General features: G+C 40.4%; 4 protein-coding genes across 15 annotated transcripts; all 4 read right to left on the minus strand.

Annotated features, from left to right (window-relative positions):
- Positions 1–11,133: 11,133 nt before the first annotated feature.
- Positions 11,134–39,210, minus strand: kcnq2a (potassium voltage-gated channel, KQT-like subfamily, member 2a). Its single transcript, XM_047364407.1, has 8 exons — positions 37,080–39,210; positions 22,148–22,238; positions 18,719–18,845; positions 18,311–18,486; positions 14,738–14,863; positions 14,466–14,576; positions 12,943–13,038; positions 11,134–11,232 (listed from the first exon to the last, which is right to left on the minus strand). The coding sequence occupies exons 1-8, from the start codon at positions 37,376–37,378 to the stop codon at positions 11,134–11,136; spliced, it is 1,125 nt and encodes a 374-aa protein (XP_047220363.1). The 5' UTR covers positions 37,379–39,210.
- Positions 39,211–39,283: 73 nt separating this feature from the next.
- prex1 (phosphatidylinositol-3,4,5-trisphosphate-dependent Rac exchange factor 1) lies at positions 39,284–152,645 on the minus strand. 4 transcript variants are annotated; one of them, XM_047364151.1, is made up of 41 exons: positions 152,098–152,642; positions 129,309–129,374; positions 128,623–128,745; positions 119,435–119,539; positions 110,712–110,813; positions 110,246–110,407; positions 105,898–106,031; positions 105,504–105,619; positions 103,161–103,310; positions 95,272–95,419; positions 87,925–88,025; positions 86,007–86,110; positions 84,927–84,976; positions 83,128–83,203; positions 82,494–82,566; positions 78,431–78,576; positions 76,167–76,259; positions 71,680–71,828; positions 71,512–71,597; positions 68,622–68,761; positions 67,280–67,403; positions 66,668–66,843; positions 65,949–66,110; positions 65,387–65,597; positions 62,831–63,113; positions 57,718–57,936; positions 54,426–54,514; positions 53,887–53,969; positions 52,640–52,730; positions 52,411–52,539; positions 52,280–52,321; positions 51,759–51,976; positions 51,365–51,467; positions 49,885–50,028; positions 47,835–47,949; positions 46,283–46,349; positions 46,104–46,148; positions 44,267–44,442; positions 43,998–44,100; positions 41,376–41,443; positions 39,284–41,276 (listed from the first exon to the last, which is right to left on the minus strand). In XM_047364151.1, exons 1-41 carry the CDS (start codon positions 152,239–152,241, stop codon positions 41,234–41,236), a joined length of 4,959 nt encoding a protein of 1,652 aa, XP_047220107.1. In that variant the 5' UTR covers positions 152,242–152,642; the 3' UTR covers positions 39,284–41,233. The 4 variants fall into 4 exon arrangements, with proteins under 4 accessions (XP_047220107.1, XP_047220028.1, XP_047220173.1 ...); XM_047364072.1 differs by having other exon boundaries at positions 67,259–67,403; positions 152,098–152,640; XM_047364217.1 differs by lacking the exon at positions 46,104–46,148 and having other exon boundaries at positions 67,259–67,403; positions 152,098–152,638.
- A 5,301-nt stretch (positions 152,646–157,946) lies between these two features.
- Positions 157,947–187,195, minus strand: LOC124869972 (ral GTPase-activating protein subunit beta-like). 9 transcript variants are annotated; one of them, XM_047368290.1, is made up of 33 exons: positions 187,037–187,195; positions 185,926–186,154; positions 184,291–184,493; positions 183,916–184,082; positions 183,644–183,830; positions 183,348–183,479; positions 182,865–183,043; positions 182,050–182,118; positions 181,282–181,433; positions 179,050–179,272; positions 178,423–178,458; positions 177,396–177,597; positions 176,641–176,808; positions 176,424–176,538; positions 172,537–172,684; positions 172,378–172,442; positions 172,146–172,284; positions 169,785–169,906; positions 168,325–168,507; positions 168,081–168,229; positions 167,389–167,576; positions 166,330–166,433; positions 166,047–166,199; positions 165,873–165,932; positions 164,651–164,860; positions 164,331–164,489; positions 163,962–164,127; positions 163,734–163,856; positions 163,017–163,147; positions 162,793–162,901; positions 162,602–162,680; positions 161,251–161,399; positions 157,947–160,198 (listed from the first exon to the last, which is right to left on the minus strand). In XM_047368290.1, exons 2-33 carry the CDS (start codon positions 186,100–186,102, stop codon positions 160,005–160,007), a joined length of 4,641 nt encoding a protein of 1,546 aa, XP_047224246.1. In that variant the 5' UTR covers positions 186,103–186,154; positions 187,037–187,195; the 3' UTR covers positions 157,947–160,004. The 9 variants fall into 9 exon arrangements, with proteins under 9 accessions (XP_047224246.1, XP_047224237.1, XP_047224274.1 ...); XM_047368281.1 differs by having other exon boundaries at positions 169,785–169,915; XM_047368318.1 differs by lacking the exon at positions 182,050–182,118 and having other exon boundaries at positions 169,785–169,915; positions 187,037–187,194.
- Positions 187,196–194,877: 7,682 nt separating this feature from the next.
- vwa1 (von Willebrand factor A domain containing 1) lies at positions 194,878–204,174 on the minus strand. Its single transcript, XM_047377649.1, has 6 exons — positions 203,790–204,174; positions 200,143–200,700; positions 198,017–198,343; positions 197,577–197,852; positions 196,112–196,387; positions 194,878–195,863 (listed from the first exon to the last, which is right to left on the minus strand). Exons 1-6 carry the CDS (start codon positions 203,884–203,886, stop codon positions 195,835–195,837), a joined length of 1,563 nt encoding a protein of 520 aa, XP_047233605.1. The 5' UTR covers positions 203,887–204,174; the 3' UTR covers positions 194,878–195,834.
- Positions 204,175–226,173: the final 21,999 nt, after the last annotated feature.

The following is a 226,173-nucleotide window of genomic DNA, read 5'->3' on the forward strand; positions in this document are numbered from 1 at the left end:
AAGGCACCTCAGTGGGAAGTCTGTGGGAAGGAAAAAGTGTGGCAGAAAACGCTGCACAACGAGAAGAGGTGACCGGACCCTGAGGTAGATTGTGGAGAAGGGCCGATTCCAGACCTTGGGGGACCTGCGGAAGCAGTGGACTGAGTCTGGAGTAGAAACATCCAGAGCCACCGTGCACAGGCGTGTGCAGGAAATGGGCTACAGGTGCCGCATTCCCCAGACCTGGGCTACAGAGAAGCAGCACTGGACTGTTGGTCAGTGGTCCAAAGTACTTTTTTCGGATGAAAGCAAATTCTGCATGTCATTCGGGAATCAAGGTGCCAGAGTCTGGAGGAAGACTGGGGAGAAGGAAATGCCAAAATGCCAGAAGTCCAGTGTCAAGTACCCACAGTCAGTGATGGTCTGGAGTGCCGTGTCAGCTGCTGGTGTTGGTCCACTGTGTTTTATCAAGGGCAGGGTCAATGCAGCTAGCTATCAGGAGATTTTGGAGCACTTCATGCTTCCATCTGCTGAAAAGCTTTATGGAGATGAAGATTTCATTTTTCAGCACGACCTGGCACCTGCTCACAGTGCCAAAACCACTGGTAAATGGTTTACTGACCATGGTATCACTGTTCTCAATTGGCCTGCCAACTCTCCTGACCTGAACCCCATAGAGAATCTGTGGGATATTGTGAAGAGAACGTTGAGAGACTCAAGACCCAACACTCTGGATGAGCTAAAGGCCGCTATCGAAGCATCCTGGGCCTCCATAAGACCTCAGCAGTGCCACAGGCTGATTGCCTCCATGCCACGCCGCATTGAAGCAGTCATTTCTGCCAAAGGATTCCTGACCAAGTATTGAGTGCATAACTGTACATGATTATTTGAAGGTTGACGTTTTTTGTATTAAAAACACTTTTCTTTTATTGGTCGGATGAAATATGCTAATTTTGTGAGATAGGAATTTTGGGTTTTCATGAGCTGTATGCCAAAATCATCCGTATTAAGACAATAAAAACCTGAAATATTTCAGTTAGTGTGCAATAAATCTAAAATATATGAATGTTAAATTTTCATCATTACATTATAGAAAATAATGAACTTTATCACAATATGCTAATTTTTTGAGAAGGACCTGTAAGTCTTTAGTTAACAACTTCCTCTCTTACTTCAAAATAAGAGTCGGCAGGAAAAGCATCTATGACCCTCATCATTCACAAACGTCATTCGTGTTTTTTTGGTTTTTTCGACAAACAGGTTTCTCAAGTAAAAAGTCTGTGTTGAAGAATGTGTATTCTCAATCTAAAATATTTTCCAAAGAAGCATAATTGTTGTGATTTCACAAACATAGCAGAGGTTTATCTCATGCCCTGTTTCAATGAATGTCTGCTCAGTGTAGCATTGCACTATGTTAAGTTTTCAGAGGTAATCAAAGACGCTAGATCTCTGAAGAACAGTGAAATACCTCATGTAATTAAGCACCAATGAGGAATATATTTACATACCAACATGTACCAAGCTGTACTTTATGGTCATGTTTTCTTACAGTGCAAACTTTGCACAACACAAGGGGGCGTCCACTCCCCATTGACTGCACATGACAGTTGGGAACACAAATGTGTTGTCAAACGGCCAGAGTTTTGTTTCCAACCATTCTTGTTGCACCCAAAGAAAAGGCCACCCTGGGTGAAGAGCCATATTGCCCACATCAAAAACTGCTCCAGGCTTAGTGTCGAAAAGTTTAAAAACACTCCTGCTTTGTTTATACTTTTCTTCTAAACCTGTGACCTGAGGGATCAGCCTTGCTTCTGTTGCTCATATAGTGTATAACAAGCTAGCTAAGCGTTTTTGGGCATCACCTTGTTATAAAAAATATAAAATACAAAGAGGGATGACACGAGATGCTCAGTACTGTATTTTCAAGCCTTTTCTGTTGTAATAAAACAGCAGAAACGGTTCCCGTCTGTATTACCATACAACTGAGCACGCATTGATTAGGTGTGAGTTACCTAATCATGATCTTTGCTAGTTAAGTGTGCCCAGCAGTAAAAGTCATCAAAATTATAAAATCAATACCTGAGTTGTGAAGATGTTGTTTAATTCAACATAGTGGGAGCCACAAACAATCATTTCTGTAGAATATTCTGACAATACAGGTAAAATACTTATCTGTGTGGTCACTTATCTGTATAGGTGACAACACATATAAAGCAGTAGCAGTTGAAATTATTAACAAACTAGGCACCACACTGTGAGGCGTATAGAATAATTTTTCCCCATCAGGTAAAATAACGTGTCAAACTTTCAGCCTTGCTTACACATCTTACATGAACATAGTCTCACAGATAGTTAGCTGGGATCTGGTCACCCTGTGAATATCTTGTAAAGCAGCGAGTTGGGAGAGAAGCCAGAGTGAGCAGATCTTTAAGCGAGAGAGCAAATGCAGCAAGACCAGTCTTGAAGGAGGCACTTATCGCTCAGGCACGACCATGTCCAACACAGCAAACACACAAACCAACGCTCGCACGCAGATTAACTTTGCACACACTCCCACAAGAAGAGTGGCTCAGCAGCATCTAAGAGCAAAATTGAAGTGAAGCCCAATGAAGGTGAGAGGGGAGAATAAAAAGGAATCATTTCAGACCTGGGTGAGGTTTCAGCCTGAGACTCTTTCCTGTAAGAAAAGGCACAAACTATTAGACACAGCTTGTTCGAATTTGTTAGTAAATGATGAATTCACGTCACTCCATGCAGCAGTAATAGCATGAGTTTTGCATTTTCAATGAATAATTATCCACATAGTTAAATGCTCTATATAGACATCAGTCTGTGTGTAATTATTCTACATGTGTTCCAATCAGTAACCTAAATAACTAAAATAAAATAAATATATATATTATACACACACGCACACATATATCAGAATCAGAATCAGAATCAGAAAAGCTTTATTGCCAAGTACGTTTTTGGACATACAAGGAATTTGTTTTGGCGTAGTCGGTGCAATACAGTACAAATTAAACAGTACAAACATATCTACAATATAATATAAATATAAGTGCACAGTTTTAAGTGAGTGAGAGTAAATATAGAGCAGTATAAGATGCAAGAGCAATACAACAGTGCAGGTGATCATTGTGCAAGTAAAGCAGTGCAAGTAAGCAGGAGTCCAAGCTGAGCGTTAATGTAACGCATAGAGTTACAGGTTACAGGTGTCCTGTCAGCAAAAAAGGGGGGGTGTGGGGGAAAGGGAGAGTGTCAGGGTGGTTTCCGGGCTTTGTTAACCAGGCTGGTGGCAGATGGGAAAAAACTGTTCTTGTGGCGTGAGGTTTTGGTCCGGATGGACCGCAGCCTCCTGCCAGAGGGGAGAGTCTCAAAGAGTCTGTGACCGGGGTGGGAGGGATCAGCCAGAATCTTCCCGGCCCGCTTCAGGGTCCTGGAGGTGTACAGTTCCTGGAGCGACAGTAGACTGCAGCCAATCACCTTCTCAGCAGACCGAATGACACGCTGCAGCCTGCCCTTATCCTTGGCTGTAGCAGCGGCGTACCAGATGGTGATGGAGGAGGTGAGGATAGACTCAATGATGGCTGTGTAGAAGTGCACCATCATAGTCTTTGGCAGGTTGAATTTCTTCAGCTGCCGCAGGAAGAACATCCTCTGCTGGGCTTTCTTGATGAGGGAGCTGATGTTTGGCTCCCACTTGAGATCCTGGGAGATGATGGTTCCCAGGAAGCGGAAAGATTCCACAGTGTCAATTGTGGAGTCACAGAGGGTGATGGGGGCAGGTGGGGCTGGGTTCTGCCTGAAGTTCACAACCATCTCCACTGTCTTTAGAGCGTTGAGCTCAAGGTTGTTCTGGCTGCACCAGTCCAACAGATGGTCCACCTCCCATCTGTATGCGGACTCGTCACCATCAGAGATGAGTCCGATCAGGGTGGTGTCGTCCGCAAACTTCAGAAGCTTGACAGACTGGTGACTGGAGGTGCAGCTGTTGGTGTACAGGGAGAAGAGCAGAGGAGAGAGAACACAGCCTTGGGGGGAACCGGTGCTGATGGTCAGGGAGTCAGAGACGTGCTTCCCCAGCCTCACGCGCTGCTTCCTGTCAGACAGGAAGTCAGTGATCCACCTGCAGGTGGAGTCGGGCACACTCAGCTGGGAGAGCTTCTCCTGTAGCAGAACTGGGACGATGGTGTTGAAGGCAGAGCTGAAATCCACAAACAGGATCCTGGCATAGGTTCCTGTGGAGTCCAGGTGCCGGAGGATGAAGTGAAGGGCTAGGTTGACTGCATCATCTACAGACCTGTTGGCTCTGTAGGCAAACTGCAGGGGGTCCAGGAGGGGGTCGGTGATGTCGCCTGGGGGGTCGGTGATGTCGCCTGGCCAAAAACAATTCGTTGTGGCATTGTTTCAATAAGCTTCTACAGTGTCACAAGATTTATTTCCACCCAGTGTGGCATTAATTTTTCACCAAGATCTTCCATTGATGATGGTAGAGTCTGACTGCCGCGCAAAGCCTTTTCCAGCACATCCCAAAGATTCTTAATGGGGTTAAGGTCTGGACTCTTTGGTGGCCAATCCATGTGTGAGAATGATGTCTCATGCTCCCTGAACCACTCTTTTACAATTCGAGTCTGATGAATCCTGGCATTGTCATCTTGGAATATGGCCGTGCCATCAGGGAAGAAAAAATCCACTGATGGAATAACCTGGTCGTTCAGTATATTCAGGTAGTCAGCTGACCTCATTCTTTGAACACATTGTTCTTTGAACACTGTTGCTGAACCCAGACCTGACCAAGTCCAGCAACCCCAGATCATAGCACTGCCCCCACAGGCTGGTACAGTAGGCACTAGGGATGATGGGTGCATCACTTCACCTGCCTCTCTTCTTACCCTGATGCGCCCATCACTCTGGAACAGGGTAAATCTGAATTCATCAGACTATATGACCTTCTTCCATTGCTCCAGAGTCCAATCTTTATGCTTCGTAGCAAATTGAAGCCTTTTTTTCCGGTTAGCCTCACTGATTAGTGGTTTTCTTAAGGTTACACAGCTGTTCAGTCTCAATCCCTTGAGTTCCTTCACATTGTGCGAGTGGAAATGCTCTTACTTTCACTATTAAACATAGCCTGGAGTTCTACTGTTGTTTGTCTTCAATTTGATTTCACCAAACCTTTAAGTGATCGCCGATCACGATCATTCAGGATTCTTTTCAGGCCACATTTCTTCCTCGAAGACGATGGGTCCGCACTATCCTTCCAGTTTTTAATAATGCGTTGGACAATTCTTAACCCAATGTTGGTAGTTTCTGCAATCTCCTTAGATGTTTTCTCTGCTTGATGCATGCCAATGATTTGACCCTTCTAAAACAGACTGACATCTTTTCCACGATCAGAGGATGTGTCTTTCAACACGGTTGTTTAAGAAATGAGAAGCAACTCATTGCACCAGTTGGGGTTAAATAACCTGTTGCCAGATGAAACATAATTGCCCATATAGTAATTATCCAATGGGAGGCTCATACCTATTTGCTTTGTTAAATCCAGGTGGCGACTTTTTTTTGGCAGGCAGTATACAGGTCCTTCTCAAAATATTAGCATATTGTGATAAAGTTCATTATTTTCCATAAAGTCATGATGAAAATTTAACATTCATATATTTTAGATTCATTGCACACTAACTGAAATATTTCAGGTCTTTTATTGTCTTAATACGGATTATTTTGGCATACAGCTCATGAAAACCCAAAATTCCTATCTCACAAAATTAGCATATCATTAAAAGGGTCTCTAAACGAGCTATGAACCTAATCATCTGAATCAACGAGTTAACTCTAAACACCTGCAAAAGATTCCTGAGGCCTTTAAAACTCCCAGCCTGGTTCATCACTCAAAACCCCAATCATGGGTAAGACTGCCGACCTGACTGCTGTCCAGAAGCCACTATTGACATCCTCAAGCAAGAGGGTAAGACACAGAAAGAGATTTCTGAACGAATAGGCTGTTCCCAGAGTGCTGCATCAAGGCACCTCAGTGGGAAGTCTGTGGGAAGGAAAAAGTGTGGCAGAAAACGCTGCACAACGAGAAGAGGTGACCGGACCCATAGGAAGATTGTGGAGAAGGGCCGATTCCAGACCTTGGGGGACCTGCGGAAGCAGTGGACTGAATCTGGAGTAGAAACATCCAGAGCCACCGTGCACAGGCGTGTGCAGGAAATGGGCTACAGGTGCCGCATTCCCCAGGTCAAGCCACTTTTGAACCAGAAACAGCACCAGAAGCGCCTGACCTGGGCTACAGAGAAGCAGCACTGGACTGTTGCTCAGTGGTCCAAAGTACTTTTTTCGGATGAAAGCAAATTCTGCATGTCCTTCGGAAATCAAGGTGCCAGAGTCTGGAGGAAGACTGGGGAGAAGGAAATGCCAAAATGCCAGAAGTCCAGTGTCAAGTACCCACAGTCAGTGATGGTCTGGGTGCCGTGTCAGCTGCTGGTGTTGGTCCACTGTGTTTTATCAAGGGCAGGGTCAATGCAGCTAGCTTTCAGGAAATTTTGGAGCACTTCATGCTTCCATCTGCTGAAAAGCTATATGGAGATGAAGATTTCATTTTTCAGCATGACCTGGCACCTGCTCACAGTGCCAAAACCACTGATAAATGGTTTACTGACCATGGTATCACTGTGCTCAATTGGCCTGCCAACTCTCCTGACCTGAACCCCATAGAGAATCTGTGGGATATTGTGAAGAGAACGTTGAGAGACTCAAGACCCAACACTCTGGATGAGCTAAAGGCCGCTATCGAAGCATCCTGGGCCTCCATAAGACCTCAGCAGTGCCACAGGCTGATTGTCTCCATGCCACGCCGCATTGAAGCAGTCATTTCTGCCAAAGGATTCCCGACCAAGTATTGAGTGTATAACTGTACATGATTATTTGAAGGTTGACGTTTTTTGTATTAAAAACACTTTTTTTTTATTGGTCGGATGAAATATGCTAATTTTGTGAGATAGGAATTTTGGGTTTTCATGAGCTGTATGCCAAAATCATCTGTATTAAGACAATAAAAGACCTGAAATATTTCAGTTAGTGTGCAATGAATCTAAAATATATGAATGTTAAATTTTCATCATGACATTATGGAAAATAATTAACTTTATCACAATATGCTAATATTTTGAGAAGGACCAGTATATATATATACACAAAAATGGCCCAGTCAATTGTACTGTGCCACTTGTTACACATAACTTGATTTAAGGACCTATTTGTTATGATTCCTTTCTACAGCGGGGGGAACAAGTATTTGATTCATTGCAGATTTTCCCACTTGCAAAGCAAAGTCTTTCAATTCAATTAAATTCAGTTTTATTTATATAGTGCCAATTCACAAAACATGTTGTCTCAAGGCACTTCACAACAGTCAGGTTCATACATTCCAATTAATCTTAACCATTGAACAGTGCAGTCAGATTCAGTTATTTATTTAAATTGGATAAAAGGTTTTTCTGTCTAAGGAAACCCAGCAGATTGCATCCAGTCAGTGACTTGCAGCATTCACTCCTCCCAGATGTGCATGTAGAGACAGTGGACAGTCACTGGCATTGACTTTGCAGCAATCCCTCATACTGAGCATGCATGTAGCGACAGCGGAGAGGAAAAACTCCCTTTTAACAGGAAGAAACCTCCAGCAGAACCAGGCTCAGTGTGAGCGGCCATCTGCCACGACCGACTGGGGGTTTGAGAGAACAGAGCAGAGACACAAAGAGAACAAAGAAGCATTGATCCAGGAGTCCTTTCTATGGGAAGGAAAAGTAAATGTTAATGGATGTAGCTCCTTTAGTCGTTTCACCCAGAAAGAAAGAACAGATAAACTCTGAGCCAGTTTTCAAGGTTAGAGTCTGAAAGAGAGCACATAGAGTTAGTTACAGTTAAGCTCAGTCAATCGCCATGTCTAGGAGAGAGAAAGGGTTAAACACTAAAAGACAGGGCCATGTGGATCATCGGTAGAGGGTGAGCATTAAGTTGCTGCCAGCAGAAGCTCGGACGATGCCCCTCTCCAGAAAGGTGTCACAGGTAGACACAGAGTCAGGCCAGGTGTAGCTTCAAGGAAGAGAAAAGAGAGAACAAAGTTAAAAGCTGAAATAACAGCAAATAATGCAAAATTGGAGAGTAGTGTGAGATTGTAGCGAAGAGGGTGAAAGTGGTCGTTATGTCCTCCAGCAGCCTAACCCTATAACAGCATAACTACAGAGATAGTTTCAGTTCAGATTATTTAGTTAAATGGCGCTTATTTACAACAATGTCGTCTCAAGGCACCTCACAAAGGGTCCCACTGATGGTCATTGTTATACTAAAAACCACATTCCTAACCACAATTTTGTCACAGATACTCTTCAACTGTTAGTGACGGAATCTAAAACAAAAATCACATTGACTGATTTTTAGGTAATTAATTTGCATTTTATTGCATGACTTAAGTATTTCATCACCTAATAGACAGTAAGAATCCCTGCTCTCACAGGTCTGTTATTTCTTCTTACAGAAGCCCTCCCGTTCGCCACTCATTACCTGTATTAACTGCACCTGTTTGAACTCGTTATCTGTATAAAAGACACCTGTCCACACACTCAATCAAACAAACTCCAACCTCTCCACAATGGCAAAGACCAGAGAGCTGTGTAAGGACATCAGGGATAAAATAGTAGACCTGCACAAGGCCGGGATGGGCTACAGGAAAATAGCCAAGCAGCTTGGTCAGAAGGCTACGACTTTTGATGCAATTATAAGAAAATAGAATCAGTTCAAGATGATGTCAATCTCCCTCTGTCTGGGGCTCCATGCAAGATCTCAACTCATGGGGCATCAATGATCATAAGGAAGGTGAGGGAGCAGCCCAGAACTACTCAACAGGACCTAGTCAATGACCTGAAGAGAGCTGGGACCACAGACTCAAAGACCACTAGTAACACACTACGCCACCAGGATTAAAATCCTGCAGCGCACGCAAGGTCCCCCTGCTAAAGCCAGCGCATGTCCAGGCCCGTCTGAAGTTTGCAAAGGACCATCTGGATGATCCAGAAGAAGAGTGGGAGAAGGTCATGTGGTCTGATGAGACAGAAGTAGAGCTTTTTGGTCTAAACTCCATTCGCCGTATTTGGAAGAAGAAGAAGGATGAATACAACCCCAAGAACACCATCTCTACCGTGGAACACGGAGTTGGAAACATCATTCTTTGGGGATGCTTTTCGGCAAAGGGGACAAGATGACTGCACTGTACTGAGGGGAGGATGGATGGGGTCATGTATCGGGAGATCTTAGCCAACAGCCTCCTTCCCTCAGTAAGAGCATTAAAGATGGGTAGTGGCTGAGTGTCCCGGCATGACAATGACCCGAAGCGCAAAGCCAGGGGAACTAAGAAGTGCCTCTGAAAGAATCATCTCAAGGTCCTGGAGTGGCCTAGCTAGTCTCCAGACCTGAACCCAATCGAAAATCTTTGAATGGAGCTAAAAGTCCGTATTACCCAGCAACAGCCAGAAACCTGAAGGATCTGGAGAAGATCTGTATGGAGGAGTGGTCCAAAATCCCTGCAGTAGTGTGTGCAAACCTCATTTTGTTTTTCTGATGTATCGAATACTTATGTCATGCAATCAAATGCAAATTACTTGTACTCGTACTCGTCATCTTCCGCTTTATCCGGGGACTGGGTCATGGGGGCAGCAGACTCAGCACAGACGCCCAGACGTCCCTCTCCCCAGACACCTCCTCCAGCTCCTCCGGGGGGAGCCCAAGGCGTTCCCAGGCCAGCCGAGAGACATAGTCCCTCCAGCGTGTCCTGGGCCGTCCCCTAGGCCTCCTCCCGGTGGGACGTGCCTGAAACACCTCCCGAGGACTGGCTCCTCTCAATGTGGGGGAGTAGCGGCTCTACTCCGAGCCCCTCCCGGATGGCCGAGCTCCTCACCCTATCTCTAAGGGAGTGCCCGGCCACCCTACGGAGGAAGCTCATTTCAGCCGCTTGTATCTGGGATCTCGTTCTTTCGGTCATGACCCAAAGTTCATGGCCATAGGTGAGGGTAGGAACGTAGACCGACCGGTAAATCGAGAGCTACGCTTTTTGGCTCAGCTCTCTCTTCACCACAACGGACCGGCACAGCGCCCCCATTACTGTGGCAGCCGCACCGATCCGTCTGTCGATCTCCTGCTCCATTCTTCCCTCACTCGTGAACAAGACCCCGAGATACTTAAACTCCTCCAAATGCAAATTAATTAATTTAAAATCACACAATGTGTTCTGGATATTTATTTTAGATTCCGTCACTCACAGTTGAGGAGTAACTATGATAAAAATTAAAGACTTTGCTTTGCAAGTGGGAAAACCTGCAAAATCAGCAGTGTATCAAATACTTGTTCTTCCCAATGTATATGTGGATTACTTGGATCGTTAGGAACATTTCATGTCAGTAGCTCCATTACAAATATATTTATTGGAGAAAGGGTGTTCAACAGCTAATTAAAATGTACTGTACCAAAACAACATTATTTAACAGTAACTCTTACAGCTGAGCTCTATTCAACTTTGTTTGAGTCAGATAATATGATATGTCTGGTCAAATGTGGATCCTGATATCAGAACTCCCAACATCAATAGCAGTCTAACATCATCTCCTCATCATCCACTCTGTTATTGATTTGGTCATATTCCTACCTGAATGACTTTCCTTTTAGATTCCTCAGTAGGTCCAGTTGATTTAGCGGTGGGATAATTCTGGGAAAAGAGAAACAGCATTGTGTCATTCTGTCAAACTGGTTTAACCAATTTAAAAAGGTTAAAGCTCGCCTTTGGGTCCTTCCAAGCTTATTACATCAAATTTGGCACTTAGCCATCACCTTTTCACCTCAAATTATGAAAAGGAACACAAGCAATTTCCAACAAGCCAGAAATTAAGCTTTGGAAATCATAACTAATTTAGTGTGAAAGTTAAGCTAAAATGCATAGAATAAAGAGCGCAGAAGCTTTTGGATAGTAAAAGGATACGTTGTGGGTCTGTGTTCCACTTTACTTACAGTGATAATAATGGTAGCAGAATGTGATAAAGTATAACAAAAAAACCTTTATTTCAAGAAAATGCTGATTAACAAGCTGCATTGTTAAGCTGTCACTTACCTGTACATTGGAACAGCTACAGTCTGCTCATAAAAATCCCAGGTGCACAGTAGATCTGTGCGGGAAAGGTTAGTGGCATGAAACCTCCAAGCAGCCTGGAGAGAAAATGTTTTACTTTAGCGCTTAACAAAGAGAAGGAACAGAATTTGATATGTATACAGGTCCTTCTCAAAATATTAGCATATTGTGATAAAGTTCATTATTTTCCATAATGTCATGATGAAAATTTAACATTCATATATTTTAGATTCATTGCACACTAACTGAAATATTTCAGGTCTTTCATTGTCTTAATACGGATGATTGTGGCATACAGCTCATGAAAACCCAAAATTCCTATCTCACAAAATTAGCATATTTCATCCGACCAATAAAAGAAAAGTGTTTTTTAATACAAAAAACGTCAACCTTCAAATAATCATGTACAGTTATGCACTCAATACTTGGTCGGGAATCCTTTTGCAGAAATGACTGCTTCAATGCGGCGTGGCATGGAGGCAATCAGCCTGTGGCACTGCTGAGGTCTTATGGAGGCCCAGGATGCTTCGATAGCGGCCTTTAGCTCATCCAGAGTGTTGGGTCTTGAGTCTCTCAACGTTCTCTTCACAATATCCCACAGATTCTCTATGGGGTTCAGGTCAGGAGAGTTGGCAGGCCAATTGAGCACAGTGATACCATGGTCAGTAAACCATTTACCACTGGTTTTGACACTGTGAGCAGGTGCCAGGTCGTGCTGAAAAATGAAATCTTCATCTCCATATAGCTTTTCAGCAGATGGAAGCATGAAGTGCTCCAAAATCTCCTGAAAGCTAGCTGCAGTGACCCTGCCCTTGATAAAACACAGTGGACCAACACCAGCAGCTGACACGGCACCCCAGACCATCACTGACTGTGGGTACTTGACACTGGACTTCTGGCATTTTGGCATTTCCTTCTCCCCAGTCTTCCTCCAGACTCTGGCACCTTGATTTCCGAATGACATGCAAAATTTGCTTTCATCCGAAAAAAGTACTTTGGACCACTGAGCAACAGTCCAGTGCTGCTTGTCTGTAGCCCAGGTCAGGCGCTTCTGCCGCTGTTTCTGGTTCAAAGGTGGCTTGACCTGGGGAATGCGGCACCTGTAGCCCATTTCCTGCACACGCCTGTGCACGGTGGCTCTGGATGTTTCTACTCCAGACTCAGTCCACTGCTTCCGCAGGTCCCCCAAGGTCTGGAATCGACCCTTCTCCACAATCTTCCTCAGGGTCCAGTCACCTCTTCTCGTTGTGCAGCGTTTTCTGCCACACTTTTTCCTTCCCACAGACTTCCCACTGAGGTGCCTTGATACAGCACTCTGGGAACAGCCTATTCGTTCAGAAATTTCTTTCTGTGTCTTACCCTCTTGCTTGAGGGTGTCAATAGTGGCCTTCTGGACAGCAGTCAGGTCGGCAGTCTTACCCATGATTGGGGTTTTGAGTGATGAACCAGGCTGGGAGTTTTAAAGGCCTCAGGAATCTTTTGCAGGTGTTTAGAGTTAACTCGTTGATTCAGATGATTAGGTTCATAGCTCGTTTAGAGACCCTTTTAATGATATGCTAATTTTGTGAGATAGGAATTTTGGGTTTTCATGAGCTGTATGCCAAAATCATCCGTATTAAGACAATAAAAGACCTGAAATATTTCAGTTAGTGTCCAATAAATCTAAAATATATGATTGTTAAATTTTCATCATTACATTATGGAAAATAATGAACTTTATCACAATATGCTAATATTTTGAGAAGGACCTGTACACTGTGATGCATCATTGAGTTTTTGACAAATACCTGGATTAGGCCCGCAGCAGGGTTACGTCTCTTCTCAAAATGTTTCTGTCTGTGCTGCTCCTGAACTTTGAGGGCGAAGCCCGAGCCAAGAATGCCCTAATCAGAAAAAGATAAAGTCCATGTTTAATCGGAAAGAGAAAGGACACTACATCCTGATATAATCCGTAACACTCCCCAAAGATATCTTAGACGTTTTGTGCCTTGCAAAAGTATTCACTCAGTTTACCTCAGTGAAATTTTATCTAAATATTGTGGTTCTATGAAGGCCTAGAGATCTGTTAAAGAACATTAGTTAAGAAACAGCATCAAAAAGACCAAGGAACACAGCAGAGCATTATTTCAGTGAAGAAGCCAAGAGGCCCATGGGAGCTCTGGAGGAGCAGCAGAATGTCACAGCTTAGGTGGCAGAATCTGTTGACAAGGAGAGCAATAGTTGTGCACTCCACCAGTATGGCCTTTATGAAATAGTGAAATTAACAAAAAACATTGTTGAAAGAAATCTATCCAAAGCCCTGATTGCAGTTTTTTAGCACATCATGTAGGAGACACAGTAAATGTGTGAGAGGGTGCTCTGGTGTGAAAAGGGGTGGCAGCATCTTGTTGTGGGGATGTTTTTCCACAGCAGGGACAGGGAAGTTGGTTAGAGCTGATGCGAAGATGGGTGGAGCTAAATACAGGGTAATCTAGTAGGAAAACCTATAAAAGGCTGCGAAAGACTAGGGCGGAGGATCATCCCTCATACTTTGGCATGGCACTATAGGTAACTAATCTGACAAAGTACTTTAAGGAAATAAGGTGCAGTAAATTGTGTCTTTGGATTAGGCTGCTATTACCAGTGTGCCTAAGGTTCCATTTTTAAATGTGTTATATACCAGGTTGTCTATTATGTGGTTCACTGGTTCATCTCTCGAGTTTAGGTCTCTTTTTATGCCAAAGTGAGGCATTATGTCCACTGTCGCTACGTGCCTGCTCAGTAGGGAGGAAATGCTGCAATGTCAGTCACTTGATGCACTCAGAAAAGTTTCCTTAGAAAACATTTTACCTATTGGCATAATAAACTGAATCTGATTGCACTGTTTTAAAACTAGAGTTGATTCAAAATATATGTATTAATGATGTATCTGTCTATATGATTGGATTGAATCTGCCATATATACCATATATACTGTATTTCTGTATAAACGCTTTGAGACATTTGTTTTTAACCAGCACTATGTTGATAAAGTAAACTGAAATTTATCTGAATAATAAAAGTGTGGAGGTAGTGGATTGTAAATAAGGGAAAATTGCAGATTATTGCTTTGTATTTACACGAATGTGCTACCCTGAAGAATTCAAACTTCATGAAAGTAAATCCAGAGTATCAAGTACACTTGATAGAACACAATATAGTTTCTAATGAAGCTATAGAGTAGTAACATCGCATTAATGGGCATTCAACAGTCATTTCAATCAATGCTTAAATGCACTCTTTCGCAAACAGCACTGGGTTAAAAGTATTCCCAAGAAACCCACATACTTACAGCAGGAAGTGCAAAGAAAGCCACTCCTATCATGCTGAACGCAGCTCCCAGCATTCGACCATTCCAGGTTTTGGGAACTTTATCACCATAACCAATGGTAGTCAGGGTGATCTGATGAAAAAAGTACAAATAAACAATAACAAACACAACCATATCAAGTTATAATTCAGGTGTTGTGATCAAGAGGTTTTCGCTTCTACAATAAAAGTTTAAACAATTAGGGACATCAAAGTATAAAACATCACAGCACAATTATTTTCCCAAAGCCTTACCAGTCCCCACCAAAGAGCATCAGCATAGGTCTCAAATTCCTCATTCGACTCCTTTTCCACAGAATACACCAAGAAAGATGCCAGGATGAGGCACAGAAACCCAATATACCAAGCTGTGATGAGCTCCTGCAAGGGAGAAACAATAAAGTGAGCATGAGGGAATTTAAAGTAATAAAGTGGCATCAAGGATGCTTCACAAAGGCAGGAATGCTACCTCTGTTGACTTGTAAAAACAACCTACCCATAATAATATTGCAATGATGTGAGCCCATTGCTTCAAGTGGTGTTTCATAAATGTCTTTATTTCCCTCGACTTCACACATGCTGCAGACTTTCTGGCTCACCTAGTCAAATTCCACACAAACAGGCACACAGGAGCCAAGTACAGTCTACTAGGTCAAGCCAAAGGATATATGTTTCAATTTAATTCAGTTTATTTATATAGCGCCAAGTCACAACACATGTCGTCTCAAGGCAGAATAGTGTGTGTTAGAATGGACACAAATGAATGCAATGGTTTTAACTTTAAGGAAAAAAATGCCTTCTGGTTGGTATGATGAATACAACAGAAACTGCAATAAACTGTGATTAAATATTAATTTCAGTGAGATGAGAAAAGAAGAAACTTTATCTTGAGACAATGAGATAATAAATTATTTTTACAAAACAAGCCCTGTTGTCTCAAGACAATGAAACAATACACCACTTGTGATGACAAAATGAGGTTCATTATCTCAACATGATGAGTTGTTTTTTTTAACTGTAATCATGATAAAATAAGCTCTGCTGTCTCAACATAACAGAGCGTTAGCTGTTATCATGACTAAAAATCACTGCATAGTTTATTCCAAATTCTATGAAAAATTAGATTTTCTCGTCATTAAACAGACTGTATATTGAAATGATGAAATATTTAACTGTTATGATAATCAAACAATCTCTTCTCCTATTAAAACCAGGTGATCTGTACCAAACAAACTCTTGCAACTCTGTGCACCCAGAAAGGTGCAAGTTTTAATTCCATCTTCTTCCACCACATGTGGGGCATTTGGTTAAGGAACTTAACCCCTATTTGCTTACCAATCTGTGTATAAGTGCATGAATGTGTGCACATTATGAATGCGACTAGGTGAATGAGATTTTTTTGTGTGAAAACACTCAGAGTGGTCAGATGGACTAGTGTGCTATATGAGTTCAGTCCATTTATCACACTATGATGGGTTTGATTTGTCTCGGGAGATAGATGTGGGAATGACCTCACACCCCAGTTGAATGTTTTCTAGCTGAAATTTGGAAAAGAAGTTGAATTTACCATTTGCCAACTACTATTAGCAACATGAGCAGATAAACATGTTTGTATCTTGATTTTATGCATTCAAAAACTAAAGAAAAGTAAAACAAAAACTAAAGGAACTACAAAACCAAAGCTGTTATCTTAAAAATTAGATAATTTAACTGTTATGTTAAAACAGTTAACAAAACTAACTGAGCTATTTAGTTAATTATGCTAACAAAACAAAAACAATAACGGTAAACAGTAAAAAAAAAAAATTGTGCAAACTTTATTGAACGTGAACAGAAGTTAGTAACATCAATAGTTATTTATTAAGCTAAAAAGAGTGGACAGAAGTTTAAGCTTATATTAATCTACCCCTTCTCCTGCTTTTTTATTCCCATACTTCTTATTAATGAAGATGAAAATATTTAATTTAATAAAAAATATCAATCCAAAGCTCTTAAAAAAATGAAAGAATAAAGTGTATTCCATAAAAAAGGACTCCAATGACTATCATCTGAAAAACATATAACAATGTACTAGGACTGGTACTGGTACTAGGTCTTCCGCTTCATCAGGGACCGGGTCCCGGGGGCACCAAACTTAGTAGATCTCCCCTCCAGCTCCTATGGGGGGAGCACCAAGGCGTTCCCAGGCAGGTTGAGAGACATGGTCCCTTCAGGGTGTCCTGGGCCGTCCCTTGGGCATCCTCCAGGTGGGACGTGCCTGGAAAACCTCCCAGGGGAGGCATCCAGAGGGCGTCCATCCAATACAGATGCCCAAGCCACCCATCTGGCTCCTCTCAATGTGGAGGAGCAGCGGTTGTACTCCGAGCTCCTCTCAGATGGCTAAGCTCCTCACCCAATCTCTAAGGAAGTGCCCATCCACCCTGAGGTGGAAGCTCATTTTAGCCGCATGTACCTGGGATCTCATTCTTTCGGTCATGAAGTTCATGCCCATAGGTGAAGGTAGGAACCTAGACCGACTGGTAAATCAAGAGCTTTGCTTTTCAGCTCAGCTCTCTCTTCACCACAATGGACCGGCACAGCGTCCCCATACCTGGGACAGCCTCACCGATCTGGCTGTTGATCTCCTGCTCCATTCTCTCCTCACTCATGAACAAGACCCCAGGATAGTTGAACTCCTCCACTTGAGACAGGAGCTCCTCTCCAACCTGAAGACGGCAAGCCACCCTTTTCTGGTCGAGAAACATGGCCTCGGACTTGGAGGACCTGATCCTCAACCCAGTCATTTAACAGTTGACAAGTGTGCAAACCGCCCCAATGCATGCTGTAGGTCTTGGCTAGAGGGGGCCAGCAGAACCATGTCATTTGCAAAAAGAAGAGACAAAATCCACTGATCCCCAAACCAGACCCCTCCAGACTTTGGCTGCGCCTAGAAATCCTGTCCATGAAAGTTATGAACAGGACCGGTGACAAAGGGCAGCCCTGCCGGAGTCCAACATGCACCAGGAACAGGTTCGACTTAGTGCCGGCAATGCGAACCAAACTCCTGCTCCGCTTGTTCAGAGACCGGATGGCCCCTAATAAAGAGCCCCCGATTCCATACTCCTGGAGCACCCCCCACAGGGCATCACGAGGGACAGACCAGTTGGGCAAACTCCTATGAACCCTCGAGCACCCTGTAGAGTGTGTGTAGGGCTGGTCCAGTGTTCCACGGTCGGGACGAAAACCACACTGCTCCTCCTGAAGCCGAGGTTCCACTATCGGCCGTACTCTCGTCTCCAATACCCTGGCGTAGGCCTTACCAGGGAGGCTGAAGAGTGTGATCCCCCTGTAGTTGGAAGACACCCTCCTGTACCCCTTCACAAGAAGGAGGACCACCATCCCGGTCTGCCAGTCCAGAGGCACTGTTCCCTACCGCCACACAATGTTAAAGATGTGTGTCAGCCACAACAGCCCCACAACGTTCAGACACTTGAGGTACTCAGGTCGGAGATAACTGTGGATCTTTTATTTTTACATGTTTTACCAGTATCAGTTATCATCTTTTTCTGTTATAGTGCTAAGGAACATGGAGTCTGAACTTGTGAGTTTGAAACCAGTGATACTGGATTAATTATGCTGAGATAATTAAACCAGCATCATTGTAAAATTAAAACCTCATCCCAGTATAATAGAATTTTTAAACTACTATAAGAAAATAGGACCCATTATGTTAAGGTCAAAGCAAGCTCCAATATATTAATATAAAGAAATACTTCCACCTTTATCTTAATGGAGCTCCTCTATCTTGGGACAATGGGTTTATTTAGCAAACATAAATGTCTAGATTACCTTGCTGTGGGCATAAACGACAGATCCAAGCAGTTTCCAAGTGCCTCCGCGGCGGTCCATTCGAAGCATACGCAGGATCTGCAGGAATCTCAGACTCCTGATGGCGGAGGTGGCAAAAACATTCCCTTGAGATCCCGCTGCCAGTACAGACACTGAAGCAATCAGCACCATTATGTCTGCAGAGCCAAGCAGATAATAATATTTAAACACAGGACACAAGGCTAGCTATGCTGTGTATTACTATTTCTCAGTTATACAAAGAGTTATAAATTTGCTCAAAGGTTCAAGCATTCATCATGAGGAAAAAGGAAATCCACATCAATATGTATGTGTCATGTTCTCCTGATGGTACAAGGTAAAATAACTGAAAGGCCACAAAACAACCAGGAGGCAAATGTGTTTCCTCACCTATGACACAGAAAGGCTTTCTGGCGAATTTCAGCCTCCCTCTCCATCCTCTGTACCGACAGCAACATCCAGCAGCCCATATCCTTACAATGTACTCAACTCCAAACACAACAATGGTCACAAATTCCTGCGGGACAAATGAAAACCTGGGAGTAACAGGATGTCAGTGACTTGAATTTGTTTATTATAGACAAAAGGTCTTCAAAGAGAGAAATGAGCTACTTGCACGGGCTGCTATAGAGTTTCAGGTCAGGCTTTCAGGAAGATGTTAAATCATAGCCGGCTCCAGAGGAATTTATCTGGGGGGGGCTGTGGCTAATTTTGGGGGGTCCAGTGACGTTCATAGATATAAAAAATGAATACCACTTAATTTATTGGTAAAACTTAAACACTAACATAACTTTCTGAATTCAGTTTATTTGTAGAGCATAACAAATAAACCAAACATTAACATCAGATATATTCTGGCTGAATTATATCTGTGTTTAACTTCCACTCATTGGTGAAACCCAGAGGTAGTATGAAAACGATGGGCCGGGAGACATGCGTCCTCCCCCGGTACAGCAAGCCTCGACCGTCAGCTGACACCTGGCGAGGGGAGCCAGCTGTTAGCGCGGTGGAAGCGGACATCTCCGAACACGACGCGCACTTTTGCAATTAAGCGATATCTTACTAAACCGAACAGATATTTCTGTTTTACACAGCAACATTCTCGCCTAAAAAATTATAAAAGTTAATTTTGTTTCACAGAAAAGGTAAGATGTCCAACCTTATTCCCAGCTTTTCTCTCTCCTCTGCCATTACTACTTACGTTTGAACTACAACCGGTACCACTACGACTCACAATGACTCATGGGATAGGGTGGGCTACAAAGGATACGTTGGACCCATCCTAGACTTTGATTTTATTTGGAAAAATAAAAAACACTATGATAGAAAGAAATATCTACTCAAAAGTTACAAAGAAGGGGGTATAAATGCAAATGATTTTGAAATGCTGAAAGGAATGAAGCTCAAATGGCTTCAATCTTTCTTCTGAAACAGCAATGATATGGTTTGCACAACCAACATTAGTTTTTGACAAACTTTGTGATGTGAAATTCTTATTAAAATGTGATTTCAAAATACAAAAGCTACCAATTAAAATCTCTGAATTCCATCAGCAAGTCCTATTATTTGGGAAAATGATTTTGAAGCATAAACTTAGCCCACATGATATTTCTGTATGGAATGACAGATTTAATTTACATAAAAGGAAATGTTTATTCATGATAATCTGGATCAATAAAGGCCTTTGTTCCATTGTGCATTCATTGGGTGTTAACGGAGAAACGTTGTCAGTTGTTGATCTAAACAGTAAGTACAACTTATTTCACAGCCCAAGAATATAGGAAAGTTGTAAAAAATATTCCAGAAGCAGTATTCAATTTAGTTAAAGGCAGTTTTGATAATACCACAAATCCCAAACTCAAAAATGTTATTACTGTTGGAGTGAATATACTAAAGGATAAATGTAATATCTTTTTGAGAAAAAATTTGATAAATATTCCATATCCTAATCTAATTAACAGATCCTCCTTTTTTAAAGATTATACAAAAAATGAGATTTGAGTCCACATCGAGAGGAGCCTGTTGAGGTGGCTCGGGCATCTATACCGGATGCCTCCTGGACGCCTTCCTAAGGAGGTGTTCCAGGCACGTCCCACTGGGAGGAGGCCCAGGGGACAGCCCAGGACACGCTGGAGGGACTATGTCTCTCGGCTGGCCTGGGAACGCCTTGGGCTCCCCCCGGAGAAGCTGGAGGAGGTGTCTGGGGAGAGGGACGTCTTGGCGTCTCTGCTGAGTCTGCGGCCCCCGCGACCCGGTCCCAGATAAGCGGAAGACGACGAGTACGAGTTATAAGAACTGCATATCTCAAATTTCCTGTTCCACCTAAATATGAAAAGGGCCATTTAAAACAATAAATAATATTTATCTCTCCAATCAATTCATTAGATCTAGATTGAAATTTAAAGTAGACAATTGTACTTGTCACCTGTGAGAGCAAGAAGAAGAATCAATACTTCTATCATTATAATATAATTCAAAATCTATCAAAATCAATTCATGATTGGTTGTGTTCCAGATCCATAAATGTAGATGTCTTTTCTCCCTCTGATATAAAATTTGCAACGATAATCCAAGACAAACACACTGAATTTTTAATTAACAACATTATCAGTATTGCAAAATTCTTTATACATAAATGTCGTCTTACCAAACACCCCATCCCCTTTTGTTGCATTTAAAAACTATTGAACTATCGATCTGCTTACTCTATCTTAAAAAAAAAAAATCTACTACCAAGGCAAAAAAACAATGTAACTTTCTCTTGGGGTGTGATTCTTAACAACCCCTTAAAGCATTTACAATGTACTTAGAGAATTCTGCTGTTGTGCTCTCTCTCTCTGTTGTTTGGTTCCCTGACAGAATATACAAGTTTTATTTGTTTCATCCCATTCTATGGACTTTAATACCTCAATGGAATGCCAAGATCCAATATCATATTCATGTACATATAATTTCTTATATTTAGACTTATAGATATTTTTGACTCATATTGATTGTGAAAGCTTTGTATTCTTTTTTATGTTATTGTACTATATCTTTTCCATAACTCCTCCCGTTCTTGGTGGAGATGGACATTATTCATAATGTATATTTCATTCTGAGTGTAGTCTATGTTCTATTATTGCTGGTTAAAAAAAATAACTAAATAAGTAAATAAAAAAACATTTTACCCATCCTTCAAATCTGGGGAAAAGGATGCATTTGTCAGCCGCTTCTGGAGGAACCTTCAAATTTGGACAGCCTTCATCGGCCCACTATGACGTAATCATCCTAAAATGCGACCTTCTTTACCACCTCCAAAGTCCCATTTAATAGCCTACAGCACCCTATGCTGGTTGTCTTGAGTGAATACATTGCATAGTTGCAACTTCATTTACACAGGAGTTGTTTTCTGCCTTGGGCGGTGCCAAAAGCCTGAATGGGCTTTTGGGACCCGGCCCACCCTTTGATGCCGGGTCTGTGTTAAATCAGATATTCTATAATTGCTATCAAAAGATTAAGAAGATTCTGTATTTATTGAGATAGAAAAATGCTTTAAAACCATTTCCCAGACTCATAAACCAGTACAAAAATGCTTTTGCAGCCATTTTAATGCGTTTTTGTGTTCAGAATTTACATCAAACAGCGATACAGGGCTAATTTGGCTTGTTATGTCTATGGGATTACATAACAGATGTTATCATCCTAAAAAACTGTAGAGGTCAAAGGGGTGAGTGAGGTGAGGTGAGTGAGGTGAGGTGAGTGAGTGAGTGAGTATATGCACCACTCAGACTGAAAACGTCTACAGCCAAGAGCTAAAACAAACAAAATGATACGTACCAAGATGTACAAGGCATTTTCTGAGTTTTCTTTATACTCTTTGATGGTGGCAAAGACTGAGAGGATAAGACAGGAGAAGACCAAGAAGAAGCTGCAAGAGATAAGAGAGGAGATTAAAAGAGGAGTCTTTTGTCAAGTGAGCCATGGTTATTTTGGGTAAATTCAGTTTTGGAAACAAAAAGCTAAACTACCACAATGTATAATTCACAATGGTTGTGATGTCACTGAAAAGGATCCTAGAGGTTTTACTGCTCATGTGAGTTAAATCAAAGAATCAATAGCTTGGTTCCAAGCAAATGGCTCCTTTTCTTCAAACACTTTAGCATGTAAAAGACCATTAGAATTTTTTTATTTAATAGAGAGGCTGTGTTGAACATGTTTGCACAGTGTGTTGAAAATCCAATAAGCCATTGGTGTGAAATAGTATCTCCTTTTTGAATTTGTGTATGTAGCACTGGTTCCCAAAGTAAGGGTTGGGGCCCCACTGAAACCCATTAGACAGTTGGTCCAGGGTCCTGGGATGATATCTGTTGTGGAAACTAAATCTGTCAATATGTCTTTACTGCATTATCTTAAAAATGCAAAAAACCATTACACAATAGGTTTCTTTTCCTCATAAGGTCTGTGATCAAAACGTTGCACCATAAATTTGGCTGTTTACCACATTTTAAAATGAAGCCTAAACTAATTCTGTTCTCATTCTCATTCTGTAGCTGTTCTCATTCTCATTTTTTGGCAAGTGTCTCCACAAATCAAATAAAATTTAACATGTTACCTGATAGCATGTTGTTAGATGGGATCATTGTCGTGTATCTATTTAATGTCTTTGTTTACAATGTTAGAACAGTCCAAATGGCAGTTATGTGGGTTGTAATATACTGTTGTTAGTTTGTTGGTAAAGAGTTTGGAAACCTGGACAAGTAAAGATCTATCTACATCAGATAGACACTATCTGAAAGTTGTTTATTAAAGAAACTGGGGAAATGTGACAGCAAAGACCTGACCTGAAAGGTTTATCCTCTTTATGATTATTTACTGCATACAAAGCTTTTGTAATTACCTTGTTTTTACGAAAATACAATTTGCAGTCTGTCAAACTTTGGTATCTTTGATGTTTTTCATTGATTCAGACCCTTCACAGCCAGCCATTTCCAGTACGCACACTTGTCATGTTGACTTTCCATTCCACTACCTAAACACAAACATCGCTTTTGTCGAGCTCAGAGATTGCAGTCTTGCACTTTGTGATACCGTAAATAAATGTGATACTCATCATCTGAGTATCTATGATGTGATATCAAAAGGCAGAGATATCACAAAGTCAGCATCATAATCAACATTCAGCTCTAGAAATGCATAAGTTGCAACAGTCGCAGGAAGGAATTATGAAATGCAGCAAAGGAGCTGGCTGGCTGCAGGTCTGATTGAAAATCATTCCTGCCTTGACCTTGCCAAGCTCATCAGCACCCACTAATGAGGAGGCTCATGGATAAAGGAGAGGGACAGAACCTGCCTCCAAAAGCAGCCCGACAATTAGCTTCTCCAGAGGCCCAACTTTCTATCACTTTATTATCAGCTGAGCCCAGCGCTAAACGATTCTCCTCATCATTAAGCAGGAGACAGAGTCAAATCAAAGTCCTGAAAAAACTGTTCGAAGTGGACTACTAAGATCTTTTTGCAACACTTGCAAAAAGTATTTAAATTCATGTTAGTTTTATGTTGATAAATTAAACAGCCTGCAGCTATTTCATGTAGCAATAGAAACAGTGAAAAAAGGTAGGTTGGCTTTTGGTCAATAGCCTAACACACCCAATAAAACCATGCGTTCCTCTTTATACACTAAAGGCCTGATCTTCAAAAGATTTGTGTGTATAAAACACATGCAAACCTGTTTGCATCCGCAAAGTTGATCTACAAACCAGGTGCTAATCGGATTGCATGTGTTTAATCTGCAGAACAGCAGGCGAAAATGTTCCAGCGTTTTTGCCTTCATAAATATGCAAAACACATGATAATGACCCAAAGGCATACATTTATGGGCGGGGGATATGCAAATGAATGTTCTTACCACCTGCAACTCGATTTATCAAACTTGAAACAGATTGAGTGCTATTTTTATGCTAGATTTAGCATGTTTGAAATGCAGATACTAAATGGGACGCAAAAATTCCTGCTGTCACTTTATGCAGAAGGAAACATAAATTGAATGACAGATGATCGAGAGAGAGTCTTCTGTACATGTGCCAACAATAAAAATAAAAATAATAAAAACAGATGAGAATAGAGTAATTTATATGGGATTATCTAAGATCTGATTTGGAGTCAATCACAAAAGCCATGACATATCTCCAATGATAAAACTCCTTGCAAAACCTTTTTTCTTGCATCTGGATCTTTCCAGCGCACCATCACTGTCATTGAGATCATCTGCTGCTGAATCACAAACCTGATCATGCAGAGGTGTGTACATAACTGATCATCCACCAGAGTAATTGCACTTTATGTAAATTCATCATTTGCAAACTGGGTGCTAAAATCACTTTTTAGGAGGTGAAAAATCACCATTTTAAGGCAGCCTATTCCCTGTCGTGAAAAAGAATGTATGCTTTAACCTTGTCACTAAACAAAACAAAATGCATTATTGACAGTAACATTGTGTTATTGCAGATCAATCGGAGATGGATCAGTTGGATTACACCTTTTGCAACTGAACATATGCCAGGGGAGGATTTATACAGTGAAAAATGAGTTCATGTCACCAAATAACAATTTAAACAATCAAACACATTGTATATCGTTGAAATGTTGGGAAAACAAACTATATGAATTCAGTAAAATCATTGGAAAATAATTAATTTTTATGTATATAAATGTTATATTTAAATTCTTTGCAGGACAATGATGAGACGTTATGTTTTAAAATTTGCAAAGCTATAATATACAGATTGCCAACTCTTACCACAATTTATTTCTATGTTGCTAATATTACATTCAGGCTTAAATATTGTGGCTGTTTATGAAAACCTCCAAACTCTTCAAACACATGCTTGAAAAAAAAATAAGTTTGTTTTTTTTGCGATTAGTTCATTGAGGCAAACCTCTAATAAATTCCTTGACTGACATGTTTATCTTTTTTATTGTTGATATTGACTGACAAATTTCTAAGCTGCAAATGTTGCGAGTTACATCAAGCAACACAGTTAACAAGCTGTGCGGGCTCCTATGGTGCAGACACAGCACTGACCAGCTGCCCCGTGTGCACACCGATGGCCGGATGGCAGGGGCCACACGCCACTTTGGACACAGCTCTGCCCTCCTGGGCATGTTTATCCATCATTCTGATTAAAGGCGAAGGAGGTTGTAATTTTTGCCTCACTGGGTCTGTCCAGACCACAAACAGGAAGCATCTGCTCGCAGGACAACTTCAAACTCTTCTGCATGCACAATTACACACTCAGGGGTGCCCTGCGTAAATGAAGACGGAGGGAAAATAATGTCGTCAAGGCAGAATCTGCGATGATAAACCGGCTGCTGTGAATAACGACAACAAAGGTTAACAAACTGTAACAGTCCAAAATAGCAGGAGCAGAACAGAACAAAGGGAAAAAATCAGCAACTGGATCATTCATAATGAATGCGCAACTACCCCTGCATGTTTCAAGCAACACAACTTTTGTTCGCTTTTCCTTTTGTTCCACTGGACGCAGTAGCAGCCAGCCAGTAGTACACACAATTTCCTCATTTAAATAGGGCAGTCTGCACCTCTTTTGCACCTGTTATCCATTGCACATGCAATGTTTGACGATCGCACGCAACATGCCTACTTATTGCACATGCAATTTTTTTTTGCACAAGCAATTTAGCACCCCTTTTTTGGGGATCTTTGAAGATCAGACCCTCTGTGTTAAATTATTTAAACTTGATTTATTTAGTTTACGTAAATTCTTTTGATATGCAACTCCTCATAATTGAGGGCTGGCATTAGCACAGCTCCGCTGTACTGTACTATACTGTATTGGCTGAAGGATTTAGCAGTTTAGCTTCAAGGTAACTTTACACCATGGCTTTAAACAACAAGCACCCAAAAAACAATGTACTTGTTATAAGCTGGGATGTCAACAACAATATTCCAAACTGCAAGTGAAACATTCCTTTTCCAAAATGCATCCTAAATGTTAAATTTTGCTTATAAAACATGTGATGTAAGACATATGTTTTAGGATTGTCTCGTAAAACTTAAATTGATCATAATATAGTAATGGATTCTGCATGAGCAAAGACAATTCCAACTTATGATCAAACCTCAATAAAGGTCTTTCTGTGTGGAGTTTCTATGGTCTCTACAAGAATCTGTGGGATTTCTAAGGGTACTCGGATCTCCTCATACAGAAACACATCTCTGTTTGGTTGGTAGAGTCTCTAAATACATATATACAGGTCCTTCTCAAAATATTAGCATATTGTGATAAAGTTCATTATTTTCCATAATGTCATGATGAAAATTTAACATTCATATATTTTAGATTCATTGCACACTAACTGAAATATTTCAGGTCTTTTATTGTCTTAATACGGATGATTTTGGCATACAGCTCATGAAAACCCAAAATTCCTATCTCACAAAATTAGCATATCATTAAAAGGGTCTCTAAACAAGCTATGAACCTAATCATCTGAATCAACGAGTTAACTCTAAACACCTGCAAAAGATTCCTGAGGCCTTTAAAACTCCCAGCCTGGTTCATCACTCAAAACCCCAATCATGGGTAAGACTGCCGACCTGACTGCTGTCCAGAAGGCCACTATTGACACCCTCAAGCAAGAGGGTAAGACACAGAAAGAGATTTCTGAACGAATAGGCTGTTCCCAGAGTGCTGTATCAAGGCACCTCAGTGGGAAGTCTGTGAGAAGGAAAAAGTGTGGCAGAAAACGCTGCACAATGAGAAGAGGTGACCGGACCCTGAGGAAGATTGTGGAGAAGGGCCGATTCCAGACCTTGGGGGACCTGCGGAAGCAGTGGACTGAGTCTGGAGTAGAAACATCCAGAGCCACCGTGCACAGGCGTGTGCAGGAAATGGGCTACAGGTGCCGCATTCCCCAGGTCAAGCCACTTTTGAACCAGAAACAGCGGCAGAAGCGCCTGACCTGGGCTACAGAGAAGCAGCACTGGACTGTTGCTCAGTGGTCCAAAGTACTTTTTTCGGATGAAAGCAAATTCTGCATGTCATTCGGAAATCAAGGTGCCAGAGTCTGGAGGAAGACTGGGGAGAAGGAAATGCCAGAAGTCCAGTGTCAAGTACCCACAGTCAGTGATGGTCTGGGTGCCGTGTCAGCTGCTGGTGTTGGTCCACTGTGTTTTATCAAGGGCAGGGTCAATGCAGCTAGCTACCAGGAGATTTTGGAGCACTTCATGCTTCCATCTGCTGAAAAGCTTTATGGAGATGAAGATTTCATTTTTCAGCACAACCTGGCACCTGCTCACAGAGCCAAAACCACTGGTAAATGGTTTACTGACCATGGTATCACTGTGCTCAATTGGCCTGCCAACTCTCCTGACCTGAACCCCATAGAGAATCTGTGGGATATTGTGAAGAGAACGTTGAGAGACTCAAGACCCAACACTCTGGATGAGCTAAAGGCCGCTATCGAAGCATCCTGGGCCTCCATAAGACCTCAGCAGTGCCACAGGCTGATTGCCTCCATGCCACGCCGCATTGAAGCAGTCATTTCTGCCAAAGGATTCCCGACCAAGTATTGAGTGCATAACTGTACATGATTATTGGAAGGTTGACGTTTTTTGTATTAAAAACACTTTTCTTTAATTGGTCGGATGAAATATGCTAATTTTGTGAGATAGGAATTTTGGATTTTCATGAGCTGTATGCCAAAATCATCCATATTAAGACAATAAAAGACCTGAAATATTTCAGTTAGTGTGCAATGAATCTAAAATAAATTAATGTTAAATTTTCATCATGACATTATGGAAAATAATGAACTTTATCACAATATGCTAATATTTTGAGAAGGACCTGTATATATATATATATATATATGTATATATGTATATATATGTATATATATATATGTATATGTATATATATATGTATATACATATATGTATATGTATATACATATATGTATATATATGTATATATATATGTATGTATATGTATATGTATGTATATCTATATGTATGTATATGTATGTATGTATGTATGTATGTATGTAAGTAAAAGACAGCACCAGCAATGTGTGGTCAACTCTTGTGGAAGATAAAGGAGACCTAAATTACTTTCTGCGGTATTACTCTTGCATAAATCCTACAGCAGTGGCACTACAGTCTCCTATGGTCTTCTTTCTGAGCCACAGAGGCAGCTTTAAATAAATTACACATTGCACCAATCACCATTAGGCAACAATGAATAGTTTATCTGCTAAAGGAAAATACATTTTTTTGACTTTCATGTTTGGGTTTCACAAAGAGGTAATACAATATATAATCAGACCAAAGCTAGTGAAAATCACTTTTAAAAGCAGATATGGATTGTATTTGTAATATTATAGTTATGTTAAGTAAAGTCACTTTAATATAAAGTGCCTTGCAAAATTATTCATACAACTTAACTGTTGTCACACTGTGGTAAGATACAGCCATTAACTTCATTGTAGTCGTTGGGGAATTTATGTGATAAACCAACACAAAGTAGTGTGTAATTATAAACTGGAAGAAAATGAAGAATGGTTGCAAATTTCATAGATACAAAATCTGAAAAGTATGACATGGAACCACCTTGTACTGCAACCTGCATTAATTTTAGTGGTGTGTTTCTACCTTGTTCACACATTAAGAGACTGTCATGTTTGACAAAACGGCTGAGTTTTATCAGGCTGGATGGGAAGCATCTGTGTACAAAGATCTTTAAATCTTGCCAAAGATTTTTAATTTAACTTAATCATGGGCTTTTACTGGGCCATTATAACACATTAAAATGCTTTGACCTAAACTACATTATTGCTTCTCTTGCTGCATGTTTAGGGTTGTTATCGTGCTGGACCTGAACCTCCACCTCAGGTCTTTTGTAGCCTATAATAGTTTCCCCCCACGACTGGATGGAATTAGCTCCTACCATCTTGCTAGTAATGTTGACCTGCTTCCCTGTCAATGCTTAAGGAAAGCAAGCCCACAGTATGATGCTGCCATCTTTCACAGTGAGGATGGTGTGTTCACAGTGATGCACAGTGCTAGCTTTCCACCACAGAGTTTTGTAGATAGAGCAAAAGTTTCAGTCTCACCTGACCAGCCAGAATACCTTCTTCCACATGTTTACTGTATCTCCTACATGCAAACAGGACTGCTTGTGGCTTTCTTTAAACAATTGCTTTTATTTTGCCATTCTTTCATGATGGCCAGATTTATGGAGTGCTTGACTAATAGTTGGTACAGATACAGGTTTCTGCTGTGAATCTCTGCAGCTCCTTCAGAGTAACCATTGACCTCTTCACTGCAGCTTCTGGCCGGTCAGTTTCTGTCACAGATGGGCAACTTCAGTCCTCAAGGGCCAATGTCCATTAAGTCTGCATATTGCATTTTGTGTTACTTTGAGGTGCTCTATCACATGGAATTTAAATAAACCAGTTTGTGGTTGTAATGTGAGAAAATGTGAAAAAGTATAGCATTGTGGATGGTGCAGCGGCTGAGCACACAGTCCATGTATAGAGAGGCCTCGGCCCTTGACGCAGCTGTCCCCTGGTTCAAGTCCCTGCCACGACGACCTGTGCTGAATGTCGTCCCCTTCTCTTCATCCCATTTCCTGTCTGCCTACTTTCAAAGAAAAATAACTAAATAAATTCCAGTAGTGTCGCAAAATAAATCTTAAAAAAAAAAATACATACATGCGTTGTATATGTACATTCCAATTTTTGTCATGATTTGTGATGAAACCAGACCTAGTGGAGGACAGGAGTTTCACACTAAAGGCAACGATTTACTATAGAAAACATGGAATGAGAAGAACTGGAGACCAGTGGTGAGGATCACAAACAGAAAACAGGCTGAGCAATGGAGGATTGAGAACTGGAGGACCATTAACCAGGAGGATCTGACAAGGAGTGAAGGGTAACTAACCAGCCTATAACTATAGGGAAAGGTGATCAGTGACATGAAAACCGTCTAAAAACACAGAATGTGGTCCAGCTGAGTGAGGACCTGACCTAAGGAGCTGAAGGAAAACGGCTAATGAAAACAGAATTAATACACAGGGATTTGGGGAAGTCAGACAGAGGAAATCTGAAAGATTAACTGGGGACCACAATCCAAAATGAGAATCTAAACATATGATACTACTACTAGAATAACAAAGTGAAACCCAACATGTAATGCCAAAGGAGGCAAAACACCATATTATCAAAGTATAAAACCACAGTCCAGGACACATGTTCTGTTTTTATGAAAGCTTTAAATTATTTGTGCCACTCCCTACTGTATATTGTATGCAAGTTAACAAGTTCTTCTAATAAAATTGTTGAAGAAAAGTACTTTTTGCAGTACTTATTCAATAGGGTAAGCTTTTATGTTTAAATTTTGCTTTGTCACTGCTGCAGTTAAAACACTGAAAAAGTCAGCCAGCATTACAAACAAACAGAGACGATTCAGCAAACTGGTGCAGCTTTCAGTCTACTTCTAGTATCAAACCAGCAGTTGTCTGAAGTACGTTAACCTTTAGATGATGATGGTATTGCTATATGTGATACCTAACTATATAAAGATATAGCAGTTATAATCCTCACCTTCTGCACAGAGAAAATGCTCATTTTGGGGAAAACCTTTATTCAATATGCAAGTAGATTCTATTATTATTACATTTTGTAATTACTATTATTTTATTAGAATATAGCACAGCAGTAGGACACATATTATCCCTAACCATGCAAGACTCAAGCATAACCTTTTCACAGCAGACCCCTCTTCCCTTGAATCAGGGCACTCAGTCAAATCCTAGGAGTTTGGCAGCCAACATCTGTCTGCTGTATTGTCCTTGCCTTATTCCTTCCCCAGTTTTTCTTCAGCCCGCCACCTCAGCAAAATAGTGTATAACTGGACCACGTCCTCAATCTGTCTCCCAGATTCACTTAATACAACATTATTTTGTTGCCAATGATTGATCAGAAACCTTGTCCTCCTCTCCATCTCCGATGAGCTTTGGTGAATAACTGATATAATCTGGTTTTGTTAAAGCTTTTCCCCCACACAGTTATCAGGAAGGATATCAGAGCTTTGTTTCCGTGCAGGAATACACTGTAGGGGAGAATGTGGGAGAAATTAGAATCCAGATTTCACTTTGCAAATGCTAATATATGACTTTGTTAAAGCTTGTTACCCCTCAAATGCATCGGCTTGACCACTGGCAGCATATGGACCACAGCCAAGGAATCTTTTGTCATGGTTGCTTTTCTTTTCTTTTATTTATTTTTTTACACACACTCTATGGCTTTCTAGAGAAATTGATTTAGAAGTTAGCAGTAAATGAGTCAGAACAAAGTGAGCAGTTTGGTCAGAAAAAAATAGACAACTGGTTGGGGGTACAAAACAAACCAGCCAAGAGAGGATAAGAGAATTTCCTAAAATGTGTAAACACACATCAACAGATTTAATTTTTACAGCACAGATGATCTCATAACCCCAGACGTGGTGTCTGACAACCCCGAGAGGGGTCCAAACCCCAACGTTGGGGTCAACTGCAACACACAGAAGCCTTAAGTGTCCCAATGAAGGGCCTGAAAGAGATTTCCCACTCTTGACCAAAGACTTAATGAATTCTCTAAACCAGTATCTAAACACATTCTATACAATTGAAATTAAGATTTATTTGATAATTCTAGAATTGCGCCGCTCAAGGTGGCAGTAGGTTGGAGTAGCTCTGTTACTTTTGATTCTGATTTATTCTTTTTTGGGAACTATTCCTCTTGTGGTGGATACAGTTGATTTTTTTTTTGGATGACTGTCCACTCCAGTGTTGGATGCTGTGCAGCTTGGAGGATTTTTCTTAATACTTTCTATTTTTGGACATTTGTTATGATGCATTGCCATGGCAACGGGGTTGTTTCTTACAACCGGGAGCAGCTGATTAATATCTCAAAAGCTCAAATAATACTTCAGCTACAACCCCAAATCCCTGATGAGTTGAAAAGGAGACGCCGTGGATGCAGAGCAGGAGCTAAGAGAAGAGAGAGAAGGAGGAAGTTCAAACCATCTCTTCCGTCGATTTTGATGGGCAATGTGAGATTGTTGGGAAACAAGTTGGATGAACTCCAAGCCCCACAAAGGACCCAGCCAGAGTACTGGGCTTGCAGTATCATGTGTTTTACTGAGACATGGCTGCAGGATCATATCCCCGACTCCAGCGTCTCTCTGCCGGGCTTTTTAACCATATGAGCAGACAGAGATTTAAAGAGGAGCGGCAAATGTAAAGGAGGTGGACTGGCACCTCCTTTCAGATCTGCTGTAAGACGGAGCGCTACAGGAGATCCTTCCTGCCCACAGCCATCAGCATCTACAACGGCTCTTTGAGGAAACCTTCATAATGAGCTACAACAACATTTAATTTCCCTTTGGGATTAATAAAGTATTTTTGAATTGAATTGAAGAAAATATTGTCTATTTTACACATTTTAAATAAACAAAACAACAGCTACCTACACTCACGGAAAAAAATTTCAAACATCAAGTTCAACAAGCCACAGGAATGGTCTGATTTAGATGCAATTTGGTTCATATGAGGAAAGCCATGAGTATGTGAGAGATTCGGTATGCACAAAGTTGGATTTTCTATGGCAGACAGCAGGGGCAGTGGTTTCATGAATGGAGCAATAATCTTACAGGCAGGTACTGCAGCATCCAACAGTGCGTCAGACATATTGCACAGCATTACCAGCAGAAGACCAGGCTTGACTGAGGTCTCAATAAGAATGAGAACACTCAGTACCATGAATATCTGCCAAAATGGTTCCCACATGACAAAAACACAACAACATATTGTTTATAATCTTACTGTGAAGCAATGTTTAAAAATTTCTTTTCTTCCAAATATCATACTTGTCCAGACCCAGATTTCTGGATTTTTTCCAACAAATTTAAAACATTCTGGAGATTTATGGTTTTATTCTGTTATGTTCTACTTATTAAATAACACCAAGGTTGGTTCCTGACTTGGCACTGGGATAAAGAGCTGTTTTAATGTTGTTTTTTTCTAGCATCTAATCTATCAGTTCTGTTTCAAAATATATGACGCTTTGATTTCTTCTTTGATTATTTAAAGCACAGTTTGTGAAATTGTTTGCAAAAAATTAAGTATAAAATAGATATTAAAAACTGTTGTTTGAATTTTTAGTTTAGTATCGGAACCACCTTTGATCATACTTTTAAGAAAAACCTAAACACATAAATTTAAAAATTTAGATTTTATTTTCAGAAAGCAGAAATTAAAAATGTATCACAGGAAAATATTTTCCATATGTAGAAAATGAAATAAAGCTAATTCCATATTTTTCCAGACTGTATAGGAACCCTGTAAAATGCTCATTTTCTAACTTCCTGTAGCAGAGACCTGGTTTCAGCAGCATCCTTATAATTGTATCCTCCTCTCAAACAGTGCTAAAGCCAACAGCATCATCTCTTCTTGTGAAAAAAACATGATTTTTGCTGTTGCTTATTGTAAAGTGACTGTTTAACCCTGGCAGCCCTTAACTTCTCACACTAATGCGAAAAAGAGCCTGGCTCTCACAGAAGAAGACAAAACTAAGCAAAAAAGCGACAGATGTAAAAAGAATGGAGTATGAACCCATGTCCTACATGCTGGTGCATCACACACTTCACAAATGAGAATCCCCATGAAAACAAAAGCAGATTCTACCAAAACGTTTGGATACTTTGCAAGCTGTAATTTTTTATTTTTTTTTTGTTAAAGGCTGTTTCTTTTAAATCACCGATGAGGAACAGAATGTAGGACACAGCGAAAGTTTTCACTGAGGTCACCATATGATAGCTTCATAAATCATCAGAGCAGAACTAAAGAGTAGGAAGATTAAATGAAGTGTGACGGTTATGAATAATTCACAGAATGCAGAAAGTTGTGGTTTACTGGGCAGAATTCCTTTACTATAACAATGATATTTGTTTGTGATTAGTTTTTGACAGGCTCTGTTATAGCACTCCTCTGTTCTTTTGCGTTTAACAGTCATTTTACATCTCTCAATCCGTTCAGCGACATCCCAATGCAAACAAAAAACACCACTGGTCAACGAAGATCTTCCAGAGAGCAAAACAACTGTTAAAAGAACTATTTTTAATGCTATAGCAGTAGTATTCAGTTAATATTTCAAACGTCCCCCAGTAGTGTGTGCATAGGTATTCACATTGAAGCAAAGCCCTGCTTCTAGGTCTCCAGGCATCCCAGGGGAGTTCAATTGCTGTTCAGTGAATTCCTTGATGCTGTGGCCATTTTCCCTGCTCACTACCAGTCATTGTGTTCAGTATCACTGAATTAGAAGGAGTCAGGCAAAAACCGAAGGGCACTTTGAAAGAAATCCAACTACATTTTCACCTAAAGAATAGAACTTAGATGTGTGGCCCGACAGAACTGTGAATATATCATGTTTTGAGGATGTAAAGAGTACCAAAAGGTAAGAGTTCATAAAGTGCCTTGTTTTTTGTTTTTTTTCACATTTTCTCACATTACAAACACAAACTCAAATGTATTTTATTAGGATATTATGTGACAGGCCAATACAAAGTATTGCACAACTCTGAAGCGGAAGAAATGATTTATGGTTAATTAACTTCTTTTAAAAGAAAAATGGGAAATGTTTGGCATGCTTTTTTAACTCTTTACTGTGATACCTTTCAAAGGTTTGTTAGAGAGATAACGCACAGCAACAAGAGGACAATTTAATACAGGAGACAGGTCATGGAGAAAATTGCAAAGACGTTTAAAGCAGAGTTAGGTTACAAAACAATGTCGGAAGAAAATCTCACAGAGCACTGTGCTAGTCATTATCTGACAATGGCCTGAGAATTTTTTATTTTCTTTTGCTTCCATCTTTCCCCAACGCAAAAAAGAAAAAGAAATGACCAGGGTTTGGCTCCACTGCAAGCCTACAATGACATGGCCATTCACCCAAACTGATCAGCTGGGCAAGGCAAGCATTTATCAGAGAAGCAGCCAAGAGGCTCATGGTAACCCTGGAGGACCTGCAGAGATCCACAGCTCAGGTGGGAGAATCTTTCGAAAGGAAAATGTTTAGTTCTGCACTGCAGAAACCTGGAAGAGTAGCTTAAAGAACAATCAGTGTTGAAAGAAAGCCATATAAGGTCCTGTTGGCAGTTTGTCACATGTCATGTAGAGAACATGGTTACCATTTGGATGAAGATGCAGATCACAACTACTTTGTTTCATTTGGAATTTAGAAATCTGGGAATCAAAGATCTAATGTGGGGTTCCTCATGGCTCCATTCTCAAGCCACTTATTTTATATCTACATGCTCTGTCTAGCTCAGGTTATACTATTATTACAACATCACTTATATGCTGGTGACACACAACCTCCTATTTCTTTTTCACCACTTGACTATATTTGCTTATAGCCACTGGGTAAGTTATCCAAAATGTCAATGAGTGGATGGGTCAGGGCGTCCTTCGGCTTAATACAGAACACATTACGAACAAATTACGAGCTCAGAACTCAACTTGACTTGATGAAACAAAATTTAAAATGCCACAACCCTAGGTGTCACTATGCCGACAAAGTATGTCACTATGTCTGTCACTAATTTTAAAGCATTGCAAGATTCTAAAAGGGATTTGCACTGTCAAAGCAGAACAGAAAAAATTGTGTTCATCCTTTTACTTTCAGTTGGTTAGATTATTGAAATGAGTCATTAAAAATCTAAAAGGCAGCTGCAGCTCTTAAAATCCTTGACCTATCTGCTGTCCTAAACTAAAGCTAGAAAAAGGACATCATCATATCAGTCCCTAAACCACTGCTGTGGCTCCCTATTTGTGAAAGTACAAATTGTGTATTCAGGCTATTGGTTTCTAGGGTTTTAGAGAAGGATTGAGTTTATTTGCTTCACGGAACCAGTTCCTTGAAAAGCTAAGATGTGCAGAACCATTTAGTTTCTTTAAGTCAAGATCGAAAACGGTTTACTGGGTGTTTTTTGTTTGTTTGTTTAATCAGTTGTCAGTTCTTTTCTTTGCCATTTCACTGCTTCTTAATTACCCAGTAATGCCAAAAATAGCTTGTAAATTTGATCTTTTTGCTGTTTTCCCTTGCCTCTGTAAGGTACTTTGAAGCCATTAAGACTGAATGGAGGTAACAATTAACTTTCTCTTCTTCATCCTCAAAAAACACCCTAAATAAGAAATTCTGAGCACAGACAACACTCTCCTGAGCCACAAAAGGCATAAAGACTAAAGTCTGCAAGACGTAGAATAGCGACTTGTGTGCTTGTGGCTGCTACAAGCAGAAAGCTTCCATTTGATTGCACAAACTGGCTGCTGTATATATGTGGAGTCATCACTGTGCAGCGCCAGACTGCAATGTTAGGCCAATTAGTGAAAGTAGCGAGGCGGCCGGGAACAGCTCATGGTGCTGAAACCTCCCGCATCAGACCGTGCACATGCGAACACGTGTTATAAAAGCATATCTGCCATATGAGTTCAGCTAAAAGGTCTCAAAAAGCAAGAGAATGAATGATGGCAGAGTGACTGCAGGTGATCAGACTACGGCAGGATTTAAGCCAGTAATGCGCCATTTGAATACTCTGGAAACACACAAGCTGTAAAACTCCTATGAAGCTCCCCCACCCAGAATCAGTCAGAAGGGCCGAGATGACCAACCCAAAATGCCTAGTGAACCCTGGAAAAGCACTTACACATAAGCGTGGTAGACAAACGCCCATCCCCGCGGTCTCTCCAGTGCGTTGTAGAGGAAATTCTGTAGTTTCCGATAGCTGGCATTTTTCTTCGACGGTCTGGGTCTCCCGCAGGAGATGCTGGATCTGGGTCTGCTGAGGATGCTGCCCCGCTTGGCGCTCTCTGTGCCCTCAATGAGTAGCGCCCCGTCCCTGGTGGATTCCGGAGCGCCGGGATCCAAGCCGACGAACCCGACTTTGTGCTTCTTCTCTCCGTCTTGTGCTGGGTAAACCCCGCCGTTGATAGATTTCTGCACCATCCTAAAGTGGAGACGACTCTGAGGAGGAGTTGTCGGTGCCCTTGCCGCGGGGATGCATCACCGGCGCTGAGGGGTGTGTGTTGCTACCACTGCTGCTGCTGCTGGATGCAGTCCGTGCCGGTCCCTGTAGAAAACCTACCGCTACAATTAGGCGAAAATGCAAAGTGTATCCTGCCTACTTATGTTCCTTTCTGGCAACCTGACGGACACAGCATGAATTACGCTCTCATCACTCCTCAGCAAACTAGACGTCCAATGGATTTAATGACTAAGACATGCACTAGGATGTAAAGTCAAACTCAACATGCAAATCAGGAATGCTGTTCTGGTAGCAGAATGCCCTCAAAATCATTACAAGTTGCTGACTTGAAGTAGAAAATGGATCATTAATGTTCTTTGGTGAAAAGTAGCTTCTTTAGTCCTAAAAACACACCCTGATGTAACCCTACATTTTCTCCACTCAACTTCAGCCCGGGAGAGAAGCTACAATGAAAGCTTTTATTGGATGATGCACGTCTATGCAATATTCATGGTTGCAGCTTTCTACACTATGAGAACTGGATACCAAAGGCCACGTCAAGACATGATTGGATTTCACAGGAAACAATAACGTCCCTGCAAACGCCTATTTGTCAGCTTCAACCAAATATATAAACATGATGATAAGATGATAAATGATGTCAAGAATTCTTACAACAAATATGACAGGTTTTGCATACTTCCAGTAAGCTATAAATAAAGCTGCAGTTGCAATTGCTGCAGGTGTTTTATGGTGTTTACCTGGGCCACTATGACATGAATATGCTTTGATCTATAGCGTTACAATGTAGCTCTGGCTGTATGTGTAGGTCTGTTGCTCTGCTAGGAACCTCCAAACCTGTCCCAGGTCTTTTGTAGCCTCTAACAGCCTTTCTTTCAGGATCACCTTGTCTTTACCTCCATCCATCTTTCCATCAAAGCTGGCCAACTTATTGGCTCCTGCTGAGCAAAAGCAATCCCACAGCATACTTCCACCTTCACATTTCATGTTTTTGGTTTTCGTCCTGCCACTATTCTACATGGACTGGATTTGTAGGGTGCACAAATAATATTTGTAATGCTGACATTCTCCCACAGCAAGAGGATGTAAGTCTCTGCAGCTCCTCCAGAGTTACCATGTTCCTCTTGACTGCTTGTCTGATTAATCCTCTTATTGCCCAGTAGTTTAGGTGGATAGCCATGAATTGATAGGTTTGTATTTGTGCCATACAATTTCCATTTTCAAACAATAGGTTGAACAATGCTTTAATAGATGTACGAAGCTTGAAATATTGTCTTACAACCAAGTTCTGCTTTAAACGTTAGTACAACTTTATCCCTTGTCTTCATGATGCATCCCCACAGCAGAAGGCTGCCAATGTGTTTCACTGTTGGGATGGTGGGTTCAGTTTGTTAACTAATGTAAAAGTTTTTGTTCCTCTTCACAATTACTCTGCTACTTTGTGTAGGTCTATAACATAAAATCCCAATAAGATGCAATGCATTTGTGGTACCAACACCACAAAAATTGGAAATTTTTAAGGTTAAACAATAATTTTTGCAAGATAAAAGAAAACCAGTGTTATAGAGACATTTTAGGCTTATTACACCTATAATCAGCTGCAAACTGATTTAGAAAATATATTGTAAAATGTAGAGGCTGAATTTAGTTTTCTTGTTAGACACTGGCATCAGCAAGAAGAGGTGAAAGAAGAAACTTACTCACAATATGATGATATAGTACGTGCAGGAACTGGATGTAATGATCTTGAGTTCATTGCCTTTAGAGCTATAGTAATGTATATCAGTTTAAACGCAACGCATTAATGTGAGGGACAAACTAATGAAGAAAAAAATAAACTCAGATATCGTCGTTCCACTACAAAACACAGTCATGACGAGAACATTTTATTTACTAACTTGTTAAGATTTCACTTACAATAATTTTAGAAAGATTCAACAAAAAGAATATCTTTGTACAGTTATTTTCAGGCAACATAAAAATGCAGATAAAGTATATATACAAAAGAAAACATTAGAAATAGACAATGTGTTTGTCCAGTTAAAACAACATGCTGCACTCATTAGCTAATCTGAACTGGTAACGGGTACAAACGGCCAGTTTTTGACGACTGATGGAACAGAAATTTACATTTACCTTGCTCAGGTACAGAGCTGGGATTATACAGCTTGATACAAAGACCGATGCGAATACCTCTAAGTCTTATGTGTAAACCAATGACTGAATCAAGCTACAGGTGAAGGGCGAGACTAGAAGAACATGCCAATATGAAATCAGGCTGCTTTCAAGTAAACAGAAATCTGTGTAACGAATGCAGCATGTCATAAGAGGTTCTGGATGTGCATGTGCATTAACAGTCAAAAACAAGCTCTGCAGATGAGGCTGCGCTGCGCTGGAAACAGACCGGCAGTGTCTCTTCAAATGCACCGTCACCAGTACAAAATATGTTTTCATATACTATATTATTTCCATAAAAATAATCCAATATAATTTATAGCATTAATCTGCTGCTGTAACACCTGTATGGTCACAATGTTACATGTCTCTATTTACAAAGAAAATAAAACTTCCAGTAAACTAATGTTACTGTGATTGAATCCTCAAAACAATCCCTTTGTTTCTGTCACCCAAAAACTGATTACAGTACTTTGTGCTAACACTGAATGGACCAATCACTGGGTTTCTTTCACAACACCTGCAGTAAACAGGAAAACATAAAAGCCAATTTAAAAGGCAGATAATACTAGGCAACCTTTCAACATCTGGATTAATATATTAATATTTCAGTGATTCAGTAACTTAGCTTTTTGACTTGGTTTCTATGTTTTACCTTTGTCCTGATTTGCATTAGCTAGCTTTAGTCACTCCCTCCCTTACATGCCCTGATTATCAATCAAACATTTACAGACATAATCGAATTCCACACAATTAAATAAAATAAAACACACAAGCAGGTACATGTAAAACAATGGCATGCCGTTGGTCCTTTAAATACTGATCAATATGTTGGCTGGAATGCTTTTAGACCCTTTAATACCTGATATAGAGTAAGTAAGTGATAAAAATGCTCCTTTTGGACACAATAAATAGCTATCCTTCATTTTGCGCAGTAATACAGTACTTACACTAAACCTACAGTAATTGCACAGTCACCACATGCAATGTGCAGAAACAAAAACAGACCTCCACCCCCCTTCAATCTTTCTATCAGGCCCCCAAGTCCCTACTTCCATCTTTCTGTCTGTCTTTTGGAGTCTCTGTATCTACCAGCACACTAAAATGTTTTTCTTCACTTGTGGTCCAAACTCTGAGCCCTGGGGAACACCGGAGCATGCAGACAGAGTGAGGCAGCTCTCTGGAGTTTGCAGTCCAAGGCAAAGTGGATAAGATCGTTATTTAAGACGTTGGTCAACTACAGGTAGTGTGGTTAATCCAGTTAACAACAAAAGCTCATTTATGAGCATAATCACTGAGAACATTGCTTTCTCACCGTTTGTTAAGTAATTAGGGTGAGCTTTATGTCAGACGACAGCCAACACAATAATACTTTCTGGGAGCATCTCAAAGTATATATGACCAGTCCTGGGTCTCTGGCCATAGAAGTCATACTTTAGTTAGTCCATATTCCCTTGTATTGTTTGTCTGAACAGTCTTTCTTAGCTTGCACTGAGGACACTGGTGTTATACACACTGGGATGGTCCATGTTTTAACTGGCCGTGTCAAATTGAGAGGAAGAGATCAGAATAGAATCATCTTTTTGATATCCTCCACTGCTGCATTCACCCTCCCTGTGATGAGATTCTCTGAAGCGTTCTTAGAGTTCTCCATCTGAGGGTGGCAAGCACAATTTGAAGAGCCTGTAAAAAGAAGAAGAAGCTTTTAGATTGATGTTAATGACCACATATGAGCTGATGTGCTGACTGCATATGCAGAGTTGTGAGGTCTTGGTGTGGTACCTTGGAGCTAATGGTGGCATCTGGTCCATTACCCTGAGATTTTTAGCAGAGAGTTCCACCCTTGCCCCCTGGTAAAACAAAAGAAATACAACATGAGTTCTACAAGAAACAGCCTAAATAGTTCAGAGTACAACAAGTTACATGTATTTTATATTTGCTAATATCACTCTGTAGTGAATAAAAAATTTACCAAAACAGTAAGTATTTAAATGTGTTGGCAACTCTTTTACTGCTGCATTTAACATTTATAAGAAGTAGTTACAAGAATAATAATGGCATATCAGGTCAACATGTCTATAAGCTAATGATTTGATAAACACCCCAAAATTCCTACTTTAGGTGCAAATAAGCAAAGGTTTTGGACAATATATGACAGTGAAACAAAAAATATATATATAATTATTGCCAAATAAGGTAAACTGACAAATATTTAAACATTAAATAAAAAACACTATAGACTGATTTATTTAAAGTTTAAATAATGACTTAAAATAATTAAAGAAACCTCTAGGATCTAGGAAAAGTAACTTACCATACCTGATAAATTCTGGAAAAGTAACCAGTAAACTCCAAGAAAGGTTCAGGAAAGTAGGTGCTAAACTGTAAACTCTAAGAAAGTAGCTTGTTAATTCCATAAAAATACCTAAAATTAAATTCAAAAAAGTAACCTTTATTATTAAAGGTAATTGTTAAATTGAAAGATTTTTTTTATTTTTTTTATTTGACCACTATTTATACAGGATAAATCTAATTGAGAAATAATGCTTCATTTTCAAGAGAGATCTGAAGCATTTCAGCATTGTTCTGGTCATAACTACCACTCTCCTAAGTTTTGGGAAAATACAGGTCCTTCTCAAAAAATTAGCATATTGTGATAAAGTTCATTATTTTCCATAATGTAATGATGAAAATTTAACATTCATATATTTTAGATTCATTGCACACTAACTGAAATATTTCAGGTCTTTTATTGTCTTAATACGGATGATTTTGGCATACAGCTCATGAAAACCCAAAATTCCTATCTCACAAAATTAGCATATTTCATTCGACCAATAAAAGAAAAGTGTTTTTAATACAAAAAACGTCAACCTTCAAATAATCATGTACAGTTATGCACTCAATACTTGGTCGGGAATCCTTTGGCAGAAATGACTGCTTCAATGCGGCGTTGCATGGAGGCAATCAACCTGTGGCACTGCTGAGGTCTTATGGAGGCCCAGGATGCTTCGATAGCGGCCTTTAGCTCATCCAGAGTGTTGGGTCTTGAGTCTCTCAACGTTCTCTTCACAATATCCCACAGTTTCTCTATGGGGTTCAGGTCAGGAGAGTTGGCAGGCCAATTGAGCACAGTGATACCATGGTCAGTAAACCATTTACCAGTGGTTTTGGCACTGTGAGCAGGTGCCAGGTCGTGCTGAAAAATGAAATCTTCATCTCCATAAAGCTTTTCAGCAGATGGAAGCATGAAGTGCTCGAAAATCTCCTGATAGCTAGCTGCATTGACCCTGCCCTTGATAAAACACAGTGGACCAACACCAGCAGCTGACACGGCACCCCAGACCATCACTGACTGTGGGTACTTGACACTGGACTTCTGGCATTTTGGCATTTCCTTCTCCCCAGTCTTCCTCCAGACTCTGGCACCTTGATTTCCGAATGACATGCAGAATTTGCTTTCATCTTAAAAAAGTACTTTGGACCACTGAGCAACAGTCCAGTGCTGCTTCTCTGTAGCCCAGGTCTGGGGAATGCGGCACCTGTAGCCCATTTCCTGCACACGCCTGTGCACGGTGGCTCTGGATGTTTCTACTCCAGACTCAGTCCACTGCTTCCGCAGGTCCCCCAAGGTCTGGAATCGGCCCTTCTCCACAATCTTCCTCAGGGTCCGGTCACCTCTTCTCGTTGTGCAGCGTTTTCTGCCACACTTTTTCCTTCCCACAGACTTCCCACTGAGGTGGCTTGATACAGCACTCTGGGAACAGCCTATTCGTTCAGAAATTTATTTCTGTGTCTTACCCTCTTGCTTGAGGGTGTCAATAGTGGCCTTCTGGACAGCAGTCAGGTCGGCAGTCTTACCCATGATTGGGGTTTTGAGTGATGAACCAGGCTGGGAGTTTTAAAGGCCTCAGGAATCTTTTGCAGGTGTTTAGAGTTAACTCGTTGATTCAGATGATTAGGTTCATAGCTCGTTTAGAGACCCTTTTAATGATATGCTAATTTTGTGAGATAGGAATTTGGGGTTTTCATGAGCTGTATGCCAAAATCATCCGTATTAAGACAATAAAAGACCTGAAATATTTCAGTTAGTGTGCAATGAATCTAAAATATATGAATGTTAAATTTTCATTATGACATTATGGAAAATAATGGACTTTATCACAATATGCTAATTTTTTGAGAAGGACCTGTATGTGTCAAGTTCCAGATTAATCAGTACATTTCATAAAGGTTCCAGTAAAGTACCAAATAAGTTCTGAAAAGTATCTTCTAAGCATCAACAAAGTACCGGGTAAGTTTGAGAAAAGTAACTATTGAGTTTCTTGAAGGTTCCAGAAAAGTACTTGATAACTTACTAAAGATGTATAATAACTCCCCAAATCGCCTGTGCCTGAGTTTTACCTGTTTCCTCATTATGTCCATGGTCTGCATGATGCAGCGTGGCAGGAGGCCATGGTTCCTGGCCAGGATCATTGCTTGCTCCAGGGTCACATTCAGGGTACATCTGAAAGCAACACGAGGTCAGATTTTAACCCTGTGTTGTACTTATGAGCATCTGCACGATACATAGAAGCTTAAATGGATTCAGACAGTGTAATGCAGCTGATGTTTGGTAACAGCTGGATTCAATCTGACAGCTCTTAAAGATATTGGTGCAGAAAAAGACTGACCTCTGCATGCCTGTGCCACACATAGTGATGTGGCAGGCTCCCAGACGGTTACACAGTTCAGAGGACACACACAGCACGCTGACGCCTGATGGGTGGCCCTGGGCACTCGGACGCACGTTGACATACGACTGCATTAGTCGACAGAGGTCATCCAGTGTGTTGAGCGGTCTCAGCAGCTAAAGGGGTTGAAGAGGGTCAAAGAATAATGATTGAATATTATCACTAGGAGGCCATCTTTGCAAGTCATTTAAACTCCTACTGAATGTTAGAATTGCTTTCTTTAAGGGCACGTATTACTAAAATACAGTACTGTGTCTAAGTTTTGTTAAATTTCCCTTTGTTTTAAACTTAATTTCCAAAGAGCCTCATTTTCTTGCAGTCTTTTTAAGTGGTCTTGATCAAAGGTTCTTCAAGCTCTCTAGAGGTCAAAAAAACTTTTTTCTATGGACTTTGGTTGTTTTATGGTCATTTACAGTCATATTTTGGTCCACTATCTGCCAAATTCATAATAATTATTTATTTATTTATTTATTTTAGGCAACTAAGAGTCATAAAAAGACATGTTCTGTTCATTTCTGGGTTTAAACGTTAGCAATCTTGTCTTTATCAGGTTCTAAAAAATTTTAAAACATCTCATCAAAAGGATTACAAATATTTAATATTTTTTCCAATTCCAAGGAATTTTCAACATTTTGACAACCCGTTTTATTCTGCATAAGAATGTGCAGGATGGCCGTGCCTAGAACACAAGCAACCTCACTGTGTGCCGCTTAAGACCCAGGGCCTTTCTTTGCTACTAGGCTCTCCAGGTGCTGCTGCCACATATGCAATGTTTCTCCCATTGTGTCTTTTGCAAGCTTCCCCAACAGCTGACAAGATGTCAGCAAAGCCGCTGACAGGGGTGGGGGCAGAGGTGCACATTTTTGTGCCATTGGTAGATCGATGTCTTACCATCAGAAAAGACAGTGGGCCATGTGGTGGGTATAATAATGCCTCTGTTATGTTGCAAATGATCATGATTGTTGCACACATTTTAAGACGAGTTAAAACTAATTATTTTTTTCTTTTACTTTCCTTCGGAAGGATTTGTTCCCAATTTTCCAGATGTTTAACTGTATGTTCACCCTAGAATCTAAATAAAGGGTACTTTCATTTTACCATGAATATAACTCCTAGTCAGTCTACAAACAGCAGAAAAATGAAGAAACAATATTTAAATGTCTTAAAATTATCCAAAAAGTAGCCAAAGTCCAGATAAAAACTTTCCAATATCTTTAGAAAGCTTGATGAAAGATTGATCATGACTCATTTAAATGATTACAACATTGTCAGGCACCTTAAAACAAAATAAAAACTAATATTGCTTCCTCACTTATTCTCAACAGTTTTATAAAACAAGAAAGATTATCACAAACAATAATGAGCAAAATATCAGCAGTGTCAATAAATGCTAATAATGAATCAAAAAACATTGTGTCACAAAACCCAAACTTGCATACTGAAACTATTCCATACAGATTGCTATGCAAAATAGAATAACTGACTTGTAAGATGGAGCATCAATAAAAATTACTACATTTACCACAAAATCTTTCTTTCTTTCTTTCTTTCTTTCTTTAAAAACAAGTACTTGTAAATACAAATGGTCTAGATTAAATTCACACTATGTTCTACAGACTTTATTTCAGCTACAGTCAGTGTGGGACACTAGAGGTCAGGTTGAAATTAAATCAGTGCAGAATGTTGATGTGTTGAGGTTAGTCGGAGTTAATTAGGAGGTCTTGACAAGCTAGAGGGGATTTCCACAGAGACAGGAAGACAAACCAGTTCCTCTTACTTTGGAAATGCTTGGCTGAAGGTCTCTAACTTCAAGGCCCAGTATCTGTGCTTGCATTTATATTCAGTCACAACATCATATAAAAATTGACTTGTATTGCAAGAGCAACTCTGTGTGATATCAGATTATAAAGGTATGAGTAAAGGCAGTAAATGTGAAATCCATGAGTGTATATTTACCTGGTCTATCTTCATTGCTGTGGAATTGGAGTCAGTAGGTAAGTTAGACTTCTCCAAATAGAAAGCCCTGTGGACACAAAAGCATATGGATTTACACTCTTTAGGCTTTATGTGGTTAGAAAATGACTCATGTTGTCTAAGAGCTGAGTCAGGTAGCAATCTGGTTTCTACAGGTAGGATCAGGTAGCACCTACTGCTACAGTACATGATTCATGTATCCCTGGTGCTGCATTTATGAGTCATGTTCTGTGAATTAATGTGCATATAATGTGTCAGAGATCCAGATTTATTCATAATTTAAAGAAAAAACACATCATATGACATAAGCAATAAAAAGAAAAACACGCACCCTCCAACTCTGTGATGTTCTTGGTAAAGTTGAGTTAAAGCCTTCAAAAAAATTCATCTTGTACCAGAGCTTTCTGATCTCAAACTGAAAAACTCAGCCTTTGTGTAAAATGTATCAGGGATAAAATATCACATCAAGAAATAATAACCCACGGCATCACAGACCCTCCACCATACTTAACAGTGGGCATGATGTCCTTTTCCACATATTCATCCATTATCTTCTGCCACACTGTCATGGATTGTTTGTCTTCTAAAAAGCTCAAACCCAAAGTTTAGACCCATCTGGCAGCTCCAATAAAAGCTGTTTTGCAGTGGCTTGTCATTATGTTCTTTCTAACATGTAAACCCAAAATCATTCATTCAGTTTTCAAATTATTTTCATTCAAGCAGTATATTTGTTTCTGATGGAAAATGGGAAAATGTGAGCGCCTTCCACCAGAGTGAAAAAAAAACAACATACAATACATATATACATCAATGTTGAAAAAAAAACCCTGTTTTCTGACATCTAAAAATTAAATGGGATGTTGAAAATTATTTGCAATATTTGCATCACTCGTTATTTCTCAATAACGAGTGGAACTATCTTTATCGACATTAATCAAAGGCTTTTGATATTTGCTGAACTGCTTTTTGCATCTCTTCACCTGCATTTTGAGGATTTATCTTTTGGTCAATCAGATTGGAAGGCCTCCTTGCCATCACCCTAATCTTTTGCTTCTTCTAAATAGATCAACTGCAATTTATATGGCAGGTGTTAAGGCAATACTTTCATGGCCCCATAATGATGCAGCAAAATAATACATGTTTTGTTCATGTTATCCTGTCTTTAGCTATTTTTCATACAAAGTAAGCACTAGATGAACATCAGTTATTTCCTGAGAAGAGAACTTAAAGTCTGTGTTATCACAAAACGTTGGTCAAAATGAATGTTTTGCACTGAGCTGCCGTATCAAACAAATTTAAACAACCATCTAAGATTTGATGGTCTTAATTCATAAGAGTCAGTCGATCTTAGAAAGTTATATTTTTTCATTTTTAAATGTTAATGCCAAGTGAATACGAACACTGAATATTTTGAAAAAGAACTCGGTTTCATATGTTCTTGTGCACTAAACGAACAGTTTTCCCTGGAGGGAAAAATAGTGATGAATGGTGGGGATCCCACTGAGGAGCTCTGATGCTGTGTAGTGCAGCGTACCTGAGTCTGCGGTAATAGGCCTTGACCTTCTCTAGCGATACAGCATTGATGCGCTGCTGGAACTCCTCCATGTCGACATATTCCTGCGGGGACACTCCTTCAGGACGCTCCAGCGCTGGAAAACAAAACAGGAAACATTTTGCTTGAAGCAGAAGACAACTACATGAACGCAGAATTCTATAACCACAGAACTTGAACAATACCATTTCAAACGTGTCATAAATTATGGGACATCGATAATAATAAAGCCACATAATGGGTACAAATAAGCCTACATGTTCCAACTTTAGTAGCAAACAATTAAAAACAGAAACTTGCAATAAACAAGGTGCTCTGCACTTGCCCTAACCTGCAGGGAGGTCTGTTTTCCAGCAGGTGGCGATGTTTACCCACTATGGTATTGAGCTCAAAATCCCTGGGCTGTGTTGCACTTTGAAGTACATGAAACAATCAGAGCTGTTTCATTGGATTATCGTTCCAGCCAGCACTTACGTATGGGAAATTAATGGCTATTTGGCAGACTGGCAAGATGAACAATGCTTTCTGAATAACACTGATGGAGAGCTAAAAGGAGTGAAGAAGAGTGCAGAGGTGGAAGCGTCCGATAAAGAGCGTCAATCTAACTCAATAAAAGGACCTAAAGCTATCAGCAAATGTACATGTGTGAGAGGCAGATGCATTGAGTGTTTTTTCAATGTTTTAAGTCTACGTGTAATGTATATAATTGATTTAAATTTTAGATGGGTTAGTGATATATGGTTTATCTCATCAAAAGTAGGTTTTGGGGAAGATGATGTTAAAACTCAAGAAATGTAAAATATATGCAATAAAATATATTGCATCAGGACTGAAAGTGATTAAACAGGTTGTGTTGGCATCCCTGGTAAATGTGTGTAAAAAGGCTTGTAATAAACAACAAATCTTTAATTGCACTTAAAATGTTGTCTTTTCACTATTTGTCAATTTGGGTATATTTGGGCAAATATAGCTGGCTTGAAATCACATGTAAAGAAGCCCTAAACCGGGAGGAGCTCAGAGTAGAACCGCTGCTCCTCCACATCAAGAAGAGCCAGTTGAGGTGGCTCGGGCATCTCTACCGGATGCCTCCTGGACGCCTTCCTCAGGAGGTGTTCCAGGCACATCCCACTGGGAGGAGGCCCAGGGGACGGCCCAGGACACGCTGGAGGTACTATGTCTCTCGGCTGGCCTGGGAACGCCTTGGGCTCCCCCCCCCCCCCCCGAGGAGCTGGAGGAGGTGTCTGGGGAGAGGGACGTCTGGGCGATCTCTGCTGAGTCTGCTACCCCCGCGACCCGGTCCCCGATGAAGCGGAAGACAAAGAGTACGAGTACGAGAAGCCCTAAACCACAGGTTTTCTACAGGAGTTATTTGGTACAGGTGTGGGGACTAAGATGACCAAGTAAAAAGGTGGATTTTGTGCATGGTAAACTGTTTCTATGTGGATCTGGTCTTTGTTTATATGCTTTGCAACCTAACAAGATTCTCAGAGAAAGAGAAACAAGGCCAACACCATTACAGATTCTCCAGCATGATTAACAGCAAATATTAGATGCTTTTTCACATATTCATCCTTCGTTGACCCCCTTACTATCTTGGAGACTTTGTTTCCCTAAGATGACACGCTATGCTGTATTTCGGCAACATTGAGTTTTGGATATTTTTGACCCCCTTACCATCCTGCTCACTGTGGTAAGGTAAAGCATAGTGGCAGGTGCCTACAACAACTGAAGAAATGACTTCAGTTACATTTATTTTAAAAGGGATTGTTGGGGGTACCAAAAAGTGTGTAAATGTTTTGGAAAACATTAGTAACAAGATTAAGTCAATCTAATCATATTAAAAAGGTGAATTCTTTTACTTATTTATTTATCTATACATTTATTTTAATGCTTTTACCAGAGGTGAAAACACATTTGTCTGCCTCTTTTTATAACGGCAAATAAAACTGAAATCATCCTGCTGCATATGGCACTGATAGGTCATTCGAAATCTGCAGTTTTTGGTAAGCTGTCCCATCCATCCCAGGCTTACCTCTGGAAAACAGGACCGTCTGAAGCTTGAGGCTGCCTCCGCTTTGTAGCCGAATGGGCAGCTCACTAAAGTGACAGCTGTCCAGGTACATGGTGACCCTCAGGGCTTGTCTGCTGCCCTCCACCTGGTAGCATACAGGTGTGTCTGCAACACAGAGACAGCACCAGGTCAGTTAACAAGACGGGAACATTACAATTTATGCCATTCACTTATATACAGTAGAATGCAAAACAATAAAAAAAAATTTAGCAATTTGAAGGAGAGTTGTTTTGATACTGTAACATTTTAACATGAGTGATTCCTGACCTGCCCTGCAAAATAGATGACCTTTACTGTGCTACCTTAGGGTCAGGTCTCCTTGCTAAAAACCCCGTAAGGTTATATTCTTTTAAATCAGTTGCTTCAGGCTGAACACAGGTACTTCCTGTTGTGTGGGGCTAGCATGTCAGTACCAATGGCTCCCAGCTTGCTGTTGAAGCTATTAAGACATCGATACAATCAGGCGTGCTCCGACACCACAAAGCATCTACCTGCAGTACAGCAGTCTGAGCTCATATGTAGCATCAACAAAGAAGCTTGTTCAAAAACTATTTTTTGCATCAAAGTATGCAAAAATATGATACACAACTGCATGCCTGTGATTACCAGAGTTTAAGCCTAGCACAGATTTAAAATGGTTCCATAATTGTCCACGATGTTCTCCTTTGTCGCTACGCATAAATCTAGAGAGCCGATTTCTGCTTAATCCACAACTTTAACTGTTAAAATAGGAAGTGCCTGAAGTGCTTTTCCTTTGAGCTGCAATGTTTGCTTACCGCATTGAGGCTGTTTAAAAGACTGATGCAAGATGAAGACATCTTGTGTGTCTGCTGGCCTTTTTCCGGTAACCAGTGCACTTTCAGTAATCGCAGACTTCGTGGTTATTAAAATTCAGCTTTATGCAGACGGTTTTGCAAATATGCCTACAATGGCTACCATAAACAACCAGGGAGCATCCTCAGCCCAAAAGCTGCACCGTATAGTTGCTAGTACTAACATTTATGTTTTGACCTTGAGCTGTTTGCCAACACATAGCCTATTTCACCTTGTAATGCTGCAAAATGAACACTTCTGTAACATGGTGCATAAAGCATTTGAATGTTAGAACTGGAAGTGTTTAAGATTATTGAAATGTTCTTTTTTAATAAATATGTAGGAATACTTGAAATGCACATGTGCAAATATTGCATGTGTCTAAGTGCATCCTGTTAGGGTGCATCATTATTTCAGCATGGCTAAAAAATGGAAGTTAAAAAGAGGGTGCATGTTTGACTCTTTGTAAATATAATTGAAAGAGCCAGTAGAGCATTGATTAAGTTCTTTATTCATATCTGGTATGACTATTTCATGATCAATTGGTTTGATCCATTCTAAAGCTGCTCAAACTGTACAGCTGCTTGTTGCATACGTTTCCTTTAAAAAGGCAAAGTCGGTCTCGTACTTGCGACCAGACATTCATCTTCCAGTGGCCTGAAGAACACAGTGACTTTGTCCAAGTCCAACAGAGCTGCCTTGGTGTCCTCCAGCATGGTGCGCTCCGCCTTCTGCCAGAGGAGAGAAAAAAAGCTCTGAAGCCGAACCAGGAAGAGAGTTTTTCACAGAGCTGGAGCCAAGCATGTGGCTAAAGCCTGGCTGGTCCAGAAGATCCAAATCAAAAAGTAAATAGAAGGAGTTTCAAAAGTATTTACAATAATGCACCACTTTGGATTGGTCCATTACATTAAATCCCAGCAAAATACATTAACCTTGCAGTTGTAACATGAGGAAATGTGAAAAAGTACATTATAGGATTTTCTTTTTTCTGAACAAAATGAAAATAATACATTTGGACTCACTAGGTGCGGAGCAAGAGTAGACTGGAAGTGCAGCAAAACACCAATGACCGATATTTGCTCCAGCCACTTGCGGCTGGTCTCCTTGCTGTCTTCCTGGTACTCTCCGGCATTGTTAAACCGCGACCGCAACGCTGTCAGCAGCTGCTCGGCTAGCGTGCAGAGGGCGCCAGTCGCTGCCTGGCAGAAGATCACATCTCGTCGGAGCTGCAGGGATGTGTCTATTGTTGAGGATGGAGGACAGGAGAACACAGAAGAGATGGAGAAAATGTAAACAACAAAACACAAACAAAGGTGTTCAAGTGAAGATATGCACTGTGGGAAACAATGAGCTGGGATGTAACCTTCAATGTCACATGGCATGTACTGGTTGTGATGGATGAACCACTTTGCAAACCACCTGTAACTGCAGAGCCCCTCTGTTCTATTAATTTCATGGAAAATTAAAGCTAGATCTTATCTAATTTTCATTTTCTACTGCAGCCTCATTCCAAACATGAACCGTTACCTGCTTTAGCACTGACCTGTGCATTTGAGCAGAGCCAGGAGAAGCTGGTTCTTCCCATCTGTAGGCGTAGAAGGAAAGCAAGACAAAATGGCTGAGTCACTGTATGGCTAAATAATTTTGTGGCACATAGATGTGTCTTCTGCTCACCATCCACAAATCTCTGCAAGCTCTCCACCAGGTTTGTGATTGAGTGGGGCAAGTTCCAGGGGTCCTCCTGGATGTTCTTGTGGATGACAAAACGACTGCGGGCAGTCCAGTCCTCTGTTTGACGAAACTCTGTTAAAATGAAAAAATAAAAATCAGTGTGAGTTTTACGGTCAGCTGTTAGACAAAGGATGCACCCAGCCAGCTTGAAGAAGAAGACAGAGACTGTTACCTGGCTGGCTGTGGTCAGAGTAAAAGTGCTTGGTCTCCTCACAGGCCTTACTCATAACAGATCCTTTGAGGAGCCAGTTGATAGATTCAACCTGCAATAAGATGAAACTGATTCAGAACATCTGTATGAAAACTCACCATTTTCTGGTTTTCATACTTCCCTCATTCTACCTGGTTATTTTTTTCAGTCATCCCTGTAGAGTACCATACCGGGACCCCTACACATTATGTATGTATGGATGGATGTATGGATGGATGGATGGATGGATGGATGGATGCCTTAGACAATGTAAAAAAGAATGCTTTTTGTTTTTAGTTTGACATAAATTTAAATAAATAAACCAGAACAGTTACATTTTGATTCCAAAACCATTTCTTTGTTAATGTTTCCTATGGACAATATCACTTAAACTTAGGAGGCTTTTAGCCTAAACTCTTTGTAAGTCAGAGTCAAGTGGCCTAACAAAAACACATTCCTCTGAAAATGATTAGGAACTGAAATCAGAATGACTGGATTGCAAAGTATTTAAATAGACATCCACAGAGAAATCTGAAAAAATTTTACTTAAAAGCAATACACACTGCAAACTGTTAAAAGTTTGCTACATGTCTGCATGTGGGGTAGGATGTGTCAGCACTGTTAACACAGTTAGCACTATAGTGCTGTTTGCACATTCAGCCGATGATATCCAACTGCTGAATCTCAACGCCACTCGGACGCCTCAATGTCCCTTCTTGCTCAACAATGCATTAAGGAACAACAAACACCTTATAAATCAGCATCTTCTAAATGTGTTTACCTTAGCTTTTTATTGTTGGTCCATGCATGTCGCAAAATTATTACATTTTAGTTTTATACATATAAAACATAACACTTTGATATCAGTTTTTTAAATCATTGTAACTGAAAATTTTATAACTACTTTTAAAATCTGGAGCATTCTGGCTACTTAAAATGTTCTCAATTGTATAGTAGTTCATAAGAACAACTTGAAGAACAATGCTGTATTAGTAAACAGGTTGTTTTGGTCTCCTAAAGTCCAAATTAAAGGTAATATACTTTTACAAATTGTGTAGATTTTTGTGAGGTTCCATCTTCATTTGTTTGTTGGACGGGTCTCCCGCTAGCATTATTATCCGAATTAGCACAAGCAGCTAGCTTAATTTGCAATAGGAATATCTGTCTACAAGCAAAAAGCCATAATGGCTGAAATTATTTTTCTAATTCTATTAAACATTGCAACTTACCTGGTTGAATAGGTGCTCTAGGCAGCCATGCAACTTGTCCTGTTTGTCTGAGGGAATCCTCATATCACAGGGCAGCTCGTCCCCTTTTGGCCCCAAAAAATATAAAACAAATGTCTTATTTTTTTGTTACCAATAATAGGGAATAGATGAAATAATGTCCAAAAAGGTTTTATGTTGAATACTCCAATGAAAGAATACATTGGGAAAGAATGATACATGACTCCTCCAATAAATTGGGGGAAACCAAATATGTAGTTGTAGGGTTTATAAAACGTTAATTGATCTAACAAGCCACCCCTTAATCATTTCTTCAGTATTTTTTTTTTTTTTTTGTATTACCATGAACTAAAAAAGAAATTTTATTCGGCATTCTTTGCTTTCTCATTCCTCCACTTTGTCTCAGCATGGACATTTTTTTACTTCAAAACCCAAAAGCGAAAGAGTGTGTGTGACTGAAACCCTTTTCATCTTCAAATGGAAGAAAGCTACTCCAAACCCCAGAGAACAGCTTGGCCACCAAAAATACAGATTACCGTTACCTGATCCCATCTCATCACTCCCCAGATAAGAACTGTTGCTTCGCACGCTGGTGTAGGACAGAACCGAATCTCTGTTGCTGTTGCATTCACTGCAAATATGCAAAAACACAAAACACAAGCTGACTGAGTATGTGTCTGTTATAAAGCAGATGGTTCATTCAGCTCTTAAATCACATTTATAAGATTTATAAAGTAGTGTCCCCCAGATTGCATGTGACTTTTTTGATTGACAGTGTCTGAAACGATGAAAAAACAGTTTAGATTCACACATAGAAGCATACACTAAACATATTGATATTGGATTCGTGCAGTTTTTGCTAAAAATACATTTCTGCATTCACAGTTTAATAAACTAGTTTCTTTAGAGCTACCAGTGTGACCATCATACTGGTCTGCTCACACAATTTCTGCCTTCCTAAGACAGTTTTGTAAAGTAACTTATCCTGGCATTTGTAGTTACATTATTCAACATGATGTCTGGGATTTATATAAAGTATATTTGATATGGCTCAGATTATACACAGACTTTAGCAAACACTCCTGAAATCCCCTTAGAGAAGCTCAGAATGATTCACGGCCTGTATTACCATGACAAATGGCCGACTAGCGATTATGAGCTCCAAAAGTGACAACTGTGGCTTTGTCTCTTTCTTCCCTAGCATCAGGCTTGGTTGGATGAAAAGATGGGGGAGTCAGGGCTGGAATTCACCTGCCTTGTTATTCTGTGGCTTCCAGTGTGTGTTTGTGTGGGCTTCAGAATGTGTATTTCTGCTGGTTGGGAGGTGGGACCGCAGAGGCAATAAAACACTGGGGAGAGAGTTAGTATAACTTGGTTGATCCCCGCATCTGGACATGTGGATGTGCACTTGGAGTGTATTGGGCCAGCCCACACACACACCCTGTGTGTGTCTGTCTGAAACACACAAGAGGTGATATCCCTAATTTAGCTTTACAGAACTGCAGCCAAACATTTGAGCGCCGCTGAGATAATTACACAGTTTGTAGTAACATGTTTGCCTGGAAGGAAAACTCAACACATTCCCAGTATCGCACACAGTTTAGTTAAATTATACGTAAACTGACATATCTGCAGTTCCAAAAACAACAGCTTTCTTTGACACTGCTCCTCCTATTATGTTACATCCTGCATACTTTGTAGAACTTTATGCTGTTTTCTGCCAAGACAAAAGGTTCCTAAAATGCAAGTACTCACTACAGTCAAATCAATTTTCAAAGGTGGTGTTTACAGACTCATCACCAATAAATGTGGTCTCCAGCAAATACATTTCAGCTAATTTTACCTGAAGTAGGACCAGCAGTAAATTTAATCTGAATCAAATCCTGTTTGAGGAAACTGAGAGGAGGTTCGGCACTGTTTGTCATTTTAGGTATGTGAGGAGAACCAATCACCTCAGACAAATTCTGGCACCAAGGCTGAACTGTTATCTGTCACAACTGGATCCAGAGACACAATAGAGAAGGATTTGCAATAAACACCTTCTCCTGCTCTCCTGAATCAGGGTTTGTGCAAGTTTTAGCAAGACCTTTTTAGAGCTTTCTAATACCCTAATGAGTTTGATTTAAAATCTAAACCATAAAACAGAAAACAACTAAATAACTTTATTAATTAAAAACTGATACTTAACTTTTTGAAAAACGTTAACTGTTAAAATAACTATCAACTGTTTCCCTGCTTTGAAGTGAGAATTGTGCTTTTAACCTAGATTACACAACTTAAACAGTCTTTCAAGCCAAACAGAGCTAGCCATGAAGCTTTATTAGGTATATCTCAATTCCCTTTATCACCACACTGAGGAAGCGTCCTTCTAAGTGTACCCAGGCAACACAAATCCCAGGACTTCAGACATGTTTTGCTCTTAAAGGAAATCGGTAAACAGCTATCAAGGGTTTCAGGATAAACCTTGTTAAATATACACTTGATAAAAGACCTGGTAGGGGATATCAGGACAGGAACATTTTAATATTCCTGAAAACAAACTACAATAGGTCAGTTTTTGGAGGAAAATATTCAGGGCTTGTAGTTTTGACATGGCATGATATTTTTAAAGAAATATTGGCCAAAATAAGACAAATTTCAGCTTGATCATCCCTGACCTTTGGATGGCTGGTCGTAAACTAAAAATGTAGGTCTTGATTGAACCCACAGATGTAAGTGCTACCAGGTCCCAACAGGTCATGGAAGTTGTCACTGAGAGAAGAGACACGGATTTAAAACAAATGTAATCAGTATTTTTAAATAATTTTTACTGACATTTCAAATCATTGCATTTGCAGAAACCCCTTTCTTTTACCATCTCTTTGTAGAAAATGTGTATGACTAAACTTCTGCAACATAAAAAAGGTACCTAGTCCTGCTATTAAAAGTAATCATTTTTTAAGGGACAGCAGCATCACAGCTGTGTATCTATAGTTTGCCTTTGAGTATTGCTGTGGTCTGTCAACTCCTCTGGCTTTAATGGCTTACTCTCTCAGCAGGAGAATAGTCCACTAATCACCTCGTTTAAACACAGTGACACATTTTATATGCATTTCAGATAATTGATTCACTTTTACTGACCCTTAATTTGCTGCTACCATGCAGTGCCTTTCTGTCCCCACTGGTCTTTAAAAACTTTTGTAAACATCTTGCGTGTGTGTGTGTGTGTGTGTGTGTGTGTGTGTGTGTGTGTGTGTGTGTGTGAGCTCGTGCATGTTACACTAACTCAGAGCAGCTTACATTTTCCTTTACATTTTATTACGATGAGGTTGCTGCATTTTACGTGGCGGGGCCTGGCTTTAATGACAGAGTTGGCGAGGAGGCCGCGCCCTAAACATTTGGCTATGTTACACAGGGGCTACCACACCAACAACCAATAACTGCATCTTAGTGGGTGGTGGAAGGTGGGGCTCAGTGGAGCTCGGCCCAGTGAACTATGCCCGCACTAAAAGCTCTGAATTAACTCACAACAAGCAAAATGACATAACCAGACCTGACCAAAACAGTTTGAAGTCATTTTTAGCTCTTACTCAGAATGCCAACATCTGGGACTAATTGTGGTCTGCAAGGGGGAAATGAGATACATTAAAACTCAGTAAAAGTTTGAAATGGAGTTTGAATATTATTTATGTTTTATAGATGTAGTAGTTCAAAAAATAGGTGTTAAAAACAATCTGAAAACATTTTTCATGAATGATTTATCATCTGAATGATTCATGGCAAACTTGTCGAAGAGGTTACTGGGTCACTTTCATTTGTTGAGTTGTGCGAGGTAAGATAGTCCTTGACGCTTACCTGTAGGAGTCCCTGTAGCTCATCGTGTCATGGCCAGAGTCCTCCTGGTCTTCTTCGTTCACTTTAAAGCAAACTTTTTTAATGCCGCCTTGCTCCGTTTTGTCCTGATCACAGCTGTCTTCGCAGGGGGCCAGAGAAGGTGGCTGACCAGGCTCATCAGCAGGAGGCTCTCCACTCTCCCCTTCCAGTTGTGTAGGTTCGGTGATTGATGACAGGAGGCTAAAGAATAATTTAACAATGTGAAGCATTTCTTAAAACTGTCCATATAGCTTGAAAGGTTTAATCTATGTTCAAATTAATGTCTTAGTACTAAAACAATGTAGTGTGCTTATATTTATATTCAAATAAACACTCCAGAGTGAAACATACACATCTATTCATTAATGCTTTCACACCCCTTCCTTGGCATAAACACACAATAGGTGTCCCTTTCTCCTGACGTTATCTTGGTCTCGCTCCCTGTTCCGGTTCTGGGCCTGGCCCATAAATATTTTGGGTCCCTTTTGTAAACCCCAGCTTTAAACAAGGCAAAGGGCAGACAGAGAAAGAAAAGCCGATGAACGGCCTTGGGTTGGCGTGGCCTTGGAAATGACACAGATCACAAACGCCAACCCCACAGGCGATAATAATGCAGTTTACACACATACAGATCAGAGGAATGACAATATTTGATAAGAGCACCAGGCTGTTAGAACTGAAGTTTTTATACAGAAATACAAGCAACATAAATTTCCATTCGACTCTTTTCATGAGGTTACAGTTCTAGTCAGAAATTTACATACACTCATCTTGTGCATAAGTCATTAATTCTGGCATTTTAATAAAGCCTTTAAACTATTCTTTTTTCAGGGTGGAATGATGATAAAACAAATAACTTCAGTTATTTTTAAAAACATGACATTGGTGTAAAATATATATTTCACTTTGTATTTCCTTTTGTCCACACAGCATCTAAATTATACATTCACGTTCAAATACACATATACAGGGGTTGGACAATGAAACTGAAACACCTATCATTTTAGTGTGGGAGGTTTCATGGCTAAATTGGACCAGCCTGGTAGCCAGTCTTCATTGATTGCACATTGCACCAGTAAGAGCAGAGTGTGAAGGTTCAATTAGCAGGGTAAGAGCACAGTTTTGCTCAAAATATTGAAATGCACACAACATTATGGGTGACATACCAGAGTTCAAAAGAGGACAAATTGTTGGTGCACGTCTTGCTGGCACATCTGTGACCAAGACAGCAAGTCTTTGTGATGTATCAAGAGCCACGGTATCCACGGTAATGTCAGCATACAACCAAGAAGGACAAACCACATCCAACAAGATTAACTGTGGACGCAAGAGGAAGCTGTCTGAAAGGGATGTTCCGGTGCTAACCCGGATTGTATCCAAAAAACATAAAACCACGGCTGCCCAAATCACAGCAGAATTAAATGTGCACCTCAACTCTCCTGTTTCCACCAGAACTGTCCGTCGGGAGCTCCACAGGGTCAATATACACGGCCGGGCTGCTATAGCCAAACCTTTGGTCACTCATGCCAATGCCAAACATTGGTTTCAATGGTGCAAGGAGCGCAAATCTTGGGCTGTGGACAATGTGAAACATGTATTGTTCTCTGTTGAGTCCACCTTTACTGTTTTCCCCACATCCGGGAGAGTTACGGTGTGGAGAAGCCCCAAAGAAGCGTACCAGCCAGACTGTTGCATGCCCAGAGTGAAGCATGGGGTGAATCAGTGATGGTTCGGGCTGCCATATCATGGCATTCCCTTGGCCCAATACTTGTGCTAGATGGGCGCGTCACTGCCAAGGACTACCAAACCATTCTTGAGGACCATGTGCATCTAATGGTTCAAACATTGTATCCTGAAGGCGGTGCACCAATACACACAGCAAGACTGGTGAAAGATTGGTTTGATGAACATGAAAGTGAAGTTGAACATCTCCCATGGCCTGCACAGTCACCAGATCTAAAGATTATTGAGCCACTTTGGGGTGTTTTGGAGGAGTGAGTCAGGAAACATTTTCTTCCACCAGTTTGACGTAGTGACCTAGCCACTATCCTGCAAGAAGAATGGCTTAAAATCCCTCTGACTACTCTGCAGGACTTGTATATGTTATTCCCAAGACGAATTGACGCTGTATATGCCGCAAAAGGAGGCCCTACACCATACTAATAAATTATTGTGGTCTAAAACCAGTTGTTTCAGTTTCATTGTCCAACACCTGTACATTCCCATTAAGATTTGGATAAATGTCCTTTATTATGTTTTGAAGCCTTAAGTAAGTTCCTGGCATAATTCTGTGTGGACATTTCACCGTCCTTAAGAGAGCTCAGTTTAACTGGTTGGTTTCCTGTCACTGGCCCAGCTTTTTAGCCTACAGACTTTTAATATGGGGCTATTCCAGGAGTTTAATGGTATCTGCTTTATCCAATTATTATGTGTTTGTGAATATTTTTGTGTTGGAACAACACAATGTAAAATTATACACACAGGCTCAATAATAGATTAAAGCTGCAAGCAGCATTGAAGGCCCTCGCACCTCAGCGCAACTCGGCCTGTGCAGCGACCGCGGGAGCCTAGCATCGCCTACTCCACGCCACCGATGATTCCGCTGCTCAGTTGTGCACACCACCAGTAGGCGGCAGTGTGAGCAGGCTGTCATACAATCTTCGGTGAAGCCGAGTACTGCTCTGGCGAGAAGCATTAAAAATGTAGCTGATATCTGACCTTCCTGATGAAAGCTACACTCACTTGTTTTTTAGTTGGCGGGGCTAAGGTGGTGTCATCAATTAACTGAGTGAACATGTTCAGCATTGATCCACAATGATGCATATTAAATTTGAGGTGGATCCAAAGATGTACGAGGGAGATAGAGCAATTGAAGTGTCCTATGGGGCGCCATTGAACCATCTTCCAATGTAATCAAAAAGAGCTGTTTAGGGGTTGACAAAGATCAAGCATATACAGTTTGGAGTAAATCGGACCAAGCATGTGTAATTTAGAGCCAAACGTATGGCCATGGCGTGACATCAGACTTCGCCATGCCGACACGGCCACACCCTCCAGTCAAACCTGTCAGTACTAGAAACCAAGTTAGACCATCGTGTTATCTGTCATTGGAGACAGTTTCATGTTGATTAGGTGAAGGAGATGAAATATGGCCCACACTAAGTGAAACATTACACTTCCTGTTCAGGGAGGGGGGCTTCAATGATGTCAGCAGTTGACCATTGAATATTGTTCCTGTCATCATATGGCTAAATCCCAGAAGGTTTCATGTCTCTGTGACTTTCCTTGTAGAAACTATAATAATTTTGTTTCATGGCGAGAAGTCAGATTTTGAGGCTTAGCCATGCCTACACGCCTACACGCTTTCATGTATTAAAAAGCTTTTCATAACTTTTAATCCCCAATGCCTTAAGAGTATATTCACTGATTTTGAAGTCTGTAAGTCAAAAGCTGTAGGAGGTGTTCGCTCAGATACGTGGGCTAGAAACAGCAAAAAATGGGGTCAAAATGGCAACTTCAATCCAAAATGGCCGACTTCCTGTGGGGTTTGGACCAATGCTCCAAGAGACTTTTTGTAGGTCCTGAGAAGTTACATATGTGTACCAAATTTCACAATCCTCGGTTGAAGCATGGCTTGGGGCTGATTTTTTAAAACTTTTCTAGAGGGCGCTGTAGAGAAATTAGGCCACGCCCACAAAATATGTCATCAGATCTCTGTTGGGGACTGGACTAGGATCAATCACATTGAATTTGGTGCAGATCAGATGATGTATGTGGAAGTTAAAGCCAAACATATGGCCATGGCATGACGTCCAACTTCGGCGCGCTACCATGGCCGCGCCCTTTTATAAAAAGTCACTGTGCTTCAAATGAAGTTAGACCCACTAGTTATCTGTCTTCTGACACAGTTTCAAGTTGATCGGGTCAAGAGGGTCAGAGAGGCACCTTTCCAAGTGAAAAAAGTGACTTCCTGTTCTCAGGGGGCGTGGCTTTGATGATGCCATCATTTGACCAGATAGGATTGTTGGTGACCTGAGAGGGATCAATAATACCAGGTTTGATGTATTTCAGCCAATTTATGTGAACGTTATTGCTGTTCGAAATTTGCGGCAAGAAGGCTAACTTTGAAGCCTAGACCTGCCCCTTCAATATGCTCAAAACTCACAATTTTGATAACTTTTAATCCCCAATGCCTTAACTGCATATTGACCAAATATGAAGCCGGTATTTTTGAATATGTTAAGGCCTCCAAAAAGCCAATTCGTTTCCCAGATGAATAATAATAAACATTCAAGATACAATAGGCCCTCGCAGGCTTTCCTGCTCGGGCCTAATAATTGTCCCTTAGCAAGCTGCACCAGACCATCACTATGATGCTGCCACCACTATGCTTAACAGCTGGTACAGTGTTTCTTATCTCTAAGATTAAGCTATTTGGCTACAATGACAATACATTAGTTTAGTCTTTTCTGACCATAACACCATCCTCAGGAAAAAACATGGTGTTGTTTATGAGCTGCACTTCTTTCTTGGTCGGCATCCTCTCAATCTATGTTGATGTTAATCTGTGGACAGTGACACTGCCGTCCTAGCAGCTTCCAGTTAATGACAAGCTTGTGCCTTGGTGGGTTTTAGCTGTTTCTAAGCATCTTCACAAATGTAGTTTTTTTTGAGGGTGACACTTCCAGTCAAAGAGTTGAAACCTGGATACATCTAGTGATAAATAATAATCCCAAAACTGGTTTTGGATGTCTTACACTAAATGTTTTGAATGGCCTTCCAAAATCTTCAACTTCAACTGAAGTGAAAATGTAGGGATAATGCTTAAAGTTTATGTGTGTGCAAGGGAAACAACCAACCAAACAATCAATCTTCCAGCCAGAATTATTCCAGAAGCTTATTGATGGCTAAAGTAATGGGTTTTGTTTCTCAGCAACTCGCAACACGATATTTATCCAAAGTATTGTGTATTTATATATTCCTAAATTAAATCCAGAAGGAAGCTAGGAAACAACAAAGAAAAGGAGGCAAGACGTAGGAAGACACTAGGAAGAAAAAAGGGAAAGAAGAAGGGAGTAAGAGCTGTAATACTTACACATCTATTTGAGCTACATACTGCCTCATTTCTCTCACTGCAACATCCAAGCGGCTGTACAAGTAAATGTAGGCATCTTGCGTCTCTGTGTCTTCTTGTTTGAGCAGGAAACTCAGCCCACCTTCTCCATGGACCCCCTGCCGACCATCCAAACACTCGCCTCCGTCCAGTGTCTCCTCCCTGCTGCCGTCTGCCTCATCCCCTTCCAGGCCAGAGCAGCTCCAGGAAGGAGCGCCCATGCTAGTCATGCAGTGTTGGGTGTGTGACATGGGGTTCAGTTGTGCTGCAGGACAGGTGAGGAGGAGAGGAGAGGAGACGAGAGGATCAGTATGGATGCCAATATGTGTATAGTGGTGTTGGAATGAAAAACAGCTTCCATCTCTGGCAATTATATCTAAGCCAGATGTTGGAAATGACACTGCTGTCTGGTCTCTATTTCCTCTTAATGGAAAACAACTTACAAAGCACAACTGTTATGCAGGAAAAATAACAGGATGCAAAAGTGTTTACTTTTGCAAACTAAGCAGCAAGCTGACACATGCTAGAGCTGCAGACAGAATAAACTTGTGTAACAAACCTAGAGTCTGTAAATTAACAAACATGTAATTTATCGAAAGAATTATACACATTTGTTTAAATCGATGAAGATGCTACAAAAATAGAATTTTCTTACTTTTATTTAGACTTATTTTCATAAAAATTACCAAACTGGCAGTGCATTGCAAAGGTATTATTATTCCTTAAACATTATTTTTATTTTTTCACAGTACAACATCAAACTTTAATGTATTTTATTAGCAACACAAAGAAGGCTATAATTCCTAAGAATAAAACCTGTACCAAAAAGGCTAATCTGAAAAGCATATTAATCCATCCTGAGTTAATACTGTTGTACTGCCTTTTACTGTTAATATAGCCTTACGTCGTCACATCTAGTGACTGAAATCTTTACCCAATTGTCAGTCAGTCATTTTCTACCGCTTATTCCATAGTGGGTCACGGGGGAGCTGGTGCCTATCTCCAGCAGTCTATGGGCGAGAGGCGGGGTACACCCTGGACAGGTCACCAGTCCATCGCAGGGCAACACACAAACAACCATGCACACACTCATTCAATACACCTAAGGTCAATTTAGAGTGACCAATTAACCTAACAGGGCATGTCTTTGGACTGTGGGAGGAAGCCGGAGTACCCAGTGAGAACCCACGCATGCACGGGGAGAACATGCACACTCCATGCAGAAAGACCCCCAGTTGGGAATTGAACCCAGGACCTTCTTGCTGCAAGGCAACAGTGCTACCAACTGCGCCACCGTGCATCCCATTTGTTTTTGGCAAAATAGCTAAAGCTCAGTCCGACTATATTAAAAGCGTCTGGGAACATTAATTTTCTTAAATCTGGACTTCCTAACATAGGAATATGCTTGGATCTAAACCATTCCATTGTAGCCATGGCCATAAGTTTAAGATCATTGACCTGTTGGAAGGTGAACCTCAGCTCAAGTCCCAACTTTATTTCATCCTCTAATGAGTTTTCCTTGAGGACCTTCCTCTTTAAGGACATCAGAGTAAAGGGGACCAAATACAAATGTAAATTACACTTTGTGTAGAAAAAACATGTTTTAGTAAAAATATTTGCAAACCATGTACCATTTTCCTTCCATTTCAAAATTAAGACCTACTTTGGTCTTAAAACGCTGAGAAAATAATACTTTAAAATATATTGTTTTAATGTGACAAAATGTGGTAAGTATATAAATAGTTTAGAAAAGCAATAAATCTCCAACTGCAAAACTAATGACTATCCTTCTGCATCACTGCAGTCAGGTTCAACCATCAAAAAGCAGATCATCTGAAGGTGACGACTGCAGGGCAGATATCTGCATCGCAGCTGGTGCTTGAAAGAGAAATGAAGACAAGCCATCCTCTAAAAAACCAAGTGTTGCTGCACAGTCTGCTGTCTAGACAGCTGTGTTGCATTTTCATCTTTGCTGAGAACAGACATAGCTCAGCAGTTAAACCCATAAACTCCTAATTAATACCAAGTGTCATTGTGACAAAGCTGATCTATGTAGCTTGCTAAAGACATGTTTTGCTTCCAAACATACAGGATTTCTAATGTCCTTGTTTACTCTTTGGTATGGTTATATTTCAGTCGAGTTTCTAACTCTTCCCTCTTTTTTTTACCCTTTCCAGCACTGAGTCAACTTCCAACTTCCTACACTTCCTTTTTTGCTGACATCAATCGTTGATTTCTAATGCCCATAATCTAAGAATATTAGGAGGCTAATGGAGTCCTAATGGCAAACCACTCGTCTAATGTGCTGTGAGAAAACTTGCGGATGTCTTATTGTTACAGTGAGAAGCTGCAGTTAGTGTTTGCTTCTCAATCACCCAGGAATTAAACAGACACAGAGAATAAGTAGTAAAAAATATCAATTAACTGGGTGTTGAACTGCATCATCATGGATATCAGTGACAGTGAAGGTGTGACTAATGCAGTTGTTAAAAGGTTTTTTTTTTTATTGACATGGATGTGTTTGTGTATTTGCTATACCTTGGTCTGGGTCCATGCCATAAAGGGAGTTTTTGCGACCAAAGCGAATACTGAAAGTCCTGCCGGCAGAGGTGGTGGTTTTGGGGTAGGAGACTTGCATCAGATTTACATGGCAGTTTGTGGGAACAAAGTCCATGCAGCCCAATAGGTGAGGGCGAACGCCGGCCTGTCTGAAGGAGGGCCACACCTTGTTCCTTAGCTCCTTAGAAAACTTGGGGAAACAATATGAGAAAACATGAAGAGAGAAGTTGGAGATGAGGCACACTGGCCATTAAGCAAGCATTGATCTATTTAGTCCTGAGGCACTATTTAAGCAACTGTAAGAGCCTTATATTGTCTTCAGTCTTAAAGGGTTAAGCAAATGTGTTGGATGGTGATGTTGATAAGCAAATAGAGAACATCATGGGCTGCATTTGATGTTTAGCAGATCATTTGGAAGCAGGTATTCTTTTTAGTAAAAGCAAAATAACCATTCGTTAGTGGATTTCTTTTTCTTTAAGTTAAAGAAACCTTTCAGTTTTAAGATATGTCTTTACAACCAGACAAAAGTGTGTCTCAGTACCTGCTCATAGCTGCTGATACGACGTCTGATGCTCTCCAGCTTTGTGTCACAGATCTGTCTGAACTCGTACTGTGGCATGGTAACAACTCGATCGCTCTGTGAGATGAGCTGGCTGCAGTTATGTACAAAGAGGCTGTCATCACCAGAAAATGCCTCCAGGATCTGTAGAGATAAGAACCACAGAACGAAGGATGGACAAACCTTAAACAAAGTTTAGAAAATGTCTCATATCCAAACCTGACTGGAGGTTTTTGTTGACAGAAAAAACCTTTTTCACTAGAAATAAGAACCATTTATGATTCCAGTGAATAAAATGTTTAGGTTTTTAGCACTAATAAACAACAACAAATAGCAAAAACCTCAATGTATATAAATGGGATTTTAGGTGATTGACCAACACACAATAGCCCCTTATTGTGAAGCTGAAGTGCGGTGTGCATATGTATTGATTGATGGAGCAAAATACAGGGCAGTCCAACAAGAAAACCTATTAAGAGGCTGTAAAAGACATGATAATGGAATGGAGGTTTATCTGTCAAACAGGACAAAAACATACGGCCAGAGGTCCAATAAAATGATTTAAAGCAAAGCACATTCAGCTGTAATGGCTGCAAAAGGTGGCTCTACAAAATATTGACTCAGGGGGGCTGAAAATAACTACTATTGTGCTCAAGTGTGGCACAAAAAGTAAAACACTGAAATAATTTGTTAATAACCACCTTAGCAGTCAGGCCGAAGCAGCCTTTGGGCTCCACCATCTTCTCCAGGACATGGCTCTTGACACCAGCAGTGGTCACGTATTCATAAACCACTCCGTGCTCCAAGTGGACATTGTCAACAGTCAGGCTGACCATAGGCAGATCGTTGGAGAGGGAAAGTCTGCAGAGCCTGTGGTCTGTAAATCAATTTTACATTGGTTAATTTTACACATTCACAGGCATCCTTTTTATTAAAGAATAATAATAAAAACATTATACAATTAGATGTAAATATTTAAGATAAAAAAACAATATGCATATTACAGACATCCCCCAATCCTAGTCAAATACAGCATTATACCTTTAGCAATATCATTTATAGAGGAACACAGTGTGCTCTGGACATGTTATGCATACCTACTCTGTTATCAGCGTGTTAAAAACAGACAAACTACTGCCTATTGAAGCTACTTTTTACTGACAGTGATTAAGATCCACATCTGAGGTCAAATGAAGATCTATTAAAATAATACAATGCTTTTTAACACAACAGACTTGCATATATATAATCCATATTGCAAAATGCGCTTGTATTTAAGCATCATGTTTGACCTGTTCCATTAGTTGTGTTACCCTCCTCGTGGTTGGAGCCGTTCTCCACCGGGTAAGGCCTGAAGGGACTCTCCTCCTTCTCGCCTGCACTGCTTGGTCTTTGTAGCTCCTCCACATCCTCAAAAGCACGATAAACCCAGTGACACTAAGATGAAGAACAGATTAGAAAAGATTAAAGCAATCTGGGAGAATGGGATTTGTCTGCGGACCTTGAAATGAATCCACTCCATGGAAACCGTAGCAAATTACCAATTTAAACAACTGCAAAAAAGGTGCAAAAAATGTAATAAGATGCAATAAGATCAATACAGTTCGAGCTGACTGTATATAGACTGCATAAAAAAATAAAAAATGTTTCTTCTGATATATATAGACTAACTACACCTAATCCACAACATTTGAGAAAGAGAATCTAAAGTATTTATTTTTGCCCAGTGGATGCATTTTTAGCCTAGCAGGACAGTCAGAACTGACTAAAAGTACTTGAACTTGATAATGAAGGCAACAATGATCTGATCATTTGTCCTGCTGTTGAATGATGCAGTGAACATTCACTAGAATCAGATTATAATCAGGCTGTTCAGCTGAATTATGTGGAGCAAAAGGGAATTGTCAAAAAGAGACAGGGCTGAAACAAACTAAACGAAACACTGATTTACACCATAGGGAGGACACTCGGTCTGCGGGCTTGTGAAATACTGCCTGGAGACACGAAGTGCTGCAACCAGAATGTCAAAACAAGTAAAGAGCTTGCATGTTTGACACCGGCCATGCAGTATGGAGTATGAGGAAGAGTTTAATCATGAGTCAGTGCACAGGAATCTAAATCAAACATTCGTGGCAAAGGAATGGATGGAAAGTCAGTGGAAAAAGTCAGGTTGTTATACTGTCTTTTCAATCAAGGCAAGATTATATCATCAGCTTACAAAATAAAATAAAATCCCACTGCTAAACACTTATATCTAATATTTTACATTATACTACAATAAACAGACGAGGCTGATACTGTTTTCAGTAGCATTCCAGGAATATTTGTGTCACTAAGGACAGTGTTTACTGTGCTATCCAAAATAACAATAAATATATCAAGATACCATACCATGCTGCCCTACTTACTGTAACAGTTAGAAAAACTAAAGCACCAGTAAAGTTTTTTTTGTATTACCTCAAGGAACAATGGCATAGTTTAGACATAGTAAAATATCCCTAGTTATCCCACCAAGTGGCTTTACTCTGACTCAGAATGAAGCAGCTTGGTGGGAGAAATTTGACCAGTTTTGGAAATCTTCTCAATGAAAAGTGCAATTCGTAAAAAAAAAAAAAACAATCGTTAGAAGAAAAGTTTTTATTTGTGTATTCTCACTGCTTGAGGGGGCTTCTGGTGGGTGGACTGGGCACTGAAGTGCTCCAGGACCTCCTGGTAATCACTGCGGTTCACATTGTTGCCGTTGACTTTCAGGATAACCTGGCCGGGTTGAAGACCTGCTGCGGCTGCCTCCCAGCCTGCAAGGGGTCAAAGCAAAATCAGAATATAAAAGCCATAGTCCGGACAGTTCATACCTCCTGAACTTTTTTGGACAGGTTACTGCCACATACTTCAATGCGTTTTATTGGGATTTTATGTTATACCAACAAAAAGATGTCCATATTTGTGAATTGGAAGGAAAAATACTTTTTTATAACATTTTGCAAAAAAGAGGGTGAGGCAAGCATTTGTAATTACCACTAACATAAAGTAAGGCACCACCATAGGATGACGTTGCCACCACCATGTTTTTACTAGGGATCTAGGTCAGATGTGTGGAGTACACCACTTATTTCCAACTTATCTGTAGATCTCTACAGGATTGGACCGAGCTCAATCAGATGTTTGAAGCTTACTGAACAGTTGCAATTATACTTGGATTAAATTCCAGATCAACAACTTTGAAATCATCTTTTATCAGTTGACTTCTAAGGGGGAAATGGTTGCAGTGGATTTCATTTAGGGCTGTAAAAGTAAAAGGGGCAGAATAAAAATGCCCTTTGCAGCTCTTCATTTGTAAAACAAAAGCATTACCTTTCAATTTACCATTATGTACTGTTTTGTCTTGATCTATCACATAAAATCCATCTAAACTACACTGAGGTTTCTGGTTGTCACGTGATACAATATGGAAAAAATAAAGGGTGTGAATACATTTGCAAAAGAGTGTTATTTCTGCATGTTTTAATCAATCCAAATATCTGCAAAAATCTGTGATGTTGTGTTTAGAGGAAAACAGCATATTAATGTGTTCGCTGGTATTCCATGAAGTCTCATCGTACAAATGGCTTTGCAGCCTGGAAGTCCAATCAACACCTCCATCCCTGTTCCTCTCTGGTCAGAAAATACAAGCCATCACTTCCACCCCAGGCGTCAGAAATGACCTGACTCTCCAACAGTAAATTGTAAAACCAGTTTAGCAGGAGAAAAAAACTGAACTCTGTACCATAGATTTATTGGAAAAACTATAGCTCAATCGCCAACAGAGAGCCAGAAGTAATATAGTACAGTAGGAAACGAGAAGGGGGAGAGGAGCAGAGGTGAAAACAGAGATGTCATAATAAAGTAAAACCAAGGTATCACATTCCTTAGCTGCGCAACTCGGAGACTCGTTCTTTCAACAGGTTTATCCCACTCTTTCTGTTTGCTTTACACAGATCCAACTATCATTTCTCATGTCATACTGCAAATCCCTCTTTATTTTACTTTCACTGAGTCTAAGAAGTGCAAATATCTACTTAGGTGGCTGTAAGGAGAAAATAGGAGGGTGGAGATCAAAAAGATAAGCCTGCTTTTTGCAGTTTCTTCCTATTCTCTGAGCTCTGATCACAAAGGACACGTGCATGCAGGGTGGATTATGTAAAAAGATCAATGACTGTAGGTGCCGTTCTGTCAGGAGCGAAAACACTGAAAAAGTCATGTGGTTAACAGGCAGCCATAAAGCTAAAAGCAGAGTGTAACAGGTGGTTAGAGGCTACAGTAAGCTCACTTAAGACTGAAGTTCACTCAGAATGTTTTTGTCAAGTTGCCATCATGAACACGTTTAACACATTTCATGGCACTGATGTCACAAAATGCATGCATTAGTGTTTGATCAAAGGCTTAACATACACACCCTTTAATCACCCTCAATAGATGGCTGGTTGGTAAAATCAAGTTACAAATAAAGACTGCTAAATCACATCTTCTGAAATAAACTGTATAGGGGGCCTTTTCCTCGATCGTTTTTACATTTTGTGTCATTACAACTACAAACGTCTGTGTGTTTTACTAGGATTTAATGATAGACCAACACAAGACAGACAATTTGTGGGAGAGGAATCTGTCAACAGAACAACTATTAGTCTTGCATCCACAAATCTGGCAGTTATGGAAAAGTGGCAAAAAAAAAAGCATTTGCTGACAGAAAGCCACATAAAGTCCCATTTTCTGTTAGCCACAGCCCTGTAGGAGACAAAGCAAACATGTGGAAGATGATGCTCCGATTAGATGTGACCAAATTAAGGCTGGTCAAAGTTGAATGACAGATACATGGAGCTAGATAGTGGGAAATCCTCCAATAAAACCTGTTAGAGGCTATAAACTGGAGTTCATCTTCCAGCAGGAAAGACCAAACTCTAAACATACAGGCAGAGCTACAATGCCATGGTTTAAATCAAATTAGATTCATGTGTTAAAATAGCCTAGTCAAAATTCAGACCTAAATCCAAATGAGAGATTTTAGCCAGACATGAAAATAGATGTCTACAGCCTTGTTCCATCTACACTGACTGAAGTTGAGCTATTTTGCAAATAATGGGCAAAATCTCCAAAGCTGGTAGAGATATACCCCAAAGCACTAGCAGCGAAAGGATTGACTCAGTAGATCGTAGGTCTGAGCACAAATGCAATTCATGATTCTCATATTTTTATTTGTAAAAAAAAAGAAAAAATTGAAAACTACAGTTTTTCTCTGAATTACCAACAATGTGCTACTTTGTGTTGGCATATCAAATAAAAATCCCAAGACATTTACATTTGTGGTTATAATCTGGCAAAATGTGAACAACTTATAGGGGTGTTAATACTTTTGCAAGGCACAGTATAATGACTCATTTGAATGTTTCTGCTGAGTTTCTGCTTTACCCTGATTTTGAACTTTTAAGCTTTACATAACAAAATTTTACTGATATTTAGCCCCAACATCTCAGAAAAAGGTGAAATCTGAGACCTAAAGCTTGTTTCTCACCTTTCCTCACAGCGTGGACATGTGGAGGTTCAGATCCAGAGAGCCTGAAGGAGAGGCTTTCTGGGTTGTCCGGGATCTTTACGATCCTAGAGGAGAAAAAGACGAGTCAGAACAGCTTGTGCTTTGTGTCTAGTGCTCATGTATGCCTGACTGATTTCTCATACTCACTCCTTGGCTTTGGTGGCGACCAGCAGCCGCAGTGAGCGTCGTATGCAGAAGGCCTGGTTGATCATGGCTTCCACCTCTGAAAAGGGCCTGAGGAACAGCAGGTCCTCGTTGATGGTGTAGATCTTCCTGCCCACCTGCAGGCCAGCCATCTGGGAGGACAGACGGACAGACAGGAGACAGAAGGCTCTTATTTATAGGTTGCAGCTTGCCTTGGTGTCTTCCAAAGCACTGTTCACAAAGTAACAGTTTCAGATGACAACCACATTTATTTCACAAACTGTGAGCAACAGCGAGACCTCTGGCTGTTTTTCTTCCATATGATTCAAGTTTTTGCCTGACTAGTGTGGATCACCCAGAATGAAGACAGTGTTCAGCATTACGTGCCTCCAAGGAGCACAGCAGAACCAAACAAAACCAAACCAAACAAAACAAAACAGACAAAAATCAAAGTGTCTACTTGTTTAAATATTCAGTCTGCTCAGTCTTGTCATGTATTTTCCAGCGTGAGCAGGACAAAGCAGGTAAGTGTTTTTTTTTATAGAGGGAGTGCATAATAAGATTACTAGATATGATTGTGCTGCACACCATTTACACCTGGTCAATGCTGGCACAATTTGCACGCATTTTCGCACTGAACTCCTAGCTCCCACAGTTTTACAAATCAGATTAAAGACGTGCACCTTCTGTTTATGTTTTCTTCTGCTATGTGATTGCTTGTTTGTATGTATGACCTTTGGTGGCTCAAGTTAACCATTACATACCATCTCTTCAGCCAGATTAAAAGTACGTGACAATGCAGTACCAGTTGTACAAACATGTCTACGCTCCCAAGCTATCAAACAGTCATATATGCACTTCTATAACCTTTTCATATAGCGCCGTCGCCTGCTGTATATCATTTAATGCAGTCATCCTTCACATCTTTGGTCACGTTGTCAGAATAATGCTGCCTCTGTCTGTGCGCTGTGTGAGCCCAGTGTCCTGGGCACGGATCCGGTTGGGGTGGCCTCGGCCGAGCCAGACACCCCGACTCTGGATTATAGCCCGGCATGGATGTAGGAACGACAGGGAGGAGCCACAGCCGTTTGAATGAGAAAAGGACTACGCAGCATGGGTGCTGGTCTACACGTGACTTTTTATAATAGCATCATATAGTGAAAGAACTCCGTGTGTGTGTGTGTGTGTGTGTGTGTGTGTGTGTGTGTGTGTGTGAGTGAGTGAGTGAGTGAGTGTGTCTCTCAGCCCCTTTCAGAGCCCCATGGGAATCAGCTGAGCTTCATTCACTGTGCTGGCACACAGGCCCAGTCACAACCAGCAATGCTGTTTCTTCGGGGGATGGAGGGGCAAAAAACAGACCAACAGGAGGAAGAAGAAATTAAGAAAAAGGAGCATCGAGGAGTCTATTGAATAAAGGAGAGGGAAGTCGTGTAGATTATGGAGAAAGTTCCTGTGCAATTACTGCAAGAAGTAAAGAAACCGATTTTATGAGAAAATCTGAAACTCAATTGTATGAGATAAAGTAGTATGAAGTTATTGGTGGTGAAACAAGATAATTTAACTACTGTTGAGGAAAGGGCTTAATATTACACAGTGCCTTGCAAGAGTATTCATCGAGCCTCTTGAAATTTCTTCCACATTTTGTCCCGTCATACGCAGAAACCTCAGTGTATCTTATTGGAATCCCAAATGCCAGACCAACACAAAGAAGAACATAACGGATAAGTAGAAGGAAAAGAACGGTTTTCCTCATCTCACTGTAACACAAATGCTAGATTTATGGAGTGCAAGACTAAAAATTGTCCCGTTCTTTCTCCCATCTAACATGTGGATGGCTGCACCTTCTCTACCGTTATTATGGCCTCTCTGCTGCTTCTCTGACTTGAAGCTCTTTGCTTAGTTTTAGGTAGTTGGTCTGATTTTCCCTGGACTGAACAGCAGTCCTTGAACCGCCACCTTAACGTGGTGGAGGGGTTTGAGTGCTCGAATGATCCTAGAGGCTACGTTGTCTGGGGCTTAAATACCCCTGGTAGGGTCTCCCATGCCAAACAGGCTCTAGGTGATGGGTCAGACAAAGAGCGGTTCAAGAATCCTTCATCAGGACTAGTACATCGAGGCACGTGACGTCACCCGGTAAGGCAGAGCCGGGGTCCCACCCTCGAGCCAGGCCTGGGATCGGGACTCGCCGGAGAGCACCTGGTGGACGGGTTGCTCCTCGCGGGACCCGGCCGGGCCGAACGAGAGATGCGAGGCCATCCCCCAGTGGGCCCACCACCTGCAGGGGGAACCGTGAGGGACCGGTGCAAAGAAGATTGGGCAGCGGACGAAGGTGGAGACCTCAGCGGCCCAATCCCAGGATGCTTAGGCTGGCTCTAGGGACGTGGAATGTCACCTCACTGGGGGGGGGGGGAAGGAGCCTGAGCTGGTGCGGGAGGTCGAGAGATATCGACTAGAAATAGTCGGGCTCACCTCCACACACAGCGTGGGCTCTGGAACCCATCTCCTCGAGAGGGGCTGGACTCTCTTCTACTCTGGAGTGGCTCACGGGGAGAGGCGTCGGGCTGGGGTGGGTTTGCTTGCTCAGCGTCTTGTGTTGGGGTTTACCCCAGTGGATGAGAGGGTCGCATCCCTGCGCCTTCAAGTTGGGGACAGGTCTCCGACTGTTGTTTCGGCCTACAGGCCGAGCGCTACTGCGGAGTACCCGGCCGACTGTCCCAGTCGGGGGTGCTGGATAGTGGCCCTCCTGGGGTCTCCATTATTCTGCTGGGGGACTTCAACGCCAACATGGGAAAAGACAGTGATACCTGGAGAGGCGTGATCGGGAGGAATGGCCTCCCCGATCTCAATCAGAGTGGTATTTTTCTTTTCCTGCTCTCGGTGGAGGTGGACGCTTTTTCTCTGTCTGCCACACCCCTCCCATATCTGCCCTGCTTCAGCTCTGTGTCTTGTCTTTTTTTTGGAGCCTCTTTTTGCACATCTTCCAAATTCTTCCAAAATATGGATTTGGTCAGCTGGTCTCTCAATGCAATTGATCAAATTTTCTAGACGAGAAGACAGGGGTCGGGAGAGCCCATTTGCCCGGACGGGACATTTTTCTCCGGATACACGATGGACTCCTGGCAGAAGTGGAGGATTGTGTGTTTGTCGATAATGTCAGTCGAGGATGTTGAAGATATGTATATAATTGGATGTTTGATATCAGGATTTCTGCTTTTTGGAGTCAGTGGTTACCTGGCATATTGAGTAATTCGGAGAATGTCAGCAGCTGTTCTGGCCATTGTAAGGCTGCCTGGCATGTATGATGGGATCTTCAGAGCGATCAACACTCAGACTGAGATGTTACGTGAGCTGAATCGCAGACTGGATGTGATCCTTACACAGGATCGCAGGCAGGTTGCGGTTCCTGGACTCAGGGGTGAAATGGGATAAATCTTGGAGAAAGTTGTTTGCTCGGATCTGGCAGAAAGACCAGGAATTTGGCTGTTTGGATTCGCCTTTGAGAAGCACCAGCGAGACTCTCAAGGCTGATGGAAAATTAAGATAGGGTGAGGTGCTCGGCCATTCGGGAGGGGCTTGGAGTAGAGCCGCTGCTCCTCCACATCGAGAGGAGCCAGTTGAGGTGGCTCGGGCATCTATACCGGATGCCTCCTGGACGCCTTCCTAGGGAGGTGTTCCAGGCACGTCCCACTGGGAGGAGGCCCAGGGGACGGCCCAGGACATGCTGAAGGGACTATGTCTCTCGGCTGGCCTGGGAACACCTTGGGCTCCCCCCGGAGGAGCTGGAGGAGGTGTCTGGGGAGAGGGACGTCTGGGTGTCTCTGCTGAGTCTGCTGGCCCCACGACCCGGTCCCGGATAAACGGACGACGACGAGTACGAGTACGACTGAACAGCGGTATCTGAGTAAAGGAGGTTGAATACAATTGTACACCCTGCTTTTTAGATTCTTTATTTAAAAGATTTTGAAAACTAAGTTTCTTTTTCTATCCAATTAACAATTATACATTGTTATATACTGGCATTGTTTGTGGTAGCACTGGGATAAAATGTCAAAATGTTTAAGGGCTATGAAAACCTTGCAAGGGACTGCATCAGTGGATACAGAGACAATAGGAGAATAACCTACTGTTCACAACGTTTCAGGAAGGATGAAATAAGACAGCATACAAAGTTTGCTTCATAGTCAGATTGATCAATTCGGGCTGCTTAACCCCAACATTAATATAAAAAAGATACAACCAACCATTTTGAATAGAAAAGTGTCTCTTTTTTGTTTTAATTGCTTTAAATGAGTGTTTAGATATTTGGGTAATGTGAATAAGCTTGGAAATGACTGTGCAGCCGAAGAGAAAACAAGGTTCCTGCAAAAGAGAACAGAGGGAGACTGACAGCAGCCGTCAAAATTATGGACAGCCATTACTACTGGGAACTAATGCCCTGTGGCAGGAAGAGCGTGCACCTTCTCTGTGTTTGTCTGTGTGCTGACCGTTACCTCTGCATGTGAGCCCCTGGTGACAGATTTCACCACAATTGCTTTGTTTTTGTCCTCGATCTCAAAGCCGTAGTCTTCTTCCTCAGGGTGAATCTAGCACAGAGACATAACACATTTACACTGGTTGGTTGCAGGACAGATACTTTTATACACTTGCTAAAGTTTGCCTTTACTAAAAAGTGTCCCATTCGTATAAATTCACATGTTAACACAAATCCCTTAGAGATTTGTGATTTTCATTGCGTGTCAGGCGTCTCATGTCTGACGATGTTCTTTGCTCCCCTTGTCGTATAAAACGTCATTGCCAAAACCCATTAGAAGTTCCCATTTGTTAAGCTGCTGCTGGGGCCATCTTCCTGCTGCATGGCCCTGATAAGATGGTGATCTCTTTTGTTATATCAGAGGAGATGACTGCGGCAAATAAAGAGTTCCTGCACTTCGCTTCAATAATGGGGCGAGGGTAGAGGGGGATTAGTTCCGCTAATCAAGTAAAAGCCATTTCCACTTCTTGTGGAAGGCCAGATAGCAAGCCTACTTCCTACTCGGACGAGAAAAGGGATGCTGGTGATGCCTGTTGGCTTCCGTTAGATAAACAATTCTCTTTTTGTTGCACCATCTAGAATGAAACCTGGAGCTAGTACGCTGACCTAATTTTATTTGACAAAGTAATATATATTCTTATCACATGTAATAGATGAGCAAAGTGCAACGAAGACAAATATGGCTTACATCACATATAAGTTTATAGAGACAATGACAATGTTGAATAAAATAATAAAAAGCCTTTCACACCTCGCAAAGAAGTTTAATGAGATGTGTACCCATTTCAATCATCAATGACTCAATGTTGCAATTAAGTCCAACTAGCTTACCTGTGCCCACAGCATCATGCTGCCACTACCATATGTAACAAGAGGGGACAATGTGGAAAAAGCTTGGAAAATTGTTATATAAGATAACCCTGGTTCAAACTTTAACCTTGATCTTCATGATGCTGTTTGGTAACTAATATAACAAACCTCTGAGACTGCCACTGATCCCCTGTATTTATACTGACATTAAATAGCACACAGGTAGTTTTGGTTTTAGTTTAATAATATGACTTCTAAAAGCATTTACAGAAATTTATTTTAGGGGCATCAGAGTAATGAGAGATGAACACAAAGGCAAATCATTTCCCTTCAATTAACAATTATGACCTATCTTGTGTACCACATAAAATCCACATTAAACGCATTAAAGTTGGGCGCGGCGCTGATGGTGTAGGGGTTGGTGCGCAACCATATACGGAGGCTACAGTCCTCGAAGCGGCAAGTCCCGGGTTCGAGTTCCGGACCCGGCAACATTTGCCGAATGTCTCCCCCTCTCTCTACCCCTCTTTCCTGTCTGTCTACTGTCAAAAAATAAAAATAAAGGCCACTAGTGCCAAAAAGAAATATCTTTAAAAAAACGCATTAAAGTTTAAGGGGTGTGAATACTTTTTTGAGGTACTGTACATGCATCAACAGCAGCATAGTAAAATATGTTCATTTTCTTTCTGAAAGAAATGCGTACATTGCTGCTCAAATAGGTAAATATTTTACCACATTTTGTTTGACTTTCTTTTTGTGCAAGGAGATAAAGAAAAACCTTAGACCTGCATTACTTACTTGTTACAAGTTATGTCTAATGTTACTTAGATGGACCAATAGTACTCATTTTTGAGAGAAACAGATTTTTCGGCCCTCAGCATCAGAACGGCAGAGCTTTCATTCTGGCTAATACAGCTGATGACAATGTGATTACAGACACAACAAAACCCTTATCAAGATACACGATGATCTGAGCAGATTCAAACATAAGGAAATTTCACGAGGGGGATCAAGGTGAAGGGAATAAGAACATTGTGATTACTGTGAACACACACACATTCTTTGGTCTGAAGAGTGTGTATGTGAAGCTAAATGTGTATTTACTTGAAGAAAAAAGCTTGTGGTCTGTTTTTACCTCCATAAAACCTCTTTGTCTCCAACTAAAACAATGTTTTTATATGTATGTGGGTGGAGATAATGGTGTCTGATGCAGTGAAGTAAAATGTCTGCGTGCCAGGTTTATTATTCTTGAGATGTGTTCACAGCCCTTTTATTGTCAGCATATATAGATATGCTGCAGATGGTACAGGAATCGCAATGTGAAGCTACTATTCCCAGCCAAATGTGAGAATTTCTGTGACCATGTGTGCATTACATGTGAGGGTATGTGTGAATGTCAATGTTCAAGCTCACCACAAGGGACTTGGCAAGGATGTTTTCTATGAGTTTGAAGTCATTTCGCTGGAGCTGCTTGCTTTTGGTGCCGGTTCCCTCAGTTTCTTCGTCAGCATAGAAACGGAAGAACTGCGAGTCATCTTTAAACTCGCTCTTCTCTAAAACTAAAGGGATGAAAAGAGAGAGGAGCGCACATGAGGGCAAAATACAAGGAGATACGCAAAGAATGTACGTCTCAGTGTTTTCATTGGCTACTTGACTGGTTGTATCAACAGAAGGGTCATAAAACGTGTAATCCGAAGCTGGCAAAAAAAAAGTATGTGTCATAGAAATAAAGGCAATCTTAATAGACAAATCTTTAAAGCAGAGAGGGCATTGGTCAATTAGGTCTTAAAACAATGATGCTCATTTGGAACATCTGGAGCTAAAACACATCTGGGTAACAGAGAGCACAAATAAGTATCTGTTGTGTTTGTTAGACTGCACTGGGAAATCCCGCCTTTGGGCAGAGTGTTGCCCTAACACATGGGGCACCTCAGACAGGTGAAGGCACATGGCTTATCCAGACCCAGCATTTATGGAACCTTATGTACAAAATAATGTATCCAAAAAAATAAACTCTCCTCACAAACCTAGACTAATTCAGCTCTTTATTACATGTTCAGGTCTAAAGATTACTGCAAAATACACTGAATATCTACTGAACTGAATGATTTGTATTGTAATGTCCTTTTAAAAACACTCCCCCACGTTCTTGTCAAAGTGAAGCCTGTCTCGCTTTGCGTCACCCATTTCATATTAGCATGCGACTTTGTCTGATGAACAATATAAATGGCCAACAACTATTATGTACAAATGCTGCAATGGAAGGGAGCTATAAGGACTTCCCAGTCTCAAGTTGGGCTGAAACAATTATTCGGATTAATTGTGATTAATCGATTATTGAAACAATCTTCAACTAACTTAGTTGTCGAATAATCATTAACTGGAGTATGTAGACTCTTAAACATGCCTTTTGATGAAAGAACAACCCACTCAGAGCAGTAGTTAGGCCAAAATTGTACAATAAATATATACATTTGCATTTAAGATGAAAAACCTTCTTTGTCTGTAAATATGCTCCATCCAGAACGCTTAAAGTGCAGTTCATTGCTTTAGCTTCACCTTGTTAAAAATCTCCTATTAAGCTCATTTTGTGATTAATCGAAAAAATAGTCGACAGATTAATCGATTAGCAAAATAATCGTTAGTTGCAGCCCTAGTTTTGATTTATAAATAGTTTTTAAAACAGATATGGTTTTATGGCTGGCTATGGCCAATCAACCAGCAGAAAGCATGTTCATTTAAACGGATGGCTGTCAATTAATGCTGAAGCACAGCAGCAACAGGTGCCTATACAACATTATAACTCAAACCACAGACATCCAAACTACTCCATCAAGTTGAAGTGTGAAATGTGTGACATGTGGCTCAAACACTCAGCGTGTTGTGCAGGCAAATCTTAGCACTTAGGTACCCAGCTGCTTGGAGATTTGGAGAACCTCTGCCACCCAAAGATGTGAAAAAGCCATCGCACATGTCATTACACCACACCCTCTCATACTGGCCTCACTCCAACTCAAACCTTTTTCTGAATGTGAGTTACTTCCTCTGACTCATATAGGCTGGGGCCTTTAATACTTTTACACCACCTATTTAACTGAAGGGAGTGCTAGTGAGGAAACTGTTAGAAAACAGTAATAGACATACACATATAGTGCATATTTGAAAACACTCAGAAATCACGTGGATTTGAAAGTGTGAAAACAACCTTGCTTAAGCCTATATTTCTAAGATTTTAATGCAGCAATAAGCTGCACCTTAATTATAAATGCACACTGTTAAATATAAAAGTACTTTTGGGATTAAGGCAAAGATCAATTTGATACACCCTTTAGCTTTAGATCAGAGGCCTTCTTTAGGGTCTTGAAACATAGGGGGCTTTAACCCAGTCCCAAAATATTTGAATCTTCAAAGACACGGCCAAGTTTATAAGACAAGGACGGAAAAAGAAAAACAGAGCTAGCAACATTGCAGCAGATGTGTTGAGGTCTTGAGAAAGTGAACTGATTGGAGGAAAGAAGTACCGACAGGTTGGGCGAAGATGGGTTGGGGCTTTGAGGAAGGACAAGAAAAGTCAGAACAGGTGGCACCTTCAAACAGATGGCAATGGGAGGTACTGTAGATGAGTGTCTGAGACAAAGTGAAACAAGCTAAACAGTAAGGAATGGTTTCAGAGAAGATGTGTACGCTTCTAAGGGCATACGTACATGTGTCTGGAGTGGCTGACATCCTGTACCTTACTACAGACAGCTCCAAAGCATGTCAATAAGAAATATACATGAGACTGTATAAAGATCATCTAAGATACATACATTTTCAAGTCTTGACACAGATTTTCAATTGGGATTTAGGTCTGAACTTTGACTAGATCATTCCAAGATATCATTATGCTTTAATCTAAACAAGTCCACTGTAGCTCTGTCTGTATGCTTAGGGTCATTGTGTTGCTGGGTCCGTTCCAGTTTCCAAGTCTTTCGCAGCTTTCTCCCTGACCTATGTGCTGTTTTTCTTGTTCTTCATGATGCCGTTTGTTCTCTAATGTTCTCTAAACAACCTCTGAGGGCTTCATAGGACAGCTGTATGTATACTGGGATTAAGGCTACTTTCAAACCAGGATAATCCCATGGTAAGATTGGATATGGAATGCGGAAAATGTTCACATCTTCATTTGGCTTATGAGACAAATGCAGAAGTACAGAAGAAAGCAGCATTGATGAATAGAATAATACATATTGCTGTGGTAACACAGACATAGAGCAAGGCAGTGAAAGGATTCAAACGTTTTCATGTAACATACATATGTCAATAAATTATTCATCCTGTCCTCCCTTCGGTTTGCGGGATCTGTTTGCTTTTCCACTGCAAGTGAACTGTACTATGTTCACTTGAAAGTGAACCAAGGCCTACGTTTTAAGGCAGAGCAGAGATTGCTTGTTTGATCGGCACCAGAGTTCAGAAAAGCCTTGACACCTACCAACACAAAGCAGACTATCCGGGAAAGCAAAGAGCTCTGGTGTGGATACACTTACTACCTAAATACAAAGGGTAGTAAGTGCTAAATATAATGTGTGCCACACGTTTGGTCAATTGCATAAAACCCCAATAAAATACAATGACGTTTGTGGTTGTAATGTGAAAAGGATCAAGGTAAATGAATTCTTATGCAAGGCAGTGTATATGTGTACGGTGCCTGCATAACCAGAGGGGGACTGAATGTCGATAGCATTAAACAGGCTTCCAAATTATTATTATCACAAACAATTAAGTCATTGGTTCCATAAGAGTGAAATATGATGACATGAGGGCTGACTAAAGACTTTTTTTGCCCAGTCATATGAATGGGCAACATTGACCTTCTAGGAGATCAGGAACTGCTATCATCATATCCCGTCTTTAGTATTCTGACACTACATCCTTTTAGAGCTTCTCGCTTTACACTTCCTACACCAGGCCAAGAATATGGACCTGTCAATTATAGGCCCAACCATTGGTCACGGTTCACGGGACTGACCCAGACGACTGTGTAGCAAAGCCAAACAGCTCTGGCTAGGGTACACTGTTAAGGCTGTTTATGTTTAACATTCTGGGCTGGAACCAAATCTGCTTCGGCACATTGTGGTCAGCGAGGTTAGATAAATCAGACAGCCTATGCAAATGTATGTTGCTTCTTTCTGTAAACAAATACAGAATATAAAGGCAGGGCCAAGTTAAATTCTTGTAGTAGACAGAGGGCAAATAGGGGACAAGATGATGCAACAAAGCAGCACCGTGATGAAACTATTGGGTAACCTTTATAACACAAACAATAATGAAATTATGAAAGTGTTTGTGTTAGAGAAGGAACCACAGTAGATGAGAGATAACATCTGTGATTTAAAATAACAAGGGTCTTAAAGCTCAAAAAGGCATCAGTAGTCATCATTGCATGTGTGTGCGTGTTATCCAACCTTCATACATGTGTCTCTAAGAGAGAACTGACCGTGGTGCATATAGCCGCTGTTGCAAAGCCCCACGCCCAGGGTCACAGCATCCTCTCTGTTCGAGCAGTCTCCCTGGGAAACCAAATCAATGACGCACACAGTCAGTTGGACAGTCACAATGCCTGTTTTCACCTTCTCAGACACAATGAACTGCTGCACAACCTGGGTTAAGGATGGTGATCCTAGAAGAGCATCTTTACACACTCCTAATGAAGACCACATGTACATCGTAAAACATCTGGCTGCTTCATAAAGAAACAGCTCATCATTTATGCATTTACAGAAGACAGCAATGGCAATAACAAATAAATTAGCACATTAATAATGACACATGCTACTGTCACCATTTATACCTCAACCAAAAAATAAAAACTCCCCCATCTTTGCAGAAAACTACTAATGTGAGTGTACCCATTGTCATTTTTCAACAAATCTGGATGAATGTTCCTGGCACGTTTGTACACCATCATATAAAAATAACACCATAAACTAATAAAAATAAGAAAGTTTCCACTGTATTTACACAAAAACGTGGATTCTTTTAAATAAAATAAAAATAAACAGGTATTGCATTGACCTCAGTTTAGATTTGATACCTCGTTGGTGCTTTGTTGAAGTGTAATAGATGCTTACCTGTGAGATTAACCAGTCCACCAGTTTGCTAGCAGGCAAAACTGATTTGAAGGTTTTCAGATGGTGGTCTCTGTCTCTAAAGGAGCAACAAAAGGAAAAACAATATTTTCACTAATTGCTTAAAGCAAGTTGGGTTAAAACTCACATCACATGTAACACTGTTTTTTATTTTAGCTCAGAAAAAGATTTTTTGAGCTTTTTTTAAACAGCTAAAGCAACTAACAAAAAACAAAACAAAATTAAAGAGACTAATAATACTGTTCAGAAGAAGTGGACATTATTTGGCTTGATTGGCTGTAAACGGAGGCTGGCTGGTCAAAAACTCATAATGCAATTTTTTTCAGATCAATGAACACATAAGAATATATATAAACAGTGACCAGTATATAACAGGTTGCATTGAAAAGTACACTGAAAGTGAGGCGCTAAAAATGACAGTGGAAGCAGCAATGTAGAAATCTATTAAAAAAGTAACTGTATTTTCTACTACATTCACCTCTGTGCTTTTTCCAGGTTCACTCCGGCTTTCAGTAGATGACAGAAAGGCTCACCAGAGTACAGCAAAGTTGCTCTGATATTGCCCTTTAGAGCTTTCAAAATCTGCCCGTCATGAAACATGTTAGAGTTAGAAATATTGGCAGCCTTTTCGATAATCCCAGAATTAAGACTACAGCTTTAGTCATGCTAGCCGTGCTAAATATCCCAGTCGCTACAAACTGGTAGATTCTGTCATAATCCATGAGCTGATTCTGTCTCACTTCAACGTTTAAATGAAACTTAACATCTAATGCAATATCTGCTATGTGTAGATTTGGACAAAGGAGCCTTTCTCAATGGTGGAAAATAAGAAACATAAGTAATTATCTTTGTAAGTGCAGACTTTATTGTTAGACAAATTAAATCAGCAGCAGCTGTATCACTCTTGACTCTTAATAAAGCAGAGGGATGATTTATAATTATTAATATTCATTAATCAATAAATCAGTTAAAGCTTTTAATTAAATGCTGCTACAGTACCAGTATAGCCACAGATTGAAAAAGAAAGACCATGTTACATAATAGCTGGCTGGCAGGCAGAGGAATTGCCTTTGTGTGTTAATAGGATTTGTCCCCAGACCCAAAGCTCTTTGTTTGCTCCGATGGAAACCCTGGGCTTTTCAATCAGTGGGTGAGCGATGGAGGGAAGATAAGGGAGAAGATGGTGGTGTCGTAGGAAAGGAGGATTTGTGTGGAAAGTATTTTTTAAAGCAGGAATTTTCTTTTTCAAGTTACAGGAATGTTTTAAATTTTAGCAGTTCACTTTAGTCCTTCCAAGGTAAAGATATGACTTAATATTTAACTGAAGAAACGTTTTAATATTCAAATAATTTTGATCAGAATCAGATGTTGTTCAGGACTAAAGGAGAGTTGAATTTATGCAGTATATTTAATAGAGAAAACAGCTGGTATAGTGCATATGAAAGCAAACTGGTTCATGTGAATGAAGGAGGGATGGAGAAGAAAAGAAGGATGTATTTTTTGCATTTTGTATAAGGACTTACAATATTTGCTTCCTTTAGGAAAATCAGGCATATTTAACGTTGACTGAGTGTTGGAAGAATTAACCTTCAGGAGGTTACATTAGAGGACAAAGACGCTTGCAGCCTGTCATTCCTGGCATCGAAGCAGTTTGTTCAGTCATTACAAGAAAGGGTTGAAGCATGGTGAATGTGAACCCTGATCATGAATATGCATTTGTGCACCTGGAGGGCACAAACATTAGCATATGGGGGGAGAGGAAGAGGAGGGCAGGTACTTACTTGACGACGAGTGTGTGGAGGCTGTGAAGGCGGCAGTAAAGCCTGACGCCCTAAAAGAGATGAACACAGCGCTGCTGAGTCACAGATCGCACACACCTTGGATAAACATGTATGATCATGAACAAAAGCAAGATCTGTGGAGTTTGAAAATAGTTAACCTGAGGCTATAATTTTAAGACAGAAACATCAGAGCCAGAGTCTGCCTCTAAATGAAGGCAAACACAAAACCTACATTTATTCCTAACATTTCACTTCTCTCATAGTAATGGAGTAGGCTCTTTTTAAAGAGCATTTCTGACTGTGTAGAAACATTCCTACTTTGCAAAAGTATTCATGCCTCTTGGAGAGGGGTCTCAGATTTTTGCTGGATATTTTCCGTTTCCTTGGACATGTCTTTCAGATATCTGCTGTAAATTAATATTTTTTGCTTTGTTACTTCTTCTTTGGTTCTCCAGTTTCCTTTTAGTTCAACACAAACAGGCACGATATATTGTCACAGTCAAGTATGAGGACTGAACAGAAACAAGTCCAAAGATTCCTGGAGAATTACTGAAAAAGACCTCTTTAAAAGACATCAAGAAATCCTGCAAGTATCATGAAAATATCACTAATGATATTGATTGCAATTAATGCAGAAATTCCACACACTTCATTTTTTTTTTTCATTATTACAATGTTTCAGATCAGTTGTGGGCATTAAGCACAGTGAAGCTCCATCTAATTGGCCAAGTATACAACTGGCAAGCAGAGTATGAAGGCATGGAAGCTGAAATGTTATAGTCTACCAAATTGCATCCAATCAGTTTTTGCAATTGTAATATTGCACACACAGCAACAAGTGCAATTGAATATATATCATGCCACTCTATGGTGGAATAATCTTTTTGCACAGAATTACACGTATGGGCCAAAAACATGAGGAAATTTACATGGGAGCTCTTCCATCTGAAACAGAGTTTAAACTGTTTTTAATAGTTTCCTATTTAATTTGTGACCTCAAACACATTTATAGCTAAGACATTATGCTATTGCTTTTTATAGACATAGATGAGAAACTTCAGCAGTAGAAGTAACAGTTACCTTTGACATGATGTCTTCCATCTCACTGCGGGCCTTGTAAGTCCCATCATCATAGCGGAAGCGGTACAACACCTGCTCGTTCTTGAACTGGTGTTTGTCTGACACTGAAAGATTGCCAAAAGAAGAAAATATCACCGCTGGATTTCAATTAGAGGACTGAGTGATTAAAAGGTTCATTATATATACTGATGTTATACTGTTGTTACTGTAGTAGAGGGTGCATATATTAAATGATGGCTGGTAGTGGCCACAGTTTTGTCAGTAATGTGTTCTGAAATCAAAGGCTGTTAAACTCTACTGTGTGAGTTTGGCTGAAAGTGAGTTTTCTTTTCATTTTTCCACAGCAGATAAGCTAAGGATGCAACAATAAAGCTCAGTGCTGACTACAGAATGTAATATGGTACTGCCACTGTAACTCTTGTGGGTAAAAAGGCAAATGTATCATAAATAAGACAAGCAGAATTTTAATATTGCAAAATTAGAATTATTTATTTGTATTTTCTTCAGATTGTTTTCAATATCTAGATGTAGGCTAACATATTCAGCTTTAAAATGTTCTACATAGTTAACTTCCTTAGGGTACAAACTAGACCAAACATTGGAGGGAAATCTGCAACTGTAAATATGTATCTGCAGAAGAAGCAAAAGTTGAAATATTCAACAAAGCAGACAGCTGCCAATGCTCACAAAGCCTCACAATGAACACAACGCTTTCAAAACGACTTGCTGTTCATGTCTACACCACAGTGAAATAGGAAAATGATCCACAAGGACACGACTGTCTGAGAGCAGAATCAGCCAAACAGAGGCAAATTGGTTCCACCACAACAAGCTGGCATTGGCTCAAACAAGATGTTGGTTTTTCTCAGTCTAGACTTGAAATGCCCCAATAAAACCAAAGGAATGCACCAGCAAATCAGCTTTTGAAAAGTGTCAAGCGTGAGACTTATTAAGGACAGGAAATGTTAGCTGAATTATCCTTGGAGCAAAGGGGATGTCAGCGGTGCAAACATTCATGTTTAAACACGTGTTGAATAAAATGCACTGGAAAGATCAATGGGGCTGACTGTTTTTTATTGATATTACAACATAACGCAAATGGTTCTTTTCCGATGACTAGCCTATGATGCTTATATTTTGCTTGTAAGGCATGAACCTCTGCAGGATGCCCACAGAGTCCTCCACATGATTACTGTATCACTCTGCGGTTGTAAGGGACTGTCAGGGTGGATCTCTGGGGATTTTCCACAGGTTTTAGGCAAAGTGGATGTTGAAATTCAGCAAATTTCCCCCAGTGTGGGGTGTATAAACTGTGACAGTGGTTTGCAATAACAATGTGCCTCTTCAGCAACATCCTGGACAACAGCACTCATACATTATTTACACACCTTTGGAGATGAAGAGCGAGAGAGAGAGAGGAGCGCGTCTGGGTGTGTGTGCAACTTTTATTTATTTTATTCTAGCATTAGTGGCCTGTATTTCACAGTGCACAGACAGGAAATGGGCAAAGAGAGAAGGGAGGAAGACATGCAGCAAATGTCCCAGGGTCAGGAATCAAACCCTTGAAGGCTGCGTAGAGGACTCATTGCCTGTATATGGGGCGCACAGACTATACCTCCTTACCACATGTCACGCCCCCAAGTTTTATTTCTTAATGCACAATTTAAAGATGCAAGTGTCTTCCCATAGACAAAAATCAGGAAAGTGAAAATAAAGACACACATTTTAAGAAAAAAATGATAAACAGAAGAAGTCAAAGTCATGGCAGGTTGTGCCATGAAAACAGTAGTAAAAAGGAAATAAAAATCTATGTCAGGGAGATAATAAAAATTGAGACTTGTCAAGGAGAACAGAAAGGGAAAAGAAAGGCAAAACAAAATAACACAAAGAAAGAAAAACAGATTTGTCTTTGTATTACCATGGTGAATGATGCCATTTTCCAGCAAGGCTTGTCCCAGGTTTACTCCCTCATCAGAGTTACTGATCTCCCCGCTTTCTATCAGCCACGACACAAACTCACTGAGGAGGAAGATGAAGAGGCACAGATGAGGACAGGTGTCTTTCATTGCATTGTTTAAATTTGTTCCAGTTTTTGAGGTGTGTCCACATGCTTCTCTGTATCAACACAGCAATTCAGAAAGTAAAGTAAAACTGCTAAGAGTGGTTGCAACAATGGAGTACTAGGGTCGCTTAGAGGGAAAAAGGTGGATTTTATCTTTCCCAATACGGAATAAAGTTGAAATGTTGAGAAAATTATGGTTTGTGATTAAAGTTAAAATACTGAGAATACCCTGAAAATGACATCTTAAGAATATATATAGATATAGTTTGCCCCCTTTTTCCCTAGTGATTCAATTGATATATACATGACTAAAGCTAAATATTCTAACAAAGAAACAATAAAAAGGTATGAATTGGCATAAGGACTAACATAAACATGCAAAGAAATATTTTGTTAATTTCAAGCTTGATTTGGATGGTTCCTGTTCACCAACTGGTACCTCTATATCATATCTACACATTATCATTTCATCCCAACCAACTTTCATTTCGTGCCAATAAACAAACCATTTTCTACACACCTACTTTTAAGCAAATTCAAAAAGCTGATTTTAAATTATAACATGTATCAAAAGGAAAGAAATCTATCCTCCCCTTTGTTAAATGATTAATTAACTTTCATTAACGACTTTGTTTTGTCCAATTTCACTAGCAATGCTAGGCCTGATTACTCCTAAACCTGAATAATCAAGAAATCACTTTACTAGACCCTGTCTGACAACATGAAGTAGGCAAAAAAAAATCTCGAAAAGCAACACATCAATCTAAAACAATTCCAGAACAAAAGAGAAAGAAAGTCAATGACATCTATACTTTTAGATTAAGGTTACAAAGGGTTACATGTTCTAAGCCAATTCTAAGGCTTAGGAATGTTCTTCAATATTTCTGTTTGAACCTATAAATCAAAATAAATATTTTGTAGGTGACATTATTATACCTGAAATGATCAATACATTCTATTGATACAGCATCAGCAGACAAATGTGTTGCTTTTCCCGTCAATATTAAAAGGCACTACAACTGCTTGTTCTTTTCTTGTTAATGTTTTTTATGTATTTGACACCAACCTGCCAGCATGACTGGAGATGGAAATTAGCTACTTGGCTAATTTCTACCATATTTACATACTAATGTTCATTTATATGCATTGTCCATTTTTAGGAATAAACTGAACCATACTAAATAAAAGTCCAACTAAATTATAGAGAATTATCTTCAATCAATAGTTTTCAGAGGGAATGAAATGTTTCCAAGCCATGTATGTACTAATGCATGGGCAGAATGGAAGGTCACATTGCAGACAGGCTCTGATGACCAAAACTTCAAGGTTTCAAAGCAAGGGGTGAAATGACTGGCACCTAATTAGAATGTTTCAGTATTAGAGATGTCAAGTCAATGTCTGTGATCTGGAATACACAAGGGAGACATTTTGTTACATCTTTACTGCCAAGCACTACAAATCAAAAGTCGCTTTTTCATTGGTCAACATTACTCTTCAGAGTAGGCGTAGTGCTCAATAATAATTCTCTAATAATGTGTATGTATTATTGCTGGAGTTCACTACTAGGGACACAACAGTAAGAAGATTATGAAAGTAAACAGCTAAGACAGGTAAAATATAACAGGAATGAAAACAAGTAATAAAAATCATCAGTTTAGGGTTAATACCTGAGACTTGAAAATATAAACTACATTTAAACATATAATTTGCCTGGTTTACTTTCAGCATCCTGATGTGTATTTTAAAATGCTAAACCAGGCTGCCTGTGGCATTCTGGCTAATATGAGGCCAAAGGGTCGAGGCTACCTGGGAAGTAAACTGTTTACTTATAGGTCTTTGCAGTTCTCAGCTCACCAACAGGCTCCAACCAGTGAAACATATCCTTTCTGAATGTGAGCTGGCCGGAGTGTCCTCAGGGAGCTCTGGGCGATGCTGGGTGTTGACACAGTGGGGAAGGTTATTTATACACTGACTGTTTACTCTTCCAAAATGGAAGGTTTTACAATATTTTAATGGCTTACTGAGACCACAGTTGCAGGTGGAGGATACTCTACATATGATATCCTCCACAAATATCTGCTTGGACACACACCAGAAGTATCCATATTTAAGTACTTCGGGCTCTGCTGTCTTGTTTCCGAACCCAGTGTCCGCTCAGCAAATGTTTGAGGGAGACAATTAGTCCCCTCCCCTCCCTTCGTCTCCCATCCGTCACACTGAATCAGACAGAGAGAGTTTGTATTTGTGCCTGTGATCATTAATCCTAACAAAGTACAGAATAAAACAATATCAAGGAAAAGGTGCATGAGAGTGGATGGAATATTTGGATCTGCCGTTTACAAATTGTAAAAGTGTTCGTCTGAAATATTTGAATATTTGTTACAGATTTTACCTTGTTAATTGATGTTGAGAGGAGGACTTAACACTGTGGGGGTTTTGTCTGTGTGTGTGTGTCTGTGTGCGTGTGCGTGTGTGTGTGTGCGTGCATGCGTGTGTGTGTGTGTGTGTGTGTGTGTGTGTGTTATGTAAGAGTCAGGTTAATTTTGGACCCAGATGTAATGGGAGCAGATTTGATGGGCATGAAAAGTGAACAGAGTAAAGAGGATAAGAGAGGGAGACTGAGAGAGAGCTGAAAGACAAGGATAGTGGATTTGTAGGAATATCAGCAGTCAATAAATCAATCTTGTGTTGATTCACTCTATTGAAACTGCAGTAATGTGTAAAAGTTCAGGAAGCCAACATTCCTTATAGTTTTTGTTGTAGTGGTCTTGATCAGCACTTCTCCGGGCTCTCTTAAGGTGTCTCAAAGTTATTCTTTGTTGGCCGCTTTTTCACTCATTTTCTTTTCAGACTTTGGACCTGAACAACAGTACATTGTCCAATTTTTGCTTAAAAATAAGAATGGCCAACAAATGGCCGAAGAAAACAAGTCTTTGGGAATCATCTTCTTGGCCCTAAAATCCTATTTTCTACAGGGTTATGATAGGATATTTAATAGATCCAACTAGGGATTCTTCAATTAATCAGACCAAAACTGGACAACTTTCCATTCTTTGGGACTTATCTGTAATTGGATCATCAGAACTGGAAAAAACTTGCTAAATGCTAAAACCCATTCATTTGGTCTTAGAGATGAAGCGACATGATCTTTGATTTTGTTTCATTAGCTTAGTAATAATCCGATTTTTGGAAGCATAAAAGGAGATAGTCTAGTCATCCCTTAATTTCTGTTGATTTTAAAGCTGCTACCTCTACCAAAACCAAAACACCTGCAGTGCATTTTTCCATTTGCAGTCAATGTTTTTTTTACATTTGACAAAATTTGCTCAGCTAAAGTTGTATGTGGTATAATACATCCAAAAAACATGATTTGGACAAAATTGGAATCAGCAGGTCTGATCTCAGAGAAAACTGGACATCGGTACTGGTCTTAAAAGCCTTATTGGTGCTCTAGATTCACCTAAAGAAATAGGAAAATTTTGTCTTTCTGACAAGCTGCAAGTGCCTTAACATTCAAATTAAACCGGTTCTTGGCAAAACTTTTCCGTTATGTGTTAAGACAACACAAGTTTATGCCTATTTTTAATGTTTCCATGAGTCAAGCTCCTTATCAACCCTAAAAAGCCGTGTCAACTATAAGGGCAATAAATGTTTGGGAAGCACATCGAAAATATGAAGAAAAGTTTTATGTAATTTAAAAACAATCATGAGAGATTTCTAAGATCCCTTTAAATTATTGTCAGAAGCTCACTGGAAGTAAAATATAAAGAAACTAGGAAATACTTAAGACTTTTGCACATTACTGTGTAAGCGCAAATTAGGAAATGTAGCAGAATTTCCATGAAGGGTATTTTAGTTGCGTATGTTTGTCAGAAAACAGAATTGTAAAACTAAAAATTATTTTCTCCTTATAATTGAGTTATAATTGAGTTGAAAATCACTTTAACAAACTCTGCACAATGCGGAAAATAACTAAAGTTTAATGAGTTTTAAACTAAATTCAAGGTAGACAGGATTTACAGTGAGTTATAACAAGTGTGGGTTTACTGTAATAGAAAATTGTATAACATACATACTATTCCACAACAGGAGAATACAACATGTGTTCAGGTTTCTGATCCATTTCTCCACACTGTATTTTTAAATTACTCAAGCTCCATTTGCTCTTTTCATGTAACCATGACCAGACCATGTTGTCTTTTGACTTTTTGTAGCCAATTATTTTGACAAGAACTCACTTCCTTCTTAGAATTAATATTTTGCAAGGGAGAAGTGCAGATAACATTTCTCCTCACTGAAGACAAAAACATATAGAACAGAAGCTAACCCCAAAATGAACCTGAGTAGCTAAGACTTGTATCTGTTGTATCTGGTGTATCTGTTCTTAGATTAGGGACATCTCATGGCATAAAAATAGCACAGGCAAGATGAAAGAAAGGAAGAGTTATAAAAGGATAAACTAACATTTTAAATCCCAAGCACTACAATGTAATGGAACTAGCTCAAACATATTTGACGTGTTTTAACATTGGTCGTTTTAAAGGGTAGACCGCAGATAATTAAAGGGATTAGGCTATAAAGACCTCCGGTGGCTATCAAAGTGCAGTCAGCCTCTGGTAATAAAATAAGACTGAAGGTATGCTTGCGGCTAATTTAATCGGACAGGCAAATGCAGAGGTAATAAAGAGATCTCTCATCCCCGGGAAATGACTGATAGTGAGAAAAGTGGGAGTTGGTTGATTGGTAAGAGAGAGTGAACTGGGTAAAATAAAGCAGATCAGATTTATACAATAAGGATGAGGAAGACAACAGGAACAAATGGTCCCCTGAAAAATTAACTGAAATTTAACCCCCATGATTTATCATATATGAGAAGAGTAAAAAGACTTAATCTGACAGGAAGCCGGAATGATTGATGCTGTCAGGGTCCTAAAACCCAGACCTTTAAGGGTGCAGTGCCTTCCAATTCACATTTTAACACTGCAAACTTCAATATATTTCATTGAGATGTTATGTTTTCGACAGACACAAAGTAGTGCATGGTTGCAAGAGGAATAGAAAATGTGTAATGTTGTACTCAGCCCCTTCATTCACAATGCTAGTAAGTTAAGTCCAGTGAAACTATCGCCTATAGATGTGACCCAATTAGTAAATAATGTGGAATTTAGTCTGAGCAACAATACAGCTGTTCTATGATGTTCTCCCAAACCTCTGTGTTAAAAGTAACAATATGTGAAAAAAGATTAAGAGGAACTGATATTTTTGCAAGGCACTGTGCATCAAGTCGGAAAAGGATAACATCCATGCAAGGATACCATGATGCCACCCAACAATATATATATATTACTGTATAGGACATCACATGCATAGCAATGACACACAAGCGCCATTGCTATGCATTGAGTGAGGACTGCTGCAGAAACAGAAGCAGCATTATAAGTACACAAATCGTCTTTGACAGTGTGAGTTGAATGTAATTCAGATATAATTGACATGACATAAAATTTGCTAAACATTCTAGAAAAAAATAAGCGATGTACACAGGTATGCCATGAAAAGTAGTACAGTGGAGTTTGTGAAGGGAACACAGAATCTGAATTCCTGAACATTTTAACATTAGGCTAAAATAGGCTATGCTAGCATTTTTACTCTTTGCCATAGAGTTTATGTCCTGCTCTCTTACAAACAAATATTAATTTACAGCAACTTGCTGCATCGGCAGCCAGTGCTTTTTTTTTTCTTTTTATCTTCCTCTTTCCTCTTTGGCTGTCTCTCTCACTCCGTTTTACAAGCTATGAGGGTGGGCAGGTAACCTGGTGTGTGTGTCTCTGCACTGCTGTGACAGACAGCCTCAAAAACAGAAAGGAGGGAGCATCTGGTAGTTTCAACGAGTCAGATACCCGAGCGGGCCACACGAGCAGCATGGATTGTTAGTCTAAAAGAAATCCAAAACTGACTCAAACCAAGCCTTTGGTCCTGGTTGATGTGAGAAATGTCCCGGTGCTCCCAATGGCCAGTCCCCACCTGGGCCTAGGTGACAGGAATCACATGAACCCTCTTAATATACCAATTAAGAAATTCCAGCACCAAGGCCAGAAACCAAGAAACTGTGATCCAATAAACACAACTATGCACCCTGAGCTGTTAAAATCAATTGACAGCATAATGATATTTGTAGCACAGCAGGTATTCTTGTCAACACTGTAATGCACAGTTCCCTCACTGATTATAGATTTTTGTTTAGGGAGATTACATATTTCTATGTACCATAACATCAGCACTATTCTCAGCTTTAATTTGAGCCATATTTTATAAGAATCAGATAAGAAATAAGGGCTCTAGAACCATTTCTGGGACAGATGCATACACATCCCACATCAGAACAGCATGGTTTTGTTGACATGACTTAATGCATAACAATGGTGCCTGCATGTGCACGTCACTATCTATAGCGGCTAATTGGTGATATCCAATCCAGTAATGTATATCAATGATGCCACTCAACATGAACATGAAACATTTTGAAAAGTTCATTGATATTACATCTTGGGAGTGGCGATGATGTAGTAGTTATTGCAGTTACTGTCCAGTGCATTTTCCTGTCATCAAGTAACCAATTAAAAATGGATAATTTAAATAATCTGCAAGAGGCCACATAGGCAGACTCCTTAATAATAGCAGACTCCGTGTTTCTCTTGAATAGAAAGTCATCTGTCCCTATCGTAATCACGCCCTGTTTTGTTTTTTGTTTCCCTGTGTTGGGAGTAATATGAATTTTTATTGTTACTCTCACGTGTTTGAACCAAGTTAGAGGAACTTAAGTAAATCTCTCATCATCTATCCACTGAATGGCCTCTTGAAAAATCTCAACTAAAGATCCTCTTCCAATAAAAGCCTTGGTGTGTCACTGTTTGCCGGATAATACGGGGATGCAGGGACCAAGTTGGCCTTTTCTATAACCCATGAGAGGAGACTGTGAGGGGGGCCTCATTACAGACAAGAGGATGTAGGGATAAAGCATTTCAGGCATTCTGCCAGGGCTCTGGGGGAGACTGGATTCCAGCTCTTTTGAAAGCCTGCTGATCTTACGTAATGTTTTGTAAAGATCCCCATGTGAACAGCATCGCGTTCCAGTCACATTCTTGGAACTTGAAGAACCAGACACTGAGGAGGCAAGAACAGCAAGAAACCAAAGAGACTCACTTTCCCATGAAGCACTTGGGTACAATGGTAAGCTTCTTGCGCCGATCCTTAATCAGGTGCCTGTTCTTGGTCATCATCATGTGGTAGAGCTTCTCACCCTTCTCTGCTATCATCACATAGGCATCCCGCTCCATTCCCAACTTAAGACCTGAAAAACAAGTGAGAAATGTGGGAAAAGAAATGAATCAGCAAACACATTTACAGCCAAAAATAATAGAGCAGATCCAGATATTTAAACTGGATTTCCAAGGCTATCTAAATGTATGAAATCAAAAAGTCAAAAACCCGTCATGGTGCTGTTAGAGGACACAATCAAGCCTTTGCCTGAGCCATCTGGTTATGTTTGGCCCTCAACAGAAACAGTGGTAAGTGGTTTCAATGTTGATTTGTTAGAAAATTATTCATGCTATGTAGTGGAACCCATGAGGGCCCATTGTGATTATGGCTGCCCCTGTAAAACCAGTTCAGCGTTTGAGCTGCTGAACACCAGTGGGATTTGATGAACCTCTGAACTGGACTCAGAGACTTTATGACACAAGCAACTAAACCCCATTTCAATAGGATTTCATAATCTTCTTAACTTCTCTTAGCAGCATATCAAGATTTAAACTCGAAACTAAAGCAGTCCATTTAACAACTCACAATAGGCTTGATGAAGTTCATAGTGTAGTATACTTTATGTTTGAAAAGTTGGCAAAAAAGGTGACAAATATCTTTTTTTACGCAATAAGACACCCACTGAATCTTTAGGTTGCAAGAACAGAGTTGATATTATGGAAAAGAAAACTATACATATTTTCCCAATTACAGCGACTTCTCACTGTTTTTTATTATTTCAATTAAAACGTCATTAAAACAAACAAACAAAGTAACTAATCTTCTAAGAAATGAACATTTTATTAGGGTTGAACCATATGAAGATATATAATGTAAATCCATTACTACAATTAACCCATAGACTCTTTCAACCATTAAACGATGTGACAATAACTCACATCTAACTAACATCAAGTGTGGTAATGGTGGTGAAGGGAAGGTAGAGTCTATTCGACAAGTCAAATAAATTATTGATATACTTTCACAGCATATCAGGGTGAAAGCTTCTACAAAATAAAGACGATTCAACTTAATTTCTGGTATTCATACGTTTTAAAATGAACTCAGAGAAAGAACAAAAGCTATAAAGGAAAATATATTTTCTAAGCTAAACACTGCTTTTATTTATACAGGCTTCTACTTAAACAGGTGACGTTAAACAAGTCCACTTTTTGAAACAGGAGCAGACTCTGAAGCAGACAACAGAAAACTCAAGGATTAAAAAGAACTTGGACTGTTTTATCATTTCAAGCTTTCAACCACTGTCTGTCAAAAGTAGGTAGGTAATCTAGGAAAAAAACACACACAAACAGATGGTATAGCTTGCATGGTAAAATAATAATAAAAAAAGTTATTTATGCACTTTTCATTCGGAGGAGTGCTACAATTAAAACACAAGAATAAAACAACACTAAAGTAAGGGGGTAGGTGGAGGAGCCGGGGGCTAGACGCCATAAGGATGCGGGTGGAGGTTTGAAGTGAAATGAGTTCTCGGAGATAAGATGGACCATGGCCGATGAATTTATGAGTGAGCAAAATAATTTTATATTGGATCTGAAATGGGACTGGGAGCCAGTGGATGGAGTATAAAATGGATGTGATATGCTCAGATGTGCGTACTTTCATGAGCATTCTTGTGGCACTGTTTTGGATATACCTTTTTAATGTTTTTGGAGGAGATCACTGTAAAACGTCCATTGGAGTAATCCAATATGGAGGATAGAAAGGCTTGGATACGTTTTTTTACATCAAAATGGGAAGGAAGTGAACGGTGGTCTTTGATAGATTCTTTATGTGGTCATCAAAGGATAGTTCTCAAACCTGAAACCAAGGTTAGTTACTGAGGGGAGAAAGCAATGACCCGGTCATCAAAGGAGAGCTGGGATATTATGGAGTACCACCAATGCTAATCCAGATAAAAGATTATAAGGAGAATTTGAAAAATCTAAGCTTTGTAAGAGTTATATTTTTGGTTTCATAAAATTGTAAAATCCTGTTTTACTGTAGAACTGCTTCACAATGACTCTTGTGTATTGTACACACACACCTCTGCACCTTAATATGTATAATTAATGACTATTGACAAAAGGAAGGCCTGTTAAGTTACTGTTACAAGAAAATTGGTTAATGATTCAACAATCCAACAGTGATTCAGATTGTTCAGATCTTTTTTCTTAACGTTTAATACAGCTGTAATATAGTTTAAGCTAAAGTCCTTAAGGCAAATAATTAATTTCTTGTTTTGTGGTACTTTTTAATGCATTGAGGTGTGGAAAAAAAAAACTAAAACATTGAACAATAATCATTCATATAAAAGAGACATTTCATATTTGCTTTTCAGAAGGATCTAATTTCTTCAGATACCTTTGTCCAATAACCTAGAGGTTATTATTAACAGGTATGTATTCTACTTTGGAGAAAATGTCAAATATATATACCGTACACAGTATATCTATATTTTATTTTACTGTAAAATAAAGAAAGAAAATTACACAGAAAAATAATGATTGGAAATAGACTTCAAAATTGTGATCAGTCGATAATAAAAATCATGGTCAAAACTAAGAATTTAATTATGTACTTAAAACCATTTGAGGGCTGAAGGTTGAGTGATGAGGTGGCAGTTTGAACAATTCAAAGGAAGGAGGTTGAAACAAACAATGCTATAAGTTATGCAGCCTATTATCAACACCAGTTTTCCCATTGAGCCTTAGAGCTCTCCGCTGGCCCACTGATGGAGGTGGGGTTATATTACATTTGGCGGCAGCTGGAGTAGACTTAAACAATAAGTGTCATTGAACAACAGACGGGGCCTCTCCTGCTGCTCCAGCTGCCAGAGCTCGTCTTAAGGTGCCCCTCATCTTCCTGTGCTGTCTGGCGCAAGATAAAAATCAAAACACTTTAACTGACCCACGTGTTGTCCCTAAAACATCCATATAAACGTTGATAAGACACAACACCCCCAGCTGGAAGTTCCTGAACAATGAAAGACTTTAGTGAGGGCCATGTGACGAACCTCATATGTCAAACGACAGGAGAGACAAACTGTTGCAAAATGTGGAAAAAGATTTCATGCAATCAGTCTTGTCCTAAAAAATAATAATGCATGCAGGGTAAAAGGTGGAAGAACTCAGTGCTAGGATTTATTGCAGAAAAAAACATGTTGTTACTGTCTCGATAGGGGTAAAGAAATGGTAAGTGCATTGCAACTGATGTATATGGTAGAAAGTGTAACAGAGGAGGAGCAATCAGAGAAACTCGGCTCTGTGACTGATCTGGCATCTGTTAGCCTCAGGTCAATTTCCGCTAGTGTGAAACTTAAAACCACAAGCTGCAGCACACTCCTTTAGACTTTATTCTAGTATGACTCCCTTTCAGTTGGATCAAAAACTATTAACATCAAGCTCAGTGGAAATTTTTCATCTGCATCAGATACAAAAAACAAATTTGACCAATACTAACTTCAGCCATAATGGTTATTCTCAGCTTAACTGGAGACACATTAGAGTAGAGCCTTTTGCATTCATTGGCTCTGACGATCCAGTTTTGATTTTTAGCATCAATGCTATCAGGTGGCCACAAATGTGGCCAAAGGCTTTCACACTGGCCAATGCACAGAACATTATAAAGACAGATGGCAAGTGCTTAACAGGTGGGAATTTAATTTGAGGTAAAAGATGGAAGCGTAAAGTTGAAAGAAAAAACAACTAAAGGAGAAACAACGCTATCGATTTACATCAGTATTCTCAAACCTGTAAAAACAGCTTATGTTATATATTAATAAGCGTAATGAATATTATACTGGATTTTCTTTTTTCTTATTTTGTAAAACCAATCTGGGCAAAACTGGGAGAACAAGTTGAATTTAAATAAAAGTTCTTCTAGTCCTCAAAGAGACAAAACTGAACATACAGGTTAAAATACAGAAATACACAACCATTTATACTTGTGTTTATGTCCTTTATCCAAATTGCAGAGAAACCAGACAATTTCTGTAGACTTGAGCAAGATCCTGGTATAATTTTGGCTTTTTATTTGATTACTCTTCTCAACAAAAATGGCAGACTGATTTAAATCGTTTGGTTTCCTGGCATGGACCCAGCTTTAAGCAAGGCCCATACGTTTCCTAATGGGACTGAAGTCAGGGCTTTGAGAAGATCATAGCATTATGTGTGTTTGGGATCATCCAACTATTTCCAAGGTTTAACAGTCTGACCCAAACTGTGGCCCCCGATTAACTGAACTTGTTTATAATGGTCAAGAACAAGCCAGCAACCAACAAGGTATAAACTATCATAAACTGGAAGCTGTCTGAACACCAGTCTCAGTGAAGCAAGTTTAATGCCGACTCAGCTACTGTTGTCTACCAAGAAAGAAGTACTGTTTAAAAACCAAAACCTTAAATCATGACTGTAATTTGCAGCCAAACGCCCTCTAGAGTAAAGATTTCATGGTCAGATAAGAAAAGATTTGGCAACACATATGTTTAGAAGAATCAAGGTAAACCTTACAAGCCATGTAACACTGTTCCAGTTAAGTATGATGGTGGCTGCATCCTGCAGAGCATCTGTTTCACTGATAGTGGTACTGGTGAATTGATCAACGTTGGTAGAACATTGAAGATGGAGAACTACCTCCAAATATTTCAACTTTACCTAAGGTCAAACGTAACGGAGTGTTCCAACATGACAATGATCCCAAACACACATAAAAACTGGCTTTGTAAGGGATGAGACATGCCAACAATAGCTTCTGGAAAGAACCTAAATGAAAATCTGTGGTGTAAAAAGCTGGGTCTTATGCCCGATTTACGGCAGCAACTTACTCCAGGAACTTACTCGTGGCTACAAAAAGATTTAGGTTTTTGCAACTTTGTAAGAATCAGAATCAGAATCAGAATCAGCTTTATTGCCAAGTTCGTACATACAAACAAGGAATTTGACTCCAGTACACTTTGCTCTTTGGTTTTGTTTTTGTATTACAGAATATACATATTTACAATGTACAATATACACATATATAATAAAAAGGTGCATTTGCAACATCTGTATGCTGTTGTTCTGTACTCTATTGAATGTTCAACAGAGAAACAGCCTGGGGGAAGAAACTGTCTTTGTGGCGGCTGGTTTTAGTGAACAGTGCTCTGTAGCGCCACCTGAAGGTAAAGCTCTGAACAGTTTATGTGCAGGGTGTGTGGGGTCGGCAGAGATTTTGGCAGCTCTTTTCTTGACCTTAGACCTGTATAAGTCCTGGATGGAGGGAAGGTCAGCCCTGATTATTCTCTCTGCATTCCTGATTATTCGTTGCAGTCTGGACCTGTCCTGTTTTGTGGATAAGCCAAACCACACTGAGATGGATGAAGACAGGACAGACTGAATGATGGCAGTGTAGAAGATGAACAGCAGCTCCTGTGGAAGGTTGAACTTCTTGAGTTGCCTCAGGAAGTACAGTCTCTGCTGGGCCTTCTTTCGAACAGTGTCTATGTGTGAAGACCATCTCAGGTCCTCAGAGATGGTGGTTCCTAAGAACCTGAAGTGGTCCACAGCTAACACGTTGTTGTTGAGGATGGTGAGGGGGGTGTTTGGGGGTGGCGTTCTCCGAAAGTCCACCACCATTTCCACAGTCTTGAGTGGGTTGAGTTCAAGGTAGTTCTGACTGCACCAGAGTACCAGCCGATCCACCTGCTGTCTGTATGCAGACTCATCACCGTCCTGGATCAGTCCAATGACAGTGGTGTCATCTGCAAACTTCAGGAGTTTCACGGACGAGTCCGATGAGGTGCAGTCATTTGTGTACAGAGAGAAGAGGAGTGGGGATAGAACACAACCCTGGGGGGCACCAGTACTTATTGATCTGGATCGGGAGAAGATGCTCCCCAGTCTCACCTACTGCTGTCGGTCCGTCAGGAAGCTGTTGATCCACTGACAGGTGGAGGCTGGGACGTTGAGCTGGGTGAGCTTCTGGTGGAGGATGTCTGGTATGATGGTGTTGAAGGCCGAGCTGAAGTCTACAAACAGGATCCTGGCGTACGTCCCTGGGTGGTCGAGGTGTTGCAGGATGAAGTGTAGACCTAAGTTAACAGCATCATCTGCCGACCTGTTTGCTCGGTAAGCAAACTGCAGGGGGTCCATCAGGGGGCCTGTGATGTCTTTCAGGTGCTTCAACACCAGCCGCTCAAAGGATTTCATGACCACAGACGTCAGGGCTACGGGCCTGTAGTCATTTAATCCTACGATGGTGGGTGTCTTGGGCACCGGGATGATGGTGAATCGTTTGAGGCAGGAGGGGACCTCACACTTCTCCAGTGACTTGTTGAAGATCCTTGTAAAGATAGGAGCAAGTTGATGTGCGCAGGCTTTCAGACATGATGGGGAGACGTTATCAGGTCCTCCAGCTCTCTTTGTTTTCATGCGCTGAAAGAGCCTATTTACATCTTCCTCTGAGATCTTTAGTGCAGGCAGAGGATCTGAAGGTAGGGGGTTGGTAGCTTTGTGGGAAGAACTTGTTCCTGAATGGGATGTAGAGGGGATGATTTGAGGTGTGAATGGCTTCTTGTCATGTCTGCAGTAGAAGCCATTCAGACAGTTGGCCAGGAGACGACTCTGTTCAGGATGGGTGGAGGGGCTCTTGTTGGCAGTCAGGTTTCTCAGACTGGTCCATACAGCTGAAGTGTCACCAGTAGAAAGGCTGTTCTTAAGCTTCTCACTATAGTTTCTCTTAGCTGCTTTGATCTCTTTTGTTAGTTTGTTCCTGGCCTGCCTGTACCGCGCCCAATCTCCACTGCTGTGAGTTTCTTCCTTTTCCCTGCACAGATTCCTGAGGTGTGGAGTAAACCATGGCTTGTTATTCCCAAAGGTGCAGAAGGTCTTGTAAGGATGTTTATCCAAACTTTAGTGATGTTCTATGCAGAAATTTAAACATGGATGCATAATTTATGCCTGCTTACATGTTATGATACTACCCTGGAAAAAAACATTTCAAATGCATCATTAACAGGCCACAGTGAATATGACTTTCATGCCTGCGGTGAGTAGATGCCCTTAATGTTATTTCAAGCATTTGAGAAGGGTTTTGATTTTAGCATCACTGGTTGTGAAGAAGATGTGTCAGCTGAAAAGAAGAACAATGATCAGCCAGACTTCTCTGCCACTTTTTCAGAATTTTTGACTGTGAATATTTGTGAATTTTTGCTGCCGTTTTCGCAAACTCTGTCAACAACAGACCAAAGAAAACAAAACCAAACATTATGTGACCTACCTGTATGCCTCTGTAATGTACACAGTGGTAAGTGAATTGTTCAAGGTAGGACATGGCTGTAAGACACTATACCTGTTCACAGCTCATGTGTTACTGTGTTTTTAGGTGTTTTGACAGTGCATTTAAAGTGACAGCAACAATTTGTTAAAAAATAAAATAAAATAAAAATAAATAAATAAAAAGGTTATAGGTTTACTATTTCCATTAATAATAGTCAATTTAGTAGAGAAGCACAGAATCAAAATAGATGGCAGATGTATTGTTAGAAAAAGATAAACAACATACATTTGGCATTTAAACAACACAAAATAAAAAACCTTCCAATCCAGAAATAAGAGTAGGAATAAAATCAGTTGGTGGAGGAGAGCAAACAGCACCTCTACAGTAAAGCTGAATGACATAAATATTTAATCACACCTACGGGGTTCCTTCTAAAACCTCTTTGATGTTAAAATTTCTAAGTACAAAAAAGAGAAAATAAAAACTGAAGGTACTGTTCTAAATGGCCTTTAAAAAAAAAAAAAAGCATTACTCACTCTCTCTCTGCTCCCGTTCCCTCAAGATGGCATCCAGCCACTTCTGCTTGTCCTCTGCATGTTTGGCCATGCAGACAAACCACTTGTTCTTAGCTGTGTTGTGAATCTTCCAGCCATTAGTTACTGTGTAGTTGTTGCTGTGGTAGTCAGCTGAAAAGTAAAAGAATGAATAAATTTAAAAGAAGTAGAGGTGAACATGAAAAAGACTAAGACTCAGTACTATTACAACAATACCTTATGACAGAGCCCAGAAAAAAGTTAAATCTGTTGAACTTGTGTACATTTTTTTTATATTCCAACTACGAACCTCAATTATTTTATCAGGATTTCAGGGGATAGACTAACAAAAGTACCCTGTGGTGACTATGGAGGAGCTGCAAAGATCCACAGCTCAGGAGGAAGAAGCTGTCAACATGACAGCTATTAGTGGTGCCATGAAGAAATGTAGTCTTTATGAATAAGGGGCAAGAAGAACATAATAGCTGAAACAAACTATTTTGGAGACACAGCAAACATGTAACAGAAGATGCTCTGGTCAGGTGAGGCCAAAAGTGAACCACTGGTCTACATGGATAACGATGTGTGTGGAAGAAGACCAACACTGCATATTGTTCTAAACACACCGGGGAGCTATTTTGCAAAGAACAACTGGCAAACATTTCATTTGTAGATGTGTGACACTGGTACAGTCATGCCTTAAAGTACTATCAGATTTGTTTGCAGAAAAAGATAGTTCTACACCGCATTGAATAAGGCGGCTGAATAAATTTGGACAATTGGATCTATTCGTTTTTTAACAAAGCCTGTTCTATTATTTAGGGCTATGCAGTGATAGGACAACAGATCTGTGCAACATCCAAAAAAACATATCTTCCATAAAGGAGAAACACTCCAACAGTATTTATATGGTATAAAAACAAATTATTTCACTGTAGAATACAAAATGTAGGTAATGAATACAAGCTTAGAGCCAGCAAGTTTTACAATCTGACATTCCCAATGCAAACACTGCCTTCAGCTTTAAGAAAAGAAAATAATGTGATTAATCAATTATACTTCTAAAGATCTTGTTAACGAGCAACATCTCTCTGAAGTGATGAAGTCTCAAAGATTATCATAAATGACAATTAAAAAGATAAAAAGGCAGCAATATAAAAGCAGTAAAGAACCGTTCCTGCACCGACTCATCATAATCTCTCATCGTACCCCGTTCTAATTCCATCATCCATTTAGCTGCAGGTGAGCGGCCTCTGAATAATGAATGGCCACTGGTAATGGGGTGCATTAGTCTCGTGCTCAAAGGTCGTATAAATAGATTTGATGATTTGTGCCCTGCTGGGAGCTGCTCCTGCTTCCCTGAGAGGACAAGAATCTGTATAGAAACACATGCAGAAGGACTGTGTGATCTGCTAGAAAGGAAAAAGATGGATTCCCTCTATAATCCTGTAAAAAGTGCAGGAATCTGTGAACAGATCTGGCCAAGTCAACATCTTTTGAAAGGACGTGGACACTTCCCTTTTTTCCATTTCTGTTTCTAGTCACACCCTTGTTTCACAACTTCTACACTGAAATCAGATCATTTAAAAGTGAGACCCCTAGACCATGCAAGTAAGGCTTGTTTTTCTTTGTGGTTTTCCTTTCAGTAACCAGAATGTGACAGCAAGTAGCCAACACGAAGACAAAAAAAGGTCATGTGAGCTTGCAGAAAAATACAGCCAGCATAGAGAACAGAGAGAGAGATTAACAAAAAAAAAGAGGAAACATGTGAGGGGAAGATCAAGTGTTTCTACACCGGAGGACAAAACTGCACCAACCCCTGCAAACCACAATAACAAAACAGACTGTTTCACGACCAGCACACACAAAAGCTGCAGATCTTTGACATCTTATCTCCAATGGAGCTGGAACACATCAAGTTTATCAACTGGTATAAGGGTTTACACTGTAGATATGTATCGATTCATCAACCCGTCGCTCAGTAGCTGACATCAAAAGGTGCACAAGGCTGCAAGCTACATCCTGTTTAAGACTAGGTGCAAGTATGGTACTCCACCCAAACTGTCAACAAGTCCCTGATTCAAATCAAACCAGTGGGCTAAAAACAGCTTGACTGCATGAACCAACATGGTAAATAAGAAGAGAGGGCATTGTGTGCAAACTGAAAGGAGTAGCTGTTGCTTTTGCATTATTTTTCTTCCTTTCTAGAAACATAGTAAATAAATAGATGTTGTATTCCATAAGAAATAAGCAGAAACTCTTGACAAATGGTTTAACACATCCTCATAACATGTAGAAATATACAAACACTCCCCAGAGCTGATACTCCGCTGAGCAAACACTAACCTGTTCCATCTTCCACATTTTCCACCTCCATCACCTCTGTGTTGATCCGACCTCTGAAAACATAGAGAGGCCCGTTGATAGACTTGGTCCTCTTTGTGGACTTCTTTCCAGATACCCTTGGAAAGGGGACAACACTGCGGTTACACTCAGGAGGAATAAACATCTGCTGATGCCAGTACCACGCACTACAAAAACACCTCACTACACTGCACTACTCCATAAAAAACAAACATTCATGCATGTGCAGGGATAGGAGCTTTATAGGCATGGACGTGTGCTTATTTTGTTTGCATAGTAAATAATGAGTCTTTTGAACAAACTTTTTTCCACGTCTGGTCGGGTCTGAATATTTCTTGTTGTTTTTCATTGATGCACAGTCTTCTGAATGTCTCACCTGGACTTCCTTTTGCAGTAAACCAAAAGGTTGTCAAACAGAAAGAAGACGCGTTCCTGGATGTTGCCTGCAGAGATTTTGAGAAGATTTCCATGAAGGAGCAATTCCGTGCAGATATCTGTCAGGTTGGTTCCCTGCAGAAAAAAAAAGACAAATTTTAAATGGAAGACCGGATCCACACTATAAACGTCACTGTCAGCAGCCTTGGTTTATTTTATCGGAGCACAACAGTGCTGTGTGTATCCAAACATGAAGAGTTCAGAACTTCAACAGAACAATATAAAAAAATTTTACTTTGACACTGAGAGCAACTTGTTTTCATTCTGTTGTCAATGATAGGAAGGGCTGAAGACAACTGTCCCCATCAAACCCCATTTTGGTTTTTGAAGACAAAGCCATATTGTTAACTATTCTATTTCAGGGGATGTGTATTTCTGCTAGTAAAAAAAAAAAACAACTGAAGAAGAGGTGAAACATCTCAAAAAGAGATGTAATCAAATTCTAATGAGTGGGATGATTACAGTGAAAGAGCAAGGCTCCCCCAAAACTGTTCATTTGAGTATAGAGCCTTGTATATGTAGTCATACCCCTTTTGTCACATTATAAAAATAAACGTAGTCTTCCTATCAACTCTGAACAGTTTTCCTGTCCTTGCCGGAGAAAAATATCCCCACAACATAATTCTGCCACCCCCGTGTTTTAAAGAAGTAATTGTGTGTTAAGGTTGATGTTATTTTTTATTTCCCACATAGTGTCTTGCATGTAGCACCCCAGGTTGGATTTCGGTCTCCTCTGACTAGACGCTTACCGTTTTCCCCCCATATGGATTGTGGCAAATTGCAAAAGGGATGTCTTATGGCTTTCTTTCAAGAAAAGCTTTCTTCCACTTGAGCTGTGCAGCTGCTCAAGAATTACCATGAGCTTGTTGGCTGCATCTTTGCTCTCTTTGCCTGGCCTGTCAGATTAGGTAGATGTCCATGTCTTTGTAGGTTTGCAGCTGTGCCAGCCATACTCTATCCATTTTCAGAAGATACAATAAAGACTGCTCTTTGACATCTCCAAAATCTAACAACCCTTTAAACCCTTTAACATTCCACAACTTTATCCCTGATCAGTCTGTTTTGTTCTTGGTGTTCATGATGCTTTTTAATCACCGATGTTTACTAACAAACCTCCCAAAAGTCATAAAGGCCTTCATAGAAAAGCTGTATTCAGATTAACTTACACCCAGGAGAACTGTGTCAATTTGGAAATTGGTTCCAGTGGTTTTTATTTAGGGGGAATCAGAGTGTGTAAAAATATCCACTTTACAAATTATGAACTACAAAGACGTTTATGGTTGTAACAACACGGTTCATTTCAATGTTAATGATTTTGCAATTCACTATATGAATTTTACTACAGACAGATCAAAGCACTTTCATTCCCTAGATAATGTTTTTACAGGATTACAGGACTAAATATTCAGAAGAACTAAAGTCCTGACTGCAAACTGAGCAGAAATGCATATTTCTGCAGGTACATTTTGGGTTAAATGCTTTGCACTTCAGTCTTCTGTCAAAGGAAAGCTTTTTGCCAGGGCCTCTTAGGCAGGTGCTATATGTCTATGTAGATACTCTGCAGCCTTGCACCTTCACAGGATATGAGCGAATCTCAGATAAAAGCCTTTTTCTCGTAAACAATCGAATAAACCACAACCCGTTAGGACCGCCTAGTAAAGGTAGGCCAGAAGCCTGTAACAATCATCACACCCACCTCAGATGGTTGGAAATAGATTGCTGTTAAACACATTTTATAATGAAATAATTTGCATAAGCTTTATGAAAGAGAGACAGAAAAAAATCATTTTCATGAAAGGCATACAATTACTGGCTCAATCAGGATTCAAGAGGGTTCTGACTTTTAACTCGTTGGCTAAACATAGCATGGTGTCTAATCAGCTTTTTAATAAAGTGGCTTAACTGCAAGACTATTTACTGTAATTGAAGAGACAATTATTTTTAGAAAGCCATTTTTCAGCTTTTTTACATTTTCAGCTGGGGACTGGAAATGGGTTTCACACTTAAGAACATGAGCAGTCACTCATTAACATGTTTTCTCCAAAGTTGTGAATGACAAAACTTCTTTCTGCAAAACTAAAACAGTCAACAAAAACACAATTTATTTATTTGAACACAAAGGAGCAGGCAACTAAAACATGTCAACACAAGGCTGCAAATAAATTAGATAATAAAGATAAAAGATAGCTCATTACTCATTATTAAATGGTTCATTCCCCTCCAAATCATCTGGAACTAAATGCCTCCATGTGTGGAGCACACAATCATCCCCCCACCACACCCAGGTTTAGGCCTGTTTCTGACATAGTGTTGCACCAGAGACCCCCGCCTGGATTCAACCCCCTGGCCTTGACACTAAAGTTGAGATAGACCCACTCTGAAGCTTCTATAATTGCTTTGTATTTGTTTATTTCTGATATAGATTTCATGTTTTAAGAGTAAATATCAAGACAAATCTCCCTTATTCTCTTCAATGTTAAAGTCAACACCAAGTGGGCTGGGGAAGGGGCCCCCACATCAGGAAATCAATTCAATCTCAGATTAGCAACAATAGTCTAATGTCAAGACAGTAATGTTGTATGCATGTGTCTGCACAGAAGAATGTATGTCTTGCATTCTACAGACACATCTTTGGTTGGGGCTATTTAAATGTATGTGGTTGGGCCTAAAGCTGCAAAATGTGCCTGAAGAGGATGCACACTGTATACAAGAGCTAGTAATGCATCTGGGCCTGATTCGGCACTACTGGCGGCCTCCTCCATTAGGGATGGAGGTGATCAGCCTCCGAGAGTGGCTGCAGAAGGGAAATAAGAGCGAGACTAATGCAGTTAGGTTAGACGCTTTATGTGTGTGTGTGGGAGGGGGGGGGTCGGAGTAAAGTGCCCGTCTAAGGTTCTTTTTTTTGTTGAAAAGAAAAAAATCTGAACTTTTGGAGCTTATTTGAGGCTCTTTCCTACACAAATCCCACGTTCAAGGCCAAGATTACTGGTTTGTGTGACCACAAAGCATTTAATAACAATAATAATATTAATAGTCATTATAATAACAATAATAATATTCTTATTATGTAAATCAAAATATTTGGGGAAATTGACCAAACTTGCCCTATTTTCAACTTAACTATTCATATCCACAACGAGAAATGTCTGCAACTCATTTAGGCTGCAGGAGAGCACAAGACTTAAAGTGGATAACAGGAAGGCTGAACAAAGTACATAACTTCATGATCCTTTAGCGCTTTCAACATCTGTCTGTTATGAAACATGGAAATGTCGGGAACCTTTTGGAAACCTCAGCATTAGAGTTAGGGTTTACATTCTTAGACAAATAAACATGGAGGATGCTGTGCTAGCAGGTTTTTAGCCAATGTGGGTTTCTCAAGGCAGTTAAAATGTCCACTCTACATTTTGTTAGTAATTTTAATTGTGTAAAACCGTGTTTTACAGCAACTGCTCTCTTGCACACATTGTGGGAAGTCACATCTGCCCCTAAATAAAAACCTGAAAAAAACTCACTAGAGGAATGCTGGGAAAAAATCTTTTGAAGAAATCTTTTTTGAATTTTGCTCTTACAACTTATTGTCCCATGCTAAAGATAAATCTGATAAATCTAAAAATTGGAAGGAGCAGATATTCTCTTTTTCAGTTTATCAAAATAAAACAAACGTTTGCTGATATTCTTCTATTTGTGTTTTATTATCAATGTTAAAGAGTAAGGGGAGAGGAGACAGGAGTCTAGTCTGGCGAGCAGACAAAGGGATGTTCAAATGAGGCCCATTTCTCGCAAAGGTGGCACATATAAACCTCCTCAGACACATGACTTGGGTTCTGCTTCTTAGGTCTCTTTTGATTGGGCAGTGAGCCTGTTGGCATCCCCCTCAGCACCCTGTGTAGGTGGATTGTCCCCATTGGTGCCCACTAAGACAAGGACTGTGTTGTGGTGGTTGAGGGAGGCGTGAAAAATTCACCAGACCCGTCACTCGTTTCTTTGGCCCTGTCTGTGGACCCTGCTCTAAAAGCATTGGTATGGCTGCATAACAATACAGCTGTAAACGTAAAGGAGAGTTGTGGTAGTTTAGGTCTTTCTGAACAAATTCTAGTTGCCTTTGCTACGGTTTTAATAAAGATATTTTTCCTTTCAGTTTCCAGGGAATAATACGTGTGTTGCATTTATGACCGTCTAATAAATCTGCAATTTTGAAGATCACCTTTCAGATTCCCTTCCAGTCCTGATTTTACATTCTGGGTACCACAGCTTATCATGAGGCCTATCTGCGCTCTTGTTCTCACCTCCCAGCCTTCAATGTGAGACTGCAGCTGTTCGAGAGCCTCCAGTTTCTCCATCTGTCTCTTGGTCTCATTGATGTTGGAGCAGACAGCCTTCATGCCCTGCAGAGACTCCTCCACGGCAGGGTAATCAGCATGTTTCTTAGGAGTCCTTTTAAGTAGTTCCTATAATATGGAAAGAGGAAGTGCATATAATTGTAGCTGTAGGTCGGTAAACTAAAAAAAACAACACTGTTAAGGAAAGGTTATTTAGGTGCATGACCTTTACCAGCTTGAGTTCCAAAACTACCACCTACAGCGTAGGTAGATGTGTGCCCATCTAACAAAGTTTATAAATGAGTCATGATCAGAACTCAAACATGCACGTTCATGTTTCAGACTGAATGGGCAGACTGCAACGTATGATACAAAGCTGGTGTTCTCATTGGATGCCGGTTCTGTAACATCGCTGAAGCAGCTGGGACAGTACCTTCAGCAGCAGAGGGTACTTGCAGATCCTCTGAATTGGACTGAGAAGGTAACCCTCCAGGGGAACGTCTGTGCTTTTCTTTCCTCCAAGCAGCATGCAGTGCTTCACAGGAAACAGAAGCAAAATGCATTACAAACAACTACATGTTTGTGAATTTGCATTGAAGCAATGACATAATGTAAATAGACCAACACAATAAGAGTGTCAGTGAGCCCAGCTCTATACACAGAAGGTAAAGGTCTTGTTTCCTGTATCCATTTTAACTAATTTGTGCCATGGTTGGGGAAGTTAATTGGAAGAATTACATCACCATGACAACACAGTCATAAAGAACAGGTATATTTACACTAAGATTAACATTTGACTACTTCTATTTAGGTGCTTTCTGATGGTAACTGGTTAACCTGGATTCAAGGGGAGGGTAAATAAAAAATCCATGATCGTCTTCCTTCCAACTTGACAATTATTGCTACTTTGCTTTTGTCTGTTACACAGAATCCCAACAAAAATGCATTAAACTTAGTGGATAGAACATGACTAAAAGTGAATGTATGAATACTGCTGTTGTTAAATCACGACCAACTAGCACAGCAACAGATTATTATTATTATTGAAATGTCCATCTTTTTAATATGAAATCAGATACAGAACATTGCAAAACGTTTTTAACTATACTTAGTCTCTGTAAATAATCCTTCCAAGGAACAACCCTTTAGAGAGGCTTTCTTAGTATCTGTCAAAGATCAATTTTCTTTAGACTTTCAGACCTTCAGAAAGCCTGATATGAAGACATTAGGGGTGACCCAAGAGTTTTGCACAGTACAAAACACTTATCTGAAATAATTTTAGTGCATTAAAGATTCTGTCTTTGCTGCTGGATGTGCTTTGAAATTTTCATCAGTAAGAGAGCTTTAATTGGCTGCCGTTGTTCTGTTTTAATTGGCTGTAGATGTCATTTATATCAATTTGTTGGGCAGCCAGTCAGACTGGGTTTCAAGTATGTTTTTGTTTATAAGGATCTTGTTTTAGGAGACCTGTTCCTTACATTTACGTGGTAAAATGTGATTTTAGAACAAATATTTTTTTGTTGTTTTTTTTTAAACCGTGTCTTGCCCGGCAGAGTAGCGCTCAGAATTGTTGTCTGAGTGCCAAGAAGAAGCCCAACAGATTAACTTTCACAAGCAGTGCATTACAGCTAACGCTATAAAGCTCTGCTTGATATTTATAAAAGAAACTTTATTATAAACTGCTTTGGGATTATTTCAATTGTTACGTACACGGAGACAGAAAAACGAAAAGGAAAAACTAAGAAGCACGAAAGAGAGAGATGGGGCAAACGGAAAAAGGGAGAGAAGGAGAAAAGAATGAAGGAGAGAAAGAAGGATGGAGAGATTATAAGATAACACCCTGCTTGCTTCTACACCTTCAGGAACGTTCATATTAACAGCTTTTTTACCGAAAGTGTTTCACCTCCTTTAAAAGCCACAGAACAGATTTTTATAATTTTATTTTTAGTGTGAAATTGTTTTTTTTACTGCATCATTACAGAAACTCCATAAAGAGCTACTACAACTATTACAACTTTGACTTTTAATATTTTGATTATATTTACTGAAAATGCCATATTCTGTTAAGTTAAATCCCATTATAAGATTTAAGTAGAATTCTATTTAAGAAGTTTTACTTTTTGGATAATAATTTTGTCTAGAATTTTTATTCCTTTAATTCGGTAATACAGTCAAATTTTCTGATCAGAATTCCTGGTAGCTAGACTTGATCCAGTCGGAAATATAGGATCAGAGTTCTGATCAAGGCATTTTTAGATTCCTATGCCTATTTTTAGATTCCTGTTATTGTATTGTCTGGGATTTTATGTCTTCCGCACCATTTGCAAGCAGTTGTGTGGCCAATTCTGAAACACATTGCTACTCTATTACGTCTGCACAATTTACAAAACCTGATGATAGGATAGTGCACATTATCAGTCTGGGATTCCTCTAACAAATCGTTTTTCGCCCTCCAAAATAACGTTCACTTCCTGTCTCTCTGTGTCATGTGACCTGCTGGTAGGGGAAAGTTGAGCAGATGAAACACTAATCATTAGTTTATGACGTTTGAAGCAAAGTGCCCAGTTTATGAGACAGGAAAACCACATTTAATGTAAGTTCTGTCAGTACAGAATTAACTGTAAACACATTAAAAGATGTAATAATTTAAATGATCAAAAAAATTTTTAAACAAACAGTAAACATGTTAGCATTAGCTTAGCATGGCTCTGCATAAAAGAATGGCTAGCAGGAACAAGACCTGAAGACTGCAGCTGAATGGGTAGACAAAATATCTGCGCTCTCCAGAAAAATACATACTGCAGCATCGGGAACGTCAGAGATGAGTGAGCTAAGTGGAAAAGTGGTCTGTTATTCTAAAGCATTTTCAGGCATATCCAAGGCATTGATCTTGATTAAGTAATCAGACTGGAACTCTGTCTCAGACCCTTTTCTTAAGCCAGAAACAAAGCTTTGGTGAATACGACAAACACCATTTGTTTGTTCAGACAATTTTCTCTACTATTGGCCCCACTATTGTCAAACATTTACAAAAGTGGAGCCAATCACCATGTCTATTTTAAAACTTCAGAATACCTTGAGTTCTGGCAAAAATGATTTAAAAAATTAACCACACTATTTAGCCTCATATGCTCTGAAAGTTGTGCATTAATAAGCTCTTCCCCAGAATCACATGAAACTCCTGCTTCTTTAGAAATGTATGAATGGCAGCACAGTGACAGCCTTGCTTTCACTTCAGCTTGTATTTAGATGGAACGCAGCCTGTTGGTATGTGCATACTATGAGCTCGTGGGATGAAAAGAAAGATCGAAAAACATTCATGCAGATACACCACTGAAGTCTTCTCCAGTGGGAAGGAAGGCTGGAGATCACTTTGAAGCATTGTGATCAAATGGCAATTCCTTTCAAGTCTAAACAGAGCAGGAGAGGCTGAATGGAGTTTTAAAGCATTTCTGATAGAAAAAGGTTAAATTAACCTTTATACTTTCTCTGATTTCTACTGATTCAATTTTGGTTTATGCCATTTTTCCTTCCTACTCCAATTTTTACCCACTTCCATTTCACTCTCATCTTCTTTGTATTTGTAATCCACCAGCCTGAAGTCAGAAGTCGCTCCAGTCATCCCTCTGACCTAATTTTATTTCAACTTTACTTCTCTCACAATGCAATTAGCTCTTCATTTTGATGTACAATTTCAGAAGCTCCCTTCACAGTGAAAATCAATTGAAGCAAGAACTGTTACAGAAAAATCCAAATCTGGACAAAAACACAAGTGAAAAAAGAGCCACCAATGACAGATTTTGGTGGATGGTTAAAAATAAATGTATTCTTTTATTCTATTATACCTATTCACCATACAGTTTGGTCTATTTCTGTGAGTCAGCTTCATTACTTTTTGGCAGGATTCTGCTACACAAAACACAAGAGTTTATCCTGTGTGTTAACACGGTGCAAATCTGACAACTGCTTTGATACACAGCCAGATGTTGAGTAGCCATTTTATTTTGGAAGCATCTGTATCACTCAGAACCCAACCAGTTCAAAGCTGCAAATCTGGGCCCAAGAGGGGCAATAAGCTAATGGATGCAACAACAGTGTTCTCAGTCCCCAGGATAGGGATAATGTCATGGAAGACTGTGAAAAACAGGGGGCCTCAGATCTCATCGCCTATCCAGAAAAGGCTGCCAGCAGTCCACAGCTGGCTGATCAGAGGATGATTTCACTGCTTGGGACCCCCTGCCATTTTAAGTTCATTGTCCGGTGCCCAAAGGTTTGGGTATCAAAACATGGAAGCAGCTGGCAACGGAAGCACTACAAATGTAACAATACACAAAAGTAACCTTGATGGAGGTTGCATCCTGTCCAGGGAGGAAGTACCTCCTGACCTTGTTATGGTTTATGCCCTTTATTCAAGTGTTAACATGGATATGGAGGTGATATGAATGGTGAAAATGAAGCAGAACCATGGAAAGAAGCCAGGCTATAGAGCAAATGTAGGTCAAAGGAAAACAGCAGTAAAATATATATATTAATGAACAAAAAACATTTAACAAAAGTGAGTTCACATGTTAAACGTTAAAAAAGTAACTGGTCACATGACACCGGGGAGCGAAAATGGCTTACTGGGCACAATTTGGATACTTTCACTGAGGGGTGTACTCAATTTTGTTGCCAGAAGTTTAGACATTAATGGCTCTGTGACAGCAAATTTACAATGTTTTACAATCTTTACACTGACAGTTTTATAATGTTTCAAAGTTCCATATCTTCAGTGTTGTCCCATAAAAAGCTGTACTAAAATATTTGCAATACTGAGGTGTGTACTTTGCGACATATATATACATACACATATATATAGTCAGTCAGTCATTTTCTACCGCTTATTCCATAGTGAGTCGCGGGGGAGCTGGTGCCTATCTCCAGCAGTTTATGGGCGAGAGGTATATATATATATATATATATATATATATATATACACACACATATATATATATATATATACACACACATATATATATATATATACACATTATATACACACATATATATATATATATATATATATACATTATATACACATATATATATATATATATATATACATACATTATATACACACATATACAGGTCCTTCTCGAAATATTAGCATATTGTGATAAAGTTCATTATTTTCCATAATGTCATGATGAAAATTTTACATTCATATATTTTAGATTTATTGCACACTAACTGAAATATTTCAGGTCTTTTATTGTCTTAATACGGATGATTTTGGCATACAGCTCATGAAAACCCAAAATTCCTATCTCACAAAATTAGCATATTTCATCCGACCAACAAAAGAAAAGTGTTTTTAATACAAAAAAACGTCAACCTTCAAATAATCATGTACAGTTATGCACTCAATACTTGGTCGGGAATCCTTTTGCCGAAATGACTGCTTCAATGCGGCGTGGCATGGAGGCAATCAGCCTGTGGCACTGCTGAGGTCTTATGGAGGCCCAGGATGCTTCGATAGCGGATTTTAGCTCATCCAGAGTGTTGGGTCTTGAGTCTCTCAACGTTCTCTTCACAATATCCCACAGATTCTCTATGGGGTTCAGGTCAGGGGAGTTGGCAGGCCAATTGAGCACAGTGATACCATGGTCAGTAAACCATTTACCAGTGGTTTTGGCACTGTGAGCAGGTGCCAGGTCGTGCTGAAAAATGAAATCTTCATCTCCATAAAGCTTTTCAGCAGATGGAAGCATGAAGTGCTCCAAAATCTCCTGATAGCTAGCTGCATTGACCCTGCCCTTGATAAAACACAATGGACCAACACCAGCAGCTGACACGGCACCCCAGACCATCACTGACTGTGGATACTTGACACTGGACTTCTGGCATTTTGGCATTTCCTTCTCCCCAGTCTTCCTCCAGACTCTGGCACCTTGATTTCCAAATGATATGCCGAATTTGCTTTCATCCGAAAAAAGTACTTTGGACCACTGAGCAACAGTCCAGTGCTGCTTCTCTGTAGCCCAGGACTGGGGAATGCGGCACCTGTAGCCCATTTCCTGCACACGCCTGTGCATGGTGGCTCTGGATGTTTCTACTCCAGACTCAGTCCACTGCTTCCGCAGGTCCCCCAAGGTCTGGAATCGGCCCTTCTCCACAATCTTCCTAAGAGTCCGGTCACCTCTTCTCGTTGTGCAGCGTTTTCTGCCACACTTTTTCCTTCCCACAGACTTCCTACTGAGGTGCCTTGATACAGCACTCTGGGAACAGCCTATTTGTTCAGAAATTTATTTCTGTGTCTTACCCTCTTGCTTGAGGGTGTCAATAGTGGCCTTCTGGACAGCAGTCAGGTCGGCAGTCTTACCCATGATTGGGGTTTTGGGTAATGAACCAGGCTGGGAGTTTTAAAGGCCTCAGGAATCTTTTGCAGGTGTTTAGAGTTAACTCGTTGATTCAGATGATTAGGTTCATAGCTCGTTTAGAGACCCTTTTAATGATATGCTAATTTTGTGAGATAGGAATTTTGGGTTTTCATGAGCTGTATGCCAAAATCATCCGTATTAAGACAATAAAAGACCTGAAATATTTCAGTTAGTGTGCAATGAATCTAAAATATATGAATGTTAAATTTTCATCATGACATTATGGAAAATAATGAACTTTATCACAATATGCTAATATTTTGAGAAGGACCAGTACATGCCTGGTTCCCACTGTGAAGCATGGAGGAGGTGTGATGGTGTGGGGTGCTTTGCTAGTGACACTGTTGGGGATTTATTCAAAATTGAAGGCATATTGAACCAGCATGGCTACCACAGCATCTTGCAGTGGCATGCTATTCCATCCGGTTTGCGTTTAGTTGGACCATCATTTATTTTTCAACAGGACAATGACCCCAAACACACCTCCAGGCTGTGTAAGGGCTATTTGACCAAGAAGGAGAGTGATGGGGTGCTGCGCCAGATGACCTGGCCTCCACAGTCACCGGACCTGAACCCAATCAAGATGGTTTGGGGTGAGCTGGACCGCAGAGTGAAGGCAAAAGGGCCAACAAGTGCTAAGCATCTCTGGGAACCCCTTCAAGACTGTTGGAAAACCATTTCAGGTGACTACCTCTTGAAGCTCATCAACAGAATGCCAAGAGTGTGTGGAGCAGTAATCAAAGCAAAAGGTGGCTACTTTGAAGAACCTAGAATATAAGACATATTTTCAGTTGTTTCACACTTTTTTGTTCAGTATATAATTCCACATGTGTTAATTCATAGTTTGGATGCCTTCAGTGTCAAGCTACAATATACATTGTCATGAAAATAAAGAAAACTCTTGAATGAGAAGGTGTGTCCAAACCTTTGGTCTGTACTATACATACACACACACACATACAGGGGTTGGACAATGAAACTGAAACACCTGGTTTTAGACCACAATAATTTATTAGTATGGTGTGGGGCCTCCTTTTGCGGCCAATACAGCGTCAATTCGTCTTGGGAATTACATATACAAGTCCTGCACAGTGGTCAGAGGGATTTTAAGCCATTCTTCTTGCAGGATAGTGGCCAGGTCACTACGTGATACTGGTGGAGGAAAACGTTTCCTGACTCGCTCCTCCAAAACACCCCAAAGTGGCTCAATAATATTTAGATCTGGTGACTGTGCAGGCCATGGGAGATGTTCAACTTCACTTTCATGTTCATCAAACCAATCTTTCACCAGTCTTGCTGTGTGTATTGGTGCATTGTCATCCTGATACATGGCACCGCCTTCAGGATACAATGTTTGAACCATTGGATGCACATGGTCCTCAAGAATGGTTCGGTAGTCCTTGGCAGTGACGTGCCCATCTAGCACAAGTATTGGGCCAAGGGAATGCCATGATATGGCAGCCCAAACCATCACTGATCCACCCTCATGCTTCACTCTGCAACAGTCTGGGTGGTACGCTTCTTTGGGGCTTCTCCACACCGTAACTTTCCCGGATGTGGGGAAAACAGTAAAGGTGGACTCATCAGAGAACAATACATGTTTCACATTGTCCACAGCCCAAGATTTGCACTCCTTGCACCGTTGAAACCAACGTTTGGCATTGGCATGAGTGACCAAAGGTTTTCGCTATAGAAGCCCGGCCGTGTATATTGACCCTGTGGAGCTCCTGACGGACAGTTCTGGTGGAAACAGGAGAGTTGAGGTGCACATTTAATTCTGCCGTGATTTGGGCAGCTGTGGTTTTATGTTTTTTGGATACAATCCGGGTTAGCACCCGAACATCCCTTTCAGACAGCTTCCTCTTGTGTCCACAGTTAATCCTGTTGGATGTGGTTTGTCCTTCTTGGTGGTATGCTGACATTACCCTGGATACCGTGGCTCTTGATACATCACAAAGACTTGCTGTCTTGGTCACAGATGCACCAGCAAGATGCGCACCAACAATTTGTCCTCTTTTGAACTCTGGTATGTCACCCATAATGTTGTGTGCATTTGAATATTTTGAGCAAAACTGTGCTCTTACCCTGCTAATTAAACCTTCACACTCTGCTCTTACTGGTGCAATGTGCAATCAATGAAGACTGGCTACCAGGTTGGTCCAATTTAGCCATGAATCCTCCCACACTAAAATGACAGGTGTTTCAGTTTCATTTTCCAACCACTGTATATACTGTGGTATTTTTACATGATTTACTTTCACAAAGTAGTGTGACTAAATATAGTTGGTGTTTTTTTGTTTTTACAATTTGTTTTACAAATAGAGATCTGAAAAGTGTGTCATACACTTATCTTCACCCCAGTTGTGAAGCGCCATTTCCATTTTAGGATGATGGACAGAACAGCAACCCATGAGATGTTTGAAGATTGCAGTACTGCTTTAAACATCAACAGAACTTATCCCTGACCTGTGTGTTCCTCGGTCTTCGTTGTGTTATTTGTTAGATAATGTTTTCTGAGGTCTTAACAGAACAGCTGCACAGAAGAAATCCTTTCTAATTTACTTCTCAATTCAATTGCTTGTACTGGAAACAAAAAATACTCTTATGCAACAAAGGTGCATCCGTCTCTCCTAGAATAAGGATAGTTGGAAAAGAGCTAGAGTCACAATACGAAAAGCAAGAATCTAAACACAGAAAAAGATTTGACAAAGAAACAAGAGCAATATTTTTGTCTTACCAGAAGAAAGGTCCTTATGTTGGGAATCTTGTTTAGCTCCATTAGAAGCCGCAAAGCCTTCTCGTGGTTACTGCAGTACTCGCCGTATACTGAGAAACTCTGCTTCTGAAAAAGCAGAAAAACACTATTTAAAACTGCACCCCAGGGGCTTAATAAGAGCAAGGTTTTACAACTCAAATGAATTAACTGTAAAGTGGATGGAAAAGTAGACATGGTTTTCAAAGCGTCTTACAAAATCAAAATATTAAATGTAAACATTTGTATACGGCCCCCGAGTCAGCCACTTTTTGATGCAATTACAGCAGCAAATCTTTCAGGGTATGTATCTAACAGCTGCGCACATATGTCTTATGCTCTGTCAGAACATGTGGATGGAGAGCATGTGTTGACAGCAATTTTCAAGTTTTTCCAAAAATTCTCAGTTGGATTTAAGTCTGCTCTTTGACTAGGCCACTCTAACATTCAATAATGGTTTGATCTAAACCCTTCCAGTGAAGCTCTAGCTGTATGTTTAGGATTGTTGTCCTGGTGGAAGGTGAAAATTACCAAGCTGTAATGTTTGGTGGTTTAAAACATTTAAACTCCGAACTTTGTTTTTTAAGTTAAATTCTCGAAGTTTACCATCAGATATCAAAGTATGTTTAAGATAAAGTGTACTGAACCTAAAGATGCAAAATTCACACTCTTAATGCAAGTCATCCATTCATGCATGTTTACAAGATGTGAAACATTTGCAGGTTGACAGAAAACCCTAATTTTGCTGTTGTGGTTTTCTGGTTTGCTTATTAACAGAGAGCTTTCCTTTTGAAGAACACATGGTCAGATTCGACTTAGTCAAACTGACAGATCAATATTAACTTGATCAAAATTTACATCAGGTAAAGTGGAATGCTAATTTTGTTTGTGTCCACACTGGTACTGCTTTGACTCTGTTCCATACATTTGAACAAAGAGGCCAAAATGATTAATTTAGGCTTGTATAAAGTCAGCTTGACACTATCTATGGATTCACAACACATGCCAAACCCAGCTGATGCTCTCAGTGTTGTTTTGGACTCGAGTTTCCTGCCAGACATGGTCGTAGCTGTGCAATAAATACTGCTCGCCCTTCACATTCAAGGGTACAAAAGGAATTTCTCTCATTTTGTGGATATGAAGAACTGTCCAGTTGGTCTGACTTGCCATTTGCATTAAACCTTAAGGAGATAAATTTGACATCTTGGAAAGAAAACTCCAAGATTCTGCATACACAAAATTCAATGGTAGCAGTAAAGACCACAAACATCGTATCAATATTCCAATATTTCTACTAGAGACGTTGACTGAATTTTGTCCATCAAATGTCAAACCCTTTAAGCCACAGTTTTGAATTTGAGGCCAAAAGCGGCAACTGAGCACTTGCAGTTTTAGATTTCACTTACAAGGCTGTTTCAGATGGCAGTTTCAGTGTCTATACGTCAAGATTAAGATCCACTCTGTACATGGTTTCACATCCTAGTAGTTACCTATAGTTAATACTGGATAATGGGCTTTAACAAACAGGCTGCAGCTTTAGCTTCAGATGGGAGACTATGTTTATGCCATTTCTTATACTATGCTACATGAATAATACATACGAAGCTACACTGTGTTTTCACAGGCTCGGGTGTTGTATTTCTTCTTGTAACTAAATCTAAATGGCAGCTTGACAAAAGGTTCTGCATCAGTTGCTATTTTGTTGCTTTTTGCACAGCATGATGCATCGTCTAACATAAAAATGAGGAAGTGTTGCATTTTGGGATGCTGTTTATTCATTTCCACTATGACGTACACTAAACAGAAAACGAGAAGTGGGAGAAAGGACGTCTATGAATGTTGGTACAAAAAGTTTAAAGTTTCATACAAGTTTGTATTTCTACACCTTGTGTGATCAAAATCGCATTGCCAAAGCCTGTACTGGTATGAAAGTTTGACCTTCCTGGAAGCGAAAGCACCAAAATAATTTTTAAGGTTTCTAAAGTAGATATTTGTCAAAGAAATTTCATCATCCTGTTTAGATCATCAATTGCCCAAATAAGACACATCTCAAGTGCAATCACAGAAGTCATAAATGAATATTGCATTTGTTTTACATTACTTACATTTCAAGTGAGCATCATCTCTCGAGATGTAATACAAAACTATTCACATTCCTTGAAGTATTACATATTTTGTTACATTACATCCACAAACATCAAAGTATTCTACTGGGATCTTATCTGACAGACCAACACCAAGTAGCACATAATAGTAAACTGACAAATCTTTTGTGGTCTTTGGTTTTCTTCCAGGATTACACTGTGTTCAACTACATTTATCTTGCCATCGGGCTCTGAAGAAAAACATTCCCACACCATGATGCTCCCACCTCCATCTCTCAACATGTTTAGGGTGATATCCAGAGTTAGTGTCCTGGCACATAGAGTTTTACATGCAAGGTAAAAGGTTCAACTTTAGTATCATCTGACCAGAGAGCACTTCTTCCACATGCTTTCTGTGACCACAACATGGCTCCTCCTGGGTCCGGGAGCTGGTTGCCCATATGGGGTATTGGCACCTGGACCTGGGACCTGGGAGCATAGAGTATGTTTGGGGAGTGTGAGTGAGTGTATGATGTCCATTGTTGTTTGTCTTTACGTTGGATGCATGGGTGTGATTGTTTTTATGTGTCTGCATGAGGGTGCGAATGTGCGATTGTGACTTTGTGTGCCTGTTTTTTGTGTCAGGTCGGGTCTCAGGCTGCTCCTTCTCCTGGATCAGTTTAGGCCCCCCATCAAATCTGGGGCCTATTTCCACAAAGTGACACCACCCTTTGAAACAGCACAATGTGTCAGTTTGTTCTAAATACTTAGTATAGAAAAAATGGTTGTTTCATAATTAAAATCACAAAACAGCTATTTTATTTTCTATTTCTAGATTTCATAATAAGGGAAAAAATCAAATTTAAATCCAATTTACAAAAAGGGAATGAATAACTCTTCCTGAATTCTATATGTATGTAAAAATTTAAAAAAGCTATTTGTGACCAAATGAAATAATTTTAATGGCAGCACTAGTTTAGTTCTTTTGTAGAAACACTATGCAGAAACTGTCTAACAACACAAATAAACTGCTAAAACAATGATTAGCTTATTATTTAAAAACATTGTTCAGTTTGTTACTATCTTGGCCAAAGTTTTTAAGAGTCACTATGGAGGCCATGAGGAGCCACATGTGGCTCCAGGACCACAGACTGCAGACCCCTGGTCTATCACATAAATCCCCCAGATTCTGGTTATGTGCAGGTCCAGGTCACCGCAGGTCCAGGCAGGTGATAGCCTAACCGGAGCAGGTCAGTGGACGAGTATTGAAGCAAGCCCGTCACTGGCAGGTAAATGGGCAGTAAAAAGAGCCAGGCACAGACAAACAAGATGTAAGTCCTACAGGCCCACATTGTGGACGAGGACTCAGGTAGCGTCGACAGTCCAAAAGCACAAGGTGAGGCTCAAGACATAAGATGACAGGTGGGCCAAAAGTAAGGACTCACACAGACGGTAGCGCCGGCAGATCGTGAAAGTATTCCAAAGTGAAAGCAATTGCAGAATCTGATTAGGTAAAAAAAAACATAAAATAAATCAGAAGGGTTCAAAGTCACTAGCAAGCAGCAGCAGCTAGTTGCGCCAGCGATCACTCACAGCCAATGTCAGCTAATGCTTATTTGTGAGACCAGGGTCAAAAAGGTTGATGCTTTGTTTCTCCAGTAATTTCTGAGTTTCAAGACCACTGTGAAAGACGTAATTTGTGCTAAAATTAGGCTCAAACTGCTTTGGTTATTCCTTTGATTAGCAAATCTGTATATAAATTCTTAGTCACTGGAAGGTTATTCCGGAGACTTGGATGGGAGCGCAGGATCACACACAGCGAAACACGTCAAGTCAGAGAATACTGGGTGTAGTTAACAGAATTTAGAAAATGCATGATGACATGACTGTTGCCTCTTGCACAGTTACCATATATACATGCCCCAAAATGGAGCAATGATTGATGAACCTCAAAACCTCTTCAACATGAGTCACCTTTTTCATTGTTGCGGGATTCTACAATCCCGCTTATATTATTTGCTTTAAGCAAAGAAGATTATTAAGATTATTCCTCGGATAAACACTTTGTTAAAACTGAAAAACAGACGACTGTCTTGTCATTAAGAGCACTGAGTTTTAAGTAAAAACAAATAAATTAACTATTATGGTAAATTTGCCTCCTTCTAAGCCATCTCAGTGGCATCTAACCTTAAATAGCAACGAATCCTCCCATTTTTCTTTCCTCACTGTGGTACTGTGGAACAATGCAGGAGGTTAATCAAATCCCAGTCATGGTGTTGACCTCTGCTGGAGGTCAAGGGCCACGGTTGGAGGGCGCCAGACGGGACCGAGCAATTGGCCGAGAGGTGTCAGTGTTGAAGGAGACAAGGGTCATGGAAGTGTAATGGATATGCATGAACAAAGGTGCTGTGTGCGAAGCTCAAATTCTTAATGGAAAAACTGAAAAATCTTGAGGATGCTGTTACAGTACGTACAAAGCAACAAACTTTGTTTACATCTCTTTGATTGCAACAAGGTAAAATTGCCAAAGATAAAACTATTTTCTTGAATTAAACAAAAAAATAAAAAATCCCAAAATGAAACCAGAAAAAAAGGAGGAAAATGTCAAAAAAAGACAGATCAGCATATAAAATTTCAGTCTAATTGTTGTTTGTTTAAAATTTGTGAGAATAAGTGTTTGAAATCTGGAGTTACAGCCAAAAATGTGTTTTATGAAGCCTGAATGACCTTTGTCCCCAGAAACCTAATCAGTTCATTGTTGAGTCAAATGGACATTTGTTGTCAGATGTAATGAAATTCCCTCCAAGTGTTTCTGTGATAACGAAAGTCTAGAGACAATCACCTTGACCTTTGACCATCAACATGGATTGTCCTCCCAAACAGTACAACTTTAAAATGTCACTGTTTAAGATATCTATTGCATATTTGCGCCTTTAAAATGACTTACTGTAATGCAAAGGGATTATTCATGCTCTTTAAGGTGAGCTTCTGTTAAAAGGTTAGAAGCAGGTAATATCTTTCTGGCTAATAGATAACTTTCTGTTCTAAATTCTCATGTAGTATACATCTAGAGTAGTTGGCCTCAGAAGCTGAAACTAACAGCTAGTCTTAGAGGGACCAGGATTAAAGTGGATTTCTACCATCTTAAAACAGCTCTAATATGAAAAATGTCAGTATGCCATCTCTACTTCATGAATTTACATAGTCATCGCACTGGGTGGGGTATTTGCAGAGAAGTCAAAGATTATTTACACAGGAAGTGGTGGTAGGAGGCAGAAATGATCTTCCTGTGTGAGAACAAAACATGTGAAGTATTTTGGTCAAAGTAACAACCGAACCAAAAAACAAAGCAGTTTTAAAGTCAGCAATATTTTTGCTTTTTGCTCTTATATAAGACAGTTACTCTGACCAGAACATGTTACACTCTCAGTACATGTTGCACAGCATTATTACTGACGTTGCACTGCGTCCTACCTCCATTTTCCATGTTAATAATCCCAGATTTCTAAGCAACTATTTAATGCAAATGTGCCTGTATTTTGAAGGTTCGAAAAGCTGCATTTTCAGAAACTACCAAGACCTTTTTCAGATATAAATTGTTGTAATATACTGTATTACCTGCTTATAACTAGGAGTGTAAGAAGAGCTTGTAACTTGAAATGATAAAATGTTTTTCATCAAAATGAAGGTTGTTCAATGAATCACTATAAAGTATTTAGTCAAAGCTAATGGTATCAGCAAGCTTTAAGCTAGACCCCTCTGTGGCTTTGTCTGAGGCTCTTATTTTGTAGTAAGACAGGAACCAGTAATTAGACGTGGCACAGACGTCTAATTAAGACTGCATTTCAGGCTAGCCAATAACATCATAAAATCCTTTTTGTGAAAGCATTTTTTGTATAAAACAGTGAAAGAGAGACGCACTCTGTCAGACACCGGCAGCTGGATGATGCTAAAATTGGCATCTGTTTCACAGCATCCCATCAGGGAAGCTAAAGGGCACAGTTTTTAAGATTTCTGGAAGGCAGTTGTACACCTCCATTATAAAATGTTTCATTCTACACTGATCTGATATTCTGTACAGCATCTTAAGATTTATGAAGCTTTTAATGTCCTTCCTGGCATTAGGACCACCCTAGAACTAGACAAACAAAAAATTTTATAAAAGGGCAAGTCAAACCTGAACCAAATTATTCTGCAGTGATTACAGATTTTAAAAACAATGATTAATCCATGAAACATTTATTGTATTTATGAAAGCAAAATAAATGGATTTTCAGTTCTTACTTAAATACTGTTCAAATCTCGTCAAATCCAATATCGTTTAAAATAGTCTTATCTTGTGACCTGGATGTATCATTACACCCCTGTTTATAATCCTTTTTTTTTTCTTTTCCTCTTGCTCTCGGTGGAAGACACACGCATTTTCTCTCCCTCCCTCCCTGCTGATCCCTGCTTCTGCTTTTTGTCTGTATTTTTCTCAGAGCCTCGCTTTGCATATCCTCCAAACTTGTAAATTATGGATTTGGTCAGCTGGACTCTCAACGTAATTGGTCAAAAAACATTTTTCCTATGGGAAGACAGGGTAAAGGAGACCCTCTTGTCCAGGCATGACGTTCTTCTCTGGAAACACAATGGATTCTTGGCAGCAGTGGAAGATTGTGTACCTGACTATGATGTCGGTCGCGGATGTAGAAAATGTGTACATATTTGGACTTTTGATAACAGGATTTCTGCTTTTTGGAGTTGGTGGTTACCTGGCTTATCGAGTGATTTGCAAAATGTGGGCGGCTGTTCAAAGCATTCCAAAGCTGCCTGCGATGTTGGATGGAGTCTGTAGAGCGATCAACACTCAGACTGAAATGTTAAGAGAGCAGAATCGCAAGCTGGACACGATTCTTGAACAGAATCGCAGCTTGGCAGCGGTTGGACTCAGAGGTTAAAGGATATAATCTTGGAGAAGTTGTAAGCTCCAGATTTGCGGAAAATACCAGAAATTTGGCTATTTGGATTCGCAATTGAGACATACCAGTAAAACTCTTAAGGTGGTTGGAAATTCACAACTGCCTGAACCACAACATTTATTGTTTTTCTAAATCTGGCGCCCCAATGTGGCCTTGGCAACTTCTGCTAACTGGCTATCGACAAAATATGTCCTGGATGTTATATAAACACGACGCTCTTCCCCAGCACTCCCCTACCAGCTGTGTGCTGATAGGACTATGCGGCCGATTGATAAAACTTCCACCTCTCTTCTCAAGGACAATGGCGCTTCTATCAGTGTTGACAGTCTAATTCTTGCAAACACACTCAGATTTATATATTCACACCCTCAAGATTCCACCGTACCCTTGCTAAGTCTTTACTTATGTGTGTGTTGCTTACCCCTGCTGAGGTTTTTTTGTACAATTTCAGACTCTGTTATGCTAAGAATAGAGTCTGAAATAGGATTATTTTTTTCCTCCTATCTTACTTTACCTAAATGTGTGATTTCATTACTTTTCATAGATTTTACCAGCGAAAACCAAACATTATTAGTAACTTGGACTTTAGCTGCTCTTACACCAATGACCCAGCTTTCTTAATTAGATTACTTAGTTCAACTTCAGCACCAGTAAAAGCAATATATTATTAGCATCTGAAAATGTGGATTAAAGCTGTTTTGTACCAGTGACTCAGCTTCACTAGTTAGAATTCAGTGGAATGATGAGACTTCTTAGCACAAGATGCTTTCCCCTACATAGAGGACTTAATGATATAATTACCTCTTTAGAAAGATTGGTTTAGAACCTGCTCTTACCAGTAAAACCCAAAGGATTATTAATGTTATCTGTATCATTGTAATATTGACCAGAGATTTCTCAGAAGGATTCATAGATTTTTAGATTTCTTAGCATTTGATTTGTTTTTCTATGTTCTTTGTGATTGTGTTGTAATTGTATGTACAGCGCTTTCAGTGTCTCGTTACTGAAAAGCACTATATAAATAAACTTACCTTACCTTACCTTAACACTACCTCACTTCAAAATCCTGACTTATTTATTTAGGGTTGATGTGTCTTATACTGGCTCTAATTTATCTAAAGCTCTGGTGCATAGGTCACTTTTATTACAGATAAAGTAAAAGAAATTTCCCTCCAGCTTTGTGTTCCGGTCTCCCTTTTTCTGATCTGAATCTGAGAACAGAGTGCTGGAAAAAAGCATGTTGGGCTCCACTAATTAATTCTACGCCCTGACACTTTGGCCTTACACCGTGACAGCTTGCACATGTGTGCAGATCCATCTTGATGAGCTAATTCTGTGACAGAGATTGAATGTCATCTGTGCCACAAGCAGGTAACAGATAGATTGTTTCCGACTGTGAAACGACTTCACAACAAGGGTTGGAGTTTCATAAAAAGGGCATCTAGGCTCAAGCTTCAGTTGCGTAGATGTTTTTCAAAAGCTATAGCTACCCTGCGATTCAGCTTGCCGTACCTAAGAAACTGCAACTCCACTCTGTGTATGCCTGTGGTCCAGTAGCTGGGTAGAGAATACTGATGCTGGCGTATTTAGTGCCTTAGTGTAAGTGAACTGAAGACAGATTATCGGAGAGGGACAAATGGAGGGAGAGAAAGAAGTAGCTTGAGATTGAGTGCTACCAGCAGAAACATTGTCCCCCTCACTGAGTGACACACCATGTCTTCCTCCCCGGACACAGACCCTTCTTTGTTTGTTCCCGGGGGCCATTCGAGTTCATAGAGAGGGGAGCCTGGAGAGTGGGGTAGTGTGTGTTAGGAGTTGCAGAGCGGAGAGTGATGGAGTGACAAAATGAGAAGATAGAAGCACAAACTAATGAAGATACTGGTACATACTGAGTGGGAAATGCAAAGGTGATGTCTGTGGGACCATGAGATAAAACTTATGATGGAAACAGAGACATTAGAAGGGTATTTCACAGCCGGCTTTTCCCTGCAGCTGTGGTTACAGGTAGCCCATAAAAATAGATAGGATTATATTCCTGTGTTTTCTGAGGTGGTGTCAGGTATGCAAGCTGTGTGCTTCTAAGCACATGTGGCGTTGTGCTGTTCTCTGTACTTTGGTTTGCACTTACAAACTGGAGGAACACGTGGCCCAGCGAGTGGTTAGGATGGGGTTCGGGCTGCAAGCTGCTCTCCACAGCAGACAACACCTCTTTGTGCAACTCCAGGATGTCCTCAATGTTTGAAAACAGGATCTATATATGAAACAAGGATGGTGTGAAGGGAGGGGATTCAAAGGAAGAAAGATGCAAAGAGGAAAGGTGGGAAGAGGAGACGGAAATAGGGTGAAGAGATACAAACAAACAAAAAATCAATTAATTAACCAATAAGATTTTTCCTGGCCAGTTTGCTTCATGGTTTAACCTACCAATTACTGTTAAAACAGGTTGCATGTTTTTGGGAATTATAACATAAAAAATGTACAGCATGTTCTTTGATAGATAAAAAGTTTTGAATCAGATAGAAAATTAAGGAATTACAAAAATATCCCTGTTTTTTGCCCTTTATCTGATTTTTAGGAAATTCAAAAAAGTGCATTAATGTGTATGCACCTGATTGGTGTGAAAATAGTAGTAGTATTAGTAGTTTCGATGCATTTATTGAATAGATAAATTGCCAAATTCTTTGGGGATTTGACCTGCTGATCACCAATCAGAAGTGATCAATTAAAAATTGGTTAATTCTGATTTCTGGCCGAAGGATTGGTGCATCTTAAGTATTTCTGTTTGCTTTATTTAAGCTTCAAAGCAAGTCTTACCTTGACATGTTCAGGTGAAAGACACTGTTGGTCATCTGGAATTTGTCTGATTCTGTGCAAAAAGGCCTAAGGAGGAAACAGAATCAAATAATTAAAAATAGGACATTTGCTTGAATGTTGATGAAGCAATTTGGAGGCTTTAAGCAGCCTAAGAGACGCCTGGTTCGTTAAAAACAAAACAAGAGGACAGATTTTGCGGTCAGGAAGTTGAAGTCTGTCAGCTCCTTATTTCAGACTTAGGATGCATGTCTTCTTTTTTTGAGGAAATGGATACTGTACAAACCGATTCTGTCAGATGGCTTGCAGCAAAAGACACACATGCTCATTTGCTAAATGGAAAGTTTCCTTTTACAGAAAGTCTTATCACTGTTGTTTTGCTGTTCCTTTTTGTGCCACAGTACCATCCATTATTTAATAAAAAATGTTTAACACCTCTCTCCCTCAGACACCTAAAGCTAGATCATGCATGGAGGAAGCTTATGCACCTGAGCATTAAGTCTTAAGACGTCAAACCACATAACTTCTTCTATTTGCAGCATCTGTACACAAACATGGCTGTAATAGGCTCAGGTCAAGTTTAGCTTTGCCTGTGAGGAAATATGTGTTGACGCCTGCCAATCAGAACCTCCATTTACAAAAAAAAACAAAACAAATATGGTAAAAAAGGATAGGAAATGAATCTGCCAACACTTTCTTTTTTTTTTTTATCTTCCTTGTTTTTCTCTTTATCACACTGTTTGACAAGCTAAACATCCCCTCAGTCTGTCCCCATTTCAAACACCAATAAGTTCTTAAAAAGAAGGGGACAGAAGAAGAAAGATATGAATCCCATAACCAACACAAGGACACCTTTATCCTTGAATACTTCAACTGGCAGGCTCCTGTTTTGTCTCCCTGCTTTTAGTGTCTCAAGGCTGAAAATCAATAGTCTGGCATGTGCCTAAAGAACCAACAAGCGATGATTTCAATGATGAAATTATAATGATATAAATCCTGACCTTTTTACCTCCTATTTGAGACACACACACATATATATTATATACGTCATCAAAGTTTTAGCCAGTTTAGAGTGAAACAAGGAACTAAAGGCACTTTTTGCCTATTGGACATTATTCCTACCAATACCATCAGTATGCATGAGACCAGTATGAGGTCTCATGGTACGATTACTTTGAGCAACTACTGTTAGGCTATAGATTATTACATTTTACATTACATTACATATTTAAATGTTATCTGTAACATTGGTTTTGATTCACAAAATTAGGTAAATATATAGAATAAACATTGTCCAAGTATAGAAGTAGTTTTCAGGTGCTGTTGGAACAAAATATTATCCCTTATTTGTCAACTCTGTCCGTCATATAGTAACACAAGTAAAGCAGGCTGATTATAGCTGGGTAATTAGTCAGGCTATCTGCTCAGGTACCCAGCCTGCTGCCAGCTGCTGAACAACCATGCAGATCACAGCTTTTCGTCTGTAGTTTTAAAGCAATCGCACTTTAGTGAGAGTGATGGGGGTAATTAACCTTTTTAGACAGCTGACTAGCAGCATGCAGCAACAGGTAAGGGAGAGAGAGTGTTGCATTACATCATGCTCAATACAGTCAGATAAAACTCTGGTAACTCCATCACATTTTCTGTGGTTTTACATCCATTAGTTTGTAAATCTTGGTACGTCTTGATACTATTAACCAGTCCATGCTAGGTCTGCACAATAGTAGGTAAATATGTAATTGCAACACTATTCCTGCAAAGTGCGATGACACCTTCAATTATGATTAACCCACATTTTTATGACCCTTTTCATTCTTTATATATATATATGTATACACCACAAAGTGGAATAGGAGACATTTGTTTCAATATCAGGTGCAAACAAAATAAAAGATGCTAGATTTTTGGTTACTGTTTGGAGCCAGTGTAGATCCAGATATTCCAACACAATCTAAAGATGCTAAACTGGATTTGGATCAGAGTTTTCAATTATTCTGGAGTCAGGGATTGATCCTGCCATTTGACCTGCAACACGGTTTAGGTGGGTGAAATGTGTCAAAGTAACATCCACATCAGGAGATTTACATAATGTATCACAGCTCTTAATTGAGAGGCGTGTTAGACAGCTCACTGGGACCTGTGTATTGCTACTATTCAACACAGACCATGAATAACAAGAATTACCAAGAATTGCAAAATTGTAGGATTTGTGAGGATTCTTGTGATTTTGTAAATATTCGGGTCTAGGCTGTGATGCCATTAGTTCAGGTACAACAAAGGTACGATAGATAAAGATAAAACATGAGATTTGCCTTGATTCGAACTAACATTGTCAAGAATTCAGTACAATTTAAAAGAATCTATTTTGAATAATCCACAAATCAATTAGAAATCAGTTAAAAATATGCCAAATACATCTGAAAATCAGGTACAATTAAATTTGCATTTGTTACTATTGTAGACAATTTGTGGGATTTTCCCTCAAGCTATAATAAAAAGTGATGAGGGGCTAGCAGGTGTAACTGTTACGATGATTGATTATATTTAAAGGTTAAAATGTTTTAAGTGAAGGGAATGTTTTTGCCAATAAAATATAAAAACTAAAGTACTTGTTTTTGGACATGAAATGTTAAAAAACAATTTTTTCATTTCACTTTATTTATGTAATGTTTTCATTTTTATTTTGCTTTTTTACTTTTTGAACAAATTATTTCCCTTATTTCTAATAAATAACCTTTGCGTGAAGCAATATGAATTTATTTTCTACCGATTTGAGCTGTTTTAAGTGGGTAGACTTTCTTCTTCTGAATCTATCCATTAGCTGTTCAGAACTAGATGAGAAGACTCCAAGAGCAGTCTTGTGCAAGTAAGATACTGACTGATCATAACTCTTCAGAGAACTTTGTTTGAAAACAAATGGGAACTGTCTCTTTAAGTTTTGTTGTGCACGTTTAGGAAAAAACACGTACTTTTCACATCAACTTAAATTTGTTGATGACACCAACCTGAAGCATGCTGACAAGAAGCATACATATAAAAGCCCTGTACAATAATAGATGCACCTTTGTGAATGTATTTATCTATTTTCAACTGCAGTATGTATACTGTTATGGATGTACGTAAATGCTGTTAACCCAAGAAACAAAGCATTAACCTGTTTCATCCATTTTTTTGTAAGAATGTGTACAAACATTATTGGCAGCAGCCTGAAGAACACTGGCAGCCACAGACCTAAGCCCTCTGATGATGTATTTCACTTCTCACCTCTTTAAAGTATGTGACAATAAGGCTTTAATCAAAGTGAGTTTTGTAATTAAGCTTACTTCATCTTTCTTTTCACAAGGTGGACTCAAACAGATGTAAAATTATTATGAAAACGTGAATCATTTTTATTTGAGAAGTGATGAACTTGGACCTAAAAGAATCCTAATCAAACTGAAATGTGTCTTAGATTAAGATCTAGATCCAACATCCAAATGAATGCAAAGAGCAAGTGGGTCACATCAGAGCCTTGGATTTTGATAAGATTATCAATGATACTCACTTTGCCTCCCAACAGTACATGCTGTACATGATCCTAATTTGGATCAGCTTAAAGTTATTAAAACTATTTGCATTTTTTTCACAGTAATTTACAAAATTATGCATACTCCATCCAGCTATTTAATATTTTGTTATGTAATGGACCCCATCCCTAACAGTAAAATGGAAGAAAAAAGGAAAAATGGTTTTCAAAGTTCTTATAAATAAAAAATATGAAAACTGTGGCATACCCAGCTCTGTCTTTCACTGGAATTACCGCTACAAGTCTGTGTTGATCTGCCTCTGTGAGCTTTGCACACCTTGTGACTGAAATCTTTGCCTAATTCTCTTTACCAAATATCTTAAAGTCTGTGAGATTAGATAGATTGTCTGAATTTCAATTTTTGACACATATTCTCAACTTTACAGGCCTGGACTTTGACTAGGCAATTATAACACATTGATATGTTTTGATCTAAACTATCTCACACTAGCTATGACTGTATACATATGGTCTTTGTCCTACTGGAAAGTGAATCTCTGCCCCGGTCTTAAGTCTTTTGTGGAGTGCAACACTAACAGTTGCCATGTCGTCAAATACTCCTATACATTAGCTCTGCATCTCTGCAGCTCCTCAAGAGATTCCATGAGCCTCTAGGTTGCTTCTGAGGAAATACTTTCCTTTCCCGGCCTTTCGATGGATAGTCATGTCTTGATAGGTTTGTAGTTGAGCCAAACTCTTTCCATTTCTGGACCATGGATTGATCAGTGTTCAGTGAGATATTTAAAGCCTTGGATATTCTTTATGACCTAACCCCATTTTAAACCTTTTCCCAATTTTATACCTAACCTGTCTGGTCTGGTTCTTGGTCTTTACAATGGTTTTTGTTAATTCATGTTCTCTAACAAACCTCTGATGCCTTCACCATCTAGGAAGGAAGAAAGGAAGGAAGGTGAGGAAAGAAGGTAGAGCACACGGAAGGAAAGAAATGACAAGGACAAAACAAGAAAGAAAGGGTGAAAGAAGGGAGTGGGGAAGAACAAAGGGTACAAGAAAGCAAGGAACAGAAGGACATAAGAGAAGAAGGGGAAAGGAAGGGAGGACAGAAGTAAGAACGAAACATTTAGACAGTGCAGTGGGATAGGATTAATGTCTTTTCATACTCTTAATTGTTTTTCAATCTTTATTAAGACCTGGAAAATACTTGAAATTCTGCACTTCTCCAGACAGCATAGGCACCCTTCAAATCTACTAAGTACATGACTCCTGATCACAAATAGTTGACTGGATTTTATTTAGGGGTATCAGAGTAAGGGGTGCTGAATTTAAATATATAAATTCTACACTTTTCAGGTTTTAATGTGGAAAACAAAATTGAAAACAATGTATATATTTTTTTGCAAGACAACATCTTAAGTGTCTAATTTACTTCCAGTAAGTCACAGTCTGTAATGAAAGACCAACTCTCGTAATCACACATTGGCTCCAAAGATAGAATTCTGCAAACCAGACTGTCAGGCATCAACTGTATAATTTCCTCTAAGTTTGAGCAGTATAAGGAAGGTTTGTTTCAGTTTTTCCCATCTTTACTAGCTTTTGCATAGGTTTTTCAGATATAAAAAGCAAAGGTCTTGAGCTGTGAGCTGCGACCACTAATTAAGAGTATTACTAAAGGGAAGCAGAGGTTGTCCTGTTCTTGACTGGGTTCGAGAGGGAGCTGATTGTGCTTGTGGCGTACACTAATTAAATCTCCCATATGGCAACATCCATCCACACTGGTGGAGTCAGCGGAGTGAGACACTACTCTCTGAAAGAGGAGATGAGAAGAGGCAGGAAACAACCTTTCCGTTGGTCACCTTTAGTGAAAAGAGAACAGACTGAGAGTGGGGTGGGAGTAGAAGAAAACAAGAGAGCCACAGGATGAGTAGAAAAAAGGTCCAACTGGAACAAACATTGAGGTTCAAGATAAAGTATCTCTTGAGTCACAGCTACCATTGAGGCAGGATTCAAGCAAATGTGCCATGCAGATGTGGCAATCAGTGGGGAGGATGGTTGGAAAAAGTAACAAAGAGTTGCTTTGTGTCCAGGTCTTACCCTGGTGTGACCAGTCTCACCCAGGGATGTGTTGTCTGTCTTCATTGTTCCATCACAAAGCACATAGGTTTGTTTAGAGAAAACATATGAGACATTGGTTGCTCACCCAGGCACACTAAATCCAGTAGAGCAAGAGAAGACAGCATGATTTGGGAATAAAAACAACAACTGTGCACATCTGAGTTTAGTCAAACCAGAAGCTTTGCAGTCTGAACTGCTTTATTTTGAGAAAATACAACACTGAGCTGGCCTAAAAGAAGCTATTTTGGGTATAATTGCAAAGGCGGTGACGTCTGATGGACACCAGTTAGCTGTACCTAGAAAGCAACGCATGACTTTCTGTCATACTGCAGTCAGGACTCATTTTCATACTCATCTATTTTTGAGCGTAATAACCAGCAGACAGGCCAACCTGCTGCCAAGATAATAGGAAAGTCAGTCATGTTTTGCAGAAAAGAGGCAGGAACCTGATTTGTTTTGACTCTTCTTTGCCAACTTAATCTGCAGCTGGACATATGACAGGTTGTCAATAATGGTCAACCGATGTAAATGCGGTACGACTTTTGTTAACCTGATGTGACTGAGGTGACCTGTGTTTGCTTTCATATCTGCATCTCAAGTGACCTTTTCTACCTCCTCCTGACATCAGCATGCTGACATCAGTAAAGAAAGTGTGCCAGGAACAGCAGTGCACACACAAGAGCGTAATGACGTCAGTAGCCGCTGGTACTGTCAACAAATCATGGCTGATACGTAAAAGGCACTGGAAAGTATGGCTCCACTTTTCAAAATGCGATGCAGATTACGCTCGCTGCAATATTTGTGACGCAAAATGCAAGGACAGCGGCGGGAATACTTCTAAAAACCTTTGTTAACCTGATGTGACTGGCTTGTCAAATTGGTTGAGCGAATTAAAAAACAGAGCTACAACAAACCCAAATAGTCTCCCACTCCCACACACAGTGATATGAATCAAGATGTAATTATTAACAAGCAGCTAAGCCAGTTGTTATAGGAATAAGGAGGACTATAATGAATAATAGCGATGTACCCACTGGGTGCTCTTTTACAGCTAATTACTTTTTAATCAACATGCTCAGAGGCAGCAGGATGCTGTAGGTGACCCGTGTTTGCTTTCATATCTGCATCTCAAGTGACCTTTTCTACCTCCTCCTGACATCAGCATGCTGACATTAGTAAAGAAAGTGGGCCTTCAGTAGAGACATCAGTCAGTTAGTCATTTTCTATACAGCTTCTTCCATAGTGGGTTGCGGGGAAGCTGGTGCCTATATCCAGCAGTCTATGCGGGAGGCGGGGTACACCGTGGACAGGTCGCCAGGGCAGGGCAACACACAACAACCACGCACACATTCATTCACACACCAAAGGGCAATTTTGAGAGACCAATTAACTTATGTCTTTGGACTGTGGGAGGAAGCTGGAGTACCCGGTGAGAACCCACGCATGCATGGGGAGAACATGCAAACTCCATGCAGAAAGACCCCCGGCCGGGAGTCGAACCCAGGACCTTCTTGCTGCAAGGCAACAGTGAGAATCAGATGATACCGAATTCAGTACTTTTATAGGTACAGACCGAATTCTGTTGGTACTACAGAGTACCGATTCACGTAAAATCAAAGGGTACCATGTTTCAGTACCTAAACACATCATAGTGACACTGAGGGAGTGGAAGAGTGGGCGATTTTCCATGCCAGACAGGAACAGCATTGCACACACAAGAGCGTAATGACGTCAGTAGCCGCTGGTACTGTCAACAAATCATGGCTGATATGTAAAAGGCACTTGGAAGTATGGCTCCACTTTTCAAAATGCGATGCAGATTACGCTCGCTGCAATATTTGTGACGCAAAGTGTAAGGACAGCGGCGGGAATACTTCTAATATGAGGAAGCACCTGGTTAAGCACAAGATTTTTCTCAAGACTGGAGAGACAATTTTTTGTCAGCCTCAGATCTAACTCCTGCATTCGGCACAGTTAGCACGCCTGCGTTCGTTAGCAACTCGTTGTCTGCAGCAAACGACGTGGCTTGGGTTTGTGCATTATTAGGAAAAAACACTGCTTAGTCAGTTAAGGGCTTTCATGTTGTAGAAATGTTTGAAACAACTCAGATGTTACAATACAAACAGCTGGATGTTGTTTTGATATATTCATTAAAGTTTCTACATTGAGAAATAAATATGTTAAATTGAAAATTTTTGAGATTTTATTATTAAAAGAATTAACATTTATTACCACATAAACAGAAAGGACAAATTGCAAATACTCTCAGACATATTTCTAAGCTGAGTCAGGGATTTGTGCACTAACAAATTAAAGTCAGTTTGCTAAGCGGACAAAGTTCACTACTATTTAGTAATGTTTTCCCCCTTTTCCCCCTGTGCATAGAATATTTCAGAATGTCTAACCCTTTAAATGATACTTGGAATGATGTCCAAAACGTTTCGCAATTTTACAGAACTATTGAAATGATGAACTGCACCATTTTTAAACAGTGGCAGACTCCACAGTTTTACACATCTGAAAGCCTCAGTCTCTGTGATGTTTTTATATATAATCTCGTTACTACTCATCTGATAAATAAGCTAATCATTTTTGTTTGTCTTTTTTTGTAGCACTACACAAGCCAGTTGTTTGTTACCCTGTGCCAACCCTTTTAGAAATCTGGCATCAAACGTAAAAGATTAAAAATCATCATTTGAATTGTTTTAATTGTTTAATGTTAAATATTATATATATATATATATATAGATCAATAGATCGATAGATCTATATATATATATATGGGTTTATTTACATTTTCCACTGCACCAAAACATTTTCTGTAAGCACCTCTGTGCATTACAACCTTTCCTTCCCAGCAGCTTACATTGCACATCTAAGGTGTGTTTGTTACCAGAAGCCAAAAATAGCAAACACATCAATCAGTGCGATAATAATAGTTGGTCAGATGGGACCCAAATTCATCTTTTGATACCCTAGGATTCACACTAATGAGTCAGACAGGCTTAGACATGGCTCAGCTGCAGCATGGAGCAAAACAAAGATATTGCACATGATGGTCTCTTCCCAGGAAGGGTGACGGGCTATATGGAAGGAAAACTGCTCGTGATGCAATCCCACCGGAGACGAGCAGCACAACCATGAAGCTCCTTATTAGACCACAAAGCAGCTGTCAATTACAACACAAATTCACAAAATACACCAAGGATTGTCATTGTGGTGTACCCAGGGAAGTACAGCAACGTCTGCAGCGGAAACAAGCACTTGAAAGTTACACAGAACACACTGCACATTCAGATTTACATGCTCTAAAATACGTAAGAATTTTTCCATAAGTATACAAACAATGCATAGATGCAGCCTGTTCACTTCATTTTGCAACACTGGGCTAAGCAAATACTTGCCCTCATATTATTAGTTGTCAGATGGAGGTTGCAAAAGACCAGACACTGTGGCAGAGGTTCACCTTCCATCAGGGTTATAACTGCAAGCATACAACCTGAGCTACAATATATCAAAGTTTATCAATCAGTTACAATGACCCAAAGTCCAAACTCAAATCCAATCAAGAACCTGTAGAAAAACTTAAAAACTGCAGTTTGCAAATGCTCATCACTCAATCTGACAGCCTGAGCTACTTAAAAAGGACAATGGGGAAAGATTTCAGCCATTAGATGTGGTAAGCTGGTAAGTACATACCCCCAAAAGACTTCCAGCTGTAACTGCACCAAAACATGGTTCTACAAAGTGTTAACTGAGGAGGTGTGAACAGAAATGCATGCCATATTTTCCAAATTCTGATTTGTAAAAACAAAATCCTTAAACAACATTTCATTTTCCTTCCACTTCACAATTATGCACTACTTTCTGACGAAATACACTAAATTCTGTGGTTGTATAACATCTTAATGGGAAAAAAATGTTTTTTCCTAAAACAAAAATTGCAACGTAAATGAAAGCAAGGGGCAGAGTAATCAACTCTTAAGTTTCAACAAGCAACTCAGTTGTCTCTGTATAGCACATAAACTTTTCGTTACCCTTTTTACTACCCCACACCCTTTCCTCTGCCCTTCTGGACATACTTTTGTACAAGGGTGTTTTCATACTTTACTAACAAAAAGGTTTTTCGGGAACTCATGTCGAGCAGTCTAGGAGTTCAGGGAGTTTACAGAGAACAAAACGATCAGCCAGCAATCAGGTCCCACTCAGAAAAGCTTGAAGAAAAATGACTCTCAGTTTCACAGGAAATGTTATTGGCAGTGATCGGTCAGCTCACGCCAGATGAGCTCTGCAGCGCTAAATACCAAAGTGCAGCACATTTGTGTGGTTAGAGTTTGCACAATTGATGTAATCTAAAGCTGCTTCTGCATTTTATGGTCTGCCTTCAATGATCACAGCATCATGCAACATACTTCTGACAACCAAACTCTTTAAACACGACAGATTAAAATGCTTTATATCCATTTGCACAAGACGGATTTCAAAAACTCCACAAGCCACCAACATGCTCACCAATATGACATGAAGTCACGTGAGCGGGATGAACTAAAATTGGGGATTCCTGCCTAGGATTTTGTAATGACTGCACCAATATTACCAGCAAGAAACACTGAAGACAAAAAAAAAAAAGAAATATGCAAGAAATGAGGTTTGCACGCTTGCCTTCTTTTGTGTAGCATGCAAACAGGAAGTGAAAACAGTGCAATCACACAGGACAAAAAGCTGATATTTAAAAATAAAAAATGTAATATGGCTAAATCAATGACAAGAACCTAGGTTCTTTTTTCAGGTGACAAGCATTGGTTTTACTTGGAAGGGAACAAGATATAAACAGTCAGCCTCTCAACACAAAAGAACGAGATGTCATTTGTGGACAGGATGTGTGGCTTTTTCTAAAAAGGAAGTACATGACACACTTGGCTGGCCTCTAACTCTTCCCCTTCAAAGTCAGGATTGAAAGCTGTGATACAGTGTGCAACAAAGTGTTTTATGAGGAATAAACCACACTGTATAAATGAATTTACCTGTTCTCTCTGACAGGTAAGTTGCAAACTCTAATAAACATTTTTGTTTAATCAGTGAAGGCACTGTGTCTAATCAATACCAGGTCGGGCTAACCACAACACTCTTTGGTGTGAAAGCTCCTACTGAGGGAAGACTCAATGTTAGCTCATGCATATAGGACATTTTTAAAAAATTGTTACAGGAAGCACAGAGTAGAAGTCTCCCAAAGGACGTCAATCTGTACGCTGCTTGGAGACGCTTTGTCATATTGCCAAAGATGAGAATTGAGCCAGAGTCAACTTCAGGACATACCAGAAAGGCTGAACAGAGTTTAGCAAAGTTGCAAAGTGTTTGTCCTTTTCAGCTTCCAACATCTGCCCAATCATGGCATATGCTGGATTTGCAAATGTTGGCAGCCTTTTAGAAATATCAGAGTTAGGGTAGGGGTGTACCCGCAGATGCTGATGTTTACAGTTACAAATGCTTGTCAAGCTAATCATGCTAATTGCTAATTTAAGATGCCAATGACTCTCTAAGCTGTTATCTCCATTATCATTCTGTCTTTATTTTGTTGTAGTAAAACTCTGTTTGTATAGAGACGGCACTTTCTCATACACTACTTTGTGATGTTACCGTTGAGCTAATAATCAATTACTGACCGCTAACATCAGGAAGGCAATAAATTAATTATAGTTAATTATAACGTAAATTGGTCTAGTTGTTAGACTCAGTTTAACAACTGGACTCGAGTCATATAGTATATGACCTCAAGCTTTATCTCATCTAAGCAATAGCTGAAGTGTCTATGTGAGCAGGGGAATTTGCTAAATGCTGAGGTTTATCAGAGCAAATAGGAGCTAGACAATAAGGTGTGAAGATACAAATGGACCATATGTTGGTGTTGACTTACCGCTTCACCGGACAGGGAAAAGGAGGAGGCCTGCTGGCTTCCTGTCTGCTTTGTCTGCCTCTATACTGAGTGTCTACCGGCAGCCAGACCAGATCCTCTGCTTTGGTTTAAAACCCCATACACATAGATACCATCTTAAAAGGTTATTAATTTCTCACAAAGCTAAATACCAATGTCAGTCAGTCAGTCATTTTCTACCGCTTATTCCATAGTGGGTCGCGGGGGAGCTGGTGCCTATCTCCAGCAGTCTATGGGCGAAAGGCAGGGTACACCCTGGACAGGTCGCCAATCCATCGCAGGGTTAATACCAATGTTTAAATCTTAATTACTTCATGGATTTTATCATTAAAGAGACTCTACACTGTCATGAATTACAAAAAAACAGAACCCAACAGGGAAATAACTACAGAGAAGTGAGGAAATGTCATAGTTATAAAACTGTCAAGACGCAATATGTGAGCATCACTCAGATACATAGAGTTCATGCTGTGGAGGTTCATTTTACAGAATATGCAGGGGATATTCATTAAGGGACTGGTGTAAATCATAAGCAGAGTATGTTTTTCATTTGAAGATTAACCATTAGTGATCATTTGAAATAACTCCATTGGGATAGTGATCCCACAGGACCCCTGGTTGTCTTTGGGGATATTGGCCTGTGGTACAATGTCCACCCTAACAATGAAAGGTGTACCATATGCACAGAAAAAAAGGGTCCCAGTTTTTAAGTATTTGACCGAGCCCTGCACAAAATAGAGCATGCACATAAATACAATACATTCTTCTCGCAATATTAGTGTGTGTAGTATTGATTTCACAAAGGAATGTTTGCAATGGTATAATTCAACAGAAAATGGTGAAAAATGCTAAAGGTCACAGAGTGTGCTGGAAGCACAGCTGAGAGAGAAAAAGAAGGAAAAAGTGGATTTATCACAACTGATATCATCATTGCAATATTCCTTAATAATACTCCCACCACAGGGATTTCTAAAATCATGTCATCCTAATTTGACACTATTCAAATGAGTCAGCCAATTAACATTTTTTAACCGAACCCTCTTTTTTTATTCATTTCTTATCGGATGGAGCAATGAATCCCAAAAAAATTAGTACGAGTGTTTTGCTCATTATGGAAATATGATACTGCATTACCTGCCACATATTAATGCTTTTCTTCCTGAATAACAAAGCTGAATTCTTTTTCTCCTATCCCATTTATCTGGCAGGTTTTCTGTGATGAGAGCAAAGATGATGGTAACAAGAACAAACCTTTGCCCATGTTTCCACTCCTTTCATCCCATGGCTACATCAGCATTCAGCAACAATGCCCAATTCACATACCTCACAAGAGACCCTGTATATCAAGCTCTAACACTTGTCAGGGGTTTTTCCAGTGGGCCCCGAGAGCCCCTTTTCAATTTGTTGCGGTTCCCACACCTTCTGTAACAACCCTCCAACTGAATCCCAGATCCACAGATCCAGGACTTTTCTATGAGAGTTCTCAGGTCACCGGCCTGAAACTCTCTACCCTTTCTCAGCTTGTTGTTGCAAAGAAAACAACAATAAGCTAAGAACAATGACCCATTAAGCATCTCTCTTTTTAGGAAGAGGATTGGGGTAACCAGCCACAGAAGGAGACGGTGCAGTTCTGGAGAGGGAATGGGGCCATTTTGGGGCCGACATGGCATGAAATTGAATAAATAAATGAAGAAATCCTCTCTTTGTAGCCGGAGACCAGCGGAGCCAGAGAAAGGCCCGTGGCGTTGCCACAATGGGGACCCTAGCAAACTTCTCTTTCTCCCAGAAGCTGTAATTCAAATCTCTCCTCAATCCTCAAAAAAAAAAAAAAAAAAAAAAACTCCCACCACTCCTCCTTCACCCACCAGCCAGTCTCTAGCTGTCTTCCAAGAGAAACTCTTTTTGGCAGACCCAATCACCAAAACACAAAGTCGTCTTTGAGCCCCGTCCAGTTTTTTTCTTCCCTTCTTTTCCTGCTCCTCATCTCACTCACTTCCGCTTTGAAGGACTTTAAACTTCAAGGTTCTTTGAGCGGCTCACATGGGCGGAAACGAAACACTACGGGGGTACAAGACCTCAGAGGACAGACAAGAAGTGCTGAAGTAGGGACTTCCTGTCTGAAACCTCCTCCTCGCCAAGATGATGCCAATTTCCATCGAAATCTTGATGTCACAATTGTCCAAGAGTTATTCTTGGTGGTTTCCCTACAGCTGAGATGCAATTAAAGTTTCCAAACCTGTCTGTTTTGCTTTCCAACTTTGCAGTGATGCATGTAAAATTAGCAAGACCCTCACAATATGTTGATGGCTTCATTTAAATCTATACTGCCTCAAGTTGCTCATCTTTTTTCGGCAACATTCTGAGTTAAGACACAGCAGAAGTGTACTCTGGAAAAGCAATCTGTCCATGTCAGTTATTAAGACTCTCCTGTTTCCTTTAAATCATAATTGACATATTGTTTCGGTGGGGAAGGTTTGGTGCAGGGTTGCCTGTGTCTCTTTTTAAATGTGGCATCCTGTTGACAGGTGACATGTGTTGATCTGCAGATAACATCATGGACCAGATTGCACTGGCCATCTGGGGGTTTGGACGCGTGTTTTTTGGTGCCGACAGACGTAAGGACGACAGACTGAATAACAGTGTGGGGAATATGGTGCTGAGTGAGCCGTCAGAGAATCGTGCACCTACAACAGACCCGTGACGAGAAAAAGAAGTAGCATAGATCATGTTTTAAAAAGGTTAACATCAATATATCAAAGCACAAAATAAGCCACACCTGGTATTCAGCCAGGCAGACATAAACAGTCTGCACATCTCTTGAGATTAGATGGTGGCAAAGAAATAAATTATTGCCCAAGACTACACAATAATAGTAATTTGGGAAATGTGTAGGAAGATATTACAGATCATACACTGATCAGTTAGAGACAGAAAGCAGGAGGTTAAACCCCTTTTTGTTGGAAGAAATTGCTTTTTATAGCCCTGAAAACACTGAGGCAGCTGACCCAAATACTATCTGAGCTTCTCATTTTGGCAGCCATTATTGAAAACAAGACTGGTTTTCGTTTCCACAAAAATGTTTCTGGTATTTTTTTTATATTCCACCTCCTCTGGAGCTGAACATAAAAGGCAAGGGACAGAAGAGTTTAGCGACTGTAATGAAATAAACATTAAAATATTAGTTATTTATCCAGTAAAGGTCCTGAAAGCTGGATATGGAAAAAAACAGTAGTTTCCGTAAACCATAAAAATGTGTAATGTTTTTACAGAAATAGCTCAAATACATGTCACTCAAACCTTTATTAGTGCCACATTTATCACACCACAGTAAAACAACTTCAAAATAAAAGCCACAGTGCGACTGAGCTCTAGGAAACATCAGCAGCCATCATGAACAATGAAATCAGAGATGTTAAAATTGAAAGTAATTAAACTCAAGGACTAAGTGTTTTTGTCTCTACACACCAGTATCTAACGTTTAGAGGAAAAACTAAAACTGTTGCTTAAAGGATATTTTGTCTAGGGGTGTTACAGTAGCCTAATTAAAGACTTCACTTTATAATGCTACTACTCATTCAAACAATGAAGAAAAATTATAAGAAGTGAAGAAGACTTTGACTGGGTCATTCTAACACATAAATATGCTTTTATTTAAACCATTCCATTGTAGATCTGGCTGGAAGTTTAAAGTTTTTGTCCAGTTGAAAGGTAAACCTTTAGGTCCAGTTTCAAGTATTGCACTCTGATGAGCTTTCCTGTTCCTACTGAGAAAAAGCATTCCCAGAGCATGATGCGTACTCCACCATGCTTCAAAGTGGGGATACCAGCTTGCATGTTAGTCAATATGGATAATTTGATCTCATCTGACATGTTTGCTTTGTCTCCTATGTGGATAGTGGTAAACAGGGCTTCCTACAGCTTCCTTTCTTGCCACTCTTCTATTAGGGCCATATTTCTGGAGTGCACGACGAATGCAACAGATTCTCCCGTCGGAGCTGTGGATGTCTGCAGTTTCCCCAGTGTTACCATGGGCCTCTTGGCTGCTTCTCTGATTTCTCTGATGCAATTGTTAGCTCTGGATTTGCGGGGTATTAAAGTAAATTGGGAAGAATACAAATGCATGTTGTAATTTTCTGATTTTTTTTTTTAAAACAAAAAAAAAAAATTAAACCGTATACCCTTTACCGTCTGCGTTTCATCAACACATATCTGGTTACATTTGAAAAGCAAATGACATCATGTGCCTGCTGCCTTAGTTCATAAACGAACACGCAAACCTACTGATACAGACTACAACACATCGTCTTACAAATGTCCATCCATTCTACCCAACCACCATCCCGCACCTTCACTGGAACCTCATTGAGAAAGAAGTCCAACTGCAACAAAGGGTATGATTTCGGAAAGGAACAGCAAGGAGCTAACTTTGCCATGATTTTACAATTCAGACCAGGTCGGTCAACATATCATCAGCCTGCTGAAAAACACTTCCAAGAGTTTTTACCCAACAGGGCTTCTGAGAAGCTTCTTCAGTCTTGGCATTGTATAATCTGATTTTCGATACAGAGAGATTATGACTTTCTTTCTTCTTGTAGCACCGCCTGTTTCAGTATGAGCAAAGGAAGAGCAATTTCACTACTGGTGGCTTAGCTGAAATTGAGTTTCAACTGTACCAACTTACAACAGCAAGAATCTGCAACCATCTCCTGAGGAGTGAGGGGGCTGATGTTTTCCCCTTTTTTGCTTTAACATCATGCCTTTGGGTCCAACAGTGGCTCAGACTTGTTAACTTGAATTCTTAAAATTCCAACTGCAGTCTCATGCTTTAAAGAAATGGCTTATCAACACACATGACTATAAAAAGCACAGTAAGATTAAGTTAGAAACAGGCAATTATCCCTGCTGATTTATAGTGACTTTGACTGGCACAGTATTTTCACTGCAAGGCACCAATCGTATCAAGTCAAGAGATATGTTAGAATATGTTTAGCTGTCCTACGTTTGCTTCACCTGCACCATTCATCAGTTTGATTTACAGGTTATTCACAGCAGAAGCCGAGAATTTCAAGCACTATTAAAATAAAGAACCCCTCAAAGCCCCAGTAGATCGGTACCATAGTTGTTATACCTGCTGTTAAAACTCAACAGGTCGTCCTTCAATCTCGCTACACGCGTCAGTGTGTTTGGCTGCAGCACAGCTGCAGTGAGCTGAAACCACCAGGGTTGCGGAGAAGATGAGAGTTAGAATCTTAAGCTATTTATACTCTTTAGCCAAGAGAAATTTGATGCTGGTCTTTCCCACAGATTGGGGAGGGCAGGAGTGGTGAAAACAAAAAGGGCTTTAAAAAAAAAAAAAGAGGAAATAGGAAAGAGGTAGACACATGCTTCAGCTCGTGGAGGAAGCTCAGAGCTGGCTTCCTGTATGTCTGTCTTCCTCTGCATCGGCTGGATGGCTCGTTGGGTTTGTGTGCAGACCTGTGCACGTGCCATCCTGTTTGCTTGGCCAGGGCCATCTATGTAACAGCAAAAGACTGCATAGAAACAACATAACAGGCAGACATGAGAAAGACATTTCAACAAATATGCAGCCACTGGACATGAACAGGTATGAGATTTTATGGTAGGCCAACCTCATGTAGAAATACAGCAGTTTAACAACCTCATGATGTTTCAAAACGCATTTTTCTAAATGTATGACATGATCCATGTTTTAAATTAAAATCAGAATCAGCACTGCTGCAAAAATAATTTAACATATTGATTTTTACAGTTATTAAAATTGTATCTCTAAAATCTATTCATGGTTGAGCAAAAATATAGAATATTTACCTGCTAAACGTCACAGTAGTTTCTTGAGTAAATGTGCTTTTTTTAGCAAAACATTGCACCCTTTTTGCCATTCTGCTCTTGCAATAGCAACGTAAGTCTAACAAGGTGATCTCAGCTGGTAATCGGTTGGGCTGTCTGCTCAGGTAGAGCCTCCACCTGGCTGCTTTACAAGCATGCCGATCATAGCTTATCAACTGTAGTTTAAAAGGAACAGTGATGGGTAGGGCTCCTATAGTGTTTTTCATGACTGGAAATAAAATAAAATAGTCAGATTTGTTCTTCTTGTAAGAGAGGGAACAGTGATGAAGCACTCCTTCAGACAGCTGACCATACGTGTGCAGGAGCAGGTTGGGGAGAGGCAGGACTGCACTACCCTATCCTGTTTACAGTCCGAGGAAAGACATTTCCAGCCACTCTGCCACACTCTCTTAATACAAACACTTTAAACTGTAGCAACAGTTTCGGGTAAACATTTGGGGCAGTTTTGAAACTGTACCAGTCTAAAATCTCTGTATACCTTGATACCAGTAAATGACCCATGCCTAGCAGTCACACACCAAAACACAATATTGTTACATTCACACATCAGCGTTAGCGCACTAATCTCTCTTGTGTGTGGCCCAAAGCAAAGGTCACAGCTGGCAGGATTTCCAGATGTTTCCTATTATCCTACAGCACCTTCCTGGTCACTCAAATCCTTTCTGTCTCACAAGACTCAGAATTAACACCGAAAGACAGATTTTTTTGGCAAAACATTTCCAAGGTTTTTACAGGATGAGGTTTGATGAAACATGGATCGCTGTGGTAAAAAAAAAAAAAAAATCTAGAACGAGTCAACGCGGTCAAGAAGTATATTTGCTTATGGTTTTGAAGGAAAACCCCTGAACTCCAGCAGGTATGAGGCTGGTGACTGTGTTCGTGTCAGGCAGCCTAAATTCTGGTGCATCCTGACAGGGGAAAATCCATTTGGCTGGATCGCATCAACAAAGCCATGCCCGATAGAGAAAATCCCCACAAATCTGTGGCACTAAGAAGTGATCTGTCCACACCAATGGACTTGGGGGGGGTGTCACAACAAAGGCTTGAAGAGAGCAGTTATCACCAGAAACCTGGAAATGAAAAGAGACCAGCTTGTTTAAGTTAGACACCCTCCGCTCTGCTCAAAATGTTAATGGATTTTGAGATCTGCAACGATATTGCTGAGCAAAATAAGCCCTTTAATCCCTATTCACGTCATCCTCCCATCTCTTTCTCACCTCTCTTTGCTGACAACATCCCCACATGCTCCCGTTAGAGTGGTGGATGAGCCTGTTGGAGCTGGTAATTGCCAGGACATGATAGACATGCAGAACAGCTGAGAGGCCAACGCTGGATAACCATCTCTTTTATGTGCCAGTGCTCGTCACCAAAGCACATTGAGGGTTTTAAACAGTGTTGGTTTGAAAAACACTAAAATTTCCCTTCCTGCTGTTACTATGGTTTAAAGTTATTTTATTATAATGCCAGAGAAAGCTTCTGAGTTTCCAAAATGTTCTGTTTTTACAGGGCATAGTAAGTACTGCAGCACAGCTCTATCTGTATTTATTGCTGTGCACTGCCAGTCAGTTGGCTGAAAGAAGGCTGCACCGTTTCTGTCATACCTAAAAAAACAGTTTGGTTGTTGTTTAATGAAAAACATGGACAGTGATGGCATGGAAACTACAGGAGCCCCACTCCTCACTCTTAATAAAGTAACGATGCCCCAAAGCTATTGCAAATTGTTTTAATTAACAGCAATAAAATCATCTTTGTTTTAAATGTTTGTGTTCATACCATGAGACTGTGAAACCTTGGTATTCACTTAAAGTTTACTTATGGTTATTGTACTGTGAGAGTCTTATACTGGCCCATGCATAATCAATGCTATGGTTCTGATGACAAAGATGTCCTTAAGGCTGTGAAAGAGCACAAAGACAGAGGGGATTAAAGGATTCATGTCGAACTACTGTTCAAATTGCAGCATGGGAATGCTCAAAATCCCAGATGATATAGAAAACAACCAGGCAGATAATAAAAAAACCTAAAGGACTAAAACAAAATTAGGACAATTATATAGTTTTCTGAGGGGTGGCACATGGGATGTACAGTAAAACGTTATAAACAAACACAACACAGTAATTAGATTTCTCCAATGTGGAGGTTGGCAGCTGAAACCCTGTCAGTTACATTGCAGCGTTAGTTCCACATCATCAGATTTTACAGACTTCACCAACATTCAGCATGAAGGACAGGGCTGTGGCATCAGTTGCCTAGTAAGCCTGAGGTAAAAACCCTCACAGTTTAAAGGCACGCACATCATTTCCACTGTGCAACTCTCAAGACAGAAATGTGCTTCACATTCTGTGTAATCAAAACAAGGCATTCTCTGAATTTTCAGGACCAAGTGAAATCAGAAAAACCCAACTAATTGTCACAAACGATGTATGCTTTGACGACTGACTTGTTTTCATCTCGTAACTCTGCTTCAGCCTCATTCCCAGTGTGCTCAAACCCAATCTGGATCCATACTTTATCTTTACAGAAACCATATGCTGTGAGCTCTCACAGCTAGAATTCCCTTATCAACACCACAGCAAGCTGAATGGTGACAACCCCTTGGCTCCCACTGAGGGGAGAGGAGCAGGATTGACCACACCGTAGACAGAAACATGAAAGCAGTAGCGAGGAGGGGGGTTAAGCAAAGGATAGGCAGAGGTATTGGCAGGGGATGATGTTTTGTTTTTTTGTTACAACTGTCTATATAGTACACATATAAAGCAAGCAATCAGGTCACATTTTTCTGGTCCATTTTGACATGAGAACAACACACAATGGCTTCACATCCATTAAGACAATCGCTCATTCCACCGCATCCAAAAGGTGCTCTGTAGGATTACGCTCTAGTGACTGTGGAAGCCGCCAGAAGACAGCAAACATATTGTCATGTTCAAGAAACCAGTTTGAGATGATTCGGGCTTTGTTACATGGTGCATTATGCGACTGGAAGCAGCCATCAAAGGAAGGTCGACTGTGGTCATGAAGGAATGGACATGGTCAGGCTTAAACAGCGCTCCATGGTATTAAGGATCCAAAACTGTGGCAGGAACATGTGCTCCACGTCATTACACCACCACCACCAGCTACTGAAAGGATGCGTCAAAGCTTTTACATTGTTAAGTCTCTATCAGAATAATAAATATCTTATGAATAACAGTGTGACATTATAAATATGCAGCAATACAAATATTAGTGGCTTTTCTGTTCTAAATCATTTGACGGATTTTTGGTTACGCTTGAACCTGTGATACAATGAACCCGTGGTTTTTTTACCTGAGGTTGTCAAACTTTAAGAATCCCATCCTCTCCCATGCCCGCTGCAGGTAACAAAAGATTGTTTCCGTTAGGTATTCTTCCCTGTTTACAGATTACACACTGAATGTTTTAAACCAAAACACCACAGTTCACAAGACGATACAGAAACACACAACGGATGACTCTGACAGCTCTCAGATGTCCAAAAGAAAAGCCCCCCAGACTCCTCTGACAAGTCTTTGGGTTTTTGTCACTGTTGTTACGCGAGAATTGGGTTCAGAGGTGGGATCTAGGTCACAGCGCGGCCCTTTGCTGCCCGGTCTGTCCTGCAACTGCTGATAAGTCATCACGTACTGTTTTGTTTGACTGAGAAAACACGCAACACAACATGAATTGCCTCCCAGAATATGATCTGAATGTGATCTATAAGTGTAAAAAAGCACATTAATGGGATAATATTGAATGTTTTTGTTAAATGGCTGGGGTTTTTTCGATCACGCATCTTCTGAATGGCGCAACGCAGATCTGCAGACAAGCAAACCTTTAAGGAAGTCCTTAACATGCGACAGCGGAGAGGAAAGAGGGAACCAATGCCAAGCTTGACAAACATCTACCAGCTGCTGAAACCAGGAAAAAGCAAGGAATCATCAGAATGCTAATAAATAAGTCTCTTATACCGGGTAAGAATGATAACAACTAGTCTTTGCCTTCCAGTCAGCAGGGTGCCAAAGAAGAGTAACTGAATAGGGTATTTGCTTGAGGGTGAGGCTGTGCATCTGAGCCTGACCTTTGACTTTTTTGTACAGATGGGGGGGCTATAAAAGAGGGGACTTTCCCCTCATCAATTGGCATTGTATTATAGTAAAGATGTTTTATGCAGACCACACATAGATAATCTGGTCACAGCTGGAGGCAGGAGCCACCTACAATGAACAAGTTCCTGAGGTGACATGGCAAAGGCAAATGTAAGACGACAGCGAGAAGTGATGAACTGAAAAATCACCTGCAGGTGGGAAGCAATCTAAAGCTGAAGGCTGAAAGGAGCATGCAAGGAAAAAAAAAAAAAAAAATCACCAGTATGTTAATTCAGAAAGCAGCTCCTGCACAATGATTAAATAAGAAAGTGCTGAAAACAGCTTCTTATCTGTCTGGGGAAGGCGTGGAGATGGAGCTGAATGGGTGTGATTATCTATTTATTGTGTGAGGCCCCTGTGAATTCATGCCACCTTTCAGTATGTTAAACCTGAGCTTTAACACACAAAGGAAAGGTGTGAAATTAGTCCCTTAGCAGTCTTGTCCAAATCGGCCAATAGAAAAATCTACCATCCCCCGCCCCCCCAACTAATTACAAGCACAAAAACTAAAAAGTAATCATAACCCGAAAACTAAGTATTCCCACCATTTTCAGATCCTAAACACACATCTACCACCAGCATCTGACCTTTGATACACTTGTTAGGTTAATTCAAATTTCAAAATGGTCCGAAACCTATGCCTTAATGCATAAATTGTTACAATTTTTTTTTTTTTTTTTTTGCCGACTCAAAACTAGCCCTTCTATCAAAAAAACCATAAGCACATTTTTCTCTTTTATGTATTGTAGTGCTCAGAAACGTATTTGGAATCATACAGAAATTGGCATTGGCAGGTCAGGACAGTATAAAAGCCTGATCGGTACCATCTGTAGTACAATTCCAGAGAAATCTCCCAACCTATATGGGTTCTGCTGACAGAACCAAACAAAAATGCAGCATGTTAGACTCAGGTGATGAAAGCTGTCGGTCTGAGTGAAGAACAGCAAGCAGAACCAATGTGTCCACTCTGATCATCCAAAGCAGTTCCCACATTAAACCTGAACGAAACGTTTCCATCAATGAAAGCATCGTTTATTGTTATCATCTACACCCACCGCGTAGGATTCACATCTGTCAAAGTGGGAAAGCGGAAACCTGGCAGTTCGTGTTGCCCCCCATGTGGGCACAATCTGTGCCGTTTTGTGTTGGAAACAGGAAAGTGGGTAAAGGCACCCAGCGTGAGAGGGGGGTTGTAAATGTCAAACTTACCGACTGAAGGAAGAGCAGCGTGCGGACATAGTCCCTCTCTGTGTTCAGGATTTCGTTCAAAACGCAGAGCCTGAGCCGCTGCTGTCGGTCCGAGTCCTTAGCGACGTGGATCCCGTTCCCCGGATGCCCTTCGTCCTCTTCCATGATGGTGAAAGCAGGTCCCACTCTCACGAAGAAAATCAAAACAGAACACGCGTCTTCTCTTGGAGGTATCCGCGCTCTCAAAAGGGGAGAGTTGTTAGTCCATCTCGCCGAAACAAGTTCTCTAAAAGCTCTCGCAGACCTGTGATCCTCGACGCGACATACGCACTGCTGGTAAAGTTCAGGGGGAAAGTGAGCGAACCATGAGAGAGCCTGAGCTTGGTGGTGTGGTCGCAGCACCAGCTGAGAGCGAGCGAAGCTGCTGGAGTTGAGAGACGGCGGAGGAGGAGGATCACTTCTGCTCGCTATGAGCTCACAAACACACAAATAAACCAACAGCTGTATATCACACCTGAAGCAGCCACCTAAAAAAAACCAACAAAAAAAAAAAAACCCCAATAAAGTAAACTGGCTTCCCTGATACAACATTAAACAACACATTTACCGTATTTACCCTGGTTATCCTCCCCCCGGAGTTGAAGCAAAGCATTCATGCCAGCCAAAACAAAATTGGTTGTTTATCTGGAATTTGTGGTATAAAAAAAGAACCTCGTGAGAGAAAATAACCGAATATAAAACTGACATGTTTTTATTTATCGCCAACAGCCCAAAAAGATAACGTCACTCCGATAATGAATTTCACCATCTGAGTAAAGAGTAAACTTCTTACTAGTATTTTGAGACAAACATTAATTATTTAGCTGACACTTTATAAGTATAACACTTAACAACTATATTCATATTTGAAATTTATGGAGGAAACGTTAAGACGTGCTAATTCTTTTGAAATGCAAATCATAAAGCTCGAGCTTTCTCTGTAATATTTAATATTTTTCATGACTTTAGGGCAGCCGCCTGGCCTGACAAATTTAGGAGAAAAGCGCCCTCTAGTGGATTTAATCGTAGTTGCACTTTTTTTAAGGTGAAGACCAATACATAGAAATATGTCCTTTTACTCCAGGTGATACGAACAAGAACAAAGTTCTTTCTGGGTAGGACATTTTGGACTTCACTAGAACTCAAGTGTAGAACTCCTGGAAAGTACTCATAGGTCCCTCCTACAGCAGCATTTGTTTATAATAACTGTTGGACCACACGGGGAAAAAAAGTGCAGATATATCAAGCTGCAAGAACTGCCAATCAGAGTTGCAAGAACAGAATTAAGTCGTTTTGTACTTGCAACCCAGGAGAGAGTACAAATTAATCTGTTGTTGGAGAATATACTGTATATAGTCCATAAGAACAGGTAGATGGCTTGGTTTCCTGGTAATTTTCCTGTCACTGCTTTGAATCTTTGGTCATTTTGTACCCAATTTCCGGTTTTGAAATGGACAGAATGGACAGGTGATCATTCACAGCCATTTTGATTCTATCAGAGGTTAATAAACTAGAATTTTATTTTTGTCAGGGGCAATAGACATTGACATACAATCAAATTCATTCAACATAGTCAAATTCCTTGTTTGTCCGTACAAACTAGGCAATAAAGTTGATTCTGATATGATCGTGGTCCACACTTTGCACCCTTAACAGCTTTAATTCTGTGGACCATTTCTCCAGGAGTACATTTGTGAGGTCAAACATTGATGCTTGGCATGAAGGCACAGCTCACAGTCTCCACTCTAATTCATGCCAAAGGGGTTCTGTTGGGTTGAGGTTAATGACTCTGTACGGGTCAGTCCAGTTCTACACCAAACTTGCTCATCCAGGTTCTGGTGCACAGTCATATTGGAACAGGAAGGGGCCATTCCAAACTGATCCAACATAGTCCAACAAACTCCTGGTTTGCTGAAGTATTAAGATTTTCTTTCCAAGAACTAAGGGGCTGAGTCCGACTCCTGAAAAACAGCCTCACAACATAATCCCCTTTGCACAAAATGCTACACTTGAGGCTAGTGATGTTCCCCTGGCAACTGTCAAACCCAGACTCATCATTTGGATTGCCAGACAGGGAGGAATGGCTCCACTGCTTTGGAGTTCAGTGGTGGCGTGCTTTACACCACTGCATCTGACAATTTGCACGGCACTTGGAGATATAAGTTCTGGATGCAGCTGAATGAAGCTCTCTGTACACTGTTGTTGTCTCAAGGCCACATGTAGTTTGGAGATCAGCAGATATTGAATCTGCAGAAAGTTTGCGACCTCTGCACACCACGTGCCTCAGCATCCTTGGACCCTGCTCTGGGATTGTATGTGGTCTACCATTTCGTGGCCGAACCGCTGTAATATTTGGGACTGAGAAATGTTAATGACTGAACTTATTGCCCAGTTGGCATCCTATCATAGCACCATGCTAGAATTCACTGAGTTCCTGAAAGGGACTGATTCTTTCACACGCTTGTACAAACAGTGTGCACGCCAAGGTGCTGGATACACCTGTGGCCGTGGAAGTGATTGGACGTTTTGAAGAAGGGAGTGAATACTTTTGCCAATGTGGTGTAGTTGCAATACACAGAATGCCTCTGATGTAATGTACAGAGAGGTTATAGCTACTGCTAATTTTAAACTCTTGTCTGTAGATGGGCTTTTGCATAATCAGCACAATAATATGAACAAAAGGCCAAAACTACATAAAACTAAAGGACTTAAACTTTGTATAGCTTTGTTTTTTTTTGGCCATCGTTTTATTTCACTTTTGCTGTAAACAATTTAAATTGAAATTGATTTGATTTCAGTTGGTAATGTTTCTAAGTTCAAAGCCAAAATTCAGAAAGCAGACTGTGCAAATATACACTGAATAAAAATATAAATGTAACACTTTTGTTGTTGCTCCTATTTTTCATCAGCGGAACCTAAAGATCCAAGACTTTTTCTATGTACACAAAAGGCCTATTTCTCTGAGGCAATCCATCAACCTCACAGATGTGACCTGGCCACAATAAAAGGTCGCTCAAAAATGTGCAGTTTTATCACAAGGCACAATGCCACAGATGTCACACGTTTTGAGAGAACATGCAATTGGCATGCTGACTGCAGGAATGTCCACTAGACCTGTTGCCCCAGAATTGAATGTTAATTTTTCTACCATAAGCTGTTTATATTGCTCCTGTTTACTCTCTTGTTGTCATGTCTTTGGATGCACCTAGAAAGAGGTTCTGGGGCTGGACTATGACCGCTGAATAAACATTTTATCCATTATTTTAAGGGCTTGGTTATCATTGGAATGACATACATTTAAATGAAATGAGTGTGTGGGAAAAAAAGGGTAAGAACTGGCTGGGAAGGAAACCGATCCGGAGTCACCTCACACCTTAGCTTCCAATAAACGTCTCCGGTTCTTGTGTAGAGTTGCATAATAAAGGACACATTTTCTAGGTGGATTTCCTGTAACCACAACATTAGTCAATCAATTCCCTTTACTTACCATGGAGATCCCCAAAATCCAAAGCAAACATATTATACCTTTATGAATGCCGAAACAGAATTTTGAGATTTATCTGGAACTTGTGGTATGAAAACAACCATGGGGTAGTTCATACACTTTGAAGCAAAGAGAAAACAACTTCACATTGATCATCAATCTATGTTACACAAATCATACAAACTGCCAAAAAAAAGATAAATGTCTGATCATTTAAACATCAGGATTAATTTGACCTTAGTATAAAAACTCACTTCATGCTGAGACAAAAATTAATTACTAAGCTAAGAATATGTGTGCTAAAGTCTTAAATTACGGGGTACATCTGAGAGACGTTATATTCTGTAAAAAACAAGCCTTTTGTTTGTTCTGGATCTCAAAGTTTCACTGCAATGTCTTCCATGACATGGCTGTTGATATTTGGATAGACATAAATTATCCAGGCTTGGAGCTTGATCGCAAAACTTTAAATCAATGTTTCATGTATATATAGAAGCTATGTCCAACAGAATTCAATATTATCTGGAATTTTTGATGTAAACAACCTTTTTGGCTAGCTGCCACTATCTGAAACAAAGAAAGAGAATAGCTTAAGTTATTTTCCTATGATGTGCAAAAACAGTTAACAATAGGAAAGTTTAAATTAGGGCTGCAACTAACAATTATTTTTGCTAATCAATTAATCTGTCGACTATTTTTTCGATTAATATTCGGATAGCAAAAGGTGCTTAATAGGACATTTTGTTTTACAGAATTTTAACCATGTGAAGCTATGACACTTTCGGAGTTCTGGATGAAAAATATTTACAGACAAAGAAGGTTTTTCATCTTAAATGCAAAATATATATATAAATATATATTTGTACAATTTTGGCCTAACTACTGCTCTGACTGGGTTGTTCTTTCAGCAAATGGCATGTTAATCTAATTAATGATTAATCGATTACTAAATTAGTTCAATTAGTTATTTCAGTAATCACCTAATCACAAATGTGATAAAAGTACCACTGGTGGTCTTTGAGCTGCCAAAGAGAAAATCTGTCAACATTTGCAAGGTAACTTCATTCAAATTAACTGTGATGTACACCTAAGTTAAATAACATCGCTTCAGATAGAAACTACTCAAAATAGAGGTGCAGCGACTGCTGCTGGTTATTGCTGTGTCCCATTTTTCCCAGAAGTCAGAAACTGGATCTTGGGATGGCATCAAACCCAGACGTGTTCCAAGTCCAAGTTTGAAAACCAGTAGGATTTGCTGATTGATATACTCAGTAACCAGGCTAACTACTATTAGCACCCTAAGTCAATAATGTTTCTCTGCATTTGTTCTTTCAAAGACAATAGCAACATGTACTAAAGGAGGATGCACGGCACACTATGTGTATGAAACACTGAGAAAGAACAAATCAGAAGAGCAAATAAACAGTTAATACTGTGGCCGTCACAACATTTATATGCAAGGCAACCATAACGGATTTTGAGGTTACAGCTGGTGGGTAATTCTGACTTCTGGGGACCTTTGTTAATTCTTCCAACTTCAAACTTGTCAAACTGAGGAAAAAAGGAAACAAACAGCTTCATTCATCAAATCAAGCAGTGCAAATAGTTTCTCCTTTGTCTTATGACATAACTGAAAAAGCTGAAGTTCGGTAGGAGTAACTGTTCCATGATGGCTTTCAGAATAGTTTTACTTTGAAACCTGAAGTTGAATTTGTTTTAATGGTTTCACAGTATTTATACATACCTGAAACAAATGTGGACATGATCTAATTGCATTTGTTACTGTTTTGGGAATATTGATTAACATTTAGATTTTAATACTAGAATAAACACCCACCTAACTGCTTAACTTAATGCTGCAGTATATGCCCTTCGGCTCACTTTAGAATAACTTTTAAAACTCTGGATGAGTGTCTTTTTTTATTATTAATGACTAAAAATATTTTCTGCCTATTCTGTCTCTCCTATAACTGCAGAAAGTGTCAGAGCATTCTTTCAACCAGCTGCCTGGTAGAGCGCAGCAATAGATGGAGAAGGGGCCACACTGGTTCCTCTATGAGCCAAATAAATGGAGAAAGATCTGGTTACTATGACACTTTCTCTGGCATCTTAAAAAAAAAGGATTTTTAACACTGGGATCGTCGTTACGGAAAACCTTTACCGTTTTGAAACTGCAACTTTTTTAAATGACCGATACCAGTAATGGGCCCATATCCATTTACAACAGGATAATACAGTTTTATTCTCTTTTGGCTCCATCTTGTTGTATTCTGTAAAGATCAAAACTGAAAAATGACATTTCTTTAATCATGTGAGAACAGAGTCCAATATTAGGAATCAGAGAAACTAAAAGGTCAATAATAGTTTTAATTGATGCATGTTACATTCAAAACCCATTGCATTCCTCCCACACATAACTACATACATACATACATTTTTCTGTCGCCTCAGCTGAGGAACACAACAGACAACTTGTGAATGCCTTAGGCTATCATATATTTACAAATCTTCCACTTTTATACATAGCAAGTCCTTAAATACGGTCCAACGACAGAGGAGTAACAGGATACAACGTGTGTTTGATTGTATGCGGTTTCTTTGAAGCATATTTAATGAACTCTCCTTCCAGAAAAGGCATGTGCATACAGCACTGTCATAAAAAGTGAGTCACAATTAGACATGATAGGTTAAAAACTCCACAAAGCCTCTTCATCATTCATTTTTCACAAGATAAAACTCTTCCTTCAGCAGGGGTTTTCTTTCAAAATGCAAAAAAGTACAAAAAGACATGTAAGGTAACAAAAAAAAAAAAAAACCTTTAAAATGTGCTCAGTGCATTAAGACTTTCCAATATATATGAATGAAACTAAGAGGTGTTTGTTTGCCGTTTCATCTCTGTGATAAATAAATTCACATTACTACAGGCAGACAGTCGGAGGGCATTAATCCAAACCAAGGTACAGTGAATAAACACGAGTGAAACCATTCATTAAGCAAAATTAAAGTTAGATGCAGATTTGTGAAAACTTAACAGAACTGAGAAGTGAAACATTAGTTTTGTTTTGGGAATTTCAAAAGAAATACAGCTTAAATCAGCAAACCTGACTGAGTTATACAGCACTGTGCAGAAATCTTTAGCCGTTCCTTTTATACATGAAGGCTGGCTCAAGATGTGTGCGCTGTTCATTATTGTTAGCTACATCGAGCATTTCAACCGGAACAACTATCATACAGATGCTGTTTAAAAGAGAGAGGGAGAGATAATCAAAACTGTGCAATGGTTTAGTTTGGTATCAGCAGAGACTGCAGCTCTAAAATAGATCTGTGGTTTATCTAAGGTTAGCCCTGCAAACATCAAGTGCAAACCTCAGGATCCCTGCTATAGCTCACACCATCAGTAAACTCCAGCACTAATAAACTAAAGGTGTCTGAGTTGTCAGATTCTGAAAAACTAAATGAAAGCAATAAAATAATAAGTGTATAATCTTTTCAATCATTTAAAGTGACAGATTTGAGTTTTTAAATGTCACGTATTGGGCTCTTAGAGCTCCCTGACGTAATGTAGTGTCAACTGGCTGAACAGGCAAACAAATGGCCATGTATACACACACACACACACACACGAGTGGTGGCTGTGTGACAGGAGAGCCATGCACAAAGCACAGAGGTATCAAAAATGACATCCACAATCAGTAAAACAACAAGAAATCTTGTAAATCGGAGAAAACCTATGAGCACAGTCTGTGCGCTCAGTCAGGCCAAATGTGTGTATGCACGAGGAAGACTATAGCTGGCGTTAGCAAGAAATCTGGCTGTTGATAGTTTGTGGTAAAATAAGATTATGGGTCAACTTTGCTTGAGGTCTATATTGTAAAACATGGTAATGTTGATTAGGTGTGTGTATCCTTGGCTAAAATCCAAAGTAAAATCGGCTTTATTGGGGGAAAGAAAAACAGATCTGGGCACAGTTTTGCATTACTGAACCTCATGAAATCATCCAACATCACACAGGTGTAAAGAACAAAGATTCAGGAAGGCCAACATTGTTACCCATGTATTGCATTGAGGACCAGGCAAACCTTTTTGTCGCAAACCATGAATCTAAATGAGAGCGAAGACAGTGACTGTTAAACTTTCACCATTCAGATCGAAGCAAAATGTTGGTGTTTCGCCTATCCTTGGCGTGGTTTTTGACACTTTGATCTCAGAGTCAAAGGCAAACAGTGTTGTTGATATATGTATTCATATAAATAACAAAATAGTACAGTATAAATATAAAGATTTTGTGTGTGTGTACGCATTTGTATGTTGTGTGGGTTCAGAATAAGAGCGTGTGGTGTGTGTGTGTACGTGGATATGTGTGTGCGCTTGTGAGCCAGTGTTGGGACAGGACAGAAGGGCAAGGTTAGAGGTGAGGCTTTCCGTCCCCGACCTCGTGGAAGAGGGAGGTGTAGAACTCAGGCTCCAGTTGTTTGTTGCGGTAACGCTGCACAATTTCTGTGATTTTCTGTTTTCGCCTCACATGTGGAGGGTTGTACAAGTCACTTTCCAGGCGCTTCCGTCTGCACACGTTGATCACCGTTTGACGCACAAGAAACCCTGAAAGGGAGACCAAAAAACCCAAACTGTTAAGGGTTTCTACAAATCTTCCAGATTAAAAGTGCATGTTTTGTCATACTCATATTTTTACATCAGTTTTTATGGCTTTCTAAACATATGAGCACAAATAATTTATCACAGCTCAGGTGGGACAAGTGCTGTTGCAGTTTGCTACAATACAAAAATGTGGATTACGATGCTTTGGTCAAATAAGAGTAAAATTAAATCTTTTGCCTCAAATACGAATTATAACCAACTAATTAACAGTGCACATTACCCTGAACATGCCATCTCCCATGATGGAGCATGGTAGTAGCAGCATCATGCTGTGGGGATGCCTTTATTCAGCAGGCACAGAGAAGCTCGTCAGAGCTAATGGAAAGCCAAATAGAGCTAATTACAGGGCAGCCCTGGAAGAAACCCTGTTGAAACCTGCTGGACACCTTCCAGCAGGACGACGATCTCAAACGTCCAGCCAGAACAATGTCCGGATCATTTAGATGTCTCAGATCAAATCATGTTCAGGTGCTAGAATGGTCCAGTCAATGTCTAGATCTTAACCAGATTTTGAATCGGTGCCATGGTTTAAAAATTTATTTTGACAGCCGCTCACCATCCAACCTGACTGATCTTCAGCTATTTTCCAAAGAATGGACAAAGATGTGGAGCGCTGGTAACGGCATACTCAAAATGCCATGGAAACACTTAAAACATGACATTTTAAAGCTAAATATTCTAATAAATTCATGTTAAAAACAAGATGTATAGACAATTTGCTGCACTCAATTATCATATGTGGACCACTTACAGCTCCTTGCAAAAGTATTCACACCCCTGGAACTTTCTCTGAGGCACATGGGAACTCTGGAGGAGCTTTGTATTGAAAGAAACACATTTTCAAAACCTCCACTTCACCACTACGTAATACTCAGCGTTGGACAAATATCAAATTCCAATAGAACACATTTCAAGTTAGGGTGCAACAATGCGAAAATGGTATAACAGGAAGAGAAGGGGCAAGTTAAACAAAATAAACCGTTATGATTCGTTACCTAGAGCCCTGCGGCTGACCACCATGCCGTCCACCAGGGGGATCACCATGCCAAATTTTCCCACAGCTCCATGCAGCCGAATCCGGAAGAGTCCTGTCTTCAAGGGGTGAATGAAGATCAGAGGAACATCCTTTTCTAATAACCCTGACCTGTAGCAGAGAAAAAGAAGGAATGTGTTTGTTCATTATTGCTCATTATCTTTGTAAAATGTATTTAAAAATGTAAAGCCTAATTCTACAATTAAGAGTAGACCACTTTAGGTTGGGGTATAGATGTGCACACGGCAGTGAAGTTGGGTTAAGAAGGACTCAATCTAGAAATAAATGCCAATAATATTAGAAATGGAATCACTATTTTGTGATGGTATCACAGTCGTATCCACAGGATGTTTTTGACCATAACCTTCATTAGGAATACAAAGTTCATACAACAAATGATTCAATTCAAAAAAAGCAATCTGCAATCTACCGAGATAAATAATGCAATATAAGTTTCTCTATTGAGAATAATAAATATTAAAACAAAAGATCAAATTAAACGTCCTTGAAATAAGAATGGAGGACAAAACTGATCCAAATGAAGCCTGATTTGATCCTTTCCTGTTATTGTCTGTTCTCACCTTTTCTCTTGTTGCTTTTATCAAGCCTCTTTATTTTGGCTTGTTTGCACCAAGGTATCCCAGGTTTACGTAGGAGCCATCCTACAGCAGCGTGGGGATAGACGTGTTGGTGTCAAACTTTTCTAACCCTGAACAAAATGCTTGTTGGTGTGAAACGCAAAGAATTGGGTTAACTTTAATCTGCACAAAGATCTTCACACATATCATTCCACGTCCATGTTTGGTAATTTGCGAGTCTTTCACCTCACGGCAACATTTTTGCAGACTGATGCTCTTCTCTACTCCAAATGTGATAGACTCTGCAGTAATTCAGTAAGTGAATTTCACCCCAAACATGTGAAATTGGATTAAATGATCTACTGAATCAGGCTTCGGCTGATGTGGTCCTGGTCCAGTTATTTGAATAAAAATAAAAGTGAGGCCAAAACATGAAGATGGCTCACTAAAGCAACAGATTGCATTGTTCACCTACAGAATAAATAACTCTGCCACACTTCTTTTTTTTTTTTTGCCGACAACCTTTGCCCACACATCATACCAGTGTGTGATAGGTCAGGAAGTGTTCATACCACAAGTGATATGAACACTTCCTGTTTTGCATGGCAAGTTTAAGCACAGTTTTGCAAAACAGGTTTTTCCTCCTCTTCCGTCTGCACCTGAGCAGAACCAATTTATGAACAATGAGTTCTGCATCACGGTGAAAAAGCACTTTCAGTGGTAACCTCTGAATACCTGCAGGAAGTGCTGTTGCTCATGCTGGCCTCCAAGCCTGTGCTGGTTTCCGCCAAGAGATCAGATAACGGGAAGTTCTCTATATACACAAAACCAGAAGAGACATCAACAGCATTCAATTTAGCACCGAACCTATGTTTTATCCAGAGCAAAGTTTAACAGTTCTGTAATGACAAACAGCATGTGCATACCGATATCATCGAAGCGCTCCACCCAGACTACAAACACCTTCGTCTCAGGGCCCAGCTGGGGGTAAGACTTTCCAGTCGATGACCTCTTTGTCTTCACCAAAGGACTCAGCTACAACAACACAACTTAGTGAGTTTAAAACAAGCACCACAGTTACAAAAAAAAGCTAAATCATATTCAGTGACTTCATCATTGAAGTTGTATTTGGTTGGATAAACAAAGCTACCTTTTTAGCAGACTCTAGGCTCTCAGAATGGTTGGGGAACAGTTCCAGTGTGAGATTGGATTGTTTTTCAGGTTTGAGGTCTGTATTGGTGTCCGCCTCCACTGTGGAGTCACTGTGCACAGATGACTCTTCTGCAAAACAACAAGGAAAGCAAGTTGCATAAAGTAACCTCTGTTTGCTTCTTTGGCTTCCAACACATTAAAATTGTGGTTCCTAAACATTTTGCATTTTGAGACTTTGTACCTTGCCAGACTCAATTATCCATCAGTTTTCTACAGTTTGTTTGGCATCTAAACCAAACCCAGTTCAAGACCTAGGGGTCCAATTCAAAACCCTGAAATAAAAAGGTCTAAAGGTCCTTTTTCAGACATCAGAAGAGTGTGTGTTTTCTATTAGTATTTAAAAAAAAACCCAAAGTGATCAAAGGTTTGGACAAAATTAGTGAAGTTGAAGTAGTGATGTGGCAAATCATTACGATCATCCTCTAAATATAAAATCAATGCAGAATTACCTTTTTTTTTTTTTTAGGAAATAAGAATTTTAAATTATAATAATAAATTTATTATAAAATAAATTTGAAAATAAACAGTTTCCATGCATTATTTTCATCTTTCCATACTTCCATACTAAAAACATGGAAAGAGATTAAATCAAATTCCAGCCATTCATAAACGGTGCATAGAGACCATGTGTAATTTACCCTAATGTATCACAAACCTGAAGTTTCTGTTAAAGAGGGAACAACAAAGGCAATCTCTGTAAGCGCATCAGCGTAGTACAAAACCTTCTTCTCTCCGTTGAACACTGAACCTCCAGTGTCCTCAGGAGTAGCTGCTTCCTCTGATAAAACAAAAACACTGATTTAGTTAGGTACCACTAACATTAGTCAGGCACAAAAACACTCTGTCATCAATATCTTCATAGGTTATCCACTCAAACGTTTACCTGTTTGCAGATCAGTGCTGTCGAAGCAGGAGTTTAGGGACCAGCTGGTGTCAAGGTGTCCCGTCCACCCTGGATGATGACCCACGTCCACAGGCCAGCCCAAAGAAAACAGGAACTCCAAGAAGTGGGGCTGGACAGTAGCTGATGACTCCACATTTCTTAGAATCTGATAAATGAAAGCAAATATAGGGAAAAAACAGCAATGATGTGCTGACAATACAGAAAAGAAAATCTCCCTGCATTACTAAGGTCAAAGAGCAGACCCAAATATAAAAACATTCTGTGAATACAATTTAAAAAAACTACACATAACAAAATACCCACAAAGTCTGAGATGAGTCAGAAAGAATTCGGGATCCATTTTCTCACCTCAGAGCTGCTTTTCTGTCCTGCCCTGACGTAGCAAATAAAGACAGTGTCAAACGGTCGGCAGGGAAGCAGATCCAGATAGCTGACGTCATCGAAAAAGCCCGGCAAGGACGAGTCCAGACCAATCAGATGAGGAGGTAGGCGACTGTTGTTTGGTTCCTAGCATGAAGCAACACATACATGGACCATTCCGTGTAAGTTTGTCAAATATTAGGGTAGGAAAAATATTTTCTGAATTGCATCTGTATTATTCTGCTTTCCTGCAGGTGGAATATGAAAGATGAGACGTGAAAAAACAAGGAAAACGTATTTGTACGAACTTTCAGTGCTTCCAGAGACAGAAAACCAAAGTGGGAGAGGAAGAGGCGTGCTGTCTGGAACTCCTGGGAGGGAGGGGGAGGTTTGCAGTCCGTCTGTGGGTCTGGGAATGACTTTGACTTTAAGAGCTCCTCACTGCGTCGCTCCAACGTATTCTCATACTCGATCTGCTTGGCCATCAGAATGCGAAGCTTGTCATGCTGAATTTCCAGCTGAAAAGGAGAAGACATGCTTTAAAAAAGCAGTCCAAATTAGCTGGATAGCAGCAGATCGGATAGACTCATGATCAAACCACCACTATAAGACTCCCACAACCCAGACAGAAAACTCCTCTTGAAGTTAATAAGAAAACTTCCAGTGTTAGTGAAAAGTTCATGTTCAACATGGCTGGGAATGGCATTAGTTTTGGACTTTTAATACATATTTAGCAGCTCTCTTTCAGGGTGGAACAAATGAGTTCAACGAACACTTGTGAATGTTTTGTGATTTTTCTCTGATTCACACAAAGTCAAAATTAAACATACAGGCTCCAATATAAACGTACACCCCCATTAATAACTGGTCAAATGCAGTTGAGAAAGTTGTACCCTTGACTTCATGCATTTTATACAAGAAGCTTCTGGCATATTTCTGTCTGGATATTTTCTACATTCCGTCTCCAGAATAGGTAGACCAATTTAAAATCAGTTGGCTTCCTGGCACAACCCCAGTTTTAAAGCCCAGTCCATAAACTCGTAGGGTTGATGTTGGGACTTTGGAAACGTATGTATAGTTATGACTGTATGAATTAGAGAACATGTGCAACAGGTCTTTGTTTTTAAAATCTTCTGTAGTTTTATGCTGCATAATCATATCACTATGGAAGAAGTGATCAACATTATCATGACATTCATGCACATGATGAATACATGCCAACATTTGATCAGCACTATCATTTATATTACTCTGAAAGTATGAGAACAAAATAGAATAATATAATGTAATAATCTAGTGAAATTAATCTGTATCCAGGTCTTGTGAAGCTTTTTCCAGTCACTTTGTTGAAAATTCTCCCTAAAGGATAATAATTCAACCAATTATGGACTGAATTAAACTAACATCACTTACAGAAAGCTAAAGAACTAGAGAAGAAAACTGAGAAAATGAGTAACACCAACCCAACGTTTTTCACCCTTTTCTTGAAACAGACACCCAAGTATTTTTTGTTTCTCTTCAACAACTCACGTAATTACTCATCCGTGAACTTGTGGTTGCTGAATCATCCTCCCAGCCCATACAACCCACCTGAGTTTGTACAGTAACAAACAATGTTTAAAAAAAAATGAACTTTTATGCTGGATTTCAGCCAGAGACTTCCTCAGATATGCAGAGATCAAGTTAAATAACTGTGTTGCTCACCTCCTTACTGACAATATCATCCAGGTCTGGAATGCTGACATCAGCTTTAACAAGAGGGATCTTATCCACCTCCTCTGGGAAGGGCCTTTGCTTGACATTGTATCTGATGCCTACGTCGTTGTTTGGTGTCGGGCGGCTCTCGGGAACAAACATCTGCCACGGGAGGAAAAAAGCGGCCAGATTTAGATTAAAGTTGTGACATCATACAAACAAGAGATGGACACTAATGTTTGACAGAGCCATTTCTGAGACTCTATATATGTTGTCTAAAATGTGACCCAACCCTCTGATTGGCACGAGCTCCTCTTGGTTGATGAAAGAGCTGCATTGTCCAGGCATGTCTTCCAGCTGTTCCCCGGATCAGAACAGTCACTGACGGACTGGGGTCTGCAAGTACAAAAATGCTTTAAATCAGTCAATCAAATAAAAGTGACAACAGGTTAATCATTTGAGATGAACCTATTAGAATTTTGTGGCCAATCTACAGTTTTTCTTTTAAAGCTTTAAACTGCCGATAACGATTTTATCTGATGCTCATTTCTCTTTACAAACTACAACATAAGAAGATATGCGAGCAGCTTTCAATATATCTTCTTTCTAGCCATCCTGGCATCAGCAGTCATTAATTATCTATATTAGAAGCAGAGGCATGGTCACACCGTGTGAGAGAGAGAGAAGGTGCTGTCAGTCTGGGGTTTACTGATTTCAAATGATTACAAAGAGACAAATTTGTAACTAGCTTTAGCATCTCATATTAGCATAGTTATTACTATTACTCACCCGTCTCTGTTTTTCCCTACAGAATGTGGACCCTTAATTAACGCTGGTATTTCCATAATACTGCCAACATTTCAGAATCCAGCATGTTTCATGACAGACAGATGCTGAAGGCTCAAAAGGCTAAAAACAGACCACACTGTTCAGGCTTCCTGTTATCTGCTGAAAGTGTTGGTCTCTCTAAGCCTGAATAATTGAACCACAGACATGTCTTAAAACGTATAATACTCTTTCCTTTAAAACACCTTTGTACATCTAACTTAGTAGAGTAGCAGGCTTTGAATTTTCTTCATTCAATAACGGGATTCACATCGAAGAGAGATTTCAGTGCAACCTGGTAGTAGGCATGTATGGTGTGTTTAATAAACAAAAAAGATTGGATTCTTAAGTTTCCATTCTGCCAGAAACCAATCAGGGCCGATCAAGCTGAAAATTGTTTGATTTTGGTCAACAGCTAATTTCTCAGTGATTCTCTAATATAAAAAATAAAAAAAATCAGTGAAATAAAATAGACCTATTCACGGCTAATAACACTGCTACACAGGGTAGTTGTTGCGACACTGACTCTGCTCATTGCCAAGAGGTTGCTCCAGCATCGCAAGAATCACAGAGTTGTCCAGGACGAAGTAGCGGAAATTGCAGGCTCCTGTGGCACTTAGTCTGGCGTAACGTATCAGAGTGTCTTCATTTAGCAGGCTGCAGGTGGATGCAGGTCCGCTGGGAGAAGGGAAGGCCCCCAACACCTGCATGATGCTGGGGAGCACCACAAGAACACAGGCAGGGACATAAATTCAAAAATGTGGGTCAATCAACGCAACATACAGCAATCTATCAGAATTTGTACAAAAACTGTGACTGTACGTCAAAATGCTATTGTTTGCTATTTAGTATTCTAAAAAAACATCAAATGGATCAGTTGTTCTACGGTCTATGTTCTTTCCAACATTTCTGAAAGTCCAGTTATACAACACATAAAACATATCACAATTAGCTGACTATTAGCCTAGAAAGACATCACAAATGCACAAATGAATTTCCATGTTTAATGATAAGGAAAAACCGTTGTTTATCTACCACACCAGTGAATTGTTCATATCAGTATATTAAAACTGACTGCTTTCTTGGGTATGGTTGATTGGAGACAATTTAAGAAGACAATGACAGTGTTAAGTTTTGAATGACTTTAGCTGAGGAGCAACCTAAAAGAGCATTTACAAAGCACCAAATACAAAAAACTTGAACGCTTCAAAGTCTCACCAAGACAAGGTGGCCTCAGCGGCATCCTTTACCCTCATCGAAGCTGGATTGTGTTCCTTCTCCGCTTTATGGCGAACTTCCTGTTCATGGCGTGACTTACTCCCAGAGATTCCCAGTTCTACTATCTCCAATACTTCCATCAAACAATCCTGGCAAAAAAGACAACTCATATTTCAGTCAATCAAAGCACTAATTATCTAGGATTTAACAATGTGGCAAAGACAAACTTTGACTTTTAATGCACCTTCTCGTCCAACATGTTGGGGTGCTCTGTGAGCCACACGCAGAGAAACTGGAAGGCAGCTACGATCATGGAGTGAAGGTCTCTGGACTGAAGAGGAGCGGGACGGCTACACTGGTACACAATATAGCCACAGATGGAGCTGACGGCACGTTTACGGTCTGCAGAATCTACTCCCACCTTTACCTGATGAAGACACAAAGAGACATGATGCAACACAATAAATTAGACAAACTCCAAATTACTTTGTTTCTCATAATAAGGTGCTATTTTTAAAGCCCCGGAACCAGTGATGACATAATGGAAGTGAACAACCTTCTCAGAGCTTGGTTTTGCCCTGGCCTCTTTACTCTTTACTAAACCACAGTTCACTTAATTATGTAAAAATAATTCACAACAGAGCTTTTTTGAAAAGCTCAATATTTGGCCCTGTTTGGAAGACAGAGTTTTCTGAGGAAAATTGCAGTTTTGTAAGTTTTTTAAGTTTGGCCCTGTAAAGAAGGCATCAACGCTCTAGAGCAGAGCTCACAATCCGGACCCAACCTGACTTTAAACATTTATATATTACTGCATGTTGTCCAAAAGTGTCTAACTTCACTTGCACTGCATCTCGTGTTAATATGGTATAGCCCTGTGGAGCGTCTGGCCCCGGGCTGCACGTCAGGCAATGACCTGCTTCAGTCAGGGCTGCTGCTGCTACCTTAACCGCAAAGCATTTTCTCATTTACTATGTAGATATCGACATTTTCTTCCTGTTGGCTGCCGCCTCTGACTTTTGAACAGGTGCGACGGACAGCTATGTAGGTCAGCGACATCCTGGTCCACACTCCAAACCAGCTCGTGGCAGTAATGCACCACATCGTTGTACAAAAATATGTAAAGTGGACTATGAAAATCACAGATTTTAAGATGAATGGAAAGAAACATACGGTCTCTTACAGCACAACAGCAAGCATATGAGTGTTCACTGGGAGGACAGTGGATTTTGGGAAAATACAAAAAGGCTTTTTAGTGACTGGGAAATGATCAAAGAGTGCATGGAAGCTGTGGTAGGAACACTTTAAGATGGAAAAGAAGGACAACAACTTAAGGAAAAGGATAAGCAAATTACCATGCCTGCCACAAGCACAAGGGGAGCAGAGTTATACAAAGTTGCACAGACTCAGCTAGAATGAACCATTAAAGTGTGTTTAATATTGGTACTTAAGTTGGATTATTCTTTTCTGTTCAGCATATGATTTCATGGACATATGAATAATTAATTAATCAGTAGTTAAAAAAACTCTAGTGTTAATTAAATGTAAATGAAGATGAAAGAAAATATTTTTGTCTCTTGATTTCAAATGTTTAGAGCCCAAAGTGTTTGGATGAGGGAGGTAGCGGACCTCCCAGTAATTGGGGACCCCTGCTCTAGAGATGTCAGTACCAAGCATTAAAAGCTTCTGGCCATCTATGGTGCTTACCTTGGCAAGTCCCGCTAGCAGCTCCAGGGCAGCAAGTGAAATGCTCATGTCTTGTCTCCACTGAGAATTGAGTCTCTGTGTCACCAGATGGATGCTGCGTACCAGCAGGCCTGCCGCGGTATCTGGAAGAGCTAAACCATATAACACCCCGAAATACCAACACCGCGAAAAAAAAAACAATGCAGGGTTAAAGCCACAAAGCTCCAATATAAGACAGGAGAAACACTCAGGGTGCCCATTTAAAATTATTGCTTGTTAAAAGCATCATGCGTCAGGAACATCTGAAAACGTCACAGCATTTATAGACTAATAAAAAGATATAAAATATACACAGAAACAGGACTGAGCAATGAGAGCAAATTAGTTACCAGCTAATGCTAAATAAATCAGTTAATACATGAAACACTGCCACATTCGCAATTGGGGATGGGTACCTTTCACATTTGAACCGATACACGGTACCTGGGAATCGGTTACTCAATGGTACTGATTTTCGGTACTTTTATGTGGTGATAAATGTTAATTTGTTAATAATAAAATCTCAAAATTTTTCAATTTAACATATTTATTTAAATCTCGAACCAGGTGGTGGGCACCGGCAGTAAGGCATGCTGTCAAGCTGAAAAAGGAGTCCAATCGGCTGTAGTTGGCTTGCTGGATTCCTGAGGTGGCTGACGGGTACCATGAGGCCAAGCGTGCCGCAGCCCGGGCTGTAGCAGAGGCAAAAACTCGGGCCTTGGAGGAGTTCGTTAAGGCCATGGAAAGAGAACTACCGGATGACCTTGAGGCAATTTTGACAAACCGTCAAAGCGCCTGAGGAGAGGGAAGCAGTGCTTTGCCAACACTTTACAGTGGGGGTGGGAGGCTGCTGACCTCGACTGAGGACATTATCGGGCGGTGGAAGCAGTACTTCGAGGATCTCCTCAATCCTGCCATCACGATTCCCTGGTGGAAACAGAGACTGGGGACTCGGGGTTGGACTCTTTCATCACCCAGGCTGAAGTCACCGAGGTGGTTAAAAAGCTCCGCGGTGGCAGGGCTTCGGGGGTGGATGAGATCCGCTCTGAGTACCTCAAGTTTCTGGATGTTGTGGGGCTGTCATGGTTGACACGCCTCTTCAACATTGCGTGGCGGTCGGGGACAGTGCCTCTGGACTGGCAGACTGGGGTGGTGGTCCCCTTTCATAAGAAGGGTGACCGGAGGGGATCACAGGGGGATCACATTCCTCAGCCTCCCTGGTAAGGTCTACACCAGGTTATTGGAGAGGAGAGTCTGGTCGATAGTCGAACCTCGGCTTCAGGAGGAGCAGTGTGGTTTCTGCCCCGGCCGTGGAACACTGGACCAGCTTTACACCCTTTGCAGGGTACTCGAGGGTTCATGGGAGTTTGCTCAAGAAGGTATTCAACTGTTTCTCTCGTGGTGCCCTGTGGGGGGTGCTCCAGGAGTATGGAGTTGGGTGCCCTTTATTAGGGGCCATCTATCTGGTCTCTGTACAAGCAGAGCAGGAGTTTGGTCCGCATTGCCGGCACTAAGTTGGACCGGTCCCTGGTGCATGATGGACTCCGGCAGGGCTGCCCTTCGTCACTGGTCCTGTTCATAACTTTTATTTCTAGGCGCACCCAAGGCCTGGAGGGGGTCCGGTTTGGGGACCAGTGGATTTTCTCTGTTCTTTTTGCAGATGACGTGGTCCTGCTGGCCCCCTCTAGCCACAACCTAGAGCACATGCTAGGGCGATTCGCAGCCAAGTGTGAGCCAACTGGTACCATCGGCTACTGACGTCATTACGCTCTTGTGGGTGCAATGATGTGTTCATGTGCGGCATGGAAAATTGGCCACACTTCCCCTTCCTCTGTGTCACAATGATGTATTAAGGTACCGAAACATGGTACCGTTTGATTTTATGTGAATAGGTACTCTGTAGTACCAATGGAATTTGGTCAGTACCTACAAAAGTATCGTATTATGTACCCATCCCTCGCACTTACTTTATATCTACATGAACATTATATTTATCCAGTAAAAGTTACTGCTCAGCCCTGTGAGGGAAAATATACAATTTCTTAATTACTTTTAATCAGACCAAAATACTGCAAGCAACTATTTAGGAAAAAGAAACTCAGAAATCAGAAAGATCTGCAGAAATCTAAAACTGTTCAAAAACAGCATCACAGCAAACAGATGAATTACCTACAAAGACATTTTACCCAGCGCTTCCTAACTCTGCACACCACCTTAACCACGTTAGCTACAAATAACAAACAAGTTAGTTTGCTGCTGCTGCAAGCCAGATGAGCCTCATCTGACCAAAACCATGTTAGTGTATTTTAATTCACCAATCAGTGAAGCAGCTGCATGTCTCACCATAGTCGCGGAGCAGCGCCTGCGCGGGACGTTCACAGTCTGGACTGGTGGCCTCTGTGCTGCCTCCGCTGTTAAAGCTGATGCCACTGTTGGTCCGACTGTGACTTCTCAGCGTCACGTGGTTTCCATCTATGCTGCCCTGAAAACAGAACAACAGCATGATTGTAGGACTGGTTGTAACAAAAGTTAAAGATCTATTGTTCAAGAGGAACAGGATGGATCTGAGCTTTACCGTTTCCGTCTGTGCTCCTATGGCCTCCAACAACGCAGAGTCTTGAACAATATTCAGCATTGCGCCTGAGAAGGATGAAAAGAATCAATGTAAGAGAAATACCTGCAGAGGCTAACTGTTTAGGGTAACCAGGTACAGAGCAGAAGGTGGAACAGATACCGAGGATTAGTTGGGTGTTGGTGGGATCAGTCTCAGTCTGCAGAGCTCCGATGAGGACATTAACGAGCCGTAGCCTCAGAGATAAGAAGGAAACAGGCTGGTCATGGGGCCATCCATCTTCCTCATTGAACTTGCCCTCCAACAGAACCTAAAGAATACAAAACAATACTGATGGACATTTTTGTGGGTACGTAAAAGAACAATTTCTGTTAGCTTGTATAGACAGAAAGATGCTTATGCTTATAATTATTATTGATTTGTTTATCTATTTATCCATTTACATTGCAGGATTAGAACTAGGCCCCAAATAGTCCAGATAATGTTAATTAATAGAGGTCAGCTTTGTCTTAATTGAGTTCACACCTTTGGAACTAGGAATCTCCTAAACTGTTCCCAAGTGTTGTCCTGATCAAGTAATTTTCAAATGATGGTTATCAGGGTGTGACAAAAATCATCTCCCAATACCTGCTTTTTATCTACAGTCTTGATTTAGTCAGCAACATCCATAAAGAGCCCTGCAACTGCATGCTCTGCATCCAGTTTATGAAAACACAGACCAGGATTTGACTCTAGACAATACCTGATCTTAATGTCTCCCGATCGGGACTTCCCTAATTGCAAACATAGACGCAGGATCCATCCAAGGGGAACACCTCCCGAGGACGGCGTCCAGGAGGCATCCAGTATAGAGGCCCAAGCCACCTCAACTGGCTCCTCTCGATGTGGAGGAGCAGCGGTTCTACTCCGAGCCCCTCCCAGATGGCCGAGCTACTCACCCTATCTCTAAGAGAGTGCCCGGCCAACCTACGGAGGAAGCTCATTTCAGCCGCTTGTATCCGGGATCTCGTTCTTTCGGTCATGACCCAAAGTTCATGGCCATAGGTGAGGTTAGGAATGTAGACCGACCGGTAAATCGAGAGCTTCGCTTTTCAGCTCAGCTCTCTCTTCACCACAACGGACCAGCACAGCGCCCCCATTACTGCGGCAGCCGCACCGATCCGTCTGTCGATATCCCGCTCCATTCTTCCCTCACTCGTGAACAAGACCCCGAGATACCTAAACTCTGACTTGGAGGAGCTGATCTTCATCCCAGCCGCTTCACACTCGGCTGCGAACTGCTCCAGCGCATGCTGTAGGTCTTGGCTAGAGGGGGCCAGCAGAACCACGTCAGAAATCCACTGGTCCCCAAACCAGACCCCCCCCAGGCCTTGGCTGTGCCTAGAAATCCTGTCCATAAAAGTTATGAACAGGACCAGTGACGAAGGGCAGCCCTGCCGGAGTCCAACATGCACCGGGAACAGGTCCGACTTAGTGCCGGCAATGCGGACCAAACTCCTGCTCCACTTGTACACGGACCGGATGGCCCCTAATAAAGGGTCCCCGATTCCATACTCCTGGAGCACCCCCCACAGGGCATCACGAAGGACACAGTCGAATGCTTTCTCCAGGTCCACAAAACACATGTGGACCGGTTGGGCAAACTCCTATGAACCCTCGAGCACCCTGTAGAGGGTACAGAGCTGGTCCAGTGTTCCACGGCCGGGACAAAAACCACACTGCTCCTCCTGAAGCCGAGGTTCGACTATCGGCCGGACCATCCTCTCCAATACCCTGGCGTAGGCCTTACCAGGGAGGCTGAGGAGTGTGATCCCCCTGTAGTTGAAACACACCCTCCGGTCACCCTTCTTATAAAGGGGGACCACCATGGGAGACCCTACCAGTGGCATTTAAGCCCCAGACAACATAGCCTCTAGGATCATTCGAGCACTCAAACCCCTCCACCACGTTAAGGTGGCGGTTCAAGGAGGGGTCAAGAGCCACGGTATCCAGGGTAATGTCAGCATACCACCAAGAAGGACAAACCACATCCAACAGGATTAACTGTGGACGCAAGAGGAAGCTGTCTGAAAGGGATGTTTGGGTGCTAACCCAGATTGTATCCAAAAATCATAAAACCACGGCTGCCCAAATCACGGCAGAATTAAATGTGCACCTCAACTCTCCTGTTTCCACCAGAACTGTCCGTCAGGAGCTCCACAGGGACAATATACACAGCTGGGCTGCTATAGCCAAACCTTTGGTCACTCATGCCAATGCCAAACGTCGGTTTCAATGGTGCAAGGAATGCAAATCTTGGGCTGTGGACAATGTGAAACATGTATTGTTCTCTGATGAGTCCACCTTTTCCCCACATCCGAGAAAGTTACGGTGTGGAGAAGCCCCAAAGAAGCGTACCACCCAGACTGTTGCATGCCCAGAGTGAAGCATGGGGGTGGATCAGTGATGGTTTGGGCTGCCATATCATGGCATTCCCTTGGCCCAATACTTGTGCTAGATGGGCACGTCACTGCCAAGGACTACCGAACCATTCTTGAGGACCATGTGCATCCAATGGTTCAAACATTGTATCCTGAAGGCGGTGCCGTGTATCAGGATGACAATGCACCAATACACACAGCGAGACTGGTGAAAGATTGGTTTGATGAACATGAAAGTGAAGTTGAACATCTCCCATGGCCTGCACAGTCACCAGATCTAAATATTATTGAGCCACTTTGGGGTGTTTTGGAGGAGCGAGTCAGGAAACGTTTTCCTCCACCAGTATCACGTAGTGACCTGGCCACTATCCTGCAAGAAGAATGGCTTAAAATCCCTCTGACCACTGTGCAGGACTTGTATATGTCATTCCCAAGACAAATTGACGCTGTATTGGCCACAAAAGGAGGCCCTACACCATACTAATAAGTTATTGTGGTCTAAAACCACGTGTTTTCAGTTTCATTGTCCAACCCCTGTATGTCTCCAAAATCCCCCAGAATCTGGTCAAAGATCTCCCGGAGGTGAGAGTTGAATACATCCCTGGCCAACGGCTCCGCCAGACATTCCCAGCAGACCCTCGCTATGCGCTTGGGCCTGCCAAGTCTTTCTGGCTTTCTCCTCCTCCAGCAGATCCAACTCACCCCCAGGTGGTGATCAGTGGACAGCTCAGCCCCTCTCTTCACCAGAGTGTCCAAAACATGCGGCCGAAGGTCTGATGATACGACAACAAAGTCGATCATTGACCTCCTGTCTAGGGTGTCCTGGTGCCAAGTGCACTGGTAGACACCCTTATGTTTGAACATGGTGTTCATTATGGACAACCCGTGACTAGCACAGAAGTCCAAAAACAAAGCACCACTCGGATTCAGATCGGGGAGGCCATTCCTCCCGATCATGCCTCTCCAGGTGTCATTTCCCTGTCAGTTCCCATGTGGGCGTTGAAGTCCCCCAGCAGAATAATGGAGTCCCCGGGAGGGGCACTATCCAGCACCCCCGACAGGGACGCCAAGAAGGCCGGGTACTCCGCACTACTGCTCGGCCCATAGGCCGAGACGACAGTCAGAGACCTCTCCCCAACCCGAAGACGCAGGGATACGACCTTCTCATCCTCTGGGGTAAACCCCAACATGAGACGGCTGAGCTGGGGGGGGGGGCAACAAGCAACCCAGCCCAGCCCGCCGCCCCGTGGGCCACTCCAGAGTAGAAGAGAGTCCAGCCCCTCTCGAGGAGATGGGTTCGTGAGTCCATGCTGTACGTGGAGGCGAGCCCGACTATTTCTAGTCAATATCTCTCGACCTCCCACACAAGCTCAGGCTCCTTCCCCCCCAGCGAGATGACATTCCACGTCCCTAGAGCCAGCCTAAGCATCTGGGGATCGGGCCGCTATACTACAATATTATAGTATTATAATATTGTAGTAATAATACAATTAAAGATAATCTGTGCTTTTTTGTGATAAGTATTTTTTCATATCAAAAAAAACAAAACAAAGAAAAATTATAACCTAGGAGAGAACCCAGGAAACACTAAATGACAACTCACAGAGACAAGAGGGTAGAAGCGTTTACCTCAGATTTTATGTTGCCAAAGTGGTGGGGCAGAGGCAGCATGGCTAGAAGAATATTAATGGAAGCTCTTCTCAAGTCTGTAGGATTTACATACATCTTGAATTTTGACAGCTCCCTAACAAAGGAAACAAGGCCCGTAACACCATGATGAGTAACACATAAGATAGGCATAAATATTTACTGATGTAAAGTTTGTTCAAGAGCTCAACAGTCCCACCTGTCTGGCACAATAGTCTCCAGAGCAGCAATGAAATAGGGCACCACAACATTGATCCCCTTCAGGTCGGTACAGAAAAGAGATGAAGAGTTGAGAATGATAGAAGCCAAAACCGGTCTACAGATGAAATCAGAGATCTGGAGACCCTGAATCAGAACCATGTAGAACCTGCACAAAGAGATGTGGAACAGCATCAAGTTATCTATTCCACTGGTTACAGATAACATCTGATATAAAACACTGTGCAAAGCTTTTTCAACATCTTGACTAAATCAGTTTAGTTTTATATCAAAATCTACAATTGTAAGGACTTTTAAACAAGGACTGGAATATCTTAGACTAAATGCAGAGGTGTTATTAAGATGTTTGTCATATTAGCTACCTTTTCTGTTGGTGAACATTAAATAAAAATAGTCATTTTAGCTCTTTGCTTGGTAACACCCAGTGTGAAACCACAGGTCCATTTCAGCTGGTTCAAAGTTGTCCAGGGTGCAAAAAAAGCAGTGATTCAGTCAGTAAAATACAATGACCAAAATACTGATGGGTAAAAGGTTCAAATTAAGATGTGATGTGGTGTGATGAGGCTGCTTTTATTTAGCATCAATATGTTTTTGTACTTCAAATGATGGAATAAGGAAAAAAAAGAGACTAGAAAACTAACAATCTTTCCATAGCAATTTAGTTTTTGTTCTCCATACTTATCCAGGCTTTTAGAGACTGCAGCACATATAGGCTGACGGGGCTTTTTCCCTTACCTTGACAGGTAAACAGGAAGGATATCCTCTCCAGTTTTCTTGCTACAAAAGATGCGACAGAGAGTCCCGCAGGCCTCGGCTCGTCCAGCCTCGTAGCTCTCAGGGAACTCGTTGATATCAAACAGAGGGTTGGGCACCATAGAGTCAGTGGACATTTGGGAACCCTTCCTTCTCAGCTCCAACCCCATTTGAGTGGCTATTGCTGCAGTGAACAGGAAGACAGGGAATGAGAGGACCGGGTAATGTGGTCGTCCTTATGCATGCAGCTATTAGAGACAGGCAAACACGCACATCAACTACAGGTGAATATAAAAAAAAAGCCATCTGTAGAAATTTAATACACCAAAGCAACAAAAAGCAGACATTTATCAAGATAAGAGAAGAAAAACAGACTATATTGACTCCAAACAAACACACATCCTTCAAAAGCATTCAAAAAGGAAAATCTGACACAAAGAGTTTGCCTTACAAACAGCTGGATATTACAAACATGTAGCGTAGTAGTGCTAAACCGTGTCATTCACTTGCATCATGGCAAAGCAAAGTCCATGTGTCAGCTTTCTTGATGTTGCAGTTACATGGCTGTCACCTAAAGTACAGATCATTCACTTCATGCACCGAGGCATCAAACCAATAAATAAATAAAAAAATCAAAACTTAAGTAAACATAACACAACAAAAAAAAAAAAAAAATTACACAAACTAAAACATTAATGCAGAAGTTGAGGGGGGAGGGTCTGTAACGCACCAATACATATTAGCATGATTCAAACAAAAAGAAAAACTGAAATGGGTGGTGGCAGTGTCAAAAAACTGGCAGCATTATGGCTGAGACAAATGGTCAGTAGGTGAAATCCATTTCATCACCTTTGGAAAAACGTTGGTGGTCTTTTTATAAATGACAAAAGGTTGGGACATGAAACCATGGTGGTAATGGCAATGATCATGAGAAGGTCAACTGAAAAGCAGGAAGATTTGTCAAGAAACGCAAATCAAGTGAGGAAAAGAAGCTGCCGTTCCTACTTACAAGATTTATAAGAAAGGAGAATTTGGATAAAAGAGGCTGCAAGATAACAGAAATAGTGAAGAGAGACAAAATCAAAGCAGATCCGATATTTTGGGATCAATTCATATTAGGCAGGAATTGTATTTTTTTTGTGTTCAATACATGACTTCTGACCCACTGAAAGTATTTGACAGTAATCAGACATGGTAGACACGTGCAGGACATTACAGCAAAAAAGAAGATATAAGGAAAACCAATAATCAGCCAAATTGTTTAGTGAAACTAAGTAATAGGTGCCGTCACCAAATCCTTAAGAGGATTTTACAGATAATGGCACTACAGCAAATCCTTAGAATCAAGTTGGAGCTTTAGCCAGGTTTAGATAGCTGTCAGATTCAAATGGATTAGGATCAGATGGAAATATCATCCATGGCCGCTTCTAACCAAGCCCTCCACACACAGAAAGGTTCAACAAAGTTTCAGAGAGACAGTGAAAAAAGAAAAAAACATATTCCAACAACTTACAATAAAAACAGAACACCACCAAAAAAACGAAAACAAACACATACTAATGAACAGCAACATAACATACACACACTTGTACCATGCATCCACTGAATCTCCATCATTAATCAGCTCACTTCTTACCCGTCATGCTGGGGTCTCGGCTGAGGCCGCTGTGGAGTTTGCAGTGCACCAGAGCGGCATCGAAAAGCCACTGGCCGAACAGGTTGAGGATGCTGTTGACCTTTGGCCTCGCTGGGGCCGGCAGGGGCCGGGCCTCCCAGCTGCTCTGATTGGGGCTGGAGAGCAGGGTCGGGGAAGATGACTGTTGCTGCTGGGATGCTTTGGCTGGTTGACTACTGCTACTCTGTAAGGTGGGGACAGAAGAGAAGAAGGTATCTAAATACTTAAAAAAAAAAAAAAAAAAAGAGTTCATGTGATGGACCAACACTAAGTAGTTCATAATTGTGAAGCGGGAGGGAAATGAGATATAAATCTGAAGTGTGATATGCATTTCTACATTTGGGGCACATCTCTACCAGCTTTGCAATGAAGACTGAAATTTCTTCTGGGATTCTCTATTTTCCACAATGAAAACAGCAGTAAAATACAGCCTGGGAGAGACCTGATCATGGTGTGCTACGGTGGTATACACAAATCATTTCTAAGTGCAAAGCAATGGGCTTAAATCTATTAAGCAGGAGAACACGTTTTTTTCCCCCGCACGCTCTTAAAGTGATTCATAAAGAGACCATTTTGAGCTGAAACACAAATGAGGCATATCAAAACAGAGGACAAGAACTACTCATTGACCTCTCTGCAATTTTTTCCCTCAGCAGAATGAGATGTGTGTTTATTCTGTAAAGACTTTATAAAGCTGAAGGTGCCAAGTCAGATAGTCCTTAAATACATGATAAATTAACCAACATATTAGGAGACATGTTGCTCCAACATCAAAGCAGCTTTGCAAAACCCTCTGACTACTAACTCCAGCGTACACACACACACACACACACATTATAGTGGACTTTGTGATTAAAAATAGTGTGAGATACCACTACACCTTTGAAAAGCTTTTATTTCCTAACATTCATATAAAACATGAGTTTATTTTATTAACACAATACTTAAAGATAACCAAGACTCAAAAATTTGAAATATTAAATAATCCCAACGAATTTCAAAATTATGATGTGATAAGATTTAAGGCTCGAGAATCGGGTTTTTAAAAATCCATGTTTTATAAAATTAACAAAGGCAAATTTCATTGGGCCCAAGGTTTAAGCAGCTCGTTGAAGGCAGACACTCCAGTTACTGTTTAACATAACCGTTTCGGTTAATCTGTAAGTTTTACCTCAGCTGGTTTTATGTTTAGTGTCTTTAAATTCAGTTTATTGTTGTGTGTAAAAAAGGCATAAAGAGCAATTAAACTAACCAAGATTAAATGAAAATTTCTTATAACACTCATTACGCTTTGCTGTCAAAAATCAGAGACGCTTAGTGTCACAAACTACAAAAGCGGAGTAGCTCACCTGCATGTTGCTTCGAACCTTTGACCTTTTCTAGAAATCATATTTGGACCTTTGAACATTAAGCTTCAGAATACCCATTATAAAGCTTTCCTTTGTGGCTGTAAGTTTAGGGTTATGTCTGGCTCAAAGGTGAACCTTCATCCCAGTTTGAAATGTTTCGCAGCTTCTGTGATTTTTCTGTACTGCTCTGTATTTACAGTTAAACAAAAACATTATTCATACAACTGGGCAGATTAAGATTTGAATCCCTTTTCGCTTGTTTCTGATTCAAAAGGACACAGGCATCTCTCAAAAGATAAAACAATGTGCAAGACATATTTTGGGGGGAAACATTTTTTTTTATTTAAATCTTTGCAAATTTAGAATCTCAGACATCCTCACTTCTCAATAATTAATGAAAAAGCTTTTTATTGGCATCACAGCAATCAAATGCTTTTTATAATTGCTGACCAGTGTTTTGTATGTTTCCAATGATATCTTTATGAATTATCTTTGGTGATGAGCTCCACGTCTTTTAGAAAAGCATCCCCACAGCATGATGCTCCCACCACCATGCTTCATGGTGAGGATGTTGTGATAGGGGTGATGTAAGTTTTCAGCCACACATACTGTCTTGATCATGCCATATGTTCTCTGCTGCTCTTAATAAACCTCTGAGCCCTTTAAAAGAACAAAGTTGTATTATAACAACAAAAAAAAGTTCCCGGGCTACTTGAACTCATACTTTTGCAAGCCACATACTAATTAAAACACATAACATGGGCTCACAAATTAAAACCCAAGCCTTAGTTTCCAAACTACAACCCAACTGCAGGTTATGGCCACGTGTAACGTTCAGACTTACTGTTGAGCTCTTGCTTGCAGTTTTCGTGACCACTGCGTGTCGCTGTTTGCGGCTGTGCGGGGGCGTAGTGTTGGCGACGGAGGGGGGTGGGGACATACTCAATCTGTTCACCGGGGTGGGCGGGGCACTGTCAGCCCGAGGACGTGATATACCTGTCAATAAGAATGTAGCGTCACCACAGAAGAAAACTCTGCTCGCATTTAAATCAGCGAATGATAAGAGAAGAGAAAATGATTTGGGGTAAGAGAGTTAATCAAAGCCCATCTTCATTCGTAGTCATGCATTAGAATGGTTAGATGTAAAATCACCAAGATTGGAAATTCACTGATCTTGATTGAGTCTTTAAGACTGCAGGAGTCCCCTGTTGATGATCTTGTAGTTTAGTCTCAGTGTCTGTGAGCTACCGTTTGCTTAGCAGCAATACCTATAGTGCTTAAAGTTCCAGTGTGCAACATTTAGGCCAATCCAACAGCAGAATGCATTACATTCATAGTTTTAATGAATGAAAAACAGGCATGAAAATATGTTTTCAATCATCAAATCGCCCTCTTTTACACTACAGTAGGTCAAAAAGGTGTGTGTGTGTATATATATATATATATATATATATTTATTACACACACACACAAACTTTATTTTTACGATATTTTTTTGGTTGAAACACTGCATCCTACACACTGGACCTTTAACATGATCACCACAAAAAAAACAAACCAAACCGCATGTCCATAATGTCTCGTTAAATGGTGCATCAGCTGATGTGTGTACCATGAGAGAGCGGCACGGGACAAAAAGAGAACACCTTCTCGCGTACATCTCTCTTTTCAACAGAGACACCTACAGTGTAAAGACAAAAATACATGCTGACATGTTTTTCCTCAAATGTGCTCGCTGAGGCATTGTTGAGAACCCCCCACCCCCTATCTTCATTTTACTGTGAGGTCGTGCCAAAAATAATCAGAAAGAGAAAAAGACAAAAAAAAACAAAAAAACAAATTAATATTCAGATTTACTTTAATGATCAAAATGATGTAATGTTTCATGTCTGTTCTTTCCTCTAAATCACCATTATTTGCTTCTCATAATGTCTGGATCTAAAATTACCCGTCTCCAACGCCACTGTTTGGTTTGACAAAATAAAGTGTAACTTTAAATGCCAGAACAAATTGTTATGAGAAAAAAAGCAACTGATTTTTAAAAGTAGCTTTAAAAAAAAAAAAAGGATATTTGCTGGAAATAAAATAGCAAGGAACTACGGTAACTCCTAGTGGATATCATAACGCTGCTTGCCTATTTCTATCCACTATTACTAGTATAGCAACATAACAAGGGTATAATAGGCACGCTAATGTGAGTTTCTATTGCAGTGTGAATCTGGCTGTAATTTCTGTCAGTTTCACTGGCACTGCTAAATGATCACTGGTAAAAAAGTTTTTTAAAAAGTCACCAATGTCCAAAAAAGTAAAAGCTAAACAAATTGATTCAACTGCTAATAATTGTTTTTCTTTTTAGCGTTTGACATTTCAATGACCTTCATCAATTTCAAATCTCACATGTGAGCCATTTGTCCTGCATCGTCTCACCTAGGAATGCATCGACAAGGCAGCTGATGCCCCTCATGGCCCTGAAGAAGATCTGGGGTAGCTGTTTCAAACATGGGTGCAATACTACTTCATGGGGAATCCCACTCGAGTTCAGAAACTGCTCTTGAAATTTCGGAGTGGTGCTCACTATCGCAGGGTTGCTCAAGTCCACCGGGTTGCTGGAGACAAACAAGATATGAAGCACGCTCCTAGATTGGGTAAACAGTTTACAGATTCCAACTGAAGAAAACATGGAATGAGTGAGACAATGAAGGAATGAGGAGGAATGCACCAGATGACAAGAAAAGAGTTGGATTATATTGGAAAAAGTCAAGCTGTTCATATAGTTAGAGTTTAAACATTTTTGAGGAACTTCAACTACTTTCACTTCCTCCTGAAAAACAGAATCAGGTAAATATCCAGGTCAATTAGTCCTATATTTTATCCACATGAATGAAGTTATACTGAGGAGATTATATGCACCCGATCATGTGGAGAAAGCGATACCACGTCTGCGCCACACAGTCGTTGTCCATCTCTACAGGAATCAAGTTGGCATCTTCATCAGAAACTTTAAAAGGTGGGAAGGATGGTCCGTGAGTAAACCGCAGCAGTCTGGATCGTAAAATAGAGACCAACATATGCACATTATGATAATAGATTAATAATACTGAACTTTAAAAACTCATTATCTTTTTTATTGCTTGCCTCCTTCCCTATGTACATACAAGGATTGAATTCAGCAGTTGATCTAAAACCTCAACCTGAACCAGTCCTACCTTGAAGTCAGAGCACAAGCTACTCTGCTCCACTGCTCTACAACAGGAGGATGATGTCTCCAATTGGACAGCATTTCCCTTGCAGTCTTCCAATATGGCGGCGTGGGAAAGCAGCGGGCACATGCGAGCAGCCACACCTCAAACAGCACTGCCATCAGCTTCTCTGCTAGTTTCTCTGCTACCCCCACTGAAGGAAGGAGCAGATACAGGATCCCGTTAGTACTCAGAGCTGATGAGGAACGAATGTATGAATACACTGGAGCGTAGCTTACCGCCAACAGACGGTGGAGCGAGCAAAGTGTCGTTGATGCGCAGCAGGAAAAGCAGCAGCACCTCCCAGGTTTCCCTCACCATGGACACAGACTCTCGTGCCAGCTTCTGGACTGCAGTTAGAACCTGCTGGCAAAGTCTGATGTGGTTCAGACTGTGCTGTTCAGGCCTGCAGGCAGAAACACACAAGCCTCATGACATTATTCAGCCAACAGTGGCTCATTTACCAACCAATAATAGATGAAGCACCATAGTGCAGGTAAAGAGCAGACATTTTTAGGAATATCAATTACTGACTGAGTGAAAATTAAATAATTAGATTAAATTAGGGCGCATGACGGAACATTTAGGCCCATCTGAAAATTTTGTACACATACCTTGGCACAAATACATTGTAGAGATGCCGGAGGATGGTCTGGACGTACATATTGGGCTCCTTTACCACAGGCTGGGGCATCGAGTCCCTGGGTGAAACCAGGGTCATCATCCAGTCTGTGTACACGTCCACACACAGCTTGACAGTGTCCCCTTCTAAGGGAAGGGTCAGGCCATAGCAAAGCACCTCCATGGTCCACTTCACCTGGAAAGCAGTTTTTTCACAGGTATGACTCAAGATTTAGTTATCATACATACCATGTAGCAGGTCCTGTTCATTTCAGCATAAAATATGAACATTTTCAGTAATGTTTCTGAGATAATAATAAAGATTAAAGGCATAGGTTGGGATGGCGGCAACTATAATGATGCCCCCCTATAAACTGGCTTTGTCACTTTTGTCTGTCAAAATCAGACTAAAAAGGATCTGGATGAGTGAAAACCAGATTATCATTCAGTTAATATTACAGTTATGTATTAATATAGGTGAACAAAAGACGCTGTTTTTCTTTAATATGACAAATAATTCAGCTGGTGACCAAAATCCACAGATAATCAGCTTGATCGGCCCTGACCAGTGAAAGGTCGACCAGAACTTTAAAAATCCAGTTTTGTCAGGTGAACGAACTGTACTATCTCTTTGCACAGACAGCAGCACTCTTTGTTATTACTGAGTGAAGAAGACTCTAAGTTAGCCGTTTTTTTAAATCAGTGAGGTTTCTACAGAAAAAAACAAAAAACAATCACCTCAGATATGTGTTAGCACACATACCATCATCTCGTCAGAGGCAATACAGAAAATCAAAATCAAAAACCGAACACAGTACTGCTGCTGGTCCTGAAAATGTGTTATATACCTGCTAAAAGAAGGCAAACAATTTACAGACAAGGATGAACTGTCAGAACAAAGATGAGGATAACATTAGAAATTAGTTGGACCTCGTTTTTGAATTAGACCTTTTGTGTTAATTTAATTAACTGCATCTCAGTATCTTTGTTGCTCCAACTGGATCTGAACATTCTGAAGTGCAGCACAACAATCTAGGACTCTAAGAAACTTCCGAAGTACTTTAGACACGGCCACAATTTTTAACATTGAAGCTAGAGATGAATAGATCAAGTCTTTACTGATGTGTCCGATGTTCAGTTTTTTTCCTATTCTGATTTTGGACAAATTCAATTCACAAATTCAGTTCTAATTTTTCTTTAATTCCACAATTAAATGAAACAATGACAATCAAAAAAGAAAAAGCTTCACGTTCCTTGATAGAGATGGCAGTTTGAAAGAAAATGAAGGAATCAGAGGATTATTTCCTTATTTGGATCAAAACATGCCTCCCTAACATTTATCTGATTTTTACTTCCTATCGTTAATTATAATGAGTTATTACAAAGACAGAGTTACATACTTTTCTAGCATTACAAGTAAGAAATGCTGTGTGCTTCAGACAAAAGCAGTATTTCCTCATTTAACTTTAACTTGTATTCTTTTAGTAGTTTCTTGAGAAGATTCCTAAATATGTCTCACCTACAGAGCTGTAAAACATTTCAATGAAAGAGACAGAGTTTAAAATGTGAAAGGACCTTCAGAAATGAAACGAGTGTAGTGTATTTGCCACAGTTCCCAACTTCCTCACCTCTTTGTCTGTTTTGAGGATGTTTTCTGTGGCCACAGGGCTCACAGCTGTGCCCAGAGGCTTGACCACTGCATTTGCCACCTCTGTACCCACACTGGGAGGGTAGGTGTGCAGAACACTGAGGTGACCCTGGTCGCTCTGTACCACCAACTGCAGCGAGCGCCACTCGGAATACATGCTGCTGGTGGCCGATGTCTGGTGCTCTTTGCTCACGCCTCCTGCCTCCCACCTGCAGACACACAGATCAGTCAGCTCACCTTTCTGAGCAAACATACTATTAAGTTTAATATTTAGCACTGATTCACCACAACTGCAGTTGTTAAACAGTTGTTTAAAGAATACTTTTCTCACCGTTGTTAATATTACTCTTAAGTGAGAAAATCCCTCTCTCTTTAACCAATTTGAGTTGGGGATTGAGCAAAACTGGACTCAATGCAAACATTGAAGAACAAAACGCATGGCATAAATTATGAGGAAAGAGCAGCTTTATAAAAAAACCAAACCCTTTTGGCACGCCCTAACCAAAGGCAAAAGCAACACCTATGTATTTAAAAATCACTCATTAATACACTCCTTTATTGTAAACATGATCTATCTGACAGTCCCGATGTTTAACTTGCTTTCCTTCTCACGTTCTACGTTCTAAAAGCCGTATTATAGCACCTACAAAACACAAAGTGTCTGCTTACTCTTAAAAGGAACAGAAGTAACCAAGCGATTACTGTCCAAACCCTGGGTCGCTACCAAGCCGAGGAATCACAACCAGGAAACGGATATTGAACTGAGCAGCTTGTTAGCGTTCGCTAGCATCAAAACATCTTCATCGTCTTACAGATGTCATTAGCTGAAATTAGCTCTTGCTTTGCTTAAATGTTACAAGACCACTTTCCGAAAATGTTAAAAAAAAAAAAGTTTCACTAGTGCAATCTAACAGTTCTCGTTGCAAACGTATCACTTATTTGAAACTACGTTGCAGTTATCCGTAGCTAGCCATGATAATGTAGGATGCGTTAGCCTCTTGGTTGACTTTAGCTTGCCGTCGTTTCTGCAAGCTAACTTTGCAAAGACGCTAACGTTTGCTCACTAGATAAGTCATTGTTTTTTATTTTACCTGGACCAGCTGGGTACGTTGTCATAACAGGCCTCTGAAACTTGCTCTCTGTGGTCCCCGTGAAGCCTGGTCTAAACCATAACAGCCTCCATCTTCGCAATGTCAAGGCTCGGATATTGCAGCTTTGACGGGGCTAACGGGAAGCAGGATCCGCTGTGTGATGAACGCCCCCTAACGGTTGTTACAGATAACAACGTCCCCGATGTTAGACCGAGGGAAATGCTAAATTGAAAAGTTGAATTATGACAAGTTTGGCAACAGGAAGTTAGTCCCTTCACGTAATTAAAAAAACTTCTACATATTCAATTCAATTGAAAAATGCTTTATTAATCCCAAAGGGAAATTAAATGTTGTTGTAGCTCATATTATGAAGGTTTCTTCAAAGAGTCGTTGTAGATGCTGATGGCTGTGGGCAGGAAGGATCTCCTGTAGCGTCTGTCTAACTGCACATCTGAAGAAGCCTCTGACTGAAGACTCTGTTGTTGTAGGACAGTCTCATGAAGAGGATACTCAGGGTTCTCCATAATGTTCTTAATTTTATGAAGAATCCGTCTTTCCACAATTATCTCCAGAGGTTCCAGAGGAGTCCCCAGAACCAGCCTTCATTATCAGCTTGTTGAGTTTTTTTAAGTCCCTGGCTCTGATGCTGCTTCCCCAGCAGATGATGGCAGAAGAGATCACACTCTCCACAACAGACTTATAGAAGATATGCAGCATCTTGCTGCAAACACCAAAGGACCTAAGCTTCCTCAAGAAGTACAGTCTGCTCTGTCCCTTCTTGTAGATGGCTTCACAGTTGCATCTCCACTCCAGTCTGTTGTCCAGGTGAACATCGAGGTATTTATACTCCTCCACCACCTCCAACTCTTCTCCCATGATGGAAACAGTGTCTGACTTATTCCTGTTTCTCTTAAAATCTACAATCATCTTCTTTGTTTTAGTCATGTTCAAAATGAGATGATTGTTTCCACACCATGCCACAAAGCGGTCCACCACCTTCCTGTACTCAGTTTTTGTCCACCTCTGATCCACCCCACGACTGCAGAATCATCTGAGTATTTCTGCAGATGACAGGAGTCTGTCTTGTACTGGAAGTCTGAGGTGTACAGAGTGAAGAGGAATGGTGAGAGTACCGTCCCCTGTGGTTCTCCTGTGCTGCTGATCACCTGGTTAGACTCACAACCCTTCAGTCTAATAAACTGTGGTCTGTTTGTCAGGTAGTCTTTGATCCAGGAGATTGTTGAGGCCTCCACCTGAGTCTTCTGGAGTTTCTGACAAAGCAAATTAGGTTGAATTGTGTTAAATGCACTGGAGAAATCAAAGAACATGATCCTCACAGTGCTGCTGGCTTTGTCCAGATGACAGTGGGTATGTTGAAACAGGTTTATGATGACGTCTTCAACTCCAACTCCACAGCGATAAGCAAACTGAAGAGGGTCATGATAGTTCATTGTTTGCTTGCTCAGGTGGGCCAAAAGGAATCTAGGACCTTCATGATATGAGATGTCAGGGCAACAGGTCTATAGTCATTGAGGACTGAGTGAGTTATCTTTGGTACCGAAACAAGACAGGAGATCTTCCACAACACTGGAACCTTCATCTGGGCCAGACTGAAGTTGAAGAGATGCTGCAGAATCCCACAGAGCTGCTCTGCACTGGCCTTAAGGACTCTAGGGCTGACATGATCTGGACCTGCAGCCTTATTCTGGTTCAGTCTTTGCAGTTGTCGCTTCACCTGACTTCTTGAGACACACAGATGGAAGGTAGAGGCAAAGGGAGCATCGGTATCTTCTGATTTGGCTGAAGACAAGATTTTGGTAGAAGCCAAGATTTGGTAGAAGCAGAAGGGTCTATGGCTGAGGTGGAAGATAAAACATTTGAGGTGTGCCAGGAAAGCTGTGGGTCAAAGGAGGGTGCGATGTCTGTTTGACTTTGAGCTGGAGAGGACGATGCTGAGCATATTTCTGAACTGAACCCATTAAAGAATGTGTTTAGTTCCTTGGTTCTGTCCAGACATCCATCGGTCCTTCTGCTTGAAAGCTGTGATCTTCTTCATCCCTGTCCACACATCTCTGATATTGTTTTGCTGGAGCTTGCTCTCCAGCTTCTTCTTGTAGACCTCCTTGCTGTCTCTTATCTTGACTTTAAGTTGCTTCTGTAAACTCCTCAATAATTCTCTGTCTCCCTCTCTGAAGGCTCTTTTTTTCTTGTTAAGCAGGTCCTTCAGGTCACTGGTGATCCAGGGTTTGTTATTGGGGAAGCATCTCACGGTTCTGGTTTGTATGATGTTATCCACACAGAAGTTTATTTAGTCGGTTACACACTCAGTCATGGCATTGATGTCCTCTCAGTATATCAGTGGTTTACCGTCGAGTCGGTATGTGGTTATTTATTTACATTTATCTACACCTAAAAAATAAAAAAAATAAAAATTCTGAGTATTCAAACATATATTCAGTTTTTGTTTTTTTTATGTATTCACTGTTAAATATTTTCCTGTCAAAAAAAGACTGGTTGCCACTCAGTTGCTCTTACCCCCGTAATGTTTTTCACTTCTTGTTACTAACAAACCCCAAAATTTTATGGATTTTATTTAGATCCACCTGCAAGTCTTGGGGTATTTTGCTCTGTTTTTTTTTTTTCATATCTAGAGACTGACATTTAACAGCAGGTAGCACTGATTTGTTTTTAGTGATATCATATTAAAAGGGGTGTGTTTAAGTTTATTACCTAAAATCCTTGTATGATACATTAAAGCGTGTCCTTTTTATTTGGCAAAATGTGAAAACAAGGTGGGCTGTATGGTGGCGCAGTGGTTAGCACTGTTGCCTTGCAGCAAGAAGGTTTGACTCCCGGCCAGGGGTCTTTCTACATGGAGTTTGAATGTTCTCCCCATGCATAGGTTCTCTCAGGGTACTCAGGCTTCCTCCCACAGTCCAAAAACATAACTGTTAGGGTTGCCCTTAGGTGTGAATGAGTGTGTGCATGGTTGTTTGTTCTGTGTGTCTCTGTGTTGCCCTGCGATGGACTGGTGACCTGTCCAGGGCGTATCCCTCCTCTGGCCCATAGACTGCTGGAGATAGGCACCAGCTCCCCGTGACCCTGTACAGAAGAAACGGGTATAGAAAATGAATGGATGGATGGATGGATGGATGGATGGATGGCCTACATGGATACATAAATAACTTGTTGTTTCACATGGTTGTTTGGTTTTCTTTATTTAATTGCATTTATTATTTTTGCATTAGGAAATTAGATAGATTAGATCATTTACAATAAATAAATAAACATGAAGAATCTCTTCAGTTTTAAACAATCCAGTTAAATTTGACCAGTCTACATCATTTAGATTTTAAGCTAGGAGTGTTTAATGTGGTCTAGATTCCATGAAAATACTGTGAATAGCCCTTTAAGTTAGTACCAAATAGCACCATGTTTTCTTGCATTGCTTACCCTGTTCACAACACAGAAGGGCAAAAGCTGCCATTTGACTAGACATGCAAATCTGCTTTTTCATATAACTGACTTTTTAGAGCACTTTTAGTCTCCCCTCAAACAGAGCCCCTAGGGTGAAGAGCCACATTGGCAATCAGAAAACCTGATACTGAACCACAATGTCATAATAAGCCTGCTCAATCACAACACAAATTCAATATTATATTTTCCTGAAGTCAGTAATTTCAGTTCTCAGATTTTAATCATATCACTTTGATTTTGTTGCACATTATCAAGAGTAGCCGTGGGTAACCACAGTCTTTCATCTATCCATAATGACATGATCAATCATGTCAAATCTTAGTGTCCATCTTAATGATCTTTAAAGTATTTGGTATTGTATCATAGTCCACTTCATTGTGTCTTAATATAATTCAAAGCCTAACTCCAAATGTGTGTTGATTCAGGGACACAAAAACAAATTCATACTATTAGTGTGCTAAGTATTAAGTATCTTGTACAAAACTATACAGTAATTACAAAGTAATAATATTTTAGTGCAATAGTATTCACACCCCTTTACTTTTTCCACATTTTGTTACGATATAGACTTATTCTAAAACTAGTTTGTGGGTAGTTTTGTTTTTAATTATACCATGTAAAATAGCCCATAATGGAAAAGTGAAAGAGTGTTTTTAGATATCTTTGTAAATGTATAAAAGAAATCTTTGTCACATATGACAAATTATTTTACTGAAGTATCTTTTGCACTTTTGAAGCCTCCAGTCTTCTTGGGTATGGCTCTGCAACCTTAGTACACCCATTTTTTAACGTATTTTCTACCAATCCATTTAGGTTGGTTTGGCAACATTAGTAGACAAACTTTAGTTCTTTCCAGAGATGTAGCACTGGATTTAAACCTATTCAAAACTGCTCCTGAAGCCACTCCTGTCATATTAGGGCTTAATTTCCTGACCCATATGCAGAACCACTCAGACAGGGAGACAGAGAAAGTTTAAACAATGTTTATTTTCTGTCACACTTGAAATCAGGACACAGGCACCTATACTGGAACAGGGAAATTCTGCAGAGAAGAGGTTCAGTTAGTTGAAAGTTCTTTTTCTTTGAAGATCTGGATTTTGGTACAGTTGGATGTAGACAGCTCTTACATTTCTGGAAGCGAGAAGATGTTTCGAGGGGGTTGTGTGTGGTTTGGTGTTCTCCTGGTGGTGATCCATTCTTTTGGTTAGAAGGAGCTCGGCTGGAAGGGGGGTGAGCGGGCAAGCAGGGGCTCGGAGCGGCTTGGTTCTGAGGAGATGCTTGGGGTGGATTGATTTCCAGAGTAGAAGCTGTCTTCAGTGAGATGTAGGAGTCTGGAAGGCAGATTATCTTGAGAATCTGGGAGCAAAAATAACAAGAAACAGACTAAGGATCGGCTGGCTAGAAACTTAGCAGGACTAGAACAATTTACTTTCAGCAAGGAACTTGGAGGCTCGAGGTTACCAACTACATGGACCATCAGGCGTGGAATGCTTGTCCTGCACCTCCTGTTAAACACTGCAGCTGGGATTGCTTGCAGGTGCGCCTAGTTAGGCTGAGCGCCACGCCCACAGCAGAGCTCCAGGAGAATGGCAGGAAGACTCACACCAGACAAGATAACACACACACACAATCATAACAACTCAAAGTTGATAACAACAATATCAACTTTGTTAGCGAAGCTATTTGCATTGGGTCATTGTCCCATTAAAAGACAAATCGTTACCCTACTCTGAGGTCTAGACCACTCTGGCAAAAGGTTTTCACAGAAAACACTGAATTTTGCTGTTAGCATCTCAACCATTGTGAATTGTGGTCCAGTTCTTGTTGCAGAAAAACATCCTCTGAGCATGATGCTGCCACTACTATGCTTCACAGCAAGGTTGGTGTTCCCAAGGCAATGAGTAATTCCCTTTTTTCTAGGCATCCTTAGAGGTTAGGCTAAAAAGTTGTATTTTAGTTTCATCAAACAGGAGAATTGAGTGTTAAAGCAAATACTAATATACCTATTATATTCAAGTTCTTACGTTTTTGGTTTTTTTTTGTACATAAATCTCTGTTTTTCATGACAGAAGATGTCTGAAAGCAAGCTTTCTCTTTGTCATTTTTGTGAAGAATGTTTAAAAGGAAAACTATACTGTTTAGACTAGTTTGCAATGTAACAGAAATGGGCTGCATTGGTAGCACTGGTGCCTTGCAACAAGAAGGTCCTGGGTTCGATTCCCAGCCCAGGGTCTTTCTGTATGGTATTTGTATTCTCCCCATGCAGGAATGGGTTCTCTCTGGGTACTCCAGCTTACTTCCACAGCCCAAAAACATGACTGTTAGGTTAATTGCCCTAAATTCCCCTTTGGTGTGAGTGTGTACACGCAGACCTGTCTGTTCAGTGTCGCCCTGTGATGGACTGGTGAACTGTCCAGGTGTACCCTCCCTCTAAACCAATGACCGCGGTAAATAGGCACAGCCCCCTTCGACTCTGGTCAGAAACAAATTACTTGCCTTTTGACGTACAGATTTGATGTTCTGTGATTTATTTCTTTGTAACACCAACAACCACATTAGAAATAGGGCTAATGATTATTTTGCTAATTGATTAATCTGTTGACTATTTTTTCGAATAGTGGATTTATAATCGGATGAACCAGGTGAAGCTTAAGCTCGTTCTGGATAGAGCATTTTTACAGACAAAGAAAGTTTTTCATCTTAAATGCAAAAAGTATAAATTATTTGTACAATTTTGGCCTAATTACTGCTAGGAGTGGGTTGTTGTCAAGATGTGACATTTTGGACTTTTGTTTGTGGTTTTGTATTGTTTACTTTTCGTCCAGGTGTTTCTAGTTTGTATTGTTTACTTTTCGTCCAGGTGTTTCTAGTTTGGGTTTTGCAGTCTGTTTATTTCCTTTTGCCCCGTGTTAATTTTGTTCCCTCTACCGCGTCCTAATGTGTGTTGTGTTTCTCTCCTCTCGTTTTTAGCTTCTTGGTAGTTGCTTTCTTTTTACTTTGTGATATTATTATTATTATAGTTTTTCTCTTCCTTGGATTCTTTAGTTTAGTTCCTCATTTAGTATCTCTGCATTTATTTATGGTTAGATATTTGTTCTCTTTCCAGCTCTTCCTTATAGGTTAGTTTTAGCTATTGTTTATTTTTGGTTTGTACATATTCTGGTTCTCTGTTTCCTTTCCAGTTTTGTTCTATCAGTGTTGGTTTAGGTTTCTTTACTTTTGTAGTCAGGGTTTCCTTATGGTTTCTATTTTGCTAAGTGCTTAGGTTGTTGTGTCCCCTCCAGTTTCTCAGTTTCCTTCAGTTCATGTTTATTCTTGATTCTCATGTTTTATCTTAGTTTATAGTTTCTTTTAGGTCTGCTCACTGTCTTGTCAGTTAGTTCTTTTCCTCATGCTTTAGTTTTATTAGGTTCACCTGCTCCCTCTGCCTCCTTGTCACACCTGTTCTTAGTTCCTTGATTACCTGCAATTGTTCTCGCTCTGTATATTAGTTGGTTTTGTTTCATTGTCCTTGGCTGGTTCCTTCCGTTCACTACCCACGTCTATGTGCTGTATTCACCATGTTCCTGCAGAGCCAACTTTGTAAGTTGTGGATTTAGTTTTTTGTTTATACCTGCAGTGTTTTGCTACTTTTTGGAAGAACCTTTTAAATAAAGACAAAGCCTTCCTTTAAACATGCGGCTGCCCAGCTCTTGTCTGCACTTTGGTCCAACAATAAATACGAACGTGACAGTTGTTTTTTCAGCAAATGGCATGGGGTCTATATACTCCAATTAATGATTAATTGATTACTAAATTAGTTGATTATTTCAATCATGATTAATGTGATTAATAGTTTCTGCCCATTTGGAAATAAGATTTTGAGTAAGTATTTACATGTTATTCAATGGGTTTTACTAATAATAGTTCTTTTACCCAAAATAGTTAAAAAAAATCAAATCAAATCAAACATATTCCATTTGACCTAGGCAATTTACATTTTTTTTCCACATTGCATTGGCCAACTTTTTATTGTTACTAAATAAGATTAATTAAAAATGGATGTTCCAACCCACAATAGGAAGTATGAAGACAAAATTTGGAAAAAAAGAACACTATCAGGAAATATTTTAGCCTAGTCATGGAACAAATGGAAAAAAAAGTGCTAATTGTAAGCTTTTGTCAAAAAGGGGCTAAAGTATGAACCTCTATAAACATCAATGCAGGTTTAGAAAACAGGAGCTCTTCTTCACTTGCTGTGTTATTTTGTATAATATGAGGGGTAAGCTTATAAAAATGTATATGTTCCAGTCGTAGTAATACTCTTGATAACTTACCCTATTTTACAGAATTTAAAATAGACTACAGCATTTAAACACACGTACTGTATTTAAGTAAGTTTATTGAAACCTTGTATAGGATTTAAATGGAAGACAACAAAAAACAGATGCAGTGAAAGATCTTCAGAAGGCTTGTACACAATTTTACAGTAGGGGGCAGCAAACACAAGCTATAAAATAGTAACAGTCAAACAACGTCAACTGGTGATCCATAGAGACTCCAAGTTATTAGTTCTTGAAAGGTTATTGATAAATAAATATGAAATATAGAGCAACATCACAACACCGATTCCATGTGACTTTAAGTTATGCACATCTGTTTCATCGGTTTCCGAGTGCGTGACTAATCTGTGTTTATAGCTCAAAGCAACGCCAAAGATCCTGTTATCCAGAAGTTCATTTTAATCTAAACCTCCTGCAATCTCCAGAGCACATTCAAGCGTTCAATGGAAGGTTTAAAGCATGTGTTGAGAGAGAAGTGGTTTAAGTACAACTTTACAACATTATTTATAGCAAATGTGTATCAGATGTTCCCTCAGTGTTAAGAGTTATAAAAAAAAAAAAGCTAAATTAGGACACATGGTGTGCATATGTCGTAAAGTTCTTGTGCAAAACAACCCAGAGAAAACATCAGCATTCCCAGCCTCCCCTGTTCTGAGTCTGCAAAAACAGACCACTGAAATATTCCAACAGCAAGTTTGGATCTCTTGCTCAAAGCATTTTAGATTAGCTACAGGTAAAATACCGATAGTAGAGACAGTAAATAATAACAGATAGTACTTTTTTGTTTTGGATTTTGGCAGTCAGTATGTGAGCCAGGTTTATCCCACACCATTCTCACATGTCTGTCACTTCCACATGAGCACTGCGTGAGCCAAACCACGTCTCTTCTGGAAAATGTCCACAGAGGGGGCTAGGCATGCAAAAGAATTATGGTTGGAAGTCAGCATTCTTTCTGGGTATCCTCCTTGTTTGGTAAGGTGCACGTGCACTTCAAGGCTGCTACGACTGGAAGCCGTATCCCAATGCATCTAAAGGGAGAAGGAGAAACATTTGAAACAGTTTAAACAGTCATATTTAAAGGTTTGGTGTAAAAAAGCATAAGATGTTTTCTTTTGGATGTAGTGGAGACAATAATTCAAATCGTGATGAACTTAAAAAAAAAAAATTTCTAATATATGCTGACAGCCTTAATTTGCATGGGTGTTTAGATGTATTTCTCAAACTTCTCACGTTGCTAATTCAATAACCCAACGGACTCTAGTCTTATTGGACTCACCTGAATGAAACTGTGCTGTGCAACACAATCCATCCCCCCTCGCCGTTCGGTAAATGGGTGACACACACACTCTCGCAAAAGGGGGGAGGTGCATGAGTCGTGTCGACAGAGAATTGGGTGGAAGGTAGAAGGAGGAGCGTTGGCCAGTGGCAGAGCTTTGGCGCGCCTCCCAGGTGAGCCAGTATCCCCTCAGACCACCCACGCTGCCCTTCCAGTCAACCTGCACTGAATCGCTTCCCACTGTGGTGAGCTGGAGGTCGGCCAGGCCAGGCGTTACTGGATAAGGAAAGCTTGGAGCAGTTAGTTATGGTTTATATAAAAAATATTAGAGAACTTGAAAAAAAGAAGGAATGAATTTTGAGAACAAACTTAGACTGTAATATGACTTAAAAATTGTCAGAATTAAATAATCTCAAATAGAAATATCAAGCAGCATTTCCAATCAAATCTGTTTTTGATGATCTATACCGGGAACCCTGCGGTAACTCATTCTTGATACTTGCAAAAGAAAGTGTATTGGTTGCTGCTCCTCTGAGACTCTCTGTGTCATGTGACATGTTCTGTCCTGTGGTCAGATATCTCATTTGTGTAAAACGTAGCTGAAACACTACCAATCAAATTTTGCAATATTCACATTTTGACTATATGGTAAATGCTGATTATTGAGTTATCAAAAAAAAAAAAAGAATAAACATGCTAGCATTAGCCTAGCCCCTCAGCAAACTGCTCCATGTAAAAAAATAACCAGATGTGAGATTATGACAGAATGTACTTATATGTGTTGAGTCAGGTATATCTTAAGAAGCAAAGGATAAAGCTCTGCGTGTTGTGGGTGATGTGTTGTCACAACTTCAGAGTAGCTTTGTTAAACTGTTGGAGCAGGATATTCCGGCTTTCCTGTATAAACTCTGGTTGGAACAAGATACAAAACACTAACAGCACAGACTGCAGTATCCAGAACATTACTGTCAAGTGCAACACAATCACAGTACTATATTATTTCATGTACTGATGTAGCATAAACCCCATTGACAAAACACTTTTTGGCAGAGAGGCTGGGTTGAAGACAAGCTGCTGCAGAAACTCCTCTGAGCCACAAAGTGAGGGAGTTACAGCCCCCTAAGGGTTAACTGTAAAGGTTAGTTGGCATTAAAGCTTGAGGGTGAGATGTAGCGATAATAGATGATCTGTGCGAACAACTGGTTGGTAATTTTAAGACATGTGGCACATAAGTTACCTGCCATTAACAGTCCTTGGACGGGTCGCACTACAGTGCACTGAGACATAAATGATTACAAGACTTCAGCAGTTGGTATTTTCTTCAGTTGTGAAACTTGAAATCGCAACAAATCCTGGGTTACCCTGATTGGGAAAATCCTAATCTCAATTTCCGGACTGAGATAAAAAAAACTAAGACAAATGTGCATTAAAAAATCCTATCCTACAAATTCTTCTCAACACTCACCTTCTTGAGTGCAAACTTTGACTGACATTGCTTTCTCCTTTCCCGAGGCATGCCGGGCAGTAACTGTGACCAGGTAAGTTGTGTCCGGTTGGAGGTTTCTAAGCACAGTAGAGTTTTGTGTTTGGTCCAGGGTGATGACCTGGAGATTGCCCCTGGGCAGGGCGGAGTACTCAATGTAGTAACTCGTGACAGTCTCTGGCTGAAGAGGACCCCAGCTCACCCGAACACTGGTCTGCCCAGAATCAGAGATTGTTACAACAGCTGGACTCACAACCTCTAAAGGAATTAAATAAAAAAGTAGAAGAAAATGATGTAGTTTTTGCTCAAGAATCAAATAAATCTTTTAAAAAGTAAGCAATACTAACTGATGGCCAAGTTGATAACAACAATATCAATATGTATATTTCAGGACACAATCTATAAAAGGGAAATAATCTAACCTGGCTTTGTTTTGAAGGTGGTAGAGAGTGTGTTGAATGTTAGTTCATTGGACTCTGGAATCAGGTTGACAGAATAGGTGGTGTCTGGCTTTAGGCCAGTCAGTTTGATGCTGTTCGACTCTGCAGGCTGGGTGAGTCTCTGGTACTGACTTCCACCGATGCTCGGACTAGTCCCGGTTCCTCCTCCACTACCACCTCCTCCAGTGTGAACCTGACCAAAGCGAATCTCGTAGTAGCCTGGGAGACCAGAAAGAACGGGTCTCCAGTGGAGAGAGGCAGAGTTGGTGGAGACGTCTTGAATGTAAAGGCGCTCAGCTCGGATTATCTCTGTTTGGGACAAGACAATGAGACTGGATCGGTATTGCATGTATAAAAAGTATATGGAATGTCATAAATCAGTGTTAGAAATAATTAGGACGAGTGTCATGGGTGTCAACAAAGAAGGTGGCAAAACAGACAACTAAATATGTTCTGACTTCAGACAGCCTCCCACAGCCAGACTTGGCTTTCTAATTCCATTCTTAAAACCAGCAATAAGACAACTTGTAAGACGTCGCCCACAGGCCCCGCCGACAGCCATCTACGCCCGAGCAGATCCAGCCATGGAGCCAGACACCCGACACCCCGGGACATATCACTCCCCAAGCAGAGCCCCGACAGAGCCCAGAGGTCCAGGCCCTGGCAAGCCGCCACCGTGAGTGAGCCGGCACACACCAAAGCACCCATGCCCCAGACACTGAGAACCACAAGTACACCAGCAGGCAGATAGTTTGGCGAGGAGGAAATAGGCCGAACATTTGATGGGGAGCCTAAACTGATCCAGGAGAGGGAGCAGCCCAAGATCCAACCTGACACAAAAAACAGGTACACACAGTCACAATCACACATTCCCACCCACGCACAAAAGGTAAAGACTAACAACAATGGACGTTGTACACTTACTAACACTCCTCATACATACTCTATACTCCCGGGTCCAGGTGCCGATACCCCATAGGAGCAACCAGCCCCCGGACCCAGGAGGTGGTCACCTTCCCTCCGGGGGTGGAGACAGGCAGACCATCCCAGCACCTGAACCTGGGCTGGACTAGCCTAGGCTGGTCCCTGAACCCGAGCGACCCCGGCCCAGAACCCGCCCCCCTGCCCCCAATGACCCCCATCCTCATCTGGAGAGGTGGCCATGTACAAAAGAGGGGTCTACAAGGTCCAAACTAGCCCATCAACCAGAGCCACCACATCAACCCCCCCCCACCTCACACACTGCAGCCCCTCCACACCAGCCTCTAGCCCGCCCGCCGCCCTGTTCCCCGACACAACAGCCAGCAGAGCAGAGCGGCACAACACCAAGCCTGCCCAACCGTTTTTTTTCACATAACTTGTTCAATATTTTAGTATTCTATACTATGGTAATAACACGAGAATCAGCCAGAGATTGAAATCAGACAATTTTCCCTCGGTCAAATGTGATTAGTTGTAGGTAAATACTGGAAAACCAGATTAAATTCCTATTCATTAAAAGCATCAAAACTACAAGACTTGTAGTTTACTATAGTTTGAATACTATAGTTTAAGTTTAAAAATAGCTTGAAATGAGAAACCAGTCATAAATATTTTGTAAAACATTTCACTTTCAGCCTAAAGTGGACAGTTTAGCAACTGTATTGATAAAAGGTTTAAAGAAAGATTTAAATTACATTTTCCGTCCTCAGAGATTTCAAAATTAAATGTTTGGCTGACACATTCCAATAAATTAGAAAGAAAAAAAAACTGTATATCTAAAAATTGCTCAAAGATAAAGCTCGGAAACCTGTATTTCTGCTAATGACGAGCAGGGGGCAACAAGTATGTTCCCAAAAAACATTTGCACAAATGTGAATTAGAAAATTGGCCTACATTTAACTGATTGATCAGTTATTTCCTTGTAACTGATCATTAAAAAAATTTCATAAGCAAAGCATACATAAGAGTAAATTTTGGGGACAGGGCAACCAATGCCACCAAAGCGTACATATAGAAGAAAAATAATGTGACACAAGTCAAAATGCTGAACTTGAATCTTGAAAACTGAAGTCTATGAATTTTTTTGGCATTTCAGTAGCCTCACTCATCCTTCCTACAAAACTTACCAATGATGGCATCCCGCAGGTCCTTCGTGATGATGCTCATGTCATCAAGGTCCACAAAGTGCAGGTGGTTTTCCACAGGGGGAGTTACCACCTCCCTCAGCACTTTGTAGTTGCTGTGCCCCGTAGAGACCACCAGCACTGCCACACCCTGTTGCCGCAGCTCAGCCATCGGTCCAATCACATCCCCTGGTTTTATCCCATCAGTCAACCACACCAACACTCTTGGGAGGCTTTCACGAGCCCCATCAGGCGTTCGGGGTTGCAACACCCACTCCTTAGCCATTTTGAGAGCGTCGACTGTGTTGGTGTCCCCCCTGAGGGGTCTTATGTTTTTCAAAGCCCCCTGGAGGCCATTTTGGGTAATGTATCTGTCAAAGCCAAACTCCAGGCGTGGCTTGGTACCCACTTGCAGCAGTCCTACTCTCACTTGATCCTTTCCCAGCGAAAAGGGGAGCAGGAGCTCAGACAAGAAGGAGAGCATGCGGGCATGCTCGTAGGACGTCACACTCCCTGAGGAATCCACCAAAAAGAGGACGTCACCCTCGCAGCAGTTCAGCACTGTGGAGAAAAACAAATGCGCATATAATCATAAACCTCCATGGCAATTCCTTCTCACTCCAGCAATTTTTTCCACACGTCCCTGCCATACACCCTCCTTTTTACAATCCACCTTCTTGGAAAAACACACTCTTTACAGTAACCACAGCTAACAAAAAGTGTTGTCTGCAGGAACACCACAGCAGCACAAAGCCAGAAGCAAATGTGCAGATTAGCTGCAATCAAAACAAGCAAAGAAACCAGTTATTATAACTTCAGAGGCGGCGATGGACAAAAGGGATTTAAGGAATGAGCCAAAGGGTGGATTTTTTTTCCACCAGATTTTTTTTTTCCAAAACAAAGTGACATAAACAGTGAACAAAACAGTAGTTTCTGGATAGATGTGGAAAACCTGGTCTTGGGGGGGGGGGAAAGGCATTAAATGAAGTGAAGTGCAGAGGGAAGGGGGTATGCGGGCAGTTCCAAATGAGAGACAGGGAGGAATGCTCAATAGTCATATATACAGCACAAAGAGAGGATATAGGAAGCTAAAGTTGCAGGAACAGAATCTAAAAGAGATATTTGGCTAAATATCTTCAGAATGTGCACTCATCCAAAGGAAACTGCCAGCCCAGTAGATAGGAAAATAAGTCTGGAATAATAGAAAATTACATTTAGTTTGACTTCATAAGAAAATTCACTTTGTCACAGATTTGGACTCAGCCTTTGAATTTTCACTTTCTTTGGATTTGTGTTGAGTGCTGAAAGCTGAGAAAGCAGCACAGCCCACACTAATAAATCAAGCATGTACTCCTACACATACCAACATCCATGCCCACAGCTTTGTTTTTTCATACATATTAAGATTTCTTTACATCTCTCCTGTTGTTTGGACTTTGGAATCAGTGGGCTGCTCCTTATCAACCACCACCTATAACCACCACCTTTGTGCAGGTATGGGTTTATCTACAAACATTAGAGTTGTCTAGACGCTTTACTGTCTGTGGGTGATGCAGGTAACAGTTTTAACACGAATATGGGATTCATTGGTGGACCTTTAGTGCTTGATCAATATGATGGTGGAAAAGCTTCATGTTGCTTCTAAAACAGGCACTGAATCATGGTTCAGGTAAGATCAAGCCTGAAAGTACAGATCAGATTTTTGTTGAATGCATGCATATAAATATACCAAACAAAGCATATAATCTGAAGATGGTAAGGGTATTCAAGGTGAACTTGAATAAAGAAAAGGATGTAATTGTATCATAAACACTAGTGTTTACGATACAATTACCTCCTTTTCTTTTACAAATAAAAATTAAGAAAGTATGTCATATATTCCAGTAGAAGCAACTGCCTTCAGACCTCACCTAGACAGAGTCCAACCTGGGATTAAACTGATCTCAGCATAAATCCAGCTGTTCTGGGAAGGCCTCAGACGTTTGTTAGAGAACAATAGTGAACAAACAGCATCATAAAGACAAAGGGACACGGCAGACATGTCAGAGATAAAGCTGTGGAGAAGTTTAAAGGAGGGTTAGGTTATAAAACAATATCCCAAGCTTTGAACATCTCACAAAGAACTGTTTAATCCATCATCTGCAAATACAAAGCACAACTGTAAACCTGCCAAGACATGGCCATCCACCTGAAGTGAGGAGACCATTAATCAGAAAAGTAGCCAAGAGCACCATAGTTACACTGGGGGAGCTGCAAAGATCCACGGGTGTGGACCTGGGGTGCAAGAAAGGGAGAATCAAATGAAGATAATTATTACTCATGAAATCCATAAATCTGGCCTTTATGGAAGAATGACAAGAAAAAGCCAACAGTAAGTGGTTACTGCATAAGCAGTTTTCCACAAACCATTTAGGAAACATTTGGGAGAAGGTGCTTCTGGTCTTATTAAAACCAATTTAGCATTTTGGCCAACATACAAAATGCTATGTGTGGCAGAAAACTAACCCTCACACACCCAAACAAGGATAACAAGGTGGTGGCGGCAACATGCTGTGGGGATGCTTTCAGGGACGCTGGCTGGAGCTGGTGGGAAGATGTATGGGGCTAAATAAAGGCCGATCCTGGAATAAGACCTGCTAAAGGCTGCCAAACAGCAAGTCCACTTAATGAGGTCTAATTACTGTCAGCTTAGTTGTCTCATCTGGTCTCTATTAATGGTAACACCAAAGTAACAGATCCCACTCACTAATCCCATAGTTATAAAAATCCTGTCTCATTAAGAAAGCCACAAGTGTCATATACCACTAAGTTTAGCCTCTACTGGACACAGCATGACAGCATAGTCTTTACCAGCTAATTATATTTGTTTTGATGTTGTTTTATAAATTTAAAACTGCCAATCTGTGGCCACTTAGCACAACTGGATAGGAGGGAATAGATGTGCAGAAAAACCGCCTAAAAACAAATTAGAGAGTCTATATGTTTCCTTATATTTAGGAAACTTTGAGGAATAGGATAGAAACCGTTGATCAAATCTAGAATTTTCTTCCTTTATTAAATGAATTTAATAAAACCTATAAGCGAAAGTTTGCTTACTTGTCTTACAGGACTGCTCTATCCTCCCTTGCTATAAAGCCATTCGATTTCAACATCTGATTACTATCTGGGGCCCTTTTTCTGTATGCTCGAAGGACCTGAGGCCATCCACTACTTGCCTGTTTGGTCCCTGGATGCCTTCTGGTATGGTAACCCCCCTCCTGCCCGAGCCAGCGGGATTTCATCAACTCACAATCTTCTACCTGGAGTCATGCCATTTCACTGAGAACACTGCTGTAATATCAACCCCACCCTTATCCACACAGACAGCAGACAGTGTGTCCATTTACTGTAGCAGCATTACTTCCTAATGGCAGGAGTTTGTGCATTCTTTTGATCATAACGCGTCATCAATGCATTTAAACTCACTTTATCATGTTTACTAACTGAAAGTATATGCTATTTACTGATCAATTTTAAATGATATAAATAAATAAGAAAGTGATTTATAAATATGTCGCTGAAGGCTCGCATTATTTTTTCTGTCGTTCAAGAATTGCAAAGTCAAATTTTAATATGATATAATAAAAAAATTCAAAGCATAGTTTCGTTACCTCCTTCAGGTGCGGGGCTCTGTGGCGAGGAGAGGCGCAGAAGCGAACACACCACCAGCACCACCTTCATCATCCATGTTAACATGTGGCTATACATCACAATGGATATGAATTACTATCACTGGAACAGGATATATCACAAATCTTATGGCTTCCAGGCTCAACCATATATTCACCGCAGCCCGGTGGAGCACTCTCCCTGTCAGTAAATCACTGCCAGGCGCATAATTTACATGAGTCACATCCAGCACGCCTTTTCATTGATCTTCTTATCGTTCCTCTTCGGTGAGCATGATCAGTCGGGATCCGGAGGTTAAATTAAAAACTGAAGGCAAAAATTCAGACCCTATGTGTGCGCAAAAAGTTTGGACCCAAATGTCTCTCTCTCTCTCTCCCTCTCTTGCTCAAGACACAAGTGTAGAGCCCGATGAGTTAAGCACAAGATTCCCAGAAACAAAATTTCAAAATAAAACCTAAATGTTAGGTTACAATCACACTGACTGCTACTACAACACTACTACTACCACTACTACTAATAATAATAATAATCGCACAAAACATCTCAAAGTTGAAGCTTGGTGGTGGCAGCATCATGCAAATACCAGAGGAAACATGCAACAAGCTGGTTGCAATTCCAAGAAGGGTTTGATTGCGAAATACCAATAAGGATTTTTCCATGGATTATTGAGAAGGGTATAAATACATTTCAACACGCCATTTTTAAAATAAAATGTTAATAAATAAATTGATTTTTTTCACAACTGAGACTTTTTATGTTTTTGTATTATCCTTTAAGAGATGCCTGTCTCATTTCCTATCAATAAAGGGATGTGAGTAATTTTGGGGTTTGGCTGGGCAATGCTGAAAAAAATCTGTTAGAGTTAATGAATAATTGAAACTGTGGTGAAAAATAGAAGCCATAATAATAAAACAAAATAATAAAAAATAAAAAGTCAAATAAAAAAAACAACCATTTGTTTTATCTGGTCACAGACTTATTTTATTTATTTTGATCAAAAATATAATTTTACTACTCAGCTCATAAACTAGTGTGAAAAAACTTACTATAAAGCACAATACTGTAAGTATTTGTTATTAATGTATTAAATTACTGTGCAGGAGAAGAAGAAACAATTCTAAGCCAAACAATGAGTATTTCACCATGCTTGACAAAAGTGACCAGAATACATTTAAAACCTACTCCGTTTTCTCCCCTCCTTGAATTGCCACCTTAGCATAGTGGAGGGGTTTGAGTGCTCGAATGTTCCTTGAGGCTATGTTGTCTGGGTCTTAAATGCCCCTGGTAGGGTTTCCCATGGCAAACAGACTCTAGGTCTGTTTGCCAACCGCTGTTTCAAAGAGCGGTTAAAGACACCTTCATGAGGACCACAAAATCGAGATACGTGACGTCCCCCAGTACGGCAGAGCCGGGGTCCCACCCTGGAGCAAGGCCAGGGGTCGGGACTCGTCGGAGAACACCTGGTGGCTGGGTTGCTCCTCGCAGGACCCGGCCCGACCAAGCTCAAATGAGAGACGTGAGGCCATCCCCCTGTGGGCCCACCACCTGCAGGGGGAACCATGAGGGACCAGTACAAAGAGGATTTGGCGCCTGAGCTCCGGATGCTTAGGCTGGCTCTAGGGATGTGGAATGTCACCTTGCTGGGGGGGAAGGAACCTGAGCTTGTGTGGGAGGTCGAGAGATATCAACTAGAAATACTTGGGCTCACCTCCACGCACAGCGTGGGTTCTAGAATCCATCTCCTCGAGAGGGGCTGGACTCTCTTCTACTCTGGAGTAGCCCACGGGGAAAGGCGGCGGGCTGGGGTGGGTGTACTTGTTGCCACCCAGCTCAGCTGTCTCATGTTTGGGGTTTACCACAGTGGATGAGAGAATCGCATCCCTGCGCCTTCGGGACTGTCGCTTCAGCCTATGGGCCGAGCGGTAGTGCGGAGTACCTAGCCTTCTTGGTTTCCCTGTCGGGGCTGCTGGATAGTGCTCCTCCTGGGGACTCCATTATTCTGCTGGGGGACTTCAAAGCCCATGTGGAAAACGACAGTGACACTTGGAGAGGCCTGATCGGGAGGAATGGCCTCAGGTGGGGTGCTGTTGACCTCAACTGAGGACATTATCAGGCAGTGGAAGGAGTACTTCGAGGATCTCCTCAATACTGCCGTCACACATTCCCTGGTGGAAGCAGAGGCTGGGGACTTGGGGTTGGACTCTTTCATCACCCAGGCTAAAGTCACCGAGGTGGTTAAAAAGCTCCAGGGTGGCAGGGCTTTGGGGGCGGATGAGATCTGCCCTGAGTACCTCAAGTCTCTGGATGTTGTGAGGCTGTGATAGTTGACACGTCTCTTCAACATTGCATGGCAGTCAGGGACAGTGCCTGTGGACCCCTTTCTTGTGAAGGGGAACTACCACCTTGGTCTGCCATGTGGACTGGCAGACCAAGGTGGTAGGCCCCCTTCACAAGAAGGGCCACGGAGGGTGTGTTCAAACTATAGTGGGATCACACTCCTCAACCTCCCTGGTAAGGCCTACAACAGGGTATTGGAGAGGAGAGTCCGGCCGATAGTCGAACCTCGGCTTCAGGAGGAGCAGTGTGGTTTTCGTCCCAGCCGTGGAACACTGGACCAGCTCTACACCCTCTGCAGGGTACTTGAGGGTTCATGGGAGTTTGCCCAACGAGTCCACATGTGTTTTGTGGACCTTGAGAAGGTATTCGACTGTGTCCCTCATGGTGGCCTGTGCTCCAGGAGTATGGAGTCGAGAGCCCTTTATTGTGGGCCATCCGGTGTACAAGCGGAGCAGGAGTTTGGTTTGCATTGCCGGCACTAAGTTGGACCTGTTGCTGATGCATGTTGGACTCCGGCAAGGCTGCCCTTTGTCACCGGTCCTGTTCATAACTTTTATGGACAGGATTTCTATGTGCAGCCAAGGGCCAGAGGGGGTCCGGTTTGGGGACCAGTGGATTTCGTCGGACGGATTGATGCGGCTGCCGCAGTAATGGGGACGCTGTGCCGGTCCATTGTGGTGAAGCTCTCGATTTACCAGTCGGTCTATGTTCCTACCCTCACCTATGGCCATGAACTTTGGGTCATGACCGAAAGAACGAGATCCCGGATACAAGTGGCTGAAATGAGCTTCCTCCGTAGGGTGGCCGGGCACTCCCTTAGAGATAGGGTGAGGAGCTTGGCCATCCAGGAGGGGCTCGGAGTAGAGCCAATGCTCCTCCACATCGAGAGGAGCCAGTTGAGGTGGCTCGGGCATCTATACCGGATGCCTCCTAGATGCCTTCCTCGGGAGGTGTTCCAGGCACGTCCGACCGGAAGGAGGCCCAGGGGACGGCCCAGGACACGGTGGAGGGACTATGTCTCTCGGGTGGCCTGGGAACGCCTTCAGCTCCCCCCCGGAGGAGCTGTCTGGGGAGAGGGACATCTGGGTGTCTCTACTGAGTCTGCTGCCCCTGCGACCCAGTCCCAGATGAAGCAGAAGACGACCAGTACAAGTACGAGTGCCTACTCTGTTACAAAACAACTAATTTGGGTTATTATTTTGTAAGACTGTGGGAGGAAATTACTAGTGTCATATTTAGCTCTATTTTGTTGTATGACCTCTTTAGCAGCTCTTTTTCAAAAAACCAACTAACAAGACATTTAGCAACTTTTTCTGGTGTTTTTGTAGACTTTCTGATACTCTTAAAAGCACATTGTTTTCACTTTTCTCACCCGTTGCAAAGCACAGTCTTTTTGTAGCAGTCCCTCCAAGCTGAATTTAGAGCCCCTACCTCCACACTCAGATGGTTACTGAATGGCGCCTGCAAGGGGGCCTCTCTAGCTTATTATCTTACAGTCAGGGCAGGATGTAAATATAATAAATCAGCACTAATATAGATCAATGAATTTTGTTTACAACTTTTTTGGTCCTTTTAGATTGTAAGTGTAGAAAATAAAAGTTTTAGGGAAAAAAAATTACGTTTTACTGTGACTTCTTGGATATTCAGGTTTCAAACCAAACGAGATATAAGAAAATAAAAGAAATGTAAAAAAAAAAAAAACACAAATATAAAAAAAAAATACCACATAATTTAGAAATCCTGACAATACTCACTTGTTGTCAACCCTGGGACACTGTTCATCTCTCCTGCGGCATCAATTAAAATTATAATTTTAGAAATTAAGTGATGACGTAATTCTTGGACTTTCAGCAAATTATACGGCAAATTGATACTTTCCTTACTGAGTAGCTGGGAGCAGTGAGGGAAACTTGAGTACCCAAACAGAAATCACCTATTCACAGGGAGAACATGCAATCTCCACACAGATGTGAACCAAGGCCCTCCTTAATGTGAGGCAACAGTGCTAACAACTGCATCGCTCTGCAACCCAAAATGAATGGTTTTTATGTTTATTTGCCAAACACATGTGTATTATAAAACTTTCATTCAACAAATATCACATTTGGTTTAAAAATACTTAATATTTAACACTGTATAAAACATTGCCAATCTATAGCTATATACTTTATAAACACTTGGTCAACGTGTAAAAGTTGAACATAGCTAACTAACTTTCGCCAGCAATTCAACTTAGCAGGTGGAAGGCTCAAGCTACCTTGAAAGGACCCACTAGTTTTCTAGAGTGAACTAAAGCCATGAACAAACCCACTGACATTAACTTTATTATAAGGATCATTTTATCATCTTATCATTTCTTATTTCATCCAGTGGAACAGACTCAGTGAAATCTGATCAGGTGGTTATAAAGTTCAAAATGGCGGTCCTTCCTGTCTATTCTCTAATCAAAAAAATTACAGTTCAAAGTCACAATTTCTGCTGCAATGTTTGGTTAAAACTTTTCAGAGCATTAAATCTCAAAAAAGAACTAGAAGTTCCTGATCAGGCATTGTGCAGTTATAAGACTCTTTATTTTGAAAATTAGATTGTTTTAACTTCCTCCTAGTTTCTTGAACTTGACCGAACAGGCTGGGTTAAGGAGCTTCTCCCTCCTCCCTTCTTCCCCCAGTCTCCCCAGTAACTGAAAATAGTAAATAGGTTCACCAACTAGGCGTCAACACTGTCAATCTAAAGCAGAATTATCTTTCACTCTTCACCACTGAGTTAGCAGCCACTAAAAATGTGGTGGAGGCACAGGAAATTAATGAAAGAATGCTCAAAAAAAGACTTACATTCAAAAGGATTCAAAAGGTGAGAGTGAGCTGGGAACTGAAGTGTTTTCAAAGCAACAAGAGCCTAGTTAAATTATTTATTTATTTGTGATTTCAAATTCTCCTCATAGCTGTGCACAGAACCACTCAAGTTAGTATTCATTTTACAGCCTTGCACAAAAGTTTAAGCAAACAAATTTAGTAATTTTCTTATATGTGTGTAAAGCATGTTTTAACCTTATATAAGCATTAATAGCTTTAATTAGTATAACGTGTAAATGCAAAAAGTTCGGTATTTACAGTATTGAACCTTCTTTTTCATATCTGTGGCAATTGGCTCTAACATGCTGGATATTAACTTCATCTTTCAAATCTTCACTGATGGTGGCTAATTCTTGTATTATTAGGGCTTGGTTTCTGCTTATCCACCTGCTTCTTCAGAACTGACCAAAGGTTCTCAATGGGGTCAAGGCCCGGGGAGTTTCCTGGCCAAAGGTTGAAAAACTTTTGAAGTTCTTAACTTTTAGCCACTCAATTTTTCCTTTAGCATTTTGGTGTAGAGCTCTACCATGCTGAAAATTACATAGATTCTCACTAAACTGTCCACAGATTGTTGAAAGAAGCTGCTTCTGGCTGACTTTTTGATATTCCTCTCTATTCATGGAAACATTTTTGGGCAGAATTGTTGATGAAAAGCAACCCCAGAAAAGCGATCCTATTTGGATTGTATCAGTATTGGCATGACACAGGATAGCTCTTAAATTTTCTTCACCAGGCAAACAATTCTCCTGGTATCTGAGACAACAGAAATGAGTTAATATCAGAGAAATTATCAGAGAAAATAACTTTACCACTCAAAAATACCACTCTTCTGCAGACAGTCCTTGTACTTCCTGCAGAATATCTGTTTGTACTTGGTATTTTTCTTGGACAAAAGTGACTTCTTTGCTGCACTTCTAGACCAAACATCTTGGCCTCACCCTCAGATGCACTCATGCTGCCAGTGTTAAGCAAGCTCTGCATTGGTGGCAACATAAAACTTTGCTAGAAAACATTCCTTAGCAGAAGACAATCCCGGTGCTTGCAGGAAATTGTCTAACATGCTAAAGTCTTCTTAGCTGGAACTGAAACATTCACCTTTCAGTCTTGATATCCCTGAAAATTGGTCTTTTGGCTGCACTTTTCTTACCACCAATTTCCTAACATATGAGGATATGTTGATGCAAATAGTGGTGAGTGCACACTTTTCTAGAGGTAATCACTGCTAACAGAAACAGAAATTATTTTAAGCACATCTACAGTCATCAACATTCATCAGCTTCACTCTGTGTTTGTCTTGATACTTAAATTAGGTTAGATGATCATTATGTGCAAAGAGAAAAATGCAATGAAAATTGTATTTTTTTTGTTTTAAATGTATCTACTCACTCTACTCCATAATCTGGAAAAATAATTAAACAAAATGAACCCACAAAGTTTGCAAAACACAACAACAGTGTCACCGCCAAAGTTTTGGCGAAGCATTCATCAAGAGAAAAGCAAACAAAAACCACAAAGATTTACATTGTTGAGAGAAGGTTTGAATTGAAACAGGGCACTGTTCTTGTGAAGAAGAGGTCATTTTTCAACCACCAACTTATAGAAGACATCACAATGCATTCAGTCAGGATGATTCAACATGGAAACTATTAATACAGTTTGTTTCAGTGTGTGTGTGAGTGTGTGTGTGTGGGAGGTTGTGCACAAGCAAAACGTTTGTGCGAAATAGATAAATGGTTGGGACAATTCATGTACGAATCCAAGTGGGATGAGACAAAGTCGAGACTCCTCTCTGATGCATCTTATCCAAATACCTCGATTATTCCTGCGAGACGGTGACATTAAACACACCCTCTGCAAATACACAGACCTTGTAGCAAACAGAAGAGCACACTTGGTGATTTGGAGGCTTTGTCTGAACTATATTTTATTCTAATCATCTACTGTGGGACAAATACAAGCATGTAATTATACTTGTTGGGTGTGACTCACTTTTGTTTAGTTTTTGTTCTTACAAAAGAGAGATTTCTGTCGCACATAAAATGTATGCCTTTGTGCAGAGAAAGTTTTAGTTTATTCCTACTTTGTAAAATGGAATCCTCCCAAAGCTGCATACTTCATTAGGATCCATTCACACTGTGCTGCTAATGCACAATGGGCATGCAAGGTGAATTTTTTTTATTTTTTTTATTTTTGCACTTCACCTTCAGCAGAACACTTGAAGCACTTTTTTACTGTTTGGAATATTTCTTCATATGGGAGTTCTCTGCGTTTCTTTGCCCCGCTAGTGGTCTGTAGCACATAGAGGCTATACCCAATCCTGGAACGGCCCAGCTGTGGTCAGTCCATATGAATGCAGTTAGACAGTTAACATGCATTCACAGAGTGTGTTAAGGTCTCTTGCCAAAAACATTCCTGCAATTTTATCACATTTTCACATTCCAACTACAAAAGGTTTTAAACATTTTTTACGATTAAGAATTAAAGATGTGGCGTGTTTTTGTGTTCCACCTCCTTGACTCCTTGAACCCCAACGTGAAGACTAAGGGATACAGCAGGTCAGGGAGAAAAAAACATAATTTGAAAAATGAGACATTTAAAGCAGGGTTGTAAAACAACATGTAAACTTGTAACATCACTTGGAGCAATCTTCAAACCATCAACAAAAAACAAAATGGAAAAGAGAATGGGATGGTTTCAAACCCACCAAGACATTGGCATCCTCTTGGGGCGATGGTGGAGATAGGAGTTCATCCTGTAACCGGTGGGTTGCCTGTTTGAACCTCCACCTGTCTTAGCGCTTTGGGGTCCTCAGACTAGATAAAGCGCTCTACAATTGCAGGCCATTTACCATTTATTAGCAGCCAAGAAGCCCATGATAGGTCTGGAAGAGCTGCAGTGATCCTCAGCTCAGGTGGGATCTGTTAACAGGAAAACTATTTGTTGTGCACTCCATAAATATGGCCCATATGGAAGAATGGGAAGAAGAAAGCCATTGTTGGAGGAAAACCTTAAGAAATCCTGTGTGAAATGGCACTTTTTGGTGTGCATGCAAAAAGCTATGAGTGGTGGAAAACTGATAATCACCCTGAAGAAACCATTCCCACACTGAAACATGGTGATGGCAGCATCATGCTGTAGGGATGGTTTTCTTCAGTGAGGATAGAGAACTTGGTCAGAGTTTATGCATTTGTTTGACGGGTGGCACTAAATACATGGAAGTCCTGGACATAAAACCTGCTAAAGTGTTGAAAAGACTGGACATTAGAGCAGAGGTTAATCTTCCATCAAGACAAAGACCTCAAACATACACCGCTAGACTGGAATGATTTAGGTCAAAGCATATTTATGTGTTAGAATGCCCAAGTCAAAGTCTAGACTAAAGTCCAACTGCAAATCTGGTACCTGGTAGAGACATACACCAAAAGACTTTCAGATACTGGTGGTTCAGCAAAGAGTAGAACAGTAAAACTTTTCAGATTGTCTTTTGTAAAAAAATAAATTGTGAAAAGCCTCTTGCTTCAAAAGTGCTTTGTTTTGGTCTATCACATACTAAAAGTGTTTGGGGTTGTTGCGTGACAAAATGTGGAAATGTCCAAGGATGGGGATACTTTCACGTTCCACTCTGCCAGGCATTGGATTAGCTGTGCAACGACTGACTGACTGACTTGCTGCCAGTAGCTGAAATGCAGCTCCTCATGTTATCATTTGACACAGCACTGAAATCCACAGACATTTCCAGCTGTTTCCACCAGGCACAGCCTCATGTCAGAAAGATGACTCCACTGTCACAAAAACTAAAAGGGATTATGCAACTGAGCGGCAATCTGCTGCAGATCATTTCTGCACACCAAGGTGCTCTTGCAAAGATAGAAACTAAAACCCTTGCAAGAGTGGGGAAAAAAACTTCAGTGGCAAAGAAAGCTGAGAGAGAAAGGGAGGAGAGGCGAAAACAAGATGTCACTGAGGGAATTGAGGCGTTTTCAGCATTTTATCCATCATAACATTTAGGATGAGATAACATGGAGAGTGAAAATGAAACACACTCTTTGGATGAGTTAAACTGTCTTCAAAACAGCTTGCTTTACGGCCTGGTATACAAGCTCTTGTAACTCTGGCTCATAATAGCAGCCCAGTTGTATTTGCCAATTTAAATTTTCGCTGCATAGTGGAACTGTTGGTAGTTTAGTGGATTCCTCAGACCTATATTTGCCAGTGTTCTGCCTCTTTCTGCCAGTCTGTAGTATTTAAATATGTCTATTTGTGCTGATTTGAGAAAGAAGAGCGCAAAGCCATAAAGTGCCTTGAAAAGAACTCATACCCTTTGAATGTTTCACATTTTGTCACAGTACAATAACAAACTTTAATGTATTTTATTGGGATTTTATAGACCAACATAAAGCAGTACATAATTGTATAATGAAAGGAAAATGATACATGACTTTCAAAATCTTTAAAATAAAATACTGAAATGTATGGCATACATTTGTATTCAGCCTTGTTTTAATCTGATACCCTTAAATAAAATCCGGTGCTCATTCTTGGCTTCAGAAGTCCCCTCATAGAATTAAATCTCAATATAAATTAATCTGTTTTGTGAAGGTTAGCCACCAGCCAGTAGGCTCACAATACCTCTGGAGGAGCTACGGAGTTCTATAGGTCAGGTAAAGGTAAGATAAGGTAAGTTTATTTATATAGCGCTTTTCAGCAACGAGACACTCAAAGCGCTGTACATACAATTACAATACAATCACAAAGCAAATAAACATAGATACAGACACAGAAAAACAAATCAAATGATAAAATCAAACAACAGAGGTAATTTTAAAAAGTAAAATAAAATAAAATAAAATAAAGAGAATATAATGATGGACAAGAAAATGAAAGGAAAATTGGACTGAAAACGCAACTAATCATGCCTAAATGGCACAGTCAAAGGCCACTCTAAACAAATAAGTTTTTAATCTTGATTTAAAGCAATTTAGGGTTTCGGCGCTTTTACAGTTTTCTGGCAATTTATTCCAGATTAGTGGAGCATAAGAACTAAAAGCTGCTTCTCCATGTTTGGTTCTGGTTTTGGGTACGCAGAGTAGATTTGAGCGAGATGACCTGAGAGGTCTGGATGGTTGATACACTGACAACAAGTCTGTAATGTATTTTGGTGCTAAGCCATTCAGTGATTTATAGACTAACAGAAGTATTTTAAAATCTTGTCTGTGAGCTACAGGGAGCCAGTGTAGGGACTTTAGAACTGGGGTGATGTGCTCTACTTTCTCAGTTCTAGTGAGGACGCGGGCAGCAGCGTTCTGGATCAACTGCAGCTGTCTGATTGACTTTTTAGGCAGACCTGTGAAGACACCGTTGCAGTAATCAATTCTACTAAAGATGAACGCATGAATTAGTTTTTCAAGGTCCTACTGAAACATTAGTCCTTTAATCCTGGAGATGTTCTTTAGGTGATAGAAGGCCGACCTTGTTACTGTCTTTATGTGCCTCTGAAGGTTCAGGTCTGAGTCCATCACTACACCCAGGTTTCGAGCCTGACTGGTAGTTTCTAGCTTTATTAACTGAAGCTGTGTGCTAACTTTTAAACGCTCTTCCTTTGGTCCAAAGATTATTACTTCAGTTTTGTTTTGATTCAGCTGAAGAAAATTTAGGCCCATCCATGCATTGATTTCTTCTAAGCATTTATCCAGCGCTTGAATGGGTACATGGTCACCTGGTGACATCGTAACGTATAGCTGTGTGTCGTCTGCATAGTTATGATAACTTACGTTGTTGTTTATTAAAATCTGAGTTAGGGGGAGCATGTAGATATTGAATAGGAGGGGCCCTAAGATGGACCCTTGGGGAACGCCACGGTATTTTTGTGCTCTGTGATGTAAAGTTACCTACTGACACAAAAAAGTCCCTGTCCTTCAAGTAGGATTTAAACTAATTGAGTGCTGTACCAGAAAGGCCAACCCAGTTTTCCAGGCACTCTAATAAAATGGAGTGATCAACAGTATCGAATGCTGCACTAAGGTCCAATAATACCAGCACTGTGGTTCTTCCACAGTCTGCATTTATAAGGATGTCATTGAACACCTTGACAAGAGCAGTCTCTGTACTGTGGTGAGCAGGAAGCCTGACTGGAAGACATCGAAGCGGTTGGTCATTGTTAGGAAGTTGTTTAACTGCTGAAACACAGCTTTTTCAATAATCTTGCTGATGAAGGGGAGGTTTGATATAGGCCTGTAGTTCTGTAGTAGCAGATTGTCCAAGTTGCTCTTTTTCAATAGAGGTTTGATAATTGCTGTTTTCAGGGCCTGGAGGAGAACACCTGACAAAAGGGATGTGTTTATTATTTGTGTTAAATCAGATGTTATTACAGGCAAAGCTTTCTTAAGGAAAGCTGTGGGTAAAAGATCGAGACAGCAGGAAGAAGAGCTTAGTTGCTGTACGATTTCTTCTAAGATTTTGCAGTTTATTTGGTGAAATTGGGAAATTTTTTCAAAATCAGTTCTAGTTGGAGACTGCATTGGTACTGGAGTTGATGTGGATGTGCTGACTGCCCCTCTGATCTTTTAGGTTTTTTCAGTAAAGAATTTAGCAAATTTATTGCAGGCCCTGGTAGAGTGGAGTTCAGATGCTACAATTACAGGAGGGTTTGTTAACCTGTCGACCGTGACAAATAATGCATGAGCATTGTTTATGTTTTTGCTGATGATCTCAGAAAAGAAAGATTCTCTTGCATTTTTCAGTTGTAGGTTATATCTGTATAGTCTCTCTTTATAGATAATATAGTGAACCTGGAGTCCGGTCTTTCGCCACCTGCGTTCAGCTTTTCAACACTCCTTTGTTTCACTTCTGACTGGTGGAGCACTTCTCCATGAAGACATTTTCTTCCCAGAAATGACTTTCACTTTAATTGAAGCAATTGAATCAATGATGTCCAAGATTTTAGAATGAAAGTTATCTACCAGCTCATCTACAGTGTTACAGGGAAAAGTGGAGGTAGAAGAGTAAATGTGGTTAAAGGTTTCAGCAGCACCATCTTTAAAGATGCGTTTTCTTATCATGTCTCTTTGGCAAACTGAGTCACTGGAGATGATGCTTTCAAAAATAACAGAAAAGTGGTCAGATAGGGCAATATCAGTTACAGACACCTTGGAAATGTTTAGATCCTTAGTGATGATCAAGTCCAAAATATGTCCCTGTTTGTGCATTTGCTGTTTAACATGTTGAGTCAAACCAAAATTTCTAAGAGTGTCACATAGATCTATTGTACTTCTGTCTTCAGGATTGTCCATGTGAATGTTGAAGTCTCCCACAATAATTAAACAGTCATAATCAACACATATCACAGATAAAGGCTCATCAAAATCACTGAAAAAGTTTGTTTTGGACTTAGGAGGCCTGTAAATATTCAAGAACATGGTTCGGACCGGACTCTTTACCTGGAGAGCCAAATATTCAAAAGAGTCAAATTTGCCCAGAAATACTTCAAATCACTTCTCTGTATCACAGAGAAGTGATTTGAAGGTCCTGTTTAGGAGGAGATAGGTTAGGAGGTGGCGGCATTTGGAAGATGTTGGTTTAGTAGCAGGGCCTCGCCCACGGTGGGTGTTGAATGGAGAAGAGGTCAGAGCCATTTGGGTCCCGATTTTAAGAGCTCCTTTCATGTTATCAGAATCCAGTAAAGCAAAAAGCGGGCTCAGTGGGGAGATGGGAAAGTTCTGTGCGGTCTGGTTCGGGGTCTGGGGTGAGGTGGGTTTACCGGGGATGTTGGTCTGGGTCTGGGTTGGGGGGACGGGGGTATAATGGGGGGGTCCACTTCTCCTGTGGATTTCGACAGGGAGACCTTTTGTGATGACCTCTCTTTCTCAGCCAACTGGCTGATTGTTTCTGCTGGAGCTGTTGGAGGCAGCGTTATCATTGTTGTTGATACTCCATGTTCTCTGCTGAAGGTCGAAGCTGCTGGCGGATTATTTACTGAATAGAAGAGATTAGATGTGAGACGTCTGGCTCCTGACTTGTTCAAACAGAAACCATCTTGCTTGAAGAGTTGTCTTTTTTCCTAAAAAATATTAAAGCTGTCGATGAAGTTCACAGGTGTGGTGGCACATGTTGTTTTCAACCACTTATTAATCATCAGAAGTCTGGAAAAAACCTCATCTCCACAGAAAATTGGTGAAAGGGTCCGCTGAGAAACACCTTGATATTGAGACCTCCAACAATATTCAGAAGACCAGTGAAATCCTCCTTCAGTCCTTCTGATTTTTTCTTAGCCACGTCATCCATGGCTCCACAGTGTATAATAAGGTTTTCTAAAGACGGGCGCTTTTCTGTGATTGCAAGAATGTTCCCTGAGATATCAGACACCACGTTACTGGTACCAATCATAACCTCTGTGTTTTTCTTGTTGCAGATGTTTTTAATCCCATCCACAGCTGTGTTGCCCACTATTAGGGTTCTTGGTCTGGTGGGGCGCTTTTTCTCTGGTAATTTAGGAGAAGACTGATTAGAGTGAAGGTTGTTCTCAAACCTTTTATTGTTCTCAGAAGATGGATCATTTTCCTGGTTTTCATTCTGTAGTGGAGCAAATCTGTTCTGGAGGAGAACTCCATTATTTCCAGCTGTCTCACTCCTATCAGTTGTTGTTACAGCAGCTCACTGTCGAAGTCTCCTTTTCCCAGGGGAAACGGGGGCATTTCTCTGTAATTCTGGCCATTCTAATTTATTTAATTGCTGAGATCTTCCAGTGAGGCATCCCCAAAAAACCTTGGTTTTTTGGGGATGCCCCTAAAACATGCCAGGGGCGTGTACCGGTAGGTTTATTCTCAGTGTTCTGATTGCCGGCCGAGTTGTTGAGCTGGCTGTCACTGTTTGGAATCACAGGCAGAGATGAATCATCGTTGTACCCCATATTCACCTCCACATTCACTTCTAGTCGGTGGATTTTCATCTCCAAAACAGCCAATTTCTGTAAAAGTCTGTCGAAGTCCTCTGTGGTGAAGGGAGGCACTTTGTGCTGATTAGCTGGCATCAACTTGTCCTGCTTTCGAGTTTGATTATAAAAACATCAAAGTCCTTTAAAAAAATAAAATAATAATAATAATCCTTGGGAGTTGCTGGTAAGAAGTTAATTTAGTCCAATATTTCCGTAATTTTGGCTAAGAGAGAAAAAGTTAGGAGTAAAAGAATGCAAGCAAGCAGGGAGCTTAGGAGACAAGCGTCTGAGCAGGCAGAGAGGCGGAAGGTGTATTGGGAGAAATTGTCCACATAACAACTATTAATAAAAAGAGGTGACAAGAAGAAAGTCATAGTGTTTACCACAAGGCATGAAGGCAAGGCAAGGCAAGTTTATTTGTATATCATCATTCATACAGAGAGTAAAAGACAGAAAAAGACATGACTAATCAAACACAAACCAAGCATGAAAGGGGACAGACATGTAGAAGAATGTACTCTGGTCAGATGACGCCAATTTTCTACTTCCTGTACCATATGCAAAACCATACGCAGAAGAAAACTAACACTGTGCAGCAATGTGAAAACACCATCCCCATGCTGAAATATGATGCAGGCAGCATTATGCTGTGGAGAGGCTTTTCTTAAGCAGTGACATGAAAGCTGGTCAGAGTTGATGATAAGAGAGATGGAGCTAAATATAAATCAATCCTGGAAGGAAACCTGTTAGAGGCTGCAAAAGACTTGAGGCCGAGGTGGAGGTTAACTTTTCAAGCAGGATAATGGCCCTAAACATACAGCCAGACCCTAAATGGAAAGGTTTAGATCAAAGTAAATTCACGTGCTAAAATGGTCCAGTCAAAGTCCAGGCCTAATTCATGTTCATGACAAATTCATGTCACGCTTTTCAGATTTTTATTAGTAACAAATCTGAAAACCATGTATCTTATTCTTCCCACTTCACAATTATCCTTTACACTGTGTTGGTCCCTCGACACAAATCCTAATAAAATAGACTGAAGCTTGTGTTTGTAAGATGACAAAATGTGTAGAAGTTCAAGGAGTGTGAATACTTTTGTGGCCCTTTGTGAAACACGAGCAGATACCAAATGAAACCCTGAGTGTAAAGAGAGAGATTAGGCAGAGGAACAAGAGCGATGAAAGTGGGAGACGGATGGGTAACTGAGCCAGATCCAAGTTATGCAGAACAGGAGCCAGTTCCGCACATTTTACATGTGGACCTTTCAAGCAAATGGAAGCAGATCAAGTGTGCTTTAAAGCTGGGAAGGAATCTTTGGCTTCTTGCATGCTGTGTTTTGACACATCAAGTAGAGCTAAAAATATCGGCTAGGAGGGACATCCCATCATTAAATGTGCAGACAACCATAAATACAGAAAGTACCCACGGCTTTCCTGAGCAACACACATCTCCCGTCCTGCGTCATTGGTACTTTCCTGTCTCTGCTGAGCAGCATCCTGTCTGTGGTGGATATTCTCCATTAAGCAGCATCAGGCATTTCCTACGGTTCCTAAATATGTGATTAACTTTTGTTTTTAAAAAACTCGACACAAATCTGGTTCTACAGTCTTTTATGGCGCTGCTCCTTCTTCTGTGAATCTGAGATCTAAACTGCTTTGAGGAGTCTCTATCTCTGCTTTTCCTAAACAAATATGACAAGTTACATTAAACAGGATGAAACTGTCTGGTTCAAGAGAGAAATTAATAGTTTAACAGAATAAAACAGACCGTGTGTTTTAGCTTGGACAGAACCTCCGGTGTATGATCCCTATCTCGGAGCAGAACTGCATACGGCTGGTGCAATCTTGGGTTAGAACATCTGTTTTAGAATATTTGACAGCCAGCGGCTCTCCACGCTGGTGAGGGCAACACCCACAGCGAGTTTCCACCGTAAAATGTCACAGGCCGCCTCTGGTTCAGCCAAGTTAGATCAATGGAGGTTTTTCATAGTGTAGTTGACTCTGTTCTACTTGAGAGATTTGCTCAAACAAAGCTGGTATTGTGATGGAGTTCAGGAAGGGGTTTTTATTTATGGATGTAGGATAAATGTACTCGTGTTTTTGGCTAGGAGTTTCCTAAGCTGGCTTTGTAGAGTAAGTTATGCCACTTCGGGTACAACAAAATAACATCTCAGGAGTTATAAGAAATCTGGCTGAAAAATAAATTTAATGGGAAATGTAACTGACAATTGGAGTCCAAAAAAGAAACCTCTAAGGGGACTGAGGGCCCCCGGAAGAGCTGAAAAACTTTTAAAGAGAAAGAATGAGAGCTAAAACTGTGCTTTATTGTCTAAAGTTCAGCATGCCATTCCTTTCAAAGCCTCAGCTCCTCCTGTGTTCCCTTGCGCTGCATGAAGGACTTTCAGCCCAGTGGCCCTAAATTCTCCAAAGAGCCTCAACTGCCTGCTGCTGCTGTAAACTAAGAAACAGTGAAACTCCACTTATTCAGAAACCACATGAGAAAGGTCAGCGTCTGTGACTCATCCATGTCAGAATGCTCTGAGCACTGGCTCCACTCATGCAGCCTGTGGGAAGCAGAAAGGCTGGATGCAGCAGGCAATTCTCGCACATATTCAAACACAACCCAGCTCTGTGCTGAGGACTGTCACTTAGTGTCAGATCTTAAACAAATCCGCTCATTCTAGCCTCTTCCTCTTCCACCTCTGATTGTTAGTTTTACGTTACCCACATACAGGATCATTCTTACTTTATCTTTTTTACCATATTTCTTTGAATGAGTTCACCAGCAGCTGGGAATTCATTTATCTCTTCCTTTTAGTGATTTCTTGCTTTATTTATTGCTTCTTTTTCTCTTTAGCAATCCCAGCTGCCTTCCACGCTTAGTAACGCGGCTGTACACAACACAAACACACAGGACCTCACACTTGCACCAGCACAGAACCATATCGGGAGTCATTTTTTTGGTATGTCTGGAAGTATAAGGAAAGCAGAGACGTGTTAATTACAAGCGCAACCAATCTGTTAGGGCAGGTTGGGATAAGGCATGACCTGGCAACCTATCAAACAAAAAAACCTAAGCCCCTGTCTTGTATGTGCTTGTTCTGAGGGAGGACATAGACTAAAAGAGAACAAACACAAAGGCTTTAATGCTCAGGATATGTTGTTCTGTAGGTATACAGTGTCCTCCACACTTATTAGCCCCCACAAAGTAAACGTGTGAAGACCCTTGAAATAAATGTATCTTATAATGCAGAAGCATCATTTCAGACTCAAAAAAATAGAAATATCCATCCTTTAATTCAAGTTCATTCATTCATTGTTGAAAATAAAAAATTAAAAGCAACATCCCTGGTAAGGATACTGGCACCTCTGAAAATTAAAAATTCTCAACTTTTACTCACTTTTAATTATTAACCCTGACTTCCTATTTCAATGGGATATAAGCATGGTATGAACCAGAAACTCATTTCTATTACCTACTGCTCAAAATGGGAAAGACAAGAGAAACATCATCCAAGTAAAACAGCTGAGAGTTGTAAAGATGCATTGTTAGCATATGAGCCAGCTCTAAGGGAGATTAATTTTTACTCCTGCTCAGTTCTGCTAAAAATTACTGCTGGTGGGAATTTATTTTTTGAAGTGCACACTATGGGGCGTATCCTACGTAAAGGCAGTCTATGTCTCCTTATGCTCCAAAGACGGGGTGTTCTGGTACAGCCCAGAAACAGAGAGTGACAGAAACAAGGGGATTTAATTGTAGGTAAGTTGGGAAAAGGTGAGGAAATATACAAAATCCAAAAGAGAAGCAGCATCTGGCTGTATTTGAATAATATTGGAAAGCTGAGTAAAGAATCTTTAAGTGAAAATATCAGTCAGAGTCAGATTTTTAACACAGCTGCACAGACACATGTGTTTCTGTGCTGAGTTCATTTAAAATGTTAAACAGTGACTGAATCTTTTTGAATACAAATGCATACAATTAGGCTTTCCTTTAATAAAACAATGCTTACCAACATGAAAACCACTCAAAATTAAGCTACAATCAAGGAAAGCAAGTAATACTAAAGGAAGAGCAATTTGGGAGTTGTAACAGCTGGACTTGCCATCACTAGTGTCTTGATTTTCATAAGTTAGAGAACTTCAACCAGCCTCAAGTAAGAGCAATAAATAAAACATTTAAACACCATAAACTGTGACAAACAAGGCTAGAAGAGGATCCATGTTTATCTTGCCACCATGCCAAGAGAGAAGGAAGGTAAAAAAAAACTTTCTAAGCTCTGAACTGCAACAATGTATTTTTGTGTTAGATGCAATCAGTGGCGTCATGAGGGATATGGCTTTCTGCCCAGGGCATCATACCCAGGGGAGTTTTTCTCATCGCTTTTTTGCATGTCAAACCAATGTGAATGGGTGCCTCCACCCTGTGGTGTTTTTCCATGCTTGAATAAACCAGGGTTGTGTCTACACATGACAGCCTGGCATAGAACTAGTTTTAGCCTGCATTATAAGGCAGCTTGTGACCAGCCGCCTGACGCATTCTGTTCCTACTTCTTTAGCTGAATATATGAACAATACCAAAGAGAAAACAGTAGGACAGGCAGAAAATATGATTTTATTTTTATAGCGCTAAGGGAATACAGTACATGATAAACTGAAGGATGGGGCATCTTGCAGGTCCTGTGTAATCTCTTTAATTAACTTTTTCCTATTTAAAGCCAAGGCATGTGTATATTTTCTGTCCTGTACATAACTTTTTAGGCAGGTCATTTCTCCTTTTGTCTGCCATTGGTTCACTTTTCCCATTTTTAAAAGCACACCTCCCAATATTCTGTAGTGGTCTGGTACAAGGACTAGATGGACAAGAAACGAATGAGAAAGAACACAGAGTCCAAAGAAAGATTTTGAAGAACTAATATGTAAGAACAATCTCAATAATTACAAGGTCTGGCTTCTCTCACCATAAAACATAAAGGGGTTGGTTTCTAATTTCCCCTTGGGGATCAATAAAGTATCTTTGAATTGAATTGAATTTTATACTTTTTAAGCATCAGCTGAGAGAGATGTTAAAACCTGTGGTGTGGTTTACTCAAGCAATCCACCAGCTGTGATGACCAACCCACATTAGCAGACAGAAAGATGACAGCCTTGTCTTGCCTGTAAACACAATCACTTGTCATTTCATCCGCCGCCCGCCTCCCCACTTTACTCTGAGCCTTTCACTTACTTGCATGCTCTGCAGCCGCCTAAAGTTCCAGATTCCTTTGTTATCTACCTCGCCACTTCCTGCTTTTTTTCTTTTATTGTAAATACACGTACAAGCCCTCCGAAGTGGTCACTCATGTTTCACTCAGCTCTCCTGCTGGAACAGAAAGGAGAAGTCTGACATTGTCTGTCAGCGACGTGGTATCAGAGCAGACGTGAGGGGTGGTATGTTTGAACTTGTATGGCTTGAAGTTTGTCTTTCCTTCAATGAGCAATCTGTTGAATCTCTTAACACACACACACAAACACACACACACATCTGTGTTTTACTATCTTTATGAGGACTTTTCAGTTACTTCCATCGACTTCCATTCATTTTCCTTTATTTTTAGTGCCTAACCCTGACCCTAAGCTAACCCTAACCCTAACCAGTTCGTACCTAACCCTAACCATAACTCAATTCATACCCTAGTCCTAAACCTATCCCCTGTCCCAAAAATGGAATTTGGAAATGTGAGGACCAGGAAAATGGCCTCACTTTGTCAAAATGTCCTCACTTGCGATAAAAATACAAAAAATGGTTCTCACAAGAACACACACACACACACAAACACGCACACACACTCAACTTAAGAACAGGAGAGAAGAGAGATGTCTACCCAAGGGGCAATGGATGGTTGACATGGGAGACATGCTGGCTGTTTGTTAGGTTGAAGAAGTTTGTCTTCTTCTTATAAAGGTGGCAAAAACTTCTCAGGTTGAAAAAAGTGCCAATATTGGTAGAACTCCCAAGGGCTGAAAATCTGCTGTTTCCTTTCATTAGTCACACACGGAACTGTAGCAAAGTTAAGTCTGTGACTTTGGTCACAATGAAATATGAATGAAGCAGAATGCAACCATGCAAATAATACATCACCTTACAAAAATATTCTAAAAGCTGTTCTGCCCCCTTTATTCTATTACCTCAAAATAAAATCCAGCGAAACCAATTCAAAAGTCACCTAATTAGTGAAGAGAGTTAATCTGTGTGTAATTTAATCACTATATAAAGCCCGCTACACTGGACTTTATTTTAGGGTATCATAGTGGACTAAACACAAATGCATGCCACACATTTCAGAGTTTTATTTGTAAATAAAAAGCTTGGAAATCATGTATTCTTTCACTTCCACTTCACGATTAGCAGCTACTTGTAGGATCTCTGCTCCTCCCCTTCTGGTTGGTTCTGGCAGCTCATTGTCTGCAGCTGCAACGCATTCTCCTAATGAGCTCATGGGCTTCTTAAGGTAGCTGCTGATACAGACCTTTGCTGGAACATAACCTCAGTTATGTGGACTCCTGTCTGCCTGCCTATCCATCTGCCTGCCTGCCTATCGGCCTACCTATCGGCCTACCTGCCTGCCAACATCTGGTAATACTCCCTCCTAAGGACTGCACTGTAAATATTCTCATCACCAGTACTCTCTCTCTCTCCTTGGATTCCTGGGTTTACCTCCTCCTCCTCTGGCTTCTGGACAACTCCAACTCAAGATTCCTTAAACAAAGTCTACAGTAGAAATAAACCTCATTTACCGTCTTATTCTGTGAGCTGAGTCTGTTTCATCCTCTGGTTTTGTTCTACTTCGACTATTTAAGCAATTCATGATACTACTTTGTGCTGGTCTCTCACAATAAGTCTCAGTAAAACATATTGAGGTTTGTGCTGATGTAAAGTGACAAACTTTGAAAAAAATCTAAGAGATATGAATATTATTGCAAAGCACAGGATACCAGTTTGTGAACATTTTTGATTTGATTTGGCTGATGCTTATTGTTTTGAACAAAAACCAAAGCCTATCCTTTAGATAGGACAGACTTACATTTATGATGAATGGGTACCATCATCTACAGTCATCATATGATGTCAGCCTAGAAGACTGATGCCCTTTTGACATTTGGTGATTGCCCTCTTGCAAATGTAAACCTGCAATCACATTTACCTTTAACCAAATATTTACATTTTCCAAGAATGTCATCTTAGCCTTTAACTCAGTTTCACACTGAGGCAGTTTCTAAAACTTCACATTTGACAGATAACATTGATGAATTATTCTTCATGTCTGAAATGACGCAATGGTCCTTGATACAAACATTGCAAAGTCTGGAGTAATTTAAATAACTCATATGAATTAAATTTTCTCATAAAACATTATTTTGCATCATTGCTTGGGTGACTTTTTTCTGCATACAACCATATGAACTCATGGCCAAATACAGAGTTGTCTTTCTATCTTTTTATGTAAAGACGCTCCAAGATAGGGTGAAACCACTATTGTCTGATAGCTTGCAAGATAATATTTTACAAACCACCATGCAAGAAAACGTGACAGCTGGAAGGAAGTGCTTTCAGTTTAACTTCCAGGCTGCTGTGTGCTCTCTGTAACAGGACCTCCTGCAAAGCTTTAACAAAACTGCAATCTAGCATTTTGCAGAGTTTTTGGTAAATGGTTTTTACATCAACACTATTTGCATTTATGGCTAATCCAGAAATCAAATATGCCCCAGAATATAAGCACTATAAGCGAAATGTACAACTTTTAATTCCAGAAAGGGATTTTGAAATGCACCTAAAAGCACTTTTACATATTTCAGGTAAGTAATTAATAGTTTTGCTGTAGAACCTACATTATTTTCATATCACAAAACTCAACATGACATACTCCAGTAATCCGATAGGAGAAATGTAAAGCGCTATGTGATGCTGCACACAGGTATAAATATACATAGCCTGAATTTTGTGAACATTGCAGTAAGAGTTCACTTCATATCAGTCTTCAACAGCAAGTATTTTTTTCTTTCTTTTTGTACTGTGGGGGTCCGTTTTTTTCCAATGACCACATGAGGTGAAAAGGCTAAATCTAGAGCAGAAATGAAAAGCTAATTTCTTTCGTTATCTATACTCTCCTAATTGTATCTCATTTATTGTACAATAAACATCCATCCATCAGCAGACAGGATGCCTCTCGCAGGTTTGCAGACTCCTTACAAACAAATGCAGGATATTATT

This window comes from Girardinichthys multiradiatus, chromosome 1 (genome assembly GCF_021462225.1).
Source record: "Girardinichthys multiradiatus isolate DD_20200921_A chromosome 1, DD_fGirMul_XY1, whole genome shotgun sequence".
Taxonomy (NCBI): Eukaryota; Metazoa; Chordata; class Actinopteri; order Cyprinodontiformes; family Goodeidae; genus Girardinichthys; species Girardinichthys multiradiatus.

Coding starts and splice junctions, on each gene's coding strand:
- LOC124869972 (XM_047368281.1), bottom strand. CDS start 186,102: ATGTATTCCGAGTGGCGCTCGCTGCAGTTGGTGGTACAGAGCGACCAG. Junction 176,539..176,640: donor GAGACTATTGTGCCAGACAG/GTGGGACTGTTG, acceptor TTCCTTTGTTAG/GGAGCTGTCAAAATTCAAGA. Junction 172,443..172,536: donor CAACACCCAACTAATCCTCG/GTATCTGTTCCA, acceptor CATCCTTCTCAG/GCGCAATGCTGAATATTGTT.
- prex1 (XM_047364072.1), bottom strand. CDS start 152,241: ATGGAAGAGGACGAAGGGCATCCGGGGAACGGGATCCACGTCGCTAAG. Junction 95,420..103,160: donor GGAACGGGAGCAGAGAGAGA/GTGAGTAATGCT, acceptor CTTGTTTTTCAG/GTCTTAAGTTGGGAATGGAG. Junction 51,977..52,279: donor GGCTCTGCTCAAATGCACAG/GTCAGTGCTAAA, acceptor CCTCAACAATAG/ACACATCCCTGCAGCTCCGA.
- vwa1 (XM_047377649.1), bottom strand. CDS start 203,886: ATGTATAGCCACATGTTAACATGGATGATGAAGGTGGTGCTGGTGGTG. Junction 196,388..197,576: donor CAAAGTTTGCACTCAAGAAG/GTGAGTGTTGAG, acceptor TTCCTTATCCAG/TAACGCCTGGCCTGGCCGAC. Junction 195,864..196,111: donor CACAGCACAGTTTCATTCAG/GTGAGTCCAATA, acceptor TTCTCCCTTTAG/ATGCATTGGGATACGGCTTC.
- kcnq2a (XM_047364407.1), bottom strand. CDS start 37,378: ATGGTGCAGAAATCTATCAACGGCGGGGTTTACCCAGCACAAGACGGA. Junction 22,239..37,079: donor TTTGTCTACCACGCTTATGT/GTAAGTGCTTTT, acceptor TATCTCTTGCAG/CTTCTTCTTGGTCTTCTCCT. Junction 14,577..14,737: donor ATGCTCTTTGGTGGGGACTG/GTAAGGCTTTGG, acceptor TTTTTTCATCAG/ATCACCCTGACTACCATTGG.